The 288,358-nt window shown below is 46.2% G+C and overlaps 6 protein-coding genes and 2 long non-coding RNA genes across 16 annotated transcripts in view; 4 read left to right on the top strand and 4 right to left on the bottom strand.

The window, feature by feature from the left end:
• The window catches only part of LOC139050577 (uncharacterized), a 20,571-nt gene extending 5,244 nt beyond the window's left edge, over positions 1 to 15,327 (top strand). For 2 of the 3 annotated variants that reach the window (XM_070527138.1, XM_070527136.1), the window contains exons 4-6: positions 2,549 to 2,610; positions 11,651 to 11,943; positions 13,536 to 15,327. In XM_070527138.1, the coding sequence (XP_070383239.1) occupies positions 2,549 to 2,610; positions 11,651 to 11,812 (224 nt within the window). In that variant the 3' untranslated portion in view covers positions 11,813 to 11,943; positions 13,536 to 15,327. Of the gene's footprint in view, positions 1 to 2,548; positions 2,611 to 7,291; positions 7,440 to 11,650; positions 11,944 to 13,535 lie in introns of all 3 variants that reach the window. The other variant, XM_070527137.1, reaches the window with a different exon arrangement.
• Positions 15,328 to 54,135: 38,808 nt separating this feature from the next.
• Positions 54,136 to 73,189, bottom strand: LOC139050743 (uncharacterized). The gene is made up of 3 exons (XR_011509063.1): positions 73,031 to 73,189; positions 56,985 to 57,111; positions 54,136 to 55,978 (listed from the first exon to the last, which is right to left on the bottom strand). It is a non-coding gene; the product is annotated as an uncharacterized lncRNA (long non-coding RNA).
• LOC139050741 (uncharacterized) lies at positions 59,922 to 76,386 on the top strand. Its single transcript, XM_070527445.1, has 4 exons — positions 59,922 to 61,492; positions 66,011 to 66,083; positions 73,110 to 73,313; positions 74,063 to 76,386. Exons 1-4 carry the CDS (start codon positions 60,200 to 60,202, stop codon positions 75,349 to 75,351), a joined length of 2,859 nt encoding a protein of 952 aa, XP_070383546.1. The 5' UTR covers positions 59,922 to 60,199; the 3' UTR covers positions 75,352 to 76,386.
• A 135-nt stretch (positions 76,387 to 76,521) lies between these two features.
• Positions 76,522 to 106,963, bottom strand: LOC139050742 (uncharacterized). 5 transcript variants are annotated; one of them, XM_070527446.1, is made up of 11 exons: positions 106,886 to 106,963; positions 106,549 to 106,747; positions 102,810 to 103,070; positions 101,132 to 101,296; positions 100,888 to 101,037; positions 99,255 to 99,330; positions 99,090 to 99,173; positions 88,516 to 89,168; positions 84,607 to 84,772; positions 82,388 to 82,498; positions 76,522 to 79,220 (listed from the first exon to the last, which is right to left on the bottom strand). In XM_070527446.1, the coding sequence occupies exons 2-11, from the start codon at positions 106,725 to 106,727 to the stop codon at positions 78,729 to 78,731; spliced, it is 2,337 nt and encodes a 778-aa protein (XP_070383547.1). In that variant the 5' UTR covers positions 106,728 to 106,747; positions 106,886 to 106,963; the 3' UTR covers positions 76,522 to 78,728. The 5 variants fall into 5 exon arrangements, with proteins under 5 accessions (XP_070383547.1, XP_070383549.1, XP_070383548.1 ...); XM_070527448.1 differs by having other exon boundaries at positions 99,093 to 99,173; XM_070527447.1 differs by having other exon boundaries at positions 99,255 to 99,327.
• A 190-nt stretch (positions 106,964 to 107,153) lies between these two features.
• Positions 107,154 to 108,807, top strand: ATPsynG (ATP synthase, subunit G). Of its 2 annotated transcripts, none has more exons than XM_070528030.1 (2): positions 107,154 to 107,304; positions 108,378 to 108,807. In XM_070528030.1, the coding sequence occupies exon 2, from the start codon at positions 108,414 to 108,416 to the stop codon at positions 108,702 to 108,704; it is 291 nt and encodes a 96-aa protein (XP_070384131.1). In that variant the 5' UTR covers positions 107,154 to 107,304; positions 108,378 to 108,413; the 3' UTR covers positions 108,705 to 108,807. The 2 variants fall into 2 exon arrangements, with proteins under 2 accessions (XP_070384131.1, XP_070384132.1); XM_070528031.1 differs by lacking the exon at positions 107,154 to 107,304 and adding an exon at positions 107,360 to 107,381.
• An 8,700-nt stretch (positions 108,808 to 117,507) lies between these two features.
• On the bottom strand, positions 117,508 to 200,783 carry LOC139050766 (uncharacterized). 2 transcript variants are annotated; one of them, XM_070527486.1, is made up of 4 exons: positions 200,174 to 200,780; positions 127,863 to 128,034; positions 125,040 to 125,352; positions 117,508 to 123,050 (listed from the first exon to the last, which is right to left on the bottom strand). In XM_070527486.1, the coding sequence occupies exons 1-4, from the start codon at positions 200,364 to 200,366 to the stop codon at positions 122,841 to 122,843; spliced, it is 888 nt and encodes a 295-aa protein (XP_070383587.1). In that variant the 5' UTR covers positions 200,367 to 200,780; the 3' UTR covers positions 117,508 to 122,840. The 2 variants fall into 2 exon arrangements, with proteins under 2 accessions (XP_070383587.1, XP_070383588.1); XM_070527487.1 differs by lacking the exon at positions 117,508 to 123,050 and adding an exon at positions 124,448 to 124,694 and having other exon boundaries at positions 200,174 to 200,783.
• LOC135902711 (putative nuclease HARBI1) lies at positions 153,316 to 155,940 on the top strand. Its single transcript, XM_065432935.2, has 3 exons — positions 153,316 to 154,226; positions 154,300 to 154,441; positions 154,893 to 155,940. Exons 1-3 carry the CDS (start codon positions 153,681 to 153,683, stop codon positions 155,381 to 155,383), a joined length of 1,179 nt encoding a protein of 392 aa, XP_065289007.2. The 5' UTR covers positions 153,316 to 153,680; the 3' UTR covers positions 155,384 to 155,940.
• On the bottom strand, positions 156,316 to 160,655 carry LOC139050767 (uncharacterized). Its single transcript, XR_011509072.1, has 6 exons — positions 160,136 to 160,655; positions 159,990 to 160,037; positions 159,190 to 159,298; positions 158,746 to 158,845; positions 158,199 to 158,353; positions 156,316 to 157,733 (listed from the first exon to the last, which is right to left on the bottom strand). It is a non-coding gene; the product is annotated as an uncharacterized lncRNA (long non-coding RNA).
• Positions 200,784 to 288,358: the final 87,575 nt, after the last annotated feature.

The following is a 288,358-nucleotide window of genomic DNA, read 5'->3' as shown; positions in this document are numbered from 1 at the left end:
GCAAAAACGTTTTGTGGCAAGATTACTTTTTGTATGGACAAGATTACTCTTATTGTATTGCGTCTCCAGTGCGCATCCGCATATTGGACAACGTGTATATAGTATCTCATTGTACCATATCATAATCATCCGCCACCTACCTTTCCCTGCATTTCCCACTTCCCCATTCCCCAGTGAGGAGTAGCAGGCTAGAGACACGCTCTCCAGGCCGACCTCTCCTCCTTTCTCTCCATTAAAATCTACTCCTCCTAACGCAGCAGTGATCAGGCACGGTAGAGCAGTGAATATGACGTTGCGCTTCCGAGGTTGAGGTCGCGGGTCCGATTTCGGCCACGCCTGCTGCACTTCGATGGTGGCGAAGCACACACACAAAAGAAACGTTCGTGTGTTTAGCTTTAGACATGTATAAAAAAAAAACGCAGCGCGACCGAGACAAGGACGAGAAGAAACACAGAGATACATCGCAAGCTTTGTGTTTCTCCTCCTCCTCGTATCGGTTGCGCTGCGTTTTTTTTATCCAAGTATGAACCAACTCGCCCAAGTCATTACTTAGCTTTCATCATCATCACCACCACCACCACCATCATCATCATCATCCAAATTTTTATGCCCGCTACAGGACGAAGGCCTCTCCCAAAGATCTCCAATTACTGCGCTTTAGGTTCACGTTAAAGAAGCACAGGTGGTAAAATTTATTTCGGAGTCCCACTACGGCGTGCCCCATAGTCATACCGTTGTTTTGGCGCGTAGATTTTTTTTTTTAGACGAGGGTGGAAGCTTGCATTAGTTGGTACTGCTTCGCTAAAGCAAAGAGCGCGGAAAAATAACGTATCTGCACAACACATCCGTTTACTGTGAACAAGATTATTTGGAAATGCCACTACATATACAGGCTGTCCCAACTATCGGGCACGAAGATTAATATATTTGCGAATGCCACGCAGCTGGACAGAACCAAGGTAATGTTGTTTGCCGTCGCTTGAAGATACTCAGATTATCTTATTGCATTCCGCCTAATTACAGTCTGAATAATCAGCTTCTCAAATATTATAATGAGATTAGAAGCGCCGATGGGAAAATTGTAGAGCGAGATGAAAAACTCCCAATACAGCTTTCTGTTGCTGAATACTAGCTGCATAATCGTGTTTTACCCAGCGTGAAAGAAGCCAGCAAATACTCGCAAAATCGCCGCCCGAGTGGATGCTCGAGGTAATCTGCGCGTATTCGCGGGTACAGGAGAGTGCGGTCCTCGCACAGAACAGGCAGGGCCCGTATCTTTCATTTTTGTGTGAAGTGTGTGGTTGTTCGAACCTCATGTATGAATAATAACCGTAAGAAGCCAACAACCAAAGACAACATAGGGGAGATTACTCGCACTTACTAACTGAATTAAAGAAATGATAAATGAATGGAAATGAACGTGGATGAAAAAAGAACTGGCCGCAGGTGGGATACGAACCCACGTCTTCGTATTGCGCGTGCGATGCTCTTGCCAATTCAGCTACCGCGGCGCCGTTTTCCCATCGACTTTCTGGGGTATTTATGTTTTTACTACTAGAACTAACCCTGGGAGTGTTAGTCAGCGCCACCACTCACAAACTTTGGAGCAGATAAGGAACATTTTTTGTGCCGCAGGCGTCATGGGTACGTGATCTATTTGGGCGATGGCAACTGGTCAATAAACCCACACATGGCACCTGAAGGCATTAATGCTGCCGGATTCGAGACCCTTTTAATGTAATAAACGAGAAAAAAGGAAACCGAGGAGCCCAATTCTGTTTTTATTAACCACATCATAAGAAGCCAACAACCAACGACACCAAGGACAACCTAGTGGAAGTTACTTGCACTTACTAATGGAATTAAAGAAATAATAAATTAATGGAAATGAAAGTAGATGAAGAAAACAACTGGCGGCAGGTGGGATACGAACCCGCGTCTTCTCATTACGTGTATGTACATGTATGCGTGCTTAAGTATGAAGTCCAGCAATACGTTTTTAATTCACTGTGGCTGCCGAACACAGGACGGAGAGATAGGGCAAGCGCTGTCTTGTGTCTTCCCCTGTTCATACTAATGTGTGGACTTATTTAAACCTGCAAATATGGATCACTAGCCCCAAACACGTTCATTTCTTATACATCGGCTGTCTAGCGCAAAAGTGCTGTTTTGGCAAAGGACAGACAGACAGAACAGGCGCCGTCCTCCATTTCTCTTCTTGCAACGTGTGCGTGTTTTTGTACCTGCAAGTATACGTGCATAAACTACTCCAGCTACGTGCTCTTTTGATGTACTGTCAAATACAGGACATCAATATCCTTACACAGGACAGAGAGATGCAGCGCGGTTGCTGTCCTGCATGTTTGTCTCCTTCGCGCATGCTGAGTGTACGCTTGTTTAAACCTCCAAGTATCAATTCACTGGGATATATCCACACGTTCTGTTAATAGGGCGCGGCTGTCCAATACGCACAGGACAGCGCTTTACCCTTCGTTTCATAGATTCACTGACCCTCCTTCCCGCTTGTATGCTTCTTGGTTTCTTTCAGAAGGCGGAGTGAAAGCTGCCAGGAGATCACGTGGACTCTCCCCCAGTGGACAAATATACCACGTAAGTATACACACTCTAGATTACCCCGCACATATTGTCAGATGAAAAGTGATACGCGCCTTATCGCATTTATGTCGTCACGCGGTGTGATCGCGATATCAGGAAGATAGGATAACGAACGATTCTATTCCAGTAGCCGCAGCAGCGGACAAAAAAGTGCTATTTTGCATTTTGCGTGTGCCGAGAAAACAGCTCAAAACATTTGCGCTGCTTCATGGCAGACCACTGGCCTCGCCGAGTAGCATCTTGAACGCTCACCGCCACGTGATTTGCACCACGTGGCTTGCCCAGCACACACGCTACTTGCGCGTTACTCAAAGAATGTGTCGAAAGAAAACCGCACACATCAAACGGTATAATGCGAATGCAAGCGTGCGCTGGTGAGGAATAACATTGAGAGGTTAGCCGAGGCTTTGGCATGCGACTGCAGTTTGTATAATCAGGAATAACGTATAATAAGGAATAAAAGTAAGAAAAAGCACGCGCACGCGAACTCGTGAATGTAGGCAACAGTTGGCACCGCGAAAGGAACAAAAAGGGAAGTGTAGCGACACGGCAACAGAAACAAAATATTTTCCATCTCTGTTCCCTAAGCAGCAACAGCGGACAATATTGGGGGAAACAAAGGGGGAAAAGTAACTGATAGCCTAGCAACGTAGGCAATGAGTTTTTCTCAGAAAATCACACTATCAGACATGTTTGTTCACTTCCTTGTATACATAGGTTGCGAACGCTATACTAAAACCTCATAGATTAAACGAGAAGAAAGAGGGTTAACCGAGGGGCCCGATTTTGATTAGTCATATCATGAGAAGCCAACAAAAACTGACACCATGGAGAACACAGAGGAAATTACTTCTGTTTAATAAATGAAATAAAGAAACAATAAATTAATGCAAATGAAAGTGGATGAAAAAACAACTTGCCGCAGGTGGGGAACGATCCCCACTTGATGCGAACGTTGTGGGGTCGTTCCCCAGCTGTGGCAAGTTGTTTTTGCACCAACTTTAATTTCCATTAACTTATCGTGTCTTTATTTCATTCATTAAGCACAATTTCCCCTATGTTCTCCCTGGTGTCAGTGTTTGTTGGCTTCTCATAATAGGCCTAAAAGATTGAATTTGAGCCTTGTCGAATTTAAATTTGAGACTATGCTGGCGAGGCTTTGCGAGAATTCGGCTCCCCCCCCCCCCCAATATAAAGAAGACCGCTTCCCGTAAACATTACACAAACATGGGCCACTGGAACAAACAAAGCTATACTTGTATCAAACCTGCCTTGGTTTGAGGCACACGCAATTTTATGGCAGTTTCGCCTATTGTCTAGATTTAGATATTGTGAAAATCTACGAGCCGCCTTTATCGTTTACCTATCTTTCTTAGGCGCCAGCACGGTATCCTGTCGACATCATATATTTCGAATGATGCAACTATATAGTGAAACCTTGCGGACTTTGTTGAGCGTGGCTGCTGCTGCCGTCTGGTCAAATAACTCACACGAAGGAAAGCACTCGTACAACGAATCGGTTTATATATATATAAGACAAACCTCGTTATAACGAAACGGGATGTAACGAAACAATGGATATAGCGAAGCAAATGAAGCTCCCTTTGAAATCCCCGTAGAGATTCATATTAGAGTACGTGTAATAATGATGTATAACGAAGCAATTTTAGCTCCCCCGTTCACTTCGTCGTAACAAGGTTTCGATGTCGCCATCTGTACTCACCTATACAGATGTGCCGGTGGGTGGCACTGTTCTTACATATTAACCGGATAAAAAAAAACCTGTCCCGCCATCTGGCGGGGCGGGAACGTATACTCGCTACGCCGCAAAACGCGTCTCTGAGCGCCGACAGTTATAAGTATGCACGTTACCGCCAAAACCAAATCACAAAACGTTCTGGTGATGGGAACGCTGTGGAGCAGTCGGTGACTAGTATTGCGCATTTCGTGAATATTACAAATAAATAAATAAATAAATAAATAAATAATAAGCTATGAGAGAAAATCGATAACACTTCCCTGCGGTATATACAAGGACGTAAAATAAAACTGCGCGCTACACGCGTCTTTTTGCTGTTAACTCGCAACATCTTAAGAAAGCTTTGCCAAACGTTTATTTGACGATCAAGCGCGTTGGATATCTGTCGTTAATGTTCTTCCCTCCTGCTGGACCTGCGACACCGCTCTATTAGCCCCGAGAACGAACTAACAGGGGCGCTGCGAGCGCCGCTCGCGTGACGTCAGGGCACGGACTCGCGCCTGTCGTCTGCTACAGTTCGGGCGTTGTCCGGGCGCTTTCTGCGGTGTTTTCGTTTGTTCGCCCTCGTTCTCTCTGCTTGTATACTTACGGTGGTCGTCTCAAATATATTCTTACGATGTCTTCCTTTGCGAACATTTATTCAAAGTGCTAATTTCTTAGACAACAATGCAGCTCTCGAAGGCAACGCTACAGTGCCAGCCGAAGCGACGCAGACCAGCCACTGCGGGTTTTTCATGCGCGGATAGACAATCGCAAAAGCATAGCCTATAGGAATCCAGTTATGATACCATACCTGCCGCGGTGCAACAAGTATGTCACAAAGCTGGCTATATATGACTTCTACAGCAGTTACGTTGATTTTATTCCGCTAAAATAGGTTTGCTCACGACGGGTAGTTCATGGTATAATATCGAATTTTTGCATTTCCTCACAGAAACGCTCGGCAGTAGCACGGGGAGTTAACTAATACTGGAGCTTAGATTCTACATGCCTCACTTGCTTCTTTAACTGCCTGTCAACATTAGGCGGTTCTTCACGTGTTTACTTTTTTTAAGCGGCGGAAATTTGAAGTAAAGTTAATGAAGGCTTACAGCTATTTACAGAGTACAAATAGGAATGTACCAATATATATTTCCTTTTCCGTGTTACACGTTCAACTCACCTCTTTAGGGCGCGTTTGTTAATGATTAACAATGTAAGTTATGTTCCTCTTTTTTGGTCTATATTACCAAGTGTATATCATTTATTTATTTCAATGACGCAGTGTGTTTTGCATTGTTATTGTGGAAATATTTCACTGTTCTTTCATATATTGTATAACTGCAATGCTTTATGGCCACTATATAAATGTAATTTATATGGCGCTTGATGTGTTACCCCATGCAGCCATATTGTACCTAAGGGGGTAAGGTTACCTCAAGCCGCGTCTGTGCGACTTTTTTCCCTCATCCACCTCCACTTACCACTCCTCTGTACATGTGTGTGTGTAAATGGAAATTAATAAATCAAATCAAACTCACTTGAGAAATTTACTGGTGCTTGCTGCTTGAGGAATATACATGACGAATCTGTTTGGCGAACTGACACAGGCTGCTCGGCCCAATTTTTCTAGTGAAGTATGCCTGCTGGACCGCATAGCTGCAGCCAGAAAGAAGTCGAAGCGTCAATGATTACTAGTATGGGACATATTGAAGATATCGAAATTCCCCCGGTGGAGGGTCAGAAATCAAGTGAAAGTATATGCAAGGCTTGTGGTGCTTTCTTTATGAATGTTTGCGATTGGATTGGAGCAAACTTAATTTGCCTGCAAGGTTCTCTTTTATGTACCGACGAAGCGAATAGTTATCCGTTTGTATAATTGAATAACGCTGGATCGAGACATGGGGAGACAGAAGGTGCTTCAATTTTCCTTTTGTATACAGGAAATCTAAGCTGCGGTGTAGTAGCTCGAGAATACTTTAGCCATTCCAGTTGGCGCTGTAAAAAACATGCTTTATGGTTTTAATTCGAAGTTGTAGTGAACTGATGGGTTTCGCGAAGATATCGTGCCTCGCCATACGGACAGTCGATTGCTACCGTTACGTGATCAGGGGTGTGCCATATTGTCGATAAAAGCTACTGAGGGCCACTATGAAACATTTCATCACTTTCAATTGAGTGGCTCTCGATCTTAACAACGGAACTTTTCTCTCAGGTGATTGCTACTATGGTGTTTGTGAATTAACTATGTAAATACTCTACATGACGCGCCGTCGTGTTAGCAGCCATGAGCAATTCGTTTTTTGGAGGCCTGTTTCAGAGGGGGATGAAAGTAGCAGCAAACTTTTTCATAAGAAATGCGCGCCTAACTATTTTTTTACGCATTAATGAATGGCCATATTTGAATAGAACAACACACCAGAGTAATAGGAATCATGATGAGAGCTTCGCTGGGCAGTGTCTTTCTAAAATCAGATAACATGTTGACGCCAATTACCAAATTTTTCTTCCACGTAAAATGCAATGCCTCTCATAGCTAAATACTAAGGGAATGTTAAATGTTTAGCGAAGCATCATACACAACTTCGCGCGTTGAATTTGCAGATATTCTTTTTTTAGTCAAAATTTACCGATAGACACGGCGCATATATATGCATTGCAAAACCTTGTAGACCCCTTTAACGCTACTTAGCTTGCGATGTCCAAGCCGCAAAGTTTCTCGACTCACACGCTTTTGAAGAAGAAACTGTGGTTAAGGTATGGCAGCTGAAAGAAGCCGACGTATTCTTCAATAAGTACGGCTCGAGCCACCCATACCCCAAGCATACACGAAGGGAACGAGCGCGCGCGGCAGCCGAGCGAGCCGGAGCGAGCGGCGTCCTGGCCGTGACGTCACTCGCGAGAGGGCGCCACTCCTAATTCTCGGGGCTAATACAGGCATGCAGGTGAGCTCTCCTTGAACACGACCCCAGTGGCGATAATTGCGGTCGCCCTCATGGCTCTGTTTGGCGTCACTCTCAGCGTATTGGTCTTCCGGGCGTTCCCCAGGTCCAAAGCGCTGTGCGTCAGCCGGGCATGCGTGGAGGTGAGAATCCCGCGAGCCCTTTTCTTCGCTCTCTTTTTTGACGCTGTTCCTCGAGATGCAGGTTCGTGTTAAGCTTTCGAACGATTTCGCGGAGGCAGAACCTCAGAGTACCCAATCAAGGACAAAGCCGTTCGTCCCAGGAAAAGACTGGATACATAATTTAACGCACGCAGGACGTGAGAATAGATCTAATGAACGCATAATGAAATTTTAACTACAGCCAATGCCAACACGCATTACACTAAAACTTGCGTACAAAGTGGTGGTATATAGCGCATTTCGGAAGGGAAGATGCGCCCACTCTTTGCTCTTCAGCGACTTCACCTCGATGCCGTATTCGTAAACTCGAAGTTTCCTCAATGGTTACGTTGCAATAATTCATCGCTGTCGTCTGAAGTTGCAACCTTGGCTTAGGAGTCAGCAGTTCCGGCAGCATCATGGCTCTAACTTTTTTTAATTTCAGAATCATCACTAAAAAATGGCCAGGCTTAGCTTGGTTAAGCCAAGAATGCGTTGCATATTGCGCGAGTTGGGGCCCAGCTTTTCCTCCGGCTGTCGTGACGTCCCGTCACGTGGTTGCGCTAAAGGTCAATGGTGGCTGCCCGGCTGCGCCCAAGGGCTGAACTGAGTGATTGCAATATGCAACGCATAAAAATAGAAGCAACTTAATAACAAACATAGCAAACTTAAAAGAGAATAGACCCACATATGAGACGCGCAGCAATGAACAATGGCTCATACCCTCAATGGTGGCTGCCCGGCCGCGCCCAAGGGCTGAACTGAGTGATTGCAATATGCAAAGCATAAAATCCGGTGAACGGATGAAGGTCCCAAAACTCCCGGCCTAGGCGGCCGCATTTCGATGGGGAGGAAATGCGAAAACACTCATGTACTTAGATTTGGGTGCAGGCCAAAGAACACAAGGTGGTCTAAATAATTCCCGAGCAACGTCCCCCCCCCCCCCCCCCCCCTCTACGGCGTGCCTCATAATCAGGTCATGGTTGTGGCACGTAAAACCCCATAACTTAATTTTAGAATTTCCCCAGGGTAAATGCTTCCGGTATCATTACAATGGCCATGCGGTGGTCACGGCGCAGATGTAATGCTTTCGCATTGATAAATCACCATCATCTAACACAAATAGACACACATGACAGGACGAGAGAGCTGAAATTACCGCCTGGTTTTAGAACCAACTGAAAAACCAGTTGGTATCGTTTGCGCTTTCGCGTCCTCTCTGGTGTGTCCAATGTGTCTAACGGAACGAAAACAAGAACGAATATCGAACGATAAGGATATCTTTGTTTGGAACGAAAACGTAACCGAAACGTTATTTGTTATTTTCTTCGGAGCGAAACCGTCATTTCTTTGATCGGTTTTCGGTTCAAGGGAAAAGTCGCCAATCCGAAACAACCGACGTCAGGCAACGCGCGCTTATCAGGGGTCCGCATAAGCGTGTATCTCTGGCAGGGATAGGGATAGCGTTAGCCGGTCCAGCGCTCCACTAATCTAAGCTTGCCGTTCGGTGCCTTAGCAGATGGGCATCGTAGCAAAAGTCAGGGCTTGCGCGCTGAATAGCTTATCGTTTCTTTTTTTACGTGTACAACGCTTTGTTACCGAAGCTTTATCGTCCGTCTGTGTTCGTTTGGGTTCGTTTTTGGGGAACAGCGGCCTCGCATTTCGGCGAGTACACTCGACGACGTGCTGCTTCTGAGATCATGCTCAGTGCCTTGGCTCATGGTACCCGCCGTGGTTGCTCAGTGGCTATGGTGTTAGGCAGCTGAGCACGAGGTCGCGGGATCGAATCCCGGCCACGGCGGCCGCATTTCGATGGGGGCGAAATGCGAAAACACCCGTGTACTTAGATTTAGGTGCACGTTAAAGAACCCCAGGTGGTCAAAATTTGCGGAGTCCTCCACTACGGCGTGCCTCATAATCAGAAAGTGGTTTTGGCACGTAAAACCCCATGATTTTTTTTTTGCTCATGGCAGTCAGATGCCGGTGATTAATTTCACTCAGCGCCGCTCAAAAATGAAGGGACACCGACTAGATCAGTTCCTCGCTTTATTTTGTATGTCTGCCTCTTCAATCATTATTGTGTTATTATTTGGCGTGTTAGTTCCAGTTTGTTTGTTGCAACTGCCCCTGAAAATGCTTAGTTACAATGGAACGGGATCCTTGAACAATTCTGTTTGTTTCCGGAAAGTATCTATATATTTGTGTGCATTCATTTACACACAATAAAATTCAATAGGGTATACGCGAAGTTTCGCAAGTGCGCTTCTCCACATACCTCGTTTGACTTAAAGGGACACTAAAGGCAAATGCTGAGTCGACGTGGACTGTTTAAATACCATTCCAGAAACCTCGCAACGCTTGTTTCGTGCCAAGAAAAGACTTAGTTTGCGAGACAGTTGCATCTGAAGGGTCTGAATACCTTTTTCGAAATTCAAATCTCCCGCCACCCAACCGGGGAGTGGTGACGTTGCGTACGCCTTCACCGCCCTTTGTGGCCGTCGGTGAGTAGAACGGCGCCCGACAGACGGCGGTACAGTATTTTTCGCAAAATGCGAACGCCCGGCCGTGGAGAAACCGAGCCAGGACAGAGCGGTGGATTCGCCGCAGAAGCTGCTTTTGGTCAAGTAGCGTGAACCGTTCGGGCAGCCCGCGACATCACATGGAAATGGGATTCGGTGCTACTCAGCTGCAGTTTGTGCGATTTTCGCGAGCCAGTGAAATCAGCGCAGCACTGCGCGATAACGACACTAGTGAAAAGCGAAAGCGCGGGCTGCGCAGAGCCGAGCGCAGACGAAACCTGTCGAATGGCCGCGTCGCTATGTCAAGGGTAATGTCAATGAGTTCTTTTTTCTAAAAATGAAATCGAACTGGACAACTAGCATTTTCTGTCCTGTTACAATGCAATATAATTATGGTTTTTCTAAAGAGTGGTTGAGTGCTATTGACAGAGTGGTGGTGGTGGTGGTGGTGGTGGTGGTGAATTGTAGCAACAGGCGGGTTTAGCCTGGCGATCAAGGCCGGAAATTGCTCCGCCCGAGCGCCTCGCACAATACCGCTGAAGGGTTTCACCATACGTCCATCAAACCAGTCTCTCTTAAGAATTCGATAAGGCGACGTAAAGTTTCTTTGCGGGCTGTAACTGATCCCTCGGGAAATATAAGGTGTTGCAGGCGCGCATGCGGAAGGTCCTTTTTTTTTGCAGATTCTGCAAGAGAGCGTCCCTTTCATCTTGGAATTGCTAGCAGGACCACAAAAAGTGCTCAATGTCTTCTGTCTCGTTGTATGCCGTACAGTTTGGAGAAATGATTCGCCCCGTCTTAGATAACCAGGCCGGTGTATTATCAGATCCTGTCCTTATTCGATATAGAAGTGAGGCTTGCTCTCGATGCAATCTCTTGGTTATGCAGGGCACATACGGTGGAACCCAAAGCGACGCAAAGTGATTTCGAATGTCAGATTTTCGCACTTGATTACTCTTTGGAGCCTTGACTTTGGGAGGATGATAGAGCGCTGCGTATGCAAGCGCATCAACCTTTTCGTTTCCAGAGATACCAATGTGGGAGGAAATCCACTGAAACTTTACTGTGAAGCCTTTGTTGTTGAGTTCTTTCACGATGGCTAGTGATTTGCGTGGGAACTTGAGGGATGGCATACCACTGTATACTTGTTGTAACGCGGCCTTTGAGTCACTAAGGACAACCAGATTCTGCGGAGGCAAAGTCTTTAGTTTGCGCAGAGCAGAAGCTATTGCTACGCCTTTATATGAGGAGTGCCTTTGTCATCGAGCAAGCACTTGAATGTCCCGGGGTAGTCTCTAATTTTGCCCTGCATTTACCTCAATTTGTCGATTACTAAGGCTCTGTTCGAGATAATATTGACGCGTTAGAGATTCTCGAGCACTAATCTATGACTTTAGCTTGACTTAACATTTGTCTTTAGTGTCCCTTTAATTGCGATCGCCAACCTCGGGTTAGAGTGATAATTAAGGAGTCAACACGAGGGCTGCTGACACCATTCCTGCTGCCTTCCTTCTTCGCACCATCCAAGCTTTGAAAACGCTTGTCTCGGGTTTACCAGTGCTGCTAGCTGGAACGCGGCCATCTTGGTTAGGGCAAGTCAGCTGTGTGGGAAACCATATGCTTCCGGAATTTACGGTGTCTGCTATACAACTGAATAAAATTCGCTCCATGCAGGTGCTGGAATACATGGACGCCATAGAGGATAAGCGCGCGGCACCTTGCCATGACTTTTACGTCACGTTTGCGGCCACTGGCTCCGAGACGAGTCTTTGCCGACGCCAGCGCCACCACCGTCGTCATTCATGGCGAATGTGCTTCGCAACTACACTGCCCTGACGCCCCGGAAGATGATGGCGCGGCAGGATTGGAAGGAACCTGCCGATTACGTTTCCCACTACTACCGCGGCTGCGTCGCCTACTTGTACGAAAAGCGGAGCCTTCGGGAAATCTTGGACGAACTCTTCAAGGTGACGGCGAGACCCTGGGAAAAAATAGTTGTTTGTCGCGTAGCGTAGAATCTGAAATAGGGCAACCCCTCGTCGCATAGTCGTTTCAGGCGACTCGTTCTGGCGGACGTTGTTAAAGCATTACGTGGCAACGCTCAGGTCACGTGAACGCTTAAGCACTGCAGAGACTTCCAACCTATTCAACAATGAACGAAAAGCAAAAAAAAAGAAAGAACTTAGGCGCACCTTTTAGCAGCCACATCACGGCCACGGCGGCCGCATTTCAATGTGGGCGAAATGCGAAAACAGCCGTGTACTTAGGTTTAAGTGCGTGTTAAAGAACCCCAAGTGGCCGAAATTTCCGGAGTCCTCCACTACGGCGTGCCTCATAATCAGAAAGTGGTTTTGGCACGTAAAACCCCATAATCTTTTTTTTTTCTTAGCAGCCAAACATGAGCAGCCGCCAGTTTGTGAGTGCAACAGAGTTGCACAAATGTTTTTAGCCCTACCACCTGAAACATGCAGTTCTTGCCTGACTAATTCGGATGCCAGTGCTTATGGAATTACTTTGAACGGCTAAGGCCTAGCACGGAACTAGAACACGAAAGAACTAAAGCGCCTTAATGGGACAATGCAAAGAAAGACAAAATTGAAGAATGTGCAATCGGGCTGATAGGCACTAAAGCCATCTATCTAATTGATTGTTATTTTGTAAAACAAAATAAAAGGATATTTAGCCGTCCCCGACTGGGTTAAGTCGGAACTCGGGACATTTATTCAAGAATCGGGACTATGCCGCTAAATTCGAGACGCTTGGTGGTAACTTTAGACGTGGGAGCGTACTCCTGTGCTTCATTTTAATTATTGATCCACCAGAGCGCCCATAGAGTACAGAGATCGAATATCGTGGCTGCAAGCAGTTTTGTACTCCTCATGCGCAAAGCGATACAAATTTCGATGCCGCATAAATAGCTTTGCCGTCGTAGGCGACATAAGACAGTTTTAGTATAGCGTACGCTATTCCATTCCGTACACTAAAAAATAGCGGGTCGTCACTGCGCATGCGCTGAACGCTAAACGAAATAGCGGGTATAGCGGGCGTACGCAACGCAAACGAGTTAGCGTTAGCGTTTTTGCGTGGTCTGCGGAGTTTGCGGGAAACATGGCGGCGGTCCCGGCTGCCCGCTTAGAGTTGAATTCGGCGTTGCTTTTGTAAAATGCACTTCGTTCGTAGCAAATGACTGTGTAAACGGCTTTCGCTTAGTCTCAGGCCGCTTCGACGACAGAGTATTACGGATAACTTCGTGGTGTTTTCGAGATCACTTCTCGTTTCGAACGAGTCGAAGCCTAACGAACGAAACGTTCGAGATGTCAGCGCCGCCTATCGCTACAGGCGCGAAATAGCCGCAACGATGGCATATGGTCTCAAAGATCTGAAGATATCGTCGGCCAACTAAAATTGTAGAAAACGTGCGCTGCTTAGCGTACGCTAATTTAGAGCGTATAGTGCACGCTATAGTTGCGTACGCTAAACTAAAGAAATAAGTATTTTGTGTGCTAATGGATTCTACGCTGTCAGAGGAATTAACACTACGCTTATTCTTTCTTGCCAGGTGACTGACATAAAGCCTCACTTGTGGCTGAACATGACCTCCGACGAAGAATTCACCAATTTGCTCCGCCTTATGTTTACCGCGTTCACGGCCTGGTCAACGTCACTGCTGCGAAGGACGGCAACAGCACCCTATTTGAAGTGCACAGGGTGGCCTCCTTCAAGGGACGCTTCCGAACCATCGGTAAAGACAGCAGCGGTGGCCTCTACCTCGAATCAGTGTTAAAAGCCATCGGTCACGACGACGTTAATGACACTGTCATCGAGGACTGCCTCTCTCTCGACGATAGCATCGCACGCCTGGAAAATTACGGTTCTAAACCGTTGCCCATTTCCGCGAGCGAGTGCGCAGATTTCGCGCCGCAAAAATGGATTACAGTGACGAACTCTGTCGAAGGCTTGGAAAACCTGCCAGGTGACACAAGGGTCATCGCTGCGGGATACAACGACACCTGCCGCAACCTAAGATCAGCGCTCCTCAACCAAGTGCCGCAAGTGAGGGTCTTTCTACCCCATAGCCTTGCTGGCGGCCAACTTTCTGAAACTCGTCTTCAGGATTGCCTCGGGATCTGAGCGCGACCGGAAGCTGGTCGAGGACGTCTGTCACGCGGATACGTGGACCACCTTCGGGCTCCTCTTCGCGGACTCGCTCGCGAAAGTGCTGTCCGCATCGCCGACAGCCGCACAGACCGTGGAAACCTACTTCTCGGCCCTCAAGTTGGTGATCGGGGTCGAGGCCCACGTGCTGGGCGCGTGGGTGACCGATGAGGACAGAACGCGCCGCGGTTTCCAGGGCGAGAGCTCTCCAAGTCACCGCCTTCGGCGCCCGCTCTTCCCTCTCCGAGAACGAGGTCGGTGGAACCAGGTTCGACGCGGCTTTCGGCATGCGCAAAGACCACTGGATCTACAACAAGGTGGCCGTAATGAAGAGGACGAGGATCGCCGACGACGTCGACTTGATCTCCGTGCCATACATGTTCGCCCTGCCTCCGCTGTTTTTCGACGACGTGCCAGGGGCCAGCTACGCGAATGTCGCGCCGCTGGCCGTCCAGATGGCGCGACAGGCGCTGCGACTACTCGGTGACGGGGCGGTCGCCTCGGCGCGTCGTGGTCGAAGCAAACGATGACCGCTTACGAGGACCTGCTACGCGAACTCCTCGTTCGCCTTCCACGGGCAGCTGGACGACGAACAGTTCGGCGACGCCATCGCGACGGCCTTGGGCAATCCGCTACGCCTTCCTGTCCAGGGTGGACGTTACCTTGCCTTCCGACGACGATCGATTCTCCTCGAAGCAGCTGTTCTTTAGACGGGCGTGCCTGGCGTTCTGCGCCGGAGGAAAGCAACGTGCGGACTTCAATTCCTTGGACCGAGACACTGCCTCGGCATCTTGCACGATCGGTGTGTGCAGTGTGCACCCGTGCCGATCCAATGGCGCTACCTCGAATGTGCAAAATGTAGTTTTTTTTTTCGTTATACACCCGATGCGTTGCTAAAGTTGCTGGCGCCACCCTGCCTTTTTTTATTCGCTTATTCATCAGCGCGTGTGCGTGGTGCTTGTTTTCTAAAGACGTTTCGGACATTTACATTTGCTCTTTGAATATTGTGAGTATACGTCTTAGCAATTCTAGACACCATAAATCTCCGAAGTGCAAATAAAAACACATTGGCCATCTTCCATGGTGATCTAGGATAAGTGGCCAACGACAATATGCTTTGCCAAAAGTGTGCTTGTGAATGACATGCGTGTTTCATTTGCGTGCTTTCTTAACTATCAAAAACAAGGATTTGCGTCTCAGCAGCATTGAGTCGTGTCTGCAACCTTTCATGCAAGGATCGTATAATGCTTGCGTTGGGTCGGACGCTAGTATCATATATGTACGGCCAACATTTATATGCACGTCCAAAAACGTTGGGCCGACGCCCATGGAATAAGTAGTCGGCTTGGTCTCAGCTACCTGGGTTGGGCCGGGCTTGGTTTTTGCACGTGGCCCGTCTGTTTGCCGACCACCGGCAGGTGGTTGGCCGACTGCACTGGGCCAGCGTCATCACAGCCGGTTTAATCATCGTGGCCGCATTGGGCCGACACACGGGCCGACGATTTCCCCACGACGGCAGCAGCATGGCTTGTCTGCGGCCAGCGTTCTTTTGTCGGTTCCTACGCATCGCACGCGTACTGCGATGACGTGGGATTAATCCCCACCGGCGGAAAGCTTTTTCATCCACTTTTATTGCCATTAATTTTTTATTTCTTTCATTCAGTTGGTAAGTACAAGTAACTTCCTCTATGTTTTCCTTGGTGTCCTTGTTGGCTTCTCACTGTAGAATGCGAGCACTTTGTGGAGAAATTATCACTTCAGTTATTTTTGTCGAATTTTATAGAACTATTAGGATACAAACACAACAGAAATTGGAAACATTGTTGCGAAATGCAGTAATAGTAAGTTACCGGTAGGCTCAAACAAAATATAATGACAGCCTTGTAAGGGTACTTGAATATGTCTGTCTCTGAATTGCACAAGCCCATTCACCAGAAAACTGTGCAACCAGGTCACTTGACTGCTTCTGCAGTGGTCCCGCTCTGGAATCTGAAATAAAGACGCGTCATATGTAAGTTTCAGAAATGGGACGTTGCGATAAGATAGGTAATGTGGGCCCTGCAGGATCCTTATTAACACGGCAGTCAGAAGCTTTGTATGGAGAACACAGACTACATTGCACAGACGCGATAATTTACATACTCGAAAAACTCAAATTGCAATAGACTGGCACGTCTGGAATCCTTGACACGCCCGATTACACATCGACCGGCCTAATCGTCAGAGTTCCGTCATGGTTGCCGTGGTGGTTGTCGACCTGGGAGCTCTGCGAGGCATCTCAAGTCCAGCACCCCCTCGAGATGGCTTGTACAGGACCACGACTCGGCGGCAGTAGAAGCGTACAGCAGCGGTCACGGCGGTCGCATTTCGACGGGGGCGAAAGGCGAAAACACCAGTGTACTTAGATTTAGGTGCACGTTAAACAACCCCAGGTTACGTCCAAGTAATTCCAGAGTCCGCCACTACGGAATGCTTCATAATCAGATCGTGGTTTTGGCATGTAAAACCCCATTACAGACAGACAGACGGACGGACGGACAGACGGACACCGGCTAGTATGCAAGGATCTGTCTGTCTGTCTGTCTGTCTGTCCGTCAGACAGACAGACAGACAGACAGACAGACAGACAGACAGACAGACAGACAGACAGACAGACAGACAGACAGACAGACAGACAGACAGACAGACAGACAGACAGACAGACAGACAGACAGACAGACAGACAGACAGACAGACAGACAGACAGACAGACAAAGAACTCTAATGACAAGGTCCTGAGAAGCTTTGCCCTAGGGCAGAGCTGCGGACCGCTCCCACGTGGGGACTGGTAGGCCGAGATATAATTTTATTCAGAAGCGTACAGCAGGCCGGCAGAACACCAAGCCGCTGCAGTACAGGTCAGTGGTTAGCCAGCAACGGTTGCCGCGATCTACGGGCACGTCGGATCATATGGTGAACAGGCGGGTGCCTCCCTGCTCACGGGCTGCGACTACCGCTGGCCAAAAGGCCTTCAAATCAAATATGGCACCAGGCCGCTACGACACGAGGCCACCGGGTGAGAAGCTGCGATGAGCGGGACATAGGCCTCACGAGGTCCGCGTGGCCGCCGGACAGCTGGTCACAGTAAGCCGCTACTCGAACCGCCGGTTAACGAGCTGCCCTCCGAATCGCTCCACGGCTCTAGATGCAGGGGCTAACCCGCCGTGGTTGCTCAGTGGCTATGGTGTTGGGCTGCTGAGCACGAGGTCGCGGGATCGAATCCCGGCCACGGCGGCCGCATTTCGATGGGGGCGAAATGCGAAAACACCCGTGTGCTTAGATTTAGGTGCATATTCAAGAACCCCAGGTGGTCCCAATTTCCGGAGTCCTCCACTACGGCGTGCCTCATAATCAGAAAGTGGTTTTGGCACGTAAAACCCCAAATATTATTAGATGCAGAGGCTAGAAGTTTGTTCGGTGCTCTCTAGCCGCACGCAGCTCCGGTTATGGTGGCCACGAGATTTCTTGATGATGATGATGTACACCTTGATGCGTTTGGCGCATAACCACTCATTAGCGTCACGGCCGCACAATCCACATCACCACATACAGGTGTAACCATTCCTTGGGTGCTGAATAGTGAACAGGATGCTTCGTGGTCTCTCAAAACCCTTTAAGCATTGCACTTAGGAACAGGTTTTCACAAATGCATATAGGCTCCAGGCCACCCGCCGTGGTTGCTCAGTGGCTATGGTGATGGGCTGCCGAGCACGAGGTCGCGGGATCAAATCCCGGCCATGGCGGCCGCATATCGATGGGGGCGAAATGCGAAAACACCTGTGTGCTTAGATTTAGGTGCACGTTAAAGATCCCCAGGTGGTCGAAATTTCCGGAGTCCTCCACTACGGCGTGCCTCATTGTCAGAAAATGGTTTTGGCACGTAAAACCCCATAATTTTTAGGCTAGAGGCTTAACGTTTTTTTTTTCGATTTTGGGGGAAAAATTATTCTGTGCCCAATCGTTTATTTATCGCGTTAAAAGGCACCTGCGCAGTCCCGGGGACTGACATATGTGGGGAACCAGCGCTTTTGGGACACTTTATTTTTCGTCGGAAAAACGATATTTTCATGGGCTATAGGCTTACCGTTTTTTCGATTTTGGGGGGAAAATTATTCTGTGCCCAATCGTTTATTTATCGCGTCAAAAGGCGCCTGCGCAGTCCCGGGGACTGACATATGTGGAGAACCAGCGCTTTTGGGACACTTTATTTTTCATCGGTAAAACGATATTTTCATGGGCTATAGGCTTACCGTTTTTTCGATTTTTCGGGAAAAATTATTCTGTGGCCAATCGTTTATTTATCGCGTTAAAAGGCGTCTGCGCAGTCCCGGGGATTGACATATCTGGAGAACCAGCACGTTTGGGACACTTTATTGTTCGTAGGAAAAACGATATTTTCATGGGCTATAGGCTTACCCTTTTTTCGATTTTGGGGGGAAAATTATTCTGTGCCCAATCGTTTATTTATCGCGTAAAACGGCGTCTGCGCAGTCCCGGGGACTGACATATGTGGAGAACCAGCGCTCTTGGGACACTTTATTTTTCGTCGGAAAAACGATATTTTCATGGGCTATAGGCTTACCGTTTTTTCGATTTTTCGGGAAAAATTATTCTGTGGCCAATCGTTTATTTATCGCGTTAAAAGGCGTCTGCGCAGTCCCGGGGATTGACATATCTGGAGAACCAGCACGCTTGGGACACTTTATTGTTCGTAGGAAAAACGATATTTTCATGGGCTATAGGCTTACCCTTTTTTCGATTTTGGGGGGAAAATTATTCTGTGCCCAATCGTTTATTTATCGCGTTAAACGGCGTCTGCGCAGTCCCGGGGACTGACATATGTGGAGAACCAGCGCTCTTGGGACACTTTATTTTTCGTCGGAAAAACGATATTTTCATGGGCTATAGGCTTACCGTTTTTTCGATTTTTCGGGAAAAATTATTCTGTGGCCAATCGTTTATTTATCGCGTTAAAAGGCGTCTGCGCAGTCCCGGGGATTGACATATCTGGAGAACCAGCACGTTTGGGACACTTTATTGTTCGTAGGAAAAACGATATTTTCATGGGCTATAGGCTTACCCTTTTTTCGATTTTGGGGGGGAAATTATTCTGTGCCCAATCGTTTATTTATCGCGTTAAACGGCGTCTGCGCAGTCCCGGGGACTGACATATGTGGAGAACCAGCGCTCTTGGGACACTTTATTTTTCGTCGGAAAAACGATATTTTCATGAGCTATAGGCTTACCGTTTTTTCGATTTTTCGGGAAAAATTATTCTGTGGCCAATCGTTTATTTATCGCGTTAAAAGGCGTCTGCGCAGTCCCGGGGATTGACATATCTGGAGAACCAGCACGTTTGGGACACTTTATTGTTCGTAGGAAAAACGATATTTTCATGGGCTATAGGTTTACCGTTTTTTCGATTTTTCGGGAAAAATTATTCTGTGCCCAATTGTTTATTTATCGCGTTAAAAGGCGTCTGCGCAGTCCCGGGGACTGACATATCTGGAGAACCAGCGCTCTTGGGACACTTTATTTTTCGTCGGAAAAACGATATTTTCATGGGCTATAGGCTAACCGTTTTTTCGATTTTTCGGGAAAAATTATTCTGTGGCCAAGCGTTTATTTATCGCGTTAAAAGGCGTCTGCGCAGTCCCGGGGATTGACATATCTGGAGAACCAGCACGTTTGGGACACTTTATTGTTCGTAGGAAAAACGATATTTTCATGGGCTATAGGCTTACCCTTTTTTCGATTTTGGGGGGAAAATTATTCTGTGCCCAATCGTTTATTTATCGCGTTAAACGGCGTCTGCGCAGTCCCGGGGACTGACATATGTGGAGAACCAGCGCTCTTGGGACACTTTATTTTTCGTCGGAAAAACGATATTTTCATGGGCTATAGGCTTACCGTTTTTTCGATTTTTCGGGAAAAATTATTCTGTGCCCAATCGTTTATTTATCGCGTTAAACGGCGTCTGCGCAGTCCCGGGGACTGACATATGTGGAGAACCAGCGCTCTTGGGACACTTTATTTTTCGTCGGAAAAACGATATTTTCATGGGCTATAGGCTTACCGTTTCTTCGATTTTTCAGGAAAAATTATTCTGTGCCCAATTGTTTATTTATCGCGTTAAAAGGTGTCTGCGCAATCCAGGGGACTGACATATGTGGAGAACCAGCGCTTTTGGGACAATTTATTTTTCGTCGGAAAAACGATATTTTCATGGGCTATTTTCATGGTCTTAAACGATATTTTCATGGGCTTACCGTTTTTTCGATTTTCCGGGAAAAATTATTCTGTGCCCAATCGTTTATTTATCGCGTTAAAAGGCGTCTGCGCAGTCCCGGGGACTGACATATGTGGAGAACCAGCGCTTTTGGGACACTTTATTTTTCGTCGGAAAAACGATATTTTCATGGGCTATAGGCTTACCGTTTTTTCGATTTTTCGGGAAGAATTATTCTGTGCCCAATCGTTTATTTATCGCGTTAAAAGGCGTCTGCGCAGTCCCGGGGACTGACATATGTGGAGAACCAGCGCTTTTGGGACACTTTATTTTTCGTCGGAAAAACGATATTTTCATGGGCTATAGGCTTACCGTTTTTTCGATTTTGTGGGAAAAATTATTCTGTGCCCAATCGTTTATTTATCGCGTTAAAAGGAGCCTGCGCAGTCCCGGGGACTGACATATGTGGAGAACCAGCGCTTTTGGGACACTTTATTTTTCGTCGGAAAAACGATATTTTCATGGGCTATAGGCTTACCGTTTTTTCGATTTTTCGGGAAAAATTATTCTGTGCCCAATCGTTTATTTATCGTGTTAAACGGCGTCTGCGCAGTCCCGGGGACTGACATATGTGGAGAACCAGCGCTTTTGGGACACTTTATTTTTCGTATGAAAAACAATATTTTCCTGGGCTATAGGCTTACCGTTTTTTCGATTTTGGGGGGAAAATTATTCTGTGCCCAATCGTTTATTTATCGCGTTAAACGGCGTCTGCGCAGTCCTGGGGACTGACATATGTGGAGAACCAGCGCTTTTGGGACACTTTATTTTTCGTAGGAAAAACGATATTTTCATGGGCTATAGGCTTACCGTTTTTTCGATTTTTCGGGAAAAATTATTCTGTGCCCAATCGTTTATTTATCGCGTTAAACGGCGTCTGCGCAGTCCTGGGGACTGACATATGTGGAGAACCAGCGCTTTTGGGGCACTTTATTTTTCGTATGAAAAACGATATTTTCATGGGCTATAGGCTTACCGTTTTTTCGATTTTTGGGGGAAAATTATTCTGTGCCCAATCGTTTATTTATCGCGTTAAACGGCGTCTGCGCAGTCCCGGGGACTGACATATGTGGAGAACCAGCGCTTTTGGGACACTTTATTTTTCGTAGGAAAAACGATATTTTCATGGGCTATAGGCTTACCGTTTTTTCGATTTTTCGGGAAAAATTATTCTGTGCCCAATCGTTTATTTATCGCGTTAAAAGGTGTCTGCGCAGTCCCGGGGACTGACATATGTGGAGAACCAGCGCTTTTGGGACAATTTATTTTTCGTCGGAAAAACGATATTTTCATGGGCTATAGGCTTACCGTTTTTTCGATTTTTCGGGAAAAATTATTCTGTGCCCAATCGTTTATTTATCGCGTTAAACGGCGTCTGCGCAGTCCCGCGGACTGACATATGTGGAGAACCAGTGCTTTTGGGACACTTTATTTTTCGTAGGAAAAACGATATTTTCATGGGCTATAGGCTTACCGTTTTTTCGATTTTGGGGGGAAAATTATTCTGTGCCCAATCGTTTATTTATCGCGTTAAACGGCGTCTGCGCAGTCCAGGGGACTGACATATGTGGAGAACCAGCGCTTTTGGGACACTTTATTTTTCGTAGGAAAAACGATATTTTCATGGGCCATAGGCTTACCGTTTTTTCGATTTTTCGGGAAAAATTATTCTGTGCCCAATCGTTTATTTATCGCGTTAAACGGCGTCTGCGCAGTCCCGGGGACTGACATATGTGGAGTACCAGCGCTTTTGGGACACTTTATTTTTCGTATGAAAAACGATATTTTCATGGGCTATAGGCTTACCGTTTTTTCGATTTTTCCGGAAAAATTATTCTGTGCCCAATCGTTTATTTATCGCGTTAAAAGGTGTCTGCGCAGTCCCGGGGACTGAGATATGTGGAGAAGCAGCGCTTTTGGGACAATTTATTTTTCGTCGGAAAAACGATATTTTCATGGGCTATAGGCTTACCGTTTTTTCGATTTTTCGGGAAAAATTATTCTGTGCCCAATCGTTTATTTATCGCGTTAAAAGGCGTCTGCGCAGTCCCGGGGACTGACATATGTGGAGAACCAGCGCTTTTGGGACACTTTATTTTTCGTCAGAAAAACGATATTTTCATGGGCTATAGGCTTACCGTTTTTTCGATTTTTCGGGAAAAATTATTCTGTGCCCAATCGTTTATTTATCGCGTTAAAAGGTGTCTGCGCAGTCCCGGGGACTGACATATGTGGAGAACCAGCGCTTTTGGGACAATTTATTTTTCGTCGGAAAGAGGATATTTTCATGGGCTATAGGCTTACCGTTTTTTCGATTTTTCGGGAAAAATTATTCTGTGCCCAATCGTTTATTTATCGCGTTAAAAGGCGTCGGCGCAGTCCCGGGGACTGACATATGTGGAGAACCAGCGCTTTTGGGACACTATATTTTTCGTCGGAAAAACGATATTTTCATGGGCTATAGGCTTACCGTTTTTTCGATTTTTCGGGAAAAATTATTCTGTGCCCAATCGTTTATTTATCGCGTTAAAAGGCGTCTGCGCAGTCCCGGGGACTGACATATGTGGAGAACCAGCGCTTTTGGGACACTTTATTTTTCATCGGTAAAACGATATTTTCATGGGCTATAGGCTTACCGTTTTTTCGATTTTTCGGGAAAAATTATTCTGTGCCCAATCGTTTATTTATCGCGTTAAAAGGCGTCTGCGCAGTCCCGGGGACTGACATATGTGGAGATCCAGCGCTTTTGGGACACTTTATTTTTCGTAGGAAAAACGATATTTTCATGGGCTATAGGCTTACCGTTTTTTCGATTTTACGGGAAAAATTTTTCTGTGCCCAATCGTTTATTTATCGCTTTAAACGGCGTCTGCGCAGTCCCGGGGACTGACATATGTGGAGAACCAGCGCTTTTGGGACACTTTATTTTTCGTATGAAAAACGATATTTTCATGGGCTATAGGCTTACCGTTTTTTCGATTTTGGGGGGAAAATTATTCTGTGCCCAATCGTTTATTTATCGCGTTAAACGGCGTCTGAGCAGTCCCGGGGACTGACATATGTGGAGAACCAGCGCTTTTGGGACACCTTATTTTTCGTATGAAAAACGATATTTTCATGGGCTATAGGCTTACCATTTTTTCGATTTTTCGGGAAAAATTATTCTGTGCCCAATCGTTTATTTATCGCGTTAAACGGCGTCTGCGCAGTCCCTGGGACTGACATATGTGGAGAACCAGCGCTTTTGGGACACTTTATTTTTCGTATGAAAAACGATATTTTCATGGGCTATAGGCTTACCGTTTTTTCGATTTTTCGGGAAAAATTATTCTGTGCCCAATTGTTTATTTATCGCGTTAAAAGGTGTCTGCGCAGTCCCGGGGACTGACATATGTGGAGAACCAGCGCTTTTGGGACAATTTATTTTTCGTCGGAAAAACGATATTTTCATGGGCTATAGGCTTACCGTTTTTCGATTTTTCGGGAAAAATTATTCTGTGCCCAATCGTTTATTTATCGCGTTAAAAGGCGTCTGCGCAGTCCCGGGGACCGACATATGTGGAGAACCAGCGCTTTTGGGACACTTTATTTTTCGTATGAAAAACGATATTTTCCTGGGCTATATGCTTACCGTGTTTTCGATTTTGGGGGGAAAATTATTCTGTGCCCAATCGTTTTTTTATCGCGTTAAACGGCGTCTGCGCAGTCCCGGGGACTGACATATGTGGAGAACCAGCGCTTTTGGGACACTTTATTTTTCGTAGGAAAAACGATATTTTCATGGGCTATAGGCTTACCGTTTTTTCGATTTTCGGGAAAAATTATTCTGTGCCCAATCGTTTATTTATCGCGTTAAACGGCGTCTGCGCAGTCCCGGGGACTGACATATGTGGAGAACCAGCGCTTTTGGGACACTTTATTTTTCGTAGGAAAAACGATATTTTCATGGGCCATAGGCTTACCGTTTTTTCGATTTTTCGGGAAAAATTATTCTGTGCCCAATCGTTTATTTATCGCGTTAAACGGCGTCTGCGCAGTCCCGGGGACTGACATATGTGGAGTACCAGCGCTTTTGGGACACTTTATTTTTCGTATGAAAAACGATATTTTCATGGGCTATAGGCTTACCGTTTTTTCGATTTTTCCGGAAAAATTATTCTGTGCCCAATCGTTTATTTATCGCGTTAAAAGGTGTCTGCGCAGTCCCGGGGACTGAGATATGTGGAGAACCAGCGCTTTTGGGACAATTTATTTTTCGTCGGAAAAACGATATTTTCATATTTTCGATTTTTCGGGAAAAATTATTCTGTGCCCAATCGTTTATTTATCGCGTTAAAAGGCGTCTGCGCAGTCCCGGGGACTGACATATGTGGAGAACCAGCGCTTTTGGGACACTTTATTTTTCGTCAGAAAAACGATATTTTCATGGGCTATAGGCTTACCGTTTTTTCGATTTTTCGGGAAAAATTATTCTGTGCCCAATCGTTTATTTATCGCGTTAAAAGGTGTCTGCGCAGTCCCTGGGACTGACATATGTGGAGATCCAGCGCTTTTGGGACACTTTATTTTTCGTAGGAAAAACGATATTTTCATGGGCTATAGGCTTACCGTTTTTTCGATTTTACGGGAAAAATTTTTCTGTGCCCAATCGTTTATTTATCGCTTTAAACGGCGTCTGCGCAGTCCCGGGGACTGACATATGTGGAGAACCAGCGCTTTTGGGACACTTTATTTTTCGTATGAAAAACGATATTTTCATGAGCTATAGGCTTACCGTTTTTTCGATTTTGGGGGGAAAATTATTCTGTGCCCAATCGTTTATTTATCGCGTTAAACGGCGTCTGAGCAGTCCCGGGGACTGACATATGTGGAGAACCAGCGCTTTTGGGACACCTTATTTTTCGTATGAAAAACGATATTTTCATGGGCTATAGGCTTACCATTTTTTCGATTTTTCGGGAAAAATTATTCTGTGCCCAATCGTTTATTTATCGCGTTAAACGGCGTCTGCGCAGTCCCTGGGACTGACATATGTGGAGAACCAGCGCTTTGGGACACTTTATTTTTCGTATGAAAAACGATATTTTCATGGGCTATAGGCTTACCGTTTTTTCGATTTTTCGGGAAAAATTATTCTGTGCCCAATTGTTTATTTATCGCGTTAAAAGGTGTCTGCGCAGTCCCGGGGACTGACATATGTGGAGAACCAGCGCTTTTGGGACAATTTATTTTTCGTCGGAAAAACGATATTTTCATGGGCTATAGGCTTACCGTTTTTCGATTTTTCGGGAAAAATTATTCTGTGCCCAATCGTTTATTTATCGCGTTAAAAGGCGTCTGCGCAGTCCCGGGGACCGACATATGTGGAGAACCAGCGCTTTTGGGACACTTTATTTTTCGTATGAAAAACGATATTTTCCTGGGCTATATGCTTACCGTGTTTTCGATTTTGGGGGGAAAATTATTCTGTGCCCAATCGTTTTTTTATCGCGTTAAACGGCGTCTGCGCAGTCCCGGGGACTGACATATGTGGAGAACCAGCGCTTTTGGGACACTTTATTTTTCGTAGGAAAAACGATATTTTCATGTGCTATAGGCTTACCGTTTTTTCGATTTTCGGGAAAAATTATTCTGTGCCCAATCGTTTATTTATCGCGTTAAACGGCGTCTGCGCAGTCCCGGGGACTGACATATGTGGAGAACCAGCGCTTTTGGGACACTTTATTTTTCGTAGGAAAAACGATATTTTCATGGGCCATAGGCTTACCGTTTTTTCGATTTTTCGGGAAAAATTATTCTGTGCCCAATCGTTTATTTATCGCGTTAAACGGCGTCTGCGCAGTCCCGGGGACTGACATATGTGGAGTACCAGCGCTTTTGGGACACTTTATTTTTCGTATGAAAAACGATATTTTCATGGGCTATAGGCTTACCGTTTTTTCGATTTTTCCGGAAAAATTATTCTGTGCCCAATCGTTTATTTATCGCGTTAAAAGGTGTCTGCGCAGTCCCGGGGACTGAGATATGTGGAGAACCAGCGCTTTTGGGACAATTTATTTTTCGTCGGAAAAACGATATTTTCATATTTTCGATTTTTCGGGAAAAATTATTCTGTGCCCAATCGTTTATTTATCGCGTTAAAAGGCGTCTGCGCAGTCCCGGGGACTGACATATGTGGAGAACCAGCGCTTTTGGGACACTTTATTTTTCGTCAGAAAAACGATATTTTCATGGGCTATAGGCTTACCGTTTTTTCGATTTTTCGGGAAAAATTATTCTGTGCCCAATCGTTTATTTATCGCGTTAAAAGGTGTCTGCGCAGTCCCGGGGACTGACATATGTGGAGAACCAGCGCTTTTGGGACAATTTATTTTTCGTCGGAAAAAGGATATTTTCATGGGCTATAGGCTTACCGTTTTTTCGATTTTTCGGGAAAAATTATTCTGTGCCCAATCGTTTATTTATCGCGTTAAAAGGCGTCGGCGCAGTCCCGGGGACTGACATATGTGGAGAACCAGCGCTTTTGGGACACTATATTTTTCGTCGGAAAAACGATATTTTCATGGGCTATAGGCTTACCGTTTTTTCGATTTTTCGGGAAAAATTATTCTGTGCCCAATCGTTTATTTATCGCGTTAAAAGGCGTCTGCGCAGTCCAGGGGACTAACATATGTGGAGAACCAGCGCTTTTGGGACACTTTATTTTTCGTCGGAAAAACGATATTTTCATGGGCTATAGGCTTACCGTTTTTGCGATTTTTCGAGAAAAATTATTCTGTGCCCAATCGTTTATTTATCGCGTTAAAAGGCGTCTGCGCAGTCCCGGGGACTGATATATGTGGAGAACCAGCGCTTTTGGGACACTTTATTTTTCGTAGGAAAAACGATATTTTCATGGGCTATAGGCTTACCGTTTTTTCGATTTTGGGGGGAAAATTATTCTGTGCCCAATCGTTTATTTATCGCGTTAAACGGCGTCTGCGCAGTCCAGGGGACTGACACATGTGGAGAACCAGCGCTTTTGGGACACTTTATTTTTCGTAGGAAAAACGATATTTTCATGGGCCATAGGCTTACCGTTTTTTCGATTTTTCGGGAAAAATTATTCTGTGCCCAATCGTTTATTTATCGCGTTAAACGGCGTCTGCGCAGTCCCGGGGACTGACATATGTGGAGTACCAGCGCTTTTGGGACACTTTATTTTTCGTATGAAAAACGATATTTTCATGGGCTATAGGCTTACCGTTTTTTCGATTTTTCGGGAAAAATTATTCTGTGCCCAATCGTTTATTTATCGCGTTAAAAGGCGTCGGCGCAGTCCCGGGGACTGACATATGTGGAGAACCAGCGCTTTTGGGACACTATATTTTTCGTCGGAAAAACGATATTTTCATGGGCTATAGGCTTACCGTTTTTTCGATTTTTCGGGAAAAATTATTCTGTGCCCAATCGTTTATTTATCGCGTTAAAAGGTGTCTGCGCAGTCCCGGGGACTGACATATGTGGAGAACCAGCGCTTTTGGGACAATTTATTTTTCGTCGGAAAAACGATATTTTCATGGGCTATAGGCTTACCGTTTTTTCGATTTTTCGGGAAAAATTATTCTGTGCCCAATCGTTTATTTATCGCGTTAAACGGCGTCTGCGCAGTCCCGCGGACTGACATATGTGGAGAACCAGTGCTTTTGGGACACTTTATTTTTCGTAGGAAAAACGATATTTTCATGGGCTATAGGCTTACCGTTTTTTCGATTTTGGGGGGAAAATTATTCTGTGCCCAATCGTTTATTTATCGCGTTAAACGGCGTCTGCGCAGTCCAGGGGACTGACATATGTGGAGAACCAGCGCTTTTGGGACACTTTATTTTTCGTAGGAAAAACGATATTTTCATGGGCCATAGGCTTACCGTTTTTTCGATTTTTCGGGAAAAATTATTCTGTGCCCAATCGTTTATTTATCGCGTTAAACGGCGTCTGCGCAGTCCCGGGGACTGACATATGTGGAGTACCAGCGCTTTTGGGACACTTTATTTTTCGTATGAAAAACGATATTTTCATGGGCTATAGGCTTACCGTTTTTTCGATTTTTCCGGAAAAATTATTCTGTGCCCAATCGTTTATTTATCGCGTTAAAAGGTGTCTGCGCAGTCCCGGGGACTGAGATATGTGGAGAAGCAGCGCTTTTGGGACAATTTATTTTTCGTCGGAAAAACGATATTTTCATGGGCTATAGGCTTACCGTTTTTTCGATTTTTCGGGAAAAATTATTCTGTGCCCAATCGTTTATTTATCGCGTTAAAAGGCGTCTGCGCAGTCCCGGAGACTGACATATGTGGAGAACCAGCGCTTTTGGGACACTTTATTTTTCGTCAGAAAAACGATATTTTCATGGGCTATAGGCTTACCGTTTTTTCGATTTTTCGGGAAAAATTATTCTGTGCCCAATCGTTTATTTATCGCGTTAAAAGGTGTCTGCGCAGTCCCGGGGACTGACATATGTGGAGAACCAGCGCTTTTGGGACAATTTATTTTTCGTCGGAAAGAGGATATTTTCATGGGCTATAGGCTTACCGTTTTTTCGATTTTTCGGGAAAAATTATTCTGTGCCCAATCGTTTATTTATCGCGTTAAAAGGCGTCGGCGCAGTCCCGGGGACCGACATATGTGGAGAACCAGCGCTTTTGGGACACTATATTTTTCGTCGGAAAAACGATATTTTCATGGGCTATAGGCTTACCGTTTTTTCGATTTTTCGGGAAAAATTATTCTGTGCCCAATCGTTTATTTATCGCGTTAAAAGGCGTCTGCGCAGTCCCGGGGACTGACATATGTGGAGAACCAGCGCTTTTGGGACACTTTATTTTTCATCGGTAAAACGATATTTTCATGGGCTATAGGCTTACCGTTTTTTCGATTTTTCGGGAAAAATTATTCTGTGCCCAATCGTTTATTTATCGCGTTAAAAGGCGTCTGCGCAGTCCCGGGGACTGACATATGTGGAGATCCAGCGCTTTTGGGACACTTTATTTTTCGTAGGAAAAACGATATTTTCATGGGCTATAGGCTTACCGTTTTTTCGATTTTACGGGAAAAATTTTTCTGTGCCCAATCGTTTATTTATCGCTTTAAACGGCGTCTGCGCAGTCCCGGGGACTGACATATGTGGAGAACCAGCGCTTTTGGGACACTTTATTTTTCGTATGAAAAACGATATTTTCATGGGCTATAGGCTTACCGTTTTTTCGATTTTGGGGGGAAAATTATTCTGTGCCCAATCGTTAATTTATCGCGTTAAACGGCGTCTGAGCAGTCCCGGGGACTGACATATGTGGAGAACCAGCGCTTTTGGGACACCTTATTTTTCGTATGAAAAACGATATTTTCATGGGCTATAGGCTTACCATTTTTTCGATTTTTCGGGAAAAATTATTCTGTGCCCAATCGTTTATTTATCGCGTTAAACGGCGTCTGCGCAGTCCCTGGGACTGACATATGTGGAGAACCAGCGCTTTTGGGACACTTTATTTTTCGTATGAAAAACGATATTTTCATGGGCTATAGGCTTACCGTTTTTTCGATTTTTCGGGAAAAATTATTCTGTGCCCAATTGTTTATTTATCGCGTTAAAAGGTGTCTGCGCAGTCCCGGGGACTGACATATGTGGAGAACCAGCGCTTTTGGGACAATTTATTTTTCGTCGGAAAAACGATATTTTCATGGGCTATAGGCTTACCGTTTTTCGATTTTTCGGGAAAAATTATTCTGTGCCCAATCGTTTATTTATCGCGTTAAAAGGCGTCTGCGCAGTCCCGGGGACCGACATATGTGGAGAACCAGCGCTTTTGGGACACTTTATTTTTCGTATGAAAAACGATATTTTCCTGGGCTATATGCTTACCGTGTTTTCGATTTTGGGGGGAAAATTATTCTGTGCCCAATCGTTTTTTTATCGCGTTAAACGGCGTCTGCGCAGTCCCGGGGACTGACATATGTGGAGAACCAGCGCTTTTGGGACACTTTATTTTTCGTAGGAAAAACGATATTTTCATGGGCTATAGGCTTACCGTTTTTTCGATTTTCGGGAAAAATTATTCTGTGCCCAATCGTTTATTTATCGCGTTAAACGGCGTCTGCGCAGTCCCGGGGACTGACATATGTGGAGAACCAGCGCTTTTGGGACACTTTATTTTTCGTAGGAAAAACGATATTTTCATGGGCCATAGGCTTACCGTTTTTTCGATTTTTCGGGAAAAATTATTCTGTGCCCAATCGTTTATTTATCGCGTTAAACGGCGTCTGCGCAGTCCCGGGGACTGACATATGTGGAGTACCAGCGCTTTTGGGACACTTTATTTTTCGTATGAAAAACGATATTTTCATGGGCTATAGGCTTACCGTTTTTTCGATTTTTCCGGAAAAATTATTCTGTGCCCAATCGTTTATTTATCGCGTTAAAAGGTGTCTGCGCAGTCCCGGGGACTGAGATATGTGGAGAACCAGCGCTTTTGGGACAATTTATTTTTCGTCGCAAAAACGATATTTTCATGGGCTATAGGCTTACCGTTTTTTCGATTTTTCGGGAAAAATTATTCTGTGCCCAATCGTTTATTTATCGCGTTAAAAGGTGTCTGCGCAGTCCCGGGGACTGACATATGTGGAGAACCAGCGCTTTTGGGACAAGTTATTTTTCGTCGGAAAAAGGATATTTTCATGGGCTATAGGCTTACCGTTTTTTCGATTTTTCGGGAAAAATTATTCTGTGCCCAATCGTTTATTTATCGCGTTAAAAGGCGTCGGCGCAGTCCCGGGGACTGACATATGTGGAGAACCAGCGCTTTTGGGACACTATATTTTTCGTCGGAAAAACGATATTTTCATGGGCTATAGGCTTACCGTTTTTTCGATTTTTCGGGAAAAATTATTCTGTGCCCAATCGTTTATTTATCGCGTTAAAAGGCGTCTGCGCAGTCCAGGGGACTAACATATGTGGAGAACCAGCGCTTTTGGGACACTTTATTTTTCGTCGGAAAAACGATATTTTCATGGGCTATAGGCTTACCGTTTTTGCGATTTTTCGAGAAAAATTATTCTGTGCCCAATCGTTTATTTATCGCGTTAAAAGGCGTCTGCGCAGTCCCGGGGACTGATATATGTGGAGAACCAGCGCTTTTGGGACACTTTATTTTTCGTAGGAAAAACGATATTTTCATGGGCTATAGGCTTACCGTTTTTTCGATTTTGTGGGAAAAATTATTCTGTGCCCAATCGTTTATTTATCGCGTTAAAAGGCGCCTGCGCAGTCCCGGGGACTGACATATGTGGAGAACCAGCGCTTTTAGGACACTTTATTTTTCATCGGTAAAACGATATTTTCATGGGCTATAGGCTTACCGTTTTTTCGATTTTTCGGGAAAAATTATTCTGTGCCCAATCGTTTATTTATCGCGTTAAAAGGCGTCTGCGCAGTCCCGGGGACTGACATATGTGGAGATCCAGCGCTTTTGGGACACTTTATTTTTCGTAGGAAAAACGATATTTTCATGGGCTATAGGCTTACCGTTTTTTCGATTTTACGGGAAAAATTTTTCTGTGCCCAATCGTTTATTTATCGCTTTAAACGGCGTCGGCGCAGTCCCGGGGACTGACATATGTGGAGAACCAGCGCTTTTGGGACACTTTATTTTTCGTATGAAAAACGATATTTTCATGGGCTATAGGCTTACCGTTTTTTCGATTTTGGGGGGAAAATTATTCTGTGCCCAATCGTTTATTTATCGCGTTAAAAGGCGTCTGCGCAGTCCCGGGGACTGACATATGTGGAGAACCAGCGCTTTTGGGACACTTTATTTTTCGTCGGAAAAACGATATTTTTATGGGCTATAGGCTTAGGCCCAAACAATGAAACGTTCCTTTCCTTCGAGCGCTTCCTAACCTTACGTGAGGCCTCCTTACAGCGAAGGACCGATGGAGGAAGCAAGCATACTCTGAAAGCTCCCTTCACCCGTCCTCACGTAAGGAGCGGTTGCCGCCATGCCTGGGTTCGAGATTATCTCTTAAAAGCTTTAGGCGAACACCAGAACACCACTATTCAATAAAAAAGGTTGTATCGTCACACAATCTTTAAGTTGATGAGCTAATATAGAGAAGCGTGGACGCTTTTTTCTAGTTTTGTTTATTAAACCTAAAGAAGTAGCGTATTACGGTGCAAAACTTGATGTGATCCAGCAACGCTGGTACGCCGGCGTCGTGCAACGCCTAGCAACGCTTCCATGCCGCACGCGTGACTGAAACGAACGTGCCTGGCAAAACGTACCGTGCTCGCGCTTCTCCGAAGGTGGGCGACAGCACGCACGCGCAAGCAAACGTCACGTGGTTAAGCAGTGAGGCGAAGCGCTCGTTCAGGGCCAGGAGCGGCGTAAGGACGCATGAAGGTAGCTTGGTCCAAACAATAAAACGTTCCTTTTAGGTGTGTGCGAATATTGAAATTTTCGATTACGAATCGAATACGAATAAGGCGAAGAACTCTCTTCGAATATCGAATCGAATATCGAATACATGTGTAGAATTAAAAAATTGCAAGAGAGGTAACAATAGCTTTATTACCCTTTTAAAAATAAGATTGCATTTTACAAGGTTGCTTCAAATTAAAGAGGTACTCAATTATAGATAATGGACTCAGGTAATGCCCTCAGTCAGGTAAAACGCTTGTTACAGATTGTAATGAAGGAAAATTAACTGCTCAATATGGCCAGAAAGTAAACGCTCTCTATGCACTGTCACATTTCTACCGGTAGAAAAGACTCTTTCACTAGGAACTGAAGTGGCAGGGATCGCCAAGTACTTCCGGGCGAGTGCACTTAAAAGCGGGTACCTGAAGCGGCCAATGGACTGCCACCACTCACAAGGATTCATGCCCCTTTCCAGAAGAGGCTTTTGCGCGTAGTCTGTAACTTCCCCCTCAGGGGCAGATGCCAAATGTGTCTTCTCTTTGTTCATCACTAGATCGTCAAAAGCATTCCATACACTCGATGCCACCAGTGGACACGAAGTCGACGATGGCACGGCGGTGTCCCCACGGTGTTCCACGACGGCTTCCTGGAGCTCCCTTGTCACAAGGTTTTTCAGCCAGATCATCTGAACAGATGCCTGATGAACTGTGGTCATAAAGCGCGGATCAAGAAACATGCCTAGGCTGGCCACTTCATCAAATTTCCACTCCGCACAAAGAGCCTTGATACATTTTGAATCAATGTTAGCAAACCCTGAGTTGCCTTTGCAACCTTCAAGGCAATGGGGCATTCCAAAAATAATTGGAATTATAAAACTTGGTGAAAAAGAAACCGAAACTGATCATGTCTCAAATGCCTGAAGCAGATAGACTGAAACAGAGCATACAGATAATGGCAACTCAGGGTTGCAAAGGCAACCCTGAGTTGCCTTTGCAACCTTCAAGGCAATGGGGCATTCCAAAATAATTGGAATTATAAAGCTTGGTGAAAAAGAAACCGAAACTGATCATGTCTCAAATGCCTGAAGCAGATAGACTGAAACAGAGCATACAGATAATGAGCGGATCATGCGAAGTTCTCAGTTAATAAACATGTTCTTAGGAGAATGCGGAGCAAGCATACAATTGGTTAATTGCTCAATTATTCGCAGTCTATCCGAATATTCGCCGTTTGCACCGTTATTCGGCCGTCCTCGGATATTCGTGAATTTCTGAACATGCATTTCTCGAATGGAATACGCTTCGAATATGGAAAATATTCGATTCGTATTCGAAATTCCGAATATTCGCACACCCCTAGTTCCTTTCCTTCGTGCGCTTCCTAACCTTACGTGAGGCCTCCTTACAGCGAAGGACCGATGGAGGAAGCAAGCATACTCTGAAAGCTCCCTTCACCCGTCCTCACCTAAGGAGCGGTTGCCGCGTGCCTGGGTTCGAGATTATCTCTTCAAATCTTTCCGCGAACACCATTATTCTATTAAAAAATGTTGTATCGTCGCACAATCTTTAAATTGAATAGCTAATATAGAGAAGCGTGGACGCTTTCTTCTAGTTTCGTTTACTAAAGTTAAAAAAAAAGTTGCGCATTACAGTGCAAAACTTGATGTGCTCCAGCAACGCTGGCACGCCGGCGTCTTGCAACGCCTAGCAACGCCTAGCAATGCTTGCATGCCGCACGCGTGACTGAAACGAACATGCCTGGCAAGACGTGCCGTGCTCGCGCTTCTCCGCAGGTGGGCGACAGTGCGCATGCGCAAGCGAATGCCATGTGGTTAAGCAGTGAGGTGAAGCGCTCGTTCAGGGCCAGGAGCGGCGTAAGGACGCATGAAGGTAGCTTTGGAGCTACCTTATGCTGAGGAAGCACCAAGGAAGCCTTCACCGAGGGCCCCTCAGTAAGGAAGCTTTCAGAGTGACATAAGGTAGCCTCACCCCAATGAAGGCTTCCTTAGTGAGGTAAGGAAGGTTTCATTGTTTGGCTTCTTATGCTGAGGAAGTACCAAGGAAGCACCAAGGAAGCCTTCACCGAGGGCGCCTCAGTAAGGAACCTTTCAGAGTGACATAAGGTAGGCTCACTGCAATGAAGGCTTCCTTACTGAGGTAAGGAAGATTTCATTGTCTGGCCCTTACCGTTTTTTCGATTTTTCGGGAATTATTCTGTGCCCAATCGTTTATTTATCGCGTTAAAAGGCGTCTGCGCAGTCCCGGGGACTGACATATGTGGAGAACCAGCGCTTTTGGGACACTTTATTTTTCGTAGGAAAAACGATATTTTCATGGGCTATGGGCTTACCGTTTTTTCGATTTTTCCGGAAAAATTATTCTGTGCCCAATTGTTTATTTATCGCGTTAAAAGGTGTCTGCGCAGTCCCGGGGACTGACATATGTGGAGAACCAGCGCTTTTGGGACAATTTATTTTTCGTCGGAAAAACGATATTTTCATGGGCTATAGGCTTACCGTTTTTCGATTTTTCGGGAAAAATTATTCTGTGCCCAATCGTTTATTTATCGCGTTAAAAGGCGTCTGCGCAGTCCCGGGGACTGACATATGTGGAGAACCAGCGCTTCTGGGACACTTTATTTTTCGTCGGAAAAACGATATTTTTATGGGCTATAGGCTTACCGTTTTTTCGATTTTTCGGGAATTATTCTGTGCCCAATCGTTTATTTATCGCGTTAAAAGGCGTCTGCGCAGTCCCGGGGACTGACATATGTGGAGAACCAGCGCTTTTGGGACACTTTATTTTTCGTATGAAAAACGATATTTTCCTGGGCTATAGGCTTACCGTTTTTTCGATTTTTTGGGGAAAATTATTCTGTGCCCAATCGTTTATTTATCGCGTTAAACGGCGTCTGCGCAGTCCCGGGGACTGACATATGTGGAGAACCAGCGCTTTTGGGACACTTTATTTTTCGTATGAAAAACGATATTTTCATGGGCTATAGGCTTACCGTTTTTTCGATTTTTCGGGAAAAATTATTCTGTGCCCAATTGTTTATTTATCGCGTTAAAAGGTGTCTGCGCAGTACCGGGGACTGACATATGTGGAGAACCAGCGCTTTTGGGACAATTTATTTTTCGTCGAAAAACGATATTTTCATGGGCTATAGGCTTACCGTTTTTTCGATTTTGGGGGGAAAATTATTCTGTGCCCAATCGTTTATTTATCGCGTTAAACGGCGTCTGCGCAGTCCCGGGGACTGACATATGTGGAGAACCAGCGCTTTTGGGACACCTTATTTTTCGTAGGAAAAACGATATTTTCATGGGCTATAGGCTTACCGTTTTTTCGATTTTTCGGGAAAAATTATTCTCTGCCCAATCGTTTATTTATCGCGTTAAACGGCGTCTGCGCAGTCCCGGGGACTGACATATGTGGAGAACCAGCGCTTTTGGGACACTTTATTTTTCGTATGAAAAACGATATTTTCATGGGCTATAGGCTTACCGTTTTTTCGATTTTTCGGGAAAAATTATTCTGTGCCCAATTGTTTATTTATCGCGTTAAAAGGTGTCTGCGCAGTACCGGGGACTGACATATGTGGAGAACCAGCGCTTTTGGGACAATTTATTTTTCGTCGGAAAAACGATATTTTCATGGGCTATAGGCTTACCGTTTTTTCGATTTTTGGGGGAAAATTATTCTGTGCCCAATCGTTTATTTATCGCGTTAAACGGCGTCTGCGCAGTCCCGGGGACTGACATATGTGGAGAACCAGCGCTTTTGGGACACTTTATTTTTCGTCGGAAAACGATATTTTCATGGGCTATAGGCTTACTGTTTTTTCGATTTTGTGGGAAAAATTATTCTGTGCCCAATCGTTTATTTATCGCGTTAAACGGCGTCTGCGCAGTGCCGGGGACTGACATATGTGGAGAACCAGCGCTTTTGGGACGCTTTATTTTTCGTCGGAAAAACGATATTTTCATGGGCTATAGGCTTACCGTTTTTTCGATTTTTCGAGAAAAATTATTCTGTGCACAATCGTCTATTTATCGCGTTAAAAGGCGTCTGCGCAGTCCCGGGGACTGATATATGTGGAGAACCAGCGCTTTTGGGACACTTTATTTTTCGTAGGAAACACGATATTTTCATGGGCTATAGGCTTACCGTTTTTTCGATTTTGTGGGAAAAATTATTCTGTGCCCAATCGTTTATTTATCGCGTTAAAAGGCGCCTGCGCAGTCCAGGCGACTGACATATGTGGAGAACAAGCGCTTTTGGGGCACTTTATTTTTCGTAGGAAAAACGATATTTTCATGGGCTATAGGCTTACTGTTTTTTCGATTTTGTGGGAAAAATTATTCTGTGCCCAATCGTTTATTTATCGCGTTAAAAGGCGCCTGCGCAGTTCCGGGGACTGACATATGTGGAGAACCAGCGCTTTTGGGACACTTTATTTTTCATAGGAAAAACTATATTTTCATGGGCTATAGGATTACCGTTTTTTCGATTTTGTGGGAAAAATTATTCTGTGCCCAATCGTTTATTTATCGCGTTAAAAGGCGCCTGCGCCGTCCCGGGGACTGACATATGTGGAGAAGCAGCGCTTTTGGGACACTTTATTTTTCGTCGGAAAAACGATATTTTCATGGGCTATAGGCTTACCGTTTTTTCGATTTTGTGGGAAAAATTATTCTGTGCCCAATCGTTTATTTATCGCGTTAAAAGGCGCCTGCGCAGTCCCGGGGACTGACATATGTGGAGAACCAGCGCTTTTGGGACACTTTATTTTTCGTATGAAAAACGATATTTTCCTGGGCTATAGGCTTACCGTTTTTTCGATTTTGGGGGGAAAATTATTCTGTGCCCAATCGTTTATTTATCGCGTTAAACGGCGTCTGCGCAGTCCCGGGGACTGACATATGTGGAGAACCAGCGCTTTTGGGACACTTTATTTTTCGTAGGAAAAACGATATTTTCATGGGCTATAGGCTTACCGTTTTTTCGATTTTGTGGGAAAAATTATTCTGTGCCCAATCGTTTATTTATCGCGTTAAAAGGCGCCTGCGCAGTCCCGGGGACTGACATATGTGGAGAACCAGCGCTTTTGGGACACTTTATTTTTCGTCGGAAAAACGATATTTTCATGGGCTATAGTCTTACCGTTTTTTCGATTTTGGGGGGAAAATTATTCTGTGCCCAATCGTTTATTTATCGCGTTAAACGGCGTCTGCGCAGTCCCGGGGACTGACATATGTGGAGAACCAGCGCTTTTGGGACACTTTATTTTTCGTATGAAAAACGATATTTTCATGGGCTATAGGCTTACCGTTTTTTCGATTTTTTGGGGAAAATTATTCTGTGCCCAATCGTTTATTTATCGCGTTAAACGGCGTCTGCGCAGTCCCGGGGACTGACATATGTGGAGAACCAGCGCTTTTGGGACACTTTATTTTTCGTAGGAAAAACGATATTTTCATGGGCTATAGGCTTACCATTTTTTCGATTTTTCGGGAAAAATTATTCTGTGCCCAATCGTTTATTTATCGCGTTAAACGGCGTCTGCGCAGTCCCTGGGACTGACATATGTGGAGAACCAGCGCTTTTGGGACATTTTATTTTTCGTATGAAAAACGATATTTTCATGGGCTACAGGCTTACCGTTTTTTCGATTTTTCGGGAAAAATTATTCTGTGCCCAATTGTTTATTTATCGCGTTAAAAGGTGTCTGCGCAGTCCCGGGGACTGACATATGTGGAGAACCAGCGCTTTTGGGACAATTTATTTTTCGTCGGAAAAACGATATTTTCATGGGCTATAGGCTTACCGTTTTTTCGATTTTTCGGGAAAAATTATTGTGTGCCCAATCGTTTATTTATCGCGTTAAAAGGCGTCTGCGCAGTCCCGGGGACTGACATATGTGGAGAACCAGCGCTTTTGGGACACTTTATTTTTCGTCGGAAAAACGATATTTTCATGGGCTATAGGCTTACCGTTTTTTCGATTTTTCGGGAAGAATTATTCTGTGCCCAATCGTTTATTTATCGCGTTAAAAGGCGCCTGCGCAGTCCCGGGGACTGACATATGTGGAGAACCAGCGCTTTTGGGACACTATTTTTCGTATGAAAAACGATATTTTCCTGTGCTACATGCTTACCGTTTTTTCGATTTTGGGGGGAAAATTATTCTGTGCCCAATCGTTTATTTATCGCGTTAAACGGCGTCTGCGCAGTCCCGGGGACTGACATATGTGGAGAACCAGCGCTTTTGGGACACTTTATTTTTCGTAGGAAAAACGATATTTTCATGGGCTATAGGCTTACCGTTTTTTCGATTTTCGGGAAAAATTATTCTGTGCCCAATCGTTTATTTATCGCGTTAAACGGCGTCTGCGCAGTCCCGGGGACTGACATATGTGGAGAACCAGCGCTTTTGGGACACTTTATTTTTCGTATAAAAAACGATATTTTCATGGGCTATAGGCTTACCGTTTTTTCGATTTTTTGGGGAAAATTATTCTGTGCCCAATCGTTTATTTATCGCGTTAAACGGCGTCTGCGCAGTCCCGGGGACTGACATATGTGGAGAACCAGCGCTTTTGGGACACCTTATTTTTCGTAGGAAAAACGATATTTTCATGGGCTATAGGCTTACCGTTTTTTCGATTTTTCGGGAAAAATTATTCTGTGCCCAATCGTTTATTTATCGCGTTAAACGGCGTCTGCGCAGTCCCGGGGACTGACATATGTGGAGAACCAGCGCTTTTGGGACACTTTATTTTTCGTATGAAAAACGATATTTTCATGGGCTATAGGCTTACCGTTTTTTCGATTTTTCGGGAAAAATTATTCTGTGCCCAATCGTTTATTTATCGCGTTAAAAGGCGTCTGCGCAGTCCCGGGGACTGACATATGTGGAGATCCAGCGCTTTTGGGACACTTTATTTTTCGTCGGAAAAACGATATTTTCATGGGCTATAGGCTTACCGTTTTTTCGATTTTTCGAGAAAAATTATTCTGTGCCCAATCGTTTATTTATCGCGTTAAAAGGCGCCTGCGCAGTCCCGGGGACTGACATATGTGGAGAACCAGCGCTTTTGGGACACTTTATTTTTCGTAGGAAAAACGATATTTTCATGTGCTATAGGCTTACCGTTTTTTCGATTTTACGGGAAAAATTTTTCTGTGCCCAATCGTTTATTTATCGCTTTAAACGGCGTCTGCGCAGTCCCGGGGACTGACATATGTGGAGAACCAGCGCTTTTGGGACACTTTATTTTTCGTATGAAAAACGATATTTTCATGGGCTATAGGCTTACCGTTTTTTCGATTTTGGGGGGAAAATTATTCTGTGCCCAATCGTTTATTTATCGCGTTAAACGGCGTCTGAGCAGTCCCGGGGACTGACATATGTGGAGAACCAGCGCTTTTGGGACACCTTATTTTTCGTATGAAAAACGATATTTTCATGGGCTATAGGCTTACCATTTTTTCGATTTTTCGGGAAAAATTATTCTGTGCCCAATCGTTTATTTATCGCGTTAAACGGCGTCTGCGCAGTCCCTGGGACTGACATATGTGGAGAACCAGCGCTTTTGGGACACTTTATTTTTCGTATGAAAAACGATATTTTCATGGGCTATAGGCTTACCGTTTTTTCGATTTTTCGGGAAAAATTATTCTGTGCCCAATTGTTTATTTATCGCGTTAAAAGGTGTCTGCGCAGTCCCGGGGACTGACATATGTGGAGAACCAGCGCTTTTGGGACAATTTATTTTTCGTCGGAAAAACGATATTTTCATGGGCTATAGGCTTACCGTTTTTCGATTTTTCGGGAAAAATTATTCTGTGCCCAATCGTTTATTTATCGCGTTAAAAGGCGTCTGCGCAGTCCCGGGGACTGACATATGTGGAGAACCAGCGCTCTTGGGACACTTTATTTTTCGTCGGAAAAACGATATTTTCATGGGCTATAGGCTTACCGTTTTTTCGATTTTTCGGGAAAAATTATTCTGTGGCCAATCGTTTATTTATCGCGTTAAAAGGCGTCTGCGCAGTCCCGGGGATTGACATATCTGGAGAACCAGCACGTTTGGGACACTTTATTGTTCGTAGGAAAAACGATATTTTCATGGGCTATAGGTTTACCGTTTTTTCGATTTTTCGGGAAAAATTATTCTGTGCCCAATTGTTTATTTATCGCGTTAAACGGCGTCTGCGCAGTCCCGGGGACTGACATATCTGGAGAACCAGCGCTCTTGGGACACTTTATTTTTCGTCGGAAAAACGATATTTTCATGGGCTATAGGCTAACCGTTTTTTCGATTTTTCGGGAAAAATTATTCTGTGGCCAAGCGTTTATTTATCGCGTTAAAAGGCGTCTGCGCAGTCCCGGGGATTGACATATCTGGAGAACCAGCACGTTTGGGACACTTTATTGTTCGTAGGAAAAACGATATTTTCATGGGCTATAGGCTTACCCTTTTTTCGATTTTGGGGGGAAAATTATTCTGTGCCCAATCGTTTATTTATCGCGTTAAACGGCGTCTGCGCAGTCCCGGGGACTGACATATGTGGAGAACCAGCGCTCTTGGGACACTTTATTTTTCGTCGGAAAAACGATATTTTCATGGGCTATAGGCTTACCGTTTTTTCGATTTTTCGGGAAAAATTATTCTGTGCCCAATCGTTTATTTATCGCGTTAAACGGCGTCTGCGCAGTCCCGGGGACTGACATATGTGGAGAACCAGCGCTCTTGGGACACTTTATTTTTCGTCGGAAAAACGATATTTTCATGGGCTATAGGCTTACCGTTTTTTCGATTTTTCAGGAAAAATTATTCTGTGCCCAATTGTTTATTTATCGCGTTAAAAGGTGTCTGCGCAATCCCGGGGACTGACATATGTGGAGAACCAGCGCTTTTGGGACAATTTATTTTTCGTCGGAAAAACGATATTTTCATGGGCTATTTTCATGGTCTTAAACGATATTTTCATGGGCTTACCGTTTTTTCGATTTTCCGGGAAAAATTATTCTGTGCCCAATCGTTTATTTATCGCGTTAAAAGGCGTCTGCGCAGTCCCGGGGACTGACATATGTGGAGAACCAGCGCTTTTGGGACACTTTATTTTTCGTCGGAAAAACGATATTTTCATGGGCTATAGGCTTACCGTTTTTTCGATTTTTCGGGAAGAATTATTCTGTGCCCAATCGTTTATTTATCGCGTTAAAAGGCGTCTGCGCAGTCCCGGGGACTGACATATGTGGAGAACCAGCGCTTTTGGGACACTTTATTTTTCGTCGGAAAAACGATATTTTCATGGGCTATAGGCTTACCGTTTTTTCGATTTTGTGGGAAAAATTATTCTGTGCCCAATCGTTTATTTATCGCGTTAAAAGGAGCCTGCGCAGTCCCGGGGACTGACATATGTGGAGAACCAGCGCTTTTGGGACACTTTATTTTTCGTCGGAAAAACGATATTTTCATGGGCTATAGGCTTACCGTTTTTTCGATTTTTCGGGAAAAATTATTCTGTGCCCAATCGTTTATTTATCGTGTTAAACGGCGTCTGCGCAGTCCCGGGGACTGACATATGTGGAGAACCAGCGCTTTTGGGACACTTTATTTTTCGTATGAAAAACAATATTTTCCTGGGCTATAGGCTTACCGTTTTTTCGATTTTGGGGGGAAAATTATTCTGTGCCCAATCGTTTATTTATCGCGTTTAACGGCGTCTGCGCAGTCCCGGGGACTGACATATGTGGAGAACCAGCGCTTTTGGGACACTTTATTTTTCGTAGGAAAAACGATATTTTCATGGGCTATAGGCTTACCGTTTTTTCGATTTTTCGGGAAAAATTATTCTGTGCCCAATCGTTTATTTATCGCGTTAAACGGCGTCTGCGCAGTCCTGGGGACTGACATATGTGGAGAACCAGCGCTTTTGGGGCACTTTATTTTTCGTATGAAAAACGATATTTTCATGGGCTATAGGCTTACCGTTTTTTCGATTTTTGGGGGAAAATTATTCTGTGCCCAATCGTTTATTTATCGCGTTAAACGGCGTCTGCGCAGTCCCGGGGACTGACATATGTGGAGAACCAGCGCTTTTGGGACACTTTATTTTTCGTAGGAAAAACGATATTTTCATGGGCTATAGGCTTACCGTTTTTTCGATTTTTCGGGAAAAATTATTCTGTGCCCAATCGTTTATTTATCGCGTTAAAAGGTGTCTGCGCAGTCCCGGGGACTGACATATGTGGAGAACCAGCGCTTTTGGGACAATTTATTTTTCGTCGGAAAAACGATATTTTCATGGGCTATAGGCTTACCGTTTTTTCGATTTTTCGGGAAAAATTATTCTGTGCCCAATCGTTTATTTATCGCGTTAAACGGCGTCTGCGCAGTCCCGCGGACTGACATATGTGGAGAACCAGTGCTTTTGGGACACTTTATTTTTCGTAGGAAAAACGATATTTTCATGGGCTATAGGCTTACCGTTTTTTCGATTTTGGGGGGAAAATTATTCTGTGCCCAATCGTTTATTTATCGCGTTAAACGGCGTCTGCGCAGTCCAGGGGACTGACATATGTGGAGAACCAGCGCTTTTGGGACACTTTATTTTTCGTAGGAAAAACGATATTTTCATGGGCCATAGGCTTACCGTTTTTTCGATTTTTCGGGAAAAATTATTCTGTGCCCAATCGTTTATTTATCGCGTTAAACGGCGTCTGCGCAGTCCCGGGGACTGACATATGTGGAGTACCAGCGCTTTTGGGACACTTTATTTTTCGTATGAAAAACGATATTTTCATGGGCTATAGGCTTACCGTTTTTTCGATTTTTCCGGAAAAATTATTCTGTGCCCAATCGTTTATTTATCGCGTTAAAAGGTGTCTGCGCAGTCCCGGGGACTGAGATATGTGGAGAAGCAGCGCTTTTGGGACAATTTATTTTTCGTCGGAAAAACGATATTTTCATGGGCGTACCGTTTCTTTATTTTTTTGGGAAAATAATATGTGGTCATTTGTATCGTTATCGCGTAAAAGGGCGTCTGCGAATGCGTGCGGAGCGATCTATGCAAGCAAACCGCTCTTTGGAGGGAATTTATTTTACCTGCCTGAAACGGATATTTTCGTGTGCTATTTATTTATTTCAAGTACTTTCACGGCCCGAAGGCGTTACAGAAGGGAGTGGAGTCACAATAAGAAGTAATGCAGTAAAAATACAAACAAAAAGTATTAACAAAAGGTATTAACAGAAGGCATTCTGAACCGCGGTCTTGAAGTTAGTAGGGCCGGTGATGAGTGCGATTGTTGCGGGAAGACGATTCCAGTCCGTGCTTGTCCTAGGGATGAATCTGTCACAGTACCGGTTTGTCCGGCACAATGGCACCTCAATTTTAAGGCTGTGGTCAGTGCGGGCCGATATATAAAACGGAGGGGCAAGAAGGGTTTCCTTTAAAAGGCAGTTCAAGTGAAAAACTTTGCGAAAAAGGGAGAGCCGGAAAGATTTGCGGCGTGACGAAAGATCAAGTAAGTTAAGAGTTCGTTTCATTGAAGAGACACTTGCATAGCGAGAATAATTAGATAAGGCAAAGCGTGCACCGCGGTTTTGAATACTTTCAAGAGTAAAAACTAGTGAAGACTGAGTCGGATCCCATAGGCTGAAGCATACTACAATTTGGAGCGAACTAAAGTTTTATGAAGAGTTAGCTTCAGGGAAGAAGGGGCAGAGCTAAAATTGCGACGCAAGTAACCAAGCATGCGATTAGCGTTTTTGGTAACATAGGCAATATGCGAGTGCCAAGAAAGGTGTTTTGATATGTGAAGGCCGAGATACTTGTAAGAGGTAACTGACGTCACAGGTGCACCATTAACGAAGTACGTGTGCGTGGCAGTGTTACGAGATATACGCATGGCCTTGCATTTATTTGAATTTAGTTGCATGCATCAATTAGAACACCACTCAATTACGTGGTTAAGGTCGTCCTGCACCTCTTGGGAATCTGAAAGATTAGTAATTTTACGGTAAAGAACACAGTAATCCGCGAAAAGCTTTATGGAAGAGGAAAGAACGCAGTTGGGAAGATCGTTAATATAGATTAGAAAGAGAACTGGACCCAGGAATGAGCCTTGAAGAACACCTGCTGGTACATTAGAAAACAGAGAATTACAGTTATTAGTGCTTACAAAGTGCGTCCTGTTAGAAAGAAAATTTTTTATCCAATCGAGTACATTTACGTCCAAGTTATGTTCAGTCAGCTTGAGCAGAACTAAATCATGGGTCACAGAGTCAAAGGCTTTGGCAAAATCAAGAAATACGCAGTCATTGTGGGTACCTAGATCAGAAATTGCAAAGAGATCGTTAGTAAATGATAAGAGCAGTGTTTTATAGGAAAAGAACTTACGGAAACCATGTTGACAGGGGTTGAAAAAAAGAGTTTGATTCTAAAAACTCAGCCAAATGTGAATATATTTATGCTCAAGAATTTTACATGAAATGCTTGTTAGTGAGATAGGCCTGTAATTGCTGGGTAAGTGTGTGTTACCTGATTTGTGAACTGGAATCACCTTTCCCACGCACCAGTCGTGTGGAAGAACAGACTGCTGTAATGACTGAGTGAAAATGTGCGACAAGATAACAGCAGAAAATACATTAGTACACTTGGAAATTTTTGAATTCAGGCAGTTAGGGCCGGCCGAAGAGGACGTTTTTAGATTGTTAATTAGGCAGCTAACACCAACCCAGTCAATAGAGATTGAATCCATGGGCGAAAAACCAGGATTGGATACAAGCGGTAATCTATGTGACATTGCGGTAACACGGGAAGAAAACACATCAATAAATACATTACAGCATTCTTCAGGAGCAACATGTTCATCATTTGGGTATGTTAATTGGATTATTTTGCTTGGAGTACCGTTAACTATGGTCCAGAATTTACGAGGATTACTTTGCAAGATAGACGGAAGTGTAACAGAATAAAAATTCTGTTTCGCACTAGCGGCCGCTGCGTTGTAGTCACTTTTAGTGCGGTAGTAAGCGTACCAAGTAACGTCACTGCGTGAAGCTTTTGCGCGACGAAACAACCGCTTTTTTCGTTATGTAGTCGCTTCAAAAAGGGGTTAAACCAAAGGGACCGTAGCTTGCAAGCGACTGTTCTTTGCGGTACGAAAGGTTCGATTAGTGACAACTTATTTTTGAAAATGCACCAGTTTTCTTCAACACAGTGCTGATCGCAATTAGCGATGTCAGAAGCTGCGAAATTTTACATTTCAGCGCTAATGGAAGCCAAGTCGGCTTTGCTGTAATCGCGGATCACCTTCGTAGTTTTCTTAACAGGAGCCCGTGTGTTGATATGAAAAGTGAGTGCAAGGTGATCACTTAACCCTTTTAAGTAAAGAATTGGGAAACTGTGTCAGGGTTCGTAGTGAGAATCAGGTGTAGTATGTTAAATGAACAGGCAGACACGCGTGTTGGTTTCAGTACAAGCTGGGTGAAGTGGAAATACAAGCAAGTGTTTATAAACTGGGTACTCTGAGAAGAGTGGGACGTTGCCGTGTCGTTACGCCAAATGATGTCGGGAAAGTTGAAGTCACCAATAAGAAAAAGGGGCGCGTTAGGGTATCTGACAACTAATTTGTTCAATGCGTCATGAAGGTCATCGCAAAATGATGTCGAAGTACTTGGAGGGCGATAGCACGTGCAAAAAAATAACATCTCTGTTGTTGAGTACAATGCGCACGCAAACAAGTTCAAGTGGTGTTTCTATGGAAAGTGAGTTCGAAGTGAGCGTTTCAGTAACTTCAATCAAGACATCTCCACCTGATCGCACCCCACGATCGTAGCGATAACATGAATACATTTTCTCACAATTAAAAATTTCGCTATTTTTTATCCGAGCAGAGGGCCATGTTTCGGTGATACCTACGATGTCAGCAGCGCATGAATCAATCAGTGAGGACACTGCTGCACGTTTATTTAATAGACTTCGCACGTTAGTGAAAAAAACAGATATGGTGTTATTAGATTGCGCATGTGCTAGCTATGTCGAACCATTTCCTTCGACAGCTTGATGCGACCGAACTGAAGAGCGTGCTGCACGTGGCATGTTGACTTCGCATACATTGTCAGTGGTAGAACAGTAAATGCAGCACTTCTTGTTCAAAAACAACTTGTTTAGCCGTATTGAGTATGTCTGGCCCGATGCCTAGGCAAAATCAAGCAGCTCTTTCCTAGACTGGCGCGTTGCTTGGCAAAAATCTTCGCCCACAGATTCCCCAGTGCATTTCAGATTAGATTTAGGTGCCAGAATTTTATCCTTTAGTTTTGAGCAAGGAAATGTCACTATACTCTGGCGAGTCTTCTTAGCAGTATACGAGCCAAGCCGGTGGGCTCCACATACCATATTCTCGGGTACCTAAAACTTAAGATGATGAGATAAAATTTCACATACCAATTTTTCGGACTGCGCCCATGTTTCTGACGGAGTGTCAGAAGTACCATAAAATATTAAGTTATCCCGGCGGGAGCGATCTTCTAGATCATCGAGACGTGTCAGGAGGGAGGCATTTTCAGTTTTAACGGCGTGAGCTACAACTGCAGGTATGTCAGCTGACGACGGGTTAAGCTCAAGTGATTCAACAAGTGATTCTACTGTCGTTATTCTAGTGGTTAAATTGGACACTTGATTAGTTAATTGAGCTTGCTTTTCTTTTAATTCGGCGAGACCACTCATTACCGCTGTGTGTCGTGAATCTATTTTTGCTGAAAGGGCAGAAATGGCTGCGAGAAGTTTTTTGTACTGCGTGTCAGTTGCGGGTCCCGGATTAAGTTCAACGTCACCACGCAGGATGAGTAGCTTTGCAACAAACGCACATTCACACAGTGAGGCAAAAATACACTAGGGTACGGGAAAAGCAGCAGACAGGCGTTAGTTGTACGTTTAGAGTAAATAGACGGAGCTCCACAGACCTGCATGAAGAAGCAAAAAGGGTTTAGCGGCGACTGCATGGTTGCCGCTATCCCATGCCCACTGAAAGTGACCGGACGAAGGCAGCTGCTTAAGTAGAGCCAGAAGGGAGATGTCGCTCCTGGTGTCTGTGAATCCGTGTGCAAAGGTTTAAAGATCGCGCTCTGGATTACTTGCTGGCACCAAAGAGCTTGACTTGCGTCAGAGATCAGGACTGGCAGCGGTGTCGGTGAGTCATTATAGATGAGCACTGGTGAAACCGCACATGCACAGGTCGAGGGATACAGCCATGCTCTAAGAAGCACCATGAACTGCATGAAGAAGCAAAAAGGGTTTAGCGGCGACTGCGTGGTTGCCGTTATCCCGTGTCCACTGAAAGTGGCCGGAAGAAGGCAGCTGCTTAAGTAGAGCCAGATGGGAGATGTCGCTCCTGGTGACTGTGAATCCGTGTGCAAAGGTGTGAAGATGGCGCCCTGGATTACTTGCTGGCACCAGAGATCTTGACTTGCATCAGATAGCAGAACTGGCAGCGGTGTCGGTGAGTCATTATAGACGAGCACTGGTGAAACCGCACATGCGCAGGTCGAGGGATACAGCCATGCTCCAAGAAGCACGTTGAACTGCATGAAGAAGCAAAAAGTGTTTAGATGCGACTGTATGGTTGCCGTTATCCCTTGCCCACTGAAAGTGGCCGGACGAAGCCAGCTGCTTAAGTAGAGCCAGAATGGAGATGTCGCTCCTGGCGGCTGTGAATCCGTGTGCAAAGATATGAAGATGGCACCCTGGATTACTTGCTGGCACCAAAGATCTTGACTTGCGTGAGATAGCAGAACTGGCAGCGGTGTTGGTGAGTCATTATAGATGAGCACTGGGGAAACCGCACATGCGCAGGTCGAGGGATACAGCCATGCTCCAAGAAGCACGATGAACTGCATGATGAAGCAAAAAGGGTTGAGCGGCGACTGCATGGTTGCAGTTATTCCGTGCCCACTGAAAGTGGCCGGACGAAGGCAGCTGCTTAAGTAGAGCCAGAAGGGGGATGTCGCTCCTGGCGGATGTGAATCCGTGGGCAAAGGTATGAAGATGGCGCTCTGGATTACTTGCTGGCACCAAAGATCTTGACTTGCATCAGATAGCAGAAGTGGCAGCGGTGTCGGTGAGTCATTATAGATAAGCACTGGTGAAACCGCACATGCGCAGGTCGAGGGATACAGCCATGCTCCAAGAAGCACGATGAACTGCATGAAGAAGCAAAAAGGGTTTAGCGGCGACTGCATCATCATCATCATCATTATCAGCCTGGTTACGCCCACTGCAGGGCAAAGGCCTCTCCCATATGTCGCCAACAACCCCGGTCATGTACTAATTGTGGCCATGCCGTCCCTGCAAATTTCCTAATCTCATCCGCCCACCTAACTTTCTGCCGTCCCCTGCTACGCTTCCCTTCCCTTGGAATCCAGTCCGTAACCCTTAATGACCATCGGTTATCTTCCCTCCTCATTACATGTCCGGCCCATGCCCATTTCTTTTTCTTGATTTCAACTAAGATGTCATTAACTCGCGTTTGTTCCCTCACCCAATCTGCTCTTTTCTTATCCCTTAACGTTACACCTATCATACTTCTTTCCATAGCTCGTTGTGTCGTCCTCAATTTGAGTAGAACCCTTTTCGTAAGCCTCCAGGTTTCGTCCCCGTAGGTGAGTACTGGTAAGACACAGCTATTATACACTTTTCTCTTGAGGGATAATGGCAACCTGCTGTTCATGATCTGAGAATGCCTGCCAAACGCACCTCAGCCCATTCTTATTCTTCTGATTATTTCTGTCTCATGATCCGGATCCGCAGTCACTGCCTGCCCTAAGTAGATGTATTCCCTTACGACTTCCAGTGCCTCGCTGCCTATTGTAAACTGCTGTTCTCTTCCGAGACTGTTAAACATTACTTTAGTTTTCTGCAGATTAATTTTTAGACCCACCCTTCTGCTTTGCCTATCCAGGTCAGTGAGCATGCATTGCAGTTGGTCCCCTGAGTTACTAAGCAAGGCAATATCATCAGCGAATCGCAAGTTACTAAGGTATTCTCCATTAACTTTTATCCCCATTTCTTCCCAATCCAGGGCTCTGAATACCTCCTGTAAACACGCTGTGAATAGCATTGGAGAGATCGTATCTCCCTGCCTGACGCCTTTCTTTATTGGGATTTTGTTGCTTTCTTTATGGAGGACTACGGTGGCTGTGGAGCCGCTATAGATATTTTTCAGTATTTTTACATATGGCTCGTCTACACCCTGATTCCGTAATGCCTCCATGACTGCTGAGGTTTCGACAGAATCAAATGCTTTCTCGTAATCAATGAAAGCTATATATAAGGGTTGGTTATATTCTGCACATTTCTCTATCACATGATTAATAGTGTGAATATGATCTATTGTTGAGTAGCCTTTACGGAATCCTGCCTGGTCCTTTGGTTGACAGAAGTCTAAGGTGTTCCTGATTCTATTTGCGATTACCTTAGTAAATAGTTTGTAGGCAACGGACAGTAAGCTGATTGGTCTATAATTTTTCAAGTCTTTGGCGTCCCCTTTCTTATGGATTAGAATTATGTTAGGGTTTTTCCAAGATTCCGGTACGCTCGACGTTATGAGGCATTGCGTATACAGGGTGGCCAGTTTCTCTAGAACAATCTGCCCACCATCTTTCAATAAATCTGCTGTTACCTGATCCTCCCCAGCTGCCTTCCCCCTTTGCATATCTCCCAAGGCTTTCTTTACTTCTTCCGGCGTTACCTGTGGGATTTCGAATTCCTCTAGACTATTTTCTCTTCCATTATCGTTGTGGGTGGCACTGGTACTGTATAAATCTCTATAGAACTCCTCAGCCACTTGTACTATCTCATCCATATTAGTAATGATATTGCCGGCTTTGTCTCTTAACGCATACATCTGATTCTTGCCAATTCCTAGTTTCTTCTTCACTGTTTTTAGGCTTCCTCCGTTCCTGAGAGCATGTTCAATTCTATCCATATTATACTTCCTTATGTCAGCTGTCTTGCACTTGTTGATTAACTTAGAAAGTTCTGCCAGTTCTATTCTAGCTGTAGGGTTAGAGGCTTTCATACATTGGCGTTTCTTGATCAGATCTTTCGTCTCCTGCGATAGTTTACTGGTATCCTGCCTAACGGAGTTACCACCGACTTCCATTGCACACTCCTTAATGATGTCCACAAGATTGTCGTTCATTGCTTCAACACTAATGTCCTCTTCCTGAGTTAAAGCCGAATACCTGTTCTGAAGCTTGATCTGGAATTCCTCTATTTTCCCTCTTACCGCTAACTCATTGATCGGCTTCTTATGTACCAGTTTCTTCTGTTCCCTTCTCAGGTCTAGGCTAATTCGAGTTCTTACCATCCTGTGGTCACTGCAGCGCACCTTGCCGAGCACGTCCACATCTTGTATGATGTCAGGGTTAGCGCAGAGTATGAAGTCTATTTCATTTCTAGTCTCGCCGTTCGGGCCCCTCCACGTCCACTTTCGGCTATCCCGCTTGCGGAAGAAGGTATTCATTATCCTCATATTATTCTGTTCCGCAAACTCTACTAATAACTCCCCCCTGATATTCCTAGTGCCTATGCCATATTCCCCCACTGCCTTGTCTCCAGCCTGCTTTTTGCCTACCTTGGCATTAAAGTCACCCATTAGTATAGTGTATTTAGTTTTCACTCTACCCATCGCCGATTCCACGTCTTCATAGAAGCTTTCGACTGCCTGGTCATCATGACTGGATGTAGGGGCGTAGACCTGTACAATCTTCAATTTGTACCTCTTATTAAGTTTTACAACAAGACCTGCCACCCTCTCGTTAATGCTATAGAATTCCTGTATGTTACCAGCTATATTCTTATTAATCAGGAATCCGACGCCTAGTTCTCTTCTCTCTGCTAAGCCCCGGTAGCACAGGACGTGCCCGCTTTTTAGCACTGTATATGCTCCTTTTGGCCTCCTAACTTCACTGAGCCCTATTATATCCCATTTACTGCCCTCTAATTCCTCCAATAGCACTGCTAGACTCGCCTCACTAGATAACGTTCTAGCGTTAAACGTTGCCAGGTTCATATTCCAATGGCGGCCTGTCCGGAGCCAGTGATTCTTAGCACCCTCTGCAGCGTCGCAGGTCTGACCGCCGCCGTGGTCAGTTGCTTCGCAGCTGCTGGGGACTGAGGGCCGGGGTTTGATTGTGTTGTTCATATAGGAGGTTGTGGCCAAGTTGCATAGTTGCCGTTGCAACTATGCATAGTTGCATAGTTGCGACTGCATAGTTGCCGTTATCCCGTGCCCACTGAAAGTGGCCGGAAGAAGGCAGCTGCTTAAGTAGAGCCAGAAGGGAGATGTCGCTCCTGGCGGCTGTGAATCCATGTGCAAAGGTATGAAGATGGCGCCCTGGATTACTTGTTGGCACCAGAGATCTTGACTTGCATCAGATAGCAGAACTGGCAGCGGTTGCCAATGGGTCATTATAGATGAGCACTGGTGAAACCGTACATGCGCAGGTCGAGGGATACAGCCATGCTCCAAGAAGCACGATGAACTGCATGATGAAGCAAAAAGGGTTGAGCGGCGACTGCATGGTTGCCGTTATTCCGTGCCCACTGAAAGTGGCCGGACGAAGGCAGCTGCTTACGTAGAGCCAGAAGGGGGATGTCGCTCCTGGCGGATGTGAATCCGTGGGCAAAGGTATGAAGATGGCGCCCTGGATTACTTGTTGGCACCAGAGATCTTGACTTGCATCAGATAGCAGAACTGGCAGCGGTTGCCAATGGGTCATTATAGATGAGCACTGGTGAAACCGTACATGCGCAGGTCGAGGGATACAGCCATGCTCCAAGAAGCACGATGAACTGCATGATGAAGCAAAAAGGGTTGAGCGGCGACTGCATGGTTGCCGTTATTCCGTGCCCACTGAAAGTGGCCGGACGAAGGCAGCTGCTTACGTAGAGCCAGAAGGGGGATGTCGCTCCTGGCGGATGTGAATCCGTGGGCAAAGGTATGAAGAGGGCGCTCTGGATTACTTGCTGGCACCAAAGATCTTGACTTGCATCAGATAGCAGAAGTGGCAGCGGTGTCGGTGAGTCATTATAGATGAGCACTGGTGAAACCACATATGCGCAGGTGGAGGGATACAGCCATGCTCCAAGAAGCACGATGAACTGCATGATGAAGCAAAAAGGGTTGAGCGGCGACTGCATGGTCGCCGTTATTCCGTGCCCACTGAAAGTGGCCGGACGAAGGCAGCTGCTTAAGTAGAGCCAGAAGGGGGATGTCGCTCCTGGCGGATGTGAATCCGTGGGCAAAGGTATGAAGATGGCGCTCTGGATTACTTGCTGGCACCAAAGATCTTGACTTGCATCAGATAGCAGAAGTGGCAGCGGTGTCGGTGAGTCATTATAGATAAGCACTGGTGAAACCGCACATGCGCAGGTCGAGGGATACAGCCATGCTCCAAGAAGCACGTCGAACTGCATGAAGAAGCAAAAAGGGTTTAGCGGTGACTGCATGGTTGCCGTTATCCCGTGCCCACTGAAAGTGGACGGAAGAAGGCAGCTGCTTAAGTAGAGCCAGAAGGGAGATGTCGCTCCTGGCGGCTGTGAATCCGTGTGCAAAGGTATGAAGATGGCGCCCTGGATTACTTGTTGGCACCAGAGATCTTGACTTGCATGAGATAGCCGAACTGGCTGCGGTGTCGGTGAGTCATTATAGATGAGCACTGGTGAAACCGCACATGCGCAGGTCGAGGAATACAGCCATGCTCCAAGAAGCACGATGAACTGCATGAAGAAGCAAAAAGGGTTTAGCGGCGACTGCATGGTTGCTGCTATCCCGTGCCCACACTATAGGCCTACGTTATTTTTTTCATTTTTCTTGGGAAAATTAATATGTGGTCATTCGTATCGTTATCGCGTAAAACGACGTCTGCGAATGCGTGCGGAATGATGTACGCCAGCTAACGGCTCTTTAGAGGGAACTTATTTCACCTGCCTGAAACGGATATTTTCGTGGGCTTACCATGTTTTGATTTTTTTTGGGGGGGGGGGAAATTAATATGTGGCCATTCATATCGTTATCATGTAAAACGGCGTCTGCTAATGCGTTCGGAGTGATCTATGCAAGCAAACAGCTCTCTCGAAATAATTCATTTGACACACTGATTTCGGGGCCGTGAAGATGTTGAGAGAGATGGAGTCGGGAGACGCAGGCGAGCACAGCAAACAGACTTTACTAATAACAAACCCGAAATAAAACACACTCAAAACGGAACTCAAAACTCAACTTACGAAGATAAAGATCCACACTTGCATAGCCAAAACAACGTCCTTATCTTCGCCTACGTGCGTCCTGAGCGCATTCCGCGCGAAAGTCCGGCAACCCTGGCCTATGGCTGTACGCTAACAAAAAGGAACGCTCTTACAAGGTTCTGTCGTCGCACGTCACTCCAAGTCCGATGTGCGTCGGCTCTTGGTCACCGTCAGTGCTCCCGCCGATTCCGTAAGTTTTGCTTCCTTGGTATCGGCCGGCCAGCTCCTCCATCTCGGATGCTGGTGTCCCGAACTATGTCGGTGACGTGGCACTCAGGCCCGCAAGGCTAGGCTTAACACCGTGCTCCGCCGCTTCTCCGAGTGCCGGCGGGACGCCCCGGGGACTACCGTCCGTGCTGGTCTGCCGAAGAAGGGGGATCCAATTCCTGGAGTGCCCGGCACTACCGCGGGAGGCTGCAGCAGGTCCTGGAAGCCTCGCTCGAACGTCGCCGAGGTCGACGGGCACACCCTGGGTCGCCAGTGTCGCGGGCCTGTCCGAACCTCCAGGGGTCTCGTCGCCTGTACGAAGCTGGCGCTCCAACCTTCTTGGCCCAGAGCCACGTCGATAATCCCACCTTGGCGCCGCTTCTCCTCCGATCACACCTCGGGTCACGCTCCTCGAGGGCTCGTGCCGTTCGGACCGGTCGGCGCACATCGTCCTCTTCTTTTCTTTTTGTGTCCCATGCCTCTTACGTATGACACATTTTACTTGCCCGAAACGGATATTTTCGCGGGCTTACCGTTTTTTCATTATTTCGGGAAGATTCGGGAAGACGATACGAATGTGGCCGTTCGTATCGTTATCGCGTAAAACGGCGTCTGCGAATGCGTGCGGAGTGATCTATGCAAGCAAACAGCTCTTTGGAGGGAATTTCTTTTACCTGCCCGAAACGGATTTTTTTTCTGGGAAATTAATATTTGGGCTTCACTGCAGAACAAGAGGCGGCAAGGAGTTGGCTTCACCACAGTACAAACCATTGAAATGTATGTATGTATGTATGTATGTATGTATGTATGTATGTATGTATGTATGTATGTATGTATGTATGTATGTATGTATGTATGTATGTATGTATGTATGTATGTATGTATGTACTCGTTTAGGGCCCCCTCACTCGGACTCTGTTCACGGCATGGTCGGAGTTTGAATGAGTGAGTGAGTGAGTGAGTGAGTGAGTGAGTGAGAGAGTGAGTGAGTGAGTGAGTGAGTGAGTGAGTGAGTGAGTGAGTGAGTGAGTGAGTGAGTGAGTGAGTGAGTTGACTCAGGAATGCGGTCGCCGACCTCAGCTACAGGGGCGTTCATTCGACACAGTGCGGGTTGTTCCTGCCGGTGGTAGGCAATGTTTGTTCCACTATCTTCTTTTGCGTCATGCGGCGGGGACGATCACAACAAGAATGCATAAGTGGCCTGACGGCGAGGACACCGCAAAAACGACAACTTGCCGTTGACGGCGCATCGCAAAATCCAGATAGAGAGAAGGACAGACAAAGTGCAGTATGAAGCTTTTAGCAGTACGTCGCAGTAGCAGTTCTTTTTCCGCGCGAATGCAGTAGAGAATCGACTCTCCGTGATGCATTTTATTGACTTTCGATGCTTTCTCTTGTTGCCATACCATTCGGTTAAACTGCTGAGATCGTTCCTTCAGACAACTCGACGCGTCGCTTTGGTGCACGTCCAACTGTCGCGGCAAGTCGCTTCCAGTCTGCACCAGTATTACCCCGAATGCTATTACCGCACCAGCCACCTGCAAAAAAGTAAACACATTTATGGGAATTTCGTGTTGGCATCATGAGAAATGAATAAAGAGCACTCAATTAGCCAGCATTTCTGAGGAACTTTGAAGAAATCGCAGTGGCTTCTGTTAAAATGAAACTGCCAGCCGCCACGTATAGGTCAGAGGTGACATCCGCTCATTTCGAAGCGTTTCTCTAATGGCCGACCACATAAAACGCCATAAAACACCTTTCTAATTAAAATAAAAGCACTGCACAATTACAAACATGCCGCCCCTTTTCTAAAACTCAGCAGGCGTCTCGCGAGAACAAGTTTAATTACTTGTAACTTCTCAGCCACAATATGAGTACGTTTGTCTGGATATTATTCAATGAAGATTTCTGCAAACAATCAACTGTAAATCTTTCTATACAGATAATTTGTTCATAGTCGCAAGCTAGATCAGCAAGTGCGTTAGGACAGGCCCTTCTCGAGAACGTTTTGATGTGATCCCAACGCTGTTCAAGCATACGCACGCCGCCTCCAAATAAATAAACGAGGCAATATTGTTTTTTCCAGGGAAGTATTCCCGTTTCTATGCGAGAGCATCAAAGGGCCCGTGGAGCGAAAAACACGGCGCCTGTCTTCCCCCCGCCCCCCCCGTGAAGCGAAAAACGGCACGTAAATTCCCACTGGCTGCAACGCCACGTCAGTTGACTATGAACCGAATCCTTTTCCTGGTTTCTGGATCAGTCTGAACAAAGTATGGTGAACTAACGAAGCAACAGCGTTTGCCATGACCGTTGAATAGATGGAGACAACTGAACGCATCTAGAGTGAACCACACGGGGCACCGAATCCATGAGAAAACCAGCCTTCACACCCCAGGAGATGCCGATAACTAATCTGAAATAATCAGGAGAATAAGAACGGGCTAGGGTGCGTTTGACAGGCATTCTGAGATCATGAACAGCAGGTTGCTATTATCCCTCTAGAGAAAAGTGCATAACAGCTGTATATTACCAGCACTCACTTACTGGGCAGAAACCTGGAGGCTCTTCTCCTGCCGATGACGACGCTCGTCACTTCGGACGTTTCTGTGCGGGTGTCTAAAGCTGCTCCCGTAATGTGAGACAGAAGGTAAGGGGCTATTGCGGCCTAGATCTGTAAGCAGAGGATACAAACTGTAGGAGACTCGGCGGCAAATGATGATGATGATGATGATGATGATGATGATGATGAATCCTCAACAAATGGCGCAAACCCACTATGGGGGATAGGCCACGAATCGGGTGGTAATATGATTGAATGAATAAAAGAATTTGGTTAATAAATAACTAACACAAAAAGTAAAATAAATATATAATCCAAATTCTCATTACCCGAACGCCACACTGCTACCACTTCTTCTACTACTCTTGGAGATACATGGAAAATTGTCACGAGGGTAGCGCGCGGTCTCCGCAAACGAAAGGCATCCACGGCAAGAACGATGCGTGCTCGTGCAAGGTGGCCATAATTTGATTGAAAACATCTTTATTTGCAGGATATTCGTAGAACTCGTGGGTGGGCCGCAATTCCGGTAGCCCACTGGTTACGGCTGCTGCGCTGGCCCTCCCCACCAGCCAGTGCTGACGGTCAGGATCATCGCTGAGCAGAATAGCCTCCCACTGCTCTTTTGAGGGATTTGGAATGGGGTCAACTATGGGGTTAAACTGGCAAGCCCACACCATGTGGTAGAGGTTAGCTACCTCTCCACAGTGTGGGCATTGCGGAGAGTATAGTGTAGGGTACCACTGGTGTAACTTAGCTGGCGTTGGGTATGTATTAGTTTGTAGCCTCCTAAGAGTGTTCTCCATAAGATATGTGGAAAGACGTAAAGAAAAATAAGAGAAAACGAGCCTGGAACTGCCGCACTGTGCCACGGTGGCGAAAGACAGAAAGCAAAACTTAGATCCAATGTGATCCAATCATCATCATCATCAGCCTATTTTATGGCCCCTGCAGGACGAAGACCTCTCCCTGCGATCTCCAATTACCCCTGTATGATTCAATATGGGCCACTTTTACACATTTACCAATTAATCCCACCTTTGGTACAACACACTCGGATCACTGATTTATTTCACGACCACGAACCAATTATGGTCTGAAGCTGCTACATTATGTCTGCCCAGAATGCAAAATGCCTTTAACGGACGGCAACTTGTGTCTCTCATATCTAAGATAGCTATATCTTAATTGCTACCCTCAATGTGCTTTCTTGTGTTTATTTTTGCGTTTTCTTGTCTCAAATACTTATGTTATGTATATCATATGCCATTCGCTGAAGGAATTTTCCAGCAGTGTCACTTTCCTTGCAACTTGAATTTTCCCTGGGCTTGGGGGGGGGGGGGGGTTGGTCAAGCTGGCAAAAGCAGCTTTTTGCCCCGTCATACTCCCGACTATGATGCATTGCGCAAAGTACTCATGCGATGAGATAAAGCAAATCAAGTGAAGGGACGCGATGGTGGAAGGCAACAACTGCGGAAAGCAGGCCCGGACCCGGGTAGAAGGAGGGGGGGGCCCGAACCCTCTCCTGAAAATTAAGCGGCACACGCCCTCCCCTCCCCGCCCTCGTCTCCACTTCTCACACGCATTCCTAAAGCGCCGCCAAATCAATCTTGATAGTTGACAGCTATTCTGCGATCAACATTTTGCTGCCTTTTTCCCTCCTTTTGGTTGACGGTCATCATCATCATCTGCCTGGCTACGCCCACTGCAGGGCAAAGGGCTCTCCCATACTTCTCCAACTACCCCGCTCATGTGGTAATTGTGGCCATGTTGTCCCTGCAAACTTCTTAATCTCATCCGCCCACCTAACTTTCTGCCGCCCACTGCTACGCTTACCTTCTCTTGGAATCCAGTCCGTAACCCTTAACAACCATCGGTTATCCATCCTCCTCATTGCATGTCGTGCCCGTGCCCATTTTTTTTTTCTTGATTTCAACTAAGATGTCATTAACCCGTGTTTGTTCCCTCACCCAATCTGCTATTTTCTTATCCCTTAACGTTACACCCATCATTCTTTCCATAGCTCGTTGCGTAGTCCTGAATTTAAATAGAACCATTTTCGTAAGCCTCCAGGTTTTTGCCCCGTAGGTGAGTACTGGTAAGACACAGCTGTTGTACACTTTTCTTTTGAGGGATAATGGCGACCTACTGTTCATTATCTGAGAATGCCTGCCAAGCGCCCCCCAGCCCATTCTTATTCTTCTGATTATTTCGGTCTCATGATCCGGATTCGCAGTCACTACCTGCTCTAAGTAAATGTATTCCCTTACCACTTCCAGTGCCTCGCTACCTATCGCAAACTGCTGTTCTATTCCGAGACTGTTAAACAATAATTTAGTTTTCTGCAGGTTAATTTTGAGAACCACCCTTCTGCTTTGCCTCTACAGGCCAGTGAGCATGCATTGCACTTTGTTCCGTGAGTTACTAAGCAAGGGAATAACATCAGCGAATCGCAAGTTACTAAGGTATTCTCCATTAACTCTTATCCCCAATTCTTTCCAATCTAGGTCTCTAAATAGCTCCTGTAAACACGCTGTGAATAGCGTTGGAGAGATCGTACCTCCCTGCCTGACGCCTTTCTTTATTGGAATTTTGTTGCATTCTTTATGGAGGACTACAGTTGCCGTGGAGCCGCTATAAATGTCTTTCAGTATTTTTACGTACGGCTCGTTTACACCCTGATATATATATATATATATATCAGGGTGATATATATATATATATATATATATATATATATCAGGGTGTAAACGAGCCGTACGTAAAAATACTATATATCAGGGTGTAAACGAGCCGTACGTAAAAATACTGAAAGACATTTATAGCGGCTCCACAGCAACCGTAGTCCTCCATAAAGAATGCAACAAAATTCCAATAAAGAAAGGCGTCAGGCAGGGAGGTACGATGGACGACGACGACGACGACGAACGTGCCAGTAGGCGGCGAAGACCAGCTCCCGCTTCTGAAAATGATTTCGGTGATTTAATTTGAGCCCAGTTCGACTATTTTAGTGCCAACGGACTCTTTAAGTTGTGGCGATCCCGTAGACACCCGACTCTTGAAGGTGGGTGGCCTTGTTGCGATATTATCGGCCTTTTCCGTCCAGGCTACGCCGCTGCGACGCTAACCCTTGCCGCGCTTGTGCTAGCGCGGCGAAGTGCTGCTGCGGCGCCAGCTCTTCTCATTAGTGTCTGCCGTGATGGAATGCGAAGTGGAAGGGGAGCTTCTGACTCCCGAGGAATTTTCCAAGGATCTCGGATGGCAAACAGTTGCTGCCAGGCGCTCCGGAGCCAAATCGGCGCCCGTCGAGCGAGTTGGTGCCATTTCTACCGGCGCTAAGCCAAATGACAACGCGACCGCAAAGGGTCACCGAGACCGCAGCAGCGCTAAAGCCAAAATTATTCGGGGTGGAAGGATGCCTCCGTTGCCCAAAGAAGACGCGAAGATCATCGTCAGGCCGAAGGGAGGTCTGAACATCAGCAAGGTGGGGCCGACAGTTGTGGCCGAGGCCATATGGAACGCAGTCGGTTTCGACCAGGCGAAGCGGGACTCGGACACGATGTGCCCGAATTTCCAACAAAATATCATGGTCATCAGCACCCCAAGCAGAGAAAATGCGACCCTCTACGTCAGGGTCGAGTGCATCGCTGTTGGCGGCCAGCAGCACGAGGTGAATGCGTACGAGGCAGCGCCCAACTCTACGTGCAAAGGCGTCATCCGCGGTATCGCACCGAGTGAAGGCCCGGAGGAGCTCGATCGCAAGATTGTCAACTCGAAGAACCCGCTGGCCTTGGGAGCCAAACGAATCAAGAGCACGGGCACCGTGGTTGTGGTCTTCGACGGCTACAAGGTGCCAAACTACGTGTCGTACGGTGGAACACTTGTCAGGTGTGCATTATATAGGAAGCAAGTGGAGGTGTGCTACGCCTGTGGCCGCCTCGGGCATCGAGCGGACGTCTGCCCCTCGCCGGACGAAACTATGTGCAGGGGATGCGGCATCGCCAACCCGGACGAACAACACAAGTGCGACCCCAAATGCAGGCTGTGCGGAGGTCGACACTTCACCGCTGCCAAGGAATGCAAGCAGAGGTACCAGACGCCGTACCTCGTCAGACGCAGGCGCGGGGACCGATCCCGAGCCAATAGAAGCAAGTCTCCGGCCCTCGCCATGGGCGAGCGACAACTCCCGGCCGCCGCCGGTCGCTCCGCGGCTCGCGGGAGCTCTAGATCCAGAAGCCCCTCTCCGCCTTCCGGACGCCGTTCCAGGTCCAGGGGAAGATCCCGGTCCAGGGGCAGATCTATGTCCAGGGGCAGATCCGGAAGCCGCTCCAGGAGCCGCTCTGTCTCGAGGGCCCGGTATGAGTCCAGTGCCGGCCAGCAGAGGAAGAGAAAGTCGACGCTATCGTGGGCAGATATGGTTGCTGGCGGCGCCCACGCGAGATCCTACCGGGGCCCACGCGACCCGCTTCCAGAGCAATCCAGGGACGCCGAGGTAGCGCGCCTTATGAAGGAAAACGCGGACTTAAAAGAAATGATAAGAAAGATGGCTAGTGAAATGATAGAGATAAAGAAATTGGTAATCAGTCAGAGTGCTACATCCAACGCGTCGGCGCCGACCGCCACAGAAGCACCAGTTCCGGCCTGCGACTCGGCCGGCGCCGCCAAGCGTAGGGCAGTTTCCAGTAAGGACGATTCAGACTCGCAAACATATGAGATCAAAGGCATGCTGGCTACGCTCACTAAGAGTGTGCAGCAGTTACAACAAGGCTTAGCACAGGTGCAAGTCGCCCTTGGAGACCCGCGGAGAGGCCTAGGCGCGCTGGCCGATCGCATGGACGCCCTCGAGCGTCTGGTGATCCCGAATAATAATACGTCCGTAACTCCGATGCAGGTTGTTGTTCCGAACGCGTCGGGGACTCAGATCAGGGCTACGAGCACATCGGCACGTCAGAGTGGGGGGAACTTCTTGCGTGCACCTGTGCTTACAGCGGGTACCCCGGACACTTTATCTAATCATGGATAGTTCCAAAGAGGAGTTCAAAATTTGGCAGTGGAACTGCAGGGGGTACTCCAATAAGAGGGCTCCTTTGCAGCAATATTTAAGATCGCTACCTAACAAACCTCAAGTAATAGCATTACAGGAAACCCTCGTCTCTGCCGCATCCCTCTCTGGTTATCGTGCCGTCTCCGTGCAGGGCGAAGGTCGGGGAGTGTGCACGTTAATTGACAGGAGGCTTACACACTTGTCTCACGACCTGAAGCTGGCGAGTTGCAAGGTCGAATACGTCATGTCGGAGGTTCTGCTCAACACGAGACAACGCAACCAGCGAAGAAACAGCGTGTTTATTCTCAACATCTACAGCAATCCCAGGCACTCGCAACAGCAGTTCAAAACGATACTCAAGAAGTCCGTCGACCTGGCCAGCACCCATCCCTTGGTCGTCGTCGGAGATTTCAACGCACCGTACGGCGTGTGGCGGTACGTCTACGACACGAGCAAGGGCCGGGGTCTGTGGCAGAACGCCAACGAAATGGACCTCACGCTCATCACGGACAAGGCGTTCCCCACCCGAATCGGCAACTCGGTGAGCCGGGACACCACCCCCGATCTGGCGTTCGTGAAGAACGTCGAGGGAGCCGAGTGGAGCAACACCGCAATAAATTTTGGCAGCGACCATTATGTGCTCGAGACCCGCTTCGAAGTCACCCGAAGTAAATCCAGGGAATTCACTGTCACGGACTGGGACCTTTTTCGCAAGCTCCGCGGCAACGACAGCGCACCCGTCCCTAAAGACCTGGAAGATTGGTGCGAGCGAATCAAGAGTGACGCCGAGTCATCCACTAAGAAGATCGTCAGCGACCTGGAGGTAGAAAAGGTGGACAGTAGGCTGGCCCATCTGATCGAGGCCAAGCAGGCGCTGCTTCTAAGATGGAAGGGACAAAGGTTTAACCGAAGATTGAGGAAAAAGATCTCCGAGCTTAACAAGGCCATCGAAGATCACTGTCGGACCCTCGGCAAGCAGCAATGGGACGAGGTCTGTGACTCGATAGACGGGCAGATGCGTAACGGCAAGTCCTGGGGCATGCTTAAACATCTCCTCGACGAGGGCAGCACCAGATCCAGTCAGAGACACACGCTCGCCAGAGCCCTGCACGAAGCTACCACATCATGTTCCGGGGACGAGCTGGTTGCCAAGCTCATTGCGAAATACCTTCCCATAAAGCGTGGAAACGACGAAGACCGGTTTCCTGACTACCTCGGCCCAAGCCGTCCGGAATTGGACGAAGACTTTACCGTGGGGGAAATTAGGCAAGCCATTTTCGCGCTCAAGGGGAAGTGTGCGCCAGGTGCCGACAGAATCACCAACAAGATGCTGCGGAATCTTGACGACGGCTCGATCGCATACCTCACCGAGAAGATCAACGAGACCTGGAAAAACGGCAGCGTCCCAGAGCAATGGAAGACCGCCAACGTCGTCCTGATCCCCAAACCCGGCAAGGCTCCGAACGTGGACAACCTCCGACCGATCTCTCTCACCTCCTGCGTTGGGAAAGTGGCGGAGCATGTCGTCCTCAACAGACTAAACAGATATCTCGAAGAGAACAACATCTATACTCACAACATGATTGGCTTTCGTGCCGGCCTCTCGTCGCAGGACGCCATGAAGATGATCAAACATCAAATCATCGACGGCAGTACCAGAGACACCAGGGCCCTGCTCGGACTCGACCTCGAGAAAGCCTTTGACAACGTTCTCCACGAATACATTCTGGCCTCCGTGGCAGACCTCGAGCTGGGCCCCAGACTATATAACTACGTCCGTTCGTTCCTGACGGGGAGGAAAGCGAAGCTGCGGATCGGCGACTTTGTCTCCGACGAGTTGCTCCTGGGCCCACGGGGCACGCCGCAAGGCTCAGTCATTTCTCCTGCACTCTTCAACATCTGCATGATCGGCCTCTCGAGGAATGTGGCCCAAGTTGAAGGTATCAAACACACCATCTACGCAGACGACATCACCATCTGGTGCACCGGCGGTAGCGAAGGGCAAGTGGAAAGCGCCATGCAAGAGGCGGTAGACGTCACGGAGCAGTACCTGCTACCCACCGGACTCAGATGCTCCCCGACCAAATCTGAGCTTTTCCTTTATAGAAAAGAAAAAGGGCGCAGACCCAAGGGCTGGAAACCGGTCTCGGAAAGTGACATTCACCTATTCACTCGGAGCGGTGACCCGATACCCCGGGTCGAGACCATCAGAGTCCTGGGTATGTTTATAGAATCACGCGGCGGCAACGGCACTGCGTTACGCAAGATAATTGCGAAAACCGACAATGCTTTTCGCCTTGTCCGAAGGGTCACGAACAGACATCGTGGCCTCAAGGAGGACAACCTGCTTCGGCTCATCAACGCCTTTGTGCTGTGTCACTTCACCTACACGGTGGCCATGCACAACTGGCTCAGAGCCGAGCGGGAAAAGCTTAATGCCCTCATTAGAAAATTCTTCAAGAGAGCCCTCGGGCTGCCCGTCCGAACGCATACAGAGGACCTGCTTCGGCTCGGCGTACACAACACCATGGAGGAGATAGCCGAGGCTCAAGAACGGGCCCAGCTAACTCGGCTGTCCACCACGACGGCCGGCAGGCGTATCCTCGAGGAGCTCGGACTCGCACCAACCAAGAACTTGGCACCAACCAAGAACACCCAAATCCCCAGAGAACTAGGGGAGAAGATCGTGGTCGCCCCTTTGCCCCGCAACGTTCATCCCGTTCACAACGCAGGTCGTCGCAAGGCAAGAGCATTGAATATGCTAAAGCAAATAAACAGGGACAAAATCGCAGCAAGCTTCGTGGACGCAGCTGCATACCGTGACGGCAAGGCTTTTGCAGTTTCCGTCGTTGACACACTGGGTAAAGTTATCAACTGTGCTTCCGTCCGGACGACGAACCCAGAGGTGGCCGAGCAAGTGGCCATTGCACTCGCCATGCAAGACGGTCGGAGAGACAGGGTGTATAGCGATTCGAAAGCCGCCATCAGGGCATTCCAGAAAGGCCGGGTAGCCCGGCAGGTAGTTCAAATTCTGAAAGGCGCCAAACACGGCAACACCTCCATGCACTCGATTTTTTGGTTCCCTGCACACGTGGGGGCGATTGAGGGGGTTCCTCTGAACCTCAACGAGTCTGCCCACCAGGCTGCGCGTGGCTTTACCGACCGCGCTGCCCTCGGGTCGGGTGACTCTCTCCCCGGACACCGAGACGCTCCTCTCACACACAACGAAATAACTAAATTCTTCTACTTAGAGAGAAGGGTTTTCCCCCCGCCTCACTCCAAGTTAAGCAGGCCGCAGGCGGTCACACTAAGACTTCTGCAAACGAACTCGTACCCAAATCCGGCGACCCTTAATAGCATATATCCAGAGGTTTATACCAATTGTTCTTGCGTGGCCTGTGGTGAGGTAGCTACGTTGCCTCATATGCTCTGGGAGTGCGGGTCGCTGGGCCCGAAGTTCACCAAGGAAGAGTGGGACGCCCTCCTGCGAAGTCCCGTCTTTGAGGATCAAATCCTGGCCGTCCAGCGCGCCCGCGATCGGGCCGGCAGACTAGATCTGTCAGTCCCATCGTGGGATTAGCCAGGTGCGCGTTTTATCGCGCTTTGCTGGACCAAATAAAAGTTTATTCACTCACTCACTCACAGGGAGGTACGATCTCTCCAATGCTATTCACAGCGTGTTTACAGGAGCTATTTAGAGACCTGGATTGGAAAGAATTGGGATAAGAGTTAATGGAGAATACCTTAGTAACTTATATATATATATATATATATATATATATATATATATATATATATATATATATATATATATATATATATATATATATATATATATATATATATATATATATATATATAGTCAGACCGCGTAAGTAGGATTTTTGTTTTAGGGGAAGGGCTAACCCAAGGTAACTTTTCTATGCAAATGAGGGGTATATATATATTTATATATATATATTGCAGATGATGGTGGCCTGCTGCGCATCGTCGTCAGTTGCGCCTAATTGGCTCCTCGAAGAGGCAGGACCTGTGTCGAGTGAGCTCCTGAGCACTCTGCAATGTGGTGAACACGGTTTAAAATCGTGGATCCTGGAACCTCGAGGTGGCGCGACGTACTGCTAACGCTTTTCTCTCGCATTTGCCGCCAAACAGCCAATAAACTTTTTTTATTATATTATTCTGGCGTTTACGAGCCAAAACCACGATACGACCACGTGGAACGCCGTGGCGGAGGGTTCCATATTTATTTTGACCACCAGGCGGTTTCCTTTTAACGTGCACCTGAAATCTAAGTACACGAGCTTTTTTTTATGCACTTGCAGCCCACATCGATATGCTGCCGCCGCGGAGGGCATCGAACCCACGCCCTTTATTTAGAGAGCGCAACGCCACTGCATGTCGGTGGGCTATCAGGACGACTTCATCGACAATTAAGCTGTATCGATGCTATATATGCTGTATGTATATGTATATGCTATATATGCTATAAATGCTGTATCGATGCTATATACATAGCATCGATACAGCATATATGTATAGCATATATATATATATATATATATATATATATATATATATATATATATATATATATATATATATATATATATATATATATATATACAGCATATATGTATAGCATATACATATATGCTATATACATACAGTATGTAGAAAGCGTCGCACGTAAAGAATTCTATGCCCCATGAAACCCGCGAAGTGAGTCTTGTGTGATCGCAATATGCTTGCGCGTATATAGCTTCCGCTCGTTGCCTACTAAGAATTTTCGGCTACGGGAAAGTGAGCCCGTAACAGCTATCTCTGTCAAATGAAAAAAAAAAAGAATGACATCGTTTTTTTTGTTTTAGAAGAGTGTTCAAGGCGACCCTGCCTCGGCAAACTATGCACCAGCTGCGAAACCCGCGGGACGGTTAAAAGAACCTTGCGCTCTATATATGCCGGCACGTGCAATATACGTTTCGTTCATTCATTTGAAAATTTTCCCTGCCTACACGCGGTTCGAAGAAAGGAAAACAGCAGGTGGATTTTTCGCGCGTCATATATCTGCAGGAGCTTGCGCATTGGAGTGCGAAGTAAATGGGGCGAATTGGCGTCAACAAGCCGAGAATTATTCACAACCAAGAGGGGAAACCCGGTGTTTCAGCGCCGTAAAGAATAAATTCAGTGCTGTAACCAAAAAAAAATGAAAAAGTAAAGTTTCTCCGGAAACGCATTATTCGACAGGAAACATTCCATATTGTGGAAAAATAAGTGGTGAATAACTTAAATAACGTCGATCCACTAATCATATCTGAAGTTAATATCATCACGGAACATGTAGCAATTGCGAAACTGAACGAAATCCAGAGCTTATTCACTTAGCTAATGTCCCCAGAATGTAATCAAATTTCAACAAGGTTATGCAAAACGAAGCATGATTTCATGGCCGTCCCCATATTTATTTTTAATGGGACCTCAGTGTGAGCGGTAATCGTAGGCGAGCATCTTCACGTCCTGCCCCGAGTGATCCTAATACACTGCCGATTTATCAGGTTGCACCGAAGATAGCTACATCTGTATCGTCAGAGTAGCGCAGCTGCAATGTATTCCTGGATGTGTCAGTATTGTAGGAAACACTGAAACTGGACAAATTGACTAGACAGATACACGTCACTGCACTCCTGTCACACTGATGCTGACATTTGAAGAAAGCAGCCATGCAACTCTACAAATGAAGCTTTCCGATCTTATGCCATTTCCTAGAAGCTTTTTGCATAAGGTTTCCCCCAATTTGCGGTCTCCAACCTCATGGCGCTCAAGTTGGAAGTGACATATAACAGGTATCTTCTTGTATCGTTCGTCGTTCAGATATGCCGTGTATGTGCGGCCATCCATGCATGAACGTAGGACACGTTCTCATAAGCCGTCCGTACTTTGAGCAGCACTGCAATCAGATGCGAACGTCCGTTTTTCCCACTTTTTTGTTATCTTCCGTTTCCAATGCTTAGCGCTTTTACGGTCAGCTTCGCCTGTAGACGCAATGAGGTGCAATAGGTAACCAGAAGAACCAACGCGGAAAGTTTGGGCGATAACCAATAAAATTAAGCGACGAATGCTGAAGAAGAAGGGAGATATAATTTATTTTCCTTTAAGGACCCCCATGAGGCATTACATTACAGATACGGCGCTTGGTTAATTCAGTGCGTGAGCATGGCATTAGTTGCGCTACCGCATAAAGAGCTATGGTATCTCGGAATGGATGACAGAGCATTTCGCCTATTTTTGATTTTTTTTTTGTTAGGAGATGGTACTATGCTTGCGTACCTCGCTTATATTAGTCCGTTTATACACTATCAATATTTATGCATTATATTGCCAACGAGCCCAAGTAGTAAGTTTCTTTGATCAGCACTTTTATATCAACGAGAAGTAGACTTTAAGTACAAGGAGTCAGGAATTTAGTAAGATATATAACGTGGTTTCTGGAGCAGCAAGGCGAAGAGCCAAGAATGAATGCTTGCGCTGCTTATCAACTGATGGCATTGCCAAAAACGGTGCAGACGCATATGCACAATTGATTTATCTAAAACCAACAGCGCATAGGAAACGTAAGAAAATACAAAATCTTAATGCATGGTCCGGAGTAGAATTTTGTTTCCTATATCGTCATGCTGTGGTACAATCTGCAATGCCTCAGTTGTACCACTTTAGAACGTAAAAATGTAGGATGTCTCATGACCTACATATAAAACAAAATGATTCCGATCCTAAGCATATGTCGGAATTTGTGTGAAGTGAAGCTTAAGTGAAGCCTGCAGTCAACTTCTATGCAACTAACGGCGATCCGTGAAACTGGGTTTATATGTTCATCGTGTGGAGCGTTTTAATCCCATACCACATGCATATGCTTATCTATACCAAAAAGGTAAACTTTAACCTCATAGAACCTTTTTATATCTGCAGACTACACCGTTCGTTAGCTACGCCGAAATTCGAACACAAAATCAGGCGAAGGCGCAGTGTCAGACATCGACGCAGCAATGTAACGAGGACAAAGGCCACTTATCATGATGCTGATGCTTGTCGATGATGTTGGTGCTTAGCATGATGCTTGTCGATGCAAGAATGGCGATGACAGGTGCGTGCACAGATATGTGGCACATGTTTAGACACATTTAGGATTATGTACAGTGGTGCATAACCAAAGTACAGGCTTGGCCAATAATCGGCACACACACAGTGGAACATACCGAATGGCCAACCCATAGAAAAATCAATCGGTCTAAAGAATCGATTATAATGCGCTAATTCGTTACGACGTCTTAGTGGTTCAGAGATACTTGCGTGCAGATATTGTGTATTAATATTTTGTGCAGGAATTCGCTCATATTCGGTTACGCAAAACGGAGGTGGTGCCCAGTGACTCCACTTGCCGGTCAGCATACAGGAGTTACATACAATACCGTTTCCTCGCACTTCCACGCGCCGCGCATGTAACGTTCGCATATTCGTGCATTCACAAAGATACATCCGCCGAGGTACCGATCCAACCATTAGCAGAAGCCCCGCTAAACCCAGGACAGCAGGCAAACAAAGCTTCGCTTTAAAATGCGCCCATATGTAAACAACTACGCAACATGTGCATTGTTCATTTCAAAGCTGGTCCTACTAGACTGTTCAGAATGAGAACACAAAGGCACAAGGTCTACCACACAATGCGAAGGATGAAAAAAGGCGGAAGTAGAGAAAAATAAAGAAAGAGCAGAAAAAAAGCGGTAGCCAACTGGCAGGGATGCAAACCAGCTGCTCGAGTTTTGCGTATTACTCACGTACCGCTGTTTGGTCGCGACGAATTGCCAGTCTTAGCTCATGCGCGGCACAGATGAGCTTCAGTAGTAGCTGTATCCGTTCCGTTTTGCGCTAAAATATCAACCTTAGATAGCACCAGGGAAACGTTCCTCCTTACAAGCGTCGTCAACGCCAACGAAGTCTATATCTGCACGTACAAGGACTATAACCCCCGCTGCCACGCTGCATGGAGTCCGTCTTCGACGCTGAATGAGTGGGTGATTTTCTCCATCACGAATGTCACTTGCAACAGCACGCTAGGCCTACAAGGATAGGTCTAGCGAATGTCTCCGGCATTGTGACGTTATCATAGGCGATAGACACGGCTGCCATGATGTGTTTCCGACTTGAGAGCAATCATTTTCGGCGTACATGTATACTACTTGCAAAGGCATAGCCTTAGAGATCTGTTAGATCTGATAGCCTTAGAAAACCGTCGCTGGAGTGTATATTTGAACGTCACGTGCTTATTGCACATTGTGTATATCAATGATTTCCAACCAATCACGCTTTTTTTAACACCTAAATGCAGTGAGTTTCTGCGCAGATGCGTAATCACTGTGAGCAAATATATCGCAATCTTTTATCGCGATAGCAATGAACGCTGCAAGCGAATTTCTGCCGTCGCCGTCATGTTCTGTATAAAGTTTAAGGGCGATAACACCGTCGCCGCACGTCGTATGCCGTATGTGCGAGCGAAACCACGCAAGGCAAGCCAACAATTGTGACTCAATCTGGCGCGCGAATGAAGAAAGCGCAGAGCAAACGCGCCATTTTCCGTCGCGCGAAAAGCCGTGGGGGGGGATTCGAGGAAGGGCGGGAGGCGGCGTTGTGCTCCGGCAGCAACTGCGCATTTCGCGACCGGGCGCAAGGGGAAGTGATTATCGCGGCTTAAAACCCCTTAAACTTCGTAAAGTACAGCCACGCTTTGAAGAATGCCGCCTCCTCCTCGCGCGCTCTGGCCGAGGGCGACGCCGCGTCGCTATTGGCCTAATGGCATCACGTGGGCCCTCGCACCGTGCTTCAGTGCCATTTTTGCTCGAGAAGCGTCTACGGAGTGGCGAGAAGCGCATGTTGGCGCCGTTGCTACGCTCGAGCAGTGTAGGCCGCGCCACGGTCGAGGAAGGAGAGTGAAAGAGAGGAGAAACAAGGAGGAGTGAAGGCGGAGGAGGAGAGTATCGCTACTTTACGAAGTTTAAGGGGTTTTTTCGCGACTCAAATCTCGATCGCCATCTCGCGCGCCACGGCTACAGCTAGCAGCGAGGCGTAGCTGCGAATGCTCGTAGCCGATTTATATATATTTTTAAAGGTAGCACTGAAGCTGCTGACAAGCGCCGCTATAGTGGTGGTTGTATGCAACTGCTGAGGGGAGGCGGGGGGGCTATGCAATGCTTTATCGCTTTAGAGTAGCGGTAGTAATGGTAATTCTGAGTAATAATAGTAATGTGAGCAATGGTAATTTTGACAGCACGCCGCCACCCATAGCTGTGCTGCAAGAACATTAAAATCATGTTGCTAGGCTGGTTCTTTATGAAAGGCTAGGGACGTCACTCCCCACGTCGCAAGCTGCCATCAGCGCGGCCAGCTTGCGCAACAGTAATCTTTACAGGGAAACGCATGCGTGGAACGCTACGTGCTCCGCATTGCCATCAGGAGCGCCTTATAAATCATGTGGTTCGGATGCCTGTTTTGTGCTTCTTTATTGAAACGCACGCTGTTCTGTATGTTGTATGCGTGATTCCAAAGAATGCACGCACTGTTCGCTTCACTTTGCTGAGTGCTTGAAGCCTCTGCCTTACGGGGTACGAGTCACTGTTCCTGGCCTGCACTGCCGCCTGGATCGGCTCACATTTTCGCTCAAGGATGCGGACACCAAAAATGCCGACCACCGAGAGGCTAACAGCATCACTATGAAAAGAGGGAGGGCACGTGACACCGGTTCGTGGGAAAAGCACCCGAGCATAACGTGACCGGTCACGTGATGGCAAGCGGTCGTTTCTATTGCACCTTACGCAGCTACGCTGGGCTCGTCGTTATTTATGCCAGCTCCGCCGGTCGAACCGTCCGGAGCGTTTCCGTAGTAACGTTTATTCAAATCGATAATCGCACGTGCGCTCGTCGTGATCAGTCGTGTTGTTTCGGACTGGGATGCGCTTGAATAAACGGAGGGGCTCACGCGGTATTGTATAATTCGTTCTTGTGTTCATTACGCGCTCAAACATTCAATACACGTGAGGAAAGTTTAGGGGCGCAAGCCGTTGTGTTTCCAAGCGCGGTCGAGGCGAAACCTCACAAGCTTGCGAATCGATCGTTCTTGCCTGTTCTCGGAGTGTTAATGGCTGCGCGTGATAGAACTGCTGCAGCGTTTTGGGGTGGTACATGACGGCGACAATGTTTCCAGGTTACGAGGCACAGAAGCAGAAGCCTCAAATGCGACGAGCAGTAAGTGGACGGCACGGGCCGGGTTACGGTCGATTGACAGAAAGCGGTGGCCAGCGGGGCTCCTACCCGCCGTGGTGGCTTATATAGGGGCTATGGTTCTGCGCTGCTAAGTACGAGATCGGGTGATCAAATCGCGGCCGCATTTCGATGAGGGCGAAATGCGTAAACACCCGTGCTCCGTGCATTGGGAGCCGTTAATTAAAGATCTCCAGGTGATCAAAATTTAGCCCGGGTCCCCCGCTACGGGTGTGCCTCATAATAAAACCGTGGTTTGGGAACGTAAAACACCACAGTTCAATTCAACACTAAAACCTACCATGAAGAAAATAACGTGATGTGTAGCTAGTCTGGAAACAATGTGCACCGTGCTGTTCCCATGATCTAGCGCGTCATGTGCGCATTAGGCGAGAAAGCGCAGTGTGTTAGGTTAGAGAATGTTTGGCGAAGGCGAATTGCCTGACGCCATGCTCCCTCAGACTTTCCCTGCATGACTGAAACTAGCTGGCACTGATGAACTTCGCGCACTTCGGCCGTTGGGAAGCGCGCAAACAGAAAAGCGCGCGCAACGGAGGCGGCTTACAACCGGCACGACAATGAGTCGATCGCCCGAGTTCAGGCGCAGTAGATTGTTTAGCAGAAGTAAAAAAGCTTCACTACGACACATTCGGTAAAATAGTTGTCTTCCTTTGTCACCTTATTTCAGCTCGCACATGCGCGACGATACGGAGCCATCGTGAGGCGATGTTCAGATGTCTATTCCTCCGCAACGCAGTACGACGACTGCCGATGGCGGCGCGGAGATCGTCGAGGCTGCTGGTCTTCACGATACTACTCCTCTGCTGCACGGGTGTTCTGCTGTTCCTAAGATGCAGAAACATCTGTGCCACGCGGCTGACGGAGTCGAGCGCGGTTTGGATGACTGAATCACTTGCCCAGAAGGCTTCACCCGCCACCAACTCGGCCCCGAACCTGAATTGTACGTGGTGGGCTTATTCCGGGCCCGTGTATTATCAATCGATCACTTTGGCGGATACTTGTGCGTTACCGTAGCGCCCAGTCCGTGGGCCAGTTGAACGCGAGTGAACGCTGATGGGCGGTGTGCGATTTCCTTCGTCACAGCCAGCTACGGTGGCGTGGCCAATGAGCACGCCCGGAAGTGACGTCCCCAACAGCGACAGATAATAAAACACCAACGGGAGTACAGTGTTGCCATTTTAGCGATTTTGTCGCTAGATACGGAAACGTATTTGCTCGCACTATACGCAATATATATCTATCCAGCAAGCAAAAAGAAGGGCAATAGATGTGTAAAAGAACACAGACACGGCAGAAGCAAATTACCATACTGCACTGCTGACTTTAGCACAGTCGTCAGTACGATTGTGACTGATGTCCAGATATGTTCTCGTGAGTCTGTATTCTGTGTAGAGTCTATTTAGGGCAGTAACACAGCATTTGCCTCTCTATTATAACGAGGATAAACACAGCTACAGGCAGGGCTGTTGGCCATTCCAATAAGAAAAGCATGTGGTTTACCGACTGCGACACAAAAGCCCCAGATGCTGCAGCAGAATTTCTTCACACAACTCCAATGCAGATCTAGGTTACAGCAACCGCGACAATGCGTAAGCTCCACTATGTTTCGGCTGTGTATAACAAGACGTGACACACATATCTGAAAATATTAACTCACTTACTCACTGGAAGTTGCCTTATTGCTTGCAGGGACAACCTGTCCAAGCAAGAATGAACTTCAATCGGAGCACCACTTCCGCCTTTGGGACGAAAAACTTTCACAGTCATTGCGCTTTTCTGCTCAAGGACCTCCTAGGACAGAGCAGGAGTCATGGCACGCTGTAACAGACAACATCCACATCTTCTCTGCGTTCCTCGTCACCATGAAAGAAAGCGCAATCCACATCACGAGCCTCGTGCGAAGCCACAAGCCGACATTAAACAGCACTCCCATTCAACACCCACCTCTGGTGTGCATCATTCGGACATCCAACAGCACAATCAGACATGAAGCCCGTATCCAACTAGTCTGGACCTGGTTTAATCCGAGCTTCAAGAATGCCCTGATCCTGTGCCCGCCGCTGAACCGAACGTTTCCCATCGATGAAGACATCCAAGTGGCAGTCACCATTCGAGGTGCTCTCATGAGTTCTTTGCGATGGCTCCAGCTGCATCGCCCGCCAAAGCGGGCCGAAGGGAAGTGTTGTGCCGTGTGCGTCAGGCCGTCCTACGGATCCTCCATTAGCCTTTGGAAGATTGTCGAGTTCATCTCACACTACAGACTCGTGGGAGTGAGTACATTCTACTTCTACGACCTGCAGATGTCGTCGGACGCCAAGCTCCTCCTGGCGTGGCTGCAGTCTGCAGGAGTTCACGTGACCCTCATCCCGTTCAAGCTTATTGCCGACACAGGCGACGTCCATGCACATGGCCAGATGCCGGGTCTCTATGACTGCATTTTCCGGTCCATGTCCAGAATGGAGTACTACATCCACGTAGACATTGACGAGCTCATGGTTCCGCTACGGCATTCCAGCATCCCAGCCTTGGTCCAGGAGGTGGAACGCGAAGGCAATGGTTCCGTTGCAAGTTTAGACGTCAGGAGCAGGTACTACTGCTCCGAATACCCTCTCAACTTGCAATATTCTAGCCTGGAGGACCTGCCCCTTCAGACGAGACTGTTCACCTACCACTCCGTGGACTTGCATCAGCAGGACTTCACGAAGCATATTGCTCGCTCCAGGTCGGTCTGTGAGGCAGGTGTTCATAGCGTCGAGCAGCACTGCACAGGATACAATAAGCTCCTTGTGGACAGTTCGGTAGCCTTCATTAACCACTACAGACGCTGCTGCGAGTTCACGCAAGCGAGTGCTGTGCACAAGTGGAACATCTCCCTTTGGAACATCAGTCACCTTGCTGTTCACCACTCATTCATAGGGCTTTCGGCGCATATTGAAAGTGATCCACTAGTGAGGACAATAAGGAGTCTAATACCGTAAGGTCAGGGCCCTTGCTCGAATGAGACTTAAAGGGACACTAGACTTAAAGAGGATTTATAAGTAAAAGAAAGACAGAAATCCAAAACTAAAGACAGGTGGTGACGCTGCATTAAAGTTCCTGCACAGGCTCCTCATGACGTCACAGATTTTTATGCCGTCTGCTAGGGCCTAGTTTGTTTCTTATTGGTGAAAGTTGACTACACTGTATTCTTGAGGGCCCAAAGACTAAGCCGCTTCAAAATACTTTTGCCGAGGCACAACAGTGACATTACGTATGAAAAAAATAAGTCTGACATTTGCAACGCTACTCAGACGTACCAACCCCGTGGTTTTGGCACGAAATTTATACAAATGAACATTGGCCTTCATTTTCTCTTCTAATATCCAGCCTGTTATCGCAAATTTTATGCAAATAAGAGTTTCGAAACAATACTTCATTAGTCTGAACTGATTTCAGTTGGAATTTTTTTCCCTTTATTTGGTTATCCCCAACCAGGCAGATATCTGCCGAAGGTTAATCTTTGAATTTTAAGCAATCTAATGTTCCTCTTTAGTATCCCTTTAAGAGCGTCAGCAATGCCAACAGGAATATAACACACAGAAGCTCCTGTTCTAAATTGTAAAGCTAGCTTTCCTGTGCTGCAGTTTGCCAAGCTAATGAAAGTCTAGTCATTTTTGCAACGAGCACACACCATGCACAGTTGGGCCAACGTGCAATGCACATAAGAGTGCTTGCAAACTAGGAAAAGGGTCTATTCATAATAATTTAATTAATGTGTCTGATAACCAGAGGGCACGGGAAGACGAGAATCCTAGCAGGGTACAGAATACAAATAAATGTGCGTTTAGACTTCCACGGCACAAAGGAAGCGAGATGAAGCCGCGATGAAAGTGCGAGATAGACAGATGCCAGTGCGTAACTTTGCGGAAAAGAGGAAGACTGCATTGGCAGGGAGGTGCGGCCACTGGCTTTCGTTGTTGGTGCCAGCGACTGTGGTTGCTGTGGCCTGTACGCTCACATCAGTCAAGTGCGATGAGGGCTGTAAGAAAAATTTAATGGCGCACAGCAGCATCTTGCAGCTCAGGCCAATGACCCCAACAAACAGTGCCTCGACAACCAATTCAGCACTACAATGCCATGTGCTGCAGTCATCGCAACAACTGTAGATGTAAACGATTGCCAGTTCCAGAACCAGACATTCGTTAACCTTCTCTGCTGCTGAGTTTGGACAATGAGAACCTGCTCGTGCCTTTTAGTTACGAAGAAACGACAGCTTATCATCTCTCACTGAGACCTTCAGCAAACATAGCCTGACACCCAAACTTTTACGAGGTGAGAGCTGTCCTGCACGTTTTGTGATATGACAGTCCTTCTTTATATGTCTTTTACAGACATTGTAAAAAAAAAAAATGTTTTTGTGTTCACTGGCTGTGTTCACACACCCACTTTTTATAACAGCAGCATGGGCACCTCATCCAAGCCTTCTGAACGATACACTTTTCAATTGCTTTACAATTTTGAAATGCTATAACTTATAGCATTTAATAACAATGCACATTTACATCAACGTGAAAGGCAGTGCTATGACAGCATTTGTTGGCATGCTTGACATGAAATGTAGATGCAAGTAAAACAATGTACAACCTTCAGTATATCTTAAGATTCAGATTTTGGTTCCTGCAGGAGGTCTTATGGGTGTTTGTTTACTGTTAAGTTTGGTTATGTTGTCCTCAATCAGCATTACATCCAGGCATAAATTGTAGATGACGTTCAAAAAGTGCTTATTTCGAAACGGATTTCGAGTTCCCAGCCTTCTGCAGGTGTAGTGGCAATCGCAGACAAAAAGAGTAAACATCTTCATAAATTATTTTATTATACAGATGGCACACATCACATATGGAACTGTCCTTTGTCTACCCTTGTAGGCTGTATTCTATAGGTGCTTCTTAAATATTGCTTCTGCTCCCACTTTCTTTCAAGGTAAGCTTGAAGAACAAATTACAAACTGTATTTGTTGATGTACTTACATGTTTCTTCTGCAAATAAAGCATTTGGTTGCTAGTCGGCACTCTGTCCTGTTTACTCGCTCGTCCTGCGTTGCGCTGTTCCTGTTTTTATTCTAAATTACAAACTAGTTATTAAAAGTAGGACCACAAGGGTCCGTACAAGGTTTGTAGATCACATTCGAAAACATCATGCAGTGGAACCCCGTTGATACGTTCCTCGCTGTTATGCTTTCCCAGAGGCTACATTGAGTTTTCATGGTGCCGACCTAAATTCCACTGACTCCTATGTATTATGTTCCCATTTGATACAGCGCCATTCTGTAATGTTCCCCCACCTTACGTGGATTTGGAAGTGGCCGCCACGTAAATACAACGGTGCAGGGAGAAATTGCCTCTCGCATGTTGCAAGAAACAACCCATTCGTTACGAATTATTGCAACAAACAAGCTACGAATTTATTGCAACAAGTGACCGACGTTTGCCATAAATGCACAAACGGACAAAGCTGCACGAGCAGGTGCTGCACAAACATTGGGAAAAAGCATACATAGAGCAGTTGGCGAAGCAACTGAAAAAATGTGTATCAAATAAGATCTGCCGGGAATCACGTACACTTGGCCAATTCTTCAGAGTACAGGGCTACATTTACTGTGGGGACTGCAAGTCTTACTTGCATTTATGAATTACTGGTTCTCTTTGGTCAGCTTCGGTGCAGGAGAACTGTGTCATGCAGTGAAGCGCACACAAAATACTGCAGTAGGGGCCACTGTCACAGATCACAGTATGTGTCCCTTAAATACACAAGTGCGCATGTGTCGTTCCTGGTTACAGTAGAAGCAATGAGAGATATAAGTGCACTGGCAGCCACTGTTTCTGATGTTTTGCTGTGGTGATTTGCAATCTTCCTCACGGTTACGTTTTTTGTTTTTCACGTTTACCACATATCTGTGGTGTTCTGCTCTATTAAGGTGCATACGATGAATTACTCTTCTGCTGGATCATTTTTCCATGCTTAAAAGAAACCCCCGAATCTTTTTAAGTCACCACAGCCCACCGTGTTGTGTCTTTATTTTAGGTGCAGATAAAAAAGAGGCACTCAAGTTGGGAAATGAATAGCAAACAATTGAAAAGCAACATTTTTCGAATATGCTCTCCAATACAAATTGAAGTTTAGGCCATAAACCAAAGAGTTAAAACGTTATAAACCAGTACTAGTCACTCCATAAATAAGAACAAAAATAATACCGAAGGATTCTCCAGCAGGTTGATAACACTGTACCATTGATTCCATCCACACGTCTTTTTTTTTTAAAACTTACTTTATGTTGGCTGTGACATCCTCTAAAAATCATGATTTGGTCCACATTGCACTACAGTAAGGAAGGTTCACGCTTTACATTAACATCATCCCACTGGCTCACGGCATTAATGACGTTATGCTGAGGAAGCTGAAAATTTTGTTCACCACTGTGTTCGACGTCTTCGTCACACTCCATAACAAAGTCATCGCAGTCTCCCCCTTGTGGCGAACAAGGTTCTTGCTTTGGCACAACATGGGGATCAAACACAATTTCTTCAGTGTCACTGCCTTGAACGATTTCTTGCTTGACTTTTAAAAGACTGAAGCTGGATGACTCAGCAGGTGTCGAGGAGCTCGCAGAGTCGACCAATTTTGGTTGCAGTGTAGGAGGAGCCTGCGGCCGACGAACGGTATCGTCCTTGACGCAAGCCGCATTATAGTCATTGTCGTCCACCTTATGAAAGTGCCGTGAGAACTCCGGTGGGAACAGGCCTTTGCAGTCCCCTTCTGTGTTCAGATCAGGTGGCAGTTTCTGGAACTGTTGTGTTGCTGTTCCAGAACCCTACAATAGAAAGGAGGATAGTGCCTTCGCATTGCCGGAACGAACCAAGTACAGGGGTTTCAACAATATCAGCGGGCTTCAGCAATTCCTCTGGCACCAAACTCGTCTGCCCTAAGCCCTTGCCATAACAAAGTCATACAGAAGCGAAGTGAACTTCGTTACAACTGGCATTTTGAAGCTCTCGGAGAGCTATAGTACCGCGGGACGTTCCTTCTGAGAGTGCTGCAGCTTGTAAAATGCTTACTCATTCACATTAAACCTTTGTTATAAGGAAGTGGACATTAAAACCAGTACTTCATTAAAAGCTGAGAAGCCGTCAATAATGTGAAATATGCCGCCTAAAAGCACTGGAGCTCGTAAAACACACAAAGCCATACTCAGTAGCTGCTACATGACCACAGTTTTAAAAAAATTTTTGACACCTGTCATCAGCTGCATCATGTATCTGTTATCATCATGCGATACATTTAGCGTCACGTTCGCAGTGCTCTTTGCCTCTCCGGCTTGATATGAAGAAATCAAAGAGCCATACATATGGCTACACCGAGCAGTCCTGTGCACATTTCCCATGATGCATGTCGTACTAGCCAGAGTCTGGTGCCGCTGAACTGCAAATATTTCTGTGTAAAATACACACACTGCTTTGGTAAGCACGAAAAGCTTAGATAATGTGATATTGTTATAATTATGACTAGTGATACAGTACTGCGACAGCAGCGCGATTTTTAAAGTGGACATGTTCATTGCGGGACAACTGTCCCGCAGCTGAGCACGGGCTCCCTGGTTCCTCCCCGGCTGCAGCAGCTGTGTTCCAATGGGGGGTGAAATGCAAAAACGTTTGTGTATCGTGCACTTAGTGCACATTCTTTGGAACTTATTCTCTGTGATGTGCGAAACAATTGCCTCCGTTCGCTACAGTAACTGCTTCTTGGCATCTTCTGAAATAAAGGCACACACGGTGCTACTCTCAAGAGCCTGGGGCACCTAAAAACTTGCACAACAAATTATTAAGTGGAAATACTGCACAATAGCCTAGTGGATGTCAAATGCTGGAAATGAGTTCAACTCTCAGGAGTGGTAGTGGGCAGTTATGTTTTGAATGCATGAACAGCTATTTGGCCTTCTCAGCCTGTTTAGTAGATGTTTCTATGTAACATCTTACGTGTTCCAACAACTTCGATGTTACACCTGTAACAATAAAACCATTGAATGTTAAATGCTCTGCCAGTTAGCTGGGCTTTGGAGTGTTGACAGTGTGGGCAATGTACTAGCAGTGGTGAGTTAACTTTTCCTATTGCTTTATAGCTAAGGTGAAGTGCGGGACAACAAGGTAGTCCGACAATGACCCAATAGCAATTTAATGATAACAATTGCTGTTGCGGTTCTCGCCAGTGCAACAAAAAGGACAGTTGGGCAAAGCAAAGCCAGCTTCAAGCACTAACCGCTGTCGCAGTAAAAGCACTGGACCCGGGAACCCAACGGCTTTATGCGTGGTGCCCTTGAATGGCGGGCATACCCAAACGAATAGGAGGAGGATTGGGCAAGTTGGAATGTCCTCACAGCTGTGACAGCATGGTTAAAGACAAGTACTAAGACAAAGAAAAGCGCCGTGCGGTGTTCCCTCCATTTTCTTAGCCCTTCCCTTTTGCGGTGTTGCAGCTGGGAACCCCAAACCAATCTACACGATTTGCCCTCCTAGCTGCACACCTTTGATTCAGCACAGCATTTTTACTGCTTTATTTTTCCGCAAGACATGCCGGAATGCGGCCGCTGAGGTCAAAGCCTGTGGATGCATCAGGCTGTGTTTCAGTAAGAACTGTTTTGCAGCATTAAAGCACAACTTAAACAAAATTTCACTTTAGTAATTGGTTATAAATGAGTAGCATACACAGTCGACTTCCATTAACTCGACCCTGATGGGGGCCTACAAAAATGATCGAGCTATTTGGTGGGTGGAATTAAACAAGACTCAGAAAAACTCCAAAACACACCACTGGTTCATTTGGTAGTATTTGCCAGATTCTAACATGGCCCTGAATCAAACGCGCACCCACTTTTTGTGTGTCCAACGTACAAAGCTAACGTAGAAATGACATTAAAGCCCGTAAACAAAGTAGATATCTAACAAGCACCCAAATTTTTAGGAAGAAAAATGGGCAAGGCTCGAATATGTGTTCCACTATGGCGGCCAGTTTTCTGAAGTCAGCTTTGCCGCACTAGTTTTTATGGTTAGCTTTGCCGCAATACAGCGCTGTTATGGGGCAAAACATGAACGCCACGAATGCGGTTTTGGTTGCGTACCCAATGCTCAGGCAATCTTCGGCCCAATTTTCATGGGTAAAAAAAATACGCCTGTGAGGATTGAGCAATTACCGTAATCAAACATTGTTAGCTACCGTTTGTGCATAAAAATCTTCCTAGCATAGGTCGCAAATAGGAGTTTTCGATGGGAGATGAGTGTGTTCCACGCATTAACTGTCCCCTATGTTCCATTGAGACATGCTGCCACTAAAGGGGTCTATGAAGTCACCACAGGGGTCGAACATGTGCATGTTGACTGGCCAAGTTTGAATTATCTGATGAAGGCCCAATATCAGGATCAGGAAATTTTGGGCACCCAGAAATATGCATGGGCACCGACTGGAAGCCTTGATCAGGACCAAATTAACTGAAAAATCAAACTAACTAGAGTTCAATTAACGAAAGTCTATCACCAAATCAATCTTGGCAAAGCTGCAGTTTTCTTATCGGCATTTAAATTGCACTTAAGCAGCCGACAAGGGCAAATGGTGGGTATCAGATATGACACAGATCTACAAGGCGCCAATGCTGCCTCATCTCGGAGGTCACACAACATTCCAGGTGCTGTATCATTTTCAGAGGGCGGTAATGGTGTTTTTTTTTATTCCAGTTCTGGTGAAAAAAAATGTCTATCTTTTAAAGCTTCTTGTGATGCATCCACTGGTATTTCAAGCGCAAAATTTTGTGCAGAGGCTGCTCATTATATCTGCACTATCTGAAACTGAAATTTTAGCGTGGTGCGAAATTCTGCTTCAGTTGGTCTTTGAAGCATGGTGTTGTTGATCATGATATCTACAGTATGCAATTACGTTTTGTTCATCGAAGCAAATAGCAAGAAACAAGCTTTCTAACACTGCACAACTTACCTTATCAGCCTGACGTCTGTGGTTGACTTGAGTCATTGCATCAGTACCATTCGTAGTCGACAGGAACGTGATCAGTGACCCTCTTCCGGATGAGGAAACTGTCTGCATGGACTGAGGGGGGCAAGCAGAAAAAAGGGAATTATCAGTGCTTGCCAGAAATGGTCGACTGAATTTGCACAAAAGAACAAGTTCTACTGTTTCGATACTGAGTTACAGTAAAACCTAAATTTAGTGAAAGCAGCTTTTACAATTAACAAAAAATCTGTTTTTCATATGCCGACACATGATTACAGAGCCTAATAAACTGAAACTATGTTAGCCTTGAAAATGTACTGAAAATCACATTTCTGAATGCCAATGAATGTTCCAATCATTCTGGAGAGAGAGAACGAAAACACTTCGTTGTGATGCTTTATCCATATCACCGTTTTCGAGGGGGTGAGCTTCAGCAAGCAATGAGTGACAGAAAGTGTCAGAATTGTTCATGCATTCCACATCTCCGTCTTAAGGCATTCTGAAGTAGTGGTAAGACTTTGGCTTATTAGTATATTACATCTATAGCATGGAGATGAGGAGTGTTTATGTTGCTATTTTGCACTATAACAAGCACTAAAAATAAGCATTTTTGACTCATTTGTGCAATTGCATACGCCAATGAATGCTTCAGTCGTTACACTGTGTGAGCTACCACGAACAAAGAAGAGCATATGATGTTTGAATTCAAGCCGGAGACATGGTGAGCTGTCTGTTTTATGCCAAGATATCGAAAACCAGCCCGAAGATGACGGCTGAGATTACAGCCAAACTTTGGTCCTGAGGTCAGACGAAGATTAATTAAAGTCTACGATACCACTCACTTCTAGTCGAAGGGGCGAACATGTTGAGAATTCCTATCTGCTCGGCCTAAGTGGACAGGCTTGGTGCCGCCATGTTGCACCACGATGTAGTTTCTGTTCAACTATGGAACGAAATTAGGTGGGAGATGCACGCATAAACTGCTCCCACTGCTAACAGTTGTACTAACGTTATGCTTCAGTGCCACTTTTCACATTTCTACATTCGCTTCTCTAAGCAGCATGTGCGTACGGCATGCTTAGTGTGCCATTCTAGCTCATTGTCGCATTGTTTGCAGGCATGACACATACAGTCAGCCACGAATGTTCCAGGACGTGGCACTTGCAAAAAGCTGAACAGCAAAGATGGGCAATGTAGCCTCGAACACAATGTTTCAGCGCGTGGTCAGTAGCCTTTGCAACCTACACAGTGAACCATTAAATCAGGAGCGGTGCTCCTCAACAGAGCAGAAGTTTACATTTGTCATGGGACCCGCTTCCCTAATCTTCTTTGGCTAACTATACGTTAATTTCTGTTTACACCATGTCTGCGTCCCATTAACTTGGCTGGGCCCACTGATGTCCCTTTGGATAACTTTTGCTATGACAATGCAACTCACAATACTAAATGTAAGACACGTCATTGTGGCAACAGCAGTAGGTTACAGGAAATATATTTTCATTTGACTATTTTATTGCTATTGTTAGTGCGTTACAACTGCAATTAGCATTAACCTCTTAAGGCCAGTAAAGAAATACAGAAAACTTGTCAAAAGGACAAGTTTTTTTTTTGTGAGCTAGTCCTTTGTGAGCTAGAACTTTTGTGAATTAGTCCTACGATCATATGAAGCAAGCCCACCAAAAAAGTTCCTGTCAGAACGATGAATTCTTCCAAGAAAAAAAAATATAAAGCGAGAATATGCAAAACATTTCTGTCAGAAAGGTGAAGTTTACTGAGAAAAGCCTTTTTTTCCACTGTAACGAAGGTAAACTTTACTGCACGCAAGTGTCCATGCTCCCAACTTCCTCTTCAACAGCTCCTCGCACCTTCTGATGTTAATTACAACAAGCCAAAATAAGCCACACCATCCGGAAGAAGCATGGAGCAACACAGGAGCTCAAATTATCTTCAGGTCAGCATAAAAAAACAAAAATGTGCTTGACAAGCTGCACTCATCATTCGTCTTTTTTTTTTCCTTGATGAACTGAGCTCGTTATCCATCCTTAAAAGATTAAAGAAACATTTAGATAAACTCCTTGCAGGTAATCCAAGCAAGTGCTGATGTGTGAGGTAGCTAGCTTTTGTGGCACTTTCTGCACACAGTCCATTGACACAGCAAGAGCTGAAAGAATGCACAACAGCAGCTACAGCTGGAAAGTCCTTACCACAGTATGCATAGTTCTTGCTACGGGCTTCGCTCTCTTCTTTCTCTTACTGCACCCAGCTTTTCCCACCTTAATCGTGGTGGCTGTTGGACTTGCAACATCGAGGTTATCAACAATCGTCTCTGCACTTGTTGGGGATGCACTCGGGACATCTAAAGGCAGAAGGCTGAAAAACCAAGACGCAAAGTACTGTGAAGTTGCCAACTAGTTAAAAACATAACCCTAAGTGCAAGACAACAAAGCTTCCAATGTGTACAGTCATATTTTTATGGTATCTGATATGAACAGCCTGACCACAACATTCAAAGCACCACTGATACAAAGACAAGGTACTGCCCAGTTTTTCACGTACGAATCGACAAAAGCACGAAATGTGTGGGCGAGAGCCTACAGCACAGCCTACAGCCTACAGCCTTTTGCCTGGGAAGAAAGAGAGTCGATTTCCATGACCTCTTGTCTGAAGCACAGTTTCTTAAAAAAATTATACTAGGCAGAACTCCAGCACTGCAGTTGCTCGGCTACTACGGGAATGATGACTAGTATGTGGATTTGTTCAATCTCCAAGTTTGTGGCTTCAGACATTTCTTGTGGTTGTATTCGTTATGCTCTGCCTGCTCCTATCAGTCTAAATTTCCAAGTGATCATATTTTTCTAAACACACAAAGGAAACAAGATTCTGCAAGAATTCCTATTGCTTAGTCAGTGCGAATTGTTGCATTAATAATGCACCAGTATTTTGTTGAATACGATAAACCTGCATAGTCACAAAGTCACTTGAAGCAAGAAAGACGAGGTTAAGGCAAATCCACATACAGTCGAACCCGCTTACAATGATACCGGTTTTAACAATATATCGGTTATAACAATGAGAAGCTGCTGCACCATCAACTTTTGTGTTTCCCTTTGTGAAATAACTCGCTTACTACAATGCCCTGATGCCGCATTATCGGTTATAACGAAGTCTGGCTACTGGGTTTCCGTCCCGAAAGGTAGTGAAATGTGAAATCCTTGAAAATAAAACAAAGTAAATGAGAAATTCGAGCCGCTGAATGATGGCCCACTTCACCAACAGCCACCACATGCTCCCTTTCCAGCCTTCTCCTCACGCCTCGCTCGTCGCCCTTCCACCCCTTCGAACACAAATGGGCTGCGCAAACTGTGCTGCTCCCAGATTGCTCGCTGGCTTCTCATTCTACAGTTCTGCGAACAGCTTAATCGCTCGCCCTCATCTTTGTTGGTTGCATCGAAATCGTTCCTGGCCACGTGGTTTCTCGGCCTCGTTTGACTCGCCACCGAAACGGAAGATGGCTGATTCACCCACTTATCATTGGCAATGCACGCCGTTGCTAGTGAAAAGGAGGCACATGACTATAGATTTGGAAACTAACCGATATGGTGATCGTTGTGAACATGCTTGCATTGGATAGCGACGGTGACAACGGCAGCGATGACCCGGTAGGGCAGGCTGCCTTAACATTGTCCTCACAGGAGGCCCGGCAAACGATTCAGTCTCTCCGGTGGTTCGTTTTCGTGAGGAACCTTCCACTGCACTACATGGAGCACCTCGATGCCTTGGAGAAGGATGTCGGCAAGGTTCGCATAAAGCATGCAAGGCTGACGGACATAGGGTTTTCTCGTGCAAGCCAGTGGGAAGTGCACGGCGAGGTGCTTGTGGTGATCTCACCTCAGCATTTCTGCTGGATTTCTCAAGCTGACGGGCTGCCACAGCAACCTTCTCGCATTTTTTAAAAGGCCTCTTTTGGGCATACCAAAGCGATGCCTCAGCGGAGCTCGCATATCACTTGCCACCGGTGACCCTTCTTTGCAGTTGTTATAGCAGTGCCATTCTTTAACGCTGACAGCCATGGCTTGATACATGCAATCGAAGCGCCCAGGAAGCAGTTAAAACGAGTGAACACAATCAGCAGCTAGATGGAGGAAGGTGGTGGGGAGGGGCACTGGTTTCACCGCTATTATAGTTTTCTCACAACAGCTCTGCCATCCCCCTATTTTCGTTTCTTTTCGCGCAACCTGGTTATAACAATTATCAGTTATAACAATGAAATTTTCATGGCACTTGAATGTTGTTATAAGTGGGTTCGACTGTACTACTAGTTCCTATCATTCCCATGCTGGGTGAATCACATTGTTTGCAGCCCCCACAGATGACTAGTGAAAGATTTACCTTTAGTAAGTTTTGTAAAAAGTATTTTGTCCAATAAATCTCACTTCCCTCACCCCCTACCTTAAAGGGCCCCTGAAACGGTTCGGACAAATTTTGTAGGCGCCTAGGGTACAGCTTAAGTAGTACATTCGCACCACAATTTAAGTGAAGCGTTACGTATTAATGGAGCTGCAAGCGATTAGAAGTTACCCTCCTCCCTAGCTATGCTTTTCCTCCTCAACTCGCTCGCCGAGCGAGAGGGGCTAAGCTCCGCCTTCACTGGTTCAGCGTCACGATGCGACGTCACATCGTTCACTTCTGGTTGTTTTGGAGCACGCCCCCTCGCACGCGAGACCTCTCTGCTAGCCGCTTGGCCGTCGACCGAGAGCTATCGAAGCAGCGTGCGTTGCGAGCATTCTGTCGTAGCGCCGAACGTGTCCGGTACTCCGCTAAAAACAGGCTTCAGTTGTTTACCAAATCCGACTAGATTGCGGGAAAGTATACATCGGGCAAACTGGATGTTGTCTAAATGATAGGTTACGGGAGCACAAACACCTGTGCCAGCTTCTGAGAGCACCTAGCAACTTGGCTGCACATTGCAAACAATGCAAATGCTCTCCGCTACTAGAAAGCACCACAGTCATTGGCACATCAAAAACAAAAACAGAGCGAGAAATATGGGAGGCGCTTGTGATAGCTAAAGAAAAAGAGATGTGCGTAAGCACTCCGTCCATCGTGCTTATCGAAGCTGAGGTTCGAACCTCAGCTTCAAACCTCGATGCTGAGGTTCGAAGCTGAGGTCGAGTTTGCCAGGGCGAACGGGTGCAAGTGAACGATGTATGCCTGACCCGAATTATGATCACATGTCGTCACCTTGTCAAATCTTTTTATATTTCCCCCCCGCCCCTGCGTTATATCTCCTTGTATATAAGCACGTTCTTCAACAGTATTAAACAGTTGGTAGTTTGCGCTACGTCCGTCCAAGTCCCATCCTTCACTTAATATCGTCTGTGTAAAACTGAGCGCAATATAACCATGATCTTTCCCCTTTGCTCGCGCAGAAAGGCGGCACTCGTGAAGCCCCCACCTTTCTTCTCCCGTCCTCACACACTTTCACTCGCACCTAAAGCACACAGTGAGCATGGCGCGATAGGATCTTATCACACTTGGACTTTATGTGGAACATGATGCAGCTCCACTTCGGCGGTAACTCTTGGGGCGCCGGGCGCGACTTGAGAGGTGTGTTTCCAAAAAGCCACTTGTAGTTCAATCACTTGACCATCTACTTCTGCGGAAGTTTCAATTTATTGTCTCGGCACTCCTTCGCGGTGGCAGTGAAATTTCGTTATACTGGAAATGGCACACACACTTTGTAATATTGAGGTTCTAAATATATGGTGTTCCATGAACAAGAGGTTATGAAAGGCTAAATACTTCGTTATATCGAGAGTTTTGTTATATTGATGTTTGTTATATTGAGGTTTATCTGTATACCTAATTTTCTCACAACCAGCCTTTACATAGCACCTAATCAGACAATGCATGCACTTGGTGGCTAGCGAATCTGGTGCGAAGCCCAGAACATGTTTGAGATAGACATCTTGTGTCAGTACTCCTTGAAAAGTTCCTCTCAAAAAGATGACATATGCATCAAAGAAAAGGCAAGGCAAGCGGACCTGAGCACTTGAGCACAGCTTCTTATAGTGCCTTGCTTGGCATAGAAATCCGTCATAAGGTCAACTTACTATTTCTTAGGTCTCGAACCCGGTTGCCTACTGTGCTTCTTTGGAGGGTTGAAGTACAAGTCTTCTGACACGAAGAATGCCCCAGGAGTTGCCGACATTCTCTCTGGGCTCTCCTGTGCCTTGGTAGTATTGAGCTTGCCCTTGAAGCCATGAGCTTCCGACACCAGATGTGAGTCACGTTTTTCAGGCGTCAAGCCATGGCACTTTAGTGCGGCGTCTATTTCACTCGCAGCCTTTATGACTTCGTATAAGACAGCCCAACGTATGTGGTACTTGTACACAATTTCAGCCTTGCTGAGCTTTCCTGCACGTACGTCGGCAAGTATATCTACTTTCTTGGCAAATGGGAGAGGTTGTTGGAGAGGCTTGGCAGTCAAGTTTACTGAGGCAAACTGTGCTGTAGGACTGACTGCAGATGTTGATGGCAGATCACTTGTTACCGAAGGGATCCGGTGCTTTTTTTTACGCTCAGTGATGGACGATGTATTCTGAAAAACTTGTTCAACATCAGGGGGCTGAAGCAGATGTACCTGTACCAGACTTAATGCTGAACTTTCAGAGCCAAGGGTCGCCTCAGCATTCACACTATTATCAGGCGTTGACGAGCTGGTCATGATGCTGATGTTTGTACTGTGCTCTTCCGTGCTGGGTACCTGCGAGCGATCAACACAACAGTCATCACCTGCCATATGAAGTCCCTTTAAAGATAGTGAAAACGTGCACTACCAGCAGAAATTAAGACATGAAATATAGAGTAAACTATAACACTTGGCAGATTGCGACAGTTGATATACTACAGAGAACCAGCACCAAAAATAGAGTAAACTAGAACACTTGGTACATCGTGATGCTTGGTGTACTATAGAGAACCAGTGCTGGACAGATGGGGCTCCAAAAACAAACTACTAGTGCCATCAGGAGTGATGGCGCCACAACTTTTAGCAGCAAAAACACATGCACTGCATGGGTGCTTCCCAGTAGAGTATTAATGGTGTGCACATGTGCTAGTTTGGTTCATCAATCGTTTTCCGAGGATATCATCCGCATCATCAACCTATTTATGTACCCTCAATGATGAAGCCCTCTCCCAGCAATCTCCAGTTAGCCCTACCTTGTGCCAGATGATCCCATATTATACCTGCCAATTTCCTCATTTCATCACACTGCCCAGTTCTCCGCTGTCTGCAACTGAACTTCCCTTCTCTTGGCACCCATTCCATAACTCTAACAGACCTCCGCTTATCTGCATTACTCATTACATGGCTTTGCTCAACTCCATTTTTTCCCTCTTAATGTCAACTAGAATGTCAGCTACCACAGTTTGCTACCAAATCTACATCACTGCCTTTCTGTCCCTAAATGTTATGTTTCTCATTTTTAGTTCCCTCACTCATTGAGTGGTCCTTAACTTCTCAAGCTTTCTTGTTACCCTCCAAGTTCTTGCCCCACACGTTAGTATTGGTAGAATACAATGACTGTATGTCCTTATGTTCAAGGACAGCGGTGCCGAGGATATGAAGGGAGAGATATTCTTGCATTGTGAGTACTCGCAAGTATTTTTTGCAGATAGCCGCAGTGAGCCTGACGAACTGCACGCAACCTCCATGGTTGCAGCAATGGCATCCATGGCATTGCACTACAGTTTTGGAAAGGTGAATAGGCCCAAGGAGTATTTCCCTGCTGATGCACTTGAGGAAAGCTAAAGGTTGCCCTCTGCAAACTATGCTTATGCTGTTGAGGAGTTCCTGGAATGCTACGTTGGGTGATTCGCAAGTACTTTTGAAGTTTACGCGTAGCAGGAAAGCCTTAAGATGGCTGTACAAACAGTAAATAATTTGGGGCGTTGCTTGACTTGTGTGTGACTAGCTATAGCTTTGGTATGCCTGTACTCAATAAAAATTGTCTGCTTTCACACTACATATTGATCGTATTTTTGATTTTGCAGCAAATACTTAAAGGCTGCATATGCAAGGCCGGCCGTAGTTGTAGCAGTCGCAGACATGTACATAGTACTCCATCTCATACTTAGAAGTCATCACTCTAGAAAATGCAAGTATCGCCATCATAGAGGTCTCACTATGCATGTTTTGCAGTGCAGCTTTCTTTTTATCTGCAACACTTCTTACGGGATAACTACTTCACATATTACATATACAACCTGTGGACATAAAGTTATGCTAACCACATAATACATGTGTGGCACTGTGATTTCACTATGCGACGTACTGTTTTGGTCGCGAGCACAAGTGTTGTGCTGTGGTTGCAGCAGAGTGTCATTCAGTAAATTTGGTGGTAAATACCCTATTTACTCGATCCTGACGCACCCTCGATTGTAATGTGTACCCGTTTGCCATGACCTAATCAAAGGAAAGTCCTTAACAGTAGCGTGCACCTCATTATTTCATTCAGAAATAGAACTTTCTCTCATTTGGAAAAACAAAGATTGACTCTCAATGCACTAAAGTTGCGATTAATAAAAAAAGTCGCAGCTTCGCCCGAAAGGCAAAGCATCAATTGCAATAAACAAATTAGTGGGCAGCTATATGAAAAGTACGGATAGTAGTTTTCGCGGCTATAAACTTTTCAACATTCGCTTCCTAACTAAATTAACACAAGCAAACATGAACACATTTCACTCAATGACCGCGGAAACTTTTCATGAGAATGCTGGAGTGAGGTGGTGCGGTAGCAGAAGCGAGCTAATTGATCCTTGTGCGGCCTCTCGTTTCAACATGAACTAAGCGACGAGAACCCGGTGTGGTGCACCTAGATGTGTAGACTGTCTCCATATCGCAGATCGCCTTTAACATAGGGGCCGCACTGCCGTGCCTATGCAGTAGCTGCCAGAGTAGAATGTCTCTCCTGCTTGCGCCAGTCTCACATGCAACTTTCGGGAACACTGAATGCCCGTGATGTGACTCAATTTCCGTCTATCTCCAGAGGCACACATGATCACTTTCCTTTTAATTGCGGCATCGTGATGAACACTCGGCGTGTTTTTGCAGTTAGCATTTCTACGGATAGAGCAAATGCAAAAAACGGGAAGACAGACGGTGGACCAACCTAAGCATATGTACAACAGCACATGGAGGAAGCTATGAAAGCTAGGCTCGAAGCGTGTACGAGGTGGCCATTTTGAAATGCCGTTGGCGATATGGTAACACAGATTAAGGGTCATACTCGATTCTAACGCGCATGCAATTTTCGGACCCATTTTATCGGGAAAAAAGTGCACGTTACATTCAAGTGAATACGGCAGGTTTAGATCTGTGACACCTTGCAAGTAATAACTACGCCATACTTTGCAATGTTAAAAGTATGAGACTTAAATTTCTGTCGATTTATGTAACACATACCTACATCCTTCATGTGTGATGCACCATGCTTTGGTCACGAATGCAAGCAGCGAGAAAAGCGTCTCTAGGCTACATAGCATTGCTTGCTGTGTATTAAACAGAGTACAGTTGTCGTCATCTCTATCGGCAAGTCGAAAGCACCATCGTCAACTGATCACCCTCAAGCATGGGGTTGGCAGTCTTCCAAACCAGACGCTTTTAAAAGCATGTCCATGGAGAACCGACTGGGAGGTAGACCAAATCGTTTCTTGTACGATGAAGAGGGTTGATGCAGTAGTGATTCTCAGTATTGCGAACGTGAAAACCCTTTTGGAAACATGCTTTCCTTTTTTTTTAATTGCACAAAAGTCGACGTCAACATGCTCACAATGCCGTCTTTTGATGGGAGAGCAGGCGTAGGCACTGATCTAAAGTAATTTAATAAGCAACTCTTTATTGGGCGATCCTGTGCCCAGAAAAACCAAGTGGCACTCAAAGCGCAATAGCAGTTGTGAGCACAGTCGACGATCGGTGAACTCTGGTCTGCGGGCCAGACGCGTCGGCTATTTATACTTGACTAGCGGAAGGTTCAGTGTAATCGCTGGTGTGTGCACAAGTCCTAGAATGAACAACACTATTTGCGTCATGCAATCTGATTACAAAAGGTTCGGCGACAACACAGACAAGAGATAGAATCGGTTACAAGAATCAAGAATGTTCTGACACATGCAGGCATGTCCGGTGCCGAGCAATATCGCTTAACATTTATTAGCCAGTGAAAAACAGTCATCGGGAAAAGATAAACAAGTACACGTCAATACTAACCATATACACGCAACCAGTGTATGCCAAAACTTGTATATGTGTATGCTTACTGGAAGTTGCACTGGCTTAACATTCTTCACAATATTAAACAGTAAGTAATAATTACAATTTTGAAAAAAACAAAAGGGATTTGACGGAAACATTGTAGGACAATAATAACACCATAAAAAAGACTAACTAATTCCATGTTCCATATCAGAAACCAGAGTCGTCAGCTCATCCCGTGTTCATTTATTTTATTCTTCTGTATCTTTTTTGCTATGTCATGATGCTGTTCTCTGAAATGCCATAGTTTTTTTTAACCCTGCCTGAAGTGGCTAGTTGGCATGAAGAGTATTGTCAGTAAATATATAGCCAAAATTTGAACAAACATGGCTTTATATCAAATTTGGTACACTGATCAATTGTGTAGATCCGGGCATGGTGTACTCGAATATAAGGGTAGTGGGCTCAGCGGCGCCGGGAACGTGAAGCCACCGATGTCAACTTGGAAACAAAGCTATACATTGAAATAGACAGTGCGATGCCCGGTGTGCCCTAGGGAAAGCGCATTTCGCTATACGTGCAAAGAAGGGCGGCGGCGTACCATCCAGGTGAATGTAGTATCCGCGACCGCGTTCGCACCCATTCTGCTTGCGCTTCGACGCTACGGAGGTTGCTGTGAATGTTCGCGGCGTCTCTTCTCTGCGTGTGTAGGAATAATGCGTTTTCACTGTGGCACACCACACGGGGTACCATTGGTTTCAATGTATAGCTCCGTGTCCAAGTTGACACACGTGGCTTCACCTCTCCCCATTGCCGATGGTGCGCAGTGAGCACACTACCTTTATATTCTAGTACACTGTAACCCAGGTTGTGTGGGCTAGGCGAATGAACAGCGTCACTCAGGTCACACGGAGGCAAAACAGACAACCATTGCCGCGACTATCTTGTCCATTTGTTTTTCTCCTTTTGTGTCCTGTACCCTGCCCTGCTTCACGCATTTGTAAGATGTAAGGGCAACCACAACTAAAGATTTTAGCACGGATCCAGCTTTGTAAGTGAAGTAGAAGGCATGCTGCTCTACCATCTCTGACGGTGTTTCTCTTCGCATTATAGTGCCATCAACGATGAGTATGCAGTCTGGGTAGTCCACTTTATAAATGTCTGGACGTGCCCCCCACGTTGTGTGCAAGTCGAAGTTTTGGCAAGATGGTAATGATTCATTTCAATGATATTCATAGCACACACATACAAAGAAATAACAGACAGAAACAGAGTGAGAGTTCAAAGTAAGCGCACATTCCCCTTTTTTCTGTTCGTCATTTCTTTAGTATGTCCAAAGTATGCGTGTGCTGTGAACACCATAGAAACCTGCCATATAACCTGTATATGTGGCTTATACCCTGTTAACTTTACTTTTAACCTATAAAATAAGGTGGAGCTCTTGGCATGCTAAAAAATTTTTGCGACTACGTGCTGGCACTTACATCATATTGCCATGTTGTAGTGACAATGAAGGACGCAGTGTAAAAACTGAGTTACAAATTCAACTCTTCATTGGGCGAACTTGTGCCCAGCAAAGCAAGTAACGCTCAAGCACAACGATAGCGCTGAGTGAAGTCTGCAATCGTCGAAAATATGATGTGCGGGCCAAGCACGTCGGCTTTTATACATGAGTCGTTGAAAGTTTCAAGGTATTCGCTGGTGCCCACAAGCCTTCCAGAATCTGCTACACAATTCATGTCGCACATACAATCTGATTACGAAAGGTGCAGTGAGAACATACACAACCGATAGAATAAAAATAACCTTCAAGTAAGTTGAAAATATTGCAGGTGCGTCTTGTGCTGAGCGACAACATTAAGTTGTTAGCAGGTGAAATGCAATCCTTGAGAAAACCTTGAGAACCTTGAGAACACTAAAAATTTTTTTACAAGTCGTATGTAGTACATCAATTTGATTCAGTGCTCGAATCGAATATCTATTAATCGGAACACTGAATATATACAGAAATGTTTTCAAATAGACAGCACCAACATGTGAGCAATTGAAAAAGGAAACGCTAAAACAATGAGGAGTTCATCTTTCTTGTTTCTGTCCTTTGACTACTCAAACGTAATGCCCAGCCAAAGCTTTTATGTTACTGTAGGTGCAGTAGAGATATCGGGATGATGTTCTTGCACAATGCTTATGCGACACCGTTTCCCATGTGCTATGTGTATGATATATTTACATGTGTACATGTATATCTCTGTCGGGCGACCATGTTTCACCACCTAACAAATGTTAGCGCACGGTGCAGGACGTGCCTGCATGTTTTGGAAGTTTCTTGAAAGCTATTGATGGTTCTATCCACTCTCTGTTTTTACCGAACCTTGTGTTATCTGCTTTCATCGTGTGTCGTGAATGGTGTAGAACTTTGTGGAAGACATACGGGTCCCAGTGATTAGTCTGGAACATTTGACGACTGATGTATAAAAGCCGACGCGCTTGACCTGCTGATCAGATTTTGATCATCGCCGACTGTGTTCGCCGTTCTTTAAGTGTAGCCTGTTTTTGTGGGCACAGGTGCACCCCATAAAAGTTAGTTTCGTCTTTCAAAGTATTGCTACTGTGTTCTTTATGCATCACTACCACGTGACAATATCATCAGTTAGGGGTGTGGTTTATCACATAATATGACAGAGCTGTTTGTTGTCGACACACTTGGTGGTACTCTGCTATGTTCGTGAAGCAGCAATCTGTTAATTATTTTGTGTATTTTAACTTCTGAACTTTGTTCATGACATGGTGACAAAATCAACTTTAATACTAGAGTCAGTGTTGTATAAGGCTTTATTTCAATGCGCAGCATTCTGATAGTCTTGTTGAATTTTTAGAATGTTTCAAGTAAAATATTGTGGAACTCGAGCCCTGCATTGATAAAGTCCTATTACTTGAAAACTGTTCAAAAAGTATTTGATTTGTATTCGATTCCATTTTAAGTATTACTACAGTGGAATCTCGATGATACGATCACGGCTGATACGAATTTCTGGATGATACGAATTTTTCTGTGGTCCCGGCCGAGCCCCATTACTTCGCAACGTGTTAGAGAATGGTTGTTACGAATCAATTTTCGACCCGCGTCGGTTGATACGAAAATTACCGAAGACATTGGAAATTTGAAAGTGTGCTTGGCGAAAGCCAGACGCTGCTGCCGTCTGCGCTCCAATTCATTCGCTTTGGTGTTCGGCGATATCGCCTGTCGCTGCTGCCGCTTTCGTTCTGCTTCCCTGCCTTTGGTACCCGGCGATCTAATCAGTCGCTGTTGGCGTTTCTTTTCTGCCTCCCTTATTTGCTTTCGCATCTGGTGACATGTTCATTCGTGGCATGCGCATTCGCTCCTTGTTCTTCTGGCGTTTGGTGTTGGGGGAATCGGGCGTCCGCTGGCGCTTCTCCGAACCGCAAGCGCGCAACACGGGCCTCTCACTCGACTGCAACGAAACGGCTGGCGAAGGAGCGGCGGTGCCACCGCCGACGCACGCGCGCCAGTTCTACCGCTACTGTGTGACGTCACGGTTGCTATGCGCAGCTGCGCCCCTGACCGGCGCGCCGGTTGCTAAGGAGGGGAGGAGGTTGCGCCGCTGCGCGGAGGAGAGACCACAGTTGGCACGATTCCAGCACACGGATGGACGCGACCGCGAGCATGAGCCCCACCGATGGCAGTGAAAGAGAACAGCGCGCAGTTACGCGATTTGTCCCTCTCTCTTTTGGTGCGGAGGCGCGGATGCGGCGCCGGACAGCGCGGAGGCCGCGACTGGGCGCGAAGAGTTTGAAGCGGTGGCACTTGTGTTGCTTTTGTGCTTTTCTTCATTTTCCGCGTGCCATTGGACGGAGTGGCTGCTGTGCTTCGGGCCGCGTTCTTTGTGTTCGACGTGGGCGACGGCGAAGGACCCACCACCGGCGGCTGAAACGCTGCATGCGCGCTAAGTTCTGAGGCGTGCGCGAACGAAATCAGCGACGACACGTGCGCGCGTTTTTATGGATTTGAACAAAGCCTGCTAATTGACCTGACAAAGAATAAGAGGCAGAGGACATTAGAGAATTTTCTACAAGAAATAAATCCTTTTTACGTACGTGTGTCTGAGTGAGTTCACCACTGACTCTTTGATTTAGCTAGTTTTAATTGTTTCGATGATACGAATTTCGGCTGATACGAATATTTTTCGTGACCCCGTGAGATTCGTATCATCGAGATTCCACTGTAGTCACATGCCTCCAGTGATATCTGCTAACCACCAGCCACACAAGTTGCCTGTTTAGTACAGTTTAAGTCTGCTAAAAAGAAAATTATACAATTACCATTCTTGCAGCTTTGCCAAGATTGTTTCTAACAGACTATCCATCTATAACTAATTTAGCAAAAGTAAATTTCATTGCAGGTAGCCTTGGACAGGAGTCATAAAGGCAGTGTCATTAACTCCACAAAGTTATCTCACGGCCCCGGGAGCGAAGGACACTGTATCAAATCTCCCGAAAAAGTGCACCCTAGTAGTATCTGGTTTCACAGCATGGTGGAGCAGGGATGGCAAGTTCTCTGCTGAACACTGTGTTGCCAATTCTTCACGCCGGCAGGCCTTTTCCACTGAAGCATCTACACTCCCGTTTCATACATAGCAGGCAATATTACACAGGCTTGAGAGGCTGCTCACACTGCTGGTATTTCTGAACAAGAACTAGTGCATCCTATACAAAAGGAAGAGATGGGTATATGCATCCAAGCAATTCAATAACATCAACTCTGATACATCTATGTTGCAAAATACAGTCAAAAGCCTGTAATATGAACATCTCTGCAACGAAATGACCTACTTAACGAAGGATTTCAGATGCCCCAAGAACTTCGTTGCGAAATCGTTTGACTGTATGGTGCATATATTACTTGGAAGGCATCGCAGATCTGAGCCAAGTCACCACCAAACGAACAGAGAGCGACACATTTCTGAGACCAGCTGCCACAGCGCACCGCTCATGCCCAAAACACAGTGTGCCGCATATTGTGTGCACAGGGCAGCACAAATAACACATAATTTGATGTAGCCTCATGACTACTAGTTGCAGTTGTAACATATGCAGTAGTTATTCCATGGAAAGTGCTGCAGATATACAGTTGCCGACTGATTTTCCGGACTACAAAAATTTGAACATGCTCAATTACTCGGTCTGCTTCGCGACACCGCCATTCTTCCCATAGACCATAATGTATAACAACTGCCGAAAGTGCGGACACCTTGCAACCTCTCGTCTGATTTTGTGGACACTCCTTGAGCCAACTCGATCGAGAGCACAATGCACCGACTCTGACTGGTGCATGGTTTGACTTGCTGAACGCCATTTTTGTTTTGAACGGAGCCTCCTTGCTGCCCCACGAAGTGGCGCTACTGCAAATCCCCGCTCATCACCATCGTTTCTCCATGGTTCGATAGAGCGGCTCTACAGCAGTTCTGGTTTCAGCTTAGTAAGCCATGTCAAGACAATCCAGCAGCTGATTTGTTTCTTCGCACACGATGCTGCGAGTAGGCCACGTTTTTCATTTGTGCGACTGGTGTCGGCATGGTGGTGTTTGTGTGCTGTGTCGAGGTTCTGGTGATCTAACGTAGCATACGAAAACATCGCGTCAAGTGTCTAATGGCGCTGACAGTGCCTGCGCAGACTGCGCTGGGGAATGCCGGCAAGCGGGTGCCGGGAGGCCTAAGATTTGTCGCCTTCCTATGTGCTCCCTACTGACATGGAAAATGTTCTGCCGAGACCTGCACAGTGGTTGCATTGTGATTCCGGACACCATCTCATTTGACAGTTTCACAGGTGCTGACACTGCTGTACTGACAAGCGCAGAACTCGACGACGGCGAGATCATTCGTCAGGTTTCTGCTGCACGGCCAAACGATGACTCCGAGTCGGGAGATGACGCACCCTGTGTTACACTGCCGTCGCATGCAGAGCGTGTATAAGCAGAGACTGTGCTTTCAGCCGCCTATAATGACCGTACGACCCTCTCCGAGATTCAGGCTTATCGGATTGCGCGTAAACGGAACAGCATGCAATGGCGCATTCACGATTGCTTCAAGCCTACTGCCGAGCTGAAATAAGTGCATGGAAGTAAAGCATTTCATTTTTTTTTCCTAATCTGCTTTTTCGGGCACCTGTTTATTTGGACATTTCTGCAGTCCCCATGAGGTCTGAATAAACGGTCGGGGACTGTAAAACAACTGCACTACAAAACGCTCAGGGTGAGACTTCTGCGACTGCACTACATGAGTAGCTTCAGCAGTGGTGCCTGCTATGCATGAAACAGAGTACAATGCCTCAACGTGTTTGTGTTCAATAGTCACAAGAGTTGGAAAGTACAAATGAAAGAAAGCATATAACTCCAGCAAAAGGTGCACATACCACCTCCAAGTTACTTCTGTTTGGTGGTTTAGGCCATAATGGCTGCCGATGGGAGCCGCCAGCCAAGCTGCAAGTGTTGTTGTCCTGTATACAAAGGGAAAAGTCAAATTGTTTTGCGTAATTTCTGAACTAAAATGCAACACAGAAAGTTTGTTGTGCACTTGCCCTTCTTTCACTTCGCTGTGAGGCCCGATTATTTTCAAGCGACTTCATGCATGCCCCAGCTTGCTCTGTCCATCTGCTAAAACAAGATATGAGCACAGCTGTGTTATGGCTTTTAACAATGTACATACTATCCCTCTGTGTCAATGCAACACTAATATCGTAAATACATAGTGCTGAATACAGTGAAACCAATAAGCTATCAAATGCCCTCTGCTGTAGCGAGAGCCCAGAAAAAAAAAAAAAGCAAGCTGCGTACAAGCGACCGGAATGAGGGAACAATTCATGCAGAAGTGGTCTATCAAGGTGTTGATGTGTACATCAAGGCTCCTAATGCAACAGCCCACCAAAATGTTGAAGTATCAAAACTCTTTATGCAGTCCTCTAGCAAATGCCAAATAAATACTAAGTTGTTTTGCAGTGGCGCCAAACGTCGCGATAATGAAAGACACAGAGAACAAAATTCTCACCACAACATAATATTTCTGTATCCCCTGCTAATGGCCATAGGCTTCAATGCATTTTATATTTCTTGACAACAAAGTGTCACTAAGCTGCATCCACATCCCACATTTGCGAAATTTGCGGGAATGTAAGTGATCATGCTATCTACACGGGTAACGTTAACAAAGTAAAAAAAGTGCTCCCATCTATTTCCTGCCATGTTGTTTCTCGATTGCCCATTTCAAATGGCATGGCCGCATTGCCCTCAACTTGTGCCGAGAAGTGATGACGTTTTGTGTACCATGCAACAGTGTAACCATGCATAGTGCATACATACTCTGCAGTTCATTGCGTCTTGAAATTCACCTGTGGTGTTCAAAGAACGCAAAGTGAACAGCAAAAACAAAGAAGCCTATGTGCCTTTGCTGCAGGCTTGTTTACGGCACTTGAGATGGTGGCCGCTGCATGGGCCGCCATGCCTCCGGCCATGATTGAGAACTGGTGCCATACTGTGACACCACAAGTAATAGGCCAAGAATTCGGGTAGTGATATAACAGCGCTGGTTTCAGCCCTACCCAGCAGGCATGGCACAAGGAATTGGTGTCACCAGACGGAGATTTCAGGGAGGACGCCTCTAATCTCACTCTATCACTTACAGGGATATGATCACCTTTGCAGGATTTCACATCACATCGCACAGGGTGCACTTTCTGCTGTTGGCAGTGCGGTTCTGGATGGCCTTGAGCAAGGCTCGCCAAAGTTGGCTAATGTTAATTTGACAGTAAACTTTTGTTTATCAGGGCATTCCCTGTTTGTGTAGCCTCATTTGGCAATGAAATTCTTGTGAAACTGAACTTCTTTGTTCTACCCCCTTTTCAGTATAACGGAGTTTAACTGTACCTTGTGTATTGGCAGCATAAAAAATATGTCCTACCTAGCGGTACAGTAAGACATCAAAGAGGTGTCTAGTTTGCAGGACACCTGTTCACAGTCAGTAGCCATTACCAACGAAATTTTTAATGGTCTGAAGAGTTATGCACATGTTGCACAAGCTCCGCTCAACTCAGCGATAGAGCAGTCATCATGCTGCCCGATTGCTTACTGTCTGACCAATGCAATTCAGCCAAAAGCCCGATGTTCACTAGTGGTCTTGCTCTTTCCTTTTTTTTATTTCAAAATGAAAGAACTCACTGTTCTGCCGGTCCAGAATGGTGGTATGCAGGAGGAAAAATTGTCGGCACATATGAAGGATGGCTCATGCGGTTGCTCTTGGCATTTCCAAAGAAGTGCCGGCTGCATATCCTGGTGTTTGCATTTGGTTGCCAAGGTCTGCCATCAGGCCTGTCGTATGAATCAAGCATGTATAGTCAAGCCTCACCTCAATGTTTACTCACTGTTGTGCTTAAGCGATAGATTAAGAATTCAGCAGACTCACTCTACACGTCGAACCGCTTGTATCCAACGTTGTCGTCGCTCTGTCTCGTACGATCGTGTAGGGAATGAGTAAAAGGTCACGCTGCTGTCAACGCCTTCTTGGTTGTGGCAGTCAAAAACACAACAATACCGCCGGCCTCGACGTTTCTTTCTCCTCTCTCCAACACTACACACCAAGGCGTCATTGATGTTAGTGGCCATCTGTATCTGTATGCGTGACTAAATGTTGCCGGCCATGTCTGCTATGGTGGTGCTGCATGCTGCAAACTCCTGCGCTGATTCCCTACAGTTGTGCAGCTTCATCGATTATTTGATGAAGCAGAGAAACAAGGCTCAATGTAGGGTTTGCTGGTACTAATTAAAGGACATTAAAAACATGGAAATGTGTTTTACAGTAAATTCCACAAGGCCTTGCTCTACTGCTCCATCCAGCTATGGGCACAGACTTTAGTAAAGCCTCCAAATGAATAAGTTAGTATAGGAAAAAAATTGGCAGTAACAATGTGTCATTACTTATCAGTCTGTAGCCGCAAGGTGGCAACTATCCAAACGTCCCCCTGCACTCCCCAACAGATCCCTATGTTTTCCTTGGCAGGAACCCTAGGTGCAAGGCCTTGTGGTGAAGCATAAAAAAGAGAACTTGTGCTGCAGAAACCAAGAGAAAACTTTTATACAGATATTCAAAAGAGGCATGTCTCCTTTGCTAGGCAACACCTGAAGCATATGCACAGCATGCCCTTCTGAAACATACCGTAAAGAACCTTTTCCTCAAAAACATTGCACAAAGTGACGAGAACACACAAGAAATACAGAAGACATCACACGTAGTATGCACGGTTATGTACTCTGCATTTCTTTCTGCACCTTCATTTTATAGCTTGCAATACTTTTCAAGAGCAAGTTTATATCATTCCTTTGCCATTATGGAATTTCGACCATTTTTGGCCATTGCCACCTTTACATTTTGTGGCACTCTCGCCTACCCTTGCACATTACGGGGTTGGCTTTCCTGCACAGCCTAACTGCCTAATGGTAGAGCCTACTGCACTTTTCAAGAGCCAAAACTCGAGAAAGGGGAGGGAGTGCAGGCAAGGGTTTGGTATAGAATCCAATATGGCAGATGTGCCTTGAAGAGAAGCGTCTTGTGCTTTGGCTTACTTGGTTTGACTGTTGCACACGCAGTGCAACAAGCTTGACAATTCGTGCAGACTTGAAACATTGGTTCATCGAAAACTGGGAGAAACTCTTCGTGTCTGGTTTGCGCTTGCTGATATAAGTATACTATTTAGGAGTAATGCACAAGATGTTTCACTGCACTGCATGCCTGTCACTTTGGAATGTATAAAGGGCATATGCTCATGTTCCATATGAACCACGAGTAGCAGCATCACAGTGAGGTCAGGGAGCTCACTTAAAGGACAAGCAATGGCAACATAAAAGAAAAAAAAATGCAAACAGCAACAATAATCTCAAGAAAGGGACGACATGGTATCTGCGCCAATACAACGAAAGCCGTATGCTGTAAAAAGAAAACTAGTAATAAAAATGTTAACATTCATATTAAGAGCGTGGTTCCAGATATTGTGCCTTCTCGAGTAGAATGCAAGAAAAAGCATCACACTATACAGATATCAACACTGCCACTAGTTAAACCATATCAAAGGCCACAGAATCCTCACCTGCACCTGATTTTTGGCAACTGGCCTCCTACGGCTGGTAGCAGTGCCTTTTCTTTTACCAACAACTGAAGCACCGTGTCCTGCAGGAGGCTGTGGCTGGCTCCGGCTATCGCTGGAACGCAGTCGCATGATCGGATATGTTTCCCCAAGTGCGTGCACACCTTTCTTGCTTCTGCCACACGAGTGCTGTCCTTTGTGATGGCAATGGGCGGCCTTTTATATACAAACAGCCCTGTTCCCTTGGAAGTAGTGATGGGACACCTGCAGATAGATTTCATGGCACCTGTAGGTACTGAGTTAGGCAGTCGGCAGAGGCTGCAGTACTTCCCACTCCTTAGAATCCTAATGTAAGGCATGCGTCAGTGATCAAACCTTGTTTATCCCTTTTAGTCCTGAATGACCAGCGTGGAGCTGGAAAAAGTTTATTATTACGATATTAAAATAATCGTAGGGGCTTTAACATCGTGAAACTGTACAGAGGGTTATGAAGAACACAGTAGTTAAGGGCTCAAGATTATTTTAATTTTGGACCACCTGGGATTCTTTCACACACACATAAAGCACATTACGCGAGCATTTTTGCCTCCAACCTTCATTAGGATGCAGCCGCAGCGGCTGGGAACTGAACTCTTGATCTCATGCTTGACAGTGCAATGGCACAGCAACTGAGCCACTGCAGCGTGTTCTTACGATATACGGCCAACATTTTATTGCATGACTAACTGAAATCCTGTTAATTTCAGGTGCTTTCACAAGACCCACGCCAGTTTGTTTTTAACATACTTCATACAGGGCTGCATTTTCACGCTCAATCAATATCAGCAAAGACAAACAATTCCAAATGCATTTTCTTCACTGGGATTTGTGATTACAATGAGGTGGTGCGTGCATGTGGAGAGGCCCTTCAGAAGTGAAGCTCTTGTGGTATTGCACATATGGCAGCATTTGTGTGGTGCGTGCAACAATGTCTACATGGACAACTAAAGCCTGATATTTATAAATAACTATAGCAGTTGTGTTCTGAAAAATTTAATTGGCATACTTCTGTGGGCAGTTAAATCATGTGATTGACACTGGAAAGGGTTACTTCATCTAAGATAATAACGATCTCTTTGTGCACAAATTTATGAAAGCGCATGGAGCAGTTGTCACTTTCAGCTGCAGTTATTGTCTGGTTTTCAACCCCTACCAGCACCCCATTCGTCAAACTTGGGTACCAATCCTCCCTTTATGCATTAGAGTTACAAAAGAACATTTGAACATTTCTAGTTCTTAGTATAGCTCCGAGCAAAAATCCCACCTCTTTAAAGGGTTTTGTATCATACTCGAGAGCTGTTTGAAAAGTAGCCCTCAATTTGCCACCCCAATTTGTATTTGACTCAATGACATCTTATTGAATTCACATGACACTCAGAGTCATCGTTACCCTATTTACTAGGGTAACGATGACTACACCCCTATTTCATTTGGCTTCATGAAGCATTTGTGGAACCCTAGGCAAGTGGCACATTCAGCATTTAATCCAGCTGTTGAACCTTCAATAAAAAAACACACTGTTGTCGGTCACGGCCCGACGCAGTACACGACGCTTTTCTAGATTTGAAATTTTATGGTTCATCACTTTGGCTGAGAACATGTATTACAAATGAACTCGTTCTTGGGCAAGTTTAGGATTGCTATGCAGTGTAACCCCATAATACTGAAGTTGCATATGACACAAAGATACCTTCATTACACCCAATGATAAGCCTACATTCATTACATGTTGATGTTGGCAAGCACATTACAGCTGAGCCTCGATATAGTGAACACAGATATGACGAAGTATAAGATGTTTGTTACTGATACCAATGCATAAAAAATATTTGCTTATAGGAAATTTCAGCCATAAAGAAAGTATTTTTGCATCAGATGTGCCTTACTAACAAGGTTTAAATGAAATCTGTAAACAAGCAAATCGGAGCACCTTTCAGCTGTGATCACTTCAAAGCGCAAGTTGCAACCACCACCTTGGCGGTTTCTTGATGTCTTAAAGTCACAAAACTAACCATTGGAGCCAAGATTTCGCATGTAACACAATGATACTGTGTTAAAATGCAAGAACGCAACACTTTTGATTCAGACTTCACAATCAAATTTACGGCAGCCATACAATGTTGTTGAGTTTACTGTTGGGTGTTCGTGGACGATGTCTGGCAGCTGCCGCTCGGTTTTCGATTTCGAAAGCGGCAGGTGAAAAAGACAGATAGACAGTAGAAAGGCATAGATATTCGGGCAGCTGGATTGAATAGCACAAATCTCATGGCTTTTGGACAAATCAATACTGCATAGAGCTTTCAGGCAGATCAAGGGGTGGAAGTGTGGCATTCAACCTGCATTAAAGTATTCTAATTGTCACTGCCATGATGCTACCCTACCAAGTGCATGTCATAGAATGTAGCTTTCCTCTGAAGAATGCCAAGACATAAAAAATATGCAAATATGGGCCATGTGGTTTGCGTGCTAGAAAGATTATTTGTGCTTTCTTTTTGTAATGTATTTGTAACCTCCAAATATGAAGGTAAACGCCAAATTTCAGCTGTCATCGGCCATTGTTATGCAAGCATACTAGCACAGTAAAAGCACTCTACACACCGACGGTTAATTCGCTATTTATTTTTAAGCAACACGGACCTTAGAGAGACGCGAGATGTATCAGTAAGTGATTTAAGCTACATTAGCTTATATTATTGTTTAAAAATGCCTGCATTACCTAAAATCTACCCAAAAGCTGTTGTGAGAATTTTAGTGACACTGCAAGAAAAATTTTGCAAAAATTTGGCAACTTTTCTGTCTCATTTTAAGGACATGCTTCAGAAGTTATGGCTACACTGTAAACGAATGCAACAAGGAGCAGCATCAACAGATGTTGGAAACATAGTGTTTTTTTTTTTTCTGCACTGGCATAAAATGACACCACATGCTTAGAACAAAAGAGGAGGAGGGCGAAGTGGCGAGAGTATGGGAACACATTTCTCAAATTTGACCGATCAGTTTCACACCTCGGTCAAATCGATCAACCCTGACCGCCACTGCTAAAAAACAAAAGTAAAAAAAAAACCATAAAAACAAGTACGGTGAGCGATCCTTTTCTCCTTTTTGTGAACAATGATACACAAGAGATGGCAATGAACTTCTATGCTTCGCAAGAAATTCACTGTGAAATTACTCGGAAGCTTTATCCTATCATCTCAAAGCACTTTTCCTTCTTTCCTTTTGGGGGGGGGGGGGGGAGAGTACAATATTATGTCTGTGCGTCCCTGATGCAAGCGACGCATATCTTAATGCCTTCCTGGTAATTTTGCTAAGGCAGCGGCATCGAATCCGCAGCAAGGAAAATGAAAAGGGCTGTTATGCGAATGGCAATGTAAACTCCACGGCTTGATATATAAAATTAAATTAAATCCACAGGTTTTACGAGCCAAATAGCTTTATATGGTTGAAAAATAGATAAATTAAGGATCGGTGGATAGAAGCAGGCGCACTACACGAACGTTCCGGTGTAATGCTTTCGTTCAGGCATAATGTTTTTGGTACGCTTCTCAAAATCAAATTACCAGCTTGCACGTAGAAGCAAGTACTCAACGAGTTTCAAGTCTTTGTTGTCCGCTAATCTGAATTTCTTAAATGCTTTGTTCCCATGAATACTAACACCAAGCTAGAGTCTAATTGCAAGGAAGCCGCCAAAGCGTGTACATACCGTTGCCTTTTTAATAAACCGTTGTCAGATACTTCACACTGTTCGCAGCGCGAGATACTTGTTCTAAGACACTGGCATAAACCAACGGCGAGGAATAACGACGTAGCAACACTAGTCGTCCAGTCTTTGCCCGTTCTTGCATCAACCGAGATCGCACACGACGAAGCGGTGTCGTGCATTCAAACCATCGGGATGCGCTCTAAAGTGAAACGAAGTTGAGACCGAATCTTGCAAACATCTAGTGGATAACGCGGTTTAATGAATACGCACAAGGCAACTCTGAATCTATAGTAACACCGCATGCAATCATTCTGCCTGTTAATTCTGCGATATTTACCTTTAATCGGCGTCAACTAAGCAGCTTCAGCATTGCGGGTTTGTTTATACGCTGAATGTACACACATACGACCGCAGAATAAAGAACCCGATACGACTTTGGCTCCGCTGACATGCTAGCCAAAACGCGTTCTGCCGTTTGGCTACTAATGATGATAGCTTGCTACGCCACCAACAGAGCCTTGATCAGTAAAAACAAAAATAACATCATTACGTACAACTTTATTCAACTAAAAAATGAAAAAACATTTATATTAGATACTAGAGTGGCTTAATATTTCTAAACACATCATTTTACGGTGAAACTGTTAGCAGCGCCATTTAAGCTACAAAAGAAAGGAGACGCGATTGTGCCTTGCTTCACGCCGGTTCCTGCTGCCCTTGCGTAGAGGACGTGAGGACAGTTTTCCAAACTTTTTGGTAAGATTACTGCTCGTACCGTCTTGATTCTTGTGAAGGTTTCGAACTATTAGGCTTCTACATAAACACTTTTTCTGGTGAGCAGTGCTGTACCAAATCCAGGCGTGTCTTGCCCCGGTGTGGTTCTGACTGACTCGTGTAAGGTGCAGCTCGCCAGCGAAATGCGAAGTGTTTTGCTTCGTTTCCGTATTATAGCTGCTGGTCAGCTTAATTGCACGCTTATGGATCGCTTCAGTGGGCATACACCAGCTCTGTTCTATTTAATGTAATTTCAACGGGAAGGGAATGTGACACCGACCCCGTGTTTGACGCCGGTATCCTAAAATGTGGTGCGTTGAAATTGGCGACTAGTGCCTAGTTCGACTGTTTCTTGGGCCTATACAACAAAATGCAACAGCCGCACAAAGTGTCGGGCCGGAAGAAACTATCGGATCAGAAGAATCAACACGTGATAAATGACATACTTGTTATTTTCGCAGGCCACTTTCGGTGTCCGCATGCCAACGTTTCATTGCCTACAGCGTTCTCTATACATTTGCGAGTTTCAGCTTGCTCACGCGCTGCCTAAGCTACTTCCACAGCCGTCGCGGTAGGTCTTCAGTGTGTCTTGATAGCGTGACTTGGAATCAAACCCTGTACCTCGAGCTTCGCACCGTTCAGTTGAGCACGAGGTAGCGGATTCAATTGTACCGGTTCCAGGGCGCACGTAAAACTACTCTTCCGTATTCGAAATCAATGCGAAGCCCTCCACAGCGGCGTTTGTAATAGCGCTACAGTTGCTCCGAGGTGTTAAACCCCAATCAATTAGTCAAAGTATTTGCAAACAATAAGTGCTGCAGTGTCGCACAAAACGTGCAGTGCCAACATGATAGAAATCTATGCGCATCAGTGCATATTGTTTGTATTTCTGCTTGCACTATTGCATCTTTCTTTTAACTACACAGTGCTGTCAGTGTGCATCTTGCCACCGACCAACAGATGCTGCAGTTAAAGCTTTTCGATCAGACTGAAAAAAAAAAAAAAGTCGTCGGAGCAGATTTTTCATGCATTCTATTGGTTCTTTGCTCTTTCAGTGAAAAAGAACACAAGCCAAAGTCCAATCCGGAGCCATGTCAAGGGCCGTGGCCAACCTGACGGCGTCTCTTGTCAAGAATGGCAAGCCCAAGTTCGAGACCTTCATGAAGTACGCCCGCGTCGAGATGGTGCCCCCGTCCCCACGCGAGTTTCCCGAGGTGTTCCGGGGCTTCGGTCAGCTTGTCAGCTCGGCAAAGTCTGGCGCATGGAAGAACTTGACTGTTAAGGAGGCTACGGTCAACACGATGATCGGAATGGAAGTTATTTTCTGGTTCTACATTGGCGAGTGCATCGGCAAGCGAAGTATAGTTGGATACCAGGTTTAGGAACCCCCTGGCATTGTCACTCATCTGTCGGACATTATGCTAGGTGTTCCACTTGTTCCCTATATGGAATAAATGTGCCAGTAAACTAGGCGATTCGCAACTACCTTGTGTTGGAATATGTGTGCAAGTCTGTGACATGGTGATGTCGTACTGTCACAAATTAAAGGGGCACGAAACCCTGTTCAAACGCAATAAGAAACTGTTCCTGATATGTATGCAATCCTGTCGTGGAAATGCGAGCCAAACATTATTCTGCTGCAGGCAACAGGGAACATTGCATAATAGATCTTGCTCTCTCCCAAGACTTTCTGAACCCACATTTCTTTTTCCGTTACGTGAAATACGATGGACCATACATGCCAGCCACTGCACACATGTGCACCTTTTCAGATTTTTCAGAAAATGGGAAAGGGGTGGTTAACACATCCTACCCATCCTGTCGCCACTCGCCTGTCAGACGCTGACCTTGGACTACCATAGGTGCACTGCGGTCAGAAGAAAAATAAATGATAGGTAGTGCATTGTTGTTGAGGCTGCCCTAGCCGAGTGAGATGGAGGCAAATGGGAAAAATAAACATTGCACTCCCTGAATCTTAGTTCATATTAGATTATTTCCAATATTTTAAGGGATATATCCCTTAAGATGTACCATACCCATTCCAGTATGTGGCTCACTCTAAAAATCACAGTCATGCGCAATACAGGCAGCATAAGCTGGAGGAGCGGCTCCATAAGAGCGCCATTTTTGGCACCACTCACTACAGGGTCTTCGCGGTGAAATATCTGCGTTGTTTTCACGGGAAGGATCTGAACGGTCCACCTGGTGTTGATGGCAAGCTGCGGCTTGTCCTGCTCTCTGCACAGCAGTCTGCTGAGCCCGATGTTGCTTGGTTGCAGCCGCGTGCGTAGCTCTACGATTCACTTATTCCGCAGCAGTTTGTACCTTGTAAGGAGGCACCATAACATGTACCGAATAGTAAACAGGTTCCAGACTATGTGGCATACATGTCACATCCCTTGACCCATGGCACAGTATATTGCTGCTGTTGCATCATGATAATGATGGTTTATTGGCATCCCATTTGAAATGGGCTGGTGACAAATAGCCACCTAGCCTGCTTGAGTTAAACAGGTCCAGCTTCGTGCAGTATGCAACTGCTACCTGTCGGAATACCTGTTGGAATATAAGGTAACTGCATTGCAAAGTCTGTACATATCAACGATGCACGGCGCAAATGGCACGATACAATGTTAGTGATGATGATGATTGAATGGCATTCCGTTTGAAATGGTATGGTGAAAAATGGTAAAAATGGTCACCCAGACTTTTTAATCAGGTATACCTTACATGTTTTTCAATACACCAATTTTATACACATCCATAATCTTCTATTTCTTCCTCAAGACTTCACTGTCTACCTTGTAGCAATCGCATAGGTAGCAGTACATGAGGTCCTCCTGGTGTAATAATATACAACTGCAATGCAAAGGGCGCCCGTGTAGATGCTACACGACACACATCTCGCATCGTAAGGCAAGTGATGAGGCATGATGATGATGATTTATTGGCATCCCCTTTGAAACATGGCAGTGACATTGTCACCTAGCCAGCTCGATTTAATCAGGTACATGTTTCCGAGCATTCAGACTTCTTTTTCTTCTCTAAATCTTAATAAAGAGAGTATGAGACATCCACCCAAACGTAGCTAGCTAAGTGCTACAAAGGAAAACCATACAGGTTCCTCTAAACAAAGCTTTGCAGTTGAAGAAAAATTGGCCTGGTCCCAAGTTCAAGTCCCAGACCAGGATGAATTTTTCTTCAACTACAAAGGTTTTCTTTCGAGGAACCCATATGGCTTTCCTTTGTAGTGCTTAGCTAGGTTTGGGTGGATGTCTCATTTTCCATTTATTAATTACTCCTCTTCACCTTGCCGGTTTCCACAGAACTCTTATGTTGAACCCATTCCCTAAACCTTCCTAACTGCCTTGTACCACCACCTATGCAGTTGCTACATGGCATTCTACCTAGTGTAATAACATGCAACTGCAATGCAAAAGGTTGCACGCATCGACGTTATGTGGCAGGCATGTTGCATCGCGGGCATCCTTACGCACTCGCATGTGTTTATAGGCCATTTTTCCGCAGAATGCTAGCTAAGCGCTGGCGTGGCTTAGAGGTAGAGTAGCTGACTTCACACAGCGGGCCCGGGTTCAATTCCGGCCATTGCTGCTATGAACACCGGAAGTGGCAGCGGACACCATCGCCAACTGAAATGGCTATTGGAATGAGTCCATAACAGCTTACTCTGTAAGAAAAGGTGTGTCAATGCCCCTTTAAAAGTAGTGTGATGGACAAGGCTGCAAGCACTTCTAACGTTGTTTTTTTTGTGGCCATGCTATGCTTGAGGGCCAACTACAATGAAATTTAACTTTGGCTAAATTGGTTATGGATAAGTAGCATATATTTCAAGCAATCTTAGCAAGACCTACAGGGCTGATAACTTACCAGTTTTTTTTAACAGCGGAGCTGTTCTAAGTCGAGCCTTCGCTGCCTGGTGTCATGCAGTGGGGCAGGTTTCGGAGCTCACTGCTAGAGGGCGCGCCAAGGGTAGGAGCGGTGCCCTGCCAGGGTAGGAGCGGACCAATCCAAGGGCACGCCAGGAGGGGGGAGTAGTGGACCAGAGTGCGTGCCGGGGGACGGGGAGGAGATGGGTATAGGAGCCGGTGTTTCACCGGTGCACGCCCGTTCACCCCATGGAGCCCGCTCAGTGCGGGCAGCAGTGGGAGCTCACACGAGTGCGGCAGCACCGACGTCGCGCAAACCCCGAGCTTCGACAGCGAGAAGTGCAAGCAAAGTGCCAGTGGAGGGAAGGCACGACTGCAGAGGATCGAGAATGGGAACCGGTGGAGGCAAGCCAACCCCCACTTTAAAGGGAAGGCAACCCAAGCCAAGTGCCAGCAGAGTTTTGGCTTGGGTTCGAGAGTAGGAGGCTGAGCAGAGACATAGACGCACAGAGATTCCTCCCACGGAGGGTGCCGATGGACGGTTCAAGAGAGAATTCCTCAACCATGAATGCGGCCACAGCTGCAAGGTTTGTGGTAGACTGTTGTTTGATCACAACCTGAGAGTATGCGCAATCCGGAACCGAAGCTCGAATCTAGCAAAACGACGACAAGACAAAAGACTTTCATGAAAATCGCGCTAAACATGAGTTCAAACATGAGAAAATTACCGCCAGCTTCGCTGTTTTCACTGTTTTCAGCTCTGACTGCGTGGAACTGCCTTTACCTTTTTTATTTTATTACCAACCTGTAAACTGCACCTGGTGGTTAACAAATATGACGGACATCTTGGAACATGGCGTTTGAGATTATCAGTGTACCGCGACTACTGCCCTATCTTGGAGGTCGTGCCCAAATGCTGCACTGATTCTGAACATTCCAGGTTCTGTGCCATTTGTGGTAAGCTGGGATTGATGTGCTTTTTTTTTCTTTTTCTTTCAGTTTCAGGATAAAAAAGGGGCTATATTTGCCACCTTTTCATGACGCATTCGATCGTATTCGTAAATGTTTGCACAATGTCCGCTTTGTAGACACGCTATCTGAAGCTACATTTTTTACATGATTAAACATTTTGTTGCAGTTGGCCTTCAATTCCAAACGAATCGGCACCAACTTGCCTAAATGTCAACCTTAACGCAGTGCTGCATTCTACATCACCAGGCTTAAAGAGTTGCAGATGAATGTATATATGAAACGAAAAGTACACTGGCACTTCGTTTGTGTCGTGAAAAAATTTGCCCTCTTTACATACTTGCCTTTAGAATGCTTTTGAAGTTGCAGTCAGTGGTCTCAGTCGAATTGGCAAGTTAATGCATGTTTGTATTGTAAATGAGCAAGTGTGAAACTGCATGGAACCAACGAAAATCTGTAGGTCATGTGCTAACTCTGACGAAAAATTTTATTGCTTAAAACTACTCACAGAAAGGACTGACATGGTAAAACGGTAAAAAGAACAATACAAATAAAATGCACCATGCATGTGGTGAGTAAAGTGAATGAGTTGGTGAGGTGCCGCAGTAAAAAATGTGAAAAGGATATATTGAAAGTTGAAACTGCAAAAAGATAAGCGCGAAGATGCCCGTATGCACAGGATCAGCACTGTACTTGGTAACTCTTGGTAGGTGGTAGTACAGTGCTGGTTTCGCGTGTGTGTGTGCCATTATCCTAGTCTTTTTGCACTGCACGAACCAACTTGCCCATGCCGTAGTAGTACTGAGCCAAATATTGCAGTGTTCGCACTTTACAGTTTCGGTGGGGTTTCGTGCACCATGCAGACTCCGACAGCAGTGGCATTTGTTCGTGTACTTCCACAGTCTGGTGAATGATGACGTTGTGCACATTGCAAAAATAGGAGTGCTTGAAAAGATGGTGCCACTAATTAAAAAAAAACAAGCAGATAAGATAGCAGTCACCAGTGTGAGAAAATGCTGTTGTCTTAGTGAGTTCAGCGATGAAGGATTTGGTGATTTTTATGCACCGAGAGGTAAAGTTTTGGCTGAATTTTCACGATTTCCAACTACAACTACTTGGCGTGAGTACCAGTAGGCTGGATTTGCTTTAAATTGTAGTAATTTAACTGCTCCAGAATATGCTTTAACGCCTGCTCTCAGAACTCTTCCATGAGCAGTGCCACCAACTGTATGAGGCGAGACTGCACTTAAGGTTTTGGTAACATCTGGAATATTGTGGCACACTGGGGAGTCTAAGAATATAAAACTTTGACATGATGCATCATTTAAACTGGTCTCCAATGCATGTCACACTTCTCAAATCAAACTAAGCAAAAGGTGTGCCTTGTAGACTCTGCTACATAATTTTTGAGAAGCAGCAGAACTAAAGACACAGCAGCTTTTGCTGGGTCGCCTAATTTTCCACTTCGACGTCTGCATTTATTCAACGATCCTTGAACTTTGGCACATAGTCATGAAAGTGCTGCATTTATATTAATGATGCTACATGCTATTAGTATTGCTACATATTGCTATCGACTAATATTAAGTGCAACCTAATTTCTTCCTGCAGTGGGTCGTTTTTGTCCATTAGCATTGTGGCAGTGCGTGCAGCATATTAAGAAAAACTTTCCAGTCGTGGACACCTACTTGTTACAATATGGGTAAGGCGTCCCTCGTCTTCACGCCTGTTACTGCGCGAGGTGTATCAATGCCTGGGGTCGTGAATCTTGACTTCGCTATTCGAAACAGTACATCCACTTTTGAGCGCAATCCACAAAGGGTGCCCATGGTACGTCGAGCCTGTTTCAGGCATACCTGCCAGGACGGCAATCGCTGCTGTCCTGAAGCAGACTGCCTTGCACAAGTACAGGTAAACCTCGACATCACGAAGTCAGTGGAATCGGCAATTTGTTTCGTTATATCAAAATTTCGTTCTATTGAAATTCAATCTTTTATGCAAATAAGTACAGTCGCCAATCGATTTTTTCTTACCTGGAGAGGGGCCGCAGAATTTTCAGAATTATCGGGCAATTGAAAAAAAGAAATTTGCATGAGAAAACGATTCATTTTTATAAATGTGCGAGTCGGCGACGAATGATACGAAGCCAGCCACGCTTTCACGTGCACTCCGCCCCCACGGCTGATAAGGTTTGTTCGATTCAGAAAAAGGTGCACGGCACCTCGAACGAAAAGGTGCAGGGGGTGCCGGGCTGCACCCACTCGCTGCAAGGTTCAAGGGTGCAGTGCACCACGGCGGCACCTTGCCTTGCACCCCGTTCAATCGAGCACGGCGGTGCAGGGTGCACTGCTGCACCTCGGAGAATCGAGGGTCTAGGTGCAGTGCACCTAAGACCTCGTGAATACAGACAGACAGGCGTGAATAGGTGCAGAAGGTGCAGTGAAACTTGGCTGAATCGAATAGACCTTATAGCGTCACCCGCACTGGGAACACGCTACCAGGAAAAGCGCTGGCAGCGAATGTTTCGTCTGGCTCTCGCTCCAACGGGTCACCGAAACTCGAGATTACGCAAACTCCAATACATAGTATGCGCGTGACGTCACATCCGCTGCTGTCATCTGCTTCCGCCATCTTGGCGTACCTTATCAACAGGCTCGTGCATAGGCCTATAGGTTCCCCAAGATGGCGCTGCCGTAAACCGGAAGTCGCGGAGTGTCATTGAGTGACGTACGTGCATACTATGTATTGTTATGTATTATTATACTAAGACAGCTTACATATTGCCACGCCGTCTCGGCACGCCCACTCTTTCTTTGCACACGTGGCAGATTAGCTATAAAGCAGGGTGCACGGTGCGCATGCGCTCAGTCGTGCTTACAGCCATGCACAGCCGAGGCGCATGCCAACTTACGCTCCACCCCCGCCCCTCGTGTGCGCTTGATTGCCTTATTTCTTCCACTTTTTCCAACATAAGAATCTCCTTCCTCCCCTCCTTTCCCTTTGCTCACCCGGGAAGGCGGCACTCGTGAAGCCGCCATCTTTCTTGTACCCTCGCACTCTTTCACTCGGACCTAAAGCACACAGTGCCTGAGGCGCGATAGGATCTTATCGCACTTGTACTTTATACGGTATTCGGTGGTCGCTCATGTAGCGCGGCGCGAGATTTGAGAGGTGCGTTTGCAAAGAGTCGCAATTGTAAATCAATCGTTTGACCATCTGCGTCCGCGGAAGTTTCCATTTATTGTCTCGGCATCCTTTGTGGCGGCAGTGAAATTTCGTTATATTGAAGAAATCATGAAAAGTTAAATACTTCGTTATATAGGGCTTTAGCTATATTGGGACCCTAAAAGGAAATAATTCATTAACACTGGAGTATGCAGTCAACTTCAGACCGAATTTCCATGCATACTTTGATAGCAGTCTGATCGCTTACTTTTTGAATGCCACCTGTGAAAACATTGTTATTAACTACTGAACAGTACTGCTGAACAGAGCGTGCACAGAGACAGCGTCAGTTGAACGCAGCTGACTTAGCCAGCTTGCTTGCAAAGTGAAGCTGATTGAGCTTGAGAAGGCTTCTGGATGTTCTTCAGCATGAGAGTCATGATAGTCATCGTCGCCGCACAGTCATCACCACGCATTTGTTGGCATACCATCGTTGGGATGCTGTCACGTTCATTCCTTCATCATCAATTCGACAAGTGACTCTCGTCATGCCATCGTCATCACGCTGTCATTTCACTATCATCCTTACTTTAGTATTGTTTCCATTGTCATATCACCTTCGTTAGTCCGTCGACATCATTCTTCGTTTGTCATTCTATCGTAATCACACTGTCGCCATTCAGTTGCGATTATGCCGGCGTTGTCATTCCATTGAATCATGCGCTATCATGCATTCGTTGTCATGCCATCTTGCTCGTGCCATCCTCGCGATTCCCGCTTCTTCATCCGGTTGTATTCATACCATCGTTGTCATACCATCATTGCCATACAGTCGCCATCGTCTCACTTTCCCGATGTTGTCGTCGTTATACCATTGTCATATTTTACGAAACGACATCTCATTGTCATGCCAGTGTCATTACATGCCTTTGTCATTCCATCGATATCATTCTTGGATATTCTATCGTCACTGTGTCAGTGTCATGCAGTTCGTGCCATGCCTCCATGCTCATGGGGTGACCTTGGCAAGGGAGTGCCGTAGCAAAGTGGGACGATATCGGAGTATGTGGCGCCAAAATTACGGAAGTCTCAAAATTGCTTTTACACGTGGCAAATAACCGTGGCTTCAGGAATGTGGTCGGTCACTTCACTGCTCGACTGCTATTCGCATTACCGTCGACATTCATAGTGAGAAGAGTTCTGGCATAATTTTTTTCAGAGCCGATCGGGATAATCTGAACGAATTCTAGGGTTTCATGTGCCAAAACTACTATACGATTGTGAGGCGCGCCGTAGTGGGGGACTCCCGATTAATTTCGACCTCCTGGGGTTCTTTAATGTGCACCTAATGCACAGTACATAGCGGAACTTGATTAGTTTGGTACTTTTGCTAACTTTGTTCACGAGCATAGGTCGAGACTATTTGGTCACGAATATATAGGCTGACTTTGGGTATATTTACGGAATAAAAAAACAGTCAACCTGCATTCGAAGAAACATGTTACTTGTTTTCATATTTGCCAAGCCACAGCGTTACTGCATAGCATGGACATCACTACAGATATGCCAACAAATCTGCGTACTCTTACTTTTTGGGGCGCGGTTTAACTTAGACTTGGAAACCAGGAACACTGCACGTGTTTTGTAGATTTAAAATTTCTTTTACCGAGTACTTTTGGTACGTGGAACTCAAATAATTTCACTTTTCATGAGGTGTCTCTTTGAAATTCCGCACAAGGATTCTTGAAAACTGAGAAATTATACCTGCCTTCCATTCAAAACACCAAAGATGAGGCTGCGATTTTGTCTCTCACAGTTTATGTCGCAACTAACATGCATTGAAAGGAAAAGATGACACACAAAAGCACTGAAAATGAGCATCTTTTTGATGGTGCGTATATATATTTTTGTCGGTGATTATTGTTGTAACACCAGTGTTGTGACAGATTTCGCACTGTTCCAAAGACAGTAATGCATGACCAACCAAATTCTATATTTTTATATCCAGTAGTTCACTATATACATCTCATATCAAGGTTTGACTGCATGAGGCAGATAGTAGCTACTCTTTCAATGTGCATGGAGGCAGCCAAGGTATGCTTCACATTAAACGTCGGCACTGTGTATGCGCATGCAAAGAAGGCTACCAAAAAACATGGGAAGATGCGAAAAAAGAAGATGCTTTATTTTACAACAGAATCACTTTATACATAGCGTGCACATAAAAAAAAATGGCATATCTGGGAGGGTATTTCTCTTGGACAGGAGGCAGTACACCGGGAACTAAGTTGGCACGGGGCCCTGCTTCTTACGAAGCATACTTTCTTGCAACGACATCGCATCACCGTGCAAGTCACTCTGAGAAGAAAGCAAACATGGCAAATTAGTGTACACATTTTGTACAGCAGTAGTAGCACCTTAGCAGGTGGTTCCGAGTTTTTGGGTGCTCCCCTCCTTAATGCGGAAATTACCGTGCCGCACGGAGCACCACTGTTAAATGTCTGCATAACATTCAGACTCCGGTACTGTCTTGGCTAATTTGACGAATTAAGAAATGTGACCAGCATTTTAAGAAATCGTTAAGACACCTGGTGCCCTTAATTTGCCATGCAGTGAGTAAAATTTCAGAGGGGAGTGTGTTTAGTTTCCTAAATTAATAATAACCAGTGCACAAATATAAGTTTACAGCAGAAACCAATATGGGAAGCAAGCAAATGATTTGCTTCGATTTAGATTCATTGAGAGGAAAGACTGTTCATGGCAAGCGTTAGTGTGAGGGGATTGAGGTAACACTTCCACAGTAAGCATTGATCAAGTACTACTAATAGGCTGTTCCCTTTCGTTTGTCGCATCCAATAAGTTTCACACTACCAAATACATTCGTAACTGAAGCTCTCTGCTGTTAATATGGAACTGCAATATGCTTTCATCCTATCTGCTGCCGAATTCGTTACTACAGTGATGCACTAAAGTAGTAAACAATAGACAGTATTGAAAATGTGCTAGGGACTTCTACACAAACATTGTCCGACCTAAGCAAAATTTCGAACCTCAGTCTAAAATCGCAAATAAGGTGTCATTGTATGGACTGATCGCTGCTGGAGCCACCATCCTTGTTAGCATTTGTTGCTCACTCAATCCATCTAGGTTTAGCAGAGGGTCTCTTCAATATGTTGTCCCAGATTGCCCAAGACGCTGCGTATGCTTAAAGGGACACTAAAGCAAAACAATAAATCAGTTTAGACTGATGAACCATTGTTTGAGAACCCGGCAGGCAGTCACTTAAAAAATAGTTTGATTATTAGATGAGAAAATGAAGGTCCAAGTATCAGTACTTGAATTTTGCGCCGAAACCCCAGTGCCGCTACGTCAGTGTGACGTCAGGGATTCCAAAGTATCTTTTCGCATTTGGGCCGCGTTGGCTGAATAAAGGTTCCCGAAACTTGCCATGTTTAATATTTGGTTTCTTTAGAACACAATGTCGTCAATCTGTACCGCTACATTTAATTAGTAGGCCCTAGAAGATGCCATCAAAATCCAAGACGTCACAGTCCCCAGGTGCGGGAACTTAAGCAGGCGTCGCCATCTGTATTTCTTTCTTGCGCTTTTTCTGGCTTACCAAACGCCTTATCGTTGTAAGAGTGTTTTTGGTGTTGTAGAAGGGTAATTTACTGATGCAGAAGAAATCATTTTTCACTTTAGTGTCCCTTTAAGCTGATTGGTTACAAGCAGCACCTCAGGCAGGGCTAGCCAGCCCTGGACATAGCCTCCTGTATAATCTGGCCTTGTCGGATCGTTGGCGATCCCACAGGAAGCTGCAGACATTGCAACTACGGCAATGGTACCTCTAAAGCACACTTTTTTACATTTTTCGTGGTCGCTGCTGACAAGAAAAGCACGAGAATCAATAAGAGAGTCATAGCAGCGAGTGAATTATGAAGTTCTTGTTTATAGTTGCTTTTCCTGTATTTGCTATGGTACGTTATAAGGTGATGACAAGGTTTGTCCTTCCCCTGCCCAAAATATCATTACTCTGACCCTACATAAGTGGCGCTTGCAGCAAAAGCAGCAGATTTTACTGATCCAGTAGGCACAGAGTGTATATAGCAGGCTATGCCTAGGATGACAAATTGAAGAGACCGAGAGGTAGGCCATTTTGATTAAGGCAAGGTAGATGTGGAAAATATTGCTTACACAATTTTGCACATTGTTTATTGCACTCCGATGCTGCTTGAATCCACTGAAAGCAACTTCTGAATGCAAACGCAGCTGCTGACACATTTTGCTGTTCCTAGAGCAGTGCACATTTGACAGCATTTTGATTAGTAAGGGGGTAAAATTTTTCATGGTTAGAAATAACAACATTCTGTGACTGAAAGTCCCAGGAAATAGATTTCAAAACATGCCTCTAATAAATTATACTGCGTGGTGCATTCTCTGAACAATTGCAAAACAGATTTTTCCATTTTCCTGCATACTGCTATAGACGGCCATTATTGATGAGCAGATTATGGCTCTTTGTTTGCACCAGTGCATTCTCATCCGGTTTGTACCAGTGCACTTAACAGATAACTGCCAAAGTTTAACAAGGTGAAGTAGTATTCCCTCTGTGTGTGACGACATCATACCTCTCAGAATTCAACTAAAATCAAACACTCACGTATAAACAAGAAGTTCACATGCTTTCTGGGTCACCTTTTAATCGCGTATTTCCAGTCTCTTTTACATCAAGATAGACTAAAGATAAATTATAGGGTTTTACGTGCCAAAACCTCTTTCTGTTATGAGGCATGCCGTTGTGGGGGACTCCGGAAATTTTGACCACCTGAGGTTTTAACGTGCACCTAAATCTAAGTACACGGGTGTTTTCGCATTTCGCCCCCATCTAAATGCGGCCGCCGTGGCCGGGATTCGATCCCGCGACTTCGTGCTCAGCAGCCTAACCCCATAGCCACTGAGCCACCACGGCGGGTATCAAGATAGACTGGCTGGTAATCCATACCATTTTTGTACAGTGCGCAGATGACAAAATCAACATGGCAGACGTCAGCGTCCACTTCCACATTCCTGTCTCATCCACATTTCAGAGAGAAACCCAGACCACCCTTTGCAAAACGGCTGCCCATGCATTGGGGCGTTTCCGTGGCAGACTGCACAAAATCGCAGGGCTGTCACTATTTTGATTAAATAGACATTTGCTTCCGGAGTCTCAGAATGTTTGAACGGCAATGTGCGACACAGGGTATACAAATGGCATGAATGCAGGTTAAATGATATCCAACAACCCATGGTCGTTTGCCGAGGCAACTCTTAATCGTCTTCACAAGTATAAGCCTTACAGCGAGATCATATAGAGTCATTGTTTTCTATGTACAGCAACATGCCGGTTCTCATATGTGCAGAAAAATGCGTGGGAATAGCAAAGCAGAGGAGAAGTGCTGAGGAATGGGGAATGGTGGGACGATGGCATGAGGGACATTTTTCTTTTTCTGAATAAATAAAACTCGGATGGCACAATAGGGAGCGGTTTATTGGCCTCCCTCAAAGATATCTGCTGCAGCTGCTCGACTAGATAACAGGAAAGAGCGGCCTGGGCACTCTTTCTGTTTGCGAGATAAGAAGACTGCTTTCCATTTGGCGTGGAGGTATGCCAAAATCATTGATGACACACGAAGGAGTTAGAAGCTTAATGTAGAGGACAGATGCAAGCAATGCCGAAGCTGAACCAAAATGTGGAATAAAAACTTGCACAGTTCATATCATTTTCAGTTTGATGACATGGTTGCTAGCAGTACTAATGAGCCTTAAATAATATGGGATGCCTAAAGGCAAATGATGAAACCATTATGTATGACTCGCCAAAGCAAGCCTAGTTGTAGATGGTAGCTAGCACCTGTGGTAACAAAGTAAAAATGGACTTGCGTGATTGCACGCATAGTTTATGAAAATGGACTGAACCACAAGTATGGTGAAAAACAAGGTTACTACGTAAACATAGACATCAGTACTGCAAAAACAAAAAAAGCGGTGATTTTGCATCCTGTGCTTGCCGCACAGTAGACAATGCCCTTTTATCTATGCTGGTAGCAGAACACGCTTCTTGACTATTATTTCAGTTGGCGTCACAATATTGTAAGTTCCTCAAAAAAATGTGAGACATCTTTTACAAAGCCCACCATTGTGATGTGGCTTTACCTCTTCCACCTGAAAGTTCAGGTCTTAAAGAGTGCAATATGTTTCTCAGGTGAAGCCTGTGATGCCTGCTAAGCAGAAATGCACTTCTTAGGCTGCAGAAGCATTTTATTTTATGTTAGCCACCAGAAAGCAAATTTTGCTGCAAATCAACGTGGCGAAAGTTTTTCTACATTTGTATTTGGAAAAGGGCAGATTGCTCATGTCCACTTAAGAGGAGCATTAGCTTTGGTGGCAAGTGCATCCTTATAGCTGGTAAGAGCATGGTGCAGCAAGCTCTGTTTCATGCCCAAGATTCCAAATTTATGCATGTGAATGAGGTATGCTGATGTTCTCAAGCTTTCTTTAGCAGTACTTGAGCCCCAGCCCATGTGTGGAACAGTGAAGGACAGTACAGTTTCATGAAGTCCTTATGGTAGCGACAATTGAAATGTGGATGAAGATGCCATATATATATGATAGCAAGTCTCAATATAATGCAGGCTCATTACATCAAAATGCCATGTGCATAACATATTTCAGAGATCTTGTTAGGAAATGCAGCTAAATAAAATTTAGCGCGGCTGAAGCCTATGACACAAAATTACCTTTCTTTTTAAATTGTTCACTTCCATGTCTTCAGTCACATTTCACAGTCATGACATCAAACATTTCAGCTCGGCTACACATGTGTTCAAAATGTAAAATTTCACTAAAACAAGACATAATCATGTTCACCTGAGTGGGTTCATCGAATGTACAGACATACAATGCCATTGACATGGTGCAAGGAGCATTCAGAAGCAGGTTATCTGATCTGGGATCACATTTCACAGCTGCTATGGAATGCTCAGAGCTCAGAACGCTGGAGCTACCGGGTGGCCATGAATGTAAACATCCATTGCTTAGGATTGCCATAGCAATCAGGTAGCAAATCTATTCCATTAGATGTCCCTCTCAGCACTTTCATGCTTCTGTTCCTTGTGAAGTTATCGCTGTTCACTGGGGTCGGTTGAGAGTTCCTGCTCCTTCATGTTCCATGACTCCATGATCAAGGACTGCACTCACTTACGAGCTCACTCCACGCGTGGAGCAGTGGCAAAACCTCAGTATAAGGACATAGGCACAAACGAGGAACCGAAAGTTGGGAGCAGCACACACACAGCTGCAACAGACAGCCGAAGTTCTGGCGAGTCCTTTGAAGGAGGCCAAAAGAAGGCGGCGCTCCGAGATGCCTTTGCCAGGAGGTAGGTTTCCACAGGAAATTTGCCACGGTCGTTTCTTATCCGGCCAGATTTGAGGCCCGCTGTTGAGTGTCTAGGCATCCTAGCGTTCCTCTTCTGCATCCTCGTTGAATGCCGCCTGCACGACATACCAGTAGGGCCGGTGGCGACTGAAGGTTCCGATGCGCGGCCTGGTCGCAAATGGGGTGTCGTCCTCTGGCGATGTCAGAAATGGCATACTCGGCAGCAGCGTGCGGCCCGTTGTGTGCCGCGACCCTGTTCCAGGGCGCCTGTGAGGACTGGTGTTGTCAACCTGCAGGCACATGTGTAGGGTGACACGAGAAATAAACACGTTGCTCAAGTTAACCGGGCACATTACCTCACATCAACTGTAGCGTAGCGTGAACTTAAGGAAATGCAGCCTGAAAGTTGTAAGCACCAGCACACGTGATGGTGTAGATGGAGAACATTTGTCAGTTTACTTCTGTATCTTAGAGTGGGGCCAAGAGAAAAATAATATGGGCTCCCAGTGCACATTCCACTACAACATTTCAATTTGAAGTTGTTGCCTCTCCCACCGACAGCGACTGCCATTTTGACATGGCTTTCAAGAAGTGCAGGGCGATCGCTGTGTCGTCTGCTCCGAAGTATTCCGAAACCATATGCGCGCTACCAGATTCCCTACTGCAGAGCAATGGCGTCTCCGTTTCAGCCCAGAATTATTTCACATGTGCGGGAAGAAAATGACATACCAGGTGCGTTATTCTGGACCTCATGAAATTCCGCCATTTTAGAGTTTTAGCTTGTCTAGTATCCTGTAAACACAGGTAGACTGGGCATTTTAACTCCCCTCCGTTAAAACGCCCAGTCCATAACGTGAGCAGCTTAACATCAACAAAGTGTGTTCTACTTTCGCTGCTGGTGTAAATTTTATTGTGACCCAATTATACACAACTGCGAAAAGAAATATGCTTGGTTACTGCAATATTAGCTCAGTGTTTGTCCGGTTCAGCTCTGTGCCACCAGTTGTCTGCACCGCTCTGGCCGCTCAAAGTTATGTTTCCACCCATCCGGTAAAACGCCCTTTCGGCATGCGTTTGCCAGAATACCGGACAAAACGAATTAAATTATGGGGCTTTACGTGCCAAAACCACTTTCTGATTATGAGGCACACCGTAGTGGAGGACTGCGGAAATTTCGACCACCTGGGGTTCTTTAACTTGCACATAAATCTAAGTACACTGGCGTTTTCGCATTTTGCCCCCATCGAAATACGGCCGCCGTGGCCGGTATTCGATCCCGCGACCTCGTGCTCAGCAGCCCAACTCCATAGCCACTGAGCAACCACGGCGGGTAATACCGGACAAGCTAAATCTAGAGAATGTTGCTTTACTGCTGCTCAACTGCAATACATAAAAAAAAGATAGAATAGTGCAGTGTTTCTGCTACACCAGATGCACTATTTTACCGCCTTGTTGAGGAAAGCATACAGTTTAATTTGCAGTGCGTAATTCAAGTCCGAAAAATTAGGTGCCATGGCATCTCGTATATAAAAAAAAACAAAGTTGCAGGTGCATTCATCCTTCGGAAATGATTGTAGATGCTATTGCGAAGTAGCCTTTATTATGATGGGTGTGTAATTGGTTATGATATGTTTTATATGTTACAATGGTTGTTGCGACGATTATGACGATGGAAGTAACGAGACAGTTGTGATATATGTGCAAGTGCAGAGTTTATTAACGAGATTGACATGCCATCTTTAATTGTCCTGTACACATACATACCCATGCAGTCGCACATACCGAGTGACCCAAGTTGTCTACTAGGCCAGACAGCCGCCAGCAGCAAGTTGTCGATTTGGGCGCATAACCTGTGACCCATGTGGCCTGCTCCGCAAGATGCAGCCAGCACATATCTAGTGGCTAGTAGACAACTTGGGTCACTGCATGGGTCACTGCATGGGTATACGTGAAAGAGGTTAGATAGGGACGGACAAACAAACATTCTGCAATGCGGGTAATGTTCTCACGGAACGCCAACCGAATTAGAATGTTAAAAAAATATTACGGGGTCTACCACTCCTAGCGATTCATGGCGTATGGGAGACGCACTGCCTTCTGCTGGCACTCCACTGTTCATGTGCATCTTTTGGGCACGTGACCGCATGCATTTAGTTAGTAAATGAACATTTACTGCAATGTATACTCTCCGTCAGGACTCTTAATTACTTCGTGTAATGTTCTAATAGTACTTTGTCGCCTTCAATGCTTGTCTGTTTGTGCGAAACACTTATACACACCTCGTTGTGCTCCCTGTTGACCTCTTGCGCCATCTGGAGCCGGGACGACGTGACGACACGAGGCGGTGTCATCGTCGTAGACGGCTCGAGCCGCTGCTGAAGTAGAGGCGACGGTTCCTGCCGGTCGCGTTGCATGCCACTCTCGGACGAACCCGAAGAAGCTGAAGAAGCTGAAGAGGAGCCCGAGGAGGCGACTAGATTGAAGGCATCGAGGCTGGTGCCATCCGACGGCCTGGCGCAGTAGCTGGCCAGCGTTGTAAAGCTGCACGGCTTGCGGCAGCATTCTTCCACTATGCCGCCGCTCGAGTATTGCCTGCGCGACACAACACGAGAACAGCTTATTAGGCTGCTTCACATTCACTTCATCAGCAGGGAATATATACATGTAAACTTAAGATTCCTGAGCATACGAACCTGCCAGGATCGCATAAGGTAGGGCTCGGTTTCGCTTCATACGGGTCATGGTACGAACTAAAATGAGCGCATCGAGCTAGGAATTGGTTGTTTAATCTCTATTGGCCTGTTGCCACGATTTCGGGACATGCCAACTCCGAACTCGTAAATCCAAATGGGAATCTTAGGCAAGAGAAATCCAGATTTTGACGCCATGTGTAGTCATACAGCAAAAACAGTTTGCGCAATGTACTTCCAACAAGAGTGAACACTCCCAAAACCCATGCAGCGGCATTTATTCAGGCACATAAATAGAAGCTGCCAGCTGTGCGAAACAGGCTGTTTTACATACTGCCATACGATATGAGACGGTTCACCTGCCAAGTCTGAGTTTGTTTAATGTGAAAATATGGAAATATAAAGGTATTCTCTTACTTCGTGTGTAAGTGTTTCTGATTGCAATTGGAATGTTTTCACATTCAGGCAAAACGAAATTGAAGCCACTAGTGGTTAAAAGGCCACCAGCGTTTTTAACACTCGATCATTTATTTGACGGAAAAGTGTTTGTTGTTAGAGCAGAATATAAATGGTAGGGTTTTCATTTCTATATTTCGTATCCGAAGAGATATTTAGGGTACATAGTGACGGCAGGAACATTGAAGTATTTTTTCTATGCTTGGAAAAAATTTGCAAACCTAGTCTAGGCTTCTTAGTTTCGATAGAGTGCAATCAATCCTTCTTTATCGTATAACTACTGGTACACGTTATAGGAAGATATTTTTCAAACTTGATTATACCACGAAAGGTTAGATGGGTACTAACACGCCATTTCCAGCAATCTGCTATTTTTTTCTTTAAGTGAACGCCCTCATCTTCGGCCTTGAAAGAAAAGCATCCAAAATGTACTAAATAATTTATTATCACAGCTTTTCCGCAGGTAGTGCATATGTTGTGATGTACACAGAAGATGGCAATGTGGGGAGCAGAACATCGCGACATTCTGGCACTCGGTTCGTCTGCTCGCAGCGGAGGAAAGCGGGGAGGAAGCGCGCCGCCTTCCGTCGCGCGCAAGGCTTCGGGGAGGGTGAGGGGGGAGGGGCGTTCGACTCTTTGCGGCGGCGCGCGCCCGGCCGGGCCGCTGCGTCTTGAAAGCCATCTGCGACGGGTACAGAGTCCGCGCTGCGCTGTGTTTTCGCGACGTAGTTCGCGTTGATGTGAGCATCAGCGTGGAGATCAATCAGCTTGCTGCTGCCGCCGCGTGTCCTCACTGCAGCGTCTTGACAGCGAATTTCCGCGGTCATCGAGTGAGATGTGTTCATGTTTGCTTGTGCGCACGAGACGCCATGCTTGTTAATTTAGTTAGCATGCCTATCTTTACAAGTTTATGCGGCCGATAAAACTACTCTCCTTACTTGGTATAGCTGTCCACTAGTTTGCTATCGCAATCAATGCTTCGTCTTTCGGGCAGAACTGCGACCTTTTTTTTTCTGCTTATATTTGTAAGTATAGAGGCACCAATAGAGTTAGACGCAGAAACTGGGCTCTCAGAGTAAGCTTTAATACAAAATTCCCAATTTTTAATCGCTGCCTAGAAGCCTCTCACACTGACAAGGAACGAAATTTTGGCATGGCTTGTGAAGCCAATAAGTGCGAGGCCACTGCCATGTTGTATGTACTAAACATTACAAAACCCTATGCATAGCTACCCTCACTCCCTGACACCCAGTGGACTCTCCCATGTTTACTGGTGGGCCAGTTGGTGGTGCATTCTTCGTGGCAGTGTACGGCACTTGCAAAGCGTCGAGAAAAGGAGGAAGGGGCAGGAGAGCGCACTGTCTTATCGTTTTTTTTCCCCTACCCTTTGTAGATGTGCTACAACACTGCCACGAAGCACTTCTCTCACCTCCGCATGCACCCACCAGCAGGAAGCAGAGAACGCCCGCAGGAACCATCTCGGGCAGACCACCGTAGTAAATGTGCGCGGTGCACTTCCTTTCGTCACCCGTCAGTGTTGGCAGACTGTTGCAACCGTTTAACAGCAATATAAGAAACTTCAAACATAAATATTGCACAGGTCAAATTTCGCCAACGCGTAGTGGGGCTTGCACGGTTTAGCTAAAATTCGTTGAACAAGCAGTGCATAATGCAAGCTGGAAAATTTGGTGCCGTGGCCCCTTTAACACAATGGCACTTTTTTTTTGCTTCACGGGATAGGTTATGCAGGCAATAGTTTTTTGTTTCGTCGTCGTCTTCGGGTTATCGACACTTCGTTTTCACAGTTAGCTTCCATATATCAAGTAATGGAAGCTCTAGATGCAGGGCCTCATTCTCCAGGAGAGGCGGAACGCTCTGTCCTAATTAAAGCGTGTTTCGTGACATCGGGTCTGTATCTATGCTGCGGCGATGTTGCGATCACAACTGCGCACTCACCCTTGCAAGCTGTGATACCTCGCGGAGTTTACGGCTGGCTCCGGTGCTGTCGTGGTGGCGACCGCCTCGGCCGAGGTGCTGCCGTCTTCGTCTCCGGCTCTGGCCTGGGCGCCGCCATCGCGACGGAGTGGCGAGGGCCTGTATATGATGAACGGCCTCCGCACTGTGCTCACTGCAAGGTACGCAATACGGACGAGTGAGGCAATGCCCCGACAGGATCGAAACGCGCGTGCTGCACGTCACCGCATACCCGTAAAAGATTTACACCTTTTGATTCGCGCACTCTTAAAATTGCACCCTTTGGGTCGTATCTTGACACACACCAATATAGTCATCTGTTTTTCCCGCATTCCCATTCTTTAATGCTGCAAGCCCGGTACTTCCAAGTCACGAACGGCATGCGAGTTATCAGCATGACAGAGCATTCTCGACAGGAAAGCAGCGAGCGCCGAGTTTTCAAGAAAGGGAACGCAAGCAAGGCAGATGATTATCGTTGTGGGCGTTGTGTTCGCCAATGGGTGTGCAGTCTAACATGGCTACCTCGCCGCCCATGTTTCAGCCATTTTGCAAGAGTGACACTTTTTTTTTATTCTAGAAGCGCAGTGTATTGATATGGCTCAATCTAACAGTTTTACGTGGTGCCCTTTTCAGTTTCTTTTACTTTTCTCATCAAGAGGCCATGGCGTGGTCACACAACTATTATTGCGATAGCAATTATATGGACACTTCAGGCGCATTTCTGCCATCGGCGTCTGCGTGAGGTTCGTACACTCTTAAAATTACACCCTTTGGGCCGTATCTTGACACACAACGATAATCGTCATCTGTCTTCCCCGCATTTCCTTTCTTTAATGCTGCGAGCCCGGCACTTCCAAGTAACGAACGGCATGCGAGTTATCAGCATGACAGAGCATTCTCGACAGCAAAGTAGCGAGCGCCGAGTTTTCAAGAAAGGGAACGCAAGCAAGGCAGATGATTATCGTTGTGGGGCAAGATAAGCCCCAAAGGGTGCAAAAAGTTTTAAGAGCAACCACCGAGATTATTTAAACGAATAAAACGAAGAGAGAGAATGAAAGCGACTCGAATAAAGATAACGACGCCGCGACGTAGAATTCACGCCGACATCTGTCCCTTCCACTAACCGAAAAATATATACACATCGCAGTCATCATCAATTGGTATAGACGGTTTCACGCGCGCGGTAACAGCAGCGACGCTGCGGCCCCAGGAAAATTCCGGTAGCATTTCTCATCAGTGTTCTACACCGGAACAAAAAGCATGCTTTTAAGTTGTTTCAATGAACGGAAAGCTTTTTTTTACGTTTTTTGATAAACAAAAGATGCACAATGTCTCAAGACTACTATCAGGGTCCTTGAAAGTATTGAAGGACCCTGAAGTTATAAGATTTTGTATATATTGATACATATATATTGTACGGCAAACTATATTGTACGGAAGCCGCCAAGGACCTACGTTTGTGAACTGCGGAACAATCCTTACAAGGGCTTGCTTTGGTTATGGCGTTTTTTTTTGAGCGCTCGGGAAACGTTGTTCCTTCCCCAGCGCTCCACCACAACCTTCAAATGTACCATAGCTATCTTTGCGCGCGACGACAGTCAATGCGTTGATAAGGATGATCAGAAGTGATGAGGGGTTACATGGGTGTCATCACATTTGATGATGGTTCGACGCGGATGGATCAGGTGCTAAAGAACGATAAGGACTTATAATGGTCGGATAAATTTTGATAAAGTTAATAAGCACCGATAAGGATTGATAAAGGTTTGGTCGTGTCTTATAAGGTTGATAAGCACAGATAAGGGTTGATAACGATCGGATCGATTGCGATAAGGTTGGTACCGACCGACAAGGGTTGATAAGGCTCGGTTCGCGTCCTATAAAGTTGGTAACTACAGACAAGGATCGGCAGTGGTTTATACTGATCGGATCAAGTTTCATAACATTGATAATGACACCGGCCTACATGGAAATGAGGAGGTGGCAAAATGCCTACGCATGCTTTGACAACTCGCAGATTAGTTTCTGCGTGAATTTGTTTGAATCTGATATACTTAGCGCTAGAGTACGCGCCCTTTGCATCGGCGCCCTTGTATAGCTGGTGAAAGTCCAACCACGAATCACCGTCCACGGGCATAAGAGCCAAAGAAAGCCATTACATATAAAATGTGTCTGTATAGTAGCTGAGCAAGGGAAAAACGAAACCCTTTGGTATGAGCTCAACATCGTTAAGATGCCTGGTGTACTATCATTTTTGTTTAAGGTCGCCAGGATCAGTGTGCTTCGAGAACAAAACGGGGTGCATGGCTCTTGAGGAGCTCCTTTGCATGCACCCGTTCTTTCAGTACAAGCTGCCGTCCTTCACATGAGCGGAGCTTCATCGAGGAGCGCAATCCTTTCCGAGAACCCTCAACTTCCTGGCACGCTTTTTCCTCGAAAAAAAAAAGAATAAGCCAGGGATTTGATATGCGCGCTTTCCGCGGCCAGCTGGCACATATACTTTTTTTTTTCTCAGTTACCACGGAGGCAACGAACGCCATTCGTTTGGCCCCCTAGCGGAGACGTCTAAAGGTTTGACTGACTGGTCCGATCGCATATGCTGTAGCTTTCTCTTCGTTTCATTTTAATATTTCTTTTACTCATATGCAAAGCAGCGGGCTCGCTGTTTACAAATAACCCGTTCACATTTCGCGGAAATCCCGTCGTTTCCATGCTTATGAGTAGTGGCCTTGCGCTGTTGCAATGCTTGGTCGATACCCGAGGATGCTGAAGGTCGTGTTTGGAGTTTCCCGCTAAAGCAACAGCGACATAAGTGCGACAAGGGTGCCGTTAGCGCATCGGCTTTCTTGTAGAGAACGCCCGGTGAAAAGCAAGTTTCCACTGTTAACAGAGGTAGACATCTAATACGCTCTAAACTACATATACAGATACCTAAATACCCTCTAATCCACAGCATGCGAGCCACGGCGCATGCGCCGTCTATAGCGGGACAGCTAGACTGTGGCACCAAAAGCTCGGTACAGGAATGTTATCGCAATACGCCACCATCAGAATGCAGCGGACAGGGAATCGAACCGGCAACGGCGTTCTCAGCAGCTCAACGCCACATATCCACTGCGTCACCACGGCTGGTACAAAGCCGTTCAAAATAAGAAGAAAGAAGTTTAATAACATCTATGCGCTTCTTATTACTGTCACGTTACGGTGGCGAGAAAGGGCGTAGCCATGTTAGCCGAAAAGCTTCAGTAAGATAGATGGATGTTACGAGCGTCCCCTTCGGAACGGGGAGGTGGGTTGCGCCACCATGCTCTATTAGATACACGCGCCAGAATTCCCTCTGGTGGCCCTCGCAGGAAACTCGTCTGTTGCTACTGCTCTGCCCCTTAGCAACACAGTCGGAAGCACCCGAGCGAAGTTACCGATGGCGCGTGGTGTCATTTGCTTGCCAGCCATGACACCACAGACTACGTAACAAGCCAGCTTCCTTCCCGTCACTGTAGCCGGTTTTTCCTCTACTCTGGCGTCAAAAGATGCCGCCTGAATCTTCACCGACAACGCAGGAAATGCGCGATATACAACGAGGGAGGGACAAACTGATGCCGCCGATTGTATCTCGCATCCGTCGAAACTTGACCACTCAGAGAAAAAGATGCCGAACGTTGCGTAGGCATAGGGGAGGGACGCATAACGGGAGTCGGGGAAAAAAATCTGCCGAAGAACTCTCGGTCTACGGCAGGCATACAAGTATGACTGACTGACTGATAGACTGGCTGAATTAATGAACGAATAATCGACCGACCGAATGACTGACTGACTGACTGGATTGAATTGACAGACTGAGTGATTGAGTGGTGCTGACTGACTGCTTGAGTGACTGAATGACCGAACGACCGACAAACCGATAGAACGTCTAAATGATTGACTGACTCGACTGGATTGACTGAATGAATGACCGACCACCGACTGGATTGACTGATTGATTGAATGAATGACCGACTGACCGAATAACTGACTGACTGGACTGGATTGACTGGCTGGCTTGACTGACTGACCGAGTCAATGAATAAATGAATGGCTGATTGACCGAGTGATGGACTATTAGTATAATTCACAGCAGTAGTCCAGAATTCCCCCCTTGCACCAAACTTGAAATAGCCTTAAAACTAAACTTAGGTTACAGTTGCAAACCATATGCTCACGTAAGGTGAGTTTCAGTAAACTTTACATGACATATAGATAAGCTGGTACTTTTACTAATGCCGTCTCACAAATGTTCAAATTCTCATTCTCAAAAGACAGTTCTTCGCAGAACAGGCATAAAACGTATGTTTCTCAACGTCCGTCATTTAAGTCATCTTCTTGTTTACTTTGTTCTTCCTCTTATCGTCGTCATTCTCAAAAAACGACAATAAAGAACGACACTGGCGCTCGACATACTATGTACCAAAACAAGTTGGAAGGCTATGACGACATAAACGTAAATACGAGCGAGATGCTACGGCGTACGCAATAACGCATAATACGAATTTCCTGCTAATGCGAACTTCTTCGACAGCTTTCATAAACTGTAGCTTGTCGAGAAGAGTCACGTGCACTTTTCTTGGCTGCATCTGCGCTTGCCTGCAGCTCATCGCTGTGGTCTCATAGCTACCGGTGCCACAGATGGTGTGGACCAATCTTCCCGATTCCTCACGCCGACGGCACGGCAGACAAGAGCCGAGGGATCCATGCAGCGTGTTTACTAGCAATCAACGCCGTGTCGGTTTTGCCTGAACATACGTACAAGTCCGCTCTGCATATCGAACCGGAAGCACTTCCAGTGCTGGCTTTCACCGCAATCTTAAGGAACAACGTAGGCCTAGCGCAGTGCGTTTTGGGAAGTGGACGGAGCTATAGAAAAAAAAATAAAAGGGAGAACTTTCGGGAGTTTGCGTAGCACGCAGAGAGTAGGGAGTTTTAGGGAGCTCTAGCGGGGCACTTAAGTTAGCGCATGCTATCGGCTCTGCACACGAGAGGATCCGAGGTGTCTGGCGCTACAGGAATGGACAGTGATTTTTCCCACGGCATGCTGGCTATCGCATTACCGACAGACACCATCAAACAGCCGCGAAGGTCTCCTTTAACGCGATCTTTGTACTTTTGTTTTTGTTTTTAGACCGAACAAGTCTTCGCCTACAAACACGCATGCGCATTTGCAGAGGAACAGTAACATTTAAAATGCCCGTTAGTGCACTTACTGCGGCTTTACTTTCAGCCTGAACGTTCTACTTCAGGTCTGCCCTCACGCACATGGGTTCGAACCAAATCGCCACGTCTGCCAATTTTACTTCTAAAAGCATATTACAAAGCGCCAGGGGACATATATAAAGGAAGGCAAAATATCTATTCTAGACATTCCATAGTCGCTGGATTATTGCGATAGTCGGCCTTTCGCTGGCCAATTTTCTCACTTGCCCATCATTTAGTAAAGAACAAAAGGTACAGTCGCGATCAAAAGTTTGAGGACCATGGCACCAAGAAAAAAAATTAGAATGTACGCAAGCGCAGCTCCGCGGCCTAGAATTGGTTTATTACACTGCATTAGCTAAGCGCGCGCACGTACGCGCATGCTCTTGATTTCAGCCATAATTTCCAGGTTGCGAATATATATATATATATATATATATATATATATATATATATATATATATATATATATATATATATATGCATCGCGGCACCTTTGTTCCCCACATTTTTGATCGCGACTGTACCTACTATAAAACCCTATAGCCACGCGGAACGTTCACTTGAGAGCCCTGCAAACGGCGTTCTTTTTACCGCTGTTTCTTTATGGCAGTCGACACCAAAAGACCTCGACATTCGATAGTCCGCGGCTGGTGGGACTGCGCATCGGAAAGCGTCGTTCACGTGATCGTCTGAACATCGCTTCCGCTTTGGGGAAAGGCACCACGCAGTTTAAAAAAGAAAAAAGGACAACAAAAACGAGCGACCAATAGATTCAAAGGAGCAGCGGCTGTGAAGGCCTCACATTGCATCATGTGGCGGCAGGTGCTTTTCTTTTTCTTTTTTTCTACCAAGTGGCGCCAGGCTGAATCAGGCCTGCACACGACAAGCGACTGCGGCGAAAGCTCTCGCTGTGTCGCGGGCGGCGTGCCGCATGTGGATGGATGGATGGATGGATGTTATAAGCGCCCCCTTTGGAACGGGGCGGTGGGTAGCGCCACCAAGCTCTTGCTATTATGCTCCCTAAAGTCCTACCTAGGTTAAGCAATAAAAAAAGAAGAAGAAAATCCCTATGAACTCCCACAACCAAATTTTCTGATCCGCTATTGCGAACTATGCTTTTGTACGTGTCCGTTTTTTGTCGTTTCCCTGCTTCCACCAATCCTTCAACCGCCTCTTACTAATCCCTATTGCGGACATGTTTACTTTTCCACGGCTCTCGCTGAACCCAAGGGCTTCGCCACGCTTCATTTCTTCATTTCTTCGCCACGCTTCCTTCGTTCCACAACTAGAGCTAGCGAGGTTCTTGATGATACTGATGATGATTTGTAGGCTTTTGTCCCTTGGCACGAGATTTGGCCAAAGAGCGACATGGCAAATTTCAAGTTAAGAATGTTCCTTTCAACGCTTACAAGTAGCGTGTGCGATTGGAGCGAGGGTTGCAGTAAAAATTGATAAGCCAAATGCCTTGATTTGAGTTACAATATAACTATATATGTGGTTAGGCTAGCCCGAAGGTCAGAAGAGCGACATAGAGATAGATATACGGGGTGTTTCAGCGAACACTTTCAAACAATTTTAAAAGTTGCCTGTGGTTGAAAGCACATTACTCAAGTTCGTGCGCTGGTCTACTCGAAGAAGCGGACATTACTTTCATTAAAAAATGAACTGCATAATCGGCTAATTAACAAAAAGTCACTATTTAAGTTCTCAAATAATTGCGTTATGGCCCATGTTGCAATTTACAAATTCCAGCAGTGGAGTTCGCAAGGAGACCCGGGTCCACTTGGAACGATTTCTAAGGATGACACCAGTTTTGAGATATTAACTCCCGAACTTTGCGGAGAAATGCATTGGCGTTCCAGTTACTTTTGTGCTTAAATGAATAAAAAGACATTTTGTGAAGAACATAGCTGGAACGCCAATACATTTCTCCGAAAAATTTGGGAATTAATATCTCGAAAATGGTGTCATCCTGAGGATTCGTTCCAAGTGGATCACCTTGCGAACTCCACGGCTAGAATTTGTAAATTGCGATATGGGGCATAAGTTAATTAGTTAAAAGCTTCACTAGAGATTATCTTGTTAATTATCCGACAATGCATAGGCAACCTTTAAAAAAATTTGGAAGTGTTCACTGAAACGCTCGGCATATAGAAATAACAGAAGACAACAATTTCAGCATGATGCAATGTGTTCTTTTCAAGCATAAAAGAGGAAAGGCCCTTCGAACCACTCTAAAATTGCAGCAGCATTCTTGTCGTAAACTAGCGGTAAACTGCCTCGGTCTTTTGGTGCTGGGACCGCCGTACTTTATTGCTTAATTGTGCAGTAATACTCTCCCGAGAGCCGCCCGACGCACTAAATTACACCCTTTGCTCGCTTAATCCCGCTCGCAAGGGTAAACTCACGCGCTTCGCTCGTTTTTCAAGTGGCGGCAGACGTACCGCATTTTCTCAAGTATAGAGGACCGTTTTCTCCCGACGCTATCTTTTCGCTCAGTTAGCACATGAAGCGGTATTGTCGGATTCTTCCTGCAATTTCGACGACCGTTGCAGATGAGTCATTACACTGTCACTGTTACAACGCCTTAGCTAATTGGGACAAATGAACTCCCGCTTTACTCTTTTGAACGTGCCCACGGGAACGATGAGAACCATCTCTCCGTGTGTTTCAGCTTTGCTGCAGCACACACTGTAAAATAATTTGCACCCTAAAAAGTGAGAAAGGCTGTAAATGTGTCTATAACTCACACCCTTAGGGTATCCATTATATTAGATAACACCCTAAGGGTGGGAGTTATAGACACATGTACACCATTCTTCACTTTTAAGGGTGTAAATTAGTTAACAGCGCACTGGCCTCAAACAGGTGTTGTAGTTAGCTTTGCGAGACCACGTTTATTTAGGTTGGCGAGCACTGTGCCATTGCGCATGCAGAAATTTCTGCGGGTCATCGCTTTCGTCTAGAATACACCCTTTGCAGAAATCAAACGGAGTGAAGAAAACTCCTTCTTTGCGGGAGTAATGCTAGTCCTATATGTCGTTACGGATAGATCTGGCTGCTACTCCCAGACGGATCAGGTTTACTGCGGTTACGCCGGAGTGAACGTCAGAGTGAACGTTTGCTCGGTTATGGGAGCACGATAACTCTTGCAGACGGGCGTAAAATCTGGAACGACGACTTACTGCAAAAAAAAAATAAATAAATGGTGGAGTTGTGAAACTCTCCCTTTCTTCTCAGAATGAATGACGCACTACAGACGAACTATACAGGCAAGCTTCTACTGATGGAGAGCGAGAAATACACAACGGCAGGGGAGTTAACCAGGCGCATGCTAGGTTCTTTTTATCCAATGCAAATGGTACAGTAAAAGAAAAGCTCTAAAAGGTAAAAAAGGTAAAGAAGCCTCGATAGACACAGATAGACACAGACGGACACTGACAGAGAGACAGGCACTGACAGACATCATCATCATCATCATATTTAATGTCCACTGCAAGGACGAAGGCCTCTCCCTGCGATCTCCAATTATCCCTGTCCTGCGCCAACTGATTCCAACTAGCACCCGCGAATCTACTAATTTCATCGCCCCACCCAATCTTCTGCCGTCCTCGACTTCACTTCCCTTCTCGTGGCACCCATTCTGTAACCCTAATGGTCGAACGGCTATCTAAGCTGCGCATTGCATGACCTGCCCAGCTCCATTTTTTTTCTCCTAATGTCATACAGACAGATAAGTAAATCAGACGGATTGATAGACAGATAGATATATACGGACAGATATATCAAAGTGGCTTCTACAGAAATCGAACGCCCGTCGAAGGCACGTTGAACGCCCGGTGCGTATCGGTGCACTGCCGCTCCATCCATAGTTGCGATCACTCCGGCGAGCAGCAATGGGCGTCACACCACACAACGCGTCCGGCACTTTGTCAGCGGCGTTGCGGCGCATTTCACAGCGCACGTTTCCGCCTGCCCGGGGACTCGAATCGCAGCGCGCGCACAGCCTCCAACCACCCCGGGCGGGCCGCACTCGTTGGACCGCAAAAAAACAGGCCGCGGCGTGTGCCTCTTGTCGGGCAACAAGCGACGCACATGTGTCGCAATGATTGCACCGTCTCGCGACCGCTGGTGCGTGCGGTCGCGCCAGGCATTAAGAGCGCTCCATTGATCGACAGCGGCCCGTCACTGCTGGCGATCTGCTTTGGTGTAGCCTTTCTTTTTTTTTTGACGTCATTCTTCTCTCCTTCCTTCTCTTCCTTCTTTCCCTCTTTCTTTATTTTCTTTCTTTGTTCTCGTCCCAATGCCGCGAGTGAGAAACAAAGTAGACTAGGAGAGCGGATTACGGCACGCCTGCGCAAGCTTCGAACGAGGACGGACACTTAACTAAACAGCTCGTTGTGTTGCGCGAGCCTCGTGACGTAATCGCCGACGCAGCGGACAGTTCGTTCGCTAAAAAGAGGGTCCTTTCGGTGGACGTCATTGAAATGGAGGAAGGAAATAAATGCTCCTTAGTAGCTCTGCGGGTTGTTTGGAAAATGATACTTGCCCGCGTGTTATCATTCAGCAGTCGTGCACCACAACAATTATAGGGTAGTACCGCAAGAGGCAGAATAGAGGAAACTGAATATCACGGGCGTGTTGCCAAAAGGCAGATGGGGAGTGAACACGTACCCTTCACGGAATCAATGGAGACCGATGACATTAAAAAAGACCACACCAAATAAAGCACATACAGACGCCCGTCAGAGGGCGCAATATGTGCCTGTGCTTTTCGCGATGCATCAGGTCCTCGAGCAAGCAACTAAAGCCCAATCGCGTGCTCTCCAGCGGCTAGTACAGTCTCAGACGAAAGTTCCCGATCCGCTTCCCCAATGGGAAGGTCCACCACCGGGTAATATTGCACGGCTTCTCCGAAAGGTGCATGGTGTGGTTTGAAGCTCAGCAGAGTTTGAGATCACTGTCCTTTCTGATCTTGGCGGATGAAAACCCCCCCAGGGCCCGGAGTAAAACGGCCCGATTACACGCTCGCGGGCGCGCGCGCGCACTGTCTTCGCAAAGCGGTATAGAACGCTTCGCTAAAACTCTCTATTCCGCCATTCCACGTTCCTTCACCGCTGCTTCATTCTTGTTTTTCCTGTGAACGGTCCTACGTTTAAATTGTGGGGTCTTACGCGCCAAAACCACGATCGGATTATGAGGCACGCCGTAGTGGGGGACTAGGGAAATTTGGACCACCTGGGGTTCCTTAACGTGCACCTAAATCTGAGTACGCGGGTGTTTTCGCATTTCACCGCCACCGAAATGCAAGCGGTCATACTTTTGATGTATGTCCCGAGAGTGTTCATTAGACCTCTGAGATATCTAACAATACTACACATCAAGATCATCCAGCAATTCTCCAGTGTATAAAGCTCACGAGGTGCGAAGGAGAGAGAGAGAGAGAGCTAGAAATAGATAGATAGATAGATAAATAGATAGATAGATAGATAGATAGATGGATAGATAACAGTAGAAAGTCAGAATAGGAGACAACTGAATGGCGAGAAGGTAGACAGATTATGCACAGTGTAGCGCAAACTGAACGCGTAAGGCGACGAAAAAAAGGGGACACGGCATTGCACTGTACACGACGCCATACCAACCAGAACTTTCCTTTTGAGGGTTAGTTAAAGATACAGATAGCTAGATAGAAAGAGAGTAAGACTGAGATTGATAGGTCAAAAGATAAAGATAGATAGATGTAAAATAAATATCGGTAGAAATAGAAGGGCCGAGAAGCACCGACACAGTGAGAGGCGGAGATAGGTAAACAGAGAGAGAGAGAGAGAGAGAGAGAGAGAGAGAGAGAGGCATGAAGCACCACACCAAATAACACAAAGCACGCACGTGGGAGACATTGCTTCGTGCTTTGCCGCGTTTCACGGGAAAACGCAGCCAGCTCGGTTCCCGCGGGAGCGTGGATCTGAATGATTGAAATGCCCGCACCGCATCTCGATGCCGCTCAACGAAGTGCGACCATATATGTGTGGGTTGCTTTTCCAGCTTATTTGTCCGTCCGCACTTGATCTTGCCGCTTCGTTTTTCGAGGACACCGTGTGCCTGCATTTGTTCCGGCGGTTCGACGTATGTCTCTCGACAGAAAACCCGAGAGATGTACGCTGCGGACCGAGCTTGTCAACATTGCTTGTGCGCGCAGTTCGATTCAATACGCGCTTCTGCAGGCACCCCCCCGCCCCCTCTACCAAAAAAAAAAAGAAACACTTATCGAGTTTTATTATATATGAAGTTCACGGGTTAAACGATCTCGTTTCATTTCCGCACACGCTGGCGGGAAAAATATGCAAGTTAAGAAATCAAACAAGAAAGAAGCAAACAAAACGAGATCAAGATTTTCGAATGAAGGACGCCTCATCTGCCGTGGTCTTCGTGGTACGGATACGATTTCGCATCTTCGCGGACAGCTGGCGAACTTTCCCATCCGGGTTTTTGATGCAGTGAATCGCAAATACGATAAGCCTGAGAACGTACGTGTGTTACGTCGTGGGTTTTTGAATTTCTGGCGGCGTCCGAGAACTCGGGGACAGGATTTCTTGGAACGTTTTAAGTACTGAATGCCAAGAGAGCTTGAATTCCACACATTAAATCTTTGTTGGTGGCAACATACGAATGTTGGGAAATATCAGAGAGCAAGCACAGTGAATAAAGTAAATCATATTTTCATAGACTGACTATCGCAACATTGAACGCAAGCACGCATTTCAGGCAGTTAGTTTCATTGTTCCCTATGGTGTTCGGCTGCTGAGCACGAGGTCGTGGGATCGAATCCCGGCCACGGCGGCCGCATTTCGATGGGGGCGAAATGCGAAAACACCCGTGTGCTTCGATTTAGGTGCACGTTAAAGAACCCCAGGTGGTCAAAATTTCCGGAGTCCTCCACTACGGCGTGCCTCATAATCAGAAAGTGGTTTTGGCACGTAAAACCCCAAATATTATTAGTTTCATTATTCCTTTTGTATTATATATCTGATTACTGGCGCCAGTCCATTTGATGCTGCACATTCTGCAGCGTTTTTGTTTGTTTGTTTGATTTTTGTTCTCTTTTCGCTAAGTAGCCTGCGTTTCTCACACAGAGTCGTGCATAATACGCATTGTTCACCCGGCGGCTGCTAACTGACACCAGCGGCGTCTGGCGGTAACGCCAGGCGCAACCAGCATGTACGGCGGTGGCTGTGGCGTGCGAAATCGCTTTTAGTGTTTGTGTCGGCGACTTCAAAGAGAACAATCAAAGGCTCACTCGACTGCTTCGCGCGTTGAGAAAGCGAATCCTTTTTTCCCCTCAGGCATAGCTGGCGCTATCTGTCGCGCCACCTACGGCAAAGAAAACTAACTAGAAAATGCTTCTTTTGGAGCATTTTACAGCAAAGGAAGGTCTAGGTAGGTATTAGACAAAATAAATTGCACAGTAGTTTTTGATAAGCAGCGTTTGTTTAGTTAGGTTAGGCATTTCAAGCCCATTTTATCGGGTCATGCACATGGGTGAAGACAAGTTGCATTTTGTGGCGCACTGGTGGCGCGTGAATCCTTTAACCCTTATACACAAACAAAAAAAAAACACCCGTACATAACCGCACTTTGAAGCGGTGTGTCTGAAGCGTCATGAAAAAATATAGCTTTTTAAAGATCAATAGGCATTTCTTTTTCAATTCTTTGGCATTGTTCCATCACTGCATCCTAAGTTGATTAATGAATCATTTCGCGCGCACAAACCGCAAGACAGACGAGTCGAACGATAATAAGCATACGGTCGCAGACGTAGCACGTCATGAACCATGCCGAAGCTGTCTTCTGGAACAATCAGACGAACGAGCAGACGATCGAGTACCGTCTTACGACGATAGTCCCAGCGCAGCCCACTGCGAAGGGTCGATAACGAGCAATAACTTTACAACAATTTTGAAAATAACTCTCGACAGGCATCTATTTTTTATCTCTCCGGCACACACGAAGTTCCTTTGTCCACGCGAAGCCGGGAAAGGTCGACCCGTTGTTCGCACCGTACTTCTCCTGCAAGGTGCACGCGGCACGAATCGGTCGTTCCGTCGAAGTGTGCGTAACTCAATTTGTTGCGTCGCAGACTTCTGCTCAAAGAAAAAGAAAAAAAAGCACGGCTGCGTTTGTTCAAGTCAGGGTGCTTATACGAAGAATAATAGCGTGTAAGGACGAGCGAAGCAGCGGGCGCGGGTGCGTAATATCGCGCAATAATGCAAATTCTCTCGGAATTTACAATTCAAGGCGCATCCTGAATACAGATTACTGCGAAGTCCCTTGAGGCCGGAAGAAAGTTGACCGGAGTGAAAGGCGCACGATTCCGAGCAAATCGCGCCTTATATCCTTCTTTCTGCCTTTCTTTCTCGGAGCCACCGATATACTACAGCCCTGCGAGACTCGCCGTCTTATATAAGCTCCGAAGAACGCTAAGAGGCGAAACGCCCAATTGTCGAAGTTTTCCGGGTAGTAAACTTGGACAGTTAGGAGTAGGTGTGCATGCCTTAAACAGAGAGAGAAAGGGCGATAGAAAGAATTAGAACTCGATATTCTTTCGCTCATGTTTTGTACACCTGAGGAAAGAGAATTAGGTTTCCTCAGTTTCGCATCGACCAGGCTTAGTGCGTTATTCACTTGACTCTCAAGCTTCGTTTCCTTATGTGGCTGCATAATGAGTTTGCATAGCTTTGATGTCGGCTTGAGAGTTTGCAAAGCTTCCGTAAAAGTATAAATCCAATAAGCGACAACGGATTAGGTATATGTCTTCCTTTCTTTCGGGCAACTGTCGATTCCAGGACGAAACCATGAAAATTGCAATGTGGGCTGATTTATCTATCTATATCCATCGATATCCATATCCATATCCATATCCATCTACATCCATATCCATATCCATCTACATCCATATCCATATCCATCTACATCCATATCCATATCCATCTACATCCATATCCATATCCATATCCATCTACATCCATATCCATATCCATCTACATCCATATCCATATCCATATCCATATCCATCTACATCCATATCCATATCCATATCCATATCCATATCCATATCCATATCCATCTACATCCATATCCATATCCATATCCATATCCATCTACATCCATATCCATATCCATATCCATCTACATCCATATCCATATCCATCTACATCCATATCTACATCCATATCTACATCCATATCTACATCCATATCTACATCCATATCTACATCCATATCTACATCCATATCTACCTCCATATCTACATCCATATCTACATCCATATCTACATCCATATCTACATCCATATCTACATCCATATCTACATCCATATCTACATCCATATCTACATCCATATCTACATCCATATCTACATCCATATCTATATCCATCTACGTCTGTCTGTCTGTCTGTCTGTCTGTCTGTCTGTCTGTCTGTCTGTCTGTCTGTCTGTCTGTCTGTCTGTCTGTCTGTCTGTCTGTCTGTCTGTCTGTCTGTCTGTCTGTCTGTCTGTCTGTCTGTCTGTCTGTCTGTCTGTCTGTCTGTCTGTCTGTCTGTCTGTCTGTCTGTCTGTCTGTCTGTCTGTCTGTCTGTCTGTCTGTCTGTCTGTCTGTCTGTCTGTCTGTCTGTCTGTCTGTCTGTCTGTCTGTCTGTCTGTCTGTCTGTCTGTCTGTCTGTCTGTCTGTCTGTCTGTCTGTCTGTCTGTCTGTCTGTCTGTCTGTCTGTCTGTCTGTCTGTCTGTCTGTCTGTCTGTCTGTCTGTCTGTCTGTCTGTCTGTCTGTCTGTCTGTCTGTCTGTCTGTCTGTCTGTCTGTCTGTCTGTCTGTCTGTCTGTCTGTCTGTCTGTCTGTCTGTCTGTCTGTCTGTCTGTCTGTCTGTCTGTCTGTCTGTCTGTCTGTCTGTCTGTCTGTCTGTCTGTCTGTCTGTCTGTCTGTCTGTCTGTCTGTCTGTCTGTCTGTCTGTCTGTCTGTCTGTCTGTCTGTCTGTCTGTCTGTCTGTCTGTCTGTCTGTCTGTCTGTCTGTCTGTCTGTCTGTCTGTCTGTCTGTCTGTCTGTCTGTCTGTCTGTCTGTCTGTCTGTCTGTCTGTCTGTCTGTCTGTCTGTCTGTCTGTCTGTCTGTCTGTCTGTCTGTCTGTCTGTCTGTCTGTCTGTCTGTCTGTCTGTCTGTCTGTCTGTCTGTCTGTCTGTCTGTCTGTCTGTCTGTCTGTCTGTCTGTCTGTCTGTCTGTCTGTCTGTCTGTCTGTCTGTCTGTCTGTCTGTCTGTCTGTCTGTCTGTCTGTCTGTCTGTCTGTCTGTCTGTCTGTCTGTCTGTCTGTCTGTCTGTCTGTCTGTCTGTCTGTCTGTCTGTCTGTCTGTCTGTCTGTCTGTCTGTGTCTGTCTCCATCCATCTACTTTTTCAGAGGTGACTGGGAAGTAGAGGACTCAACCAGTAGAGTTGCAATGGGGCTTTTTCACAAGACTTCGTAATGTATTCTGGTAACGCAATCAGCAACACGGTCGTTGTGTGTGGCTGTGTGTTCTCCTGTCGATGCACTGCCTGGTTATGCTACACTAGAGTACTTTAAACCAGGAGTCTGGGGTACAAACAGTTTCGACGCTTGATTTAAGACCGAATTGTACGGTTACTGCTTACGGGATAAGGTCAGAAAGGCGAGAATTTTATGCAGATACAAAGCGCTCGCGCATTCATGCTCGGATTTAAGTGCATGGCGATGCGGCAGTTTAGTAAACGGCGGGGAGCTAGCTGGCGTCACGTAGTTCATGAAAACAGGACATTAGATTTCTGCCAAGCGGGGCATAATTTGAATTTCCGAGATTTGCCTTTAGGGGACGAAGTGTAGGCATTTCGTTTTACAACTTCGCTCCGGTAAAATTTTGCAAAACAGAACTTTAGAAGTAAGGCATAGCTTACTTTACCTTTCGCTGTAAGGTCCTTCAAGAATGCTATTTTCAATAGGAGACGAGTCGCTTCTTGTCGCGAAATCTTTTTATTAACAGATAAATGGCGTTGATTAGCTCAACTGTAGGTGTGCAAAGCATTATTTTATCCTTAATACAGCGATATTTCCCCCCAAAGCTTCCTAAATTGCTCGGAACGCTTATTTCCCTTCGTTGCTCCCGAGGCTTTCGACGCACTAATTAGGCTCTATGGAAATACACGTCCACGATTCTAAAGCACTTCGGTAAACCCAAATTTCTTAAAATCAGGTCTCGTTAAGGCTGCATACTAACTGAATGCTATCCATGCAAATCAAAAGTTCACGCTAAACTTAATAGACCACAATCGTCGGCGTTTCGCATGCTTCAAACGGGGTCATTTCCCTCCAGGGGCAGATTCAGTCACTTCGCGCCTAATGTAGAACCCCACTGTCCAGACTGTGGGGAGGCATACTGCTCCTTGTCCCATATGCTCTGGCAATGCCCTGCGTTACGCAGCTCATCGCTAACCACTCTAACCGACTGGGAGGCAGCCCTTAAGAGCGGCGACCTCTCAGAGCAACTACGGGCTGTCCAGAGGGCCTGCGACAGGGCGGAGGACCACGATCTTCCGACCCCGACGTGGGTGCGGCCCGCGACGGCTACGGGGACTCCCTGAAAAGGGAGGTACCCTAACGCCGGTTCATCAAGACCATTGATAAAGTTCTTTGTCTGTCTGTCTGTCACTTTCCACGGTTCGCCCTCTACCCCGTACTACGCTGCGTTAGATACATAAGTCATAAGAATACTAAAACTCATGTTAGGAAGTTTGTCTCAGTAAAATAGGGCAGGCTCATTCATCCTTCAGTTGACGTCACACGGCATTCAAGGTGGCTTTGTGGTCTTGACGGATTGAAGCATTGCCACTCTAAAAGTGGAGAGAGATGGAGAGAGAGAGAGAGAGCCAGGGTGTTCAAGTGGAGAGAAAAAAAAGGAAGCGAAGGAAAGATGATGTGCCTAGGCATTCGCATCTTTATAGAGAAAAACAAGCTTTATCGATGTTCTTCAGATTCGCCTTGCCTGAGTAGCGCTGACGTCAGGTCGTCTTCCAGTGAATGTTTACGACGCCGATCCGCCACTCATTCCTCGACGAGTGTTGTTCCCCTTCCGACATATCGATGGAGTGAGTACAGTGTCGAATGTTGTGTAAGTGATAATATGTCAGGAATGTTTCGAAGAACGTTTTATCAAGCAAAACAAGATTGCGTTTCTTCGAAAGCACCGCAGCGATAGCGACCACTAGAGGGAGGCCCGTTATCGTTCCATCGTTGCTTAGTGCCGCTTCGGAGGACAGAAATCTGATTGCGCGCACGAGGGTTATGCAGACGACATACGCGAGCCCGTATAGACAAAAAAAAAAGAAAATAGTGAGTAAAGTCGACACTAGCTCTCGCGACAAACTCTTCAAACGATGGCGGAAGCTAGCAATATATCGACATGATTGAGGCAGGTACAGTCAACAGCAAAAGTTTACGGGCTGCGGTTTCCCCTTCAAATGTGAATTCCTGCACTGTTAATGCATCACACTTCATATTTAATGAATCACTGTGTAGGTGGCGAAGGCTACTACATGCTGGAACATTTAATTCGAGGCTCTGTGACCACGCTTCGCGAGAATTCAGCTTCTTGGCAGATCCTGCGTCCTGTATGCTTTCGCGGTTGACTGTACATTTTGTTTCTCGAGCACCAAACCGATTACTGCACCGAGAGCGAATTAAGGGTTCGCCACCAAGCCAGGAAAACGACGTAAGAGTGAGAGGCATGGGTGGGACGCCCACGGACAAAACCAGCACTGCAGACCTTCCCGACGTCATGGACTATGGCGACTTGTGGTGAAACCTATAAGAAACTATTAAACTGCACTCGAAAAAAATGAACGAACTACGGTGGCCGCAGTTAGATGGGGCTGAAATACATAAACGCCCATATGCCGTGCACTGTACGCACGTTAAAGAATTCCAGGTGGTCAACATTGGTCCGGAGTATCCCCCACTACGGCGTGCCTCAACATCAAATAGTGGTTTTGGCACGCATAACCCCAGAATTATAAATAAACAAGGGTACAGAAGAGGCCTGAATACGCACCAATAATCCGCGAAATCTCTGAATTCATCGATAACGTGACCTGGGGAAACGTTTATGTCATCCCAAGCTGCTAAATTGCTTTTGCGAACCGTATTCTTCAAACAGCAATTTTGCTACGAAATGCGGGGAATTAGTAGCCCTCAATGTATTTTGACCATACTAAAAAAAAAAAACAGGAAAGGTATCGATAAGACAGGATCCGTTACAGCATAGAGAGCGGCAGAAGGTAGATGGAGAAGTTTCGAGAAAGGGAAACAAGGTTAACGAGAGGTACGCAAAAATGCTAGAACCGAAAGCATTTGTGGTATACCTGATTAACTCAAGCAAGCTAGGTGACTATTCGCCACCGCCCCGTTTCAAAGGAGATGCCATTAAATCATCATCGTCATCATACAGTGGAGCGCCTTTGTAACGAAGTACATGGGGCCTCCGAAATCATTCGCTATACAGGTGACTTCGTTGTAAAGGTCACGCACCGCATCCACTCAAAGTAGAACGGAGACAAGAATTATTCCTTCCTTATGCAGGGCATTTTGCTGTGGAAACGTTCGTTATAGAGACTTTCGACTGCACTTCTCTAGAGCTGAGCTGGCCGACGCAGAAGGATCGGGTAGGTCGCGCTATACCGACTGTTTTGCCGCACCTTGATTCACTGGATTTGAATCGAACTGCGGTTGCAAGCGAGATAACGCGCGCGGGAGTACTTCGCTGCACCTCGAAGTGTATCGGACGTTGATGCCCGTTGCAGCGAAGCAATTGCGCCATTCATTGAGGGGCGGGAGATAAAAGCACTGCGAGGTCAGTGACCACGACATACGCACAGTATACTTATGCCGGTGAAGCAACCCGTGTCTACCGAATACGCGATCCGGCTGCTACGCAAAAATTTTTGTTCTGGGGCAGGCAGTCGGCGCCGAATAAGCATGTGCCTAGCGATAACAACAGGAACAAACGAGCATTGAGAGACGAAAACAGATTGTGGGAACGGTGTTTGTACATTACTGTGTTTCCCACTCGGTTACTCTTAACGCTCCGACGGTTGTTAGAGCTTAGTTAAACTTTTTCACGCGTTATCGCTATGCCAGTGCGTACTTGCAATGTGCTAGATGCGCCTTGTTAGACTCGCGGTAACCGTAGTAGGCGGTAACGACGGGAACGTTGAGCCGCTGGTTTATCGCTTTTTTCCGTAACCATTTTCATAATTGCCACGCGCTAAATGAACATGCGCATAGCAGTGCATCAGACTCAGGGGCTGGGTGGTTTGCTGCTATATAAAGAGGCATCAGCTGAGTGTTTAAGCACAGCCTTATAATTTTTTTCCCTACCTCTAGCACTTCTGCCTGACGCCAACTGCTCACGATGGTCACAGAACAGCGATGTACATCCAACTCGCGCCTGGTTCGGGGTGCACTGGTATTGGTACAGCGGTAATAGTAGAACACTTTAACACATCTTTATGCTTCTATTTTTACGTTATCTCTACCATCCCTGCCAGCTACTAACAACTCATGATCATTACAGTACAGCGAATGCTCATGTACTTAACACCCGGAATTGGCTGGTAACCTAGTGCTACTGCGATAAAATAAAAAAATAAAAATGACGGTAGAACGCTTTATCACAGCCCCGTACGTCGCTTCATAACTGCCTTTGCTGCCCCTGCCAGATACCTAATACAGATATGCGGCAGTATGGGGATTGCGCTGGCAGATGGTGCCTGGTTAGCCGTCAGTGGTAGTCCGGTAATGCCATGCTAAACCGTTCAGATTTCGCATTTTCGAATTGCGCCTTTTTCTTTTTTTTGCCGTGGGTTTAAGGAGTGCACCATAGAATAATTTACACCCCCTAAAAAATAAATGGCGAACATTAATCTATAACCCAACATTTTACACCCTTTTTGAGTTCAAGGGTGTGAGTTACAGACCAATTTATAGCGTTACTCACTCTTGGGGGTGTAAATTATTTTACAGTGTAGGAGGTCCTAACAGGAGACACGGCGCAACCTTAGGTAGCCTTATCCTGGTAGCCCATTGTCAATTTCAATCACAGCTATGAAAATAAACATGCTAGGACGGGAATCGCTGAGTCATTCTAAGCTCTTCACCGTGAACACGTCATTTGTTGAGGGAAATGTTGGTGAATGTTTGTCCGTATGAAGGGGAAAAAAAAGAGAGAAAGATGGGTTCTTCCAGGAAATTTGTGATTCTGGTTTCGTTATCTCTCCATCGCGCAGATAGCAGCATCGAGAGCCTAGAGATAACGAAGCACTTAATGAAAAGAAATAAGGAAAAAAAAAGAAAGAACGGGCATATCCCACCCGCTGTGGAAATCAATGTTATGCGAAGCAGTGTGCGGGGAGCCTACTAAGGTAACGAAACGACGATGATAACACGAAGATATATGCGGCTGTTTCATGACCTGCATGATAAACACGCCATGATATTCATGTCACGACTGATCATTCATGTTCCTCATACGCTCTTGTCATACTATGACAATTTTGCTGCATACCAAGTAAACGAAGCGACCATGAGAGCACGAAGATGTGGGCGGCTAGATCGAGAGGTACTGTCAAAGTGGCAAATGTTCGCCAAACAAATGCTTCGCATTTAAAAATTATCCTTGCGTCTGACGTCGGGATCGCCGATCAAATAAGCTAAACAAGTGCATTGTAATGTCTCTACAAAAATGTTCGATAATTCCATTAGGAAAAAAAATGTTAAAGTCCCCGCTGGTCGCAGCAGACTTTCGAATTGCAGGAGTTCGTGTTGCGCAGCGTTTTGCATTGCGGAATAAATTTTTCATGAAAAAAAAAAGTTTGTGTCGGCAAGATCTTTGTGACGTCCACTCTTTGCGTCCGTTCATATGGATGCTCTTTCGCACAGCGTGTTCCAACAGTGTTCAATCTTGTGCAACTGTAGGTAAAATTTTATCGAGGCTTTAATTATGGGACAGTTGTGATTAGCAACCAGGACAACACTGTCTAGATTTCACACATCACCGTAAAGCTCCGTGTCATCAACTACACCACCACAACAAGGCCTTAACAACTAATATGCACGATCTCAGCCCGCCACACACATTTGGAGCGCACGATGGGGCAGTACATCAGTGACTATCAACCATCGCTCACGTCGAATGCGTTCTCGAAGGGGTCAGTTTCAGGCAGCACGTTGCAAAATACGAAAAGAGTTTTCAAGACGTTGCTATGGAGACAGCTACGACGCGTACGCGACAAGAAAGTTGGTAACATAGTTTTCGTTCTTCTGCTGCATTCCCGTCTAGCCATGGGTCACAAACATGGACATCAATAATTGTTTGGTGGAGGAAGGCCATTTTCTCTGGTAAACATTGTTTTTTAACCTTTTCAAGCTGCTGTGTTTTACTTGGGTCGTTCGGTAAATTTGAGCTTTCCGCAGGCGTCAGGAATCCAGAACTTCCGAGGGAACTGTATTGAAGTGCACTGCATGGCAGAAGACGGAATGCGTAAGCCAGTGAAGCGACCAAGCAAACAAGTTAGCGCGGTCAACTTGAAAGACAACCGATTGACGTCAACCTTACAGGCGCCGGCAGAGCGGACGAAGGAAACATTTCGATGACGTCATCCTTCTTAAGCAAATAGAAGCTTATTTTGGTCAACAGTAGCTTTCGGTGCTCATTTTTATCGCTAAAATAACAGCAACAAACGAACAAACAGCAAACGATCAAAGAAAGAAAAAAGGGAGCGAGGAAGCGAAAACACACAATATCCACAGGCTGATCTATGGCGACAGTGTTCACTTTTCCAGCAGACCAGAGGACGAACGCGCGTTGCTTTTATGCACAGCTGCAGCCCGCAACTGACATCACTGTGCTTGCGGCGCAAGTAAGCGCTTTCCGAAGGCGGTGAAGCCGCCTCTGCGATAAGATAGTCAAGCGGGCGTGTGATTTATTAGCCTCAAGAGGCGAGAGGGATGGAGGCCGGGCGCGGGTATAGAGGAATGTCGCTAGCGGCGGCTGACTGGCGGCAAAGCTCGAAGAACGTTTGCTCTGCGTCGCCGACGACAGAATCCGCGAAAAACAAGGGATCGGCAAAGCGATTGCCGTCTCTCGGTCTTGCCGGTTAATAGACTTGTTTTTCTTCGGGCTGTGCCCTCAGATCGCGGTCAGCAGAATTCGAGCCCTCGAGCTCGGAGACACGTTTAGTGCTTCTGCCGCGGCCTCCGCCAGGGCCGCTATTCTGTAGCGATGCCTTATGCCTTATTCTATGCTATTCTTATCATCGACCACACACGGCCGCCTGATCCCGCTGATAATGTGGGCAGACCATCACCCTGACCTCTGGCCAAGCACGAAAAGCCTGAAAAAGCATAGAATCGGAGAAGGCATCGCTACAAAATACCGGCCCACAACATATGAAGGGACAGCAAATAAAGAGGCGACAGTGTGCCTACTAGGTTGACACGCTCAAACTCCTTGGTTCCTGCGGGCTTTCTCAGACTGTGGCATTGAAATTGTTCAGTCCGGGCACTATAGAAGGAAATGGTGCAGTTCACAGCTGGCCAAGTTAACTCTGCCGACTCGCAACTATTAGGAGGGTGTTGTCGAACGTCTGTTTGTGCTAGGTATCTCGGTGTAAAGAAATTTCAAGGAGCGGGGGTGGGAGGGGGATGCGCGTTCAGTGTCACCTTACCTCCCTTCTCCGCTGGCTGCACCCATGACGTCACCGGATGGGCAGTGATTGTGCGCGCTTAGGCCACGCTTGGTACCAAATGTCGACAACATCGACAGCGACGTCATCACCCACGGTGCTAAATAAACTTGTTCGTTTAAGCAAGTTTAGTTCGAAAAATACGATCGCTACATCTGCGTATTGATTGGCTAGATGTTAACGACGAGGTGATTTAGGTGAAAAAGAAAGACATTTTCGCGACGAGCCGTCGAGACCTGAATAGATCACGCGTTTGTGTGGAGGGAAAATGAAGGGGCGTTTAAAACTTTGCTGGCGATTAGCACTTTCTCTTAAGGTTCTCAGAAACGTCTGCGAAATCTTCATTGACTATTGTCTCCTCATTCTTTCGTTCCCGTTCCACAATAATGTTTCATTTTTTTTCCCTTCCATTTAGTAACGTTTTCTCCGAATTGGAGCCGCAAGCGCTTCTGGCCTTTGCGCTGTAATATTTTCTTTTGCCAATAATCGGGTCTCAATTTTCTGTAGCATCCACGCGGCCGGAAATAAATGTCAATCGCGCATAAATCTGACTCGTAAAACGGTTCGTACGTTCCGCACCGTTTCCCATTTTACTCGTCGCTGCACTGCCCTCTCACAGTTTTACGATCAGCATTGCAAGCACATGCGTCGTTTCACACAAAGGCCGGTTTCCGACAATCTCTGCACGGTTGGCTTTGAAAGCTCGCAAATCGTGCCACTAAGCCTTGCTCCCACTGATGCCTCATTTAATGTCAAACCAGTGTGGCTTTCAAGGCTGGTTCTTTTTAAATTGATATCGTTACAACAGATACCGGATAGCTTCGTTCTTTGTAAGAAGGTTAAACTAACGTTAAATGAGACGGCAAACAAGGTCGTAGAGATTCATTGGCACTATGCTCAAACTATTACTGTAGCTTTCGATATTAAGCAGCCACAACGATAACGGCTGCCCAGATGAAGCAACACTTGCATACTATAAATATATATCGTAAAAACCGGAATACAGGCCGAGCTTTAAAAAAAGCAACTACGGCAAAGAATCTACCTCCGTCTCATACATCGTTTTTTTTTTCATTTTTAAGAAATAAGGTTTGGGGGTCGACCTATGTTCCGGTTTTACAGTATATATACATTTATACGTGTACATGCGTACACACACACACACACACACACACACACACACACACACACACACACACACACACATTATATATATATATATATATATATATATATATATATATATATATATATATATATGATGTATATATACGCATAAGGAAAGATTTACCTTCAAAATATACTCGTACTGATTGAAAGTGGAGAAGGAAGAAAGAACTTCACAGTTTACACTGTTATACACACACAAGTTTGGAGCACTTATACCTAGACCGTCCTTTCACAGAGAAGATGTTGGGCCCGTGGCCTTGTGCGGCTGCTGTGTGCTGTGTCTGCTGTGTGCTTCTTGAAATGCACCAGCCTGCATAACCGCCTGTGACTGAATCAGTGCCCAAGAAAGTGAACGGACACGTGGTGACACTGCGTAGCCTAATTGGCGAGGTGCCGCACCCGAAATACGGAGGACGTGGGTTCGGCGCCCGCCTGCTGGCACCTTGTCTATTCGCCCACCCTTTCATTTACCTCTACTTTAGTATTTCTGCATTTTAGTTCAAACATGTCTATTAATATCCCCTATGCTTTTTCTGGCTGCGTTGCCTGCATGGTTGTGACCAATTGAAGATTGATGTTCCTCGGATCCTCTTCATGACGCAGGCTATTTCGAAAACGGCAACCACTCTGGCTTAGAATTTTCAGTGCAAGATTGGACCGCTTTGATTCGCCTTCCACACCTGTACGTTCAGGATTTCGGATAAGGCTCGACGTCTACCGCCTTATCGAAGTTATCGAAGTACACAAAAAACAAAGTTTCAATGTGTAGGTCACTCGATAAGGCATCACTGGGCAAGCGTCGGCGCTGAAGGGTGTACAAATTGTCCACGACACAGTGTGTAACATGGACGGTCCCTTAGAAAACGAGTAGGCGCCGATACAGTATCACGCCGAAACCTTTCACATTGACTTCTGAGCCGTCAGCGCTTTGCTTATCAACCGGCTTATCAGCCTTGCTCTCAAATACCGTGCTTCGTGCATTTTGCTCGCTTTCTTTTTTTTTCCGAAACCGTAGAGTGCTTGATCTACTGCTCGAAGACGCAAGGACGCGTTCAGCTCCAGCAGACTATACGTAGGAACTAAAAGAAGGATTGATTAGCGCGTTAACTAGCCGAGTGACCGACCAAAGGCAAGGTCGACAGGATTTATTAACTGACCAATCGCCAAGTCTTAGCTTCCTACTTTTGCATTCTGTCCGTCAGCGCCTGTCGCGGCGGTTCATTGGCTGTGACGTTCTGCGGCAAAGTTCTAGGGTTTGAATGCCGGCTGCAGTGACGGCATTGCGATGTGGCGCGCAATGCAAAAGATGTCGTTTATTTAGATTTTCGTGCACGCTAAAAAACGACAATAATAAAGAAAACCTAGATCGGTATAACGTAAAACTATTCCGTTTTGTTTCTATTCCAACATGGCCGACACCGCTCGGTCATTGGTCGAATTTTTTGAGGCCGCGCCCATTTTTCCTGCCTGTCAAGCGACGTCAGGAATGCACAAAAACTGCCACGTCAAAGTGACGTTTACGCACACATTATGCTGAATTATGCCGAACAAACCCGGCAAATTCGTGGAATAGCCGGTGAGTGCCCCGGTCCGTTTGGAATAGAAAAAAATGGCGGCCTTCGTGGTTTGTTTGGCGGCGGCGGCGGCGGCGGCTCGTCTGTGCGGGCGCGGGAGGAGAGAGCCCGAGGATGCGTTTGACATGCCAGACGATCAGTTTCGGCGGCACTTTCGCCTGAAGAAAGAAACTGTGCGGTGGCTGTGCGACGAAGTGGCGGAGGAACTCGGAGGCGTGAGAACTTCAGCGCTGTCGGTGGAGCGGCAAGTGTTGTGCGCGTTGCGATTCTTCGCAACGGGCAGCTTTCAGGCCTCGGTAGGGAGCGAGGAGACGATCGGCGTGACCCAGCCTGCGGTCAGCAAGTGTGTGCGACGCGTGGCGGAGGCAATCGTCCACGCCGGGGCCCGCAACAAGTGGGTCCATTTCCCGAGGACGTCGGAGGAGAAGGCGGCCGTGAAGGAAGGGTTCCTTCGACGCGGCTCCATTCCCGGCGTCATCGGATGCGTGGACGGCAGCCTGATAGCCATCATCGCACCGAAGGGCGAGCAGAAGGCGGCATTCATGTGCCGCAAAGGGTACTACGCCCTCAACACAATGTTCGTAAGTATCTTAATTTTTGTCTAATTGGCCCGTGATCGCAACGCGTGGCTTATGCTGTGCGCGCTCTCGTCAGATCTGCGACGCAGGCATGCGGATCCTCGCCATCGACCCTCTGCGACCGGGGTCAGACCACGACGCCCACGTCTGGAGAACTACGTGGTTGCGTCGTCGGTTCCTGGAGGGGCATATTGCCAAGGCCGGCGAACACCTCCTCGGTGAGCAGCGGGAAAATTTTGTACAGTTGCAATTCTGGCAGCAAAGCGTGCTCGCGGCGTAAGAGAATATTGAAGCCCGAACCCCTTATGTTACAGTCAGGTTACTAAGTATAGGCGAGATGTAGAAATTTTCCAATGGTATCCGCACGAAATAAAGTGACAAGAAACCTTACTTTAAACTAATTTTTAATGTGAGTGTACAGTGCACACGTTGTCACATTCTTTTTTTACACCGACAGTCATTTGTGAATGAAGACTACACAAAAAGCTGCCTTGCTGCAAATAGGGATGCTGTGTCCCAGCTATTGTTATCTGTGATCACAGCTGGGTCAGGTGCTCAGCCTGTATGTTTCTTTATTGCAGCCTTTCTGTAGTAGGTGCATTTTACATGACCCATGCTTCGCCTACTAAACTTTGTGCAGATTTCATACCATTTTTTATGATCCTGCAGGTGACAGCGGCTACCCCCTGGAACCATGGCTCCTGACCCCAGTCACAGGCCACCCTCCCGTACACACTGCAGAAGGCAGGTACAACACTGCACATGCTGCCATGCGGTCCGTAGTGGAGCGGTGCATTGGGCTTCTGAAGAGCCGCTTTCGCTGCCTTCAGCGGTACCGCGCCCTCCACTACCAACCAGAGCGCGCTGCCAACATCGTTGCCGCATGTGCAGTGTTGCACAACTTGTGTCTTGATGAAGGTGACGTGTTGTCGGATGATGTTAGTGATGACAGCAGCAACAGCAGCAGTGACGATGAAAGTGGCAACCCCTCCCCACAGAGAGTTCCCCGAGTGAGGGCAGCACGCATGATGTACATGAGAGGCTGTGCTGCCCGGGATAATGTTATTAGCTCATTTGGCACGACACGGCAGCAGCACCAGCGATACCTGCAAAGGGTGCGAAGGCGGCTGCGACGACAGCAGCACCGACAGCAGCAATAAACATGTGCCTGACACTGCAGGCAGATGTTTATTACCGCTGTCTACACATCTAATAGAGAGCAGGAACCAATGTGAAGAAATGTGTGCAATTAGTGGATAGCGTGCTGCTTTTTTTATAGAATGTGCTCAATCATAACCAGCGTTTTCACGTGTCCTCTGCCAGTGAGCTGTCACTACCGGAGATGATTGCATCATTCCACTGTGACACTACATGAGAGCCTTTCATTTAGTACCTGTGGATAGAACACTTTGTGTTCATCAGCAGAATGTTGTAGCTACTTCTCTGGGCAGCTGGGGTTTGCCAAATGATTTGCTGCTGCTGCTGTTGCTTCTGTCATCACCGACACTGTCACCGCCATCTGCACTGTGCATGGGAGGATGTTGGTCTTCGCCTCCTCGCTTCCTATTTGGGCTGCTGCCAAGCACAACACTTCTCGCTCCACCATGTGTACTGTGCTCACGCACCTTGTAGGCCCTGCGCTGTTTTGCCACACAGCCACCGCACAGTTCCTTGACATAAGGCCAAGTTATGCCGAAAATGATCGCCTGGCATGTCAAGCGCGTTATTCTCCCTTGGGATAGTGTACATATGTAAATAGTTCTGAAATTGAAGGAACACAAATTGTAAATATTCATTTCAAGTGCAACTTGCATTGTTTAAAATCGTTTATTTATATCTGCATTGTAAATAAAACCATGTGATCGATCTTCAATGCCGTCTTTCATCAAAGCAAATGACAGACAAGTACACAGAGCATGGCTTCATGGCGCCAAAATAGCCGTGTGATGTTCACTACATGGGACCCAGTGCACTACCACTGGGCCGTTGGCAGATGTTAAATCGCATAAATATGACACGAGCATAATGACATTTTTTTGAACTCGCAGACAACCATTTTTCTTCATCCAGCAACTTCACAGCAAGAAAGATCTTCTCTATTATGTAGTTGGCATGTTTGCAGCACAAAACAGTTTCTTTTCAATGACTAGTGCCGTAATAAGATCACAATATAAAGCAGCCATGACATGCTTCTAAGGAACGACAAGTGAGAAAATGCTTGGCACTAAAGCGGTATTTCATATAACGGCTGCAAGACCAGCCTGGCAGCGAATGTCAAAATAGCGGCCACATCGATGGCTCTGCTACATACGTCACAAACTGTGCTCAACTACAATGGGGACTAGATTGTATTGCTATCATAGGTAAGGACACCTGAAATATCACAGCGACCACCACAGGTAACAGGTGCTTGGTGTGACCAGTGGCTTCATCATCAAGAATATCTTGATACGCATGTGCAAGCCTGGCCTGCCTGTGTATAAACACACATGCTTCTCGCAATAAAGCGCTCTTTCGTTTCCTGCTGCTCGGGTGTGTACACTTGGTGTTAACAAAAATACCAATTCGGCTACTTTGCGTAGGCACGAATGATTATACATTGCAAACATGACATACACATGGCATGAAAATTGATTTCCAGGTATCACAGTATTGTAGTTATTAAGCGCACCTGTATGTGTGCGAGACAATGTCATAGTTGGCGTAAAAGTGATTGCACAGTGTATCTTCCGTGGAAGAGCGGCGCACATTGAAACATATCAGTAACAGCAAAACAAAAGTGAAGAACACCTAACGAAAATACGGCAAAAAATGTACATATAAGTTATACCGTCTCACTTGGACAAAGAATAATACACATGAAATGAACTTGGAGAAAAAAATACGGTAAAAAACAGAAACGCAAAAATATGACAGAAATTGTAAATATACCTTATGCCGTCGCACTTGGACATAGATAATTACACAAAATGACTAAATGACACACTAAAAAAACACGGTAATGAACAGAAATGCGAAACTTGCACTAGATATTAAAATAAACATGACAGATAATTTCACATATATAGATAGATAGAACATAGATAATCAAATAAACATCGATAATTACACAAAATGACTAAACGACACACTAAAAGAACACGGTAATGAACAGTAACGCGAAACTTGCACTAGATATTAAAATAAACATGACAGAAATTACCTTGAAAAAAAAAATTTTGATTAGGGACAGAAATTACGGAAAACAGCCATATCATCCTTTAGTGCTGCATAAAAAAAAAACATGCATAGATTGGTGACACTTGTACCTAACAAAGCACTAAAGGATGATATGGCAAAAAAAAAAAAAAAAGCTGCCCCTTAATGCTGAGGCGGCGCGCGCAGGTCGGCCAGGGCAGCCAGCAGCTGGCGCAGCGTGGTCGCAATGAGAGTGTTCGCCTCTCGCGAACCACGCATCTCGGCCACCAGCTGCTCGAGGACTCGCCGTGTCGCTCGCTGCTCTTCCACCAGCTGCGAAACAAATTCACTTAGTTAGCTACAGGTTATGCACTGTAAATTCTCGACTTGCACTGTTTGCAAGTCTTGCAGTTTCAGCAAGGTTACTCTTGAGGGCAGCGAGATCATTCACATATGACATGACAAATGGCCGTGCAAACGTACATGGTCAGTTATGTTAAAAACGTGTGAAACGTAACAAATCGCACCAAGCTGCCTCTGCCTGTCAGAAGGCAGTATTGGTGACTAGTTGAATTGTTAAAGAAATTATGATCATGCTGTCGCGATACATGCAACCATGGAAATGTTTTGTAAGTTGCTATGTGTTAAAGAACACCTCAAAGGAGATGTATAAACGTGCATGAGCCAATGAGCCAAATGACTACACATGCCTCGCATGTGTAACATGGTTGTAATGTACATTATTACCATGTGCCCTAATCACCTCTTCAACAAATGACCCGGCCAAGTTGTACGCACCTGCCGATGTTGCTGCAGCAACTGCTGGTGGAAGCTTGCGGCCTCCGCGTTTGCCGCCTCAGCTAACCGGCTCTGCCGGGCATAGTCGGCGGCCGTGCTCGATGCGGCGTCCGTGAGGACCTGAAGTCGGGGTGGCCTGCGGGGCTGCTGCCGAGCTGATGGTCCGTAAAAATAAAATCAGTAAACAGTGGTTAAGAAAACTAATTTCGCTCCATCCTGCATAGACATTTTACTGGTTCATTATCAGGTGGAAGCCCAGAAAAATAATTCCAGCAACACACCGTTTACAAAATGAACAGTCAATTTGCATAAACAAAAAGGCACTACACCATCATAAAATACTACACTGACAGTACTTTCAGCTTGTACGCTGCATTACAAATGATGTTAACAGTCACATTATTGTTCCATTTTGCAGCGACCCTTAGGCAGGCACTTCTTCTTTGCCATGTAAATAATATAAATACACAATTTCTGTTTCTAAGGTCTTAATAGATAATGCTTGGAGTGATGTGTTCGTATTGCAATAGCTGCTGAAGTGCCTTACGTGCAGTGCCACTGGTCCCCGGCTCCGTTCCCACCGAGACGCGCGCAGCTGCTGGTGGGGCAGGGGGCACTTCAGCGGAATCCTCACTGGCTGTGTCCTCCTGGAACAATAAAGTACAGGACATAATGTGATTAAGTTCCATCAACTGGTTGCAATGTCTATTTCACTTATCACGCAATTCCTAATCCATCATGCGACATACTAGTGCCTTGGAGCTTTGACAACTCGTCGCTAATGCTTTTCGGATTAACGAGTCATGAAATCCACCACAAGGTGTTTCTAACAGCAGTGGGGCAGCATTTCCGTTCTTGCAAAGTACGGATATCATGTGCTGGCATGTGTGTTGAATTGTAAGAATACACACACAAGCACACAAGGGAAAAATATTCACCACGGTGTAACTGCCCGACATCGGTACACATAGCAACGAACATTGCTACTCACCTCAGCATTGCCGTGAAAAAAATCCGCAGGGGCGGAGGCTGGGCCGGTATGGGCGAGCACGGCGATCACTCGACCCTCTAAGCCGCCCAACTTTCCACCTCCCGTCTTCCTGCAAGTGCATGAACACCGTCAGCTTATACGTTCCGAAGACGTTGCTAGTCGCGGGCTCACCTCTTTTCGGCGCCAACCTGCGCCGCGAGTTTCTTACAGTCGTACGCCATGCGTGCCCAATACAGGCGCCAGCGCCGGGCTATCTTAACTGCCGGCCCGACGGCGTTTAAGGCAGCGGCAATTTCTGCCCATAGTCCCCTTTTTTGGGCAGCACTCATACTTGGCGAGAGGCTGGTGGAGCCTCTCGCCAAGTACGGATGCTGCTCCATAAACTCCACTAGCATAGTGGCCTGCGCGGCCGAAACGCGCGCGCTGTTGCTGCTCTCCGCCATTTCTTTTTCGCGCTCAATTTTCGCCGGACCGCAGCGAATTAATACCAACAAATCGTACCGTTTCAGATATCAATTCGTCGTTAAAACATATCGGTTACATTAATTTAATGTGTCGTTATTTTATCACGCCATAAATGCCACGTTAAATTTAACACAAGTGAATAACAACAACAAAAAAACTTTTCTCGTGCGAATATCCAGCAGAAGCATCTGTACCGCCCGCACGGGGGAATGGATCACTGCGCAGCAGTGTGTGGCAAAGAAACAAAAATGAGCCTCTCTTACAGACCACCCTCGATTTAAATCATGACTACATTCGGAGACAGTTGCGATCGTTTATAGAAAACGTTTACTTACCACCTATCTGTTGAGATGCCTTCCAACCTTCATCGATTCTTCCGTATCCTATGCGAATAAAAGCAAAAGTGAACACCATGCGATCGCCCAGCTCAGATGGTACTGCTCAGTCACTAAGCACAAGAAAGAATGCTGCGTTTACTCACCGAGCACTACGCTTTCGCAGTCTTCATGATGTTCACAGCTTCCAGAATTCTTCTCGGGCGAAAGTACCGCGTACGGCAACATTTCAACTAATCACGTTACGGACAAATATACACCAAGTGCGGGCCACAGGACCGATCAGCTGTTTTCACGTAGCCGCCATCTTAAGTGTGCGTAGCGAAATGGATTGGATGCGGAATTGGCACGTGTGTGGCTATGACTCAAAAAATTAAAATATTTGTGCTTACTTTCAAGTGCGCTTCAACTTCTCTTGCGTTAAAAGATTACAAAACACTTTTACTTTCAGCGACATACAATTGTTCTTTTATCAGACGTTTACGTCTTTATGTCACTTGCTATACGGTCCCTTTGCAAATAAAAAACAAGCAAAACATACTTCCGGCAACGATGGAGGCTGCTGATTGGACAGATTGAAAAACGTCGCTGGTTCCCGCCCCCATACGCAGAAACTGTCGCGTCATTTTGACGTCCGGATTTTGGAACACTTTTTGTTTGGAATAGAGTTACGTTATCGCGCCCCTAGGTGGACAAAGTTATTCCGAAGCTCCACGCATTGAAAAAAAAAAAAGAATGTCTGCCAAATTAACTCGGGAGTTACCTCGTCAAACCCCGTAATTGATTTTGTTTCGTTTCGTCAAGCATGCTGTATTCTTGTATCGAGATACTCTTTGCGATTAGCTTCTTCGAAACTTCCTGTCAACCACCCAAACTCTTCCACGCTTGCATTAATATTGGCAGAGAAAAACCGAAAAGAAAGAAAATATGTCAGAGGCACTTAGGTATCCCTACATGAATGAATGTGGAAGCATTGCGACGTCTTCCCTAGGAAGATTCGTTTTACGTAACGTAATGGTATTATTTTCATGTTGCCTTCTGTCATTTCTCACATGACGTGCCTCGGCCTTGTTCGCGTACTTGCGTGAACGTCCAAAAGAGTCGGGCGCAGCTACTGACTGAGAAGTCGAAGGTTCGTCCCTGAGAGCGCACGGCAGAACTCGCCGAAATCAACGCACCGACTAGCAGTGGGCCAGTGCAGTAAGCCGTAAAATTTCATACAATAATTACTAGAGGGAACTTTGAAGCTGCGATCGCCCTGCCACCCCATGGGAATGATGGGAAGTGCGTGGATTTGTCTCATCTTCGTATTTGTGGATTCAGACGTTCTTGCGAATTTGTTTATTACGCTTTATCCGTCTTCGTTGTCCTGAACTTCAAAGCGATCTATACATTTCTAAGTTCAGAATGCTCCGCGAACACGCACAATCGCTACTAAGTGCAGGCGCTTAACCTGTGGTGGTGGTCAAATTGAAACGCGCCAAGCGTCCTTTGACGTCTCATCAAGGCCAAGGGCATTAATCAGACGATTGCCATGAGGGAACCCCGCCCATCCATCAACGACTACAAAGAAGTCAACGCTACGTTATCACTGACTGCTGACGGGTCCACAAGTCGCGGGGCCGTTTGAAGCCACAAGGACTAGGCAGATCAATGTACCTCCCATAATTCTCACGATGGCTGAACCGCTTCCATCGCATATCCCGTAGACACTAGCGTTAGAGTTTCCTCTAGTACTATTGTAAAGAACTATGACGTCAGCGTCTTCGCAGAGGGAGGGGCAGTATGGGAAAGCAGGCATGAGGAGCGGCATCGGAGCCAGCTGTGGAAGACGACGAAGGCGCGAGCACTGGGACGAGCGTGTTTCTGCGACCACGTGACTCTTTGTACCATCTGCAGCCACGACGGCGGATTCTCCAGCCTCGTGAGGCATATAATGCTCTCGCATTAAAAAAAAAAAGAGTTGCACACGCAGAAACGATACACGTCGAGATCTGAGAACCTACTCAGTTGATGAAACGACTACGAATGTTCCCGCAGGTGAGGGTGAAATCGCTCATATTGATACAGCATAAATAATATAGTGTGCATAAACAAATCTCCACAAATGAAAAATAAAACGATTACCGTTCTACACGTGCTAAGCTGACAGTTTACAGCAACTCTTTTTATGATAGCGACACAAAGACGTAGCTATCTGACAGAAACACAGATGCAAAGAGAGAATTTGCAGTGCTTGATTTAAAGCTCCGCACGCATGCAGTGGTAATTATTATTATTATTTTTTGCTTCGCAGAAATTTCTTCCAGGACATCGATAACTCTTATAATATGTACATATTGGTCAATATGAACATTTTAACACTCGTATACACGCATATTTGTAGTAGCTAAATAAACTAACTTGGCGCCCAGCCCACATCCCGACTATTTCGTTTCTTTCAGTGTGTGTGTGTCTTGAATTTCGCGCAGCAAATATGAATCTAAGCTTGAGCAAGCAGCTTAATTTACCGCCTTGAAACATTTCAAAGCTTACACTGAGGTTCGGTGTGCTTTGCAACGTGAAATATCAAACGTCTGTTTGGAATCGAAATCATGGCAGCCCAGTCGTAATGTGCGATCAGCAGTCTCGTACACAAGCTGTGCGATAACGATAAGGGCAGACGGAACCTAGAGCTTACGAGGTTGCAATTGCCGCCTGACTCGTCACTTCGAGGCGCAGACAAACGCAAGGGACTCAAGAGAGGGGTCACTTCTACATGCTATGGGCCAACGCTTCGTAATCGACGGCATCGTACAGAAAGTGCTGAACTCTTGCGTTCAGATGGAACATTTTGACTCCAAATATCGGAGCGCACTCAACGATCTGAAAAGTGGGAAAACACATCGTTCGTGATGTCACTCAAATAGGCCTTCGAGTAGTTTTTTTCTCCTTGTATTTTTACGCGTTTGCTCGCAGTGTTGCTACGTGTTTTCTTATCGACGCGGTGAGATATGGAAGCCATTCAGGTCGGAGCCACAGATCATACTCTGCAGAGTTCCCGGGATGGAGTGGCAGTTGGAGCATGCGGCTTCTACGACTCTTAAACTGATACGCCTCATGCGGCTTCATAGCGAGCAGCGGCCCTGACCCTTATACAACCGCGTCTTGCAAGCGTTTTAGAGGACAGCCCTCAGGCGCCCGTTACTATTTGCGAGCGTGGGCGTTGTGCCTCGCCGTAACCGAGCGAACGAGCGCAGCGGGAGGATGAAAGACGCGAGGAGGAAAGCGGAGAGGAGGGTGCAGCCATAGAGTTTCTCACTACATTACCTAGAGGGAAATCTGGCGCTGCTGCGCTGTGGTATGCATGGGAATGCCGGGATATTGTGGATTCGGATTGGCATCGTTCTCGTAGAGACAGGACACCTTGAAGACGCGCTTGGCAAGTACCGTTCCGTCTGTCACAATGATTCATTTTCTACTAGAACAGCGCGTTAAAAGCTGTTTTAGCTTTATTATTACGCGAAAACATGCTTTGTTTAACTATGAGAACTTGTTATTGTGTGTACGACTACATGTTACGTAAAAAGTATCAGCGGGCCGCTAAAGTTGGAGGACAGACGACAAGGTTCGCGCTCGCTTTTAAACAGTTGGTCGTCTGTTCTTGCTTTTCTTCGCTTGGTCATGCATCGTGGGCGAGTAAAGATGTGATATGCGTGAATGGAAGCATTTTATGAAGATTTTACTTTGAGAACGCGTTATTTGCGTAGCCATATCCACGTTTTAGACGAAGCCTCTTACAGCACCAGCCAACACGAGCCTCGCAGACACATATACCGTCATTCCCACGACGGCACGGTGCCCTCTTAAGAAACTCCCATAGACGGTGGCGCCAGATTACCCTCTAGGTGTTATAGTGAGAAGCTCTATGGGTGCAGCGGAAGCGCGAGGTAGAAAGCGGAGAGGAGGGTACGGCGAAAGCGTGAGAAAAAAAACGTAGTGTGGCGACGACGGCTACGAGATGGCGCCAGAGTAGGGCGCATCGTCTGGAAGGCCCGTCGGCGGCGACTACTGCTGTTAATCGCGCCCACGCGTCACCCACGCGCTGCCTCTCGCGGTCTGCAGATTGGCAAAGCAGTCGCGGCGCCCTTCGCTCTGTTCGAAACGTGCCACACGAGACAGATCGTCTGCGCCAGCCAATATATCGCGAATTGAAAACCCGTATAGAGCTGCGCTCAAATTTCGCGTCAGGTAGTATCGTAATCGTCGATGATGTTTTTCGCAGGAAGGCTGTTTTACTATAAAGTCTACACAATCAATTTATATGCACAGCCCGTCGGCTGCGCGATAAGCTCATATCAAAGTCCAAGATGATAATTCAACGACAGCTTCAATAAATAGCCTCCTCAACAGAGGTCTACCAAGACCAGCAGTACACACTTTTGCACCATCGTACATAATATCCAGAAATTCAATAGCAGCTCACTTGATTTAAATCGACGCGTATTTTTGAAGTAACGTTACAGAGGAACCCCAATTTAGTTTAGGCGGGCAAAAACATTACTTTAATACCCCATTTTCATTCATATTGCTCAGAAAGGTTGCCATATTACTCGAGAAAATGACGGCCAATATTTTCTTTTTTAATTTGACTGCATCGGTGCATGATTGTTACGTAAATGATTTAGCGCTATTTTCCCCGTACTTGAAGGTCGACTCTATTTTATTTGCCCATTATTACTTTCGGAGGGCCAAGAAAAAAAAAGCTGCATAAGAAACTTGATGAGCCCATTGGTCGTCCTTTTCCGGCACCCGCACGTGACGTCACCCTACTAACCTGTTAAAACTAACCTGCCAAGGATGACAAGGCCACCTTTGACGAAGATGTATGTCCTATAGAAACGTCGGCCAGCCTTTCCGAGACACCATATCCTTGTTTATAACCTTCACACAATAGGGTGCTGGAAAAGATCTCGAGACTTGCTAGGCCTAATCGTTGGCTCTGATAATGCAACGTAGTCTCTTTTTGTTTTTCACCGGTCAGCCATTAACCGAACACAATGTGGCGCACTTAAATCTCCTGACTTTACGGCGAGCTAGCAGTCTTTCGTTGTCACCTCCCGGCTTCGCAAGCTTCCTCTCACGGTAAGAGAGTGGCTGCCGCTTTGACATGAAAGAAGCATAATTAACTGATACAGCAGAAATTACACCCGTAACTTTTTGTGCAGTCTGGACTTTTCTCCCTTCCGCGATTGTCCCCTAGCGATGTGAAGCAGCCCGAGCGCCGTTAATGACGTCAGCCGTTCGACGATCACGTCACATTAGCCTCGCACCCAGGGCACGCCATGATCTCATGGCTCACCAAGGATAAAAAAAGGCAATGAACATATAAAGCACGGTCATCTCGATTAAAAAAAAAATAAATAAAGGATTCGTTGTCTGGTTTGCTTGCGGCTTCTCTTTGCACTGTTGGGCCGCAGTGTTCGTTGAACAGCTGCTCAGAATTGTGTTTCGTCTGCTCTGGTCGCCAGAGCATGTCGAAAGAAAGAAAAGAAGACGGAACTTGTCTGCTCGTCCCCCGAAAACTGAGGCCGCGGAAGCCGCGAGTTGTAGCGGCTTCCGGAGATAAATTGCCGGTTTCCCGCTAGGCAAACGTTGAAGTGAACGTACACAGAACGTTTCCCGTCGGAACGCCGTCGGCGAGCAGACGTACTACGTGTCTCGACCTTTGCCTTACATACTCATTAAGGCCTGCCGGGAGCAGACGACAAAGAGATCGCCTTGTGTCGCCGATGTGCGGGTTGTACTGGGGGGGCAAGCACAACGAGTAAAGGGGGAAAGGGGTGTGTGTGTGTGTAGGAGTGACGTAGATCCACAGTGTTGGCGGTGTATCGTACAGAGGGCTTTGCACACGATGTGGCCGTGCCCTCCCCTGCCCGGAGGGTCGTTAACACACTGGCGAACGCGACAGCACCGCCGCGTCTTCGCCGGAATGTGGTGGCATCGTTTTCTAACGAACGCCGGCATTATACGGGAGGGCGCAGACAGGCCGCCGGAGGAAGTACGGGCGCCGTTCAGCGGTGGCTTTTGGCTTACAGCAGCGGCCGTTATGCGCTACGGCTGCGTGCAGTTAGGCTATCGCACGGGTAACACGCGTAATCCATCTCGGCGCGGAACGTCGAGAGAAGAAAGCGCGAGCCTGGTAGCGGAAAAGGCGTAGTAAATCTTCAGGTCACGTGGTGTCTGGCCCTCCATTCAGCCTACGCATGTCGCGAACTCGAGACCCTTTCCTCACGGCTCATAGTATTTTGTTAGAGCTGTTCTCGCTTCCTTTATTTCTTGTTAGTTTAAATGTGAATCGGTGGAGGTGAACGGACTGGGAAGCGGGTTGCGGCGGAAATGGTGTTACAGATCTCACATCGCCTCAGTACTTGTCGAAAGGCAGGAAATTCTTCAAGATCCTTGGAGGAAATCATTCGATCTCCGAGCGTAGAAACAAAGAAAAGAGCATCGCCTAATGTTTTGAACCATCACGTTCTGCGAACACAACGAAACAAAGACGGGCCTTCTAAAAGGTCGGTCCACTGACCGACATTGTTGGGTATATATATATATATATATATATATATATATATATATATATATATATATATATATATATATATATATATATATATATATATATATATATATATGTATATACCAGAAAAAAAGCAGTTCTGGGTCCGGGTAAATATTCACAGTGAAGTAGACGCGCGTATGAAGCGGATTATTGACGTTTCGGCCGGGGTCCGGCCTTCATCAGAAGGATTCATTCCCGATTCTGATGAAGGCCGGGCCCCGGCCGAAACGTCAATAATGCGCTTCATACGCGCGTCTACTTCACTGTATATATATATATATATATATATATATATATATATATATATATATATATATATATATATTCCCCCCCGAACGTTTGTCTTTTTAACGGGACACTAACGACAAACAATAGATCAGTTTAATCTGGTAAAGTATTTTTCAAAACTCTCCTTCAGTTAACTTCGGGATAATAGGCTGATTATTAGATGAGAAAATGAAAGTAAACCTTTTTTTTTAATTGCGCGCCCAAACTTCAACGTAGGTATACGTCAGTGTGACGTCGTGGAATTGTAAGTATCTCTCTTTTTTTTCGTATTTTGGCCGCGTCGGCTCAGTAAAAGTTCCCGAAACGTTCCGTGTTCAATCATTGGGTTCAATTAGGACGTAATGCAGTTAGTCTTACCGATTAACAATTACCTAGACCCGAAGAGACGCCGCCGAAAATCCGTTTCCCTTTCACCCCTTTCAAAGGTGCAGCGATGCGAGAAAAGCATATTGCGCTCCGGAAAACATTTATTCGAATGTGTTGGCCCTTGTATGTCGTTGCTACCAAGTTTCATTCGTTTATGAGTTTTGTTCAGTCGTCTAGTAGCCGTTTTTGAGAGGCTCGCAATAAAAGAGGTCACATCACCGATATATCTATAGTCGTACAAACCAACGGTCAAGCCAACGGAAAACTAAGGAGTTGCCGGAACGGAGGCCTATGAAATTCCTCAAAGAGCTTCGTTAAAGCTTTTGCGGGCATTCATAGCTCACTTCGGCAACGCGTCAAGACGCGGAGAAAAAATGAGGGGATAGACAAGGACATACAATTGTAATGGGCACTCATTTTCTTTTAAAGTTGGAAAGCAATCGTTAGAAATGAATGGAAACTGGCGGAGACAGTACCCTCGAAACTAAGTGGCAATGAGCAAAAGCGGAACACGTGACAGAGAACGACACCGTAACCGAGCCAAATCACATAAATGCTGGCATGTCATACCGAACTAAAGCACGCAGGAACTGCTAAGATAATGAAGTGATCCTGTTGAAAAAAAAAAGCCACGGATGGCAGACTGATAAGTGTGCTTTCTAATCTGCCAACGTGAAACTATCGACTATCTTTCTTTTAATAAAGTTAGTTGCTTACGAAGTTGCTGGTATATGTATTCAAAAGTCAGTCCTCATGCAGGCACTTCGTTTCATTCCGTCAACAGTCGTAGCTCACAAAGCTGAGTGACAAAAAAAAAATTGCCATCACGTTATTCTTGCTGTACTTTATTCGTCAAGGGCTCACATTCTTGCACTGCGCACTGGTCTGTGAGTTATGTTGTCTTAAAAGAGCCTCGAATTGATTTTCACCACTTGAAGTTATTTACAGCGTAGGGCAACCAGTGGGCAGTGAGATTTTATTCTACTCAATCCCACGATCGTAGGAATTTCTTTTCCACGACTTTCGAGATTCAATGTCGGGGCCTCGTGGCAGAACAGATATCATCAATATCTCAACCGATATCATCGATGTCATCTCTCGAGCCGGCAAAAAAACCCGCGCCGTGGAACTCACGGACCGCTGGCGTTGAACAGGCAACACTGTCTTAACGCCTAAAGATGACAATCAAGGCCCTGTATGCCCCGACAAAGGCCTGACAATGAGGCCCTGTATCTGCTTTTTGAATGTCGCCCCCTAATGGCAATGACAAATGAAACTTCAGCGTACTAGAAGTTACAGCTTGAGTGATATTGTGAACGAACATTAGGAAGAACTCGGAGGAGGAGGAGGAGTAAACTTTATTTTAGGACAGCAGATTTGAGACCAAGGCTTCTCTACGTACGTAGCCCTTGGGCCCTGGTTACATCTTCGGCCTGATGGATTGCCTTAAGTTGGTCTTGCGGTGCACAACTGAGCTACACGGTCTCCCACTGCTCTCTGGGTTCGTGTATTTTATTCTGTGTGGGTGTCCGAGGACAAGCCAAAACCATATGTTGTAGATCCGCCTTTTCTTGACAGAATCTACATCTATCCGTGTAAAGGTCCGGTTAGTAACGGTGATAGGCCACCGGGGGCCGATATTAATATCTTTATAACTTGTTTCGGTAGTAGCTAGCATATGTAATGCGGTCCTCGTACAAAGGGCTGGGGTTCAGAGACCGCATTTCTTAGTTTTGACTGGTTGCCCGGATCATCTATTTTTGTTGTCACAACGATGCCCAGATGTTCTCGCCCGAGTGCACGGATAACGGCTCTAGCTTTTGTATCAAGGTCACTTGAAGGTCGCCAACAAAGGGAGCTAAAGCATTTCATGCTTAAAAAACACTTACAGGCATCTTTTTAATCAGCAGAGTTTCTCGTACGGAGGGAAGGCTTCATGGGGACAGCAGAATTTGTGCCGGCGACTTGGCTCCGTGACCTTCATAAGATTAAAGGAGTACGGGGTCTTCGGATTGCACTATCCCGGCTAATAGGCACTCTTGCCAATTAGTCGAGGATTAGCAACTCCGTGGCAGATGATCAGTCCCGACCTAATAAATGCACCTGAAGATTACCTCTGTTTCACGCCGCCCGCATACCGTCGTAGTTCTTACAGGTAAGCTCTGGCTAAATCAAGCGGAAAGTGCGTGATCACTCGGCAACACTGTGTCCCAGGGCGAACGATCTTTCAGTCTTGCGAACAGCGACAGCGAAGAAATCGAAGCGTTACGAGATGTCCGATTTACGGCGCGCTAACTTACGCAACCATGTGGCAACGCTTGCTGTGACCTCGAGAGTTCAAGTAGGTTGCTCCCCGCAAAGCCAGCGAGCGGTGCCGTAAAGCCCAACCTCCCAAAGCCTACGCGTCCTTTGGAGGGGTTACGAGGTTTTCCACTCGGACAAGCACTCTTCAGCAGCTGGCTTAGGGATGAAGGCGTCGTAAACTGCGGGCAGGCTACCGCTGGGGGAATCGTGATTTTTGAAGCTTCGCAGCTTCGGCACGAGCAAACTTATGGCTTATCCGATTACAAGATTACAAATCCGATTCCAAGAGGTGGCTTTCCACTGTTGCTGCTCGGACTCCCTAAAACATTCTCGCCGATTGATGTGAAAGCAAATTTCACGCTCATTATTGATTGATAGAGCTTAACCTCTCAGAGCCACACGCCTGGCCCGTGAGAGACGCAGCAGTAGAGGGTCAATCTGACAACCCGTGGTTTCGCATGGTACACATTGGTTCGCGCGGTTTAAACTTTAACTTAAGAGATACGTCATAGTGACAGGCTCCTGGTTAATTTAGGCCACATGTGGTTCTTCAACGTGCACATAAATGTACGTACAGGAGCGTTTGATATTGTGCAATATGTGTAAATGTACCGTTTAGCCCATAAATTATGTATACCCTTAGACATGTTTAGATAAGCTTATGGGCCAACAAGCTTATTGACACGTTACAGACAAGTTTAGTGTATACGTCTACTTTCAAGCAACAAGTGTAGTTTACAAGCCAATTTGTAGTAGGCTGTTGGTGACTGATACGCTCACAAATAATTGTTTTCTTATCTTATGATATTGAAGACTTATGTTGTTATTCTGTCTCAACTACTGTATACTAACGTCAGAAAATCATGTAGACAAAAAAATAGTCGGTCTGCAGGAGTTTTTCTAAGAGCCAATGCCCATGAACTGTAATGAAAAAGAAAATTACACAATGATTTTCCTTATGTCCACAGGAGCACTTGAGAGCGCGCGACTTCAACATGCCTCGAAGCTCGTGACGGCTGAAGGAGGAGCTCAAATATCTCCAGGCGTTCAAATTGACAAACACACGAAAGTTGATCACGATGCCAAGTACTGTCGCTTTTCTCTCTGTGTACATAGAATATAGATAACAGATAAACAAACTGTTAGAGGCGAGATAAAAAAAAAAAGAAATCGCACTTCCCGCGAGACACCTTAACCCCGAATGTGCATACTAGGAAGAGGGAGATAGCAAGCTAGCGAGAGAGGAAGCGGCGGTACGGAAGACAGATAAGATGCAGACTTTCGTGACGTAACCCCCGCTAGAGGGCAGAGTCGGCTATGCCAACAAACTTGAACCCGAAAGGTCCTTCTCCCTCGTTTCCTCAAAGAGCCTTTCTCTCTCTCTCTCTCTCAAATGTCAATGGGGGGGGGGGGATAACGGGGGCGCAAATATGCTTCCGCGTATTGCAGCACGGCGACAAACCAGATACCTTTACTTTGCCTAGTTGATGTCTTCTTTTCCCCGGCCGTCTTATCTGATAGGACCCACATATATGTTTAAGGCTTCTGCTGCTGGTGCGACATCAGTGTGAAAGTGCACTGCACTCTATCGCATCAAAGGCTCCCTTATCGACAATTTCGAGCCTAGCGACGTCCTTCGAGGGTCGCAAAGTGAAGAGGAGAGGGGAGGGTGCTGAGTTAAAGATCCCAAGGAGGTGAAGTGGTTGGTAACGATGGTGCGGTGCTGGAGTAGGACGGGGGGGGGGGTAGGGGTTGTACACGGTCAGTGGCAGATTTTGGAGAATCTTCCGACGACGTCGGGTCTGTTTGCTGCTGGCTCGTGCGCGTGCCCCAAAAAATTACGATGACGTAACTCCCCCTGCGGGGAGAGGAGGAAATGACGGAGTGGGTACGATGAGCGCGGGGCGCTCATCGTAGCCTCTCGAAGACGTTCTGGGTTAGCGGCAGATTCCACGGAAAGCGAAAGTGCGAGACGTCGCGCAAATCGCGCGTTCACGGCGGGTGTGTGCGAGGTGGTGTCAGCCTCCTCAACCGAGAGGGAGTGGCACGCGCGATACTTGTCCCAGTTTCCCGCCGCCGAGTGATGCGTTATTTTTTCACCGTCCTTCTTCTCGCTGCTTCGTTCGCCGCTTTTAGTCCAGCGTTGGGTGGATAAAATAGGAGGACCACGTCGAGTGTTTGACGCGTTGATATGTCTCCCTTTTAAAGGCAACGCGCGGAATCTGACGGCCCTTATCACTGCACTGAGTCAGCAGCCTCATCCGGCCTTTCTCCGTACGTTCGGCCGCTCTTTCCAATTCTAGCTGCGACATTGCGTCAGCGAGATTCCTTTCTTTTTCTGACTAATTGGGAGATTGGAGTAGACACCGTAACGTTGCCCCGTATCGTTCTTGGAACTCACCACCGCGAGAATTCGGACACTTCGCGTTTCCCTGAATTTGGTTCAGGTGTACACTATACTCATTCAATTACTTATTAGCAGGATTGCCATTTGTTGGGCGTGTCGGTAAACTGACTTGGAAAGCAAATTTAGCGCCAACGAACAAGGGCAGAAGGAAGACGACACCACAAATGTGACACCACCATAGCGCATTGTGGTGTCGTCTCCCTTCTGTCCTTGTTCGCTGGCGCTAACTATGCTTTCCAATGCTTATTATTGTTTGCTGTGCCTGAAAATACCATAAGAAACAAATCGCACGGCAGTGGAATCAAGACATTCTGGAATATATAGGCGGAAACTGAGAGCCAGTAGAACGCACGCGCTGTCATCACAATTCTTGTACTGCATTCGACATGGCGCGAGAAGGTTGCATGGTGGTAACCAGCCTGGCCACATAATCAATATCAAATGCTTTTACGAGTGATATTTTTTTTACAACTATGCAACAAACTGGGGGTATGACAGCAATAGTCACTATATTCATGATAGTGTCGAGCTTTGAGTATAGAAGCGAACATCCAACGTTTTATTTTGATAAATTTCGAGTGAAAAAAAAACGCATTGAGAGGAACAGTTACAAAAAGTAAGGTTTCACGCAGAAAGTAAGATTATTAATGCAATTGATATTGTTCACTTTTTCTCAGATTGCGCTGCTTGCCAATGAGCAAAATACAAAACGTTTGTCCAATTCAGGGCAGGCTGACAACGTGTCCTGTGATGCCATGTCCATCAATTCGACCACAATAAAAAATTTGAATTCGAGACCAGCATATTCACTTCGTGTATCGAAGCCTTGAATATTTCCCTACACTCCTGCCAATTAGTGCCAAACGTCCAAAAGCGACAGTAGCACAACTGAGCTGTGAGGGACGCTGTAACGGAAGTCACCAGAATAACTGTGACCAATGGGGCCCCATTTTTTACCCCGAAGTCTTCGCTCATAAGTTTTCGAATTCCGCTATCAGCATTCTAAAAAGCACTCCGTACACTAGAAACTCTTTTCCCTGGGAATACTCGCTTTTGTCGAAAGGTGTAGGCTGTCTTACCATGCACAGAAACTTCAGCCCGTTGGTGTTCTAAACCCGGCTCTTACACTAAAAAAGCTACAGTGATAACGTGCTCCACCCTTCAAGAACTCCTTTCATTCCTACAGGCGAGCAATACCACATGGACCAACCCTAATAACTCGTTTGGTCTTGGACTGCGGGCTCTTTAGCGTAGCTGAAATCTCAGAACATCGGTCCTTACTCCGGTTTCCGCATTAAGAACAAGTGCTAAGGTGCTCCACACTCTAAAAACACCCTTTACTATTGGAAAACTAATTTGTCGAAGAGTGCAGGGCTCTTTTACGTACATTGAAATGCCAGCATATCACTGTTTACTACGGCTTCCACTCCCAGAAAGTCAAATCTTAAGGGTTCCAACAATCTAAAGCTTCTTTTTTTCAAAGAGTATGGAGTCTTCTAACGTTCACCGAAATCTCAGCATATATAGCGGCGTTTACTCAGTCTTTCGCACTCCGAGAACGGAGTGGTAAAGGTCTCATAACTTTGTAAACTCCCTTTATTCTTAGAGATGAACCATTAGATCTTCTCAAATTGTAAAAAAAAGCCATTTTGCTTAGAGTGTGGGGCAAAGTATTGTAAAGTGATGTTGACTTTCACATATTTAAAGGCCGCCCAACCCTAAATACTCAATTTGTTCTTGCATCTTTGACGTACACTGAAATGACAGCGGTAGATACACCTGTTTTAGCATTCCGAACATGGAGTGATAGAGGCCCTTACATTGTAAGAATTCTTTGTTTATAGTGTAGGACCGGTACAACGTCCCCTCATTCAAAAAAGAAAAAAAAAATCGTTTTCTCGGAATGTAAGGTCGCTTAACCTGCAGCACGTCATTGTCGACTCGGGCTCTCAGGCTTCCAAAATTGAGTGTCAAATGTGTCCGCACTTTTTACTCCCTTTTCTTTTATACATGGACAGATTAAGGTCCCCGCACTATAAAACCTTTATTCTTAGTGTGTGCGGCCTTTTTAGCGACCACTGAACCATCGGCTCGTGGGCGTTCACTCTGTATTTGAAATTCTGAAGGCTTAGTGTTAAATTGCTCAGCACTCCGAAAACTCCCTTGTTCCCACACTGAAACAAACGTGTACGCCCTTTCGGTCGTGTCTTGCCACACAACAACAACCATCACCTGTCTTGGTTGCGTTTGCTTTCTTGAAAACGCTGCGCTCGCTACTTTCCTGCCGATAACGCTCTGTCATGCTGATAACGCGCATGCCGTTCGTGGCTTGGAAGTACCGGGCTCGCAGCGTTAATGAAAGGAAATGCGGACGAGACAGACGACGATTATCCTTGTGCGGCAACATGCGCCCCTAAGGGGTGTAATTTTGCTCAAGAGTGTAGAGTGTGGGGCCACTTAAAGTACACTTCTTTTCTTAGCAGTCTTCCTCCGCCAAACGTCCTCTGGCACTGTCTGGAACCTAACCCGCGGGGCTCGTATGCGACAAGCAAGACGCCGTGGCAACCGGACCATCATGGCGGACGGATAAGCAACTGGAAAGCACTGGACAGACGACCACAGATGGCCGCAGGAGCTGTTGCCCTCACGGGCTGGATTTCTTATGCTATTTCTCCTTTTTCTTCTTTCTCTTGCCCTGTCCTTCACGTTAATCTGCTTTACGGCCTAACCAAACTGTCGGCGCGGCTGCCCGAGCATCGCGTCAACGAAGCGACAACAAGCCGCGGGGAGCGCTTTGACCCTCGGAAATATGCGATGGTCTAAAGATAGAGAAACACGTGCAGAAGAAAAAGAAAAGCTGCAAAGAAATGCGTAAAGAAGAACCAAGACGTTGGCTAGTATCTTATCTGCCCTTGTTTTAGAAGCCAGAGATCCTGGCGGTCGCCGTACAGCCCTTTGCGTCGGTTGTATCTGTCTTCCTGAGTGTGTTGTGTCTGTGTGACAGGCTGCGGTCTAACGAGCAGAGAAGCCGGCTGTTGACAGCGCCAGGGTGCAATGACGCCCGGCTACACAAGACGTCTCCCGGCGGCGTATTGATAATGGATGCTCCCAGGGGGACGAAGGGTGCGCCACCAACGAAAGCTTGGTTTGGAAGCGAAGCGGTTAGGAAGCCATGCATTAAACTCGTGAACGGCGGCCGATGTCCTCGATATGAAAAGCGTACCACGATGATCGCATTTTACCAGTACTTGGCTGCGGAACCAATACATGCACGAACAAGGGCAATGAAGTATGCAGGCGAGGATCACGCTTTGAGCGACAGAGCGAGAATAAAAACGGGCGCACCATTACGAGATAGAGAGGTGGCACTATGGAGCGAAAGTGCCTTTAGATTGGATTCTATCGTTGTGGTGAAAAAGTGAGGCTGAGTTGTGCCATGCGTAAAACGAGTTACCTTTGGTCTGCGAGATTATCAGCGAACGGAAGCGATGTTTAGTTGGGGGTGGCAGCTGCAGATTTGATGGAGTGTTACATTACGCGGTGACGAGATAATGAAATCACCATTACAGGACAGGGGTAATTAGTTATCCTTGGGAAAGACTTTCGCACCGTAGAGGTCGATAATAATCACGATAATACTCGTGCCATTTGTCATGTACTGCGTGTGCGCGAAATAAAAGTCCCCAATGCGCAAAATTCCGCGCCTTGACAAATGCGTATAGCCGGCTTTATATCTTGTGACTCAGGCTCCACGAGCTCCTTGTCCTAGCGCATATTAAACATACGTAGGGCGGAGGTGTGCTGATGTCGATGGCTGCTCTCATAGCTAAACTGGTGTATAGCATCGCAGGCACTATGGGGAGGTAAGGTCCCTAGATAACTTCTTGCTTTTCTTTGAAAGAAAGCAGGGAAAGTCTGGGGGCCTTATGCGGAGGTTGTGGATTTTGCTCCAGCAAGCGACTTCTTCGGTGAAGACTTCAAATGCGTCACGAGCGGCGAATCACAAGGGTAAATGGGTCCTGGAGACGCATACGCTTCGGAGTGCAGTTTAAATGCTATTTTGGCGAGTGTTCTGACCTCGCTACAGCGCGGTGTGTCTCTCCTCCCCCGACTGAAACGATCTACATTTATGCAGTCCGTAACCAAGAGACAGGAACCGAGAGAGGAAAACGCACTGTCCATTTGGATAAACTCTCTGCCTGGATGATCTGTGCCAACTGCAACAGTACATGCGTGCAAAAAGAACCGCGTCAGCCGTGGGTTGACTTCTTACGACTCCCACAAGAATTCCAAAATGCAATGGCTTTTTGGGACCTCTTTTTTTGTGCCTTGTCGAGGATGTCAGAGTGCTACGTACGTAAGATAACGAACTCAGCATTCCATGCAGTATGAGCGTGGGAGGTAATCCAAGAAAACGTGAGCGCGAAACCACGGCTGTTGAGGTCTTTCAGACGCCTCAGCTCCCAACGTCGCGGCATGCACCTGCTCTAACAAGGTGCTTGGAAACTTTGTTAATTAATAACCTGCTTACCCTTCTAAGTCACATTTTGAGACTCCCCCAGTAGGTAACGCAAAGTCAATTTGCTTGGTTATTACAAATTTTTTGCCGGCATACATATCATGATCGAAAAAAGCCGGAAACGAAAGCCGCTTCTTCCTTCCAAGCGATCGGAGCAGCCGTCGCTTGATAGCAATGGCTCTGGGTAAAAGCCCGCTCAGTTTCAATTATCGATGCAAGAAAATTTTGGTCTAATCAGCCCTCTCGTTACCGATTACGAAGGTACACTCAATTACATCCACTCGTGGACTCGAGGGAAGTTGAACCTGTGTGATAAGCGATCACCTGAAATATGGCAGTCAAAACCTAGTCACCGATGGAACTGGATCGTTCACAAAAATGAATAAGTTCGGAAAGTGTCTAAAATACAAAATACACTTATATAAAGCTTACACCCAGTTAATGATGAAACAATAGAGTTAAGATCTACCGTAACTAATGGCAAGAGAACTTTGATCTAGACGCTGAAGTCCCGAAAACAACAACAAAAAAAATAGCAAGAATAGTGCTGCTAGTATACGCGCAAATTACTGAGTTGCATGTATGGAACCGCACGTTGAACACACGTGGCCGCCAGTTTCAAGAAAAAAAAAAGAAAAAAAGACATTGGAGCGGCGCAAGAAGCAGAATTTTTGTTTGTTTAATTCATGCCACATTGTGCGTGTGTCAACGACCACTGACCCGAACGCACTGGCATCCAAAATAGGCGCTGACCCCCGAGCGCCATATCGAATGAGGGGATTGGCCGTTCTATTTCTGGTCGCACAGGCAGCCAAGCCGCGTCGATCGCGTGCAGATTGCACGCAATGGATTCACATATGGGGTCGTGTACGCCAACGCGGCTTCCTGGATGTCGTCTGCTACTAAGCCGCAGGCGACGTCCTCGGTGTCAGGACACCTTGCTGTCGGGTGCAAGACGTCGCGGTCTTGTTTTGCACAGGGAATTGACGTCGTAGTGCAAGAAAGAAGACCAGACTTCACGGGCGCTGCTAAGCAACGTGTGGAAACATGGTCTACAGTTTTCTGTTTGTTGTGTGCCGATTTTATTTGTGGTATAATGGCTTCCCGAAGTACCAACCATCTTGTCAAGGAAAAAGTTTATTGCCGTTGTACACTTTCACCAACGAGTGCGCCTTTTGCACCTTGACTGGTGTTGTGTCGCAAAGAGCTCGGTACCGTTCAGTTTTTGTTATTTGACAGCAATGGTATGCTATCAGGAGCAGATGTAAAATACTACAAAATAACGGCCTTGATTTTGTTCAGTATAGAGGTGTTTTCGCCTCTACACTTCGATGTGTGTAGATGCATTTAAAATATCCATTACTGTTAACCGTTAATGGTATTTGACGCATCTTATTCTTTATTTGCGAGTGAAAAATGGTGTCAGGTGTTTTTTTATATGGACACTCCAGGCGCATTTCTACCGTCGCCATGATGTTCCATAAAGGTCCAAGGGCGATAACATCGTCGCCGCGCGCGGTGTGGTGTATGAGGGCGCCGTAAGGCAGCGGGACCCTAAAACACTTGCTGCTGCTTTCCCCCCAAACGGACCAAGGGGCTCACCCAATTGGTCTGTCTGGGTGGAAACTCGCGTACCCTCCTTCCTGACGACGGCTTTCAGATTCTCCCGATTTCGATTCTCCCGGCCAGCGTTTTGGTTGGCCGGCCCTGGCCGAGGGACCTCGACTCAAAGCGGGTGCACACCTATTCGCTGCTCCGGTTCTGAAGGCTACGTCAAAAGAAACGTGGCCCACTTTACGCGAGCGGTCGTACTGCCTTTCCCTCTTTGTTTCTCTCTCTCTCTTGATTTGCGGGAGCTCCGGCTCATGCGCGCCGCGCAGATAGGGTGTAACAGTTATAGCCAACGCTAAGGTGTAGTCGTCCGATAAACGCCTTCCTTGTACTCCGGGCCTTCTCCTTGCGGCGCTCCGTCTCACTCCTGCAGTGGAGACCGAATGAGCGTCCGCTTCGTGCAAACGCAAACACACGTGGCCGAACGGATCGTCCCCACGAGCGGCTAGGATCGTTGGACCTTTGCGCGGTGGTCTATGTGGGTGACTCCCGGTGGAGCACATCAAGACGCAGACCACAAGTTTGACCGCAAGTTTGGCCACAAGTTTGGCCACAAGTTTGGCCACAAGTTTGGCCACAAGATTGGCCACAAGATTGGCCACAAGTTTGGCCACAAGTTTGGCCACAGGTTTGGCCACAGGTTTGGCCACAAGTTTGGCCACAGGTTTGGCCACAAGTTTGGCCACAAGTTTGGCCACAAGTTTGGCCCCAGGTTTGGCCCCAAGTTCGGCCACAGGTTTGGCCACAGGTTTGGCCACAGGTTTGGCCACAGGTTTGGCCACAAGTTTGACCACAAGTTTGACCACAAGTTTGGCCACAAGTTTGGCCACAAGTTTGGCCACAAGTTTGACCACAAGTTTGACCACCTGGGTTTTTTTAATGTGCCCCTAAACTTAGACACACGATCGTGATTTTTTTTGCATTCCGCCCACTTCGTAGTTCGGCGGCAATCGAACCCACGGCCTCGAGCTCAGCAGCACGCTCGCGCCGCAGCCACTGAGAAACCCCGACGGGCCATGCCGAGAAACACCGACAATCCGAGAGGGCGAAGGACGCCCGCTGATACCCCTGCTCTCTATATGTTGGTGCGCTTGTATCTGGAAGTCGTCGTCCTTCGTTTGTTTACAGCCCTGGATTTCCTTTTTTTTTCTCTGTCATTGCGCCAAGGTTGCAGGTTGCTGCTTTGCATGAAGGGTGTCTCCTCCCCCTGGCGCAATCGATATCTGCTCGCCGAAGGGATGCTGAAATAATGCACTGCTGCGAACAGGAAGCGTTAGCTCGAGGCCGACTTCTATATACACATGCACTCGAAATGCCCGGAATAAGATGGGCGCCGGGCGAATTCTGAATAGATTTATTGCCCAATAATTGCTAAACGCAATACAATTAATTGCATTTGAGAGGGAAATTAACGTGCTATTGCTCGAAAGAATCGAAAGCTCGATTTTATGTCCTCATGTTTACCAGAAAAATAGCCAATTATCAGCTAAAAATATAAAGTACGGATTTAAAGTTACATAACTCTGCGCCAAGAACAGGTATCGCAGTTCTGTAAACTGCATTCGCCTGAGCGCCTAAAAACGGACAGACGGTATGCATAAGTTCGTAGCTTAGTCAAAACTGTAGCGTTGTTTACGGCGGTTTTGCAACGTGTCTTATTCTCGTATTTGTCACCTACTTTATAGAGCGGTGTAAAATATGTTAGTGCATGTCCGCTTTAGAAGTTTTTTAGATCTACTTTGCAGAATTGCAATATTTTCGTTTATTGCTCAGTTACTGAGCTGCAAAATATAAACGTAAGTGCTAGAATTTCCTACCAGTGAGAAATCTTTATAAAAATAAAAAAAAGGAATTGATGGCCTATACATCAAATCTGCTTATACAATCGACATATTTTAACTTTTGCTTTCAAGTACAATCACCCTCGTCAACTTCGGCGCATTAGATGCCCAGAAAAATTATTTTTCAGTTACAATGCATTCAGAACACCGGAGGTAAGGCTCACTATTTAAATAGATCAGCCTCATGCAAACATCTCCAGTTGCCGGCAAAGAAAGCGGCAAATGCAATGTCGCGGGCCACTCAGATAAATGATTACGTGCAAATAGGTGTTGACTAAACACTGCACCTAGCCAACGCTTTCTTGGAATAACCGAATCATATCTTTAAGGCAGTGCTCTTGCACAGTTGATGTGCCGGAAGCAATTGCAAAGCCGGAAACACGTCATAACCGCCATGCTTTGGGCACCACTTACAGAAGACGGTGCTAACTGGCCGTGTTTACGACAGTGATGGCCTTAGTGGAAATAGATGGCTGTAGAGGGGGGGTTTCTTCATCCGGAGTTGTGCCATCTGTTTCTTGTATCATCGTCATTTATAGTGATGTACGATAGCATTATCTCATGTGCATGATGATGGCAGTGCATTGCTTAGTGGTCTGCCCCCGAAGGCACTGAAATTTTTAGAGCGCAGCTCGCCACTCGCCGTTCCTGCTTAGTGGTCTACCCCCGAAGGCACTGAAATTTTTAGAGCGCAGCTCGACGCTCGCCGTTCCTGCTTAGTGGTCTACCCCCGAAGGCACTGAATTTTTTAGAGCGCAGCTCGACGCTCGCCGTTCCTGCTTAGTGGTCTACTCCCGAAGGCACTGAAATTTTTAGAGCGCAGCTCGACGCTCGCCGTTCCTGCTTAGTGGTCTGCCCCCGAAGGCACTGAAATTTTTAGAGCGCAGCTCGCCACTCGCCGTTCCTGCTTAGTGGTCTACTCCCGAAGGCACTGAAATTTTTAGAGCGCAGCTCGACGCTCGCCGTTCCTGGTTAGTGGTCTACCCCCGAAGGCACTGAAATTTTTAGATCGCAGCTCGACGCTCGCCGTTCCTGCTTAGTGGTCTACTCCCGAAGGCACTGAAATTTTTAGAGCGCAGCTCGACGCTCGCCGTTCCTGCTTAGTGGTCTGCCCCCGAAGGCACTGAAATTTTTAGAGCGCAGCTCGACGCTCGCCGTTCCTGGTTAGTGGTCTACCCCCGAAGGCACTGAAATTTTTAGAGCGCAGCTCGACGCTCGCCGTTCCTGCTTAGTGGTCTACTCCCGAAGGCACTGAAATTTTTAGAGCGCAGCTCGACGCTCGCCGTTCCTGCTTAGTGGTCTGCCCCCGAAGGCACTGAAATTTTTAGAGCGCAGCTCGACGCTCGCCGTTCCTGGTTAGTGGTCTACCCCCGAAGGCACTGAAATGTTTAGAGCGCAGCTCGCCACTCGCCGTTCCTGCTTAGTGGTCTACCCCCGAAGGCACTGAAATTTTTAGAGCGCAGCTCGACGCTCGCCGTTCCTGCTTAGTGGTCTGCCCCCGAAGGCACGGAAATTTTTAGAGCTCAGCTCGACGCTCGCCGCTCCTGCTTAGTGGTCTACTCCCGAAGGCACTGAAATTTTTAGAGCGCAGCTCGACGCTCGCCGTTCCTGTTTAGTGGTCTGCCCCCGAAGGCACTGAAATTTTTAGAGCGCAGCTCGCCACTCGCCGTTCCTGCTTAGTGGTCTACCCCCGAAGGCACTGAAATTTTTAGAGCGCAGCTCGCCACTCGCCGTTCCTGCTTAGTGGTCTGCCCCCGAAGGCACGGAAATTTTTAGAGCTCAGCTCGACGCTCGCCGCTCCTGCTTAGTGGTCTACTCCCGAAGGCACTGAAATTTTTAGAGCGCAGCTCGACGCTCGCCGTTCCTGCTTAGTGGTCTACTCCCGAAGGCACTGAAATTTTTAGAGCGCAGCTCGACGCTCGCCGTTCCTGGTTATTGGTCTACCCCCGAAGGCACTGAAATTTTTAGAGCGCAGCTCGCCACTCGCCGTTCCTGCTTAGTGGTCTACCCCCGAAGGCACTGAAATTTTTAGAGCGCAGCTCGACGCTCGCCGTTCCTGCTTAGTGGTCTGCCCCCGAAGGCACGGAAATTTTTAGAGCTCAGCTCGACGCTCGCCGCTCCTGCTTAGTGGTCTACTCCCGAAGGCACTGAAATTTTTAGAGCGCAGCTCGACGCTCGCCGTTCCTGTTTAGTGGTCTGCCCCCGAAGGCACTGAAATTTTTAGAGCGCAGCTCGCCACTCGCCGTTCCTGCTCAGTGGTCTACTCCCGAAGGCACTGAAATTTTTAGAGCGCAGCTCGCCACTCGCCGTTCCTGCTTAGTGGTCTACCCCCGAAGGCACTGAAATTTTTAGAGCGCAGCTCGACGCTCGCCGTTCCTGCTTAGTGGTCTACCCCCGAAGGCACTGAAATTTTTAGAGCGCAGCTCGACGCACGCCGTTCCTGCTTAGTGGTCTACCCCCGAAGGCACTGAAATTTGTAGAGCGCAGCTCGCCACTCGCCGTTCCTGCTTAGTGGTCTACCCCCGAAGGCACTGAATTTTTTAGAGCGCAGCTCGCCACTCGCCGTTCCTGCTTAGTGGTCTACCCCCGAAGGCACTGAAATTTTTAGAGCGCAGCTCGACGCTCGCCGTTCCTGCTTAGTGGTCTACCCCCGAAGGCACTGAAATTTTTAGAGCGCAGCTCGACGCTCGCCGTTCCTGCTTAGTGGTCTACCCCCGAGTGCACTGCATTCCTTAGAGCGCAACTCGACCCTCGCCGTTCCTGCTTAGTGGTCTACCCCCGAAGGCACTGAAATTTTTAGAGCGCAGCTCGACGCTCGCCGTTCCTGCTTAGTGGTCTACCCCCGAGTGCACTGGATTTTTTAGAGCGCAGCTCGACGCACGCCATTCCTGCTTAGTGGTCTACCCCCGTAGGCACTGAAATTTTTAGAGCGCAGCTCGACGCTCGCCGTTCCTGCTTAGTGGTCTACCCCCGAGTGCACTGCATTTTTTAGAGCGCAACTCGACGCTCGCCGTTCCTGCTTAGTGGTCTACCCCCGAAGGCACTGAAATTTTTAGAGCGCAGCTCGACGCTCGCCGTTCCTGCTTAGTGGTCTACCCCCGACTGCACTGCATTTTTTAGAGCGCAGCTCGACGCACGCCGTTCCTGCTTAGTGGTCTACCCCCGAAGGCACTGAAATTTTTAGAGCGCAGCTCGACGCTCGCCGTTCCTGCTTAGTGGTCTACCCCCGACTGCACTGCATTTTTTAGAGCGCAACTCGACGCTCGCCGTTCCTGCTTATTGGTCTACCCCCGAAGGCACTGAAATTTTTAGAGCGCAGCTCGACGCTCGCCGTTCCTGCTTAGTGGTCTACCCCCGAGTGCACTGCATTCTTTAGAGCGCAACTCGACGCTCGCCGTTCCTGCTTAGTGGTCTACCCCCGAAGGCACTGAAATTTTTAGAGCGCAGCTCGACGCTCGCCGTTCCTGCTTAGTGGTCTACCCCCGAGTGCACTGGATTTTTTAGAGCGCAGCTCGACGCACGCCATTCCTGCTTAGTGGTCTACCCCCGTAGGCACTGAAATTTTGAGAGCGCAGCTCGACGCTCGCCGTTCCTGCTTAGTGGTCTACACCCGAGTGCACTTCATTTTTTAGAGCGCAACTCGACGCTCGCCGTTCCTGCTTAGTGGTCTACCCCCGAAGGCACTGAAATTTTTAGAGCGCAGCTCGACGCTCGCCGTTCCTGCTTAGTGGTCTACCCCCGACTGCACTGCATTTTTTAGAGCGCAGCTCGACGCACGCCGTTCCTGCTTAGTGGTCTACCCCCGAAGGCACTGAAATTTTTAGAGCGCAGCTCGACGCTCGCCGTTCCTGCTTAGTGGTCTACCCCCGACTGCACTGCATTTTTTAGAGCGCAGCTCGACGCACGCCGTTCCTGCTTAGTGGTCTACCCCCGAAGGCACTGAAATTTTTAGAGCGCAGCTCGACGCTCGCCGTTCCTGGTTAGTGGTCTAACCCCGAAGCCAGTGCAATTGTTAGAGCGCAGCTCGCCGCTCGCCGTTCCTGCGGTGAGCGTCGGCGTAACTGCATGAGCGAACTAGCCAAGGATGAAAGAGCGAGCGCGGAGCGCAGCTAGGAATGAACTACGCGAGGGCAAGAGCGGAGGAGGAAGGCGCAGCTGAACCATAAGGCGGAAAGCGGAGGAGGAAAGTATGGCGGAAGTGTGAGAAGAACAGGGTAGTGCGGCAACGACGGCTACGAGATGGAGCCAGAGTATAGCGCGCGTCGTGCGGGAGGTCCGTCTGCGGCAGCCGCTGGGGATCGCGCCCACGCGTCACCCACGCGCTGCCTCTCGCGATCTCCAGACTAGCGAGGCACTCACCCAACACTTCGCTGCGTTCTTAAATGATTATTAGAGACCGGATTGTCCACACCAGCCAAAATGTCGTGAAACGAAAACACGTACAGAGCTGCACTCAAATTTCGCCTTATGGAGTATCGTGCTCAAGTAAAACTCCTGCTTGGGCTAGTTGGTTCATGCTTGAATTAGTAAAGGCAAGGCGCAGAAGACCAGGACTCAAGAAGAAGAACACAAACGGAAGGACCGGCGCCACTCACCCTCAGGTGAGTGGTGCCGGACCTGTCGTTTCTGTTCTTCTTGAGACCTGGTATTCTGCGCCTTGCCTTTACTAATGGAGTATCGTAATCGTCGGTGAATTTGTTTAGTTCTTTGGTTACGCACATCGTCACCAAGACAGCCGAAACTACAAATAACTGGTTGTGCGCGAAAAAAGAAAGATTGCAAGTGTTTATGCTCTAGTGAACATGTCGATTACGTCACACCGTTGGTGGAGTCAGCAGCATTGGCGTACGCTATTTTCAATGAGCAGCACTGCTTGCACGTCTTGGTCAAATTATTGATTTTTCTGTGAATTTTATTCTTAAACTTAACGTCTCGAAATCGCATAGTGGGTTACGAGAGACGCTGCAGTGAAAAACTTCTGTTTAAATTTTAACCACCTGCGGTGTTTTTTAAACGTGCACCTAACTCTAAGTGTTACACGAGCTATTTCTTTTTGCACTCCGCTCTCAGCATTGTCTGGTGAGCAGCGCCAAGATATCGGCTCAGGCCCACGGCATCCTGGACTAAGGACGGCGCCCACCTCGGACGACTCCGCCGTCAGCTCATTTGTGCAAATTAAGTAAATTCCTCCTCTTCCCCCGCTCCCGCGGAAACTCGAGCTCCGGGATTCAAACCCGCGATACCGTTGCTCAGCACCAGAATGGCATAGCCACTGAGGTGCAGTGACGGATAACTCGTTGCTAACATGTATTGAATCAAGTAACAGCAAATGCAGTGGTGGGACTTTTGACGCTAAAAAAATAAAATAAATTCTGGGATTTTACGTGCCAAAACAACTTTCTGATTATGAGGGAAAACACGGGGAAGGCGAGAGATGGAAACTCAAGACGATGAGCAAAACAAGAACAAGGTGAAAGATCTGGACATCGCTCATTTCCTGATCGCGAGGCACGCCGTAGTGGGTGACTCCGAAAATTTGTACCACCCGGGGTTCATTAACGTTCACCTAAATCTAAGTACACGGGTGTTTTCGCATTTCGCCCCCATCGAAATGCGCCCGCCGTGGCCGGGATTCGATCTCGCGATCCCTCGTGCTTAGCGGCCAAACATCATTACCACCAAGCAATCCCGGCGGGTACTTTTGCCGCTCTTAGAGGAAACGGCGACGAGGTGCCGAGATCCATTGAGACAGATGACTTACGCCATCGCAGGAGAAGACTTATCGTTTCTCAGAAGTCGTCATCGAAACGGTGCTGTGCCCGTCGAGTGCTTGATCGTGTGAGCCGGACGTTTGTGTATATATATTACCGTGTACGCGTCAACCTTGCCGACGGGGAAGTGTGTAGAGAAGCTACACACGGGGTCTCATACACGGGAAACTCTCGCCACTTGAAGCTCGAGAAGGCTCGTAGAAACCCGCAACGCTGTCAGCGCGTTGGTGATGGCTGTCGCCGGGACGAAATCGGACGCCGAGCGAGGAGTTGCATAACGCCCCGTGAACCTCGACGGTGTGCCGTTTTTAAGTGTACGGTATGCCTCGCTGGATGCTGGCTCGCCACGTGTATGAGGACATGTTGCGCGTATCTCTTCTGTCGAGTGATAAGCAAAAGAAAGAAGAGAGAGAGAGAGAGCGAGGGTTCAAATAAACATTTGATAGAACCAGGCCCAAGATTGTTCGTCTTGCTTCTTCGGCAAGCTGTGCAGTCGGGTGTACTCAGAAATGAATGGTCCTCGAAATTTGGCGACCACGCGAGATACTTGCCACGCTTTACCCTCTCGACGCTTACGCTGATAACGCTGATAGCGCGAAGAAAATGAACGAGCCGTCAGAAAGTTTACGCCATTCCACGTAAGTGGCCGCAGCCATCAGCCGGCAAGGCCAGTTGAAGGGAGGCGCGCTTTCCCGTTACCTTAAATACTGGCTCAGTGTTATGGCGCTGAGCCACGACAGTGTGTTATGCATAACAGCTGAGTGTTATGCACAGGTGGCGGTAAGAGCGCGACCGCATGTGGCCCTTGTCGTAGCTACCGGAGCTACGCTTCGCACACGTAGGCTTAAGAGCGGCTGATTCGGGCATCGCGACCGGACGAAGCTTAAGAAAGGACAGTATACGTGCTGTACTCACAGCTGAGCTCCGACGATACGCTAACGCGATTACCTGGTGGTCTCGAAGAATTACGCTAACAAAAGGCGAACAGCGATCAACATCCTATAACCTCGTTCGTGAACGCGGCTGTGACTTGCGCTTCACAGCCGAAGTCACGAACAGCATTCAGCCGCAGTATACCACAGCAGAAGTGCAAATTTTTGCAGGCAAGTACAGTCCACCGAGGAAATGCCTTCGCCGCGTACTTGACCATCTGGACGACCAACCGCTATCGGAAAAGAGAATTCTACACTACCGAAGGGACCTAACGTCACAGAAGAAGGCCGTGCAAGTGCTATTGCGCTTTCTGCGATCTACCGGTCTTTGCGATCGTCTTTAACTGGAACGCCTTCTGTGTGTGTGTCTCCATGTGTGCGTGATTATTTTTAGCGTTTTCCTCTCTGTCATCTTTCTAACCCCTGTCTCCCATCCCCAGTGTAGGGTAGTAAACTGGAGACTGATATCTGGTTAACTTCCCTGCCTTTCCACTTCATATCTCTTTCTCTCTCTCTCTCTCTCATTTTTGCCGCGCTAGCTATCTGTCCCCTGTAAATGCTGTCGTGATGAAGTCAGTGCGAGTTAGCTGTGACGTCACAGCTATATCTCAAGCGTTGTTCTGAAAGCCCGGTAGATGGCACGCGGTAGCCCGGCTTGCATTGACACTATGTCGTGGTCGCCATGTTGGGAAATCACTGGCATTGCGGAAAGCCTACAAAGTCGAACAGATCCACTGCAGAAGTGTTCCAGAAGCTTTGGAATGGTGGTTCAACATGGCGTCAGTGGCTTCGTGCACGAAGAGTCATACTTTTCTCTGCAACTGATTCGGCGGCGTTTCGCAGAAGTTTGCAGTCACGTGACTCACCGTATCCTGATCACCGCCAGCTCCACGCCGAGTAAAAGAATCGTTGCGCTGGAGCGATTCACGCTCGACCAAGTAGGATACGGAGTCATGCTTCATGACCTTTACGGCCAACGGCGTGACATTTAGTTTAGGTATAGCCGCCGCATGACTCACTGGTTATAACGTGCTGTTGTTGAGCACAAGGTTGCGGGTACGATTGCCGCCCCCGGCGTCCGCAGTACGGTGGAAGCGAAATGCAGAAACAGGCGTGTACTCAGATATAGGTGCACCTCAAAAAACCCTAGGTATTTATAAGAACCACCCCGCCACGGTGTCTGTCGCAGCCCCAGCGTTGCCTTCGGGCGTGAAACGCAATGAATGGTTTCGTCAAATCAGTCAAAGGCTCAGTCGCAAACTAGAGAGAGAGAGAGAGAGAGAGAGAGCTGAGCGAATTGATAGGGATCTTTGTTTCGTAAAAGGTGGGTGTAAAAAAAGATGAGAGAAACGCAAAGCGAAAGCTCTACGTCCAAGCAAGTGTTTGAGTCGTCCTCGTCATTGCTCTTGACTCCGCGATTCCGAAGCCTGGTTGTTAAAAAAAAAACCGCGAGAGAACGTAAGCTTGGGCATGCTGGTATTCCACCGAAGCCTTTATAGCGCGCAAGAGACCGTTGGTAGTATGCGAGGGCTTCGTCTACGTCTTTCTAAACTGAACCCCGCGTCTTTTGCGAACTAAAACCTTTATAAACCGCGAGATTGGTCCAGGATTATTTGTCGAGTAACATTCCGACGGTCAACCGACGGAAAGTGTGTTACAAGGCGGCTCGATCGCATACACACGCCGGCATTACTCGGCGGCACAGCAAAGAGAGCAGAGACAGCGCGCGACCTTCGGTGGAGATTTTGGCGGGCCATGTGGCAACTGCCGGTCGGTCCGTCGGTCGGCCGGCGATCCGCGTCAGCGGCTTGCCAGGAATGGAGATCGAGTAGGCACGGAAGTCGACTCGAGCGGCCCCGCACTTGACGGCCACGCCGATCCGGCGCAGCGAGTGGCGACGCGCGCGTCATTTCTGGGCGGCCCTCTATAGTGCTGGAGCCGAAACAGCCGCAGTGTCGTATCGGGTCAGTAGCAGACGACATACAGCAGTGCCTTCGGCCAGCTGGCTTTACACATATGATGTATAATATACAGGGTGTTTCGCGTAACTTGAAACAAGGATTTAAAGAAAGACGTGGTTAGCTCCAGCTGAATGAAACCAACGGCATATGGTTTACCGTCATGTGACGCTCGTTAGAGTATATTTTTATATTCAGATCAATTGGTTAATCAAGATCAATTATGCAACATATTTAACCTTTACTTTAGGTGCAAGTGCGTTTCGTTGTGTTGTAGAAGGGGTTCAGAAACGACCGGTACAATTTTTTTGTGGCGACGTATAGGTTCCGCGGCGCCATTTTTCGGCGTTTAAGGAAAGCCCGCGAAATATGAAATAAAACCACGGGACCGTACCCATGCGCTGTCGTATTACAACACTCGGAACCGCGTGTTGTGCGAAGGAACCATTGGCGCGGACCGTGGCGAAGTGAGCAGCCGCGGCTCTAGGCATCGGCTTCCCTGTGAAGGAAGCGCCATCGTCCTTGGTAAGCGATAGGCTCAACGTACGGTTGAGAGGGCTGCAATACGATAGCGCGCGAGCGCAGTCACGTGGCTTCATTTCATATTTAGCGGGCTTTTTTTAAAAGCAAATAAATAAATAAGTAAAATGCCACGCAGCGTGTACGTTCACACTGAAAATTGAATCGGTCGTTTCTCAGACCCCCCTTCTACAACGCCGTGGAACACACTTGGCCCTAACGTGAATATATAAAAAAATTCACAGTTGATCTTAGTAAACTAACTCATTATGCAGATATCAACAATACTTTAAGGAGCGCCACATGGCGGTAGACCATATGTCTTGGGTTTCAGTGAGATGGGGTAACCATGTTTTTCTTATCCTTGGTTCAAATTACGTGAACCACCTTTATATATATATATATATATATATATATATATATATATATATATATATATATATATATATATATATATATATATATATATATATATATATATATATATAGCCGTATAATGAGAAGCCAACAAACACTGACACCAAGTACAACATAGGGGAAATTGCATGTGCTTAATAAATGAAATCAAGTAATGATAAATTAATGGAAATTAAAGTGGATGAAAAAACAACTTGCCGCAGGTGGGAACCGAACCCACAACCTTCGCGTGTCGCGTGCGATGCTCTACCAATTGAGCTACCGCGGCGGCGTTTCCCCATCCACTTTCTTGGGTATTTATGTGTACTAGTAGAACCCTGGGAGTGTTAGCCAGCGCCCCCACTCACAGACCTTGGCGGCGGACGTGGAACGTCTTTTTTGCCGCAGGCGTCACGAGAACGTGATCTTTTTCGGGTGAAGGCAACTGGTCAATAAACCCACATATGCTACCTGAAGGCATCAATGTTGCCGGATTCGAGACCCTCGAATCCGGCAACATAGAGACCTGATAGAGACCTGACAGATAATTGACAGATAAGAGACCTGACAGATAACTGCCAAAGTTTAACAAGGTGAAGTAGTATTCCCTCTGTGTGTGATGACATCATACCTCTCAGAATTCCACTAAAATCAAACACTCACGTATAAACAAGAAGTTCACATGCTTTCTGGGTCACCTTTTAATCGCGTATTTCCAGTCTCTTTTACATCAAGATAGACTAAAAATAAATTATAGGGTTTTACGTGCCAAAACCACTTTATGTTATGAGGCATGCCGTAGTGGAGGACTCCGGAAATTTCGACCACCTGGGGTTCTTTAACGTGCACCTAAATCTAAGAACACGGGTGTTTTCGCATTTCGCCCCCATCGAGATGCGGCCGCCGTGGCCGGGATTCGACCCCGCGACCTAGTCGTAATAAGTGTCAGCGCACTTGTGAAATTAGAAAGTTTATTGCGACGTTTCGGCCGGGCTTTTGTAAAGAGTCGGCACACTTTGCACCCAAAGCATTATTGTTGTGTGGCAGTTGTTTGGAGGTAAGGGACACAGACGCACACTGGTAGAACTGCAAACTGTCTACTGCATAAGAGAAATCTCTCCAAACACGTGGTATGGACAACACAATTGTTTTAGTATAGGCAAAAATGCTCACCATCCCACATACAGGAGGGAAAACGCTCCCAGGTGGTAGCCGAGAGTGGTAATCATGAATATCTTGGACTTTCTCATCCACGCCAGGCGACCAGAGTATTACTCAGAAATCCGCTGCACACTTTAGTGGCGCTTCGGTAGCCTATACGTGTAGGTGCGATTTCACAAGGTAATTAATCTTAGAAGCTATGTTATCACGATAAAAAAGAAGGTCGTTCTGGCGGGCAGTATTTGCTACAACAAAATTTTCTTGATTCTACCATATATTAGACCGGCGTTTTTTTAATTCTGCCATGGCAATCACAAGAACTAAATTCAGACCACTCTCATTTCTTACTATTAGGGAGATTTTCACTATATCCGACTTCGATCGTGCTGCTGTAGTCTGCAAACACAATAGGCAAAACCCTCCAGAAAGGCCCTTTAACGAAGGAAAACGGATGACGAGAGGTTGTTTTCTGGAGTTGTTTTGTTTACCATGGCCCGCTAGATTTAGACGCGCGCGCGACAGCGGGCGTTCGATAAGATCAGAGCGGCAAATCGGAGCTTATCTCGAAGCCCATTTGCGCATGCGCCTCGAAAGTAAATGTTTTGAACGCCGTGTCCGAGCAGTTAAGCTGGACGAGAAAGCTCTCGGGCATCTTTCTCTGTTGCATTCTTGGCCATTCGGTGTCTGGTGTTTCACGCGCTGTGTGTGCGAGCAATTAACTCATTAACAGGAATTGTTGCACGCTTGTTCGCACAACGAGTAAACAGTGAATAAAGAGAGCGCGTCCTAGACAACATTCTGAAGGTCCTCACTAGATAATTATGATTATTACTATTCACGTAAAGATACAAACACCACAGAAAAGAGAAAGGGGGCAAGCAATTGTACCCTGAAAGGGAGACCACGCCCACCCGCTTCAATAAAGGACGGAAAAAGAAGAGAAGGAGAAAAGGAAGAAGAAGGCGCACAACAACGGATCATACGCATTGTACGAGCATCACGGACTACAGTCGATTTCCGTGCACGAAAAGAATGATCTACTGCAGCCTTGTGAGTCTTGTACCGAATCGAAAGGCCTTTAGGAAATACGAAATCAACGAGCACAGTCCAACACACTGTAAAACATAACATATATTAGTGTGCGAGTTAAAATGATCAACGCTAACGAGAGTCTACTCAACGCAAGCCTTCAACGGTTTGTCCGGAGCACATTTACCATAACACTTTACCATGACTGATTACTGGCTTGCGGCCTTGTGTCGACAGACGCCTTGGATGGTTGGAATGGTTACGCAATCGTTCGCTACGATTTCAAGTTGTTCCCAGTCAAGTTTTCCCTCATCACTGACCTTCAGGCAAGGAAAAAAAAAAGTAGGGTACAAGTACCGCAACCGAGCCTCAATCGGAAACATCGGCTCCCTTCAAAGGTCGAACGTGCTTCCTTTCTCATTGGCCTGGTACTTGCATAGAAAACTTGGAAAGCGTCGTGAATCGCCGTGTAATTAACGGCTCAATTAGCGGAATCGCAGAGAACCGAACGAATGCAACCCCCCCCCCCACACACACACACACAAGATGAAAAGGAATTCTAAGTAGTGGTTATTTGATTTTGTTTTAGCCTCCCGATGCCAAGCGCTGCCCAGGAGCATTAGCTCAAGCATTTGTATTTGATTGCAATGGGGGACGTCTTAGAAACTTTACCATCGCATGTCTGGCCACACGGCAATGAAGCAGGTGGTGTGCATTCCAAAGCGAAGCTTCCCTTCCCTACGCCTCCACGGTTTTGTGGGTACGCAAGCACTTAAATAACGTTTCTCGCAGAATAATGTTGCGCGATGTAACAGTGTAAGCGATCGCAGTTGTGTTGTGCGCAATTAAAGAACAGATCGCGACAGGCAGCCTCTACATCTAATGTCGACTGATAGACGTTTTTAAAACAAACATACCTCTTAATCGAATCGCTGGCGATATGGAACGGCTTCTTCGCTTTTCTCTTTTGGACTGCCCCATCATGGGGCACATGGTGTGTGTGCCTTCGGGTGTGTTCCCGTTCTTGGCTCGTCCCTCAAAATGGTAACGCGCAACTGTGCTACAAGCGGTATAGGAGCCTTGATTGTGCGCAGGTGTATGTCATACGTGGGAAGCGAAGGGTACTACGCAGTCGAGGATTGCAGAAAATTAGGCGAGGAGATGAAATTAAGAAATTCGCGCAGTCGCAATTCGGAATCAGCTGGTGCAAGGCAAGGGTAATTGGAGATCGCTGGGGGAGGCCTTGGTCGTGGGCAGTGGAAATAAAAATAAGCTGCTGATGATGATGCTGATGTTTCCAACTTCATGTACACACAATACAGTACAGTACACCACCAGTACACCACCATGCTCCCCTCGACGGGCAGCATACATCCGTCGCCGCGATGACGCAGTGGCTTCGGCGTTGCGCTGCTTGGCACGAGGTCACGGGATCGAATCCCGGCCGGGGCGGCTGAGTTTAGATGGGGGCGAAATGCAAGAACCCCTCTGGGTACCGTGCATCGGATGCATGTTAGCGAACGCTCGGTGGTCAAATTCAATCCGGAGTCCACAGCCCCGGCATGCCTCATAATCATATCGTGGTTTTGGCACGTAATAAACCATCAGAATTTAGTTCTGAATGGGTAAACATTTATATCCCTACGAAACAAGGAAACCTGTCCGTCTGTTAGTCAGGTAAGGCGAATAGCTACAATTAAATGAATATATATGACAAAATAAACTCGAAAGGCAAAACGTTGACGGTGAGAAGTTTCGAACATATGTGCCTACAACCCCACGCTCAAAAGTTGAGTGTCTTACCCACTAGGCTGAACACCCACGCTTGCAGTATGTGAATATATATGAACCATATGAAAGAGTTTTTCCCGCCGGTATAAAACAAATGTCAAAGGAGAACAGCTTCTATGAAGGCTTTGTTGATAGATTTGGTGATAGTGGAATAAAAGCCATTCTTAGGACCCCATATAGAGTCGACTTCGAGCATTGTAGAGGTCAGAAAAATTCCGATATTGGGGAAATTTAATGCCAAACTCGCCACATCCCCATGCGTTTCGGTGGCTGCGAGAAGTATCGTCCGTTGAGGTCCTTGCTTCACCGATCGAAATACGACCGTTCTCTGGGGGCTTATGCATTTGACGCCGCGCAACACAGACAGATAAGCATTCAAGCAGTTGATAAGGAGCGATGAGGGGTTACATGGGTCTCATCACGACTGATAATGGTTCAACGCGGATGGGTCATACTCATATATCGCCATCGTCATTACGACATGCGCGTGTCATGTGCTACCGCTGCTACTTCGTTAACTCAAAGATTGGCGTTGTTGATGGGTTCCAACTTCGCGCCCATGTGGATGCGTCTTTTTTTAATGAACGAATGTCCTGCCTGGCCCAAGACGTCGATGTGTGCCGCCTGCTCTTAGCTTTCCGACACACCAAACATACTCGGGAATTCTTGCCTACAGGTTCTGTTCTGCGCAATGACAGACGTTTTGACATCCAGTACATGGGTTCAAGATGGGCCTCAGTACAGAGCTTTAACAAAAATTCTGCACGATGAAGGGTATCATCCAACTATACGTCCTTTCTTCTGCTACGTAAGGTGACAGCCATCCACAAAAAATAAACTTACTTTGTGCTATCTGCTTTGACCGCGTGGCATTTTTTAAGTTCTCGTGTATGTTGAGCTTGCCCTCTCTCGTCGTCCTTTTCCCTTCCGCCAATGTACCGCAACCAGTACGAAGCTCTTCGAGCTAAACTCGTGTTAAATGATAATAAAGAAATGTGAAGAAAACTTACAGCTTACGCTTACCAGTACGAAGCTCTTCAAGCTAAACTCGTGTTAAATGATAATAAAGAAATGTGAAGAAAACTTACAGCTTACGCTTGTTGAACACGCAGAGGTAAGGCGCAGCTTGAGGAAGGACTTCACAAAGCACGAAATACTGAAAAAACGAAGTGTTATTAAGTAGCGGTGGTATCTTCAGATCTCCACACCAATTCTCCATGACGTCAGGGGTTTCGACAGCGTCTGCACGTTGCTATGGTAACCTTTTCGTCAACAATGAACTACTACGATGCATTTGAGAGTGCACAAGGACGCAGCCTGGCGGTTCTTGAACACTTTTGAACACTCAAGGAATACAACTGTTGCAAACTAGTTTTCCTGAGATTAGTTAAAAAGCGGTGTTACTGTAAAGTGTATTAGTGCTTCTGATTCCGAGCATGCTAGCATTATAGACATCTCCTGACAGAGCATTAATGCTGCCTGCAGGAGCTGTAAATAATAAAAAAAATCATTGATGTCGTCGTGACTTGAGCACCGCGATTTGAATGCACGTTTAAAAAGCCGAATGTTTATCTGCATTTTTTTCTGCTAACAAATGCTCTTCTGCCCAATCATGTTAATTGGGCATTGAAAGAATGTCTTATCATTAGAATCTCCGTCTCCCCATATCTGGCGAACGGGAGCACCAAATATTTCGAAAAGAAGAACAGCAAGGAAAACCTTAACAGCACTGGTTGGCCACGCTTTGGAAGCGGCATGCTTTTTTGCCCAAAATTTATGACTCTTTGTGGACATAATTACCCCCACCTTGCGACCATGATAGACAAGAGTGCTTCTCTCGCGAAAGCCACGGAAAACACGATAAGAACACTTCACAGAAACACTCAAGGTTTCTTGGAGGGATGCGAGAGCGGCGACAAAGCGCAATCCTGGACTTTCACTTCGTGTTGCTACAAAGAAAAAAAACATCAGAAAGAAACATCCGACTGCACTGTAGAAAGGGCACTCCACTGCATTCCCAATAAAAGGTAAGCTTTTCGTACCTGTATTTCGTCACACTTCACGGCGGGCATAGCAGTAAGGAAATACTTGAATGAGATGCACAAATACAGTGTAAGTGATGCTTCTTTAACGCGGCAGTCCACGTAAACAAAGATATTGCAAGACAAGACAGAACCATCCTGCTCAACCACTCTAAACATTCCGAGTCTAGACCACATCAGGTACACACTCGGAAAAGTTGCTGGAATAAGCCCGCCTTGTTATGGAGCCTAAGCAACACCCAGCTAGAAGCACGTTCTGTTTGAAGATACCTGCAATTTCGAGTGCTCTGTCTTCTGGGACAGAAAAATGGTTACAGGTACTTTCGGGCTTACAAGACATAAAAGTGCTTCGCGACAATCACGTGCGTTTTGCGAGATGCATTTTGAACTGAGTCGAGTCGCTCACAATAACTGTGCAAGGAGCATCAAATTAAAAAAATATCACTGCCCAACCACTCCGTAGAGAGGGTTATAACCAGCGAAGCTGAAACGTGCGACCCCGGTGCTTATCAGTGCGTTCATCCCGTCGGTTCAATAAGTGACGACTTGGTAGGCTGCCGGATTCTTGGTATGCAGGCTTGCGCTCGGCTTCACGAGCCTGTTCTTGCGCCCGGGTTGAAGCATCGGCACGGCGTAGACGAGCTCGTTACCGGTTCCGCTCGCGACGTTGCTCATCGAAAGCTGCCTGCTCCTCAGAGGTACGTATGACGCGTGCCCTACCGATTTCGGTGCTGGAGAGAATCTGCCGGAGAAATTGAAATGCTGAGCCCACCGCGAGCGGATAGAGCGGAAAGAGCCACGAAAACTCTGAGGAGATTCAATATATGTACTACCGGCACACACAAAAAAATATCGCAAAGCGCACGATTTCAGAAAAATAGCTGAATATTTCGGCAGGCTGGGCACACAGTCTGGTATTAGGATTTCCAGTCTATACATAAGTAGGCGAAAAACATAGTTTTGCGCTGTTTTACAGTCTGCCGGCACAAAATGTTCCGAAATTAGATCTGTTTCGTGGGACCAACGTCTTTAATTTTACGCGCTGACAGCACGTATCTTGTATTGTTTTTTTAGTGCTCTTTCGGCACGGGCTGCCTGTCAAAGATTCATCGAGGAGTACGTCGGCCACAGAAAACGGAGTAATAGGTAGAACAACCAGTTACTCTCTCAAGAAAGAGTCGTCAGAACTACCCTGGTTCAGATGGTTTATGTTCTCTCGAGTGGTTGGACGTAAACGAGCGTTTGGGTAATTAACAATTGCCCCCCAATGTGCACGCCCACACACAAAATCGCGACGTCAAAAAAAAAATAATAAAAGACGGAACGACACTTGCGATTGCGTTAATCTCGTAACCTCTTCCCCACGAAGCTGAAGGTTTGATTTCTTCAGAACGCGAGCGCGTATCCCTTCATAACCATTGTCAGTGCTGCTGTTTTCAATTTCCTACGCGCCTATCGTTATCGCTTTATGTTTGTCGTGCAGAAAGACACTTTGCGTCGATATTACTCTCGCTTTGTCCCGGACGCCTCTTTTGATTCGGAGCCGTAGTATCCCTGCGCAGCACTGCTAAAGAGATTATGCGGATGTAAGAGGATTCGATTAAGCGCATTACACCTGCCATTACCCGCTCTTACTTAGAAGCGCAATTACGTGGTGTCCGTCTCATTACGGTGCTAAGCCACAGAAGTTTGGTTCACAAAAGAGTCTGTCATCTTCAGTCAAGTGTGTCTCGATGAGATCACGTGCCAAGTTGCCTTCCGCCTGACATCACACGCACATCCTGCGTGCCTCAGCCGTCCTGTGTGTCTTTGCACGCTTTCGTGGTTATTAAAGCACTTATCTCGTGCGCTACTTTGTGCATTCTTTCTCCGTATTTTCTTGCTACCAATTATTCAGCACTCCATCATTAGCCTGCACCGCTCCGACAAGTTTGTTCTTGAACCACTGTTGTGAATTCAGGTTGGTTGTACAATTTTTGAACTCTCCTAATTAGAAATTGATAAAGTTTAATCTACCAGAGCAGCATAAAAAAATATGCCTACCGCAGTGAACAGCTCCAGATCAATTTGTATGATTTAACGCAGGCCCCATTGTCAGTGTAAAAAGCTTCGCGCTCCCCCCCCCCACCCCCCACACACACCTCTTAGTGCTATAGACAGCCTGCATCTAGATTCTGCAAGCTAATATTTGGCCTTGATTACCGATTGCGATAACTACGAAGACAAAAAGAAAGAACAGCGCCTAGTGAATGACAAACCTTCGTTAACCAAAGTGTGTCCAAGTCTCAGTCAGTCACTACAGTCTTATAATAATCACTGCGCTTATAACTGGCCTATGCATTGATACATGCTAGACACGGGCAAAGCTAGTAACTTGAAACTGAACAAAATAACTGTGCCGTGCAAAACTTGATTTACATCAGTTTACATAACTGGGACCATATCACGAAAAAAAAATGTTTGGGAAACTATGATAACAAATAGGTGCAAGTTCGGAACTAGTAAGTTCCGCAGAAGTCTTTCCCACGTACATATCTAATTCGAAGAGTTCAAATGGTAGCAAAAAAGAAAGAGAAAAGAACATGTAATGATAGCGGGTGACAAAAACAGCTAAAAGTGTTGCAAAGATAGTGATAACAATTTTTCCAGACCATCACGGAAAGATAGTTATCAGAAATTCGTCCCACCCCAGGACGAATTTTTCTTCAACCGCGAGGCTTTTTTTCTGAGAAACCCGCATGGGTTTTAGTTGTAGCATCGTGCTACGATTCGGGCGGATGATAATTTTTCCCTTTCATATCCATAACTAGTGCTGCATGTGGTCGGTAGATATGAAAAATTTACGGGGCTAACATGAAAAAAAAAATAAAGGGACGTGTGAGTGCACGATGCGAGAGAAACAGGCCGCCGAAAGTAGGTCAAGTTCAAAGAAAAACAGCGCACTCGTTCGACAATGTGACATCGAGCAAGTTGCGTGCGCCAGCGTGGGTCACAGACCCTCAATGGACTCGAGAATATATTCATCGTCTCGAAGGTCGACCGCTTGGACCTTAGCCAAGTTTCGATGGGCCGCACACATAGCATTACTATAGTGAGATATGGCAAGTGCGAAGGAACACGTATCATAGACGTAGCGACAAGTGTGGGGCACCTTAGATCGCCCATGGTTTCCTCAGTCACAGAACTATCCAACATTCATATACGCGTGCTCGGGGGAGCAGTCAAGCATTGGCCGAGTACTGGGCGAAGTAACAAACGGTTACAATGTATAAGCCGGAGATTATGCAAGACTTTACGACTTCGCCGATTCTTGAACGGCACCGTCTGTCACAAGTGGACTAAGTAAGGCCCAAAGATTATGTGCGTGAAAAGATACCTGCACCAATGACCAGGTGGGCGCTCGCAAAGTACTGGATCAACCATGTTCCCACAGAAGGTATTATGTGCAACGGCTCGTACGAAGAGTTCATTTTTTAAGCGATGACCCACTTTCCTTGGTGGTATGTGATGTTGGATGTATCGCGATATGGCCGGTATTTTACATTAATTTTTTTTTGGTGCAACGAAATACTTATGCTGCTGACATCCCGCCAACAGTAATGCCGTCCAGCTAAAGTACGTGAATAAATAAAAGTAAATGGGAAACGATATAACAATTGGTGCGCTTTAGGAACACTGACGGCTTCATTCGTCGGAGTCGCGCATGGTAACATCGCATGCGTCATGTTTCATGTCCAGATTCTCATAGACGCACCAAGCGCAGGCCCAAAGATATAATTCAGCATTAGACCCTTGGCCAAGTTACGTTTCTAGCCCTGGAAAATGGGTGATCAAGATAAACGCGCGTAGAAGGGCCAGACTGGAGCCCGACGTACCGGACTACCGCAACAGGTTTATTAGAAACAGCTTCACAAAAATATTGCTGCAGGATTACGCACGTGATGCAGAGTTAGGCGAATTCTTATGAGCGACCTTTCAAAAAGAAATCTGCCGTGCGAAACAAAATAAATACGTTGCGATAAGGAGGACCAAGATGCTGATCGCAGGTTGATGTGATACGACGTAACGCCGCACGCCTCATTGTAAGACGCGTCTGCCGCACGTGCATCCACCCGAAGAGAGAAAAAAAAATTAAATTGTGGGGTTTTACGTGCCAAAACGACTTTCTGATTATGAGGCACGCCGTAGTGGAGGACTCCGGTAATTTCGACCACCTGGGGGTTCTTTAACGTGCACCTAAATCTAAGTACACGGGTGTTTTCGCATTTCGCCCCCATCGAAATGCGGCCGCCGTGGCCGGGATTCGATCCCGCGACCTCGTGCTCAGCAGCCCAACACCACAGCCACTGGGCAAGCACGGCGGGTCACACGAAGAGAGTCACACGCAACTGATCACTCGTGCCGGGACCAAGTTTCGGAACTTCGAACCCACAACGAGATAAAGGGAACGCGACGCTGTAACCAGCTGGCCGGTCGGCGGACCGCACGAGACACGCCGAAAGAGACACATGCAGCTATTATTGGGCCTCGGCCAAGTTTTTTTTTCCCCGTCCAAAAAAGAGCCGCGAAAGAGTCAGGCGCGCGAACGTGGCTACACGATTCACAACTGGAGATAGCGATCGCTCTCGTACGGGACGAAACCACTTACGGGCTCGCCGGTCCATGTGGCTGTGAACGCCGCCCCGGTCCATGCAGATCATCCACACGAAGTCGGCCAGTCGTCGTCCGCAGAGCCTGACGGACGGGGCGTCGGAGAGGCCCGCGCCCACCACGGTCACTGACGCCCACGGTCCGACCACGAACAGGGACAACGCTAAGACCAGGTTCCTCGCCAAAGCCATTGCCAAGGCCTCTCTCTCTTTCTTTTTGCGTGCGTGTGTGTCTTTGTGTGCGCGTGTTCTGCGAACGTCCAAGTCAGACGGAAGACGTGCGGCCCTGAACAGTTTCTCGATGCGTGCGCGGATATTTGTCGGCGATGACGGGTGACGAAGACCGGTGGCGATTTGCAGTGGAGAGAGACTCGACGGAGGGGGGCTCTTCTTGGCTCTTTGACGTGCTTGGCGGTGCTCGGGGGGGGTTTGTGTGGGAGGGGGTGCTGGTGTTGAGTCCTCCGCGTCGATGCAGCCACGCAATGAGCGCGCGCGCTCTTTCCTCGGCGATGGGGGTGCTGTTTTGTCGACGGCCTGCCCCTCAGCGCGGCTCGCACGCACCGAACGTGCCCGCGCCTCCGACCGGCCTTTTTGGCGCGGGCGGGAGAGCGCGCGGGGCGACGCCTCGCGGACGTTTCGGGGGAGAGGGACGCGCACGTGGTGTTGCGCGCGGAGTTTCGGTTTTCTTCTGAAGGGGAGGGAGGGCCGGGCAGGTGCCGGGCAAACTTTCCGTGAGCACGCGGCTGCCCTTTCGCCTCCCTCATTTCGGCTTTATATTTGAGCTGAAGTACTATAGCGCCAAACAGACGACACGGGAAGAAGAGACACAGACGAGCGCTTTAGTACTATAGCGCCAAACAGACGACACGGGAAGAAGAGACACAGACGAGCGCTAAAGTGCTCGTCTGTGTCTCTTCTTCCCGTGTCGTCTGTTTGGCGCTATAGTACTTCAGTAATGCACCAACTAGCGCAACAAAAAGTTTTGCTGGTTATATTTGAGCGCCGAAGTTACGTCGCCACACGAATGTAACTGGGCGGGCGCTGCCCCTCCCTCATTTCGGCTTTATATTTGGGCGCTGAAGTTACGTCGCCGCACGAACGTAACTGGACGGGCAGTTGGAGCCAGCAGTTGCACTGCCTGTTGTACTGCCTTCCTTTGAAGCTACGGAGTTGATAAACTTTTCTTATTTTATTTTGGTGACGCACACTTATTAAAGGGACACTAAATAGAAAAATGATTTCTGCTGCGTCATTAAATTGCCCTTCTAGAACACCGAAAACGCCAATCTTACCACGATAAGACGATTACCAAGCAAGACGGAAGGAAGGAAAAAGTGGAGAAGGAAGGCAGGGAGGTTAACCAGTTTAGCCTAACCGGTTTGCTACCCTACACATGGGAGCGGGATGGGGGGGATGAAAGATGGGAGGAGAGAGAGAGAGAGCACATAACACAGCAAACACATCGTCAGTAAGAAAAAGCGCGAAAGCGATATACAGGTGGCGACGCATCTTTCCCGCACCAGGTCGCTGTGACGTCATGGATTTTGATAGCGTCTTTTAGGGCCTACTTACTTACTCATTTAGCGGTTCAGATTGACTGCGTTGTGTTCCAGAGGAACCAAATATTAAAGATGGCAAGTTTGGGTAACCTTTACTGAGCCAACGCGGCCCAAATACGAAAACATACTTCGGAATCTCTGACGTCACAACGACGTACCGTCGTTGGTGCTTCAGCCCGAAATTCAAATACTGATACTTTGATCCTAATTTGTGTCATCTAATATTCAAACTATTATTTTGAAGTGACCACCTGCGCATTTCTCAGACACTGCTTTATCAGTCTAAACTGATATACTGTTATGCGTCCCTTTAAGCAACGTACGAGATGTTCAGGCGGAACAATCGCAGGCCATGCATTCCAGGTTACCCACGCCTGCTTTATTAAAGGAACACTGTGGAGAAACAATAAATGCGCTTGGACTGATGGAACGTTATTTCATAAATGTATTTTGGTTGATTTGGCGATTGAGAGGTAGTTTATAAGACAAAAAAAAAATGACGGTCGAAGTTCCAGTTCTTGAACTTCTAGTCTCAGCGCCGGTGCGCCAGCTAAAGTCACAAATATGGAATGTTGTTCTCACAATTCGGCCGTATCTACCGCCGCAAAAGTCCTTAATACTTAAGTTTACTCTTTCGCTGCTTTAGAATACAATTTAGTGCATCTTTAGGATGAAAAAAAAATTAACTAGGTCTGAAATGACGCTGTCAAAGTTTCTGACGTCACAGCAAGCCGGTGCGGAAGCTTCAAGACAGCGTCGTTTTTTTTTTGTTTTTTAGCAGGCAACGTATGACTATGAGTTTGATCTTGGCACGCACTGCTGACGCATAAGTCAAAGGAGCTTTTATCACCAGGCTGCCCTGTTCGGATGGATGGATATTGTGAGCGTCCTCTTTGGAACGGGTGGGTTGCGTCACCAAGCTCTTGCTATTATACTGCATAATGTCCTACCTAGGATAAAAATAAAAAATAAAAAAACGCACGATGACTTCCCTTAACGAAATTTTCTGACCTCCTATTGCAAACTTTGTTTTTGTACGTCTCCGCTTTTTGTCGTTGCCTACTTTTCTTCCACCAGTCTTCCAATCACCTCTTACTAATTTCAATTGCTGACACGTTTACTATTCCCCTGCTCTCGCTGAACCCAAGGGCTTCAAGGAGTTCAGTGGTGCCTGAATTGACCGCTGGACAGATATCTTCACATTCTTCACGTATATAGGCAGATTACAGTAGCCTTCTAGTACACTGTAGGCAGATATCTTCACGTTTTCGACATTGAAAAAGCGCCTCTAGCGGCTGGCGCCAAAAACACAACTGAGAGTCTATAGCTGGCGCGGCTTATCGGGCCCGAACGCGCGGGTCCATAAATTCGTGGTAGAGTGTACTAGTCTAGCACGCTCTTGTCCCCGTGAGCGTGCCAGTTGTCTCATGCGCTGCCACCCGTCTCATGTGTGTGCGCTCGTCAGCCCTCATGACTCGCTTCCACGAAGCATGCAGTGACTGTGCGCTGTTTCGAAGAACGGCCGTGATGCGTCTATGTTGACGCGGCAACACCGACGGATCACTACCGTTCTGGTATCGGCAGCGAAGAACACACGAGGGTAAGTGGGAGAAGGGTGACAACACCCAGCGCCACCTTTTAGCTGCTTTTTTCCCCCTTCATTATCATAGTTTATTGTGCGCCGCGTGCATCATTGGTATAGGGTCACCAGCTTACGTTCACAGCATTCGTTCGGCCTGCTTCGCGAACTTCTTGCTTCTCTGAGAGCACGAGCGATAGCGGCAGCAAATGTTAATGTTCCGAATCCATAAAATGCTTAGTCACGCATTGTGCACGGCAACGCATCGCTCATGCTTTCGTTCACCTGCACGTACGAGTGGTCTCTCACAGCTCGAAGCAAGCGTAGTGGAGTCGCGGCCACAGAAAGGACACCCGGGCCTGCGCAGAGTTAGTTTATGATGGCAAAGAAAGCCGCAAAAGCGTTGTTGAAGTACCTCAACTCGACAGGTCTTGGCAACCGTGTGGAGGCTCGGTGCGAACGTTCAGATGCGCACCAAACTGTGCTCTCTGCATCTCCTCTCTCTGTATCTCCTCTCTTTGTATCCCCCTCTCTCTCCCCCCACCTCTCTCTCCCTTTTGGTCCCTATACATCTTCCCCCGGTGCAGGGTAGCAAATCGGACGTGCCTCTGGTTAACCTTCCTGCTTTTCCTCTCTTCCGTCTCTCTCTCCCTCTCTTTCTAGCATAAACAGGAAAATTTGATAAAACGAAATTGGGAACCAAACATAGGATGCTAGTCCCGTGTATTATTATAACCCTATATGAGGGGCCCGCTAGCCTTCACGCTAAACTTGATTATTCAGTGCCGAACCTGCCTTGCACCGCAGACCCGCCGTGGTTGCTCAGTGGCTATGGTGTTGGGCTGCTGAGCACGAGGTCGCGGGATCGTATCCCGGCCACGGCGGCCGCATTTCGATGGGGGCGAAATGCGAAAACACCCTTGTGCTTAGATTTAGGTGCACGTTAAAGAACCCCAGGTGGTCAAAATTTCCGGAGTCCTCCACTACGGCGTGCCTCATAATCAGAAAGTGGTTTTGGCACGTAAAACCCCAAATATTATTATTATTGTTGCACCGCAGGGATCTCACAGGCCATGGGACGGACCCATTTCTGAAGTGGAAACGAGAGAGAGCAAGAAATCGGCGTGGGTGCTGTGGACAACTGACTTGCGAACGTGGGCAGCGGGATGCCATACTCCCATTTGAAGATTGTTTCCTTTTTCATGATTCCAAGTAAAGGTGCCTTGCTACAGTGCTAAGAGCAGCACCCGACCACTTACGACGTCCCGGAAGCAGAAAATGAATGTAAGTATCACAACAAATAATGAAACAAAAGAAACTTTATCTGTTTTCTTTGACAACTTCTATCCTTTGTTCATCAGCTAGCAGAGCAGACAAGCGAGTTGCAATCAGTCACCAAAATATTTTCTCTCTACTGTCGTTCTATTTTTCCCATATTTTGACAGGCTTTCCTCCATTTCTCTTTACTTGTTTGCTGTTGCTTACAAGTCCCCAAAGCCAACAGATATTGTCACCCTAGGAATCTATTTTAGCCGATGTATCTCGCCCATTTATTCTTGTCTGCTCGGGCAAACACTCCCACCTTAGCAGCTTCTGGATTTGACACGAGTTTCATTAGTGGGTCCTTCAGAACACAGAACACGACACATCCCTGTCGACTTGTCATCGAAAGAAGTACGTCAGCCTTCCTGTCGTTGTTACCTCAGTAAAAAAAAAAAAAGAAGGTAGCAAGCAAGAAAAAGAAAAACGAACAAATGGACAGTGTTTTTGACATGCCTAAGTACGGCTTCTCTGAAAACCAAACGTTTCGCCCTGCAAGACGATGATACACCGGAATTGAGAACTTTCGTGCGAGACCAATGGGCTCGACATTTTAACAGTGATTTGTTTCTGGTTTGCTGATGTGTGTAGTTGCAAGATCTGCTTTGCAAAGAGATGAATGCCAACAAAAATTATTCATATCTTGCGTGTAAACTATGGAAAATTGATAAGATGGTAAGACGAATATCTCGTCCACAAGAATCGACTGATAAAAATTTTAGAGATTTCGCGGCTATCTTCGACCGGTGATTGTAATGCTTATCATTGTGCGCACGTTCCAATTAAAGTATCTGTTTATACTGCGTTTGTGGTGTGTTTTGTGTGTACTCGTGCGTCTGTCACGTTCACACGGCCGCATCATTTCGTCTCTCATCATTCCCATCTGAAATTAATGCTCCATATCAAGGCCGCTCCGCCAGGCAAACCTCTCCAGGTTCCATCAGAGAGAGAAAAGGATGCATAGAAAGGCAGGGAGGTTAACCAGAGGCAGTTCCGGTTGGCTACCCTGCACGGGGGAAGGGTGAAGGGGAATAAAAAGGGAAACAGAGGAAATGTACGCATACGATAAATAGGCTTTAAGCCTCACAGAGGCACGCTTGCTAACGGCGTGAAATCTTTAGGTACGCTGAGGCTTGGGATTAGCCGTGGGTTTCTTGAATGACTGTTCGGAATTTTTTAATAAATGTTCACAGTTCATACTCTGGTTCACCTTGGACTCGTGCTTGCAACATTTACTATTGAACGCATACACATTGCGCGGCTTATATCGGCTTCGTAAATTCGTCTTTACGTAGTCCCTTCAATCCATGGCGGGTCCCTGCTTGAAACCAATGTATTAAACTGAAGGTAAATTGCCTATTGAAATTATGGGATTTAACGTGCCAAAACCACTTTCTCATTACGAGGCACGCCGTAGTGGAGGACTCCAGAAATTTCAACCCCCTGGGGTTCTTTAACGTGCACCTAAATCTAAGTACACGGGCGCTTTCGCATTTCACCCCCACCGAAATGCGAACGGTCATACTTTTGATGTATGTCTTGAGAATGTTCATTAGATCTCTGAGATACCTAACAATACTACACATCAGGATCATCCAGCGATTCTCCAGTGTATAAAACTCGTCCGGTGCTGAGAGAGAGAGCTAGAGAGAGAGGGATAGATAGATAGATAGATAGATAGATAGATAGATAGATAGATAGATAGATAGATAGATAGATAGATAGATAGATAGATAGATAGATAGATAGATGGCCGGGATTCGATCCCGCGACAGATGGCCGTGGCTGGGGTTCGATCCCACGACCTCGTGCTCAGCAGCCCAACACCATAGCCATTGAGCAACCACGGCGGGTAAGGCAAATTGCCTATAAAAACCAAGAAGACTACCGTTTGACGCTTAACTTGAAGCTATAATCCTGAACACACACATGCAAGCACACACACATGCAAGCACACACACATGCACACACTCACGCACGCACACACGCACACGCGCAGATCCTCTTAAAAGCCAGAATAATTTCTTGCCAAGCATTCAACCTCGCCGTGGGGAAAAGAAATACTTGGTGCTTTAATTATTTAGGCTACGGAAAATAAAGCGTTTTTTTTTTGCTGGTGACCTTCTCTGCCAAGCAAACAAAACGATTGTGCTGGCAGAGGCGACGAGGATAGTTTTGTTCAATGCCATCAAATTTGCCCGAATTGCCCTTAACATCTGTTGATGCAGATTGTTTCTAGCAGGTCATCGGGTTAGTGCATTTGCTTGGCACTAACACATAAAGAACACACTGGTGACATTTCAAACACGACGACATTCTTCCTATTGTGACGTTAAGTGAGCTTTCACACGCTTTTCTAGCAAGACAAGTTCAAAAAACTCTTATCTTTATCGCTAAAGATAAACGACAAAAAGATAATAAAAAAAACATGCCACGGACTTGTCGCCTTGAGCAAGTTGTCCTCCTATTCAACCGAGAACGTCGTCCATCGCGCCTGCTAGAGTTTCCGGGTGTGTGAGGGAGTGAGACGACAGAACAAACTCAGTTAACGGACAGGTCGAACGATAATGTAGATGGACACGATGTACGCGCTTTTTCCCGTGAAGAGCGTAGGAAGGCACAGAAATTGAGCGGATGAAATGTGGGTGTCGACCGTCGTCAGCCTCGTAAGATGTCCCGTAATTCGGAGCGGGGGATGCCCAAAAAAAAAAAAAAGCAAAGCTTTCCCGCTTCGAGTGGTGAGACCGTCTTGTGCCAATGCGGACGCCTCCATTTTCGTCGCGACTGCTTCGGTTAGGCGAAAATTGAACCAGGCGAACGTCGTTTCATACGTGAGGGAACTTGCGCTTGAGCTGTATCGCGTCGCCCTTTGCTTGAGAGGAGGCAAAGTGCCGAACGGCAACAGTTGGAAGTGCTTCCAGGTGAGTGGTAACAGAACGGCTCACTCGAATCACTCAGTGAAGATTTATCGCACGATTGCCTGTAAAAAAATAATAAAATAAGTGGCCATTCAAGACCTCCTAAACGCCTTTTTTCGCTTCTGGTCACAAGAACTTGACAGCGAGCGTGGTTCAGCAAATTGGAAGTGAAGTAATGTTGCGGGAAATACGTCGACATTTTCTTAGAAGTTACAAACACTAATTCAAGGAGGTTAAATGGCTCAGTGTATGTAACGCGAAATGTAAGCTGACGGTTTCGCTTAAAGGTCAGCTTCCAACAAAGGACTCACGAAAAAAAATTTTGTTTCGGAACATCGTAAGGGGGCTCTGTATTTGACTTGTGCTTGGCTTTAGGTTGCCCAATTTCTGTCCGGTCAAACGGAATTTTTTTCACCGTGCGGCCATACACAAAAGTGCATGCTGTTTGCAGGCACAAAACTCCCTTTCCATAAGTGTTTTAAGAATGTGAATAGGCTGCATTATAGCGCGTATAAATGTGTGTCTCTTCGTTCTTAAGTATTGGTTTGCCTAATGGCTATACGCTTTGAAACAATTTAACATTCAGCATCTGCGAGACATGTGAACCACAACGGGACCTTGGTATCAGACAAGTGCCGTGACAAGGACACCAGATTCAGCGGCATAACTGACAAATTGAAAGTCCTGCCCCATCACAAGAAGAGAGAAAATACAGATGAAGTACTTCCTTGGGGTACGAAACTTACGATGAGAGACGCATTAAGTAGCAGGGTGAAAAGTTTGTCCCATAAGTCGTGCTCGCTTCGTGCTCTACTAACTTGGTGCACTTGGAAGACTCGGACGTGTGAATGGGACAACAGAACTAACTCCGTCCTGAATGATAAGCCGCTGAAATTTTCATTAGATTTACTTTAATCTCAAACCTGCGGGCTTTAGAAAATCCTCGCAGTTGTGTTAAATACGAGAAGCCGGATCTTCTTGCGAAGATGTTTTTTTAGACAAATATGATTGAGATAAAGAGATTTCTTAGTTTTTTTCTGGAAACAATCTATTTTTAATGACAACGAACTCCACATATTGCTCGGCAATCACTGTAACTTATTTAATTATTAATTGTTCGCCTACTGAAGTTTTACACAATTGCCTAAAGACACATGCAGGCCATACGCAATAGAAGCCGGTCAGTGCACAAGGTTAAACAGCGCGAAAGGGGACAAAGGATGATAGAAAAAGCGGGGGATGGGGGAGCGCACACAAGTGTTCACTTCCAACTAATTTCTGTTTTCAAGAGAATACATATGTACATATGCATTAGCACCTGCGCGATTTCATCATGACCTGGACCTGTAGAAATGACAATACAATCGCAATAATGCAAAACGTTGCGAAATTCTTAAGTGGGCGCATCACTTCCCGCGCACCTCCCCAAAAGATACCTTCTTACCCGCCATAGTTGCTCAGTGGCTTAGGCTGCTATAAGCAAGAGGTCGCTGTATCGAATCCCGGCCAAGTCGGCCGCATTTGGATGGGGGGCGAAATGCGAAAACACCCGTGCTAATCTTCATGTGCATATTAAAAAACCCCTGGTGGTTCAAATAATTGCGGATTTCTTACAACGAGGTGCCTCCTAATCAAATCGCGATTTTGGCACGTAAAACCACGTAAATTGAAATTTGTATAGCATCCAATCTGACAAAGCATGGAAGGATTGCTTGCTTGACCACCATTTTACATCTCAGCGGATTTCATAATCAGTCTGATCTGGTCCCTTGCGTGTCTTGCAATTACTATGGTTTCACTCAAGAGAGAGAGAGAGAGAGAGAGGAGGGGTGCAACCACATTCAGAACCATCTAGCGCTACATGTGAGCACTGAGCTCGCCACATTTAACTATATTTTCCAGACTCATTGCACTCCCAGAATGAGAACTACCAAATATGGTGTTTTATATTTGATGAGCGGCGACTACAGAAAAAAAAAAACAGAGATGCCATGTCACTCTGTGTTGTTAGAGTGAATTTTGTCGACATATTCTAAAGTCGTTGACGCGTCGAATCTGTTCAAATAAAAAAATATATAACGAGAAAAAATTTAGGGGATTTCTTCCCGGCGTCATCCTCCTACATCTCCGATGATGCGATTTGTACCCTGATGCCCCAGAGCGTGGCAGCCTGGTTCTCTAACCGCGCCTGCGTAGCACTTGATAACCTCACCACTCCTTCCCTTGCGCGAGGCTGCGCCTTGAGATGCTATGTAGTTGCGGGGGCAGGGGGGAAAGTAAACACGCCCTGAATAAAACGCAAAACGCCATAAAACGCTGTAAATACGTACGCCTTGCATTGATTGTCTAAATTTAAAATGATCATCAGCTTTCCTAAGTGTACCCTGCGTTGATTTCTAAATGCGCAGGGCTCAACGTCTGAGACGCGATACTAAGACCGTCTGGCAGCCGGTGACTTTTCTTGCGCTACAGGTGAGTGGCAGTGCTCAGCGTCTGAAACGCGATTCTCAGACCGCCAGGCGGCCGGTGATTTCTTTTTGCGCCACCGGTGTGTGCTTGGTGATCACCGATGCGGCGGAATGCCGCCAGAATGCATCACAGAGGCTCTTGGTTCCGCGTGAGGCAAAACATGCAACAGCTCGGTATCCACAGCGCCCAGCGGTGGCAGCAAACATGCCGAAAACCCCGCGCTCCGATCATCGCGTTTCTATTGCCGAGCACTTTTGAAGTACTCCTGCACGCTGTTCGAATCTTCTTCGTCTCGAATGTAAAGCCAATCCTCACGTAATGCCCCTGCGGGGCCTTCGATACCAATAAGACGAAACGAAATACACTTTTGCAGCCGGTCTCATTCTTGTGGAATGTTGCGCGATGGGGCACGCCCTTATCTCTGAATGCTGATGCGAACTGATCGGTCTTTACCGCCTGGTGCGGATGACGGAGTTAGACAATGGGCGACCTGCGAGAAAACAGGTGTTGATACAAAGTGTCTGAGTATTTACTGAGTGTTTACGAGGAGCTTCTAACAATGGCTCGGGGAGGCCGTAAATACCCTTCGCTGGGACTTTGTTCTGGGTGAAGCCTGAGGCTCTTGAACGAGTTTGACGCCGTCAGGCGTAATCCCTGCGGGGGCACCTTCTGGCGAGACTGAGCCTTGCGGCGAGTAGCTCAATCGGTGTCGGGCAGCTCAATCGATCTCTATTTCGCTACTTGAAAAAGTTGTAGGGTATTGCGGAAGAGGTAAGGGGGGGGGGGGGGAGGTGTAGCATGCGAGCGCCTTTCGAAGAGACTCTCGATTGAAAGCATAAGTGCCCTAACAGCACCAACAAGGCTTAAGTCAGTACTGACACGTATTTTATAAGTGATAGAAACAGTAACACACGCTTTTCAGACGCAAAAGGATGCCACTCGGCAAATATTAAGGTTAGCAAACGAAATATTTTTAATCTTATAACAAATTGGTCTCGAACTTTCGGAACTGGCGTCTTTGATTTTTTCATGACGTCAGCATGTACAAAGATGATGACGTGTGATATTTAATGGTGCGAGGGCCACCTGTGGCCAAAGAGTGCCATGGCAGGCGGTAATAAATTGTCTTTGTTTTCTGTATGAAATGATGAAATGAGTGGCAAATGGTAGTTGTAATGTGACTGTAAAGAGGCCTAAAAACGGATCTTTGTGAAATGCATAAAATATATAAGCATCCAACTAATGCTAATGACTCATGATGTGAGCTATGAGCACATAAGTTTCGCCACGAGGAAGTGGTATAATAAAATGTAAACAAGTACTACTGCCTGCACAGGGCTCTTGAAGTTAAGGGTTGAGAGGCCCGTGCTGTAAAAGTTTGTCACTGCGTCTACAGCCTCAAAGGCGAGCCTGTGCTACGCATCACCCGGTCAAATTATTTCGAATATGGTAATTTTATATAGAAAGCTAAAAACTGCCTTCAGGCTAAAAAAGGGTTCGTTGTGAAGCAGAATGCTTGACATGGAGTGGAATGTGCTGAAGACACGCAGAATTAAAGTACTTTTTCCGCTAAGATTCTATTTCCCTGCATTGGATGAGGACATGGAGAAGTGTAAGGTTGTCAGCACACCTTCGACATGACGGAGGATTATTTCTAGTCAGTAGGTAAGAAAGCGTGCCAAAGGTATGACCTATTCTCTATCCACAGAGGAGTACTTCCTTGTATCGCGCTGTTTTCTCCTATATCCAGTAGCATAGTTTAGGTTTGATCAGGTGTAATTTATTAGATACCTGAGTATCCCACTGGTTCTGCCAGTGCTTCTTTAACTTATGCCGTAAGTATGGTCTATAGCCCGTGGCTGTAATTGTTGTGTTTATATCGGTGTCTGTAAAACTACTGAAGTAGAGTTCTCGTGAGCAGCTTCATTGCCTTTTATGCCACTGTAGCCAGGCACACAGCAAAGGATGATGATGACTTGTTTATCCATTGAGCAGTGCATAGCAATGCATATAGTTCGTTAAAAACAGTGTTCTTACGTTTTTTGAAAACTGATTAGGGTTCGGACTACACTCAATGAGTCTGTGAACACAACAGCCTTAGTGATATTTGTTTGTTTAATGTGTTCAACCGCAGAAAGCATCGTATATGCTTCCGCCGTAAAAAGACTTGTATATTGATTTAATATATAGGATATTAAAAATGATGCTCCTAGGGATGCGTTAGCAATGCCAGCAAGAGACTTCAAAGCGTTTGTACAAAATTCAGCGCAGGAATACTTATCGTGAAGTTCAAGAAAATGCGAATGCATATGTGCTTCATGTGCTGGCCTTGATATTTCGACGAAATAGACGTCACACAGGATGGTCTGCCACTCCCAAGACGGTGGAAGCCTAGTAGGAGTCCTTAGGAAATTCTCTAGAAGGGAGACGACTGTTTCTTCTGAGAGAGCTTCCAACCGGAGGGACAGAGGAGGCCTAGTGGCTGGGCGGTTACGGAACAGCCTGGCCGTGGACAAGTCGTAAATAAGTGAATGACACCGAGAGTCTGCAGCTGATTTCGTCTTCAAGGCGCAGGAAAAGCTTACATATGTCCTTCGGAAGTCCAGAGACCATTCTTTAGATTCAACGTAGAGCCTTTGCGCAGGACTACTCCTGAAAGCACCTGTAGCAAGGCAGATGCTTGTGTGGTGAATAGCATCTAACATTTTCAAAGCACTAGGCCTAGCTGAATTATAGACTGTAGCTCCGTAGTCAAGGCGTGGCCGTACTAGGCTTTTACACAAGCTCATGAGGTACCTCCTGTCGATTCCCCAGGATGTGCGTGACAGGAGCTTCAACAGGTTCATAGTCTTGAGGCACTTCGCTTTATGATAGTTCAGATGGGATAGTTCAGATGGAATTCCCGGATCCCTCTTTCCCCAGACACGGCTAAGCCACGCACGGCTACACGCGAGAGGGTCCGACCCTCATGTGCTCGGGTACGTAGCGTCACAACACACCAAACGCCTGTTGACGCAGACCCCCTGCGGGGAGCATGCACAAAGAGTAAAATTAGCTAACGCCCTTTATCATTAAGGCTAAATACAATTAGGTATACAAACAAAGAGACAGTTTGTTCCGCCCTTTTCTTTAGTTGCACTTTAGTGGGGCAGCAGCAATGATAGCGGGTATGGAGCTTGTCAATGCATCGTGACGGCATAACGCATTTGCCTCCGACGTACTGAAACAAAATTTACAGTTCGTAGACACGTGCATAATAGTAAATTATTTAGGGTGCTCTTATCCTTGCCAGCATTTTTTTCTAGGATTCGGAGTATTTACGAGGAGTTCAAGAAGTTCAAGAAAATGACTTTAAAATGAATGAAATGAATTTAACCTCCACTAACCAAAGAAGAAAATGGTAAGCTGAAGATGTCATGTCAGCGCTAACTTAAAGGATTGGTCTATTCAGTCGTATGGTCTGTGCTCAAACCGACATAGATGTAAACCACCTCTTCTCCATTTTTATTTTTCTCTCACGCGTGGTCACATGGTGAGAGAAACTCATGACGGAATTAAAGTGAAACAGAAAAATGAGGCAAAACACAAAAAATCACATAAAGACAAACATGCACAAGGCTCACATGCATGCCTACAAGCGTAGAAATCACTTAAAACGCGCATATTCACAATCAATCAATCAATCAATCAATCAATCAATCAATCAATCAATCAATCAATCAATCAATCAATCAATCAATCAGTTTTACACAGACGTGCAACTGCCTGAATATAGATTTTTGAGTCTATTGTATATGTAAACGCTTGTGTACAAATGAATTAGTTAACAAGTGTACTAGCAGTAATTAAAAAAATAATTCCGGGGCTTTACGCACCAAACCCACGATGTGATTATGAGACCCGCCGTAAGGAGGGGACACCGGAATAATTTTGGTCACCTGTGGTTCTTTAGGTGCCTTCAATGCACGGTACAGGGTGGTTTTTCACGCTTCGCCCCCACTGAAATGCGGCCGCCGCGGCCGGGATTTCATCCCGTATCCTGAAGCCTCGCAGCTCAACGCCAAAGCCACTACGCCACCACGGCGCCTGAGTTAGTTGTAATTTTGTAGCGAACATCAGATGACGGTGAATGGGTATATCCCTTATGAAAATGGTTATGTCCTTTATGTTTACTGTATGTTTCCCGCAGTTCACATGAGGAAATGTCCTTTATGTTTCCTCCATGTTGAAATTTGGCCACTGCTTTTATGTTTCCTTCGTGTGTCCTCCCTTTATGTATCCCTTATGTTACCGTACTTTATGTTTCCTCCATGTTGAAATTTGGCCACTGCTTTTATGTTTCCTTCGTGTGTCCTACCTTTATGCATCCTTTCTGTGGCCGCAGTGATGAAATCCTGTATTTTACGTAGACATGCATAGATGAAGAGTTCCGTGTGCACATTTTATTTTTATAAACATTTCATAAACATTTCCTGAGTTAAAAAGTTTTGCATTGGTTTTCATTGTAAGGTTACTGTTCCCTACATGATGCAGCGCACGGATTGGAACTCTGCTATGGCACAGAAATTCATGCCAATTTGTTCTAAAATTACAAAGTAATTAGACTTCATAGATTATTTCAGTATAACACTTGGAGTGCCACGTGTACGTTCCTCACTGCAGTGCTGCTGTTCTAGTTATGTCTTTGTTACTAATATAAAATGTAATGTTTTGGATAGAAAGATCAGGTTGGATCAGTGCTCGCACTTTTAAAAGAAAGTATTGACTATATTTTGCAAAGGTTTGTCTGAAACTACGAACAGTTTATTGGACTATCTGGATGTTACTGCAATTTGCCACGTCTGCTCACAGCAGACCTCTGGAATGTGGTGCTCGGGACCTGAAAAACAAAACAAAAGCCAATCTTTTTCACTCATTCAAAAATATTCATATAAGCAAGAACAGCCTGGCCTGTATGCACACAGCTAAGAAACGTGGAGCAGTCAAAAACAGCTCATAAAAACATCAGGGCAACACAGAAGCTTTTAACTAATTGTTGGTTGAAACAGACTGAGCTGCCAGTCCACTCAGGTACTAAACTGCTCACAAATTCTTTTAAACATTTCTGCAGCAGCTGCTAAGTAGTACATGACATTTAGGAGTAGGCAACTGGCCAACAAATATTTGTGTGCCTGCTTGTACAGATGTCTCGTAGTTATATCTCAAGTGGTTACACGGTTATATGGTAAAATTCAGGCGGGAATAAAACCAGCAGCAAACATCAGACTACTTGGTAAATTATCAGCAAAACTCAAATATCTAGTAAATCAAACGAACAATCGATTACGAAGGGTCTAAAACCTAGGCCGCGATTTTGTAGCGATCCCTTTTCCGATGCTACTCCTCTTGCTCATTGATCTGACCGACATTCGGCTATCGTTATTAACTAGAACAGCCAGCCATGGAAGGTGGGTTATAAGAGTGGCAAACATCGAGCGGAAAGCATCGCAAGAAAATCGCATCCCTTATTAGGCAGTGCTACAAGCCACTGTCTTTAACAATCGCAGGCACTGACATCCTGTTCTTGGGATGAAAATATTAATGAAAACGAGCGTCTGATTAACATGCCTCGATTAAAAAGAAATTTCATTGTTGTTATGTCGGTCTATATTTGCCCCACAATATAAAAGACAAATACGCGAGCAAGTCGAACACAAACAATGCAGACAAGTTCTCGCGAAGCTGGACTTCAAACTGAACACTATCAACAAAGTAATCTTCACACAAGCTAATATCTGTTCAAGTGTCAAACATCGCAGTCGCGTGCCAACTCGCGATGCCCGTGGCACATCGACATGTATTACACACGTAACTTGCGGAAATTCATATCTACGGAAGGATTTCTTGCCGGGAAACTACCGTGAAAACAGTAACTTTCAGCGTTTACGTAAATATTTGCCCATTAAATCCAAACGATCAGCGGTGAACTAGGGTGGTTGCTTGGGCTAGTTGGTAATTCATGATCAAAAATAACGTACAGCGCAAAGGACAAGGACAGTGATAGACGACATACACAGCTCTGTGTATGTCGTCTATCACTGTCCTTATCCTTTGCGCTGTACGTTATTTTTGATCAGCGGTGGTAGCACATCACTCCATAAAGCAAGTATAAGCGGTAAGAAATTATACATTTCACGGAAACTCCCCTCGTGAAACGCTTTGCTAAATGTGCAGAGCAACATGGTCAACATACGCTCAGAACGTGTTCTGTTGTCGTTCCACAAAGCTTACTACATGAACCAGAAGCTGCGAGAATGCGCGCAAGCGTCAGACCTGCTTACCTTCAATGTGGTCGGCAAACGGCTCCTTTGTCTCGCAAGCACCACGCGACGACGCTCTTTCCGGCGCGAACACTGTCGAATTGCCGATGAACACCCACGCACGAAAGCACAACTTTCAACAAATTCTTCCACGCACCATAATTCGAAGCCACAGTATCAGGTATTCCACGAGCGAACGCGGACAGGCGAGAACAAAGGCAGCTCGGACGGGCGCTGTAGTACACATAAGACACTGGCGTATCACAGGAAACATAAGGCGAACTAATGGCGTTACACGAGTCCAGAGGTTTCTTGATGGTTAATGCACACGGTACGGATCACAGTTTGTTTAGGCACTTCGAAAATATGATTAAATTACCGTGTAACTGCAACGAGCACTCTCACCACCCACAGCAACACAACGTGGCCCAGCTCACCGTCAACCGTTACACTGCAGCAGCGCCGCACTGCGGTTAACAAGTGAATTTAGCCTCCGAGATCTGCATTTCCATTTAGGGCGTACATGTTGAAAAAGCACGGCCTTCGAGATTTAAAAAAAATCGTAGCTGGAAGGAAGGCTGGTATTTAAACACAAATTATTGAGTTTAAAGTGTCTTGCTGCGCTGCCTTGTTTTTTAAAGTATATACAGAGATTTTAGACGAACTATGCACGAACGTTTGCCGGCGGACACGAGCCAATCAGCGCGCACCATGTGCAGCTTCGTCTGCTTGCCATGGCGCACGGTGTGCGGGCAGCCGCGATAGCTGTGACACCCACCGATCAGAAATTCGGAATCGCCACACATATACACGCTTCTTATGGCGCCCAGTGGCGTGTTTTTGAGAATGTCAGGCCTTATCTTGAATAGGTAGAACCATATTTCCCGTAGCGTAAGGAATAAAGGCAACAAAATGTGGCGATGGCTGGCTTGCAGCGGCATTGGAACTTCGGCCAAAGCGAAGCAGGCGTACTGCTTGCATGCTCGCGTAATCAAATACGGCCATACCCCGCACACAACTTTCATACTCAGCCAACTCACAATTATAAATTATTCAGTTGTACGCCCAAGCAAGCATTTACGGTATCCGCGCTGCCCTTCTTCTACGCGTGCTAATATCGACACAGCAGTTACTCGTACTTGTGGTCAGCGCGAAAGCGACGAGAACAGCTACTTAAATGGTTGTATTATCATATACGCTCACTAGCAAAGCGGCAGATTGGCCGCGGAGGCGTCCGCCTCTACTGCGGTTCATGTAGCGCAAGCCATCGAACACTGCGCGTCGTGCCACCGCGTCTCCAGTCGCCGCGCAATTGTTATTTGTCGTGAGGGATTATTCACTGCATGAGGCTTTGATGTACGTATGTAGTGTTGATGGCGCGTGTTGATCAATACGGCCAAGATAGATAGGGAGGGGGAGGCAGGTGCACCCCCCCATTTTTTTTTACTTTGATACGCCAGTAGTTAAAGTTAATACATCATTCAGGTAGACGATCTATCTGTAGCATCAGTAAAAAGATAATCACTACATATAAGCGCACTCTATCTTACCTGGATGTGCACTCGAGGGAGTACACAGCCAGGTAACATAGAGTGCACACACAGGTAACATAGGGCTCATATATATATATATATATATATATATATAGATATAGATATAAGCCAGATATATAAATTAGGTAGATTATTTCCCAAACTGGAGGCGAAGCGGAGCATCTGAAAGACGCCTGCTATGAGAACCGTCTTAAACACTCAATCAACTATATTTGATAGCCTAGCTGGCGCACACCTTTCATGAAATTCTTGCATATCAGGTTAAATACTGCAGATTTCTACATATGGCTTGCTACTGGAGAATAGCAGGTTGAAAAAGTAAGAAATACTTTATATATTAAAAGAATGCATGGCATAAATCATTATATACGTACCATCCTATTTCATGGCATGCTCGATTTTTCCGAACAATATAGCCACAATTAGTGCCGGTCGGCATGTCTAGTGCGAGGGGTGCAAGCAGTGCCTTTTCCTTGAACCTGCCAGTGACTAATATATATATACAGTACAGATAGCTCTAACTGTACTATTCGCAAAAATGCTTACTGCGCACATTTTGTTACCCACATGTGCACTCAAGTGCACATGTAGGTAACATATAAAGAGTACATGCACCATATATAGATTAATGCTCTATGTTACCTACATGTGCATTCAAGTGCACATGTAGGTAACATATAAAGAGTGCAGGCACCATATATAGATTAATGCTCTATGTTACCTACGTGTGCACTGAAGTGCACACCTAGGTAACATCCTGCCGTAAACACAAAGGGCACATACTACAATAATAATAATAAGGGTTGTTTTCTTGGGGCAAAGGAAAGGATAAGTCAAGATTTAGTACTTACAATGACTCTGCAGAGTGTATCAACGGCTGTCACAAAGTACAGATACATCTACCTGTATTATATGTACAGACAGTTGTTATGTGCACTCTATGTCACCTACATGTGCACTCAAGTGTACACTCAGGTAACACATAGTACACACCCAGTTAACATCCTGCCGTAAACATAAAGGACACATCCTAGAGGCATAATAAAGGTCACTTCCTCGAGGTATACGTTAGGATGAGTAAACATGTGGTACACACAAAGTTGGCGTCCCGGAGGTCACACAAAGGACAAGGAATCATAAAGGTCACATAGGGCACAAGAAGGAAACATAAAGGAAACATAAAGGTAATGACCATTTTCATAGGGGTAGTTAAATGTCAAAATGTTTAATTACTGAGTCTACCACCATGTGGCACGCATGTCGATTAGCGCGGTACGCATGTCGCTTGGAACAAACTTCCCAATCGGGATTCAGAAAGCTTGATGCTGGGAATTCTTTGTGTGTTTGTGCTTTCATATTTAAAAAATACCCTCTAAGAAAAGTTTACACCCTTTGAGCCGTATCTTGCCACACGATATAGGTCATATGTCTTGTCCGCATTTACTTTCTTTAACGCTGCCAGCACCGTACTTCCCAGTAACGAACGGCATGCGCGTTATCAGGATGACATAGCATTCCCGACAGGAAAGTAGCGGGCGCGGCGTTTTCAAAAAAGGAGACGCAAGCAAGGCAGATGACGATTATTGTTGTGTGGCAGCTATACACCCCACAGGGTGTCAACGTTTTTCAGAGTGTAAGTATGACATTAGACCCAACAAGAACCATAGCGTGTGGCGCAACTAACCACCCCATTTCATAGGGCACGCTTGTAGCATCCGTCCATCCATCCATCCATCCATGGCGGCGCGGAGCGCAATGCGCATAAATTAGTTGTAACCCGCGGTCGTATTGCATTCCCTAAATTGCATTGCTCGCTACGAGTGTCTGGGGTTAGCGTATTGACGACCGTCGTCACAGCGTCTTCCGTCCGCGACCTACATGAGAGTCGTCGGTGACCTTGTCCCTAGGCGTCAACATCGGGTCGGTTCTCTTCCCACGGCCACTTCCCAGGGTCGCCGAGCCGCTCCCTCCCCCTTCTCCGCTTGGCTTGGAAGACGCGATTATTTCGCGTCCCAGTGAATTGGCTGCTATCCGTTGGCTGGATGCGCGCAGTACGGCTGCAGTGTTGCCCACTTCCGGGCCCGCTTATTACTTATGCGGCGTCGTTCGTTTTGTTTGCTTGTTTGTTTTCTTCGTTCGTAAGCGTAATGGTGTTATGCTGGCTTTCTCTGCAGTCTTGCTTGGCGTCTCCGAGTCTCCTCGTCTTCGAAAAGTTTGCCACTGACGCCGCTGAGTGGGACATTTTTCGTGTAATTTCGCTCTTTTCTTTTCCTTACTTTACTCCTCACGAAGCGGTACTGGTCGAATGCATGTTCTGCCAAAGTTTAGCATGCTTGTTGCTTTTGCTTCGATATGCTCGTGCGCGTAAAGCGTTCTCTCTTCTGGAGGTGATGGAAGAATAGCTATGTCACGTGCAATTGCCCTCCCGTATGTGCTAAGTGGCCTTTTCCGTGTTTTGCACTTGATTTGTTCGCGCTACTTCGAATCCTTTCTTATTCGCGTTGGCGGCCCAGCCCGATTGACTTCCATACTTGCACCGCGTGCACTTCGAAAAGAAGGTCGTATTCATCGGAATGGCTCCATGGCTGAGCACGAGCTCATGAATTCCATTATGGGCCGCCGTGGCACCATTTATACGGGAGCGCAAAAACGTTCGTGCGCTGAAGATTGGACAGACGTTAAATAACTCCAGGTTGTCGAGAATTTTCCGGCGCCGTCTGTTACGCTATGTCGGGTCGCTCCTGTTTTTCTTTGGAGCGTTAAACTCACAGGCTGACTCACTACAGCATTATTATCACTATTAACTACACCAATCAATCAATCAATCAATCAATCAATCAATCAATCAATCAATCAATCAATCAATCAATCAATCAATCAATCAATCAATCAATCAATCAATCAATCAATAAATAAATAAATAAATAAATAAATAAATAAATAAATATTCTCGCGTTAGAATCCACTAGCAGCATCCACAATTACGGTAATATGACAGCGCGACCTCCTGGTGGAAAAATGGTGGAGCCACTTCAACTCCACCAGTCATCGAATCAAAACACTCACTCACTCACTCACTCACTCACTCACTCACTCACTCACTCACTCACTCACTCACTCACTCACTCACTCACTCACTCACTCACTCACTCACTCACTCACTCACTCACTCACTCACTCACTCACTCACTCACTCACTCACTCAATCACTCTCACTCACTCACTCTCACTCACTCACTCACTCGGTCGGTCGGTCGGTCGGTCGGTCGCGATCACCTTAAATATCCCCAGAGTGTCTTTACATATAAACAATACTGCTAATTTCTAATTAAAAAGAAAGCTGGAGCCACGGCAACACCATCAAATAGCGAATCAAATTCCTTCGGCGTGGCGTGTATCCAGTCGCAAGTAGGATGACTGCAAAGCTAGCGCACCATGCTGCATTTCAGACATGTAGCCCTTTTTTTCCAAAGGCTACATGCTTTCCAAACTATCACCATTCATGTGCCACGCTGCAAGAACACGCGTGCACGTTAAAAAAAATCCCAGGTGGTAAAAATTATTTCGGAACTCCCAACTTCAGCGTGCCCCATGATCATTTCGGGATAATGGCACATAAAACTCGCGAATTAGTTTTTTTTAGCGCTGCAACGCTTCTCTTGATGCGGTGATAACAACGGGGTAGAATTCTTTTTTTTTGCTTGCTTGCTTGCTTCGTTTCCCATATGTTTCCACGCACTTTGCTTGCCCGTCAAATCCCGACTGTTTCGCTGACCTGGAATGGTTTTCTTTTTTTGTATGCTGAAACAATACTTTCGGCAACAAGCTCTTCTTGTACCGCTTGAAAACAAAAATTACGGCGACGCTACTCCAACAGTTCTGCTGAATGGACAAATATCGTTGAGAAATGCAAATGTATTCCAAGACTACAATGTTAGCCTCGTTCCACGCAAGTTACAATGAATAAGAGAAACATACTTGCAAATATTTCCCATTCACTTAGCGGAACCTCTATGTAGATAGAGGGCGTTCCACTTAATGAAACACACGTGGAATAAAACGCGCGTTGCACTGTAATGGTGGCCAGAAGATCCACAGAACAAAGAGCCGACGCTCAAGCACACTTGTTCCACACAATGTTCCACTTTGTAGTTGCAGTACCTTCGAAAACATGTGCACCTTATTAAGTGCAACCTATAAGAAACGGCATTTAAGAGCGTATAAACGTTGTCACGTGTTCGCCGTCTTCACTAAGCTATCGCGGGCTGCCATCTTCGCAATTGAGAAACTTTCGCTATCCGCATTCTCAACGGTACGAGAGGCACTCGCTGAATAAATAACCGCACCCGCGACGGCTGAGACGATAAGACAAAAACTACAACTCAAACTGAGAGACGAGACTATCTGCTTCGACAAATTACAGACTCCTCAAGACAAACGTAGCTTCTGTTTTTTTTTCTGCTGTTGTACCGCAACTGAAATTTGCACAGTGCTCGTCACATCAAAGAAAGCAGCGATGACGTCTTCTGTTGACAAGCTTCTTACAGAATAAAGTGCGGGCGCTCTTTCTGCAAAAGCAGGGAAGCGCAAAATTTGTGCCCCGGGATATTTAGAAGTTAAAATATTGAATGAACAGCAACTTTATTCCGATGCCGAAGAAAGGTTAACTGATATCGAATGCACTACAATACAAAAAAGAAAGACCTGGTGGCCTTGGCGACGTTCAATCTGCAAGCAGTTCAATCACTTCAGGCGTTTTGGGCATCTAAGGAACTTTTCAGTGCAAATTGTTTTCGTAAAGGAAGGAAAATAAATGTGGCTAAGTGTTGCTACATGACATTCAGAGTATACGCCGCACGTGGCTTAGACTCAAATTGATTTAATTCTGGGTGGATGCGTTGAAAGCCTCCGATGCATGTCCATGAAAGCAGTGTTGCGACTCGGTGTTCGATGACGTGAGATTCTCTTTTCTCGTGGAGGAGCGAATGAACGTGAGGCTGGGTCCGATATTCAGGACGTTGGACAAACACGTATATATTTACATAAGTACAAGAAAGTGCAACGAAATACAGAAAAGTTGATGATGAAGTTGTAATCGCCCATCACTCCCGCCGTCCGTAGCTGCTTTTATCCCTTGCATGATTATTATTTAGTCATTTCTCCCAATCCGGTTCCAGGGGGCCGATGACATCAGGTCCCACCAATCCGGTGTCAGGAGACCGATGACATCAGACCCCACCAATCCAGTGGTAGGTTGCCCTTTACGCTGACGCCGATTGTACTCTGAGATGTGGTGGCCGGATCATCCCACTGAGCGCGTCTCTGGCTTTGACACGCCAATTTGTGCTGCTGACAGGTGACGGCCGTATCATTGCTAATTGCTGAAACCTCTCATTAATGAGGTATTCCCGCGCTGGGTCATAATTCATCCGTGTCGAGAACCATTTTGCCGAGGCCGTCGGCCCGTTCACCAAAATCGTGCGAGCTGTGACTGAGGGGTGTCGTGGGGTGAACGGCCGATCACAACAGCGGTAAACAGTTGATTTTGCGGGAAAACTGGTTGCCGTGTTATCTTTCACGAAATTGTGAACTCACGCGTTTTGAGATTTTTTTCTAATGATGAAATAAAATTGACGTAGAAATAGTATTCTCTTGTGTTGCCTTTTTTTCATAGTAACTGCATTGCTTATGGGAAAAGTTTGTTTCTATTCCTTTTATTTCTATATTGATAACGCGTTGTTAGAACTGTGCCCTAGGGGGCGTTGTATAACTGGTTTAAACGACTTTAAACCCTGCGTTTGCTGCATTTGTATTTAACCTTACCAGCTCCTGTATGTCCGTAATAATTTTTACTACCTAGGATTATATAACGTGCACCTAAATCTAAGTAAATGTAAGAAAAAACCCCTGTACTTAGATTTAGGTGCGTGTTAAGGAACCCCACGGAGTCCAAATTATTACGGAGTCCCTCACTACGGCGTGCCTTATAAGCAGATCGTGGTTTTGGAACGTAAAATAACACAATTTAATTTTTATATACTTTGAGCGCTTTACATTAAGGGGTCCCTTTCGCGGCGCATTTATGCTCGGGACCTCCCAGCGCAACGGAAATCAACCATGCGTTGCAGTTGTCTTTTCTAGGTTCAGGTTAGACGAGGTTAGGTTAGGTACTAAAATTAGAGCAGTTAAGCAAGCAGAAAAACACCGTATGCAGCACAGCTGTGATTACAGCCGCGCGTGTTCGCCGCATTTGAGTTGCTATCTTCTGACACAGCCGGTGGAAGACTGTGATCATGCATTCTTTATTACTGTTATAACTCCTCTCGGGCACAGAATTAAACAAAATTAAAGTACTGAATGCACAAGACTTGCACAAGACTTGAGAGGCTAAGATTTCGTAGCGTCAATAATTTCGAAAAGAAGTTTGACAGAAGTCTGTCAGGTAGATTCATTTCGATTCTTATAATATTATTTCAAAGGGAATCTGCTCCTTGATGATTTCTTCATTAACACTCAATAAAGAAAAAACTACTTATTTTCCTATAAAATTCGTTCCTACCTCTTAACCGCTTACATCTCTAGTTCACGCCATGCGCTTTTGGTAGCAGTTCATTCCAAACATTTCAACAGCATAGATAGTTTCAAGCATAATTGCCTTACTTTTATATCCGTTATATGATGGAGTCTTGAAGAAACTTATCAGCAAATCCTTACGTTAACTTATGAGAAAGAAACTTTATAGGCGAATGAGAGCAAGCATATGGGCTTTTAAATATGGCGTATATTAACAGCACTTGTACGCATTTGACTCCATGTGCACCATGGTTTTTTTTTTGTCTGTAATCTTCCGCTGTCATTCCCGCTGCAATACCGAATTTTATGGATTTAGAACGTTTCGAAATATGCAGCCCTTGTGGTATGCAGGAAGGAACGAGTTCGGCACGTGCCTGCATTAACCCGGGTTGTCGCTACGGTAGTTAGAGAACAATGAAAAAGAGCATGCAGATTCAACACACATGTTGGAACTTTGGGATGTGAAAGCGATGTGGTAATTCATGTCGCAGGAGAATCACGTTCTCATTCACGGTTGTAAGGGTCTTCATGTCACAAAGTCCGACTTGGAGACGCATTGCTTGCCCCAGGAATGACTAATGTGTAGAGACGACTACTTCCTCTCTGTTTTAATAATCTCTTTGACAGCGCCATTACTTCTGCGACTAGCAAAATAATTCAAAGTAAAAAAAAAAGGAAGGCAGAAGAGTTAAGGCGCTAAAGGTGCACTAAGAATTGACTCTGCAAAACAGCATCCAGTTTCTACACGTTACCGTTATCTTTCTGAATGATTATATGTGGGAATCAAAGTCATCCGAAGCATTTTGCAAGGTAGCTGGCTATGACGTCAACCCTGCGACTGTGCGCCTCAGAACAACAGCTCTTTTACTCTCTCGATGAATTTGAGAAGGCGCTCATTGGGGACCTCGGACATGCTGAGGGTGAGAAAGAGTGCGATCTTCTCAAGCTGCTCGATCACTGCGAACACATTCCTCTGCCTTCGCGCCCCGTAGTACCACAGTAGTATGCCATCCTCGCGCAGCTAGAGTAAAACCCTGACGAACGCAAAGCCCGATTTTACGCACTTTTCGACGAAGTTGCAACTTTTTAAAAACTTCTTGGTCAGCTTTAAAAGCCGGGGTCGTTGATCCGAATCGCTGTAATGACTCTGCCTTGCTGGAGTTCAATGCGGCGTTGTCTAACAATGCGCAGAACGAAAAAGCAGACGGTCGATGCTTTATTAAACGGCCTGGTAAACTCGAGAATGATCATCAAAGTCCATTGTGAGCGTGGGGGGAAAGGAGGAGGCGGCGCATTGCTGTCCAGCGGCCGGAAATCAACGCTCGTGGGAAACTTGCGTTTGAATCGCTGTTCGTACGGAGGCTACCACCATACCGTGCTGCCGTCTGCAACCGAAATGCCCGGACAGTTTTGTGCGCGCGCCAACTGGTTCGAGCGCATGTAGTACGCGAGAATCAAAGGCGAGAGTCGGATGACGAAGCTGGGTTGACCACGATGCAGAGACCACGACGGCATCGCGAACACGAGCTTATACCCAGCGTCTCAAGTTTGTAGGCACTGCCAGCACCACGGCCTAGGAGAATATATATATATATATCCTCCTAGGCCGTGGTGCTATATATATATATATATATATATATATATATATATAGAGAGAGAGAGAGAGAGAGAGACAAACAGATAGATAGATAGATAGATAGATAGATAGATAGATAGATAGATAGATAGATAGATAGATAGATAGATAGATAGATAGATAGATAGATAGATAGATAGATAGATAGATAGATAGATAGATAGATACGCTCAACGTGCCTGAAGTTGGCAAAGAGTGCTTCACAAATATATCATTCTTGAAGCGATCTTTGCTTTTAATGCCCAGCCTTTATAAACAGTAATCTCAAACTCACGGTGGGTGCAACGCGAAAACGCGAGGATCTATTTCTGTGATCGAACTGCTACGTGCTAGATACGAGAGCATGTTGAGATGCTCTGAAGGTTAGCAAAAGCAACTAAGGTCTTGCTGCGCCAGTCACAAGAAGGTACAAAATCGCATGTTAAGGCAGTAAAAGCTGCGTTACAATAAAGTAGACGTAAATAACAATTTTCATCTATAAAGTTAAGCAATTCAGTGCATGGCAGTAGCGAGTCATCTCCCAATATTAAGGCAGGGTCCAAAGGTATATATATACACATATATATATATTTCCCGCGTAATTGTGTAAGAGTTTTCGTCTTTGTGTTTCAGTACGTTAACATGTCATGATAACGTGGATTCGTGTAAGAGATTCATGGCACTTCTCGCAAGTTGCTGGGTTTTCTTTTCTAATAGAAAAATTTTGCGTTGGATATGTGGGCCCCATCCGAAGTCGACATAACATTACCTCATAAAACCGTTCTTGGTGACTGCATGATTCCCACTCGCCGAGCAGGGGTTTAGCCACATATAACTTTTTATTTATGCACGAGTTCCATTTTTGTTGCCATTTTGATGCCAGGGCCTTACGAATCACTTGGATACTCTCTTTGTATGGAAGTGTTGCGTGAGATATGCTTTTGTGCGCTGCCATTGACGTGCATCTATCTGCTGCTTCATTCGTTGGTATCCTAACATGGCTTGGGAGCCAGCACGATCGTATGGTTCTACCGTGCTTGTTATTAAAGACCATGTTTAAGATATCGCCTAGCAGGGGTTCACACGCGGTGTTTAAGTTTACAGCTCTGAGTGCACTTAACGAATAGACATAAGTGATAGGATTCTTCTGCTTGCCGGTGGTAATTTTTTTTTAAGTGCTCTCCATATCGCTTAAACTTCGGCAGTAAAGACGGAAGCAAAATGGTTTACCCGAATGCTATTTTCCCAATTCTTCATTATGATTCTGACACCCAGGTATTCTTGTGTTTTAGAGCAGTCAGTGTGAAATTCCGAGTATTATTTATATTTTTCTTAGAGAGCTGGGAACTCTTGTATTATGTGTTCTTGTGGGGTGTCTTATTTTAGCTGTTACTGTCCGATCACATAGCGGCGTCAAATTGCACCACGGGGGAAATATTTGTATTGAATAATTTTCCATAATTCGCTACAAGCCTAAAAAAATTCTGTCGAAATAAAGCACTCCTTTCTTTTTACAGTATGTCTTACTGTTGTGTTACCATGCAATAATTTTCTTGTCATTGGTTTTGGTTTTTTGTGCATGAATGATTGATGTACTTTTAGGCACCCAAGGGTGCATATAGTTATGCCTACTTGACAATTATCGTAGAAGTTTTATTTATTTATTTTGTTTCTTTTTATATCATACGTTAAGGCTGTATGAAGTTTGCTGTGCTGTCGTTCTGCTGCCTTGTACGGATGGGAGATGGGGCTAGTCAAGCAGGATCAGCGCAGCTTTTTTCCCACTTTCCACGCCACAACTGTTCTGTGTAAAACACACTGTACTGTTGGTGGCCAAAAATAAACTTCACACTTCAACCTTTCAGCAACCTGCAGGACCCCTTGAAGAACATCATAAGTCTGACACTATTCCTCATGTCGTAAGAAAAGTGGCCGAATCCTGTTCCGTTTATTTGTGTAGATGTAAGTGTGAGTAGCATTGTGTGACGATGCTGTAGCATGTGTGCTGCGGTGATTACTGAATTCTGAGTACGTAGAAAAAGGTGAGTAACGCTCTGCACTGCTGTAAGGAATGCTCATTACAGTCAGTGTATAAACTTTGGACAGGGGACGTTCTGTAAGCACAACTTGCCAGTCGCAGTCCAAGGTTATGTGCTGGATCAAGTCGTCGATAAGTTGCTCTCTTTGGTAAGCTTTATCGCTGCCCGAAAGAGTACAAAGAGCATTAAAATCTCCTAGTAAAACAAAAGGCTCCGGCAGCTGGTCTGTTAAATTTGCCAGGTCTCAGGTTGTGAAATGAGTATGGAGAGGAATGTACAGTAAACAAATGGTGACAGCTTTATATAATAAAACTGTGATGGCTACAGCCTCGTACAGGGTATTTAGTAAAACGTTCCGTGTGGGGAGCCCACTTTGAACAACAATAGCGACTCCACCAGACAGACGGATGAAGTGTTCCTGGTCATTTTGTACATGACAGTAACATCTACGTAAGAGAAAATGTGTATTTTTGGGGCCTTGATTTGTTTCCTGTAGGCAAAATGCATTAGGTGAGAGGTGTTTTAGTAAGTATTTAATGTCACCTAAATCGTTAATCAGGCCTCTACAATTACATTGTATGATAAAAGCCATAGTGATGGAATTGAGAATGTTAATTGATGTGTATGAATTCAAAAGTTGTCGGTAACATAAGTTAAGGAAGCTATGCTATTTGCAAGAGCGGTAACCTTTCATGTTACCGTTCCCTTTGTCGGCGCAGTTGCAAGAAGTTACCCTTTGGGAGTGAACTTAAAAGTTGTTGGTAATATGTACGAAAAAATTAATTACTCTCATGAAGGGCGGTAACCGTTCAGGTTACCTGTCCCTTTTTCGGCGCATTTACAAGAGGATTATGCTTCTTGGCACGCTACAGGAAGCATGCATTTTTCGGCGTCAACGACACCTGGGTATTCGAGTCGACCTCCGTCGCCTTCTCCGAGGGGCTGGACGATCGAAAACCAGGCACGGATATGCGACTCTCGCGCCGTGGAGTTCTGTTGAACTTTGAGCCTCTGACACTGCTGTCTGCCGTCCCTTCATCGATGATGATGGAGCAACACTGGCTGCTGCTACCAAGGGGGCGGATGCAGTTTCCACAGGAACACCGTGCGCGGACCCTGTACACACCGGAAACCGTTATGGCGCTGCCCCCTGCCGCGCCGCACTTGCATAGCTTACTTGAGGCAATTGCCCTAGCCGTTTCCTCGCTTCATAGAGCGAGATCGTTTCTCTTACGGTGATCGCGATGATTTCTTTTCCTCTCTTCCAGCAAGGGCAGCTCTGTGAGCAAGCTGGATGGTCTCCCTTGCAATTGACACGTTGTGCAGGAGCATTGCAGTTCTCAAAAGGATGGTCATTGACACTACACCTCGCGCATGTTTCTTTGCCTCCGCGTGACTGTGATGCACGCCCAAACCTCTGGCGCTTGAAGCACCGCCTCGGCTTCAGTATGTATGGTCTGACGTTGATATCGAAATATGCTGTGTCAAGTGAACTGGGCGCAGTACTGGTAGCAATTTCAGTATCATATGTTTCGTGAGGATCTGTTAGTCATTTCGTCGGAGCGTTATTCTTTGCACCGTAATTACGTTTTGCTCCTGAACTCCTTCAGGGAGCTTTTCGTCATTCTTGTTCAGGAAGCCTTCTGCTGATATTACTCCCCTGCATGTGTTGAGTGAGCGATGTGGAGAGATTGTCCTGTCGATGTCACCAATATTGGTGAGTTCTGCAAGTAATTAAACTTAGCCTTTGTCAATTTGAGGAGGAGGTCTCCGCTCACCATCTTTGAGGCTTTGTAGCCAAGTGTAATCATGTTTTTTCTAGGTATTTAGGAACCATAAATGGTGATAGTTTTCTTACGGTTGTGTTACCTTCCCTGCGCAGAACATGGTACTTTTGAAATGTGCTTCGGTTTGGTTTCAAAAAGAACTGGAAAGTTGCTTCGGTGCGCCCTCACTTTAGGGCGCGAGCTCATAGAGAGGGGAGAAAGCGTTTGACAAGTAAGCCTTTGTATATTCGGCGGCGATGGTGGCCACCCACTGCCGAGCTCTACAAGGGGACGATACTACTTTGGAAGAATACCTGTAGACGCCAGTCATTCATCGCCGCTATAGCCTAATATAATGTAACCGAAGGTTGGATAACTACGCCAGGTTAACCCTTGTCTCCGAGAAACTCGGAAGTGAGAAGTGAAGAGAATACAGGGAAGATTCAAATTGAGAGAGACAGACGAAGACTGAAGAGGAGGACAGGAAAAGGAGACGGCCGATATCCTCCAGGTGGGTCAGTCTGGAGGGGCCGTCTATGTGAAGCAGATGCCAAAAAGTTGCGCAGCCTCCACCGAGCGACCTTATAGGTCCAAACACCCAGCATCGACTCAAACCCCAGGATCCCCATTGAAGCCACGTGCGGCTGCACTCGGGATGGTCCGAACCTCGTGTGCTCGGGTACGTGGTGCCGCACCACCCACGTCAAACGACTGCTGACGCAGACGCCCTTGCGGGGGAAGAACTTGGTTGAACAGAGGTGCCATTAATTGTTAGAGCGCAAGTGAAAGGAAGCAAAAGAAAGGCGAATAAGCTGAAGCAGGAACAAAAAATGCTTTCCTAAGGTTTTCAAGTTAAGCATGCACGGCACGCAGCTCAATCTTATTCTGTAGTTAAAGAAATACAATAGCACATTTTAAGAATTTCGTTGAGTTGTGCGAAATATCTGTAGAATAAAATATAGGTGTCGAAATAGCACAAATTCGCAGGATGGAGGCTCCAAGTGACTAATAGCATATACTGAATAGATGTCCAAAACATGGAGTGTATGACGTGTTTCCGGCTCCGGAATTGCTTCCGGCGCATGCAGTCACCAAAAGCATGGTCTTGGAGATAAGGTTCTGTCGGCCAGTGCAATCCGTCGCTGAGGTGGGAATTTCGACACCACTTATGCACACACACAAGCATAAAGTACGCGCGTGTTTGTATTGTGTTCCTAACAATGAAATTCTAGTCAGTTCAGTGTTTCAGACCATGAACGTCTGCTTTTCGTGACGGTCTGAGTAAATCACTCATGGCCTCTTCATACTTTGGCAAGGAGCTTAGATTCTCAAGCTGAACTGGCACTTTGTTTTCGAACGGTGTTCTTGCTATGCCGCCAAGGTGTAGGTCGATAACCATTCCAGCCTTCTTTCTTGTTTACGAAAAATAGACGCCTTCAAAGTACCGATTGGAGTGTGTTGCACAGTTTACTAAGTGAAATTGCGTTTCATGATCATGGCCGAAATGTAATTTAATCTGATCTGGTTTATACTAGCACGTCGTGATCACTTAGCCTCCGCCTTTGAGAGCATAGAATGGGCGGTTTCTGATTAAATTTTCTCGCTTGATTAATTACTAAACCAGAGAACAAAGCTTTAAATGAGTTTAAAAATAATTTTGAAACAGAAGCACACAGGGCAATTTCCAGGTCGTTAACCCAGACCAACCTGAATTTATAATCTCTGCTGACGAATGCAGACTAACTGTGAAATGCCGTATGAAAAAAAAAGGAAAGAAAGCTATGCCGTATTAAGTCAGATGATAGTGGACCTAGCTGAACGAGATTTCTGCAAGATTACTGCGCAGACAAAAGGGAATAATCTTTTTTTAGGTCACAACGCAGTAAAAATTAAGTCCATGAGCTCTTAAAAACTGCAGCAAGCGTAGCTCATTACGCAATCTCTGAAATCGGATTACGGCTGTGCGAAGGAAGCAAATGTACTTGATATTTCTTGTTTAAGCTCAATCTGAGCGCCCAAAAGACTTATTGCTGCTTGCACCCGTTTCGGTACAAGCAGCAATAAAAATGTTGCTTTTCGCTTCACTCCCTAATTCAGAACTAACTTCTGCCTCACGAACAACGTAATGCCTGAAGCATGCATGAAGAAGAACCATTCTATGATATAGCACGCCTTGCTATATCACAGAATGCAGAAAAAAAGATCTTTCACTATAACGTTTTGCCCTTTAAGTCAAGACGAATGCAATGAGTTTGCGTTGGCGGTGCTCTGAGGCTGGAATAGACATTTAATTCAAGTATATGACGCAAATGATGACGTTGTTGGAATTTTCCGTGCGCCATTCACTCGCAAATCTGGCGCTCTATAGTCACGACGTCGTCTGTGTTCTTTTTTCTCCTTGAAAAGTCGTCTGCTGCATTGCTGGAAGCAGACGCCACGCGATGAGCAATAAGAGTCCGATTTTAGCGGAATGTTTGACTCGACTAGCCTGCAAACACGTTCCAACAAAGCGCCAACTGCCGCGACCATTTGCGATATGTCACTACCGCGAGGCTGAGACCGCTACATCGGTGTTGTAGGTTAGGTTCTCTTGTTAAACGGGACATTATACGGAGGAATATATTAGATTGCGTCAGATCTGCAGCTTATCTGACTAGAGGACTGTCAAGGTTCTTTCGCGCGCCAATATACAGATTTGTTGCGTAGAACATTGCCACACAAAGTCCCGCTGCCGCTGCTAAATTTGGATAACGAGTGCGAAGGCTGAGGACTTGACGTAATGTCCACGTCACCTTCTCCGCTGCCGCTTTCTGTGGGTCAGCCACTGCTCTTTCAAATCGCATCGGCGGCGTTCTTCGAATCTCCCGCCTCGCTAGTGCGCGTTGCCTCGGCTCGCTCTGTCAGAATTCAAAGAGGATGGAAGGATTAACCGGTCAGCAATCGAGATAAGTAACAAACGAAAAAAAGCAGGGAAGGGTTTAATAGAACAGGACTCGTTGCAAACGTAGGTAACAGTATAATAGAGAGATAGAGGAACTAAAGGGAAGGTATGGATTGAGATCAGATTGGCAAAATACTAGACGGCGGTAGGTCTTGTAAGACCTGATTACAATTCAGACAGGCTAACTGACAATTTGTCCACCCGGTTTCAAAGGGGGATGTCAGTAATGATCATCATCGTCTAGACAAATACATGGCCTCCTGCTTGCCTACACACTCCGTCTCTCGCAGCACGCATTGACGTGCTGTGGGCGCTGCCAGATTCTGCTGATGGCTCTTCCCTTGTACATATTTCCTCTACATCTGCATGCAGCCGGCAGACGGAGAGGAGCAGACGATTTGGCCGAGGATCTCCAGTAGCCCCGTATGCTGACGTCAGTAAGACGTCCCACGGGAGAAGTGCCGCAGTGCACAACTGGTGGCGCCACTCCGATTTTGCACTTTCGTCATTTTCTCGTTTACGGAAAAGCTCAGTTTCCTACACGAATAACGAATAATAACAGTAATCTAGCTCGACCTAATGTCTTTCCTTTCCTCTGGTGCCACTTTAGAAAAAATAAATCATGGGATCTTACCTGCCAGCGGAACCTACAAGCGGAACTAATATTAATGTTTATATGGCCAGCTATTTCAGAAGTGCAGATTAGATGAGTTTACAGCTTTTTGTTCACATTTATATTACATATATATGTGTACATATGTTTCTTTTTCTCATCTGTCATATCTGAAACGTTTTGTAACTTCATTACGCGCAACTACACACTTTTAACTTTGCGCTTCTCATGCATTCTTGCAAAACTGTGTATTTTTGTATTGTTAAAAACACGCGGCAGCTCCACGCTGCCCATGTCTTGTGGTCATAGGGGGCAGGGTGCTTTTTCAAGCTGCACTTGCAGCTTTTCTTCCCTGTCTCCCCCCAATCTGTCGGAAATAAAGATATTCAATTCAATTCAATTCAATTCAAAAACCACGATCTGATTATGAGGCACGCCGTAGTGGGGAGGAGAGGACACCGGATTAAATTCAGCCTCCTGGGGTTTCTTAACGTGCGTCCTAGCGAAGGGTACACGGGCGTTATTGCACTTCGCCCCCATCGACATGTGTCCGCCGCGTCCGGGATTCGATCCCGCGTCCTCGTGCTTGGCAGCGCAACGCCAGGGCCACTACGCAGCCACAGCGGGTGTAATCAGAGATTCCTGGATGACTCAGCAAACTGGCCTGTGACCGAATCCCAGAGTCGAGGTTTCCGAAAAGAAAGGAGGACAGGATAAAATCACGATGCTACGGTTCCCCATGCTCCTCGTTGTCTCTTATGCTTAGGCTACCTCGACAAATAAAACTCGCTTTAATTCAGTCCTTCTGGGCCACGGAAAGTCATTGAAGATATCGTGTTCATTGCTCCTGATTTTGTTCATTACCAATTTAAACATAGTATTAGGCATAGTAAGTTTCATAGTTGTGCCTGGCGCATCTTGAGAGCTGCTCTTTTTCTGCTGGAAACCATGTTATGGGCGCTTGGACGCCTAAAGGACAAGAAATAGGAGCAAGAGTGACGACAGCTTTAATGAAAGACGGACTGACGGCCTGGCATGCATCTCCTAAAGACGAGGAAAATATCAGCTGATACTCTTCGTTGTTTCTAAATTAAGTTAGAAATACGTGCCTTCATTTATTTTTCGAGCCGGCTATACTGAAATTCAAGATGCAGCTTATCATAAAAATACATCGCATGAACACCAAAATCATGTATTAACATATGAGGATCTGACCTAAAACAGTATGTCCCACTTATATAGTGGGGCTTGACATGATCTTATTGATACATCTGAAAACACTTGTTCTCAATATAGGATCCTTTATGTGGTTGACGATGTTCTTTTTTAAATGTATTTTTGTGTGTAATAATTTTCGCGAATTTGTTGTACCGAGTTTGTCCATATGGTGCATCTTACCTATAGTATAATTTCTTATAAAATGTTCACGTTACTGCCGAACAGCGCATAGGCGGTAAGGCAATCTTCAGGCAGTCTTTTATGTCTTTATCCGTACTTTAGAGTGACCTGTAATGTGCCGTAAATAATAAAATAAAATGTTCATATAATAAGATGGGACATGCCTCATACGCATGCGGGATTTTATATAGGATCCCCGTATGCACATTTGGGCATATTGGATAGGGAACATATGGGGTTTTAGAATAGGGCCTATATGGATGTACCAAGTGACAGAGTAAAGCAAAGGCAGAATACGGAGATGTCCGAAAGAAATAGACTACGGTGCCTTGACAGAGTTGAGTAACGAAGAATAACGACACGGTCGAATAGATCTTTTTCGAGAGAATGGGGTGAGAGGTTCTGCCAATGTGAGAGTGGGAGCTGATGATAAAACGTCCTCACTCGATATCTCAAGGAACCTCTCCATGTCGCGTTACTTTGCGGCCGGCAACGGGTGACGGGGAGATAAGGAAAGCATGTGATACGGGAGACCATGCACTGATATCGCACGGCTTTCGAGCGGTGTTTGCCTTGCTCGAGGGTATCCGGTATACACGTTCACGATCACGGTCACGGCGGATGGCAATGATCTGTGACTTTACGAAAGATCACTTAGTGTGGGTAAAACATGTTTCGTAACTTGAACTCAGGCTCGACTATGCCATCTTCTCGTTTGCATCTCTGTCACTCGCGAGCCTATCTGCTTTTAAGGTGTATTGTTTTACCTTTTCTAGCCTTTCATCGCCATCATCATCACCCCCATCATCCTAATCAGCATAATCATTGATCTTCACTGCAGGGAGAAGGCATCTTCTACCGAACTCCGAATACCCATGCCTTGCGCCAGCTGACATCGTCTTATGACTCAAAATATTCTCATTTCAATCACACCCCCCGTTACTCTGCCGTCCTCAATTCTTCTTTTCCCTCGGCACCCATTATGTATGTAACTGCACCGGACCATCGGTTATCTTCCTTACGCATTCTATTGCCTACGCAGCTCCATTTCATCGTCTTATGCCAACTAGAGTATCGGCTGCCTCTGTTCGCGCTCTAATCCACATGGTTGCTTTAATTTGACGCTGTTGCTTTTGAACGCATGACGTCACACTTCAGTTGGCGTAACAGTGGGTGGAATGCGGGCTCCACAATAATGTCGAAATTTTAAGACAGCTTTCAGTTAGTAGTCAGCGAAACATTACAGCATTATGGCGGTAGCATGCTGTACACGTAGCGAGTCTGAAATCCAGGCTTTGTGCACTGGCTCTGTGAATATGCTGCTTTTCAAAAGATCCGGCGTTTTGTAAACTTTTGACGCTGACTGTACTTTTTCAAAGATCCCTATTGTGCGCGTTACGAGACTGATGACCCCGAGAGACTGATTGTGCCACGGTGTCAGGTTTGATTTAAATGACTGATTGGCCGGCTGATTGATTAATTGATTGATTGACTGACTGAAGTGTTCCAAAGGAACGCCTCTGATATATGAGATATGCTTGAGGGAAGAGCTCAAGGAAAATTTTGACGACTAAAGATTCTTGAACGTGACCTCAGACATAAATACGTGAACGGTGTTTCATCCACTAATAAGCCAAGCTAGAAACCAGCATTAACCCAAGATCAGAATGTCACCTTTGCATAGCCACTGCAGGACGTTAGGGTACATTTAGCATGTAGGCAAACTATTGCTTAATGCCTTCATTAACGAAGGCATTAACGAACTGTTCATTAATTGGTCACTGACGAGGCGAGGAACGGTGCAGTGACTACAGACATAAGAATCAACAATGCGGACAAGTTCTTTAAAAGTTACATATAGCAAAATGCTTTCGCTAGCAGAAGCGCGCTAAAGTGGCATCAAGCTGCACGTATTTTGGTTTTCATATTGCTACTGACTCTCAACAACAGAACATAGGTTATTGACTCCTAGCAGAATGACGTGATAAAATGCCAAATGATAACGTAGCAATGAATACAATAATTGTGGGGGCGTCTTTTTATACTCCCTCTGTTTCTTTTGGTGCCTTTCAAGTCTACAGAGATTTGGAATGAAGGTTATGGTGTCTAGATACAAGCCTTGTCTGAAAAAATGACAATAATTTACCTTCGCCAAGGTAGCCGAATGTTCGGTTTTGACAGCACAGTCATGATTTGAACGTTTAAAGAATACGTACGGAATGCGCGCACCGTTATTGGTGATGCAAGCTTGCTGTCTGTTGGCGTAAGGCATCTTCTATCTCGTAACAATGATTAGAATTTTATGAATTATTGTGACGGTATCATGAGGCATCAACGCAAACACGCTGATATGAAGCAAACAAGATGGTTCAAGTAAAGCAGAATACACAGGGGAACACTTTGGCATCCCCCCTCCCCCCCAAAGAAAATGCTTCACCCTAATTTTTTCGGCGGTTTTGGAATTGTAGCGAAATAAGGAGCTCGTTCCATTCATGTTGACGCACCACATCTTAACCCTTTCCATGGCATAACATTATTCCCAACGTGTCTAATTAGTTAGTTTAATTAGTTAATTAGTTTTACTTCCTCAGGAAGAATAAATTAGCTTCTGCTTTTGCTGTTTCATGGAGCGTGTGGTGCCATGTACCAAAAGCCAAACTAAGAAGAAACTAGGCTCCTTCATAGATATTGCTAAAATATCCAAAATAAAAATCCCAATGGTGAGCTGACCTCGTCCTTGGATGTTTTTTTACCAGAAACGCGCCCACCTCGTGCATGTCATGCAAGAGGTTAAATAAACTCTAAAAATTAACGCCAAATTTCTTTAGGTTGATGAAATGTTCCTTAGGCACTCTTATTTTCGTTAATTTAGTGGTTCTGCGTCGTTTCTTGGAAGGGAAAGAGAAGGTAAAAGTTCAATATCTTGAATTTCGCGCCCTAACTACGGCACTGGTTCGTTAGAGGGTCGTCATGGATTTCGAAGCTCCTTTTTTCATATTTGGCCCGTTGTCATGCAATAAGTGTTTTTAAATCTTGGTAAGTTGGTATTTCGCTCTCTTAGAACACAATGCAGTACATCTTTCCGAATGAAAAAATGACTAGTCCCGAGATGACGCCGCAAATGTTGCTGACGCCGCAACGAGCCGATGTGGAAACCTCAAGGTAAGGTCTCGAAGCATCTTTCATTTTCACGTATTTTCAGTCCTATAATGCACTTTCTCATGATAAAAGTGGCTTCTTATGTATTTAGAAGGGCAATTTACTAATGCAAGTCAACCTATTTTCAACCAACAGAAGTTCGCATATCTGCTGGTCAAAGTGGGACCAATCTGAGATTGAATAAATGCCACGTGAATAGGCGTTTCAGTAAGTCAATAAATTCTTCTAGAGATTAGAGGGTTGTGGAAGTCGACTACCTCTCCTTGCGAAGCGATAGTAGTTGCCGACATATCGGACGGCCAAGTGTGCGCTAGCGCACTTTCAGCAAAGAAAGTACGGCGTGCCTATATGACTAGTCTACAGCGTCATTTACGGATATATCAAGCATAACTTCCTCGTCCCTTGCGTGTTTTGCAGCTAGAACGTTCCTTCGCTCAATGTTGACCCCACGCGCACACATATTACAAAGGGGATTTCCCTACAAGCGTTCCTCACCTTAAGTCTTGTTTGTTATATCGCACGCGAGCATACAATTTCTTTACCCAGATGTGCTAGCGGGATTTTGTTATGATCCATGCTACGGGCATCGTTAGGTTATGTGACGCAGCGCTGACATGTCAAACACTCTTGCGTTAAACAGCAAGTGCGGAGCTCTGATATTCCTTGTAACGTCTTACGTAACGTTTATAACCAAACATGAAAGTGCAGCGTCTTCGGCGTCGATCGGCCCGACTGCCCCATCGAGGAATGTACTGCACGATCCAGGAATGCTACGCATCGTTGAATAAGCACAACTCTCCGCACGCGCATTTGTGCCAGATAGCAAATACAACGTCGTCACGCTAGCAAAATAGGGGCTGTCCCGGAATTTCTTATGCAATACGTGTGCAAAGACATACAGGCACCGGTCAAGTTTCAAGTGTCCTTGTCGAAACGCTGGCGCGAGGCGGCGGCTTCAGTTGTTAGCCAAATGCAGATCGCATGCACGCGCTATACTATAAAAAAAGTACGCAGCATAATGAACAATAAATGTAAACACACGTCAGCTCAGTTCTTCGGCGAGCGGTTAATATTTCCTTGAATTTCACTCAAGGTGTTCCTTCGACATACGCGCACAGGGCGGAAAGACGGTATTTCTAGGAGCCGCCGTTGGTCTATTCTGTGAAGTTATACAAGATACCTCTCTTTTACTTGTCATATATTGGGATATGGCTCGGTACGAAAACAATGAAATTCTGGGGATTTACGTGCCAAAACCGCGATATCGTCATGAGGCACGGCATAGTGACGGGGGTGGGGATGGGGAGGGACTGTGGATGGATTTGACCACCCGGGGATTGTTAACGTGCCGCCAATGCACGAGACACCGGTGTTTCTGCATTTGTTCTCCGTCGAAATGCGGCTACCGCGACCGGCATTTGATTCCGCGACCTCGTGCTTAGGAACACCATAGCCGCTAAGCCCTCACGGCGGCTACGTCTACACAGTGACGCCGTGCTTTTACTGACGCCAATGACACCAATTTTCTTTCTCTGAGTCAACACTGTGAGGAACTGCATAATTTGATCTTCATTGTCTCAACATAGTTTCAACCTGGCCGAGAAGCTGCTTCTCTTGCGTTGTTGATGTTCAATGAATGCTGCAGGAACTAACATTATTTGCTGTGTTTCTCATTACTTGCTGAATGTAACCCCTTCGTGAAATGATAAATTATATTTAATTGGGGCCACTTCTGGTACTGGAAAGCGTCCTTCAAATTTTTTTTTTTTGCGCGTAAGGGAAACATATCTGTGACTCAATCTAATTTTCTCTTTTGTGTGCAACTTCTACAAAAACGTTTTCACACTCACTTTCAAAAATACTAAGTTCCACTGAAAGAACACGGAAGTGAAAAGCATTCCGCGTATATTCTATATTATTTCTTAAAATAGAGACACAAAACAAATTATCCTGCTGCATACTAAACCATCAGCAAACCGTCAGCAAACCTTATTTATAACACCCAATCGGCAGTGTTGCTATCGCTATATGCAGACTGTCGAAGCTTTCATGAACGATGTTTTACAAAAACAAAAAAAACAAAAACAACGTTTGTACGCTAATACGACCAAGTGCCAACTGTTCAGAGTGTAGTTAAGGAAGCACTAGCAACTTTTTTAAAAATCCGGATATCCAATCAGTCACTCAGAAGTTATTAACCAACCTTTTAATTGTTGTCACAACTGTCAAGTTGTCCATTAGGATGTAGCAGAAAGCCATAAGGTTAACAGCATAAGCTTTCCAGAAAGTTGGACATCATGTGTTTTCTTTTTCCGGCGAAGAGAGAAAAGAATATCCGCGAAATATATAAAAAAGTACCCTGTGACTACACACTGGTGCGCACGAGATTGCTGAGGAGGAGGAAAAGGAAAACCCGCCGTGGTTGATCAGTGGCTATGGTGTTGGGCTGCTGAGCACGATGTCGCGGCATCGAATCCCGGCCACGGCGGCTGCATTTCGATGGGGGCGAAATGCGAAAACACCCGTGTACATAGATTTAGGTGCACCTTAAAGAACCCCAGGTGGTCAAATTTTCCCGAGTCCTCCACTACGGCGTGCCTCATAATCAAAAAGTGGTTTTGGCACGTAAAACCCCATAATTTAATTATTTTTTTTAGAAAAAAGCAAGGAAGGAAAGGTAGGGAGGTCAACCAGATGCACGTCCGGTTTGCTACCCTACACAGAGGAAGGGGTTTAAGGGAAAAAAAAGAGAGATCACTGAACCATTGCATAGTGGCAGTGGGAAAGAAAACAAAGAATGGAGCGTGTTTTTCTGATGCTGACGCGCGATTATCTCCGGGAGCTGTTGGAACGTCGTGGCAAAAACGTGTGCTGCAAATGCTCACTCACACTAGGCCGATCCGACACTGATTTCGGTCGGCCGACTGTCGGCAACATCGTTTTTTACCTTCGTGTCGACACCTCTGTCACACTGTACCGACGCCGACAATTTGCCGACAGTCGGCGGAGAGATCGGCGTCGGTACAGTGTGACAGAGGCGCCGACACGAAGGTAAGAAACGCTGTCGCCGACAGTCGGCAGACCGAAATCGGTGTCGAGTAGGCCTAGTGTGTGTGAGCCTTTCCCGTCGCCGCTGGGCCTAGCAAAAATTGAACCATGGCCTCCGAGATCCAGCGGCCCACGCTGTATGTGCGATCCCAATCTCTGAGGCCACGATTGAGCAGGTTGATGCTACCGTGAAACTGTTTGAAGCGCTGCTTACCCTGTGCACGCTAAGGACCCTGGGTCTTCTAAAAGTGACGAAAGGCTTTGATGTCGCCGCCAGGCTACGTGATTGGAAGATGGCATCAGCGCGCCCCCTGGTTTGGGCTAGGAGCAACTGCTAGAACATGTGCCTCGCACGTATCATTTTCCTTCTCATCGGGCGCGCGTCTGCACCCGGATATGCCGTTTCATATCAGATGACTTTGATGTGTCGATAAATGCTTTCGCTGTTGCCGTGTTATTCTGCGTTATTTGATGCAAAGGGAAAATGAGCGAACGGCTTTAAAAGAGCCGCCGAACTTCCGGATTTCCCGCCTAATGTCACACAGCCGTTTAATGTGATGCGGCATGTAGAGCTTGCGCAAATAAATTGTTTTCTCTCGGCACACAGTCTGAGGCTCTGCGGGCAGCTGTCGCTACATTTAGAAGATCAAGGGGCTTTAGCGCACGCTAGTGACAAGAGCTTTTTTTTTTCGTATTTGCCCGGCAAAGAAAAAGAAGACCCCGGATAGAAATGTGGGGGCACTTACTATGTAATTTCGCCTCTCACTCTCCTCAACACGGGGTTTTGCGCAAGTCCTAAGGAGGAGGACGTGTGTTGCTTGCTTTGTCGGCCGCCTAAACTTGCGTCCAAACGGGATCGTAGTGGCCGATGGAGTATGCAATGGTGAAGCATCAGTTTCTTTCTTTTTTGGTCCCATGAGGCGGCACGTAACGTGAGCATTGCTGTTTCGCAATGCCTGTTCGCGGTGCTTTGACAGTGCCGAACACGACGATCGCAACGGCTACGGGAGGAGTGCGTGCCACGTGGACATGCTGTGCGCATGCGCCATCCAGCCATGAACAATAACTTCCGCGTAACCCGCCAACGAACATTTCCAGTGAAATAAAGCGAATTCGTGATAACAACGTGTCGTTACTGTTTGGTCGGCGGCCGCTAAAGCAACGTCTGTCTAGCCTCACCCCACACCCCCTCCCTCCCGCCATCGCACGCATCCACATGACGCTCGGGCAAATACGATGAAGGTCTAAACACGCCCCCCCCCCCCCCGAGTCCTCCCCCTAGCATCTTTTTCTTTTCATATTTCGCGTGCTTATATATCTTAGCCGGGAAAAAGCATATATGCGATGCGTACATTGCTGGAAACACCTCATTTTGCCGTCCCTTGCACCACGGTCTACAATACGATTAGAAGAACAATTAAAAAGCTGTCCAACTATATTCAAGTAAATACCTGGATGTCAGGAACGGCAAGACCTACTTGCGACATCGCAACCACAATCCGAACGACATGTGGTTGGTCTTATTCGTGTAGAATTACATATTTTATTAAAGGTTCGTGCATGATAGCTGGGACACCATGTATATCCGCGTGAAAATCAGTGTTCACAAATGTTCATAATATGTTCATATTATGTTAAACCTATAATCAGAGTCATCATGGCCAGCGTCCCTTTCGGAACGGTTGCCTGGAAGACGGCCTGGACGATGTTAGTTTTCATTGTTCACTATCGGTGGACTTGTTTGCGGTTTTCTCTTGCGACATATGTAATATACTGAAGATTATGTGTCCGCGTGATAAATGCCAAAAGAAAGGCGGGAAACACAATACTTCAACACCGAAAATAGCATTGCCTCTAAACCTCGCTGCTATTAGGGGCCCTATATTGGTGGTGCTATATTCATTGTCGTTCATTTTGATATTCTGATGCGTTTTATGTATCTGGGGCCGAATTAACGAAACTTTCTGTTCCCAAGCGGACTTTCCGATTGGGCGGCGAAATTCGCTAGTACTATTTGCAGCCCCAGGATTGGCTGGAATCTTTTCTCACGAACAATTCCATGGTAAGATGTTCTTGTGAATATGGGCCCTGACCTTGTACTGTTGAATTTAAGTAAAAAAAAATATTTAGGATACCCGTGCCCTTGTACACTCTCCCTTGCAGCGAGCTACTCATTTGAGTTTTCGCGTTATCACTCTTTGTCCTGTTTGCAACTAAGTACTACCGAATTTACCGCTTTATTGCTATTTTGTGTCTGCTGCTTTCTGTCATGCGTACTTTTTTATTATGTTCAGTTTTCAACTACCGTTTTAATAACGGATCCGCATTATGCGATCATTTGTGTAACATACCAGAGTTATGTTTCTTAATCGACGGGCCCCTCACACGACTTCGAAAGGAGTTCCGTGGTCCCGCCTCCGATAATTTTCTTTGTAATCAAATATTATCAACCCAGATTTGATTGATTGAGAACGACGCTCACTGACATGTCAAACGCGACGATCGAAGCTGGCAGGCCCTTTAAGACTGAGAAATGTCGAGTGAGTAACGGCAAAGGAAGCTGCTCTCTAAGACGGGTGAGGCACGGCGTTAAATATTTATTTCAGAAAGCGGTGCTAGGGGATCTGTGCGCGACGTTTCTGCGCTTTCGCATCGAGGACTCGAGTTGCAAACGATGCGGGAGAGTAATGGCGCGCGTGGCAATTCTTGTTGCATCCAATGCGGTCGCCCGACTAGGCACCATTTGAGAGACTGCCGCGTACGCCGTGTCTCGATCCTCTCAGTGAGGCGCTTTTCTATTTGGGATCGTTAGAACGATGTTTTCTGGTTTCTCGGCATTTTATCTTCCTTTCTGTTTCCTTTCTTTTGTCGCTTAGCGCGTGTAAACTGCAGCTACCGATACAACTTCCTCTTTCCTTTGGAATAAAACTGAGTCGAGAGCGCGCGTTTTACTAGTGTGTTCCTAGTTTTCTAAATTACTAAGTTCATGCGTCACGATGTCTGCCACAGCGCGATAGAACTATGAGGACAAATGAAGGTCACTGCTTTCGGCAACGATTCTAATATTATTTTTCAGGAAGCGTGCAAAGGCGAAACGTTTTCGCCAGCTTCGTGAAGGGTACGCAAGTCTTGTACACTGTGAAATATTTTACACCCTTAATAGTGAGAAAGGGTGTAAATGTATCTGTAACTCTCGCCCATAGGGTGTTATTTATATAACTCAGACCCGAAGGGTGTGAGTTATAGACACATTTACATCCCTTTTCACTCTTAAGGGTGTAAATTATTTTACAGTGTAGGGGATGTATTACGCGTTGGTTGGCATACATGCTGGCCAGTACACTGACTCGTGCTCTCTTCCCACATATTTCACAGGCGTGATATACGGAGTGATAGCGAGTGACGAAAGGTGTGAGTGTATGAGAGCGTGAACAGGAGTAAGTGTGGGTGGATGCGGGTGGATGCGGGTAGGCACGAAACTCAGTGGCGGTGACTTTGAGCGTACACGTGAGTTAGCATCGAATTGAATTCGGGGGCCTTAGAAGGGCAACTTAGGCGATTTTGCGATGTCCAGTGATCTTCATAAAATTTTGGATATACGTTCTCTTTTACGCTCCGATTATCTGTGCCAAACAACATGGCTGCAAGTAGTTTAGTTTTCTGGAAAATGAATTTTAAAGATTGGTTGCGTTCTAGACTCAACACTTTCTACTGGCAACCCTGCGCTTGTGACGTCAGAGACTACACCGCCAATGCCACTGAAGCCATCGCTGAAATCGCCGCTTTCTAGTTCGGAAAATCTGCAAAAGCTCCCTGTGCCGTCAGGAGACATCACCAGCTTCGCTTCTTTGGCGTTAGCGCCACGTGTACTGGGTTTTCAGCACGCGTTCTGCATGTTTACATTATGGCAGCGTAGGATCTGACGTCATCGACTCATCATGACGTCACACTAAGCAGCTAGCTCTTTCGGTCTCGGTGTCTCATCTATTGGTCATTCAAAATTATTACTGAACTTCCAAGCAAAATGAAGAACCCTTCTTGGGACAGGACTGCCAGTGCCATCTGAAAATGACCATACACCAATAAGGTTAAAGAAACACCGGAGTTGCCCTGTAATAGTCAAAACCATCATCTCGCTGTGAGGCACGCTGTAGTGGCGGACTCTGGATTAATTTCAATCACCAAGGGGGATCTTTAACGTGCCCCGTATGCAAGGTACACGGGCGTTCTTGCATTTCGACACCCGTCGAAATGCGGCCGCCGCGGCCGGGACTTGATCCCGCCGCCTCGTGCTTAGCAGCGAAACACCATGCCCGCTAAACCATCGCGGCGGGTGTGAGTTCGGACGTCAGTGACTGTCGGCGAGTGAGAGTGGACGTAGTGGGAGCAGGGGAGGAGGTGGAATGAGAGCGAACACAGCCTGTTAGATTATCAGAAGTGATAGATAGATAGATAGATAGATAGATAGATAGATAGATAGATAGATAGATAGATAGATAGATAGATAGATAGATAGATAGATAGATAGATAGATAGATAGATAGATAGATAGATAGATAGATAGATAGATAGATAGATAGATAGATAGATAGATAGATAGATAGATAGATAGATAGATAGATAGATAGATAGATAGATAGATAGATAGGAAACTATATACACCTTAACGCAGTTTGCGACTGAAGAAAACAGTTCCACCCTAGTTCGCGCGCCATGCAGGTCACAGTGCTTTGCGTGACGCCCCACACGTCATAATTTAAAGACGTGTGACGCCAAGCATGTACCAGCCCCTCGCTACGAAGGGTGACATGAAGTGAACACAACCAAAGGATAAATGATCCCGACATAGTGCGGCTCTACGACACGTAACGGAGAATTCTAAACTGCGAATTCTAAACTACGCGCAGCTAATGCCAGGCGTCCCTCCGTGACCTTCGCAGATCAGTTCGCAGGTTATTCCGCGCATTGCTTCCTGGACGAACAAGCACTACTCGAGGGCGCAAAATAACGCTTGACAAGACTCGCTAGAGCGGCCAGCTTGTTGTGAGTACGGAGAAGGCTCGACGTCGATGACCATGACCGCAGAGGTCCCGGAACTGGCGCTTTTCGAGATACTCCCAATGTTTACTCTAGCGGGAATAACCTGCGCTCATGCAAATTTATGATGCTTAGTCCATTCAGGCTGTGCAGCCGCTCCCTTCGCTGTTTGCTCAGAGTCAAGGAATTTCAATGAAGGCCCAGAGAAGCTTATGGTGGACACGTGGGCATGAAAAACAAACACACTATGAAAAGTATTGTCCCGTAGACTTCCATTTTTTTCATTCTTTTCTTGTTTTTTCTTTAGCTTTCTGCTGTGGAGTATCCAAGAACTGAACTTTGACAAGCCAAGAATCGTAATATTAGGAGCAAAAAAAATGAAAGAAAAGAAAACGAAAGAGCAGCGCCACACTGTTCCTATATTATTCTGACACGCGTTCAAGCCCATGCATCGTCAGCTATGGGAGAAATGAGTCTCGGGATGCCGACTCTGCGTCCATGCATAGACAATCGTCAATATTGTGAGCAAACAGGCGCAGTACAGTGAAAACAAGCAGATGACTGCTGGACTTTGACGTTCTCCGATTTTCATTGTTTTGAGCAAACAAACAAAAAAAAAGACCTTAACTTACGACCACTGCTGAGTTGTTACGGCCTCGCGCTGCTGAGCACGAGGTGGCGGGTTCGTTCCCTGGCCTCGATGGACGCATTGCGGCAGGGGTGTGATGCCAAACCGCCCGTATACGGTGCACTTGGTGCCCGTGAAAGAACCCCACCAGCTGGTCACACTTAATATTGAGTCCACCACTACATGTCCCTCATAAACCGCTGTGCATGATGATGATATGTGGTGTTTAATGGCGCAAGGGCCAGGTTTGGCCAAAGAGCGCCATGACAAGTGGTGATGTTGACGATGTATTATGGAGATGTGACTTGGCTGTAAAGTGGCCTAAAAATTGTCGCTGTAAAGTGCGTAAAATCTATGTGCTATAAAATTATGGCTATGACTAATGACGAATACTCTAAACACTAAAATCCATGGTAGAATAATGATGCAAAATATAAAATATGTAGGATGGTAAAATTACTTGGAGCACTGCTGCCTCGCTTGAGCCCTTGAACCACAAGGGCCTAGAGGCATGTGCTATTCAATATAATGATCACAGCGGCATCCTCTGGAGAGAGGAAGCGCTACGAATGTGTGGGGCTAATAACATGCAATACAACATCTTTCAAAAAGCCTAGGACGGCATTGGTGTCAAAGAGTGGTTCTGGACCAAGTAACATAGCAGGATGAAGGGGGATCTGCTGCCGGTATGCTAAGAGAAAATGTTTCCTTCTTTCAGATTCGGCTTCCCGACACTCCAGTAGAACGTGGAGGACGGTCAGCCTTTCCCCGCATCTACCACAGGTTGGAGGCTCGTTTCCCGTGAGTAAGAAGTTATGTGTTCCAAAAGTGTGTCCTATTCTAAGACGGCAGAATAGGACATCTGTCCTGCGGGATTTTGTTACAGGAGGCCAGAAACCTAATTGTGGCTTTATTACATGCAGTTTATTATTGATTTCTTCGTCCCACATGCGTTGCCAGTGGTTTCGTAGTTTCCTTCTTAAGAAAGGCTTCAGGTCTGTGACAGGGACCGAAGCAGTAGGATTAACTGCATGCAATGAGATTGATGTGGCCATCTGGTCGGCTAGAACGTTTCCCTCGATGCCCCTATGTCCAGGCACCCAGCATATGATCACATGTTGGTTAGATACATATGCTTTGCACAGTGCGGAGTAGAGCTCGTTAAATACTGGATTTTTGTGATTACAGAAAGACATCAAGGCCTTCACAACACTGAGGGAGTCCGTATATATAATTGATTTCTGGAGTTGTGATTTATTTATATGCTTTACGGCCGACAGCAGTCCGTAGGCCTCAGCCGTAAAGATACTAGTTTCCGGGTGCAGTACGTCGGATTCCGAGAAGGATGGACCGACGGCTGCATAGGATACCCCGTCGCGTGACTTTGATGCGTCTGTGTAGAACTCCGTGCAGGAGTATTTGTGCTGGAGTTCCCGGAAATGCATTTTGATTTCAATCTCTGGAGCATGCTTTGTGACTTCCACGAACGATATATCACATTGTATGAGCTGCCACTCCCAAGGAGGTAGCAGCTTGGCCGGATGCATTAGGCGAAGTTCGAGGAGTGGAACCTGCATTTCTTCACTAAGCTCCCTCACTCGTAGCGAGAAAGGCTTTCTTACAGAGGGGCGATTATGGAAAAGGGTAGTGCATGTCATGTCATTAATGGTATTATAACAGGGATGTTGGGGGTTTGAGTGGACTTTCAGAAAATATGTATGGCTGGTGTATGTTCTCTGCAGATGAAGTGACCACTCATTTGATTCTACATATAGACTTTGTATGGGACTCGTTCTGAAAGCGCCAGTGGCCAGTCGGATTCCTAGATGGTGGACTGGGTCTAGCATCCTTAGTGCGCTTGGGGCGGCAGAGTGGTAAATCACGGCGCCATAGTCTAGTCGTGATCGAATGAGGCTTTTATAGAGATTCATTAAGCACTTCCTGTCACTACCCCACGTAGTCTGGGATAGAAGTTTGATTATGTTCATTGTTTTTAGACACTTTTCTTTGAGATGTTTAATGTGAGGGACGAAGGTGAGTCTGTAGTCAAGTATGACACCTAGAAATTTGTGTTCTTTGTTTACAGGTATCTGTTGTCCACGCAGTTCTATGCAAGGATCTGGGATAAGTCCTCTCTTTCTAGTAAAAAGAACACAAGAGCTTTTGTTAGGATTGATCTTAAACCCATTCTTGTCTGCCCACATTGACACTTTGTTCAGGCCATGCTGTACCTGTCTCTCGCAGACTGCGAGGTTACAAGATTTGAAGGCTATTTGAATGTCGTCCACGTAGACAGAGTAAAAGATGGCGGGTGGCAGTGAAGCACGGAGCGTATTCATCTTCACGATAAATAGCGTGCAGCTGAGCACGCCTCCTTGGGGTACACCCGTTTCTTGCGTAAAAGGACGTGAGAGTTCATTGCCGACTTTTACTCGGAAGGTACGATTTGACAAATAGCTTTCAATTGTGTTCAGCATATTTCCACGGATGCCAATTTCCGACAGGTCTCGTAAGATCCCGTAACGCCATGCCGTGTCATATGCCTTCTCCATATCGAGGAATATCGATAGAAAAAACTGTTTATGGATAAAGGCATCGCGGATATTTCCTTCCATGCGCACAAGATGATCGGTTGTGGACCGCCCTTCTCGGAATCCACACTGATAAGGATCGAGTATATTGTTGAGCTCAAGGAAATGTATGAGTCTGCGATTTATCATTTTTTCAAAAAGCTTACACAGACAATTAGTTAGAGCTATCGGTCGGTAACTAGCCGCCAAGGAAGGGTCTTTTCCCTGCTTCAGGACAGGAACTACAATCGCTTCTTTCCATGTGGATGGGAGGTATCCCGAAGCCCAAATAGTATTGTATAGTGTAAGAAGTGTAACTTGTGCGTCAGTATGTAGGTGCCTGATCATGTCATACATGACTCTGTCTGGTCCCGGTGCAGTGCTTTTACATGTGTTCAACGCAGCTCTCAACTCGACAATACCGAAAGGCCGGTTATACTGTTCATTCTGCCTGGATTTCCGTATGATTGGCTGACGTTCTATTATTTCTTTATGTTTAAGAAAGGACTGGGAATAATTGGTTGAGCTTGACACACGCTCAAAGTGCTCCCCAAGTGAGTCTGCCTGGTCTTGCAGGGTTTCGCCTTGTGTGTTTACTAAAGGGAGGGAGTATGTTTGTCGCCCTCTTATTCCACTAACCCTGTTCCAGACTTTGGCCTCATCTGTATACGAGTTGATACCTGTTAAAAAGTTCTGCCAGCTCTCTCTTCTGGCCTGTCGGCGGGTTCGCCTGCCTTGGGATTTTACTTTTTTAAAATTGATAAGATTCTCCGCAGTGGGGGAGGCACGTAGCAACCCCCACGCTTTATTTTGTTTCTTACGAGCGATCCTACAATCATCGTTCCACCAGGGGACACGCCGTTTGCCTGCCAATCCATTTACTTGTGATATACATTTAGTTGCGGCATCTATGATGAAGGCTGTAAAGTACTCCACAGCTGCATCGATTTCTAAAGAAGACATATCAGCCAGCGAGATGTTAGTAAGTGTTCGGAATTTCTCCCAGTCGGCTGTATGTATCTTCCACCTAGGAGCTTGTGGAGGAAATTCATTTTCTTTAGGTGTTCTTAGCAGTACAGGGAAGTGATCGCTCCCGTAAGGATTGCTCGTAACTTCCCATTCGAGTTCGGGCAGTATAGACGCGGAAACTATACTAAGATCTATTGACGAAAATGTTCTGTTTGCAAGAGAGTAATATGTGGGTTCTTTCTTATTGAGAAGGCACGCTCCAGAAGAAAAAAGAAACTGCTCAACGAGACGACCTCGCGCATCAATACGAGAGTCTCCCCACAAGCTGCTGTGTGCATTGAAATCGCCAAGAACAAGATAAGGTTCTGGCAATTGATCTATCAAGGACTGAAATTCATGTTTGTTTAGTTGGTAATGCGGGGGTACGTAAATCGAACAAATAGTGATGAGTTTGTTCAGCAGGACAACTCGAACCGCCACTGCTTCGAGGGCCGTTCGTAGCTGTAAACATTGACACGCTATGCTTTTTTGAATTACAATGGCAACACCGCCAGATGATGCCATAGCATCATCGCGATCTTTGCGGAAAGTAATGTGCTGTCGAAGAAAATTAGTGTGTTTTGGTTTTAAGTGTGTTTCCTGTAGACACAGCACTTTTGGATTGTGTTTTTGAATGAGCTCTTGCACGTCATCAAGGTTTCTGAGAAGACCTCTGACGTTCCATTGAATTATTTGTGTATCCATATTGGGTGATAATATGTGCTGTGTGTACAGAAACAGAAGTAGTGTTTATGGAAATTACTGTGATTAAATTACAGAGCCCTTTCGAGGCCCTGTAACGGGAGTTTTGCCCTTTCTGGAGCGCTCGAGTGAACCTCGCCGCTCCTTAGGCGCTTGGCGCCCCTGGGGGATAGGTGTAGTGTCCATTGCCTCTTGTGAGGCGCCGGACACCTGCTCTTGCGAGCGAGAAGTCACCAGGGAGAGTCTCGCCTTGGAGGGCAAGACCCCTGCGCCCACCAGCCCGGAGGTCGCTGGGGTTCCCTGGGGGATTTGGCTGCGCCGGCCGTTGCCAGCGCTGGAAGGGACCTGGGAGGTTGAGGCAGCCTCAGCTGCGCCCACCTTCGGGGTCGATGGCCCCTTTTCCTCGGTTGGCGGAGCAGCGCTAGCTGCAACCACCGTGGGGGCAGATGGCGTAACTGCCGACTCACTGCGTGTGGGTCGGACAGTCGCCGGAGGCCGTTGTGACGCTGCCCCCTGACGCGCCACATCGGCAAAGGTTTTCTTGGGCAGGTATGATACCCGCCTCCGTGCCTCCTTGAAAGTTATGTTTTCCTTTACCTTGATTGTAACGATTTCCTTTTCTTTTTTCCAAGAAGGGCACGACCGCGAGTACGCGGCGTGCTCACCATCACAATTAACACAATGTGGAGTGTTCTGGCACGTTTCAGAGGAATGTTCTTTGTCACTGCACTTGGCACAAGTCAGCCGGCCTCGACAGTTCTGTGAACTGTGGCCGAAACGTTGGCACTTAAAGCATCTGAGAGGGTTGGGAACGTATGGTCGAACCCGAAGTTTGATATAACCGGCCTCGATGGACTCGGGAAGGACACTTGAGCCGAACGTGAGTATCAGGTGTTTCGTGTTGATCTCTTTTCCATCTCGCCTTATCTTAATTCGTTTAACATTTACAACATTCTGGTCACTGAAGCCCTCCAAGAGTTCAGCCTCAGTGAGCTCCATCAAGTCATCATCAGAGACAACACCACGGGTGGTGTTCATGGTGCGGTGCGGGGTTATAATTATTTGGGTTTCCCCAAATGACACTAATGTTGACAATTTTTCATATTGTTTTTGATCGCGGAGCTCCAAGAGGAGATCACCGCTTGCCATCCTCGACGCCTTATATCCAGGACCAAAGACTTCAGTCAATGACTTAGAAACAAGGAAGGGTGAGATAGTTCTTACTGGTTTATCTGGTTTTGCGGTATGGATAACATGGAAACGCGGGAACGATTCTTTTTGGCGGCCGAAAAATTGAAAGACTTCATCGGTGCGCCCTCTTTTCTGAGGGCGATCAAGTAGTGGAGGGAAGGAAGTAGCCATGTGTGGACGTGTAGTTTTCGGCAGCAACGCCAACCACCCACCATGGAGTCCAACAAGGGGACGCTGCAGGGTCTGAAAAACAGGGCCTGCTAACGCCAGCTGTACGTTGCCGCTATAACCCAATATGATATAACCGAGGTTGGCTACTCACACAAGGTTAACCCTTGCTGCCAGGAAGGTCGGAAGTAATAAAGAAATGAGAAGGAGACAGGAAAGGCGGAAAGTAAGGAAAAGACGAAGGTTGTAGGGAGAGAGAGACAGGAAAAGGCAACTACCGATTTCCCCCGGGTGGGTCAGTCCGGGGGTGCCGTCTATGTGAAGCAGAGGCCAAAGGGGTGTGTTGCCTCCGCCGGGGGGCCATAAAGGTCCAATCACCCAGCATCAGCTCAACCCCCAGGATCCCCTTTTCCCCAGACACGGCTAAGCCGCGCACGGCTACACGCGGGAGGGTCCAACCCTCGTGTGCTCGGGTACGTGGTGTCGCAACACACCAAACGCCTGCTGACGCAGGCGCCCCTGCGGGGAAACCGCTGTGCAGTTTCCTAAGTTAAGCTCCAGAATCTAATTAGTGTGTTTGCCAATTACCTATTTAAAAACTCGGTCGCGCGTGCTTACATTGCGTTCAGACAGACAGAAAACAACGAGAAAGAAATCCCTGCCTTTCGCGGACCTTGTTTGCCTCCTTTGACAGCAGCGCCACCGCAATTTTGTGACGTCATGCTCTGCAGGTTCTCTGTAGGAACCTCCTTCCTTTTATCGCGCTTTTGTACATATGTATTTCTCGTATATTTTAGTTGCCACCCTTACCTTATGGAGCAGCTTGCCCAAGCGTAAGGCTAGCGCGATCTCTCCGATTGTCAGGGAAGTAATTCTCTCTTTCACTTTGGTCCATTCTTGTGGCTCTCCGTGTAAACAAGCTGTGACGTCACTTGGTCAATCGTGACCATCGTGGCGCGACTTTCTGCAGCGTGAAGCTCCACCTTCGTCACTCTTCTTTTATGTATACGCACGTTCCCTGTGGGAAAGCTAAAACGAAGCACAATGTTTGAGGCTCCCCTATATTAGGACAGGAAATTCCCAAGTCAACAAGTCCCGCCTCATTAGAGCAGTTAACGAGCTCGGCAGAGGAGCTGTTGTCGCTTTCGGCGCGTGCCACGCGGAAACCAGGGAAGTTCTTGCGGTGACGTTGTTTAATCACTGCCGGGGTCTTCCCGTCAATTTGATCACATTTTGCACGCACACATTTTGCTACCTATAAAGAAAGGTGTCAGAGAAGGAGACACAATCTCTCCAATGCTATTCACTGCGTGCTTGGAAGAAGTGTTCACGCTATTAAATTGGGTAGGTTTAGGAGTAGGGATCGACGGCGAATACCTTAGCAACCTTCGGTTTGCCGATGACATCGTTCTATTCAGCTACACTGCAGACGAATTACAACAAATAATTGAGGACCTTAACAGAGAGAGTGCAGGAGTTGGGTTGAAAATTATGCATAAGACGAAGATAATGAGCAATAAGCTGGCAAGGAAACAAGTATTCACGATCGCAAGTCAGACTCCAAAGTCGGTGAAGGAGTACGTTTACCTAGGTCAACTAATCACAGGAAACCGTGACCACGAGAAGGAAATTCACAGAAGAATAAAAATGGGTTGGGTCCCATACGGTGGACATCGTGAGCTCCTGACTGGAAGCTTACCGTTATCATTGAAAACGAATGTACACAATCAGTGCATTTTGCCGGTGCTGAAATATGGGTAGAGACTTGAAGACTGACAAAGAAGCTTGAGAACAAGTTAAGGACCACGCAAAGAGCGGTGGAATGAAGAATGCTAGGCATAACTTTAAGAGACAGAGAGAGAGCGGTTTGAATCAGAGAGGAAATGGGTACAGACGATATTCTAATTGACATTAAGAGAAAAAGAATGCTGCTGGGCAGGTCATGTAATGCGCAGATTAGATAAGCGTTGGCCCAGTGGGGGGACAGAATGAGTACCAAGAAAAGGGGAGCGCAGTAGAGGACGACAGAAGTCTAGGTGGTGCGACGAAATTAGGAAATTCGCGGGCGCTATAGTTGGAATCGGTTGGCGCAGGACAGGGGTAATTGGAGTAAAAAGTAATAATAATAGGGCGACCAGGTTGCAAACCCGTTTACAAATGTCCCTTAAACGTATGGGACTGTACTTCGGCTCAGCTAAATTTCCCCGATATCGATATGTTTCTTGCATTAAAGCTAAAGTAACCCTGTGGAGCTTTTACTTAGCTAACGTGACAAGTAAGAACGGCGCTTAAAGAAAGAAGGTCAGGCTGTAACCATCACTGTTTAAAAAAAAACATGTTTCCTTTTAAACCGAAACAGATACAACATTTAACAGAAATGTTAATTAAAATAAATAATCCTCCGGAGCCATATACGAGCCAAAACAACGATCACATCATGGGACACGCCGTAGAGGGGAACTCTGTAACAATTTCGACCATCCGGATTTTTTAAACGAACAACTACATCTAAGTACACGCCTTGTTATCGCACTTCGCAGGGTTCAAACCCCGACCTCAGCAGCCCAACGCCATGGCCACTAAGCTACTGCGGAGGGCAACGTGGAAAGTTGAAGTGGTCAACAAGGGTCGCGCGAGGTGAGCCTCAGCGTGGAGCCAACGTTCCGACGAGGGAGCTGACTCCCGTCAGGGCGGCAAGGTGCTGATGAACACAAGTAGCCTTGTGGAAGCATTGGAAATAGATGCTGACGCTTCATTTGCTCTGCAGATGTTAGTCTGTTTTCTGGCCCACTGCCGGATCCCTTAGTGACTCTGGCGTTCTGCCTCCGAAACACGGAGTCGCGGTGCCACTCCTGGCCGCGGCGGCCGCATATTTATTGGGGGGCGAAATGCGAAAATCGGCCATGTTACTCAGTATTAGGTGCACGTTAGAGATACCCCAAGTGGTCGAAATGAACCTACAGCTATGCTGATCCGCAAGCGCTTTTCTTCCCGCATGAGGATTGCTTGAGCAGTATAGAAATACTGACGCGTATTTTCAGAGTTGTAGAAACCATACCGCAGTTTCTCACAGGATGACACTTAACTAGTAACGAAAGTTTGGAAATAATTATAACCACCGCGTTCAGAAACACGTCTCAACTTGAAGCCGCTGCTTCACTCGATCAGGACCGGCTCAAGACAAACGCCCAACGATCAGTCATCCATGGAAACGCAATGAGCGTCTTGTATATAGGTACGTTCACGTCAGCCATTACATTAAGCCAGAGTTGACCAAGCCAAAGAGAGACTGTAAGTCAAGGAGCCTTTCCAAAAGCCGGGGTAAGATTGCGTAGGTGGCAGTGAAGCTGGTCTGGAAGTGCCGGGCATGACGTTATAGCCATCTTAGCACGGAACTAAATAAACTGAGGTCGCCTTGCTCTCTCTCTCTCTCTCTCTCTCTCTCTATATATATATATATATATATATATATAAATAGAGAGAGAGAGAGAGCAAGGCGACCTCAGTATATTTCGTTCAGTGCTAAGATGGCTATATATATATATATATATATATATATATATATATATATATATATATATATATATATAAGCAGAAGACGGGAGTACTGCCCGGGTTCAGTTCTCTTGCTAGCTCAGCTTGCGTGTACAAACCGCACCCATAATCACAGGAACGGAGCGGGCCAGTGGTCATGACGTCCCGATGACGTCATGGCGCCTCCATCTCACGGGTTCCACAGCTGCCACCAGTTCGCGCAAAACGTACAAACATAGCAAACGATTTAAGGCGCTCTGACTCTCGCCGGCCATTTCCCGTGAGTTGTGTCGCGTGGCGCAAACACTCATCTGACGCGAAAAAAAAAAAGGATGACAAGACCAAATGTCATGCGAGTACTCGTTTTAACAGCTTCGAGAGTCAAAGGGCGACGAAGCGCCGAGAGCTCCCGGAAGCATCCTCGCTGCGGTCCTGACGACCATGCGCTAAACTTCGAACCGGTTTTAATCATCCAATTCAAGCGATCAGTGTAGTACGACTTGTCGACAGCGCCCATGATAAACCCGCGTGTAGTTGCGGAGAGTGGAGAAAGCGTCAATCAGCGGTGCCCTTTCAGCGATGTGAGGAAATTCGCCACGAGGGACTATACTGCTCCAGCGCTAACAGCGTCTGGCATAGCACGTTTGCTGTGCACCTCCCTTGCGCAACCAAAGTCAAATATGGTTAGCCATTCAGCTTATTGCGCGAGCAGACACACTAATGAGTTGCAAGGACGCGATAAACCATGCTCTGGCATTATTTTGGAGAAATTGCTTTTGCCAAAGGTCACGGTGTGAGCACGCTCGCATAATTTGCAGATTGTTTGACAGTTGTTCTCTCAGGACCACATTCACTATCGTGGGACTAGAAAGTGTAGGCATGTAACATCAATATCCGACGATCATGCTTCCCGTAGGAGACGTTTGTGTTCTTTGCGCTTGCTCATTGCAGTGGGTAAGTTCCGACTGAACCCTTCTTACTGATTCAATAAAAAAAAAACTTTGTTCGTTATTTTCAGTTTCCACGTTTGTGTCTGAAGTACGAGATGATTATTATTGTACGGAAAACTGAGGAGCGGGAAATGAGGAGAAATTTCAATAAATTTGGCAGATGTTAGACTTTTTCATTACTCGTGTGGAAATCAGCTAACTTGCGGGCGTAACATGGATGTCCGCTTACACGACACAGGCGCTCCAAATTGAACAGTATTGTAATGGGGATCATTGTCCAGCAGGCGTCTCATCTGCATACAATATTTATTGATTTATTTCTCTATTTGCAGTGACCTCCAAGTAAAATAAGTTATAGAGGGGAGGGTCAAAAGGTACAACTGTAATGTATATGTATCATAAGAAGCCAACAAACACTGACACCAAGGACAACATAAGGGAGATTACTTGTGCTTATTAAATGAAATAAAGAAATGATAAAAATAATGGAAATATAAGTGGATGAAAAACCAACTTTCCGCAGGAGGGAACCGAACCCACAACATTCGCATTTTGCGTGCGATGCTCTACCAATTGTGCTACCGCGGCGCTGTTTCCCCATCCACTTTCTTGGATATTTATGTGTCCTAGTAGAACCCTGGGAGTGTTAGCCAGCGCGACACTCGCAGGGTTCTACTTAACTGAACAGTTCCGAGGGTAACGTCTCTTCGTAAGCGAGGAGGCAGAGCAGGAACAGCTGGTTGCCTGAACGGCTCACACTCGTGCCAATCACTGGCTTTGTTCGGTTCACTCATCACATTTCATGACCAACATCTCTGCAATAGCAAGTAAAAAGTGGCATCTATATTCGTACACTGTTTCGAAGTATCACGGTAATAACAAAAGTTACACAATGTGTCATTTAACGACATAATCAGCCTCGGCATCCTATTTTTATGTCCACTGCAGTACGAAGGTCTGCCCCCGCGATGCACAATCCCCTCGCTTGCGCTAGCCGATTCCAACTTGCGCCTGCAACGACATATTCAGCGACAAAAGACGTGTTACCTAATAACACAATCTCTCTCTCTTTTTATTTACGTTTAACCTAGCTGTTACGTTCGACAAGTTACTTAACAATCGGCTCTCACACAACGCTGAAATATTAACCCCACACCTTTTCTCAGCAGGACAACGACTTACTGCCCGTATTTCATAACTATTATAAAATCACACCTTGCTTTTCTGCTGTTAGTATATATAGAAGAGCCTTCCATGTGAGCCCAAAACATCTCGGTCTCTTCACGTGTTTGAGAAATCGCTAAAAAGCTGTCTTTGCGAACGGCCAGGTATATTTCGAGCACGGACGTGTGGATTACCTGTGCTATGCTGCCCGCCATGCGCTATGTGTACTGTGTTTATATTGTAACTGCGTTTTTGTTGCTAGGGGCCGTCAGCCAAGCATAGTACTGTTTTGATTAATGAGAGCATATATTTATCAATGTTTATGCATTTTCTTATATTATCAATTAAATGCTACACACTTACTGGCGCCTACATTTGCTGCATGTTTATTTGTTCGCACCCTCATGTGCATAAGGGTCGAAATAAGGTGTGCTGACCTAAGGACCTTGTTCTGCATGCCTGGCGTTCTTTTTGATATTATACAGAATTTAAAAAAAAGACTGCCTTCGGCAGGTGGTACATTTCTACTGCTTGAAATGGATTGACTGAAGAGGCGGACATCACGTGCCCAATGAATCGAAATGCCTAATTGAGTATATAAGCGGATATTACTAAATGTGTTTATGACTAATCAACGTCAGGTACTGCAATTTACTCATTGTAGCCGACGAGCTTGCAAGACATACAAACTCATACAAATTCTGAGAAAAGGGTTGGCTTCCAAATATGTGCCGTCAAGCTTGTGCTGTTGTTAAGGTGGCCTGATGTTTCATTAACTTTTATTGCAAAAAACCGTTTTAAGCTTTAAAGGACAAAAGTACCTGGACAACCAATCCATTTCGCTGCGCACTTTCGGAATGAACATCTCGAAACTTGTGTAATTCAGAGAATCCGCTAGAACTAGGTATGACTTGAGAACTTGGCACCTATGATTCGTAATTTTCAATATGTACAGTAAATTAATTAGTTAAACATTTATTACGGAAAATTTTAAAATCAGTTTTCATTTCTCGTGAAACTACTATCCTCTGCTCCACTGAGCAGTCGAGCTCAAGGAATAGAAATGCGCTATTTCCTACGGGAAATTTTAGAAAACTCTCTATTAATTAAAGAAAGACACCCTGTGTACGTGTGCATGTAACGTTACCATTTTTGAGATAAATAAAAAATAATTAGATGTGGAAATTTTCCGGAATGTGAAAGTTCTGAAAAAATATTTTTAATGGATTTGCCACTCCAGGAACGCTATAGTGTTAAAGTGTTGTTTAAACGTTAAAGAGTTGGTGAGACCATTAATGATAGTGTTGGTGATAGTGTTAAGTGTCATAGTGTCCATAAACAAATTCAATAAATTCTTGGGTTTTACATGCTAAAACCATGATCTGATGAGGCACTCTACAGTGAACGGGAGAGAGGGGTATTAGAGGGGGTGGATGGTTACGGCTTAATTCTGGTGACCTGTGCTTTTTTAATGCTGATGAACGGTATACGAACGTTTTTGCCTTCCACCCGCATCGAAGTGCGGTTGCCTTGGTCGACATTCACCCTGGGACTTCCACATCAGCAGCGCATGCGGGGACATGCCCACTGCGCCTGGAAAACAGTCCCTGTGCGGAGGACTGGTCTGCAACGAACTTCCTGTATAGCTACCTCCAAAAAAGCTTTTGCCTGTATGGACACTTCAGAGAGCCTGCTCAGCTTGCCAAGTAAGAAAAGTTGCACGCTGCACAAAAAGGACTTCAACCGCAGCGTGTTCAACTTCTGACACGTTGAACGTTTTGTCTCGGAGTAGGACTAGCATAAGGCTCTCAGTATGACTAGCATGTGACGATGAATTCATACATACGTGTTACAGTATGCCCCATGTGGTTCATGAAACCATTGTGGTACTGACACGTAAAACCCCAGAAATAAACCAGTATGTGCTCAATTTGATTTTTTTTCTCGAGTCACGCGCGCCTCTTTTACGAAGTGCATTTATCACGCAACGGCCGCCGATTTGTTTATTTCTTTGTAACGTGTAGAGAGGCAGGTGCATGACAACATTTTGTGTCCCTGCTGAGTATAGCTTTCTTTTTGCTGTTTCACATCTTTGATTTCTATTGTATCTGCCAAGTTGCTGTCCACTCTCGTACAAATCGTTAGAGCCAGTCAAGCTTTTTCTTGCAAGTTCTGACCGCAGTGATTGCCCTCTCATAACCCTGAACATTTTAAATGCAAGAAGAAGAAGAAGAACAACAACAATAGGTGGTGGCATTGTTGCTGTCATTGTTTTCGTTGCTTTCCTCTGAGAGCCACTCTCAGAGGAAAGCAAGACAAAGCAAACAACAATGACAGCAATAACGCCAACACCAACATCAGCAACAGGAGACAGCAACTTGTTCAGGTTATAGCTATAGGTTTCAAAGAGCCAGTAAGGAAGAAAGCGACAATGCGTCAGCCCACACGACACCTACACTTTGAATGCACCAACAGAATACAAAAGCCTTTACAATATGCACTGCTGCTTGCATAAAACATTTACGGCCACATGCTTCGAATGGTACACGTGGGCCTGAAGACACGACGTGGCTTATAGGGACATCTGTAATATTAAGCACTCTCTTATAAAAGAAAATGCATGTGGCAGCTCCATTCTTTGTGGGCGACCCAAGCGGTCCCACGCCTCGCTACGTCAATCATTCCGGGTGAGTTTCATCAGGCCCCCATTCAGAGGTGTCCTCAATTCTTTATCTTGTTTGACAAACTTACGAAAGCTTGCTGCGCACGAAGAGTAGAAATATGACAAGATTCCGAAGCGCTTGCAAACATGGATTATGAATGCACGCAAAGACGGGACAGTTTTAGGTTTACTATCGCCGGATGATCTCTTCGAGAAGATACATTCATTTATGGCTGACATATTTGTCATCCCCAACTGTTACTGGATGCTCATATGCTAAAAGTTAATTTTCTGTGTCGTATCAGCTTGTTGTGGGAGATGTGCAATTACTTCATTAGATGCACAAGTGACCGTTACAAGCGTGCCCAAACACACATTCATTTATTACATATATATAGACTGACTGATTGACGGGCAAGCAAGCAAACGACCAAACGACAATGCACAAAGTGATCGACTAAACATAAATTGCCATTTCAGTCCTAGTACAGCCAATGCGAAGTTGAAGGGGCACACAGCGGGAAGCTCGTTTCGGCGTGAATCACCGCGCAAGTGTCAAGGTGACGCTCGAACTTTCCACTCGCAACGACACCGCGCTGCCGACACAACCGCCTCAATCGCGTATCAAGAGCCCGTTGCGCCCCACTTGTTCCGGCGGTTGCCGCCTCACGGCGCTGGCGATAACGCTCAGGCCCGCGGCCGGTCTCCGTGCCGCGTCGGATGTCGAGCGACCCGTCGTGTACGTACTGCCGGTAACTCGGCACGAGAGCAACGCAGCGATGGATATCAAGCCGGCCCCGTCGACCAGATGCCACCGCCGCCACAACTTTCCGAAGAACGCGCAATGTTTACATCCTTGAACTCGAGCGTCGCGTGTGCAGTTTTGAATTTCTCGCCCTCCTTGCAGCCACGCTTTCTCCGCGCGTCCTCCCCCCCTTCCCTTTCCCTTGTCCACTGCCCGCTGAAGGCAGTAATTCAGGATTGGGAGGCGACATGTTGGGACAAGTTTTCGTCATGTGTAGCGAAGTACGCCGCGCAACGAGTTCAACGCACTTGCGCGTACGATTCCGTTGGGCAAGCATAGACAAGTCTGTGTGGCTTTCCAGTTTGTGGAGGGATCACTTGAATATCGTGTGATGCCGAAGCGGCTGTAGCATTCTAGCGAAGGAGGTCGAGATGCGTGAGGCACATGGGGATTCGAGGCAGTTGCAAGACAGAACATGCTTATGGGTGAAAAAATACGATAACCATTTCTCCTGAACTATTGCACACTCAACTTCGTCATCATCGCGATCATTATCACTCTTTTCTTATGTCCACTGCAAGACGAAGGCCTCTACCAGCGTTCATAAATTACTACTGCTTTGCGCTAGCTTATTTGTGCCTACGAATTTCCTAATTTCATTCCCCCACCTAATTTTCTGCCCTCCTTGACAGCACTTTCATTCTCTTCGTACGCACTCTGCACCTCTAATGGCTCACTGGTTATCTAGCACACGCATTACATGGCCTACCAGCTCCTTTTTTTCCTTTCAACTAGAATATAGGCTATCCCCGATTGCTCTCTGATCCACACTGCTCTCTTCCTGTCTCCTAATGTTGCGTCTAACATTTTTCGTTCCATCGCTCTTTGCGTGGTTCTTAACTTGTTCTCGAAATTGTTTGTTAGCCTCCAATTTTCCGTTCCATATGCTAGCACCGGTAGAATGCAATGATCGTACACTTTTCAATGACAATGGTAAGCTCCATGGCATAATTTGGTTGTTGGTGCCGTAAGCACTCCAACCCATTTTTATTCTTCTGTAAATTTCCTTCTCATGGTCAGTTCTCATGGTCTCATGGTCAGTCTGCGCGTAATTTATCTAGATAAACGCGCTCCTTCGCAGACTCAACAAGCTGAAGGCTGATCATGAATTCTTGTTCCCTTGTCACACTATTGAACGTTACCAAGCTTTCTCTTCTGCATATAACTATTCAACCTCACTCGTGCACTTTCCTGGTTAAGGTCCCATGCACTGCAATTCATGTCCAGTGTTGCTGAACAGGAAACAGCGGGGATGAACTGCAACGAACGGTTGAGGACTGACCTTGTTGGGAGGCAATGTGAAAGCTAACGTTGAGGTGTTGAATATAGCCGGCAGGTATGTCAGGCTCTGATGGTGGGTGACATTTGTGCACGCATTTCGGAGACCAGAGCACGACGTTGTGCACATCGTGAATGAGAACTCATTGACAAGATTGGGCGGCGCTCAAGGTTTTCAAGCTCGGGGCCCACGGCGTTCCGAAAGCTCAGCACGAAGTCACGCTGCCTGCCATTGCGGCCACATCGCGCTGGGTGTGTGATGCAAAAAAAAAAAAAATTATCGCGTGCCGTGCTTTGCATGCAGATATAAGCAGCCTCGGGTGGCCGAAATTATATGCGAGGACCTCGAATAGGGCGTCCATCATAGCCCAATGCGCAAGTCCAGTAGCATAATGACTACAATTTAGTTGCATACCTTCTTCAAAGAGGTGGTCCATGGTGCAATGTGAGCACTTGCTACTTTCGCGGCAAATGAGTTCAAGCCTGCGGAAATGGCTGATGTTTGGCGATTTGTGGGAACGCGTGAGAGGTCTGCAAGTAGCGTGTCAAGGTCGAGAGACATTGCGTCCCAAAAAAAGCGTCTGTCAGAATATACAGCACGCAATTGCGCATTATTGTACTGCGAGAGTGCGGGATTTCGTCGCGCGTGGCAACGCTCGCGCAACGAGTTCAACGCACCACCGCGTATCTCTCTACGTTGGGCAATCGTACGCTGCTTTCCACGCTGTCAAAGCATCCCCCGTTTCAATGAGAAGCGCCCGCACGGGCAAGTCGCCACCCGCCCAAAGCAGGCCGAGATACGAACGACTGAGGGCCGCGGGCCGCATAAAGAAACGCAGAGAGAAATGTGTCGCGAGTCACTTTCTTTACGTCGCGGCGAGATCTGCAGGACCCATCCCTACCCCCTCCCCCCCTGTTCCGTGTGCGTCACTTTTTGTTGACATGTGGCGTCGTCGGTTTCCTCGTTCTTTCTTAGGGTGCACGTGCTGCGGCAACGGATTGCGCAATGGCAGCTTTTGGCGAGTTGAAGGCTGTTCTTTGAGCTTGTTGGACATGTCGCGGCAAAAAAGCTGCACGAGGCTTTATAGGTGAGTAGCAACCACCTGGCTAACATCACGATCGATGGTTGTAAAGTAGCGTGCGCTATCGAACGTGAAGGCCTTACCTACGTGGAGTCATAGCGCTGTCCTCACTAGCGTATGCTGAACTTTATCGTGCTAGTGTAGCTTACGTACGTTGAGAGGGTTTATGTACGCTTTAGAAAAATGTAGTTGTCAACAATGGCGGCACCTGGCCTAACACTTGGATTTGAAATGTGAAGTCTATGTTTTATGGTCAAGACTGCCCGTGAATTGAAATCAATGACAGTACCTCTGATTAGTAAAGCTATTGCTGTATTTTTCAAGGCATCGTCATTAGAAAATGATTAAATACCGTTAAAATATAAAAAGTCACTGCTCTCTTCACTCTCTGTATCCAAAAGCCGCCAGTCAATAAATGAGTAAGTAAAATTAATCAAAATGACGGCTGAAGAGGTACTGCTGGTCACAAACAAAGTCATACTTACTGCATCAGATGACAGAAGAAGGAAAAAACATCTAAACACAATATTTACGTAGAAATGGGAAGGTTTACAGACACCTTAAACTTGTGAACAAGAGAGATATATAATAAGCATTCTGTTATTGCTTAAAAATGTCTTGACGCTTGTCCGTTTCTCTTCTCTGTCCGTTTGGCTGCTCTTCAAAAGCGACTGTGTGACCAAATTCAAATAACCTTTTCAGGAGCACGAACAGTGCTTCTTAACACCCTTGTACATCGATACAAGGCATATATAATATAAATTTCGGCACTAAAGCATAAGATAATGCTGCAGAATTATTCTTTTGAACCTGCCATACGACCCTTTGAAGCGTACTTGAGCAGATTAAGCGTTCATATTGTAATTAGTATATCGGTGAGGATTTGCATGCGGCATAACAATGGCATGTCCTTTTACTTTTGACTGATGGTTTATTATTTGCTTTGAAAACGTATAAATGTGCACATAGAATAAAATAAAAATAAGGGAACGTTGTCTTACAGGAAATTACTTGAAACCCGACTCTCGATTACATTCACACTCATACTTTCACTTTCTTCTGCTTTCTTTTTTTTTCCATTTCTTTGAGAAGACGGTATGTTTATGTTTAGCAGTCGTTTGAAGCCCGCGCAATTTTCCATCACGAAACTGACATCTAGCGGTGTCGCAAACAGAAAAATACTTCGAAACATTTCTAATAAATTCTTGTTTCCGTAACTCACAGATCGAGAAGCCATTCGTTCACAACACGCTACTATGCGGAGCTTACTTCACGCCATAGTGACCTTCGCCCCATTTCCAGAGTAAAACGTCATGCCTGTACCCGCGAAATGATTGCTGCGCAATGCAAGATCATTCAAACCAAGAATAGTGGTTCGTTTTTGTTGAGAACGTACTTTGCTGCGCGCTATATATTTGCACATGATTAAGTGTGCACCTCAATTGTCCGTTTGTGTGGCAGTTTTCCCGGAATCATTTTAATAGTTCGCAGTCGCGAAAGATTTAGGATTTTTTCCGGTATTTTTAGCACGAGTCTAAATGACACCGGTCACGAACACGAAACGTCGAGCCGCATGAGTCCACTGAAGCCAGTTTTCTTTAAACAATCTGTCTTCAATTGGAATGCAGTGGCCTGGCGCGGCACCACGGCTACTAACGTTCTTCGAATACACTACTGTCCACAACGCGATTGAATGTTTCAAGCAAATAAGAAAAAAAAGAAATGCACATGGCATCAGTTCGAAAGTTCGCATACACAGACGCAGGAAGACAAATACAAAAAAAATGGATTGGATTAACATCTGTTTGTTTTTTTTTTACATGCCAGAACCACAATGTAATTTGAGGCACGCTGTAATGGGCGACCGCAGATTCAATTTGACCTCCTGGGGTTCCTTATAACGTGCATCTAAATCTAAGTACATGAGCGTTCTTGAGCTTCAGTCCCAACGAAATGCGGCCGTCTCGGCCGGGATCAAAACCAAAGCGTAAAACTTAGCATTGCAACGCCATAGGCATTAAACTATCGGGGCGGGTGCAAAAGCAAATGTTTACCAGTTCATACGATACACGTGTTTCTGTGGAGGTACAGACAAGGCCCCCCTCTCCTGCAAACAACGTATTTGCCGTCCCCCCTTTGTTATACCTGGCCATGAACCCTACAACAAAGATACGTAAGAGGGCCGCCCCTGTTAGCACATTTGTGATGAATGATATCGCCTGAGATGTCCGAGAGTTTCTTCGCAGCAAAGACTGAAGCGGGCTTCGAATGTTGTTGTCGTCTTACGTATGTTGTTATGTATACCGCGTCCACGTCCGGATAAGCAATAAGGTGCAATCGATAAATCTTCGCATACTGAGAATTCGATGTGCTTATAGGTCGTTCTCCTGGAACGCGCTCACAGACATGTAGGCACTTTTTGCTGCGTGTGCGACGACAGGTGTTTCATGGCCCACGTCTGCGTACGCAGCCCGGGCAATGTAGTTTCGTACGGCAGGTTCACCGGCCTGCTTTTCACACCGGGGCTGTACCGAGGGCTTTTTTAATTTGATTGACTGATTGAGTGATTTATTGGCGGATTGACTGATTGACCTCTGTTAGGCTTCTTGCCTTTAGTCCCACTTTCTCTTGCTTTGAGAAGAAAATAATCAAATGAAGTTATTTGTGATAAGGTGGTGTCTTACGTGTCAAATCAACACTAGTGGCCATTTTGACAGATATCTTTTTTTTGCTCCCCATTCAAACTGACGCCCCAGGATGTGAGGATAATTCAAGAAGAAAGGACACTGCTGCTGAAGCGCATAACACAAGTGGACTTCCAAGGGTGCTTCCGCGGCAGTGGAAGAAGAGGTTAAAGATTGTGCCTAACGCGGAGTATTTCGCAGACGAACACACTGATGTATCTGAAAGGTTGTGACTTTGACTTCGTTTAAACGGTGTACTGCGCAGACATTTGGACCAGAACTCGCAGTGGGGTAGTCGGAGCTGTCCAAGCAGGACCGATCGTGCCAGAATATGCAAGTACAGTACGTACAAAATAGATTACCATACGCACAACTAATGCACTCGATGTACTTGGCGTGATTCTAGTCGACATGAAACGGTTGACAACCCCGTGAAGTCGTGGCGCAAACTTCTGCAGCGTGAAACACTGAAGTGCGAAAAGAACGGTAAAACAAAGAAAGGACGAAGGAAGAAGCAATGCATGAGGGCAAACGTCATGAACACGCCTTTCTTTCAGCTCTCCAGTGCTTCAGGCTGCAAAAACTTACCCCATGGACTTCAACCGACACGCCCACATCGCTATTCTTACCAACGTGAAGCCACTAGGGAATGAATCAGAAGAAATCATTTGGGGTTGGGAAGCTAACCCTGCTTCTCGCGTGAAACGTAGAAATACTATGGAAAATGCAAATGAAACTCACCAAGAAGACAAATGGCTGCCGGAGCCACTGCGGTAGCTTATGTGTTGCGCTGCTGTGCTCGAAGTCACGCGTTCATCGCAGGCAGCAGCTGCCGAATTCCGATGGAGGCGACGTGCAAAAACGCTCGTTTACTTAGATTTCGACGCGCGTTACAGAACCACCAGACAGTAAAAATTATTCAACAGTACCCCTTTACAGAGTGCCTCATTTCGCATCCTGCTTTTGGCTCGTAAAACCCCAATTTGTAGTAGTTATCATGTGGCTGCCGGTGAAAGCCAGGCTCACATCTGCCGCGCTACGCGTACGGTGATCTGGAAATCAAGCCACAGCGGTAGATTACGTTAAAAGAAGGTACGGACATATCGTGTTCGACAAAGCCATATACGACTAAATGTTTATGACTGCTGTGCACCGACGAACGAAACCGGAAGAACGGCTTTGAAGGGGCCGGTTCCTCGATACGGTAGTTCAATGACAAATGCGACACGAAGTCACGAGGAAGGCAACTCTTGCGGTGCTCCAGTGTTCGCTGTAAACGAATTAACAGACATCTGAGCGAACAACGGCTATCCTCAGCGTTGATCGAATCCCAACGAAGGCGACAAAGAACACAGCTCCGTGAAGACAGCATCGAAGTCGAATTCAATGCAGGGTACGTTTTGCTGTCCAGACAAGATGGGGGCTGAGCATGCTTCGAAACTTGACGGGAAAATCCCTCTACTAAATCTTTCTCGTGCACCTAATGTAGGCTACATTGTGTTTTTAACAAATTCACGCACACAAAGCACTAGATAATACAATGAAGATATGTGGTTCTTTTAGATTTCTTTTTATTTTCAGCACGAGTTGGCGTAATATTGCACAAACGTCTTCTAGATATGTTTCATTACTTGGGCTCAAAGCTGCCCTAGCAGAGAAAATAGTCTGCCGTCCATGTTGGCTATAATTGGAGCCCACTCTCTGGTACGGGATAAAGGGAAAGGGGGCGGAGACGGCAGGCCGGAATTCAGGTGACGATCCCGAATCGCTAAGACAAGAAACCGTTCTGCCTACTCCTGAGTAGCTATACGGATTGCACAGGGGACACATTCTGAGACGATCACTCTCGGTGATACTATCGCGTCGGTCATCAGGAGCACGCTGATTGTCTGGTTAAGCAATGCGTCACGCGAAGGCAATAGTATCGCCGAAAGTGCATGACCGTCCGAGAATACGATTCCAGGAGGAATCGGGTGTCTGTAGATTATGCACATGTAGGCTCCTGTCAGTGCCACATGTAACCTATGTAACACATATAGCATATAACACAAGTACGCGAAAAAGGGAAAGACAGATAACCTGAACAACGAACAGACGAATCAGGTGAGAGGAAGACATAGTTACCCGTGCTACCGAAGCCTACTGAGACTGCAGTATCCTACTTCTGGTCTCACAAGCCCTTTAAGCTACTATATATAGCAAGCTTGTGAACTTATCACGATAGCGAGAGGTGTCCTGAAGTAATTAATGCAGCTCTCAGAGAGTCACACAGCTCAGGCGATCCAGGCACACGGCTTCAACCAAACTCGTCGTCGTCTCCCTCGAAGCAGTGCTTACTGCTCGTTCTTCTCCAGTACAGCTAGCATATTCGGGAAGCCTATGATGTACTAAAAAGATGCAGGGTGAATGGTCTCAGGGTGAGCATACTGTTTGGTGAATCAGTGTACTTACCTGAGGAAAAACACACCAGAACTCGTTGCCTGAGGGAACACCTTCAAGAATACACGTCTCGTGACGAATGCTTCCTGTTGCAGTGTTATACTTGCTTTACTGAACGTGCCGCCACATGCACCGTGACAAGTGTAACAAGGATTACAGTTTTCATTTCTCAGCTCTTCGCATACGTTCCTTCTTTGTTATTGCTAACTGCGATAATGATGCAGCATCAACCAGTACACCACTCGTGCTTTGTATTTCTTTAGTGCCGGTAAATCAGTTCGTTCGGTTCCTGTTGAACAGAAATGTCGAGCAACCTGATATCCCTGGTGCACAAGCATATTCACGTTTTTCTTCGCCGGAAATAAAGAAACCTGCCTTCATTAAGTGAATAAGGGAAAACGAGCATGTATGCGTAAAAGTAGTCCAAAGTTATGTCAGCACACTGCTACGTCATGACGTACAATCGTCCCACGTAATATTGTGAAGCTTGGTCGTGCGTAATCATCCCTTCGTTTATCGTTTGTGTTGCTTTGCAGACGTATGTGAACTAACATTTGCACAGTCTTGCAGCCTATGCAATCAGAAGGGAGAAACGGCATAGTCGTACGCCAAGTTTGAATACGATGTCGGTGATAAAGTGACGGTAATACGTTGACAAGAATGCACGCCATGCCGATCGTCATTCATGGCGAATAACATATCCACGCTGCTCTCTGTTTCTCCTTCGCCCACGCACAGGTTCAAACATTCAGATATGGCACGTCGCTCGGGACATCTCAGTTCCAACGTAGAAGAGGAGCAGACGATGAACTTCTGCCTCCGGCTACTCGAAGCTCTGCATCGTTGGCGAAACCGCGGTTTTTTCTCACAGGCGCTCGTGCATATTGCATGAATGCATGCTAGCCACGTCTGTGGCAACAAGACCCTCGTGTACACGTTCGGCAGGTCACGCCGCTGGATGATGGAAGATAGGCCCAGCCGCAAGAAGTGCGGAACCATGTATCACTGAAAGCCCTCCATCTATATTCCCACCGGTGGATAAAAGAGCACAGGTCTCGGCAAGCAGACGACGAATCGTTCTGACAGACGCGATTATCTTCACTTTCCTCTGCTCGCTCGTGCTTATTTTTTTTTTTTTTCGTTTGTGATTTGCAAAGGTGTTGACGCTCGTGGCTAGGTTTGCATATGGCATCTAGGCGCTGTATTCAGGTCAGTCATTCTCTGGAGCACGTGTGTTGTATTCGGCGGACATGTTGTGCGTAGGTGTTCCCGCACGGCATTCCACAGTCTGAACTGGAACTGCGACGCCGGCTTCTGTAATTTTCTGTTGTCTTCGGTTATACAGCTGGCGGATTGCTGGTCGACGGTTCTTACATTTAGGACAAGGTCTAACCACGCCCGTTGCAATATAAATGCGAGCCGCGACATGGTAATTCTAACGCCTGCAGACGCTTTTGCTAACGTTAGCTTTTGTTCGAGCCACAATGACAATATCGCGCGATGTCTTATTTTCTGCGATAACTTCGACAAAAAGGTTACTATTTAATTGATCATACCTACGTCAGCCTATATTGGGTCGTCCTTACGTGACGAAATTCAAACCGAAGTTTGCATACGCAGGTTCGATATATATGCGCAAATATACACACAATAAGCGACCGTACTAACACGCCTCTATTAACAGACACGCCAACAGACAACGCACAACTCCGACACCACCTCAGCATAGGAAGATCTGGTGGCATCGCACGAAGTGTGAAGCACTGATAGTGGCAAGCAACAAGTTTTAGAGCTGCGCTTGCACTGCATGTATGGTGTTCTAACAATACGCGGCTTTGACTATACGTGCGTGCGACCCACGCGGATTTGCCGAAACTTTCTGTAACCTTTAAAAGCTCTAACAAACCGTGTGAGATCTGTAATGGCAACACACAGGCGTCACTGAGCTGCCCGGCCCGTACAGAGTGGTGCCAGTGAAATCACGTTGCTCTCATATCGTGAGCACTAATATTGCTTTTGTACTTGTTCATAATCTGCGAAGATTTAAGATAAAAGGCGTGTGCTGTGAATGAAGTGTTTAGCAATTTTTTGTGTTTATTGTATGGCATCTACCTTGCATATGCGGCCTAAAAGATCATATAATATACATATAAATGTATGCATAAATATATACGGAACATCACGGAAACGGTGACACCGACGGTGAAAATTCGCCTGGAATGTTCATATAATTGCTATCGCAATGAACTCATTGTCCAATCTGGGGTCGGCCTGTTGAACTCATTACCCTTGTACTCACTGAAAAGAAGTGCTATAGAAGATGGCACCAGAAAGAAAGAACCCCCATACACTGCTCCGTGTTAGCGGAGTGTTTGTGTTTGTCCCTGTCTTGTCCTATCCTCTAAGGCTTCTTTTCTGGAATCATGAGTCAAGTAGACAGCCAGTCACTTATTGCCCTTATACCGTCCTGAACAAATTTTGGCTAAAGTATACTGCAGTAATTACTTTATTTTTGAAAGGTTAATGGAATGTGGTACGTCCTCAAATTTAACTAGCAGTTTGACCTTGGCTCCTCCCCCGTCTTCCGCCACCTAGTGTCGGACCAGAAGATAAAAAAAAGAAAAGGAAATATCGGGGAGGCTGTATCATGGACGCAGCCGCAATGGAGTACGCGAAACGTCTTGTGAGTGCTCCTGAGATTATATGGGCACTATATTTGGTACAGAAAAGACGTAATCAAACACGACTTACAATAGCGCTGAATTTAAGCATTTTCTCTCTCACTTTGCTCATGTTGGGAAGGAAGAATAAGTCCAGAGAGGGTTGTTAGGTTTAAAAAAAAAGTAAACGGTTTACTTCATCTACTAGCAAATCAACGGAGAAAAAGTTTGCTCTTTCGGCTAATCTGCAAACTAGTGGGTGCAGCCCTTACTTCCACAAGGCTGGAGTTTTTACTTGCAAGTAATGCACTGTGTTCGCGGTGGCGCTTGCAAAAAAAAAGCAATAGTGGCAGTGCGGAATCCAGGACACGCCTTAAAACACTCAAATGAAAAATAGAAAAGGCAGAGGGACCAATCAACATCTTGCCGGGGCAGAGCGGCAAATAAGACTGGCTGCGAGCAAAACTCTATGAGGTTAAGAAACATGAATGGTAACTGAATAAAGAGCCCAGCGTGGTGGTAACGAGGTTTGCTTCGAAAAGAGATGGCATCGAAAGCTCGAACGAGGCGAAGTCATTCTTTAGGGTCATTCTAGCACAGTTCTAATGGCTTTCGTTACCAGTGATGCCACCCTGCAGGAGTGTCTTTGTTTGCTTGTTCAAAATAATAACAGAATAATATACTATGCAAGTGAAAGCACAGCCAAGCCTTGGGTGGTGTTCATGAATGCAACGCCACGGGCAAGAGTGCAGACATGTTCTCGCGTAAAAGATTTTGACCCCTTTGTCGTTCTCTCGTTAGCCGTGCAGCCGTCTTATTAGGACGCTTGAAAATTTCATCGGCGCTTCTCAAGTCTGTCGGGATCACTGCAGCAGTCGCTCGAAAATTTTCTTTTTCCGTTCTGTGTTAAGGCTTACCATTTGTTCGTACTCTGTGGAAAGGGGTGTAAGAAAGACAAACTAAACGGATTCGTCAGAACTCTAATGAATAGGGTTTCAGCCTTTCTTGGTGACTCGCTGGGGGCGTTATTCACGGGCACCACGCTTGGAGGCATGTACGGTTTACTTACGTGACGTCATTCTGCGCCGAGGCGTAGCTTTTGTCTGATTACGTGAAACGAAAAGAAAACAAACAAAAAGGGCATTATTCCACTGGCATCGAAGTTTCCTTGGGCAGTGATCGTCTAGTGCTTTTGAAGGTTTGCGTTTTTAAAATTTGTTTCTGTAAGATCAATTGTGAGAAAAAAAGACTTTACGTTTGTCAATGTTTTCCCATTCTGCAAGACAAAAAAAATAATTATCATGTTAAGTCATGGAGGAACTTCATGGAAGTTAACACTCTTGTTCAAAGAAAGAAACAGTTAAAACGCCGGCAAGAAAAACATAGGTTAAACAAAATTAATACTAGCTTTAACTTAAATATAAAACTTCTTCAACCTATCGTTCTTGACCAGTCTTTTTTTTTGCTTCCCCAGCTTCCTCTGGAGCATGCTTCCTATGGTAAAGTTGATCTATCGTCAAACTATCAATTTCACTAACACTCTTATGCAGATAACGGTGCTTTGCTTTTGCTTGCCTAAAATTAGAAAGCACGTGCTAGTCAAGAGTGGAAATTAAATGCAGATATATGTGATACACAAAAGATCTTAAAATCGCAGAACAGTCATGAGATGGAGGAGAACATCATTGCCCAAGTTTCCCAATAAATATTTTCATTGCGCACATGTCTCTTTATTACGATCAGTATATACGCGTTAGGGTATCACTGCCAAAGCAATAAAATGGTAAACACTTGGAAATGAGCGAATGACAATGAAAGGGCTTCAAGAGCAATAGGTTAATTTACGATAACTTTCATTTCTTGAGACTACAGCATCGGTGGCGCTGTCACATTTTGATCTTTCTTTCTTTAATGGAGAGTCCCAGTGAGCGGTGCGAAGCTGCATTTTATTATTTCAACGTTTTTCCATCGCGAATATTCTTTTCCTTAGTTGGGTGCGTGATGTTTTCATATAATGTTGATTTGGAGCGTAGCTATCAGAAGAAAATAGTAAATTGTGCCTCTTCTTAAGCGAGCTTAAATTTGAGTCTGTGGTCACAATCTGAGCGACAAGATGCCACTCTAAGTTGACCATTCTGGGAATTATTCACACAAATGAGGTCTTGTAGGGTTCGATGAGTACATTCAGCAGACTGACGTCCTTTAGGTTTACATTCACACCGATTCGCATGCCCCGTATTAAGGCTAATTACAAGCAACGTTCAGGGTGATCGTGGTTCGAAAATTGAAGAGCCCTATACGCTCTTGCAGTTGTAAATGTTGTTTTCGCATGTATTTTTACGTGTTTCTCCGGTTCCTGGTGCATTTTGTGTTCGCATATTGAGCACCTACTGAACCCCCAAAATCAGGTATGGCGAAATGGCAAAATGAGATAGTGGTAACAGGAGATAACACGTACGCGATAACAAAATACAATCAAGCGTTGCTAACAGGCGACTGTTTTTACGACCCCCAGCATCGCGTCCGAGCAGTCCGAATTGTGTTTCACAGCACGCAGGAATCTCGTTCCGGTTACAAAACCTCGTTAGACCATTTTCGTCACCATGCTTTTTGAGGCAGTAACTGTGTCAGTCGGATAGCATTAGAGCGAGACTCCGTATAGCCGTTGTAAGCAGAGTCTGTGTATACGGTGGCCTTGAAGCTATAGTGCACGGGAACTACGCTAACACTGGCGCGAGCTTTACAAAAGCCTTCAAAGCACGTATGTTTACTGAGCTGGTGCGACGTTGTAGCGGCAAAATCCCAAGAGAAACAAACTCGGTGCCATCAAGCGTTCAAGGTACGAAAGGAGGTTTATTTGCTTGTGGGGTTCTGTAAAAACAGCTACATCTTCTGAACGAATAATTTTGGAGCGGAAGTCTTAGGGTCACAGGCTAGGAGATTTAGGGGTGAGGGGGCGGGAAGAACGGTTTTCTTTGAGCTGAAAAACCTTGTGCCTTTCTTCGGAATTTGTGTGCTTGGAAATGGAGGAAACAGAAATATGCTTTTCTATAGGCCTTTCGGAGAAATGCAAGGCGGGAATCCCTGGAGGCATTGCGTGGGTGGCGAGAATATCATAGGTGTAGCCAAATCCACCGTTTCAGAAAGTGCGGATTCAGTGGGAGAGCGCAATAATCAGCGGCGCCAAGATTTGTAACTGAGTTCAGCTGCCGGAGGCTAAAACATCGACACACATTTTTTTCCCCATTTTCGCCGAAAATGTAAGCGTGACATATGGCAACACGTTAGAATAAGGAAACTGCCGACCACCCCAAAGGCAGTTTGGAATAAGTTACGCTGCAAACCCATTGTTATTGAAGAACTACTTACTGAACTACAGCGACGATAAAGCGCTCTCGAACCCTTCGAACCTGCTGTGGCGATTTCATGACACGTCGAATCAGAGGTACTAAATCCGAGCGGGACGCTCAAGCGAGAGGAAGCGTCATTATGACGTCATTAGTAATCATGTGACGAAAACGCGTCGTCATGTCACCATGTCAGACAAAAAAAAAAGAAGCAACATTTCGCAGAATAAGTTTTTTGAGGGTGCGCACTCTCGGGGATCACGTAGGTGCATCCATTCTGGTGCAAAAAAAGAATGCACTCATCTCCTCAATACTAACTGCATTACAGACTGCCTCAAGATGTGAGACCATTTAGCCTGCCAATTTAGTTTCCACAGTGCGAAGGTATACGCAAATATTAAACGCTTACTTCGTGTTCGATGCCCATTAAAATTTTTTTTTCGTAACACGCCCTCTAATTTTACCCACTGGTAGGCAATGGTGTGAAATTGATTTTAAATATGCGAACCTCACCTCAGTAAACGTTAAGTGAAGTTCCAATGTCTTTATTCACTCCCCCCCCTTCCCCGAAACAAAGTATATTTACATGCTCCAGCCATAAGATGCTGGTTAATTGGCAGCTCGTTTATATCACTTATTTGACTCTTATTCGCTGTGGCGGAATCGGAATGGGGGCTAAGGGAGACAGAGTCGACTACCTTCGCATTCTGGTGGGGGCTCGGAAGGGTGTGGATCCGATCAGGCATAGTGTTTGCAAACAGTGATGGACTGGGATGCCTCTGCCTTTGCACCGTAACTCTCGCTCAAAGCGGTGATCTCAGCTATTCAACATCGGGGGTGGGGGTGGGGGGGGGTGGAGGAGGGGGGCTAAACCGTCAGTCCTCGCCTTTGCTAGGTGGTGTTCGTCCCAGGGACTGGCAAAAATTGTTGGCGTTCGATCCCGTAATCGAGAGTAGGCGTAAGCATGGAATGGCCACCGGCAAAGCACATTGGCTGGAGATGATACTAGCCACAATCTTAAGATGGGTGTACTGCATGTTCGCAACGGCACACCCCATAATATCACACTGAACCACATCACGCCATACTTTGCACTGGTCCATATGGACGCTGCCCAGCTAGAAGACGAAAACCAGCTCAAGGCGGCATGACAGGCATCGAAAGACGCCAGGGAAACAGACCGCACTGGCCAGCTAGAAGAAAAACACCTCAAGAAGGCGCCATGCAGCGTAACGCCCTCTCTGGAGGCGAGGCAAAACCCGTGCCGCGGAACTCACGGACCACTGGCGTTCCAAAGAGCACAGGCAACCCTGTCTCAGCGCCAGAAGATGATAATGACGTGCATGGGTTCCTGTAACTGCCTTTTCAACGTGGCCATTGGAAATGACAAATAAAGCTTCTGCGTACTAGAAGTAACAGCTTGAGTCGTATTGCGAACAAACATTTAGGAAGAACTCGGGAGTAAGACTTTTTGTAACTTGTTCGGGAAGTAACTACGTATGCAATGAGGTCCTGTACAAAGGGTTCGGTGCCATGGAGACCACATTTTCTTAAAGTTTGGATGGTTGTCCAGATGATGTCGTTTTGCATGTTCTCGCAACTTGCGCGGATGTTTTCGTTTTAGTGCCTGGACAACGGCCCAGGCTTTTGGCTTAAGGTGACTCGAAGGTCGCCGACAACGGGGAGATAAAAGCATTTCATGCTTAAAAGGAAATCGCGCTTAAAAGTTCCGGACATCCGACGTGGCGGAGCCCGGCGCTTTTTCATCGAGGTACGGACGATCGCTAAACGAGCCCGCAACTTGCTCAAGCAGCCACTGCATCCCACTCAGTCGCAGTATGAAAGGAAATACACGGCTTTCCCGTGGATAGGCCGGTGTACAGATGCGCGCGTACGTGCCCCCCCCGTTGACGCAAGCCAAAACTGAGATATCGCACGTCAGTAGCGACCGGTGCGCAATCGGCCGGCATATCCGCGTTGGAAGACGAAACTGCGACGCGAGCAGCCCAATCTGGCCGATGGCTGGGGATAGATGCTACGGCGTACTGGGTCTCGCGGCTAAAGAGACGACCGCCCGTCCGCCTGGTTTACCGATACGGCGCCGATCGGATGTCTTCGTATACAGTTGTGTACGGCGGCGTCGCGGAAGGCAAAGCGCGCGTGCACTCCTTTCATCGACGCCGCAAGGACACCCGCTATTACGTGAACGCCGGTGCACAATGCCAGACCGCCTGTTGCTAGGCGCCCCCACACCCGGTGAACACCTCGAGCCAGGTGTGCCCTTTTTGGGTGCTATAATGAATGAACGAATGAATAAATACATGAATGAATTCGATTTATTCCGAAAGGTGAGAGCAAAAACGAAAAGGAATAAATAGAGGTGTAATAAATTTGAAGCTTATGCTAAGAATGTGGAAGGGTTGATGATGGGGATGCTGATGAATTTGTTGTTTCATGGCACAATGCCCAAGTACGATTAAAGAGCGCCAAGGTAGTGTTGAGTTGGCGATGCAGCGATTAGGTACGAGGTGGACATGATGCGGCTGTACAGGGACCTTGAACACAGTCGGAGTGAGTTTACATGTAATTAAAGTATGGCAGTGACTAAAGAAGTGAGCTATGAACGCAAAAATGCCATTACTGGCTGATGATGTGATAAACTAGAATATTTCAGTGGTGAAAATTTGTGACAAGCGCTGCCGGCTCATGCGTACCTCGATGTGCTTCTCTTCTGAGAGCAATAAAAGTTTCTTGCCACTGCTTTAACAAAGCCTTTGCAGTTCAAGGGCCCGGAGACATGTGCACTACGAAAATCTATAGCAGCAGCAACCTCTAGCGAGAGGGTGTGCTACGAATTTCTGGGGTTAATAACATGTAACATGACATCATTCAAGAAGCTTAGAGCTGCGCCTGTAGTAAAAAAAAAAAACCTTTTTGCACCAAGAACCATAACCGGATGGAGAGGGATATTGTAGTGGTATGCTAAAAGAAAATGTTTCTTTCTCTGAGCCTAATTTTCCCGACACCCCAGCAGGATGTGGAGGACGGTCAGCCTCTCACCGCATCTACCAAAGGTTGGAGGTTCATTTCTAGCCTGTAGAAATGCATGGGTGCCATAGGTTTGCCCTATCTTCAGACGGCAGAAAACAACCTCAATTTATCTTGTTTTCGTTAGTGGTGGCCAGTTTCCGACGTTTGGCTTAACGAAGTGAAGTTGATTTTGTGTTTCAGTCTCCCACGTACGTTGGCAATGGCCATTCACTTTGTTGCGAAGGAAGAGCTTTACATCCATAAAACGGAAAGCTATGGAGGAATTGCTTTGTTTTTTATTTACTGATCTGGCTATATGTTCGGCATGCATACTACCCTCGATTCCTCTGTGTCCAGGCACCCAGCATGTTATGATATGTTGATGAGATGCGTACAAAGCGCGGAGGACTGAATAAAGCTCAATAAAGAAAGGATTTTTATTTTTTACACTGGAATTAAGCATTTGATGACGCCTAATGAACCTGTAATTACTATTCTCTTTTCTAGTTTTATGTGTTTGACATGGCGTGCAGCCGACAAGACTGCGTAGGCCTCCCCCATAAAGATACTTGTGTCGGGGAGCAAACAGCCCGATTACGAGAAGAATGGGCCGACTGCAGCATACTGCGGCCGACAACGCGACATTGAAGCAGAAGTGTCGGATTGTGGGCCCGAGTAGTTTGACCGAAGTTGCAGGAATGGCGGCTTTATGTGTATTCCGGGGCGTTCTTTGTAACTTCTAGAAAAGACGTGTCAGAATCTATCAGCTGCCACAGCCATGGTGCCACTGGCTTGACTGGTGGCACTGGCTTGGCTGGAGCCAATAGAGAGTTTTCAAAAAGTGACACAGCCATTGCTTCGCTGAGGTTCCTGACGGGCAATGAGAAAGATTCCCTCACCGTTGGACGATTGCAGAAAAGTGCGGCACAAGTGTGTCCTTCATAGCTGTGATATTGTTTACGGTTTTGTTACAAGGATGTTCACATTTATACGGTGTGCTCTCACATAATGCATGAAACTGGTCAACGAGCTTTGCAGACAGAGTGACCACCCATTGGATTCCACACAGAGACTTTGCACTGGGCTAGTTCTGAAAGCTCCAGCGGCTAGGCGTACGCCTACATGATAAACAGGGTCAAGCATTTTTAGGTCACTCGGCGTCACAAATTGATTCACCAAAGCCTTGTAGTCAAGACGCGATCACAGAAGACTCTTGTAGAGATTCAATCAGCATCTGCTGTCACCGCCCCATTTGGTGTGGGCGGAAATTCTTAGCGTGTTCATTTTTCTCAGGCACTTGGCCTTAAGGTACCTTATGTGAGGACAAAACTTAGTTTTGAATCGAGTATCACACCTAGGAGTTTATGTTCTTTGTTCACAAGAACGTGCTGTCCTTGCATTTTGATAGTGCGCCCAGGGTGCACCCCTTCTTTCTTGAAAAAAAAAACTACACAGGAGCTTTTGTGTGGTTTGATCTTCGACCCGTTTTCTTCTGTCCATTTGGATATTTTTTTTAGCCCAAGCTGAACTTGCATCTCGCAGACTGCGAGGCTACCGGATTTAAAACCTACCTGTACGTCGTCTACGTAAGCAGAAGAGAAAATGGCTGGAGGTAATGAATAACGGAGCGTGTTTATCTTCACAATAAAAATCGCACAGCTGAGAACAGCTCTCTGGGGTACCCCTGCTTCCTGTGTAAACGAACGGCAGAGTGTGCTCCCTATCTTGATGCGGAAACCACGTTTTCAAAGGCAACTCGAAATGGCGTTCAGCATGTTTCTCCTCACACCCATTCGAGACAGGTATAGGAGGATTCCACAGTACCACGTGATGTCATACGCCTTTTCCATGTCAAGAAAAATGGATAGGAAAAAACGTTTATGGACAAAATCATCACGAATATTGGCTTTAACAAGCACGGGATGTTCGGTTGTGGACCGGTCTTCTCTAAATCCGTATTGGTATGGATCGAGCATTTTGTTTGATTCAAGGCGATGTAGAAGGCGACGATTTATCATTTTTATGAAGAACTTTCAAAGGCAACTTGTTAGCGCTATCGGACGATAGCTCGTTACTGAGGCGGGATCGTTGCCTTATTTCAACAGCGGGATAACAATAGCTTCTTTACATGAAGATGGAAGATGCCCAGCTGCCCAGAGAGCATTAAAGAGTGCGAGTAGTGTAAGTTGTTTATCTCTGTGAAGGTGTTTAATCATCTCGTATATAACTCCGTCTGGACCCGGAGCAGAGTTCTGACATGCATTTAGGGAAGCTTACAGCTCAGCGATGCAGGAAGACCTGCTCAGACGTTCGCTTAAGCTACATTTACTATTGAGTAGCTTCCGTTCCTCCGTTTGCTTGCATTTCAAGGAAGGACACCGATAAGTGCACAGAGCTAGAAGCGCACTCAAAGTGCTCACCAAGAGCGTCGGCTTGGTCCTTCCCACTATTCCCTTGTTCATTTACCAAGAGCAACAGATGGACTTGCTGCCTCTTCAGCCTTCTTAGTCCATCCAAAACTTGAGCCTCCTCTGTGTAAGAATTAATGTCGGAGGAGAACCTCTCCCAGCTAGCCCTCCTTGTTTCCATTCGCATCCTCCTTCTCTGCGATTTAAGGTGTTTCAATGCAATTAGGTTCCCCGCATTAGGATATCGAAGGAGAATGACCCATGCTTTATTTTGTTCCCTACGTGCTTGTCTACAGCCATTATTCCACCAGGAGACTCGTCTTTTGCAGATGCTACTATTTGTCTGTGGGATGCATTTTTTTCTGCTGCGTGAGAAAATGGCAGCCATCATTACTGCGAGACCTGCATCGTGATGGTTTCACTGTTTATTTCGCAAGAATTTTCACTCTGAGAAGGGATGGGCAGTTTTGTAACAGTTGAACTCCAATTCTCGATATTACGGCCGGATAAAAGATAAAAAAATTTGAGGTACTCAGTCAAAACGTACGCATTAAATTTTTCGCGGTCGCTGAGCTTTCCGCGAAAGCCTTTACTTCCATCATTTGTACGGCGAACTGATTCACTTACGTAAAAGGTCTTAGAAGCTTCAAGACGCTCTATTCGGATCGCCGGGTGTTCGGATTTGCGAACGTAAGCGGCTTAGGTTTTGTCGCCATGATCGACCGATGTGTTTGGATTTCGAGCAGTTTCATTTTGATTTCTCCTGTGGCAACGTTTGTGGTTTCACACAAACTGCACTTGTGGTTCGCCGGTCTTTTCGCAAGAGAAAGAAAAGCAGAACAACGGCAAGGCAATAATCTGTATTGCGGACTCGGCTTACTTAATGGGAGCCCAAATGGCTTAAATCAAGTGCCACCGTAGCGCAGCTATTCAATTTGTTATTGTTGCGTAACGTACAATCTCTTTAACGGTCGAAATCAATCTCGCGGATCGGATCATTATCAGGAAAAAAGAAATCGTCGTTTAGGCACTGTTGACTACGCGTTCTGATAATTACGCGCGTTTACTCGTGGAGCTTGCGCCCTGCTTGTGAGACGAGTGATAATGTGATGCACGCAATAGCTGATTAGCCTTTTCTACCGTATAGCCTTTAGCCGTTTCAAAACAGCTTAACGGGACAGCAAAGAGGAACACCTAACCACTTTACTCAAGGCTGCGTCAAATTTGTGCCGCGGCTCGTGCTTGAACCTGCGAGACGTTCTTGACACGTGTGCAAACATTGCTCGAGCATTGCGTGTAGCGAAAGCGCATCTAATATTTCTAAGAACTACAGGCCCTAGTGGGACATTATGAACAGGTTGAGTGTGTGTGCATGCACGTTGATGTATACGTGCTGTTCTTCTTTGTCTTGTTTGATCACTGCGTATATTTTTCGCCTAAAGTACGTAGTAACATGCCAAGTCGTCGGCCAGGCAGGAAATCTCCAGGGCTGATTAAAGACATCATGGCTTTCACTCTCTTTGTCACTTTACAGTGTTAAAAAAGTGTTGCGAGACCATATATTCATTCATTAAGCGGGAAAACGTCACTCATCACTTGAAGGAGGGGAAAGCGAAGCTACCCTTTTTTCATTTCTCGTCAGAGCCTCAGTGCGTCAATGTCAGCGTGACGCCACGGAATTCAAAGAATATTCTCGTATTTAGCCCGTTTCGAGCAAGGGAAGTTGTCTACTAGCTTGGGCCACTAGGTTTGTGTTAACTGCTGTCTTCTAGAGCAGTCAACGTGGGCCGCTGGTATGTGCCTGAATAGAGAACTCGCTGCTGTGTTACCGAACTTAGGACGAGTGTGAAGGAGAACCTCTTTGCGTTAAGGTGCCATACTGGCTGTCGTCATGGGCAACCACGTAGGACAGCTCCGTCTGAGAAGAAACGTGATCTTGCTACTTGCTGCACCCTTCTAGCCCGTCTATGGCTTGGAGTAGCATTTTCAAATGCGTATTCCTTTCTTATCGGCATGGCCAACAGCCCACTTTGTGACTCCTGCAGGTGCAATGAAACAATCGCGCACCTTCTTTGCCAGTGCTCTCGTTTCAAACCGCTAAGAGCAGTCCTCTCAGCCACCCTAGACAAACTGGACAAGCGTCCAATGACAGAAAACAAGATCCTTGGAAACTGGCCCACGTGAACATCAGCGCGATCCGCCATGAAGGCGCTGCTGCGGTACTTAAAAGACACGGGACTTTCTGAAAAATTATGGCTGTACATTGTGTGACGTTGTATTGTACGTTGAGACTGCGCAACACTAGAATCGCCTTTGCAGGCTGCGTGACAGTGCCCACAGAAACAGTTCGTGTGTACGTGCGTGTGTGTGTGTTTGTGTGTGTAGTTATTTTCTTAATTTCTTTAAATTTTTTTATCCGTCTCTCTCACCTATCGCATCCCCTTGCCCCTCCCCCAGAACAGGGTAGCCAACCGGAGATAATCTCTGGTTACCCTGACTTCCCTTTGCCTTTCTTTTTCTCTCTCTTGCCGCAGGTGGCGCAAACAAAAGGATCGTACTCTGATAATTTTACTATATTTGACATGTTCGGTTCACAGATGACTAGCACCGGAGAATGATTTACAAATTGACTAAAATCGCAAACGCGTGACTTGAGACATCCCGCATTCCACTGGAAAATTGAGCCATTTTCTTGACTCCTCGAAATTGCCGCTTCTGTTGAGCGACCTAGCAGACAACTTTGGCCCCTGGTTATGAGTCCGAACAAACCACTTATACTCTATAGTTACATGCGATAAGCATAATATATAGCATATTTACCAATAATAAGTTTCCCATCACCAATTACATCTGAAGTAACACTTGATGCCCAATTGCATTAACGCAGATAATCATCCCCAAAGGTTGAGCTTTGCCTGATCAATCGCCCCATTACAGAGGAAAAAGCTGTAGGACACTGGTCCAGACGGACTTTGGCACTCAAGGCCTTAAGGGATTTGCTGAATTTGTTAGGACATGCGAATTGTGCGACCGTCTTTGAGTATTGTAGCGCGTAGTATCGCGTTCCTGTGTGAATTTTCCGGTTTCGTTTTTTTCCCTCTTCCTCTTCTTTCTCCTTTTATTCCCATTACCCCTTTCCCCGGCACAGGGTAGCCAGCCGGTACTTACACTGGCTAACCTCCCTGTCTTTCCCCCCCTTTGTCTCCTCCTCCTCCTCCTCCTTCCCAAATTGGCTATAGCAATGGTTAGGCTTCTGACACTAGGGCTCCCGGTGTTATTAAATGACAGTACATAGACATACAAGGTGCGATCAAACAGAGGCCAACATACTTCTGCTTCTGCAAGTCATTGGGGATGAAATTATGAGGCAATCGCAGTAGCTTGGGTGTTGCAGTCATTTGAAAACGAGAGGAACGTCAACTGATGAAGATCCGGGAATTCCACGACCTTCACATCAACAGAGGATGCTCACATCAAATCAGTTCGTGATTTGGTTATCTAAAATTGCCGTTTGACTATCAGAGAAATTGCTGAAGTTGTAGGCGCTAGTCTCATATTGTGCCAAGATCGTATGACAGAAGCTCGACATGAATCTCATCACCGCAAAGTATGTGCCCTACGTGTTGCCAGAAAGCCAGGAAGTGAACCGTGTTAACATCAATCAAGAACTGCTTGAATGTGCCAGTGCTAATGAAAACGTTTGGAAACTACCGGAACATTAGACGAAACAAGGGTGTGAGGGTATTACGCTTAAAACAAGGCTCAGTCATCGTCAGTGTGTGGGGCAATCATTACTCCAGCCGAAGAAAGCTCGGATGAGCTGATCCAGAACGAAGATGATGTCGCTGGTTTTATGTGACCGACAATTCCCTACGAATGCGTTCTAAGGGGAGATAGAGTAAAGCAGTTCTACATAGCAGTTTTGAAGCATTTGAGTGAAGCCGTACGTTCAAAAAGGCTCACGATTTAGGTAAAGCAGACCAGAGTAGCAATGTAGGCTTGTTAGTAAAGCACCTTGATCTGAGTTTTTAGTGCTATAAAACACAGGTCAAGGTGAACCAGAGTTTCGTGATGCACAACCGACAAGCCACTAGCTTTCTCGTCACTTCTTATTCACGATTTTCTGATGAAAATTGATGCGACCGTTTCACCAAAACCGCCCTACTCTCTAGCTATACCATTAGTGGACTCTTTTTTGTCTGTACCTAAGGTTGAAGCACTTCAAAAGGCTGCCGTTCCAACTACGTTTAAGGAGATCAAGAGGGATTCTCAAAAGGGTTGTTTGGTATTCTCCACGAAGTGTTCCAGTAAGGGCTCCGATGTTGGAAGGATCATTGGAAGGGGTGTGTTGCCAGCAAAAGGAACTGAATCGAAGTCAATAAACTTGAGTACGTTGTTTGCACTGAAATGCAGTTCTTACTGCAAACCTTCAGTCCTTTCTTTAATCTTGCCCCGGGATGCCTGGTGGCCATGGTAACATGCTAAACGTGTCTTTTACGATTTAGACGTGGACAGCCTGACCAGGGTCCGCCTCCCGTGACTATTTCTTTATTTATAACTTTAGAGTAAGGCACGTGACCACATAATTTATGCTTAACCAGTATCACTTAACTTTATACCCCGAAAAGCTATCTCAGTGAAATGGAACCGAAGGTATTTGTTGTGGCTGACCCATGACTTAATTCTGGTATCTGCTGTCTGGTGAAGTGTTCGATATACAGTAGCACCACGGTACATAATAGCTATATTGTGCTTTTAAGGTAAGTCACGTGGCGACAATATGGTCCGTCAATATTGAAACCCCGCAAACTTCCCAAAGCTGTTCCTCCCTACAGGTATCGCTGCAAAACGGGGCACGGCCTTCTTTTACCTACTGGCATGGGATCGACACGAACTTTTTCCTTTCTGGTTCCGTCCTCCGGTGCAGTGCTCGATTTGTCTCTTTCGTATACTTGCGGTTGTCCGCAGCTCAAGCGCTCGTTAAGACAAGCGCCACGGGGCTTTTCCTTCATGCACGCTCGCTTCACGTCACGCTGGCGTCGGTCGCAATGACCCTTCGACTCGCATGACTTCGGGTCATTAGGGCACCCCCGACGCAGCTGGACGCCGGACCAGCGAAGAGAGGAGAGGGAGGGTGCTGCCTCTTCTGCCCGCCCATCTCGAGTTTGAGAGAGACGTGCAAGCTTCCTCCTACCGTGTCGACCGACCGTGTCGCGTGATTCGGACTCGTGACGGACGCGTGCGCGGAGCATTTTTTTTACGGCAAAGGGAGGACCATAAATCTTGGAGGCCACGTTTTAATGGCAGACTGCCGCTGCTGCCGGGGTCGGTTCGGCTCCCTGCGCTTGCGGGCGTGGTGGCGATTCACGAAAAGCCAAAGAAGCACGGTCCCGCGTAAGTACCAACGCGGCGAGTGAGCAGGCGCGAGGGTTCGGGCCGAGAGTTGATTGTAGGAAGACTATAGAGAACGGCTCGAAGGAGAAAAGAAGAAACCACACAAAGAAACGGGAAAAACGTCTTGGCAGAGCGGATAGCCAAAGGGGTCAAGCAATAGGTCGTTGCCGACAGGACCACGTGTCCTTCATGCAAAGAGCGCGGTTTCTATGTGAGTACAGCTAGGATGCATGAGAACGCAAAGACTACCGCATTTTCTTCGGTGTAAGTGACAGCGCGAAGCCGCGACTAGTAGGAAAGACTCAATCGGGGAACAGCAAGGAGGTCTTCAGAGCTAGGCTGGTTGAAAAATATTGCTGAGAGCACAGCCAAGCTGGAAATATGGGGTCAGCCCATAAGTCGGTACTTGGCAGGGTCAGTGGGTTTTCATGCATGAAGACACATAATTTATGAACGGAGCTGCGAAAAACTACCGTCTTTGTCTACGTATAATTGGCCTGAGAAACAAACAGTAAAGAACTTACAAGCACGACGAAATGGTAGGACTGCTTGAGATGATCTAGCATGCAGGAAAAATGTGGAGGAAGGACTTGATGAAGCATTGCAACAAAGTGAAATAATAGTTTCTGACTATGGGACCACGTGCCTTTCATGGCAGAAGCTTCCGCTGGTGTTGTGAGTACGGTGGCTTGAGTGGTCAGAATAATTTGTGTGTCCGACTGTAATTGCACCTAAAAGCGCAGGGCCCCAAAGCTTCCAGGTCCTGTCAAGCTTGGCATAAGGAGAGCAAAGCAAGTGAATGCAGTAACGCAGAATTCATACGTGATGCAAAATACAGTATCACCGTTGTGGTTATAGTAATATCATAAAAGAAGAGAAGCAAGCAACGAAGAATGATTTATGGATGTCCAAATTGAATAATGACCGCGAGAATGAATGTGGTTAACACCGAGCTCAAGCGGTTGATCAGAACGTGCTTTATTATTGCTCAGCAACCAATAAATCAATCTTTCCTTGTTAAATGGCATCCTCGCGGATGCATTTTGCGTGTTTGGAACGCTTAATATATTTTTTTGGTGCAATTGGAAAGACTTGCTCTCACTTTGGATGCATGCCTGAAAAACACATGATCCCGCTCTAAGAAAACAGCGTGCCTTCCTGCATGCGAAGCCAAGAAAAGGTGCTTTATATTGAAGAGCACAAATTAACAAATAATTAGTGAATCAGTCATACAACCCATTCGTTCTCGTGAAAAGTTAGCAAAAATTGTAATAACCTTCTTCCCTGCACCACAGCCACAGAAGAGAGCAAGTCATTAAATAGTGCCATCACGAATCGTTTTTCCAATCAGGTGCACATGACCTTGTTAAAAAACATTTTTCTCTAACAAGATCATGCATCCACTCCATCTGTAACTCCCCCTCTGCTTTAAGGATACTTTAATAAATAAATAAACAAACAAATAAATAAATAACCATGGTAGATACGGGGAGAGATGAATGCTAATTGAAGGCATACAAAAAAGAGGAACTACCTTAAATAATGTGGCAACATTGCATATGTGTAATTGAAAATACTGAAGTTACACAATCAGTGGGGCTCTGTCTGGGAGAGAATGCCTTACGTAGTAGATTTTTCAGATTTCTCTAACTGATGTTTATTAACAGAAGATTCACGATATTTCAAAATAAACGAGTGGAGTGTCCGGTAACCACTTTCAGTAATTTCTTGCATAGGGAAGACGAGAAAGGTGCTCGAAATCAAGGAAGTTGGTGACGTCACCGGAACGTCAAGTTTGGCGCCACTGCCCAAAGTTAAACGTGAAGTTAAAGAAGAAATATTTTGACTTCCTCGACTCTGCCCTGAGAATAGGCAATCTTCTTCTATAGGCAACGCAGAGAGTGTTCCAAAACAGCAAGCTACCAGCTTAACCTTATCAGTAACTACTTGGAAATAAAGGTGATTTCAGTTGATAAAGTTCGCATTACGAAGCGTGCAGAAATCGAAGCTTTCGGGTGCCGGAAAACTTTCCAAAATGCACTTACGACCGTTACAACTTAGTTTACCTGGAAACCCGGGTCGAGTCTCAGGATTGTGATAGCCCCTGGGTGAAATCGTGGCTCCTACTCGTACAATTGCCTTATTGAATCAACGTAAATATGATCGTTAGAAGTTATGAAACATCTGTGATTGCTTGGGTTGATATGACGAGCGCGAATGCTGTGCACGATGTGAGAACGCCAAATGCAGTAACCCTGGCGTAGTGCCCAAACTGACGGCCACGTTCCATTACCAACGCCACGACGCCAAGTAATACAAAGCCTGGATAAGGACACATGTCTCTTAATGATGAACATACGCTTTTTTTTTTGCCTTTTACTGCGACAGCAGTTTAAAGTTCGAAACTGCATTTGTTGCTTCCGCCTACCCGTCCTTTCCGTTACGTCATTAAAATCACGCCACCGCCGTTGCTCCGTCGTGATGATGTAATGATGATGCTCATCATCATTATCATCACCAGCATCATATTTATTATATTATTGAAATTGATAATCAAAAATGATGATGATTATCATTGATCATTGATTGAAACT

This window comes from Dermacentor albipictus, chromosome 10, assembly GCF_038994185.2.
Source record: "Dermacentor albipictus isolate Rhodes 1998 colony chromosome 10, USDA_Dalb.pri_finalv2, whole genome shotgun sequence".
Taxonomy (NCBI): Eukaryota; Metazoa; Arthropoda; class Arachnida; order Ixodida; family Ixodidae; genus Dermacentor; species Dermacentor albipictus.
Note: the sequence above shows the minus strand (reverse complement) of the source record. Positions and strands in the feature narration are given on the sequence as shown.

Bases quoted from the DNA above. Each gene is read 5' to 3' on its own strand.
- LOC139050741 (XM_070527445.1), top strand. From the start codon at position 60,200: ATGGAATGCGAAGTGGAAGGGGAGCTTCTGACTCCCGAGGAATTTTCC. The intron at 66,084-73,109 runs GTGAGCTCCTGA...TCCGCAACGCAG, and splicing joins AGAGGCAGGACCTGTGTCGA to TACGACGACTGCCGATGGCG. The intron at 73,314-74,062 runs GTACGTGGTGGG...TATTGCTTGCAG, and splicing joins CTCGGCCCCGAACCTGAATT to GGACAACCTGTCCAAGCAAG.
- LOC139050766 (XM_070527486.1), bottom strand. From the start codon at position 200,366: ATGGCTTTGGCGAGGAACCTGGTCTTAGCGTTGTCCCTGTTCGTGGTC. The intron at 125,353-127,862 runs GTGAGTGCGCAG...TGTGTCGCGCAG, and splicing joins AGGTATCACAGCTTGCAAGG to GCAATACTCGAGCGGCGGCA. The intron at 123,051-125,039 runs GTGTGTATAAGT...ATGTGCCTGCAG, and splicing joins TCAACAGGGAGCACAACGAG to GTTGACAACACCAGTCCTCA.
- LOC139050742 (XM_070527446.1), bottom strand. From the start codon at position 106,727: ATGCACGACACCGCTTCGTCGTGTGCGATCTCGGTTGATGCAAGAACG. The intron at 101,297-102,809 runs GTGAGGATTCTG...CTTGGTGTGTAG, and splicing joins TTGCCAAAAATCAGGTGCAG to TGTTGGAGAGAGGAGAAAGA. The intron at 84,773-88,515 runs GTAAGTTGACCT...TTGGTTTTTCAG, and splicing joins GGTTCGAGACCTAAGAAATA to CCTTCTGCCTTTAGATGTCC.
- ATPsynG (XM_070528030.1), top strand. From the start codon at position 108,414: ATGTCAAGGGCCGTGGCCAACCTGACGGCGTCTCTTGTCAAGAATGGC.
- LOC135902711 (XM_065432935.2), top strand. From the start codon at position 153,681: ATGGCGGCCTTCGTGGTTTGTTTGGCGGCGGCGGCGGCGGCGGCTCGT. The intron at 154,227-154,299 runs GTAAGTATCTTA...CGCTCTCGTCAG, and splicing joins ACGCCCTCAACACAATGTTC to ATCTGCGACGCAGGCATGCG. The intron at 154,442-154,892 runs GTGAGCAGCGGG...ATGATCCTGCAG, and splicing joins GGCCGGCGAACACCTCCTCG to GTGACAGCGGCTACCCCCTG.